At 46.5% G+C, this 263,931-nt stretch overlaps 1 protein-coding gene across 1 annotated transcript; it reads right to left on the bottom strand.

Annotated features, from left to right (window-relative positions):
• Positions 1–42,188: 42,188 nt before the first annotated feature.
• On the bottom strand, positions 42,189–255,931 carry LCA5L (lebercilin LCA5 like). Its single transcript, XM_030203831.1, has 7 exons — positions 255,586–255,931; positions 224,331–224,851; positions 177,118–177,255; positions 168,630–168,720; positions 89,242–89,327; positions 73,093–73,159; positions 42,189–42,845 (listed from the first exon to the last, which is right to left on the bottom strand). Exons 1-7 carry the CDS (start codon positions 255,929–255,931, stop codon positions 42,232–42,234), a joined length of 1,863 nt encoding a protein of 620 aa, XP_030059691.1. The 3' UTR covers positions 42,189–42,231.
• Positions 255,932–263,931: the final 8,000 nt, after the last annotated feature.

The following is a 263,931-nucleotide window of genomic DNA, read 5'->3' as shown; positions in this document are numbered from 1 at the left end:
AGTTTGACAGTGGTTACAATAATGATGACCAAACCCAAGATGATGGTGAAGGAGGGCAGGGGAGAGAACAGACAGAACGGATCCATTGAAGAGCAAAGAAGGCTGTGCGAAGAACAGCATTGATTGTGGCTTAAAAGTAAGGGAAGTTGGAGGATCCCGAGAGTGTGCTTCAAGACCTTAACACTAAAACACTTGTGCTAATTACATTGGTGGAACTCCAAAAACTCCTCCAGAACAAAGTTTGATGTTTAATAGGGATTTGATATACTGCCTTTAAGACAGCTTTCTGAGTGGTTTACAATGGTACATAATTTCCAAAAGAAGACAAAGAATTACAAATCCTGTAAAGAGAGAGGGAGAAGTATAGAGCTGAAGCAGCTTTCTTCCTGCTCCAAATTCTAATAAATGAGTAGGGGTTCCCTGATGCCCCTGGTTTGCCTAGATTACAGGACAGTATCTATGTGATGACTGAAACCTGACAACTTTTATTTTATTGAATTAATATACCAGGGAATAAAAAAATATAAACTACCATTGAATAATAGCCAAATCACAAGTACAGAAGAACTATTGTCATACCACTACTGCTAATACTCATACCCTTCCATCCATACCTCTTTTTCACTAAATATAGAGGGATTATGAAAAGTGCTGAGGTCACAGGTGCAGTCACCATTCACATGAGACTGACTAAAGGAGAGCCATCATCACACAAATCAAGTTCTCACGCTCTCAAATGGACCTATTAAAATAACATCTAAATGGCATAAAATGACTAACAACCTCTGCAGTTCTGCATATGCTGCCTATATACTACATAAAGTAGAATGAAATCATGAAGAAAGCTGTACTTATCTCAATGTTCTTGATTAATTTGGATAAAGGGTCCAGGCTATTCTTGAATCAGCAGAAATGCTGAGCTTAATAACTTTGTAATGACTTGTCAGTCCAGTCCCCCAAAAAATTTTTTACTCATCATTCTCCCAAAGTCCTCCATTTCTTCTACTCAGGTCTGAGTTTCACATGCACTTCTTTAGGAGTAAATATACATATCCTGCAATAGAATACCATTCACAAACACCCAAAAATTCTATGCACACTCAACTCACTCACTACAAACTAACCACATAATCAATACATAAAAACTACTTGAAAACTACGTACGACCACCTAAACTTCCAGAAAAAAACTAACCTGTTTAAAAAAGCTTACCCTACCGCTCCAACATAAATGCCTGATCTCTGCAACACAATATAACCAAAATACATAATGGACATAACACAACTCTCCCGATGTACGATTCCCAAATGTGGCTGTGCCACATGAACTCTATCTTAGCACAATATCACTTTGTATTTGTTTACACCGGAGGCGGCAAATGCCGCTCTGGTACTATGTAAGCCACATTGAGCCTGCAAATAGGTGGGAAAATGTAGGGTACAAATGTAACAAATAAATAACCAGAATAGCTGTTCACTAGTGGGTTCTTCTAAGTCCATGCATCAGTCCGTGGTTCAAAAAACACCAAGTATAAATGCTCCCCACAGCGATAACTACCATCACATCTAGTCAATCAACTCAAACTGTCAAGTAACTTAGCCCTACAAAACACTCCAATGCCCCTTCATTCCAATAATTAATCCCATTCAACCGCCTGGTTCAGACCCCTAGGATATACTGTATCCCACTGAAATATAAATTGCTGTTCCTTGCAGTTCAATAGCTGAGGAAGGTCATTCCCATATTCCAAAGACAACTGTAAAAGTACAACAAACCGCAAATCTTCAATGGTGTGATTATAATTCATCCAATGAGCAGTGAAAGTATGAATATTGCTTAGGTGCTGTTCAATCTGTTGTTTAATACTGTGCAGCGTCTGGCATAATCCACACAGACACTGAATGCAGTATATAACATACACGCTGTTGCATCAGTCAGTCTTTTTAAACAAAACTTCCTAGTCTAATGTGGAAGTTCTTTTCTTTATTTTTAATTTAAATTGTACACTGCTTTGATTTGCTGTCCATATTTTTGAGTTATGGAACGCAGCCTAGATGCACAAGATGAGTAGGGTATCGTCCCATCAGTTTGCTTTGTGGACATAGTAACCAATCCTGATGTGCATAGTGCTCTTCTGTATGCTTTTTAAATAGTGGCCGTTGGATAACCTCATTGAATAAATCTATTGTACATGTTAACAGCCTCAGATTTAAACTGAGAGATGGTGGTACACAGTCACTTCAAGTGTAAAACTTGTCTCACAGAAATATTGTTTCTCAGTGTTCTAGGATGATGACTGGAATAATGTAATAGTGTGGGTTTCTTTTCTATAGATGTTTGTAGATATCTCTCTCTGAGAAGAAATAGAAATCATAATGTCCAAAAAGGTGATACTATTATAATGTTGATTAAATGAAAATTAAATATGGGGATCAACATCCCACTTCCTGAAAGGCTTCGCTTAACACAAGACTACCTTCCAGAAGCAGATGAAAATTTGGCTCTTCAACCAGGCCTTTAACGGAATAAGTAAATAAAACCAGCTGCACGTATTATAGTGGGACATTATCCACTCCTACCCTAGCGAAGATAATGTTCGAGCACCTTTCTGACCTCATTTACAATTCTTTAACTAGTCCCTTATCTTCTTACTGTGTCTTGTCTATCTTATATGTTCCATCTTTGCTTACACCCTATGCTATTAGTTTTATTGTCTATCTATATATATCTATAGATATGTATCTATAGATATATATATGTGTTCCATCTTTGCTTACACCCTATGCTGTCTATTAAAGTGTTTTATTGTGTATTGTGTTGGCATAGTAATGTAGCATACTATGCCATACTTATTCTTGCTGTACAGTGCCATAAGTGAAATTCTTCAAAAGGTGGTAAATTAAATCCAAATTAATTAATAATGTATTGTACAAACTCATCCAGAGGCCCCTGTGATATCATGATGACATCGTCAATATTTTCCATAACAAAATATCCACCTGTATACTAAGCTGCGTGGCAATGCCGCCACGGCCCATTCAAAGTGAATGGGCTGTGTCAGCAGTAGTGCACCACCAGCCACTAGCGTAGCTTAGTAAATGAGGTTATATATTTCATATGCTGGCAATTATACACAAATCTTTCCTCAAAACATAGCCGTATACAAAGAGGCTATAGAGGGAGTCACCCTTGCCTCCTCCTCAACTCCCTTCACTTGTACAAAATATTGATGTTCAGATGTAAAATAATTGTGTTTGACAACCAACTCTGCTATTTTTTAAATTCACTGGGAAGTGGAACCCAGCTAACAATGGTTGTGCTGCTGCTGGCTATTAAGGCATTAGGTCTGAGGACCTCCCTAGCTGCAAGGATCCTGGCAGGAGGGAAAACCAAGAGACAAAATTTTTTCTATTTTTGTTTCAGGCTTTATAACCTTGCAAAATTACCTCCAAGAAAAATGCCTCCTTTCATTACAATAACTGACTCCTTTACTCCTCCCTCCTAATAGGAAAAGGAAGAGAGTGCATTAGTGCTGTAATTCTGCCAGTGCCAGGTGATGTCACTACATCTGCAATTTGTTCTCTAATTGGCTGGGCCTGTGAGGATTTTTCCAGCACCAACAAGAATGGTGTTGAAAAACCCCACAAGCCACACCTTAATTGCTAAACATATTATGGTTGATGCAAGCTTCACATACCAAGCTCCTAGGATATGGAATTCCCTACCAAAGTCACTCAGATATGTTACTGACTACTTGAAATTTCTTAAATTGTTGAATTTCTTGCCACTGATGGTGATTGTTATTATTTTAGTTAATTTATTTCAAATGAGTCATCTTGGATGTTTTTATCTATTATTGTTTTGTATTTTTGTTATAGTTCTCTTATTGTGATTTGCTTTAAAAGTTTGATGTAAGCCACATTCAGCCCGAGCTTATTTGGGATGATGTGGGGTACAAATGCCATAAATAAAAATTGTGGCAACACATGTAAAATTGTCATGCCAATAAAGTTATGTGACTCGGTCTTCTTTCACTGTTTAGCTGTTGCTTTTCCCCTCCCCAGTTACAGCAGCTCCCTGAAGCCTGTCAGTAAAACACAGCTAGCCAGTAGGCTTCAAAATTGCTCTTTCTTCTGCTTGTAGCCCATTGCTCAGATATTTCAGCCAGTAGGAGGCAAGAGCAGTATCTAGGATACAGAAACCCTTCCTTCCTGTCTTCCTTTGTTGCCCTGCAGCATAGAGATTTCTGTTCCAAATTTAATAAAAGTATACAAATAATATTGGGGGTGCCTGCTGGTGGATGGAGGGGGTGTGGCAATATGACAGCATGAACTCTGCTAGTTGAAGGGGACTTTGCTGCCTTTTTCTGTTGTTCCTCAGTGACATGCCTCATACGCAGAGGAAGAGAGTTGTCAGGATGGCACCCCCAATCGTGAGAACCTTCATATAGGTGCAGCAAACAATTCACCGGTGCACAGTGCAGAATCCCTTAAGTTCTTGGCGTTTGGCAGTGAACCCACAATTGCTGGCGCCTCTCATTATTTAAAACCACGGTTCTCTTTTCTATGGTAGCCTGAGGAGATGAAGTTATATCTAACACTCCCCTCTAAAGTAATTGACCTGTATAAGCTTAATTATCCACCTTTTAATATTCCAGAGACTTTCTTTGAAGCACTTAACAGAACTTTCAGTTTGTCTGGGCTGGTTGTAGGCCTAGGATAAAACTTAAAATCCTAATGTTACCACAAATCAGGGGGGGGGGATGACTCTACCAAATCTAAAGTAGTATTTTTGGGCTGCACAACTTTGCAGTGTTTATGGTGGTCTTGAAGCAAGGTACAACATTGAATTAAAATAGAGGAACAGGCTGTAAATCCTTATAAGATTCCTCCATACCTGTTTTAGCTGTAACAGAGCATCCCAGTGGTTTCTTGTAGTACTATTGTGGTTTGGAAGAAGGTGGTCTCCTCGCTATGTCTATCCATGGAGCTCTCTCCCCTATTCATGAATTATGGGCAGTCCCCTGCTTCCTCTGGGATTGAAGAACTGGGCCCATTTTCAATGGCTGGAGCAAAATGAACTTGACTAGAGTGGTAGGCTTTATCAAGGATGGGAAATTCTTACCCAGAGTGCAGATACTGGAGAAATGCACTACTACACCAAACTCTTTTAATCTCATCCAGTTGGAACATTTTCTTTAATCCCATAAGACAGACTTCCTTAGAGAGCTTTTTCCGTTGGAAGCACTCTTCCTGAAAACTAAAATAGAAGTTCTGAGAGAAGAGGACATTTTTCTTGTTTGTGAGCATTATTTTGCTTTGTGCTTTGGGAACTTAAAGATTGGGGATTAAAGGAGGAATTGTAGGCTAGTGAGAGGCAGAATAAAAATATATTAAAAAAAAACTTCTATCAACTAATCTCCATACTCTTTACCCTATTTTTAAAACTTGAACTTTGTACCACAGCATTAACGGATAGCTTCTAGCAGGCACAGCAGGACCTAGTTTAGTCTTCATCCCACCCACCCCTAGCTCAACTTAATTTATAGTCAGTTGTAATTAAGTGCTCTCCTCACTTGTTATCCTAGAATTTTAATTACATTTCATTACTTTCTAAGCAGAAAACACTAAATAAATCACAATACACCATATAAACTAAAGACATTTTTACATTAGGCTAATATCCTTAATACCTTGGCATGTTTTAAATGATTGAAAAACTCAAAAATACTAAGATGGAGATAGCAGTCCAGCAGCGAGAGGAGTGCTGTCCTGTCTTTTGCATTGTATGTCATATGTATGATTATCTCCCAGTTGGTGAGTGGTTATGTGTGTGTGCCCAATGCAAAGAGCTCCTAGCTCTCAGGCTAGAGTAGCAAACTTGGTGGAGCTGAGGGAGATAGTTACATAGAGGAGACCTATAGGGCCAATGTAGAGAAGACCCACCTCCAGTCTGGCAGCCTCTGTGCTGCCTTTGAGGAGGAAGGTCTAGAAGGAGTGCATCACCCTGGTGAAGTAGGCAGTACTGCAGCCAGGACCTGCCCACCAGGGGATGTACTATCCTCTCACACTGAGGATATGTCTCCAAGAACTTCTGAGGTGGGAAGGGTTAGGACAGTTGTAGTTGGTGATTCGATCATTAGGCATATAGATAGCTGGGTGGCTGGTGGACATGAGGATCGCCTGGTGACTTTTGACAGGTTCTTAGTGCTGTGGAGGAGCCGGCTGTCTTGATACATGTGGGTACCAATGACATAGGAAAATGTGGGAGGAAGGTTCTGGAAGCCAAATTTAGGCTCTTAGGTAGAAAGCTGAAGTCCAGATCTTCCAGGGTAGCGTTTTCAGAGAGGCTCCATGTTCCACGCGCAGGACCCAAAAGGCAGGCAGAGCTCCAAAGTCTCAATGTGTGGTTGAGACAATGGTGCAGGGATGAGGGATTTAGATTTGTTAGGAACTGGGTGACATTCTGGGAAAGGAGGAGACTGTTGTGAAAGGATGGGCGCCACCTTAACCGGGATGGAACCAGCCTTCTGGCGCTAACTTTTAAAAAGGAGGTAGAGCAGCTTTTAAACTAGAATTGGGGGGGGGGGGGAGCCAACAGTCACCCAGGAGCTCATGGTTCGGTGTGGAGTATCCTTGAAGGATACTATTGAAACAGGACATTTAGGGAATCCCAGTAGAGAGATTTCAACAATGCTGAAAGCCTGGTGTGCTTAATGAGAGAGCAGAATAAAGGATGCACATTATCCCCTTCAACTTCTAAGCAGCTTGTAGATCAAAGGAAAAAACACAATTTGAAGTGCTTGTATACAAATGCTAGAAGCCTAAAAAATAAGATGGGAGTGTTAGAATGTATAGCACCAAATGATGAGGTAGATATAATGGGTATCTCAGAGACTTGATGGAATGAGGATAATTAATGGGACACTATGTTAGGGTACAAACTGTATCGCATTGATACGATCAAATTGGAGGGGGGTGCACTATATGTTAAAGAGGGAATTATGTCAAATAAAATAAACATTCCACATGACAGAGATAGCAGAGTGGAATCATTATGGCTAGAAATTCCACTTGTGAAAGGAAGTATTGTAGGGTTGTACTACCGTCCACCGGGGCAGAACGAACAGATGGATGAAGAAATGTTTACAGAGATTAGGAAAGCTGGCAAATTTAGGCAACACTATAATGGATGATTTCAATTACCCCGATATTGACTGGATAAATATTACATCAGGGAGTGCCAGGCAGAAAAATTTCTAGATGTAATAAAGGACTGCTTCTTGGAGCAGTTGATTCAGGAACCGATGAGAGGGGGAGCCATTTTGGATCTGATCCCTGGTGGCGTGCGGGGCATAGTGTGAGAGGTGGTGGTGTTGGGTCTCCTGGGAAACGGTGATCATAACATGATCAAGTTTGAGCTACTATCTGGGATGAACCCGCAATGGAAATCTACTGTAGCTGCATTTAATTTTTGAAGGGGGGACTATAATAAAATGAGGAAAATGGTTAAAATGAAACTAAAAGGATCAGCTGCAAAGGTTAGGACACTCAATCAGGCATGGATGTTATTCAAAAATACTATCTTGGAAGCCCAGTCCAGATAAATTCCACATATTTGCAAAGGTGGAAAGAAGAGAAAATGTCAGCCAGCATGGTTAAAAGGTGAAGTAAAAGAGGCCATTACAGCCAAATGATTGTCCTTTTAAAAAATGGAAGGACCCAAATGAAGAAAATAAGAAGCAACATAAGCACTGGCAAGTCAGATGCAAAGCATTAATAAAGAAGGCTAAAAAAGAATATGAAGATAAACTTGCCACAGAGCCTAAAACAGTAACAACTTTTTCAGGTACATCAGAAGCAGAAAGCCTGCGAGGGAATCCATGGGACCGTTAGATCATGAAGGAGCAAAAGGGGTGCTCAGGGAGAACAAGGCTATAGCGGAGAAACTGAATGAATTCTTTGCTTCTGTCTTTACGGAAGAAGATGTAAGAGATCTACCTATACCGGAAATAGTTTTCAAGGGTGATGATGCGGAGGAACTGAAAAAAATCTCTGTGAATCTGGAAGATGTACTGAGCCATATTGACAAATTAAAGAATAGTAAATCACCTGGACTGGATGGCATACATCCAAGGGTACTCAAAGAACTAAAGCATGAAATTGCTAATCTGCTGTTAGTAATATGTAACCTGTCATGAAAATCGTCCATAGTACTTGAAGATTGGAGGGTGACCAATGTGACGCTGATTTTTTAAAAAGGGTTCTAGGGATAATCCGGGAAATTATAGACCGGTAAGCCTGATGTTGGTGCTGGGCAAAATAGTGGAAACTATTATAAAGAATAAAATTACAGAACATGTAGACAAACATGGTTTAATGGGACAGAACATGGGTTCAGCCGAGGGAAGTCTTGTCTCACCAATTTGCTTCATTTCTTTAAAGGCGTGAATAAACATGTGGGTAAAAGTGAGCCGGTTGATGTAGCGTATCTAGATTTTCAGAGAACTTTTGATAAAGTTCCTCCTAAGCTCCTGAGAAAATTAAAGAGTCATGGGATAGGAGGCAAGGTTCTGGTGTGGATTAGGAATTGGTTATTAGACAGAAAACAGAGGGTAGGGTTAAATGGTCATTTCTTTCAATGGAGGAGGGTGAACACTGGAGTGCCGCAGGGATCTGTACTGGGACTGGTGCTATTTAACGTATTTATAAATGATATTGAAATTGGAACGACGAGTGAGGTGATCAAATTTGCAGATGATACAAAACTATTCAAGTTTGTTAAAACATGTGCAAACTGAAATATTGCAGGAAGACCTTAGGAAATTGGAAGACTGGGCATCCAAATGGCAGATTAAATTTAATGTGGACAAATGCAAGGTGATTCCCATTGGAAAAAATAATCCGAATCATAGTTACCAGATGCTAGGGTCCACATTGGGGGCAGCACTCAAGTAAAAGTTCTGGGTGTCGTTGTAGATAACACACCAAAATCTTCTGCTCAGTGTGTGGCGGTGGCCAAAAAAACAAACAGGATGCAAGGAATTATTAAGGGATGGTGAATAAGACCAAAAATACTATAATGCTTTGTATCGCTCCATGGTGTGTCCGCACCTTGAGTATTGCGTTCAGTTGCAGTCACCATATCTCAAAAAAGATATAGCAGAATTAGAAAAGGTTCAAAGAAGAGTGAGGGGATGGAATTCCTTTCATATGAGGAAAGGCTAAAGCGGTTAGGGCTCTTCAGCTTGGAAAAGAGACGGATGAAGGGAGTTATGATTGAGGTGTACAATACCCTGAGTTGTGTTGAACGAATAGAAGGAAATGGATTTTTTTACTCGTCCAAAAGTACAAAGACTAGGGGACACAAGGAAGTTACATGGAAATACTTTGAAAACAAATAGGAAATATTTTTTCACTCAACAAATAGTTAAGCTCTGGTGATAACAGCGGTTAGTGTATCTGGGTTTTAAAAAGTTTTGGACAAATTCCTGGAGGAAAAGTCCATAGTCTGCTATTGAGACAGACATGGGAAACAACCACTTGCTCTGGAATTGTAGTATGGAGTGTTGCCACGATTTGGGTTTCTGCCAGGTACTTGTGACCTGGCTTGGCCACTGTTTGGAAAACAGGATACTGGGATGGACCGTTGGTATGACCCAGTATGACTACTATTATGTTCTTCTGTAACTGCACAAACTTACTCAACTATGAGAGTAAGATTGAGAACTTAGAAAATATATCAAATCAAAAAAACCTCAGACTTCTTGGATTTCCTGAGTAGTTAAAAGAGGGCAAGTTGAGAGGCTTTTTGGAAGCTTGGTTTACATTTGAATTATTAACTGAAGCAAATGGCCAAGTGAGGCTAGAGCGAGCACCTCAGATAGGCTGTACGCAAGAGGGAATGGTGAGGCCTCAGGCAATAATTGTTAAAATTCTTAAATACTGCTGTTCCAGGATTATTGGGTGAGGGCGAGAGTATCTTCTCTTTGACACAGTTATGTTGAAACCTTCAAAGAGCGGAATGTATATAATCATTTTTTATGCAATATCCAGCAAGACTGAGAGTAATTTATGAAGGAAAACCTTATGTCTTTAATACCACAGGGGAAGCTCAGGAGGAGATTACAAAATGATTCTCTGAGGACAAGCAGGCTGGACATCACCACGCATGGGTCGTCGTCCGCGACGGCCCAGGAGCTCCGGAAATTAACAAAAAAACTTCTAGAAGCAGCGCGACGGGCGCGGGGACAACGCACCGCACATGCGCGAGTGACTTCCTGCCCGCGACGCCCGCGCGCTTCCCTCAGTTTCCTTTTTTCCGCTTCGCGAAGAGGGGTTGTTTTTCTGCCGCTCCTCGCATTGTTTGGGCCTAGGAGACGTTTTAGTGTCGCGTTTACGTGCTCCAGTTCTTCTTTTTGCCCTTTTTTTTCTTATTTTTCTTCTTAGTCTAAAAAAAAACCCCATTCTTATTTTCGTAGTTTTTCCACTTGGTAAGTTGCCTTTCTTCCATTGGTGGCGGTCGCCTTTAGGCCGCCTGGTCGAGTACCTTCCCTTTTTGTGCCTTTTCATCGACACCATCGAGCCGTTTGATTTTTTGTCCGCTATTTTTTCTCCCATGTCATCGAAGACTCCCAGCGGCTTCAAACGCTGTTCCCGCTGCAATCGGACCATCGCGTTGACCGATCCTCATGCTTGGTGTCTCCAGTGCCTTGGGCCCGACCATTTACCTGCTTTGTGTAAGCTTTGTAAATTAATGAAAAAGCGGACCCAGGTGTCTCGAGAGGCTCAGTGTGAGAAGCTTTTTCCAGATCAATCCGGACCTTCGACGTCGGCATCGACATCGGTACCGAGGTTGACGGCATCAACATCAGCATCGAGGGAAGCGGCATCGAGAGTCCAGGTAATGGCTGCCAAGAGACCTGTTACCGCTGGGAGTAGCGAGGCATCGAGTGGGTCTCCACTTGTCTCGAGGCCTACTGCTGTGCAGGGCCCCCGGGACCACTCTGAGTCGGACCTGGCCCCGAAGAGGCATGAGGGTTCCACGTCCTCTTCATCGGTACCGAGGAGTGTCGATGACAGGCGTCGGGCAAAGGCTAAGAAGCGTCGCCATCGATCTCCCTCCCGTCACGGTACCGAGAACTCCGGGGAGTCGGCACCCGAGAAGCGTCGGCACCGGGAGGACCGCTCACCCTCCATTCAAGAGGTGCCGACGTGTCGGTCATCTGGCAGCCAGGTACTGGCTCTCGAACATCATCTGATTCTGGCACCGACTCCTGTACCGGCCCCCCAGCTTGTTCCGATGGCAGCCCTCGGTGAGTGTCTCCGGGCCATGCTTCTAGGTCTTTTGGAAGGGATGATCCATCCTTCTGCCTCGGTACCGCAGGTGCTTGCGCCTGCGGTACCTACTGCTGAGACGGCGCCTGGCCCATCTCCTGTGTGGAGGTCTCCGCCCTCAGTACCGCTTGTGGTGCCTGAGCCGGCTGCCACCTGAGTGGACTCTCCCTCGACATCGGTGGAGGAAGCTTCGCCGGAGTCCAGGCAGGGATCCACTTCTCGACGCCCTTCGCGAGGACATTACTCCTCCAGGTTGAGGCAGGATCGGGTTCAGGCTGCTCTTCGAGAGCTATTGTCCGATACCAAACAGGAGCACTCATGGAGTGAGGAGGAAGACCCCAGATATTTTTCGGAGGAAGATTCAAAGGGGCTTCCGTCTGATCCCACTCCGCCTATTGAGGTTAGGCAATCTCCACCTGAGTGTCTCTCCTTTTCATCTTTTGTGCGGGAAATGTCTAGGGACATTCCTTTTCCCATGGAGGCTGTGGATGAGCCCAGGGCCGAGATGTTCGAGGTCCTGGATTATCCTTCTCCACCAAAAGAGGTTGCAACGGCCCCCTGCACAATACACTCAGGGAAGTGATGTTGCGGAATTGGTCTTGCCCTCTATCTAATTCAGTTGTCAACAAGAAGTCCGAGTCCCAGTACAGAGTCCATGGTGAGCCTGTGATGGTGAAGGCCCAACTTCCTCACGATTCCATGGTGGTGGACTCTGCTCTCAGAAGATCCAAGAGTACTAGGGACTATGCTTCGGCGCCCCCGGGCAGAGAGTCTAGGACCTTGGATTCTTTTGGGAGGCGTACATATCAGGCCGGAATGCTTGCCGCCAAGATTCAAACATACCAGCTGTACACCAGCATCCACTTACGGAACTCAATAAAACAACTGTCCGGTTTGGTTGAAGCTCTTCCTCCTGAGCTTGCTGAACCTTTTCACCAGGTGGTCAGGCAGCAGAAGGTGTGTCGCAAATTCCTGGCCAAGGGGAGCTTTTGATTCTTTTGACGCTGCATCCTGGGCGGCTGCTCAAGGTATCGTGATGCGCAGACTCTCCTGGCTGCGTGTCTCGGACTTGGATCAGAAGACCCAGCACCGTATAGCGGATGTTCCTTGCCGGGGGGGACAATCTTTTTGGAGAGAAGGTTGAGGATATGGTTGATTCCTTCAAAAAGCAGCATGATGCTATGGATTCTCTTGCCCGCCAGACGCCTTCTGCTACTACCTCCTCCTCTAGAAGGTTTTTTGGAGGGAGGAGGAGTGCTCCCTATTCCTCTGGCAGGCGTAGGTACACTCCTGCTTCCAGACAGCCTGTTCAGGCTCGGCCTCAGCAACCCCGCACTCATCAGCGGCGTGCGCCTCAGGTCCCTGCAGCTCCCCAGCAAAAGCAGGGAACGGGCTTTTGACTGGCTCCAGAGAAGCATAGCTGACATCAAAGTATCAGTGCCGGACGATGTTCCTGTCTGAGGGAGGCTTATATTTTTTCACTAAAGGTGGCCTCTGATAACCTCCGACAGGTGGGTTCTTCAAATAGTCCAGTCCGGATAGGCTCTCAATCTGGAATCAATACCTCCAAATTGTCCATCAGGAGCTCAATCCTTCAGTTCCCATCACAAGCAGGTACTTGCAGAGGAACTCTCCGCCCTTCTCAGCACCAATGCGGTCGAGCCCGTTCCACCCGGGCAAGAAGGGCTGGGATTCTATTCCAGGTACTTCCTTGTGGAAAAGAAAACGGGGGATGCATTCCATCCTAGACCTAAGGGGCCTGAACAAATTCCTGGTCCGAGAAAAGTTCAGGATGCTTTCCCTAGGCACCCTTCTCCCCATGATTCAGGAAAATGACTGGCTATGCTCTCTGGACTTGAAGAACGCCTACACTCACATCTCGGTGCTTCCAGCTCACAGGCAGTACCTCAGATTTCGCTTGGGAACTCAGCATTTTCAGTACTGCGTACTGCCCTTTGGTCTCGCATCTGCGCCCAGGGTATTCACATAATGCTTGGCAGTTGTCGCAGCATCGCTATGCAGACTGGGAGTGCATGTGTTCCCTTACCTCGACGATTGGCTGGTAGAGAACATTCGGAGGCAGGAGCTCTACAATCCATGCGGTTCAGTATCCAACTGCTGGAACTTCTGGGGTTTGTCATCAATTATCCCAAGTCCCATCTGGTTCCTGTTCAGAGTTTATAGGAGCTCTGTTGAACACACAGACGTCTCGAGCCTATCTACCCGAGGCGAGGGCAGACAACCTTCTGTCCCTAGTGTCCTTGACTCGAGTGTCGCAACAGATCACAGCTCGGCAGATGTTGAGACTTCTCAGCCATATGGCCTCCACAGTTCATGTGACTCCCATGGCACGACTACACATGAGATCAGCTCAGTGGACCCTAGCTTCCCAGTGGTGTCAGGCTATGGGGAATCTAGAGGATGTCATCCATCTTTCCACCGAATTTTGCAGTTCCCTTCACTGGTGGACCATTCGCTCCAATCTGGTCTTGGGACGCCCATTCCAAATTCCTCAGCCACAAAAAGTGCTGACAACGGATGCATCCCTCCTAGGGTGGGGAGCTCATGTCGATGGGCTTCACACTCAAGGAGTTTGGTCCTTCCAGGAAACGCATCTTCAGATCAACCTCTTGGAATTACGAGCGATCTGGAATGCACTGAAGACTTTCAAAGATCGGCTGTCCAATCAAATTATCCTAATTCAGACAGACAATCAGGTTGCCATGTATTACACGAACAAGCAGGGGGGCATCGGATCTCGCCCTCTGTGTCAGGAAGCCGTCAGGATGTGGCTTTGGGCTCGCCAGCACGGCATGCTTCTCCAGGCCACATATCTGGCAGGCGTAAACAACTGTCTGGCTGACAGGTTGAGCAGGATTATGCAACCTCACGAGTGGTCTTTGAACATGGACATTGTCCGCAAGATCTTCCGAGCGTGGGGCACCCCCTCGGTGGATCTTTTTGCCACTAAGACCAATTACAAGGTTCCTCAATTCTGTTCCAGGCTTCAGGCCCACAACAGACTGGCGTCGGATGCCTTTCTCCTTCATTGGGGGAAGGGTTTCATGTACGCGTATCCTCCCATTCCTTTAGTAGGGAAAACTCTGCTGAAACTCAAACAAGACCGCGGAAACATGATTCTGATAGCACCTTTCTGGCCCCGTCAGATATGGTTCCCTCTTCTTCTGGACTTGACGTCAGAAGAACCGTGGAGATTGGACTGTTTTCCTGACCCTCATCACTCAGAACCAGGGGTCACTTTTACATCCCAACCTCCAGTCTCTGGCTGTCACGGCCTGGATGTTGAGAGCTTAGAAGTTCTCTTTAGGTCTCTCAGAGAGTGTCTCCCAAGTCTTGCTTGCTTCCAGGAAAGATTCCACGAAAAGGAGTTACGGTTTTAAATGGAGGAGGTTTGCCGTCTGGTGTGACAGCAAGGCCCTAGATCCTTTCTCTTGTCCTACACGGACCCTGCTTGAATACCTTCTACACTTATCAGAGTCTGGTCTTAAGACGTAAGAGTTCACATGAGTGCAATCAGTGCTTATCATCACCGTGTAGAAGGTCAGCATATCTCTGGACAGCCTTTAGTTGTTTGTTTTATGAGAGGTTTGCTTTTGTCAAAGCCCCCTGTCAAACCTCCACCAGTGTCATGGGATCTCAACATCGTTCTCACCCAGCTGATGAGACCTTCTTTTGAGCCACTGAATTCCTGCCATTTGAAGTACATGACCTGGAAGGTCATTTTCTTGGTGGCTGTTACTTCAGCTCGTAGAGTCAGTGAGTGCCAAGCCCTGGTAGTTCATGCTCCCTACATTAAATTTCATCATAACAGGGTAGTTCTCCGCACTCATCCTAAGTTCCTGCAGAAGGCGTTGTCAGAGTTCCATCTGAACCAATCAATTGTCTTGCCAACTTTTTTTCCCCGACCTCATACATGCCCTGGTGAAGACAAGTTGCATAGCTTGGACAGTAAGAGAGCATTAGCCTTTTACGTGGAGCAGACGAAGTCCTACAGACAGTCCATCCAGTTGTTTGTTTCGTTTGATTTCAACAGGATGAGGGTTGCCATCGGAAAATGCACAATCTCCAATTGGCTAGCAGATTGCATTTCCTTCACTTATGCCCAAGCCGGGCTGACCTTGGAGGGCCATGTCACGGCTCATAATGTTAGAGCCATGGCTGCGTCAATGGCTCACTTAAAGTCAGCTTCCATTGAAGAGATTTGCAAGGCTGCAACGTGGTCATCAGTCCACACATTCACATCTCATTACTGCCTTCAGCAAGATACCCGATGCGACAGTCGGTTTGGGCAGTCGGTGTTACAGAATCTGTTTGGGGTTTAGAATCCAACTCCACCCTCCTAGGCCCATTTCTGTTCTGTTCCAGGCTGCACTCTCACTTAGTTGTGTTTGTTTTCAGGTTAGTCTCAGTTATGTCCTCGCCGTTGTGAGGTCCAATTGACCACTGTTCATTGTTTTGAGTGAGCCTGGGTGCTAGGGATACCCCATGCGTGGTGATGTCCAGCCTGCTTGCCCTCGGAGAAAATGAAGATACCTGTAGTAGGTATTCTCCGAGGACAGCAGGCTGGACATCACCACAACCCTCCCTCCTCCCCTTAGGAGTTGTTCTGTTCTAGTTTGCTTGTTATATAACAGAGGGAAGCGCGCGGGCGTTGCAGGCGGGAAGTCACTCGCGCATGCGCGGTGCGTTGTCCCTGCGCCCGTCGCGCTGCTTCTAGAAGTTTTTTTGTTAATTTCTGGAGCTCCTGGGCCGTCGCGGACGACGACCCATGCGTGATGATGTCCAGCCTGCTGTCCTCAGAGAATACCTGCTACAGGTAAGTATCTTCATTTTCTCAATGCAAGACCCACACTCAATGAATCTGAAATGGCCTCTTGAGGGGAGAGGAGTGACACCTATGTTTTTCACATCAGTTTTGCTGTGTGAGCTGTGTTCAGTAACCTAGATCTAAGCCACAGACGAGACGCAAATGGGAACCTCTGCTATTGTCTTTGATTGGAGATTTAGAAAAATATGAAGGGGGCCGTGGATAATAATGATAAACACTATCACCTTACCCTTTCCCTTACACGAGTGCGTGTCTAGAGCTCCACTGTCTCTCGATTATGGAAATCGCAAGACTGGCCATTGGTCTGGATTTTGTGTGCAGTATGGATGTGCATCTGGTTGCATTGAACCTTAGGGAGGGAAGGTTTTGTTAACATTGTTCTATTGATTCTACTAGTTTTTACCATGTTGTTGATTGAGGTGGTCTATTGGGGAGGGCTGACATGCATCAAAGAACGTGACTTCTAAAAAATAGTTTCTACACAGTGGGTTTTTGAGGGCTACAAGAGAGGGATAGGGAGGTGTGAGGGGAGGGGTTTATTGGGAAAACTGAGGAAACTGGGACTTTCACCTGGAACTGGTGGATACAGATTATGTATCCTTGGCTTGCAGGTTAGGGCTGGGGCCTCTGTGGCTATTTATTTTTTTAGATTTTTTTGTTGTTTAGTTATTATTGTTCTTGGTGTTATATAGATGTCTTTTTATGAAGCTGGGGTAAAAGGGGGCCTGTGCTGGCATCGGTGCTTGTTTTTGTTGCGCTGAAATGGTGTGCGCTGGGGGTGGGAACTACTGCCAGGCTGCTGTGGTAGCCCAGCAGTACTTCTGTTTTAGAGAGTGGTAAGCCCGCATTGGGCTTACTGCTGCTTTGTAAAAGACTCCCATAATGAATAGATGTCTCAGAACGATGTCCTGGAATGTTGTAGGGATTGTATCTCCAGTAAAGTGCACAAAAATTCTCCAGGCGCTTCACAGGCATAAAGCAAATGTGGCATGCCAACAGGAGACCAGGCTTTCAGACTCTGAGCATGAGAAACTTAAGAAACAATGAGTGGGTCAATTTATTATGCGTCCTCAGACCACGGCAAGGCTGGAACAGCTAGTCTGATTATCTGGCCTTGACATGGGCCCAATGGGTCAATTTGTCATTCTCAAGGGTCATTTGCCTACCAGTGAAATAATGATAATTTCTGTCTATTCTCCGACCACGAATTAGAAATCTTTTTTTTAATTTTTTTTTTAGAGATTTCTTGACTGCTTTAACCCCCTTTTCTACTATGCAGATCCCTATGGTCGTGCTGGGAGACTTCAGTTCTGGACTACATTGGATAAATCGGCCACACTCTTGCATGATATAAGATGCTCAGATCGTGGCTTTACAGTCAGAGGTGTGCGGGTAAATTTTTAACAACGGGCTCTCTCTCCGGGCATAGCCGGCCCTGAAATTTGGGGGTGGGGGTGGGAATACATGCCTCTCTCTCCCCTCCCTTGTGCGGGCACACTAGGCATACCTTTGCTGAGCCCCACCAGCCAATAAATGGACTGCCACCATTCTCTTCTGCTTGTTTCTGGCTCTGAGCAGCATGATGGAACCTTCTTGTGCTTGCATGAAAAGTCCCAGCCTGATGCTCAGAGTCAGAAACAAGGAGCAGGGAGCAGCAGCAACATCACTGCCAGCAAAGTAAATGAGAATTCAGGAGGGGGCCCAAGCCCACATTTTGGGAGTCAGTTGTTAAAGTAGCCATGGGGAGGCCTACTTTAACAATCGGCTCCCAAAATTCTTAAAAACTTAACAAACGGCTCTCGCGAGCCCGTGAGAGCCCGCTCCAGCACACCACTGCTTACAGCCCTTTATAACTTGCTTACAACTAACAGCTAGAGAATCTTGCATCAGCTCGAAAGTCCACCATACAATGTTCAGAATTGATTATATTTTTTAATGTATTTTCATATAGTTTGGGGTAATTGACCCTTTGGAAATCTCTGACCATACTCTAATTTGGCTAGATGTAGAAGGCACTGGAGGGAATGCTATGGGGCCACCTAGATGGAAGTTTTCAGTACTATGATAAAGAATTTACATCTTATTTGGATTATTGCATGAATAATCATCAGCATAAAGATGCTTCCATTTTGTTTTGGGAAACTGCAAAAGCAGTTTTGAGAGGGGACATTGCATATAGTAGTCACAAGAACAAACAATTGACAACCTCTATACTAGATTTAGAAGCGAAGGTTTGTAAGTTTAAGCAAATCTATAGTTCAGCACCAACTAAAGCTACTCTAAACACCTTTCATTAGCTTTGAATAATCTCATCCAGGAGAAAACTAAAAATCATTTATTCTACTATAAATTCAAAATGCATAAATTTAATATGCCCAATAAAACATTGGTAAATTTGACTAGATTTTGGGTAAGATCACAATCCATTATGACACTGAAAGACAGAATAGGCAAGTTGCTTCAACAGCTAGTGAGATTGAACAGGTTTTTGAACAATTTTATAAGAAACTATATAGCTCAGAGGTCTCTTGTACTGAGCAGCAACTTGACTGACTTGAGAGTTTACCTAGGCTCCCTCAAGAAATGATAGATCATCTAAATTTACCTATTTCTGGGCTGGGAATCTTGGGGGTGATTCGGCAATTGAAATTCAATAAGTCTCCAGGTTTGGACAGTCTATTAAAATTATATTTGATAGGTCCCCTTGCGGCTTATTCTGCACAGGTCATATCTGATGGTGAATTCCCTGGATTAGCAAATGAGGCACTTATTACAATACTTCCTAAACCAGGCATGTACCCAATGTACTCTGAATCCTACCACCTCTTCTCTTTGCTTAATGTGAATCTAAAAATCCTTGCAAAAATCATAGTGGATAGTTTAGCAAAATGTATACCTCAGTTGATTGGTAAAGAACAGGTTGCTTTTGTCCAAGGCAGCCAAGCAGTGGTAAATAAAAGTTAATCTTTGTAATTGAACGTTGTAACCAAGAAGACATATCTGCCCTAGTGACCAGCTTTGACTCAGAAAAAGCTTTTAAGGGGATTGAGTGGTCCTGCCTATTCATCAAACTACTGGGACACATGGGTATCACTGGTCCCTTTTACAAAGCCCTGCAAGTGTTATATGAAGGGGAATTATATACCACCTTTCTGTGGTTTTCCCAACTACATTCAAAGCAGTTTACATATTATATACAGGTACTTATTTGTACCTGAGACAATGGAGGCTTAAGTGACTTGCCCAGAGTCACAAGGAGCTGCAGTGGGAATTGAACCCAGTTCCTCAGGATCAGAGTCTGCTGCACTAGCCACTAGGCTACTCCTCCACTTGAATCTGCTAGGACTTTTTTGAATGGGTTTCCATCTGCTAGTTTTAACTTGACATGGAACCTGCCCACTTTTCCCCCTCTATATTCTTTTTTTCTTTTTTTAACCTTTGCTGCTTACTTTGAAGCACTTAACCAATACAAACCAGGGTTCTCTCAACTTAACTCTGCTAATTAAGAAGATATAAATAGAGAGCTGAAAAATTCTAAAGCAACTCACTTAAAGTGTTCAATCACAATTTTTTTGTGTGAAAAGGAGATATTCTCAGAGGTTGTACTCACCCAAGCGGACAGCCCACTTTAAGTAGGCTATTCCTAGAGGGTGGATGGGTTTCTCTATCATAAAATGTCTCCAACTGTTATTTCAATAACACCCGTGAGCAAACCTTTTGCTCCCAATTAGAACAAATATTCACCACTCCAAAAACGTGTCTGATAAATTCAATACCAAATTACAAACAAGCTCTCAATTTATATCTCCATGTATATACTGTATTGAACAAGGACAGCTCATACTCCATAATACAACTCCCAACAAATGGATGTGCTATAGAAGCCTGAAGCCTTGCTAGCTAATCACTGCTAGCTGCTCTCTACAAATTTTCATGCCCTCTCTGGTTTATTGACTAACAAGGGCTGAAATATCAGAGCTAGTGCGCTGACTCCCACGATCCAAAACTTAGGAGCCAGCACACTAATATGTTCTAATATAATATACTCTGATATACTTTAACATACAGGTGTTATTTATACCACTAGTCAATACATCTGATGAAAGCCACATTAGACTCACAGTGAGGGAAGGAGAATGTGGTCAAGGCTATGTGGGTCAAAGAGGCTTTCTCAAAAGAACTGAATCCACCAGAAAGCCTGTGTAACTGTTTGTCTCCTTAGACCTCAACTAATTCATCTTGCATTAACCATACTTTATTTATTTATTTATTTATTTATTTATTTATTTGTTTGTTTATTTGTTGCATTTGTATCCCACATTATCCCACCTTTTTGCAGGCTCAATGTGGCTTACATTATACCGTAATGGTGATCACCATTTCTGGAATGAGAAATACAAAGTAGTGTTACATTAAAGTTCATAAATGTTAAAGTAAATTATAAAGTAGATTGGCTAAACAGTTCATTACAGGCATAAGAGATAAGGGGGTTATGCGTTGATGTTCATTGGTGACAAATTGATTGATGCAATCAGGTGTAGAGAATATGGTTTCAACTGGTTCTAATAGAGTTTTGATGTTAGGTCATTTATGATGGCTCAATGTGATATGTCTTCTCGAACAGGTTAGTCTTTAGTAACTTCTGGAAGGCTGTTAAGTCGTGCATTGTTATTAAGGCCTTTGGAAATGCATTCCACAGTTGTGAGCTGACATAGGAGAAGCTAGATGCATATATTGATTTATATTTAAGTCCTTTGCAACTGGGGTAGTGGAGGTTCCAGAATGTGCGTGCTGATCTTTTTGTGTTCCTGGTTGGTAAGTCTGTGAGGTCCGACATATATGTCGGAGCTTCGCCATGAATGATATTATGAACCAAGGTACAGATTTTGAATGCAATTCGTTCTTTCAGTGGGAGCCAGTGTAGTTTTTCTCTTAGGGGTTTGGCACTTCCGTATTTCGCTTTTCTAAATATGAGTCTGGCTGCAGTATTTTGGGCAGTTTGGAGTTTCTTAATGATTTGTTCTTTGCATCTGGCATAGATGGCATTACAGTAATCCAAGTGGCTTAGCACCATTGATTGTACCAGGCTGTGGAATATTTCCCTTGGGAAGAAAGGTTTAACTCTTTTGAGTTTCCACATTGCATGGAACGTTTTCTTTGTTATATTTTTTGCATGGCTTTCTAGTGAGAGATTTCGGTCAATTGTAACTCCCAGTAGTTTCAGGCTATCCAAGACAGGAAGGGTATAATCTGGGGTGTTTATAGTGGTTTGTTTGATCGTGTTATATTGTGATGAGAGGATAAGACATTGTGTTTTTTCTGCATTGAGCTTTAGTTGGAATGCATCCACCCAAGAGTTCATTATTTGGAGGCTATGTTTGATTTCATTAGTGATTTCTGTTAGATCATGTTTGAATGGGATGTAGATCGTGACATCATCTGCATAGATGTATGGACTGAGGCCTTGGTTGGATAGTGTTTATTTTCTCAGAATCTGCCTTTGCTAATCAAGCAGCGGAAGCAGTGGCCCGTCTCATCTCTCTTGGCAAAGTTACATATCCCCTCCAAATATCTAACTTTCCCAACCTTGAATCTGCTCCTGACAGGCTTACACCGTCAGGCAGTATGGACCCTTGTAATTAGAAAGGAACCCAGTATGTAGTAGATATAATAAGATAGTTTATTACAATCTTACCAATGGTAATACAGGTAGGTTAAGCATTCACATAATGGAACCGCATATCATGGCAAGTCCTCTCTCTCTAGCCTTCTGGAGTCTCCCTTCTCTGGTCTTCTTCTCCTCTTGTCTCCTTCTTCTTCTCGTCTCATCTGAACTAATACTCCTCAAACTGCTGCTTATATACAATTTTGGCCCTATTCATTTCAATGGACCCCAGCTGTCTCAACAGGGCTCCTAGCCCTTATGAGTTGATCAGAATGACTTCACATACTATCAAGCTCTAAGTATAAACAAGATATGCTCAGAGCCCATCTTATTTATATGACTTTGCATTTCCCCAAAACTTTCCCTAGCCCCCCCTTTGGATGTTCTCACTCGGGGTGCAGCTGACCCAGCACTATCTCTACGTAACCATAGCAACTCTTGCTCATGACGTCTTGCAGGTGCCAATCTCAGGATTCTTTATAGAGTAGATTGCCCCCACCCTTGCCAGTTCTCAATTACCTCATCTCAGTACTTGCCACAGTGAAATGTAACTGTGTCAAAGGTGATCTCTGATTTTTACAGGCTAGCTTTCTTTTGTATCAGACATGATTTTGATTTTAAGAAGCCTAGCTCTTATTATGAGCCATTGGCCTGTATTTCACTGAGAGCAAGGGCTAGCATAACTCTTCAATAGTGATTTGGCCAGTGGTGTCATCATTAGGTTGAAAAGTGTTGGTGATAACAGCAATCCCTGGGGTACTCCACATTCAGGTTTCCATGGTGATGATTATCAATAGAAATCAAACAAAAAACATGGAAAAGAAAATAAGATGATACCTTTTTTATTGGACATAATACATTTCTTGATTAGCTTTTGAAGGTTGCCCTTCTTCGTCAGATCAGAAATAAGCAAATGTGGTAGCAGATAGTACATATAAGAGAAACATCAAAGCATTACTTTAACAGTCTGACAGAGTAGGAGGGTGGGGGTATGCATGGGGACATCAAAGCATTTCATTGATATTCTAATAGGATGGGTGTGGGTAGGTGAGAGGAGGGTGATAAACAGAGAAATACAACTTTATGGTTTATAATGGGCTAGAAAACCCAGATCCTTATTAAGTCTTGTCTGTTGGGTGTCAAAATATTCAGTCATTCTGACTTCAAAGGTCTTGCGTTCCTGTATTGTTTTAAAGTTACCTTTCAGGATTCTTACTGTGAAATCACTGGTGCAGTGTTCTGGTCTTGTAAAGTGTTGGCCCACAGGGGTGGGGGCTTGACTGGCACCGGCTATTTTCATGACATCACATGAAAATAGCCGGTGCCAGTCAGGCCCCCACCCCTGTGGGCCATTATAAGCCATAAAGTTGTATTTCTCTGTTTATCACCCTCATCTCACCTACCCACAGGGGCGCCCCGTATAAGAGGCTTGGGGAGGCTAAGCCTCCCCAGCCCAACCGTAACCTTCCCCCCCCCGCCTCCCAAACGCGGGGCTGCCTGGCACTGCAGCCAAGCAGCTGTCAGAAGTTTTCTACGATCCTTCCCGCCCTCCTCTCTCCGTTTTCCCCACTGCACCCAGGCGCTGCAATCAGCTGGCCGCAGCCCCTCCGCCTATTTGTCATGCACTCTCCACAAATAGCGTCTGGTCATGTGCAGTGACGTTGAATTCGTTAACCAATTGGCGGCGCGAAGCGGGTTCCATCTGTCAGGGCGTTTAAAGGGACAAACAATGTGGAGCGGGTCCGGCAGCTCAGGATGGAAGACGATCGCGCTGGCGCTAAAGCATTTAAAAAATGATAAAAAAGAAAGCACTACGGGATTCTCCAGGCAGCTTCTCCCTTCCCTTCCCTCACACATGTCCCGCCTTCTGCGATGACGTATTTCCTGTTTCCGCGAGGGCGGGATACGTGTGAGGGAAGGGAAGGGAGAAGCTAGAGGATCCCGTAGTGCTTTCTGCCGTCGCCAATCGCTGCCACTAAAAGTAAAACAGGTGAACACGCGCCGGGGGGGGGGGGGGGGGGGGACGGAGAGAGGAGGGCGGGAAGGATCGTAGGAAACTTTTGAGAGCTGCTTGGCTGCAGTGCCAGGCAGCCCCGCGTTTGGGGGGTGGGCAGCAGCAAGGGGAAAGTTAAACACATGCGGGGGGGGGGGGGGGGGGGGTGAAGGAACAGAGAGCTGTCAGGGAGCTGAGTGAGGGCAGGGAAAATCGCTGGACATTGAGGGGAGGGCAGGGGAGAGAACAAGATCACTGGAATTGGAGAGGAGGGCAGGGGGACAGAAGAGATCGCTGGACAGGAGGGGATGGCAGGAGGAGAGAAGAGATCGCTGGACATGGATGGGAGGAGAGGGCAGGAGGAGAGAAGAGATCGCTGGACATGGATGGGAGGAGAGGGCAGGAGGAGAGAAGAGATCGCTGGACATGGATGGGAGGAGAGGGCAGGGGGAGAGAAGAGATCGCTGGACATTGAGGGGAGGGCAGGGGAGAGAACCAAGATCACTGGAATTGGAGAGGAGGGCAGGGGGACAGAAGAGATCGCTGGACAGGAGGGGATGGCAGGAGGAGAGAAGAGATCGCTGGACATGGATGGGAGGAGAGGGCAGGAGGAGAGAAGAGATCGCTGGACATGGATGGGAGGAGAGGGCAGGAGGAGAGAAGAGATCGCTGGACATTGAGGGGAGGGCAGGGGAGAGAACCAAGATCACTGGAATTGGAGAGGAGGGCAGGGGGAGAGAAGAGATCGCTGGACAGGAGGGGATGGCAGGAGGAGAGAAGAGATCGCTGGACATGGATGGGAGGAGAGGGCAGGAGGAGAGAAGAGATCGCTGGACATGGATGGGAGGAGAGGGCAGGGGGAGAGAAGAGATCGCTGGACATTGAGGGGAGGGCAGGGGAGAGAACCAAGATCACTGGAATTGGAGAGGAGGGCAGGGGGAGAGAAGAGATCGCTGGACAGGAGGGGATGGCAGGAGGAGAGAAGAGATCGCTGGACATGGATGGGAGGAGAGGGCAGGAGGAGAGAAGAGATCGCTGGACATGGATGGGAGGAGAGGGCAGGGGGAGAGAAGAGATCGCTGGACATGGATGGGAGGGGAAGGCAAGGGGAGAGAAGAGATCACTGGACAGGAGACGAAGGAAGGGCAGGGGAGAGAGCAAATTTGCTGGGTATGGATGGATGGAGGAGAGGGCAGGGGAGAATGGAGAGTTCCTGGACATGGATTGACGGGAGGGGAGGGCAGGGGAGAGAGGAGAATTGCTGAACATGTATGGATGAATGGAGGGGGCAGGGGAGAGAGAACATTTGCTGGATATGGGTGGATGGAGGAGAGGGCAGGGGAGAATGGAAAGTTGCTGGACGGATGGATGGATGGAGGGGAGGGAACTCAGGAAGGAGATGCACATGGATGGAGGGGAGTGAGGAGAAATGCTGGATATGGATGGAGGGAAAACTGCTGAATTTAAGGGCTGGCTCGGAACACTTTGAGGGCAGATACTGAAACTGGAGGAAGGATAGGGACAGGGCTACAGATGGTAGACAGGACGCATAGGGACACAGGAGGATGGTGGACATGGTAAGAGAAAAAAATATCAAATGGAAAGAAGACACTGCATAAAACAGAAGACACTGGGGTCAAAGCGAATAGAAAAACTAAATGATCAGACAACAATGGTAGAAAAAGGTATTTTATTCAGAATTTATTAATTGGAATATGTCAGCTTTTGGAAATGTGCATCTGTGATATTTTACATGTAAGTTTCAATTTTTCTAGTATTGCTGTATGCTGAGTCTGACTTATTGAGGTAACTTTCCAGTTCAGTATTTTGCATTCATATCTGTGTGTTTTTCATGTGTGATCTAGCACGTAGTATTTGCAGCCCTTTTTTTTATCACTAGGTAGTGTACTGGTGTTTTAGAGCCCGGTGTAATTACAGTGCTGCCTTTCCACGCATAAGGTTGTAGCTCATCCTGTCTTTGGAATTAGTGCTGTTATGGTTTGGTTAAGGTTATGAGTGTGTTTTTGCACAAGTTTGTGTATAGTATTTTGCAGTGGAGAGTGTAGAGAAGATTAGACGAATTTCATATTTAATATAAAAAGTTTACTCTGATTACCATCAATTGGGGTAGTCAGGAAGCATTTCTGTACTCAAAGCATATCTACACACACAAGCAATATACAGCAAGCTTAAGGCAAATCAAAATGCTATACACAGACAAAGAAAAATTCAAAATGCTTACTTATTTCTTTGTTCCACTCTCCTTATAATCTTCTCCTGATATCACGTGCTTGCAGGCTGTACCATACCATAAATCCTACAGCAGAACATATGCTGCATCTGGTTCCCATTATCCCACAGACTTTCTGGAGCCTGCCTTTGGCTGATGTGGGCCTCATGTCTCAGGAGATTTAGTTTAGTGTTGAAACAGCTTGTTCTGCATGATCTTTGAAGCTTTCCACTTCTATCCTTTTATGCTTTTATTCAACATTTTTATGCTTTTATTCAACATCCTCCCTTTGAGGACTGATATTCCAGGCCTCAACACATCTGTTTCAGCTCCAGTCTGTTTCCTTACCTCCCTTCTAAATCTCCTCCCCCTTGTTATTTATGATATGCTGTGCCTGCAAGCTCTGCCTTCTCATCATCTTTATACATCTTTCAATATTTCTGCTGACATATTAACGTTCTATTCATTCCTGATTTCAGTTACCATTATCATTTTAAAAGCATCCTGGCACATCTTTGCAAACATGCTAATACATGTTGCATTAAACAGATTCAATTGTACTAGGGTACAAAATTTATATCTCTTGAGGTATATAATTTATAGGACAGTGAGCTTCATCAAAGGGAAGTACACTGTCATTCATTCTTACTTTTCATTAGCTGATGTGGCATTAAGAATTACACAAATTAAAAGCATAACATTCATTGAATCAGTTGTTACAACATTCTGCATATAAGTGCACTTTATCGGGGGAATGTGTTTAGTTGTCATACTATTAATCAGACACCGACATGATGTCTGTGGGCACTTGTCCATAAGCAATATAAATAGTCTCATTTGTCCAATGAAGGTTTTCATCATCCCTTACACAGGTATTATTGGGATCACAGTCATGGTGCCCACTCAATTTTATCATTGTAGTCCCATACATCATAGCTGGCAAGAACAAGGATGTGGGCACATATGATACAATTAGTCAAATTCAACATCTTGTCCGCTGTAACAAGTCTATCCTCATATGTGCTCATTGTCCACTCTGCTGAGATTAATAAACAACAGTCCAATACCATCATGTTTATTCTTTGTCCACTTCAATATTATTAGTTCGTCGAATATCTGATAAATGTATCCAAGAAGTATGACCTTCCAGAAGGGCAGCAGTCTGAGTAAGGGCCGTGATAGCAAAAGGCCCTACATACACAGGATCCTTCCATGTTTTATGTGTAAAGTTCTTTCGCAGTACTAGATCACCTACTTTAAAAGCACAAACATCATTAGTAGTCCCTGCCTGTGATGCTACATTTGTTCGGATCATATCACTTGTCAGGTTCAACATCGGTTGTAGCTTTTGCCAGTACTGAGTTGTATTATCAGTACTTGCTGTCTGCATCGGGAAGAAATGACGTCCTGTCTGAATTTGGAATGGGGACAATTTTGTACGCCCATGGGCCCTTATTGTCATTAATGCTAATGGCAATACATCAAGCCAGGTATATAATTTTCCCACCATTTCTTTATTGAGAGATTTTAATAAGACTCTCAATTTTGTTTTTAAAATGCCATTGTAGCGCTCCACCAAACCATTGGAGGTGGGGCGATACACTGATACTTTCCTGTGTGTTAAACCCATAATCGTTTCCATTTCTTTCAAAACACTGTTATTAAAATGCGTCCCGTTATCAGAAATTATTCTAGACGGACATCCATGCCTTGGCATAATATGAGTTATCAGGCATTGCACCACCTCATGTGCTGTCTCCCTTTTACATGGAAATGCTTCTATCCACCTTGAGAAAGCATCCACCCAAACTAACAAATATCTTTTTCCCTGCACTGGAACAATCATATCGGTAAAATCAATATACCATTCTTTTGCTGGGCCTTCTGGTATTGGAAGTGTCCCAGGTGATATTTTAGGACCTCGTTTAGGTATGTTAATATTGCATACCATGCAATTTTGCACAACCTGTTGAATCAAGTTATCAATTTTTAAAGTCCAAAATCTTTGCTCAAATTGTTGCCTCATTGTTTCCTTATTCCAATGCATGGTTGCATGCCACTCAGCCAATACCTTAATCACCTGACTCATTGGCATACAAGGTAATCCTTCTTCTGCATTAAACCATTCACTTCCCAATTTCATACATCCTCTCTTCAACCATTTTTCACTTTCCTGTCCCTCTGGCTGCCACATTTCAATCTTATCTACATTCGTAAGTGGCCCTTCCTGTGTCTGTCTAGTATTATACAAAATCTTTTCACTTTGCTTAACCACCTCCGTTGCAGCTGCATCAGCCATTGCATTACCTAGTGCTTCAAAGGTTGGCCTTTCAGTGTGGGCCGGGGTCCACACAACTGCAGTTTTTCTACCTTCACGTTCCCTTCTTGCCAAAATTTCAAACAGCAATTTCCAATATGTGTAATGTTGTAGATTTTTACCTGCACTGGTTATCATCCCCCTACGCTGCCATTTTAATATATGATACTGTAGTGAACTTGCAACGTAACCACTATCAGTATATATAGTGACATTTTGAGTCATATCAGTGTGTTGTAAGGCCGTAATAACGGCTAAAAGTTCAGCATGCTGTGCAGTCTGGTCAGGAGGGGTTTTATATTGTACTTGCATTATCTTTCTTAGATTCTCATCTACCTGCACGCAGGCAAAGCCTGCAACAGTCCTTTCACAAGCTCCATCTGTAAACCATATTAATCCATCAGATAAAGGTTCAAAAGTAAGATAGTGAAATGTAGGGATTTCTATAGTATCAATCTCACCCTCTAGATTGACAGGAAAAAGCAGATCTATCTTATTTCTCTGTTCTTTAGTTAATGGTATTATTCTTATATCTTGTCCTAAAAGTACTGCTTGATATTTTCCAAATCTAGTGGCTGTCAATGCCGTCTGGCTAGGGCTCAACAGCGTTTTAATCGTGTGGTTAGTATGTATTACAATAGGAACAAAAGGCATTTGTGCCCTCCATTTGCCTTCTGCAGCCACTATAGCTGTCAGTAACTTTGGTATTTCTTTCATTCCCTTTTCCACATGATTAAAAGAGCCTGACAAAAAAGCTACTGGTGCATGTTCCGGTGGAGACGAGCAGCGAGATGGAGGTCGCGTTGTGAGCTCCGCTCCGCCCGAACGAAGCCCCGAATTTTTTCAGCGCCGATTCCGCTCCTAAAAAGACCCAATGAGCGCAGGGGGCTCCCGGGACCCGGATAAACAAAGAAACGGCGCTGCCGGCGCCCTGCCCAGCATAAAAAAGAGCTTTTAAAACGCTCGCGAGCGCTTCCAAGATGGCGGCGGCAGAGGAAGTACGGAGCTTTTGAAGAGAGCTGCGGGCGGCTTGCAGGAGAGACGGGAGTCCCGACGGATGGGGGAAAGCTGGGACCTGCTGTGAGGTCGGAGGCAGTGAGTACCCATTACTGAATTTGGGGCAAGAAGCCAAAAGCCAACCATAGTAATGGTTTAGAAGGGGCACCACAGGAGTCAGAAGAGTGAAGGAACGCCAGCTGGAAGACACGCTCTCTCGGTGGTCGCAATCGTGCAATTGGTGGATGCGACCCCGGGATAGAGGAAAGAAACTTTAACAGAGTGGGCTTGTTGGAAGGTTCCTAGGGGTCTGGAATTGCCCGCTCTTTGAAAGGATACTTTAGTGTGTGTAATCACGACAGCGCGAGGTGGCGGGCTGAAGGCCCAGTATAAGAAACCTACGAAGCTTGAAGCCCAGAATAAAAACGGCGCCCGGATAGAGGCCACTTGTCTTAGAGCGATTGAGCTGCACGTTAAAGTGTCGGGAGAGGTCTGAGGGCAGTGCTGCTGAATGTATGGAGCAATATTTGAAACCCATGTCACCTGGAATCACCCGTAGAGGCACAAAATTTGATAAAGAAAGGTCCTCACCTCCTAAGCCTGGCCATAAAATGGCGGACTTGAAAGGTACAACCGGGGGAGAATTCACTGAAAAACAACTGGCGCAAATAACAGCAGCGGTGAGTGCAGCTCTCAATCCACGATTCGACCTGTTGGCCGGACAGTTAAAGAACTTAGAATCTTCAGGAGCCGAAACGGAGAAGAGAGTAGGAGAGGCGGAGACCCGGATAGCAGCAGTGGAGGACTCCAGCTCCCAAAACATGCAGGAGCTTGCCAGGCTCAGGACTCAACTTAAGTTGCAACAAGACAAAATGGATGATATGGAAAACCGAGCCAGGAGATGCAACTTGAGAATTGTGGGGATCCCTGAAAAGGTTCCAGAAAGACTTCTTGGACAATTATTAGAACAGTGGTTGAAAAAAGAGTTGGCTCTATCGGATAGCCGAGGGGAGTTGTGCATCGAGCGAGCCCATAGGCTAGGGCGCTGGCAACCAAATCTGCAGAGGCCACGAATTGTCATTATTAAGGTGTTTAATTACCTTCATAAAGAAGAAATATTACGAGGATTCCGGACGAGGCGAGACTCTCTTCAGTATGAGGGTTCCCCAATAAAGATTTTTCAAGACTATTCGGCAGGAGTGCAGGAACAAAGACGTCGCTTTCATCCTATATGCTCCACACTGGTCGCCAAGAACACTAGATTCATGTTATTATACCCAGCCATTTTAAAGATTCAACATGGAAACCAGTGGAGATCCTTTCAGACGGCCCAGGAGGCTCAAAGGTTCCTGGACGTGGAAATGAAAGAACCAGATACATGACTTTGCAGCAGAGTCTGAGCAAAGACAGGCACCTGGGGGAGTCTTCCCTTTGGTGAAAGAGGTGACGGGGGTTAAACCCGCATGAAGTGGTATATGGTGGGAGATGTATTGCAAGTTCAATTTACTGTTTCAAGGTTCTTGTTGTTCAACCGTTACGGTTAAAGTGGGCTGAGTTATAAGGGACCCCAGTATATGTTGGGGGATGGGGGATGTGGGTGCCCCGGACAAATAACTTAGTTGATTACTGTGGGGGAGGAGGATTAAGGGATCAGAAGGTTATAGATAACCTAGGGGCTTCAAAGGGCGAGAGAAGTCAAAGGCATGGAAGGGCCTTGGGAGAATGACAGGAGGGATAGAGGGGGGAGGGGGAGAGGGGAGGGACGGAGAGGGTTGGGGGGGGTGGGGTGGGAGGGAGGGATAAGATTTGGGAAGAGAACAGGGTGTGTGTATACATGCAGTGATGTTATGATTGATACATGGTGTGGTGCACGAGTAAGGATAATTTGGAAAGAGGAGTGGGAGGGGTGGTGGCTGGGACACCCCTCCGTAAAGATTGTGGAAAGATTGCAGAGAAATATTGATGACCCAATGAAGATTACATGACCCCAATACAAGTAGTAACTTGGAATGTAGGGGGCATCCACTCGCCCATTAAACGACAAAAGATTTTAAAAATCCTCAATGATCAAAAGACATCAATTGCATTTTTGCAGGAGACACATTTAACAGGCATAGAACATGCTAAATTGAAGCGATGGTGGGTGGGAGAAATTTTTGAATCCCCGGCAGTGGGGGGGAAAGGAGGAGTGATTACACTGATACGGAAAGGTATACACGTGAAAGTAAATCAGGTAGTAGGAGATACTGGGGGAAGATATGTATTAGCATCCGTAGTATTAGACAGGCAACCAGTCTTGCTTTGCAATATTTATGCGCCAAATAAGTTTGACAACTACTTCTATACACAGCTCACTAGTGCCATGCAAGGGATGGGAGGAGCCCCGATTATATTGGGGGGAGACTTCAGTGAAGTCGCAGACCCGGCACTAGACAGATCGGGCGTAAGTGGGAGAGGGAGAGCCAAACCAGGGAAGGGCATAGCAACATTGGAGGAAGCCTTCGCAGTAGTAGATGTGTGGAGAACTCTGAACCCCCTAGAGAGGGATTACACCCATTTATCGAGGGCCCATGCCACTTTATCCCGAATCGACTACATATTGGTAACTGGAGACATCTTCACACAGGTGGACACAGCGAAAATAGGGCCCATAGCGGTCTCTGACCATGCTTGGGTTATGGTGAGGTTGGAGTTGGATGGAGGGATAAGAGAGGATTACATATGGAAATTTCCAACTTGGCTATATAGGGATGGACAATTCCTGCCCCATTTGACTAAATGTTGGAAAGATTTTGGCATCAATAATGAGATTCACAAGAATGACCCGGTATTGTACTGGGAGACAGCCAAAGCAGTGCTTAGAGGGGAGATTATAGCATATGTTAGTTTTAAGCGGAAAATGAGGCGCCAAGAAATTCTTAGATTAGAACGGAGAGTGACTAAATTGCGACGTCAGTACAGCATGGGACACACTCAGAGCCTCCGAGTGCAATTGCTAGAGGCCCAACAGAGCCTTAATGAATTGTTGCATCGAACAGTTAGAAAATCCCAAGCTTATTATAAATATCAACTTTATAAATTCGCAAATAAGGGAGGGAGCTTCCTAGCGAAGGTTATGGGCAGAAGAGTAGGATACCAAAAGATACTCTCACTCAGGGACCATCAAGGGACATTAGTACACAAGGACAGTGAAATCTCAGGAGTCTTTAAAGATTTCTTTGCACGGTTATATAAACCACAGGAGGATCTGGTCAGGCCTGCTGAGACATATTTGGCTAGCGTTGACTTACCTCAAATGGAGGCTGAGGAGTTAAGGGTGTTGAACGCAAATATCACTGTAGATGAAGTTATGTGGGTGATTAAACAAAGCCCTTTGGGGAAGGCGCCGGGCCCTGATGGAATGAGGAATGAGTTTTATAAGTTACTGCAAACCGAAATTAGCCCGGTGCTGACTGAGGTGTTCAACTTAACGGTCCAACGGGGCTCTTTACCATTATACATGAACCAGGCCCATATAACAGTACTGCTTAAACCCGGTAAAACAGCTCTCCACCCAGAGTCGTACCGACCAATTTCACTTTTAAATTCAGAAGCCAAGTTCTTGGCTAAATTGCTGGCAAATAGGCTGGCCAGATACCTCCCCTCCTTGGTAGAAGAGCCACAAGCAGGATTTGTCCAGGGCAGAAAAATAGCAAAGAATATGAGGAGAATACTTATAGCGTTGGAGAAAGCACAATGGGAAAGACAGCCAACCATGTTAATTAGTTTTGATGCCGAAAAGGCTTTTGACCGGGTGGATTGGGGATTCCTATTGGAAACACTTAAAGCATATGGGGTGACTGGGTTTTTTATGCAGGCGATTAGAACTCTGTACACTGATCCTAGGGCGAGAATTCTGGTTAATGGTCTGGCCTCGGACTGGTTCCCCATTGGCCGAGGTACACGTCAGGGCTGCCCTCTCTCACCCTTACTTTTTGTTCTCACACTTGACCCATTGATACGGGAGATAAGTGACAATGTAGACATAAAGGGAGTACAAATAAAAGACAGGGAATTTAAAATAGCAGCCTTTGCAGATGATTTACTGGTGTTAATAACAAACCCCAAGAATTCTTTGGGACATCTAATGGAAAGTATAAAGGAATATGGGGACTTTTCTGGCTTTCAATTAAATTTGACAAAATCGGAGGCCTTGGCGAGCCCAGACATTAAACAGGCAGATTGGGAGAAATTCCCCTTGCGGTGGGCGACGGGGTCCTTCCGATATTTAGGTGTTCAATTGGCCCTAGATCCGGCTCAGATATACACTTCTAATGTCCCACAATTGTTGAGAGATACGAGGGAGCAATTGAATAGATGGAGTTCTTTGCCATTAACTCTTTTGGGCCGGATCCACTTGTATCGTATGGTGGTGTTCCCGAAATGGTTATACGTCCTGCAGGTATTACCAATACGGCTCTGGAAAAAAGACCTTCGGGCTCACCAGAGACAGGTGGCACGATTTTGTTGGGCTGGAAGGAAACCAAAACTTAGATGGGAATATCTCAGTGGGGCACAGGTGAAGGGGGGCTTGGGGATCCCCAATATGCGTACATACAATCAGGCATGCCTCTTAAGACACTTAGGAGATTGGATCATGGGTACGAACCATTACACAGATGTACAACTAGAGAGATTGCATTTCAGCCCCTGGCACTTTAATTATTTAATACACGCAAAAGGTAGAAATCTTCCGCAGCAAGTAAAGCATAGTCTACTTTTACAGCCTTTAAGATATCTGTGGAAAGAGATAACGAAACTTTGGCAACATAGCTCAGAGTGTAGCGTGCTCTTGCCAATCACGGGTAATGCGGAGTTCGCACCTGGGAGAGAAAGTAAATTCTTTCAAGACCTGGGGAAGCAGGGTGTCATACTATTGGAAAACTTTTTACAAGCGGATGGGACCGTTATGGCTTACTCAGAGTTTGAGAGACACTATGGGGGGGGGATGTTAGCGAAATTAGCCTATTTCCAACTCTCACATTATATACATGAGCTCCACACCGCAAGTCTCCTACCAGGTTTTGAGAGGGAAATTAGGGAGCTTCTAGCTGGGGATGCAGTAGGACAGATCTCAGTGTCCGGGTTCCACAAGGTGCTGGAGGGGAAGCAACCACAAAGAGATGTTAAGATGGTCGTGGAAAGATGGAATCGGGAGGTGAAAGATCAAATAACAGAAGGGAAGATATTAGCGGCACTTCAGGGAGGGGTACGGGTGGTGCATAGTGCTGAGTTACAGGAGTGCCATTTCCGCACCATACACAGGGCATATTTTTCAGTTAAACAGGCATGGTATGCAGGAGTGGTGGAAACACATAAGTGTCCCAAATGTGCAGAAGTAAATGCATCACTTAGCCACGGCTTGTGGCAATGTAGAGAGATACGGGGGTTTTGGATGGCTCTCTCCAGGTTCATGGGCTGGGTCCTGGGGTATCGGGTGGATCTATCCTTTGAAAGGGTGATACTAAGCTCCATGGCGGCATGGCACAAAGGAACGTTGGAAGAAAAGATGTTCCTCAGTAAACTTTGTATTTTGGGGAAAAAATGTATTCTAAATTGCTGGACAATGGATAGAGGACCCTCATACTGGTATTGGAGAAATAGGCTACATGAGCTCATGTTATGGGAAATGCAGGACGCCCGTAATACACCCAAGAGACGCCAACGATTTATAAAGATCTGGGGGGCATACCTACACAAAATATCACCACGAGCACGTAGCCATGTGTTGAATACACTGGGTTAGTCTATAAACATGGCAAGAGTATAATTAGAAATATGAGACACAAATACAAAGTCAAAGTGGGGAAGGGGGGGGAAGAGAGGGAAACCAAAAAATGATAGTATCACGGATAATGAATATTCAACTGCCTGAAGTGTCAAGGTATGATCAATGGTTCTGGCATTGGTATGATACAAATTAGCAGAGCATTACTAATTGAAGAAGATATTGACTAGATGGGCATGGGAGGGGTGGAAGAAAGGGGGAAGCGACACCAGTTTGTTGATAGAGGATACCCGCATGTATTAGTTGTTTGTCTAACCATGGTTCAGTTAAGGTACTTTTTCAAATGGAATGTAGTACTTATTTTGCAATGTTAACGGGAAGTGCCGAAATATTAGAGGTAATATTGGGAGGGGAGGGCGGAAAGGTACCACAGAGCCTATAAGAGTACAAGGCTCTGTGGGGAGCTATATGGGATGGATGGGATGGGTGGGAGGGAGGAGGGGAGAAAACGAATTAAAAAGTTTGATGATGGATGTTATTGCTGATTGGTATGACGGAAATCCTTGGGGTAGCACTGAGTGTACCCATGATTGTTGTTGTAATAATATGTATCATCAATAAAAAAATGTTGAAACAAAAAAGCTACTGGTGCATTTACTTCATTATTTTGATTAATCATAGCTGCCCAACTATTTCCCATGTCTTTTACCCATAGATGCACAGGTGATTGGATATCTATTACTGCTAACGGTCCTGGGGATAACAAATCTCTCACAATCTTAGCCAATATTATCTTATCCTGCTCTTCCAATACAATTAATGTATTCTTTGGTGTGGCTGCGGGCAGTTTCAAATGTTTATAAAGTCTCATTACTTTTTGTGTATAATTTGGTATCCATTGTCTGCAGTAATTTAACATTCCCAAAACAGCACGTAACTGAGTAACAGTTTGCGGTACCGGGGTTTCATTTAAAATAGATATAACTTCCGGTATAATGACCTTATGTTCTGCTGAAACATTTTGTCCTAAAAAGGTGACAGTAGACTGAGCTATAACACATTTTTCCTTGTTACATTTATATCCTAACTCTCCTAATAACAAAAATAATTTTCTAGTCCATTCTAGACATTCTGCTTCAGTCTCAGCAGACAATAGAATATTGCCGTTATGGCTGACAAATCAATCGGGGTTGGATACATCACATGCAGTGCTGCAGAAAGAGCAGCCTTAATATTCCCTACATATACATCCCCATCTGCTGTGTGTGACATCAAACGCTGATATCCACACTGCACTGCCAGTTGAGAAATACTGATAGCTGATGCTGCACATAAAGCTTTAAAATCCCCAATAGTCAATTGAGTTCCTGCTTTTGTCAAATTCTGTACATCCTCAAGTGATGTAGGTCCTCCCTTGTCACGGGGGAAGGGGAGATGTTTAACTTCCAACAGGTTTTTAGTAACTCCCCACATTTGATTTTATCCATTCTCACAAGCTCTGCAGCTACATGTTTTCTCTTAAATATTGGCCTTGGTGTCAATTTGAACAGGATTACCTTTGGTTTTTGTTGAGGTCTCGGGAATAACCCGTAGCCGTCCCTCAGCCTCAAATTATGTTGACAAATCATATTGTTCAGAGGTTATTAGAGATTTTAAATCACCTCTTTCACCTATTAGCCCTACACACAGAACTAGCTAGGACTGTGACTAATTCAAGCCAGATGATCTCTTAACACTGCAGGAATCTCACTTAAAAAAAACAAAGTTAAATTGCAAAGACATTCCACATAGAGAACTAGAAACAGAATAACACATATTTTAAAATAAACAGAGATCACCTTATAAGACAAAATCAAACTTATTTAAATCTAATCTAAAACAATCTTTTAAAAGGAACAAAAAAAAAATTTCAGTTCTTCCTGACCTTTCTAACCTTTAGCTTAGCAACAGCCAGACACCGAGAAATCAAAAACAGATGACATTCCTCAACCTTCAGGCTGAACCAAAGGCTGATTTTCCTGTTCTCGCTGTATTTTTTCTACATCTGCATGAAAAAGATCTGCTGCTACAGAAAATAAATTCCAAATTGTAAGATGTTGTTCTAAACTTTTCTTCTGCCTAGTTTTATTTTTATTTTCTTGTAAGTAGCTCAGGAGAGATAATAATTTTGGACGATCAAACGATCCATCCTGAGACCAGCTCAAAACAGAATCTTTTGCATCATATTTGACCCATTTGTCATGTATTTTTTCAATCTGTTTTTTTTCTAATGGGAATAATTCTATGACATGCTGCAAAGGGGAGCATTTTTTTGAACTATCTAAATCTAAATACATAGCATACACAGGAGGCTTTTCTTTCTTATCTGCCCCTTTCCCTTTCATTTTATTCTGACTATTACAATTTCTCCTATAAAGCCACAACCTACAAAAATATACTAATGCACTTAAACAAAGAAAATATACAAAAAAGAAAACTACAAAGCTAAACAAATATACCAGTAATAAGGCCACAGTGTAAGCTTACTCACGCGTCTTCTTATTTCTCTTTTTAGCAAGCCCAGGAGTCGTCACCTGTATGTCCACGTCAGTAGGTTGATCACGTCCACTTACGTGGTGCACAGAAATCAGGCGTAAACAACGCTTGCTCTCTCTCAGAATCCTGTAAAAAACTTCGTTAACAACAAACACTTAATTTGTCCTTCGTCTCGCCTTCTCTTTTCCGTGTGCGGCCTACTCCTGGCTGGCTCGCCACTTTTGTAGAGAAGATTAGACGAATTTCTTATTTAATATAAAAAGTTTACTCTGATTACCATCAATTGGGGTAGTCAGGAAGCATTTCTGTACTCAAAGCATATCTACACACACAAGCAATATACAGCAAGCTTAAGGCAAATCAAAATGCTATACACAGACAAAGAAAAATTCAAAATGCTTACTTATTTCTTTGTTCCACTCTCCTTATAATCTTCTCCTGATATCACGTGCTTGCAGGCTGTACCATACCATAAATCCTACAGCAGAACATATGATGCATCTGGTTCCCATTATCCCACAGACTTTCTGGAGCCTGCCTTTGGCTGATGTGGGCCTCATGTCTCAGGAGATTTAGTTTAGTGTTGAAACAGCTTGTTCTGCATGATCTTTGAAGCTTTCCACTTCTATCCTTTTATGCTTTTATTCAACATTTTTATGCTTTTATTCAACAAGAGATTGTGTATTGGCCTTACTGAGGTGGCACCAAAACATCAAAAAGGGTGTAGAGCCTAAAACATGACACACTACCTCTTGAAGGATCTACATATGGTCGTTAATAAAAGGAGCTCATTGTGAACACTATCCACCCTAAAAGGGTGTTTTGTGGCTCTACATGAGAATTGTGATGATATGATCCCTTGTTTCATATTGTTGACGGTCTGCATTTTCCGTATGGTTGGTATATTGGTGTATTAGGTTCTGCCCAGTGTAATATTTATGTTACAGTAAGGTTCTGAGTGTGTTTTTGCACACATTTGTGCATAGTAACATAACATACATAGTAGGTGACTGCAGAAAAAGACCTGTACGGTTCATCCAGTCTGCCCAACAAGATAAACTCATATGCGCTACTTTATATGTATACCTGACCTTGATGTTTTGCAGTTGAGCGATTGTGGTTAGTATATGCTTTGAACAACCACTTTATTCTTTGACATATGATACATATCTAATGTCTACATTTAATAAAAGTTATTAATTATGACTTTTATTTTTACTTATTTTTTTTCTGTGTGTCAGACAATTATGGATGTAAGCTCCGCCCCTGGCCCCACCCCTAACCCCACCCCCTTTAGCCTCCCCAAACAGTTGGGCCACCGACCGCCTATGCCTACCCACACCCATCCTATTAGAATATCAATGAAATACTTTGATGTCCCCATGCATACCCCCACCCTCCCACTCTGTCAGACTGTCAAAGTAATGCTTTGATGTTTCTCTTATATATACTATCTGCTACCACATTTGCTTATTTCCGATCTGACAAAGAAGGGCAAAATTCGAAAGCTAATCAAGAAATGTATTAAGTTATGTCCAATAAAAAAGGTATCATCTTATTTTCTTTTCCATGTTTTATTTTGTTTGATTTCTATTGATAACCTTTAAGAGTGGACTAACACGGCTACCACACCTCTTTACTTAACATGGTGATGATGTATTCGAATTTGAAGTCACCTGGTATGTTTTTGCGGTTAGGAAGCCATTGATCCATCTCAATACCGTTTCCTCTAATCCCGAAGTATTCTAGGATGTTCAATAATATTTTGTGACTAACCATGTTGAACGTGCTGGACATGTCAAATTGTAGAAGAAGAACACTGTTGCCAGTTGCAATTATTTGTTTAAATTTGGTTAAGAGAGTGATTAATACTGTTTCGGTGCTGTGGTTGGATCGAAATCCTGATTGTGATTCATTTAGTATTGAAAATTTGGTTAAGTAGTCGGTAAGTTGTTTGGTTACCATACTTTCCATTAGTTTTATTACCAGAGAAATGGATACTACCGGGCGGTAATTGGTTATATCATTTGATTTTTTCTTTAGATCTTTGGGTATTGGGGTAAGTAATATATTTCCTTTATCCTTAGGGAAGAGTCCATTTTGTAGCATGAAATTTAAGTAAGAAGTGAGGTCTGTTATGAGGCGTTGAGGGGCGGATTTTATTAGGTAGTTGGGGCATATATCCAGTTTGCAGTGGGACTTGGCAAATCTATTGATCGCTTGGGTAACAGTTTCGTCGGACAGTAGGTCGAAGTTAGTCCAGAATCGGTCAGCTGGATATTCATCGGTGGTTGGGTCCAAACAGTTAATGAATTTTTCATAGTCAGTGGTGGTAAGTTGTAACGTTGATCATAGTCTTATAATTTTCTCATTGAAGTAAATTGCCAGGATATCTGCTGATGGAGTATCTGTGTTGGTTGAGGTAACCGGTGAGGTGTCAAGTAGTTTGTGCCCAAGTTGGAATAGTTTATGTGTATCTTTGTAATCTGGTCCTATTTTGGATTTGTAATATGACCTTTTTGGCTTGTCTTATTGTGTATTTATATTTTCTTTGCATTTGTTTCAATGCGTTGAGTGTGTATTCATCTTTCATTTTTTTCCATGCTCGTTCTAGTCTCCTTACTTGTGTTTTTAATTTTTCCAGTTCTTCATTAAACCATGGAATTGAGATGTGTCTTTGTGAGGTTCTTATTTGCAATGATGCAATTATGTCCAGTGTTTGGAGTCTGTTTGAACTAACCAATCATTCATGTAAAACTGTTGCCAGAATATTACAGGGTCAGTTTGGCCTGTTGTAGTATAGGTTGTGTGTTGTTGTTTGTGGTATGATTCTTTTTTTTGCCATTGTAGGGATAGGTTTAATTTTAGGTGGTCTGACCATGGTATGTCTGTCCATTCTATGTCTGTTAATATTAGGGTTTGATTTGAGGAGAATTTGTGTGTGATGAGGTCGAGTGTGTGTCCTTTAACATGGGTTGCTTGCATATTAGACCAATTGAGGTCCCATAGTTGGAGGAAGTCCTTGCATTCTCGTGCATTATTTGCGTTAGGATCTTCTAAGTTAAGTTAATGTCCCCTATTATAAGAAGATTGGAGTTGTATACACAAGTATTCAATATGAAATCCATGAAGTGTGGTTGGCATTCCTGCCAGTTACCTGGTGGCCTATAAAACAAGACAACATTTAGGTGGTCAAGCAAGTTAGTGCGGTTGATTTTGACTGAGGCGATATCAAGTTGAAAAGGTAAAGAAAATAAGACACTCACTTCTGCATTTGTTCAAAAACAAAAAACTTTATTCTCTTAATAAAACGGCATGTAATACAGAAAATGCACTAGAATTATAACAGAAGTGCAATCTGAGGTCAAACAGATAGAATACTGAATAGACACAAAGTCAGCTAGAGATATGACCTATAGTAACAGTTAATAATGTCTTCAAATGGTCTTATTAAGAAAACTAGTGTTATGCAATGCAAGATGAAAATTAGAAACAGGCCATGTTGATGGAGAATGAAACTAAATACACACAAATCAATAAAAATCAAACCCAATTTATATGACTAAAGATTCCAAACCGCGAAACTATCCCCCCAATTTATTAATTTAATTAGTAAAAGAGGCCCGTTTCGTAGAGGAATGAAATGGGCACTAGCAAGGTCCCACTCCCTACCTCCCTCCCTCCCTCTGTCCCTCTCTCCCTCTCTGTCGTCCAAATTCCAGACCCCTTCCCTCCCTCCCTCTGTCCCTCTCTGTCATCCGAGTTCCATCCCCCCTCCCTCCGTCTTCTCCGAGTTCCAGGCCCCCCTCCCCTTCCAGCTGCAGGACGCCTGCCCCCCCTCCCCTTCAAGTTGCAGGATGCCCCCTCCCTCCCTCCTTCCACTCCCCTCCGAGTTCCACGCCCCCCTCTCCTCAGAGTTCAACGTCCCCGCGCCTCCCTCCCTCGAAGTGCAAGCAGGACCTGTCCAGCAGCCCCTCGCCTTCCTGCGTGCCGGCTCTAATTTAAAAATTGTTACCTCGGGGTCCGGCGTCAGCATTGGAGGCGAGCGGTGCTACAGCCTGCCTTCCCATCTGTCAGCTCTGCCTCTGGTCCCGCCCTCATTTCCTGTTTTCAGAAGGGCGGGACCAGAGGCAGAGCTCAGACAGATGGGAAGGCAGTGTGAAGCACCGCTCGCCTTCAATGCTGACACCAGACAGCAAGGCAACAATTTTTAAATTAGAGTCAGCAAGTAGGAAGGCGAGGGACTGCTGGAGGACAGGTCCTGCTTGCACTTCGAGGGAGGGAGGCGCGGGGGCATTGAACTCGGAGGAGAGGGGGGGCGTGGAACTCGGAGGGGAGTGTAAGGAGGAAGGGGGGGGGGCGTCCTGCAACTTGAAGGGGAGGTTGGGGGGGAGGGAGGGGGCGATTGTTTACTCACCTGCTGCTGGGTTCCCTTCCCTCTCACTTCCCATTGGTCTGCCCTGTGACGACATCCCCAGGGCGGACCAATAGGAGCTGTGTTACAAACCCAGGCAGCCAGATGGATATGCAGAGGTCCAAATTATTATATAGGATTATCTATAATTTTTTCAGATTCCTTTGTTTGAGAACCTGAAAAACTGCTTTTCAAACTGTAGCCTGGTCCGAAGAGTTCTTCCATGAGGCTGCTTTTCCTGTCCATTAGTGAAGCTTGAGCATTTTTGCCCTTTTCCTCCAATATGTCTTCTGTTCCTATTGGCACTTTGTTTTTCTTAGCAAATGATGGCTCATAACAACTGGATAAATTTTCTAGGCCGAGAGCCACTCTGTCACTCTGCATCTTTACTATATTTTTGTTGCTGCGTGCAGTGGATATTGGACCCATTGCTGGGAGTCCTTGGTGAAGATTTTCAATGGCTTCTGAGAATTTATAGTGACGCCGTAGTCTGGATGAAAATTGTCTTCCTCGGGTTTTGTCACCAGATTCTTCCATAACTTTCTCCTTTTCATCCACCCCTGTTTGTTCTACTTGATTCTTTCCTCCTTGAATATCTTCTGCTTGACTGTCATCTTCTTTCATTAATCTCTCTAATTCTTCCCTCACTAGCTCTACTTGCCTTTCTTGTTCTTCCCTTCTTTTTCTCTGTCTTTCAAGTAATTCAAAATGCTCTTCCATCAGTGGTATTTCTTCTATTAATTCTATAACAGAATATACTTTTATCAGAAATAATATCAATAAAAGTACAGAGTTTTAAATTAAAGAGGCATTTCAGGGTTGTAAAACTACCCCCCCCCCCCCTCTTTACAAAGCCACACAGCAATACTGACACAGCCCATTCACTTTTAATGGGCTGTGTTGGCATTACCGCACTGGCAGCCGCTAGTGTGGCTTTGTAAAAGGGGGGGGGGGTAAATTTTATCCACTTTTTAACTAGTTTTAGGGATGCTTTTTATCCTGTGGTGAATTCACATTCTCCAGTATCTACTGTAAGTAATACCAGAGAGCAGAGAATAGTAGTGGGGCCTAAATATAGCAAATACCTTAAAACATTCTCCTATAAATCCATCTGGGCCTGAGGATTTGTTAGATTTCAAGTGCTTAAATGCAACCTTAATTTCTTCTAGCTTAATTGGTGAAATAAAATCTCCTGCATCTTATTAATCTAAAGTTTGAAGACTCCTCCTAACAAATCAATAACTTATCTCTTCATTTTAAATGACCTCTTCACATAAATCCTTATAAAAATTTGCAAATGCCTCTATTTTAGTTACCTCATTATGGACCTCATATACTTTGTAAGCCAGGCAATATAGCAAATTTTAACATAAACATAACCTCATGAGAGTGTTCGCAGCTTAGTACCTGATTTATCAAAATTTAGTTAAGGGATGCTAGGCTTCTCGCTCGTCTGCACCCCATAGATAAACAGGATTTAAATTTCCAGGAGCTTGCTTATCCAGGGCTAAGCAGGAATATTCTGTGACATTTAACTGGACAGTGCTACTGAATATTACTGCTAACCAGCCATCCCATAACCATTGAGGTTAGTAGCGATATTCAGTTTGCTGACAGACTAGGTAACTGCATAAAGTTAGGACAGATAAAAAGGCTTTCCTAATTTTATGTGGTGAGGTTAAACAGGCACTGGCCTGAATATCGGCCGCTACCCGATTAACTTCTGGGAAGCAGCAAGGAAGTCTTGAGACTCCCCCCCCCCCCTCTTTCCAATCCCCATCCCATCCCCTGGAATAGCCTCCCCTTTGGATCCCTCTCCCCTGGAGCAGTCCCCCTTCTGATTCCCCTTCTCCCCAGCAAAGATAGACCCCCCCAACACTATCCCAGTCATGATAGCACCCTGGTCTATATAAGATCTCTGATGGTCCAGAGGGACCAATGGAGGCAACACTGAACCCCACTCACTCCTGCTCCTAGCCGTTGTCTCATCAAAATGGTTGCCACAACCTCTCAAAGCAGCCTTGCAGTACTACTGAATACCGCAAGGTTGTCACTAAAGATTGTGGCAGCCATCTTGACTGGGAAATTTTTTACCTTTATGTATTTATTGGGTTTTATTAACTGACTTTATGAAGAGGTTCACACAAAGCGGTGTACAGAAGGTACTGTTTGACATAAAAATTTAGAATTTTGTTAACAGTATAAACAATATTAAAGTGACCAAATATAAACATAAGTACGATCAATGAGGTAAACCTGAGAGTGACACATTGAATCTAGTAATAGGACTAACATGAAACAGTATCAGAAATATAAAGATTTTAACAGCACCATGAAACAATCATATAACAGAAATATGACAAACGTAATCAAAATACAAATGACACCCTAATAGGTAGCATGGAAGAACATTCATATAACACAGATATGATACTCGAGATGGCAACACAATAAATTAAACATTTCAATAGGCACACATTAGAACAGTGCTTCTCACTTTTTTTGTTTCTTTGTACTTATCATTGTGGCCAAATAAAATTGTGTGACCCCCTGGAGGTGCACAATAATGATGCACCCATAGAGAGCCCACCTAGGTTGTGACCCGAAAGGCAGGAGTAGTATACTTCACCAGCTTTTGTCAAAGCTAATTTGCATATTTTGACAGGTGGTCATGCCCACTTCCAGTCCTGTCAGCCAATCAGAAGTGAGGACATGCCCAAGCCACATCCTCTCTTTGACCATGTCATGCCCACTCCCTGGCCCAATACCAGATGGCATTATAGCCCCACCCATACTCCACTCCATTTGTATAACCCCACCCTAGTCCCACCTTATTTACATAGCCCTGCACCAATCCCCACCCCTTTGCATAACCCTGCCCCTTTTTGGTGGTGTCACAAGAAGTGATATCATAGCCACACCCCTTTTCCAAGATGTGTCGACTACTGGAGACACACGTCACTTCCTGTTTCACATTACTCGCTGCCATCTAGGATGTGTCACGTCACAGGAAATGATGTCAAACGCCTCCTCTGACACTGCCCCCTATTATTAACTGTATAGACAGTCCAGGCATGCCTGGAGGAGCATGCACAGTTTGTTTTACCCCTGTCCTTAAATTATTTCTTTGCTTTTAATTCTGTTCACTCCCTCCTCCCCCATTTTGTTTTTCATCCCTCTGTTTTTTCACAAGAAGTGGCATCAGGCAGAAATCCGTTCACCATCCTTTTTCAGAAAAAATCAGCAGACACAAAGCTGTTTTAAGATAACTTTCACAAGAAACCATAGTGGGGTGTAGCTCATCAGGCTTTCAATACATGCTGACTTGTAAACTCCTTTTTCTGAACAGCACTGCAAAAAGGCTCGATACCAGATTCCTCTCCTCCCAAGCCCTGGTGTCAGACAGATTTTTTTTTTCCTTTCAAGAAAGAAAAAAAAGGGCATTTTTATCCGGTATAGGAACAAAACCCCAACATGATTACCTTGTAGGCTTTAAAGGGCATATAAGCAAAAGAACTAGTATGAACAGTTAGTGTTGAATTTTAAAACAGAGATCAGCAGATTGCCTGCTTTAAACTCATCTCTCAAGACAGAGTGATGTACTGTATTGTGTGAGAGAATCCACACTCCCTCCCATATCCCTCACACCCTCTCTTCCTCTCACAGCCCTCATATTTTCAAGACATCGTAACAGTTTCCTTGTCTGTGTGAGCTTGTGCCTAAAGAGCATCTTTAAGACAGCAAGCCCCTAAAGTGTGTATTTACAAAAAAAAAGCTGTGTTGAATTTTTATAATAAACCTACTATCCCTCCTCTCCCTATCGCAGTGTACTCTGCCACCCCTCCCTAATACATCTCACATCTCCTTCCCTATCACTCACCCCCTCCCTTCTGCAGCTAGACCAAAAGAAAGAAAAAAGCTAGGTTGAATCCTTCTCACCCTTCCCTATCACAGTGTGCACAGGCACCCCTCCCTAATCCTCCTTTCAGTGGGCCCATCCAGAAGAACCATACAGAGAGAAAACCGCGGAGCCATACATTTTACACTTTTTAAAATCAATACGGCACAAGTCATGCAAAACAGAGTTGCCTTTTTGCATCACTGTTCAGAAAAAGGAGTTTACAAGTCAGCATGTATTGAAAGCCTGATGAGCTAGACCCCAGTATGGTTTCTTGTGAAAGCTATCTTAAAACAGCTTTGTGTCTGCTGATTTTTTTCTGAAAAAGGAAGATGAATGGACTTCTGCCTGCCACATGTTGTGAAAAAACAAAGGGATGAAAAACAAATGGAGGAGGAAGTGAATGGAATTAAAAACTGGTTGAAGCGGCCTTGCGAGACTTCAACTCTCGGCGGCCATTTTGAATCCCCAGCCGAGACCAAGTCGAAGGATGAAGGGCAAGGCAGCGCTCCGGGCAGGAAAGAGGGGCGGGCTCTTTCCTGCCCCGAAGAGGTCACCGCTAGACCACCAGGGCAGATAAGGAAGGGGAGGGGAGACCCACGGCGCCCCTCACCCGCCCGCATGTTTGTCCAGAAATCCAGACAAATGTGCATGCGGGCAAAACCCGCAGGACGCAAAAAGAGGACATGTCCGGGGAAATCTGGACGAATGGTAACCCTACCAATGTTTAACTTCCATTTAATTTCAATATATTCCATCTTTACAACACCAGGCTTCCCAAGGCCAGATTACAACAACAGTTAAGATGAACCCATCAGGAAACAGGATATCCTCACCGTAATTTGGCCATCTGTATTGTATACAACAGTGTTGAAAAATTAGAACAAAATACAGAGTTTATAACTGCTTTTTCTACCAGCTACAATCATTTTTTTAAAGCTGTTTAAGGGGGTCTTTTTCTAAGGCGTGCTCACGTTTTTAGTGCGCACTAAATGTTAGAGGCGCCCATAGGAATACATTGGCGTCTCTAATGTTTAGTGCGTGCCTATTTTTAGCGAGTGTTAAAAACATGAGCGCAACTTATTAAAAGACCCCCTTAGTGATTTTCAATTTTTATTTCATGATATAAATATCTAGATATGGGAAGCATTCAATAAATTAAAAAGCAGTCAAATAAGTAGTAAAAAAATATATTTTTCTCCACCTTTTAAAGCACTGTCTATACAACTCGAACAGCTTTAGACTTTTTACACAAATAGGCAGTCCGTTATTTCTACTACTAATCTTTTGCTATTGTTTTGGGTGAACTAAAATGGCGGCAAGCTCCACCTACTGGCTTCAGCCTATATAATGGACTAGGCTCACTCCGTCACCTGTTTTCATCCAACCTCCTTGTTAGAGGGTGGTTTGAATTGACGCACTCCCCTGTAGCAGCTCTCTGATAGGCTCTAAGCAAGGGAGATGGGGGAGTGTGAAGCAGCTGGGAAAGGTCTAGGAAAACTGTCAAGCAACTGTCCCACTCTCATTTGAGCAAGGTAGAGTAGGTAGTAGCAGTTAGGTAAAAAATCAGCAAAGGGCAAGCTGGTGAAAGTCCCTTCAGAAGCTCAGCACAGCACACTACCGACCCCAGACAGCACTCACCCGTGCAGCATAGCGCTGAGCAGCAGTAACAGCGATAGACAGCGGCCGCAGTCTCTGGACCGTCACTCGGCAAGCACCCCACATTGTTCGAATAGCAGACAACTTGGGACAAGGCTGGCAGTAGCACTGAAGCGCTGCACTGCGCCTGCCTGCGTGCAGGACGGAGGACGGGACTCGGAGGGAGGATCATCATTACAAATGACATCAGCTGATTGGGGCGGGCTGGCTAGCAGTGCACACGCATGGATGGTGCTGCACGTTGCGTGCGTGCATAGGAGGACGACGGATGGGAGGAGTCTCGGAGAAACCCGGACAAAGCCAGCAAATTAAGAAATCCGCCAGGACTCCCCACGGTGCCCTAAAAAAGAGGACATGTCCGGGGAAATCCGGACGAATGGTAACCCTATCTTTTATCAGTATTGCCCTGCTTATAGAGTCTGGCTTTCTTGGGCAGAGGGGAGGGGGGTTTTAATTTCAATTTTTGTCTGCAGGTTTTTTGTGGTCCCCTATTTTGTATTAGATGGGGGCTGTCCATGTTCTGTATGTGCAGCTGCACCATATGCCTAGAATAGCCTTCCTGAGCTAATACGTCAAGCTCCATCTCTGGCCGTCTTCAAATCTAGACTAAAAGCCCACCTTTTTGATGCTGCTTTAAACTCCTAAACCCTATTCACTTGTACAGTACCCATGTCTGTTTTAGCATTCCCACCTTAGTAATTCCCTTATCCCTCATTTGTCTTGTTTGACTGTCCTGATTAGATTGTAAGCTCTTTCGAGCAGGGACTGTCTCTTCATGTTCAAGTGTATAGCGCCGCGTACATCTAGTAGCGCTATAGAAATGATAAGAAGTAGTAGTAGTGAAGGAATCTAGAACCCAATGTAATATTTATAGCACTGGAAGGCGATTAAGTACTATAGCGAATGCTACATACCTGTAGAAGGTATTCTCCGAGGACAGCAGGCTGATTGTTCTCACTGATGGGTGACGTCCACGGCAGCCCCTCCAATCGGAATCTTCACTAGCAAAGTCCTTTGCTAGCCCTCGCGCGCCCGCGCGCACCGCGCATGCGCGGCCGTCTTCCCGGCCGAAACCGGCTCGAGCCGGCCAGTCTCATATGTAGCAAAAGAGATACAAGGGAAGACACAACTCCAAAGGGGAGGCGGGCGGGTTTGTGAGAACAATCAGCCTGCTGTCCTCGGAGAATACCTTCTACAGGTATGTAGCATTCGCTTTCTCCGAGGACAAGCAGGCTGCTTGTTCTCACTGATGGGGTATCCCTAGCCCCCAGGCTCACTCAAAACAACAACCATGGTCAATTGGGCCTCGCAACGGCGAGGACATAACTGAGATTGACCTAAAAAATTTACCAACTAACAGAGTGCAGCCTGGAACAGAACAAACAGGGCCCTCGGGGGGTGGAGTTGGATCCTAAAGCCCAAACAGGTTCTGAAGAACTGACTGCCCGAACCGACTGTCGCATCGGGAATCCTGCTGCAGGCAGTAATGAGATGTGAATGTGTGGACAGATGACCACGTCGCAGCTTTGCAAATTTCTTCAATGGAGGCTGACTGCAAGTGGGCTACCGACGCAGCCATGGCTCTAACATTATGAGCCGTGACATGACCCTCAAGAGCCAGCCCCGCCTGGGCGTAAGTGAAGGAAATGCAATCTGCTAGCCAATTGGATATGGTGCGTTTCCCCACAGCCACTCCCCTCCTGTTGGGATCAAAAGAAACAAACAATTGGGCGGACTGTCTGTTGGGCTGTGTCTGCTCCAGATAGAAGGCCAATGCTCTCTTGCAGTCCAATGTGTGCAGCTGACGTTCAGCAGGGCAGGAATGAGGACGGGGAAAGAATGTTGGCAAGACAATTGACTGGTTCAGATGGAACTCCGACACGACCTTTGGCAAGAACTTAGGGTGAGTGCGGAGGACTACTCTGTTATGATGAAATTTTGTGTAAGGGGCCTAGGCTACCAGGGCCTGAAGCTCACTGACTCTACGAGCTGAAGTAACTGCCACCAAGAAAATGACCTTCCAGGTCAAGTACTTCAGATGGCAGGAATTCAGTGGCTCAAAAGGAGGTTTCATCAGCTGGGTGAGAACGACATTGAGATCCCATGACACTGTAGGAGGCTTGACAGGGGGCTTTGACAAAAGCAAACCTCTCATGAAGCGAACAACTAAAGGCTGTCCTGAGATCGGCTTACCTTCCACACGGTAATGGTATGCACTGATTGCACTAAGGTGAACCCTTACAGAGTTGGTCTTGAGACCAGACTCAGACAAGTGCAGAAGGTATTCAAGCAGGGTCTGTGTAGGACAAGAGCGAGGATCTAGGGCCTTGCTGTCACACCATACGGCAAACCTCCTCCATAAAAAGAAGTAACTCCTCTTAGTGGACTCTTTCCTGGAAGCAAGCAAGATGCGGGAGACACCCTCTGACAGACCCAAAGAGGCAAAGTCTACGCTCTCAACATCCAGGCCGTGAGAGCCAGGGACCGGAGGCTGGGATGCAGAAGAGCCCCTTCGTCCTGCGTGATGAGGGTCGGAAAACACTCCAGTCTCCACGGTTCTTCGGAGGATAACTCCAGAAGAAGAGGGAACCAGATCTGACGCGGCCAAAAAGGAGCAATCAGAATCATGGTGCCTCGGTCTTGCTTGAGTTTCAACAAAGTCTTCCCCACCAGAGGAATGGGAGGATAAGCATACAGCAGACCCTCCCCCCAATCCAGGAGGAAGGCATCCGATGCCAGTCTGCCGTGGGCCTGAAGCCTGGAACAGAACTGAGGGACTTTGTGGTTTGCTCGAGATGCGAAGAGATCCACCAAGGGGGTGCCCCACGCTTGGAAGATCTGGCGCACCACTCGGGAGTTGAGCGACCACTCGTGAGGTTGCATAATCCTGCTCAGTCTGTCGGCCAGACTGTTGTTTACGCCTGCCAGATATGTGGCTTGGAGCACCATGCCGTGACGGCGAGCCCAGAGCCACATGCTGACGGCTTCCTGACACAGGGGGCGAGATCCGGTGCCCCCTGCTTGTTGACGTAGTACATGGCAACCTGGTTGTCTGTCTGAATTTGGATAATTTGGTGGGACAGCCGATCTCTGAAAGCCTTCAGAGCGTTCCAGATCGCTCGCAACTCCAGGAGATTGATCTGTAGATCGCGTTCCTGGAGGGACCAGCTTCCTTGGGTGTGAAGCCCATCGACATGAGCTCCCCAGCCCAGGAGAGACGCATCCGTGGTCAGCACTTTTTGTGGCTGAGGAATTTGGAAAGGACGTCCCAGAGTCAAATTGGACCAAATCGTCCACCAATACAGGGATTTGAGAAAACTCGTGGACAGGTGGATCACGTCTTCTAGATCCCCAGCAGCCTGAAACCACTGGGAAGCTAGGGTCCATTGAGCAGATCTCATGTGAAGGCGGGCCATGGGAGTCACATGAACTGTGGAGGCCATGTGGCCCAGCAATCTCAACATCTGCCGAGCTGTGATCTGCTGGGACGCTCGCACCCGCGAGACGACGGACAACAAGTTGTTGGCCCTCGCCTCTGGGAGATAGGCACGAGCCGTCCGAGAATCCAGCAGAGCTCCTATGAATTCGAGTCTCTGCGCCGGGAGAAGATGGGACTTTGGGTAATTTATCACAAACCCCAGTAGCTCCAGGAGGCGAATAGTCACCTGCATGGACTGCAGGGCTCCTGCCTCGGACGTGTTCTTCACCAGCCAATCGTCGAGATATGGAAACACGTGCACCCCCAGCCTGCGAAGTGCTGCTGCTACTACAGCCAAGCACTTTGTGAACACCCTGGGCGCAGAGGCGAGCCCAAAGGGTAGCACACAGTACTGGAAGTGTCGTGTGCCCAGCTGAAATCGCAGATACTGTCTGTGAGCTGGCAGTATCGGGATGTGTGTGTAGGCATCCTTCAAGTCCAGAGAGCATAGCCAATCGTTTTCCTGAATCATGGGGAGTAGGGTGCCCAGGGAAAGCATCCTGAACTTTTCTTTGACCAGATATTTGTTCAGGGCCCTTAGGTCTAGGATGGGACGCATCCCCCCTGTTTTCTTTTCCACAAGGAAGTACCTGGAATAGAATCCCAGCCCTTCTTGCCCGGATGGCACGGGCTCGACCGCATTGGCGCTGAGAAGGGCGGAGAGTTCCTCTGCAAGTACCTGCTTGTGCTGGAAGCTGTAAGACTGAGCTCCCGGTGGACAATTTGGAGGTTTTGAGGCCAAATTGAGGGTGTATCCTTGCCGGACTATTTGGAGAACCCACTGATCGGAGGTTATGAGAGGCCACCTTTGGTGAAAAGCTTTCAACCTCCCTCCGACTGGCAGGTCGCCCGGCACTGACACTTGGATGTCGGCTATGCTGTGCTGGAGCAAGTCAAAAGCCCGTCCCTTGCTTTTGCTGGGGAGCCGAGGGGCCTTGCTGAGTCCCACGCTGCTGACAAGAGCGAGCGCGCTGGGGCTTAGCCTGGGCCACAGGCTGTCGAGAAGGAGGATTGTACCTACGCTTGCCAGAAGAGTAGGGACCAGTCTTCCTTCCCCCGAAAAATCTTCTACCTGTGGAGGTAGATGCTGAAGGCTGCCGGCGGGAGAACTTGTCGAATGCGGTATCCCACTGGTGGAGATGCTCTACCACCTGCTCGACCTTCTCTCCAAAAATATTGTCCGCACGGCAAGGCGAGTCCGCAATCCGCTGCTGGAGTCTATTCTCCAGGTCGGAGGCATGCAGCCATGAGAGTCTGCGCATCACCACACCTTGAGCAGCGGCCCTGGACGCAACATCAAAGGTGTCATACACCCCTCTGGCCAGGAATTTTCTGCACGCCTTCAGCTGCCTGACCACCTCCTGAAAAGGCTTGGCTTGCTCAGGGGGGAGCGCATCAACCAAGCCCGCCAACTGCCGCACATTGTTCCGCATGTGTATGCTCGTGTAGAGCTGGTAAGACTGGATTTTGGCCACGAGCATAGAAGAATGGTAGGCCTTCCTCCCAAAGGAGTCTAAGGTTCTAGAGTCTTTGCCCGGGGGCGCCGAAGCATGCTCCCTAGAACTCTTAGCCTTCTTTAGGGCCAAATCCACAACTCCAGAGTCGTGAGGCAACTGGGTGCGCATCAGCTCTGGGTCCCCATGGATCCGGTACTGGGACTCGATCTTCTTGGGAATGTGGGGATTACTTAGTGGCTTGGTCCAGTTCGCAAGCAATGTCTTTTTTAGGACATGGTGCAAGGGAACAGTGGACGCTTCCTTAGGTGGAGAAGGATAGTCCAGGAGCTCAAACATTTCAGCCCTGGGCTCGTCCTCCACAACCACCGGGAAGGGGATGGCCGTAGACATCTCCCGGACAAAGGAAGCGAAAGACAGACTCTCAGGAGGAGAAAGCTGTCTTTCAGGAGAGGGAGTGGGATCGGAAGGAAGACCCTCAGACTCCTCGTCAGAGAAATATCTGGGGTCTTCTTCCTCTTCCCACGAGGCCTCACCCTCGGTGTCAGACACAAGTTCACGGACCTGTGTCTGCAACCGTGCCCGGCTCGACTCCGTGGAGCCACGTCCACGATGGGGGCGTCGAGAGGTAGACTCCCTCGCCCGCATCGGCGAAGCTCCCTCCGCCGACGTAGTCGGGGAGCCCTCCTGGGAGGTGGCCGCAGTCGGCACCGCACGCGGTACCAACGTCGGGGACCTCACCCCGGGCAATGGGCCAGCCGGCGCCACGCTCGACGGTACCGGAGGCGCAAGCACCGCCGGTACCGGAGGGGTAGGGCGCAACAGCTCTCCCAGAATCTCTGGGAGAACGGCCCGGAGGCTCTCGTTCAGAGCGGCTGCAGAGAAAGGCATGGAGGTCGATGCAGGTGTCAACGTCAGAACCTGTTCCGGGCGTGGAGGCTGTTCCGGGCTGTCCAGAGTGGAGCGCATCGACACCTCCTGAACAGAAGGTGAGCGGTCCTCTCGGTGCCGATGCCTGCTGGGTGCCGACTCCCTCGGCGACCCAGAGCTCTCGGTGCCGACGCGGGAGGAGACCGGTGTCGATGCTTCTTCGACATCTTCCGAAGCATGTCACCGGAGCTCCCCGGCACCGACGAGGAGGACGTAGAATCCAGCCGTCGCTTCCTCGGGGCTGAGGCCGAAGGAGGTCGATCTCGGGGGGGGGGCTGTACCGCAGGAGCCCTCAGGGTAGGGGGAGACCCACCCGAAGGCTCACCGCCACCAGCAGGGGAATGGACAGCCCTCACCTGCACTCCAGACGATGCACCACCGTCCGACGACATCAGCAGACGAGGTCCCGGTACCACCGACGTCGATGCAGACGTCCGATGCCTCAGCGCCGATGCAGAGACTCGATGCCTCAATGCACCCGATACACTAGCAGCCGAGGAAGAAGGTCTGGACGCTGACGACGTCGATGCACTCGATGCCCCCGGTGCCGATGCCGACGAAGAGCTCGAGAACAAAACGTTCCACTGGGCCAATCTCGCTACCTGAGTCCGCCTTTGTAACAGGGAACACAGACTACAGTTCTGAGGACGGTGCTCGGCCCCCAGACACTGAAGACACGACGAGTGCCTATCAGTGAGTGAGATTACCCGGGCGCACTGGGTGCACTTCTTGAAGCCGCTGGAAGGCTTCGATGTCATGGGCGGAAAAATCACACCGGCGAAATCAAAATCCGAAATGACGAAAAGTGAGCACCAAAACTTTAAGGGAGAAAAATCTCGACCGTGGCCGAAAAGAGGCCTACCCCGACGACGAAAGAAAACTTACCGGGGCAAAATCTGAAAAATACGGGAAGGGGCAAACGAAACCCGAGAGGGCTTCCGGAGCACTTCCCAAACAGTTTTGAGGATTTTCCGAAGAAAAACACGTCGAAAAAAGGACGCGCGAGGTCGACTTTCCGGGGCTCGACACGGCGAAAACACAACCGAACCGAGTGCGGACGAAAGAAGACTGGCCGGCTCGAGCCGGTTTCGGGCGGGAAGACGGCCGCGCATGCGCGCGAGGGCTAGCAAAGGACTTTGCTAGTGAAGATTCAGATTGGAGGGGCTGCCGTGGACGTCACCCATCAGTGAGAACAAGCAGCCTGCTTGTCCTCAGAGAATACATTTTCAAAACACAAATCTTATTCACCGAATACTCATCAATTCTTACAAGGCTATCAAAAATATTTTTTTAAAACATTTGCACAAAACACAAAGAGAAAAAAGCCTCATACTTAACTTGTAAGTTTTATGACCACCGCGGTTGTTGCTGTGAAAGAATGTGCAGAGAGCCTATTACACATTTTTTTTTAATTCATTTTATAGCGTACTATAAATAACGCAAAAGAGGTTTTTTATGCTGATGATAAGACACTGAACTCCAATTAGCTATAATGGTATAAAATAGCTGGGGTATACTGAGGCTTTTTCCTCTTTGTGTTTTGTGCAAATATTTTATAAAATATTTTTGATAGCCTTGTAAGAATTGATGAGTATTCAGTGAATGGTAAGATTTGTGTCCTGGATATTCAATATACACAACCCACTACCCGTACTCCTCACTTCTTTTAAACACTTTATTGTGAATTTAACAAACAATATTAACAAACAATATACACTCTCACATCACTATACAGCTACCCGAACTCACTCATGCCAGCCTTTCACTGCGCCATTCAACCCAGTCACTCTACATTTGAAGTGTCTCATATCATATGCAGTATACAAGCCGAATCACTGCTAAAATTCCAGGAGTGTGCATGCGACCTGAACCAGGAGCGTGGAGTGTATGAGGAAGGGAAATGAGTTGAAAGACTGAGTGACGTATACATCCACCGGAAGCCCCTGCCAATGCTGCGCTGCACCTTGAAACATGGATTTGTGAGGTTGTCATGTGGGCTACAGAAAGATAGTAGCTGAAGATATACTGCTAAGGAGATTATTTCTGGTTGAGAGAGACAGGAAAACTGTCTGCATGGGACTGTAGTACATGTGCAAGACATAAAGACATACCAGTATGAACATTGGTTCAGGTCGCATGCACACTCCTGGAATTTTAGCAGTGATTCGGATTGTATACTGCATATGACACACTTCAAATGTAGAGTGACTGGGTTGAATGGTGCAGTGAAAGGCTGGCATGAGTGAGTTCGGGTGGCTGTATAGTGATATGAGAGTGTATATTGTTTGTTAAATTCACAATAAAGTGTTTAAAAGAAGTGAGGAGTACGGGTAGTGGGTTGTGTATACGGGATTGTACTTCCGGTTAATGTATTGAATCCCCAGAGTCTATTATATATACTGGATATTCAATGCCAAGCTGTTTCCGGTGACTGGCACTAAACATCCAGTAGGGCCCCAAAGCAGTGAAAAACAAGTAAGGTCATAAACAACACAGTTTATACCAAATTGTTTAACCACCCTTAGGTTTTGCCTTTGGGCTTAACACGCAAATACCATCTGCATATAAGGTCTAGATAAACAAATTTAAACAATCTATGTTGAAGACATATGCCCTATATATGTAATACTTGGTAGCAATAATGAAACAGTGATAGAATATTCACATAGCAGGCAGCCAACACATTTCTGAAAATAATTTATTTTGTATGAACATAAATGTAATTCAGCTCTAACTGTTCTACTGCTGCTTTCTCTTAGCCATTATTATTCCAGGGACTCATCTATATACCAATTTTACCCCCCCCCCCCCCCCCCCCCCCGCCGACATACTTGAAAAAGAAATATATACTACAGAACTGGAAAATGTTGGCACATTTAGACTGAATCTGGACTTCTACATGAAGGTAGTTCTGCCCTCATTATTCAATATCTCTCTTATAAATAGTAATAAACAATATTAAGTGCATTTTTATAATATACCACTGCATTCCACAAAACAAAAGGAGGAAGTTCTCACAAACCATCTTTCTCGTATGATCTAGGCACATGAAAAAAATTTTTAAATGCTCCCACGTTTCAACCTAATTCATATTTAATATAGGATATAAATGTCATAAGTAAAATACATAAATAGATAGATAGAAACTATGAATGTTGATCACCTGATTCTCATAACATGATGTCTGTTTTAGTGCCCCTTTACCAGGAGAAAAAAGTCTCTGCACAAACACAATGCGTGCTAGGGTGTCTCTATAACCAGCCCCTCCAAATGACACAATGATTACAATTTATAGCAAATTACTACTCTTATCTATGAGAAGTTATTCAATTATTATACTTCCTCTGTGTATATCCGTATGCTGCACAAGCCGGCATGTTTGAAAATATAAGTGGGATCAAATAAGAATGGTACTAAGAAGAAAGAGAACGCGGATTAAGTAGCTCATAGGTTTGTTTACTTTGTTTTGAGGGTATGGGGAATCGATATGACAGCTGTGCAGGGGAGCGGAAAGAGAGATTAACCTCTGTGGCTTCAGCTTATTGACATCATGCTCCTGTTCTCAATCAAGCTTCCTTGGGCAAGCACTAAGCCACTCGGGCAGCGCTGAAGACAGCTGCTTCTGGATCTCCTGGTCCATTTCGCTGCTTCGTCCCACTCACAGGAAGTTGAAAAGGCGGGATTAAGTAGTGAAAGGACCGGGGCAGCCGGCAGCAGCTGCCTTCAGTGGATCTGCCCTCTAGTGTGAACTTCTTTAATGGGTTTGGAGATATGTTTGTTGGAAGAAGCAACTAACTATGTAAATATACACACAAGGACTAACATCGGCTGTGCTTACAGCAGGGCTTGCTTACAACACATACATTTTTTATGTCTCCACGTGCAATTTTTTCCTTAAGTTAGTCAGGCTTATCAAACTCATACTGGGACAGACTGAAGGTCCATCAAGCCCAGTATCCTGTTTCCAACAGTGGCCAATCCAGGTTACAAGTGCCTGGCAAGATCGCAGAACAGTAAGATAGATTTTATGCTGTTTATCCTAGAAATAAACAGTGGATTTTCCTCAAGTCCATCTTAATAATAGCTTATGGACTTTTCTTTTAGGAAGTTATGCAAACCTGTTTTTAAACCCTGCTAAGCTAACTTCTTTTACACATTCTTTGGCAACGAATTCCAGAGATTAATTACATGTTGAGTGAAGAAATATTTTCTCCGATTTATTTTAAAGTTACTACTTAACAGCTTCATTGCGTGCCCCCTAGTTCTATATTTTTGGAAAGAGTAAACAAGTGATTCATGTCCACCCATTCCATTCCACTTACAATTTTATAGACCTATATCATATCTCTCCTTAGCTGTCTCTTCTACAAGCTGAAGAGCCCTAGTCACTTTAGCCTTTCCTCATAGAGAAGTCGTCCCACCCCTTTTATCTTTTTCATCACCCTTCTCTGTACTTATAATTCCACTTTTTGAATTGTGGTGGCCTGATTTGTACACAGTATTTGAGGTGCGATTGCACCATGGTGCAATACAAAGGCGTTATAAGATTCTCATTTTTGCTTTCCATTTCTTTCCTAATAATACCTAACATTCTATTTACTTTCATAGCCACCTCTGCATACTGAGCAGAGGGTTTCAAAGTATCATCAATGATGACACCTAGATAATTTTTCTGGTCGGTGACTCCTAATGTGGAACCTGAAGAAATGATAGCACGGTTACAGTTCAAGGGATGATGTTTAAAGGTGAAGGCCGACCAAACTAACAGACATCACTGTAGCTAGAATGGTATGTGAATAGGAGTTCAGGGAACAGAACATGAGATAATAGAAATGTAGAAGGGAGCTTTTGGCTGTACAATATAAGAGAGAAAGATGATGAGTGAAAGAATGAAGTAATGTTTTATGAAAAGGCTTTCTATGGAAACAGTATATAAGCAGCAGCCTGATTAGTAAATGTTTGAGACAGTCTCAGCCAATACTTTTGTATAAGCAGAACTGTACTCCTATGAGAAAATCTTTAATTCTGTATACTCTGTTGGTAAGTTAATAAACTGCTTTTCTCATACACGTGGCCTGGTCTTTTATCATTCTAATCTTTTATATGTATGATTGTTGGGATGGTGGTAAAAAAAACCCCTAAATCTCTTATTTACAAACCTTGCATCAAGTATCTATAGTCAGTGCCGTAGCGAGGGTGCCTGACACCCGGGGCGGGTCGCCGCTGCACAGCCCCCCCCCCCGGGTGCAGGGCACGGCGCCCCCCCTCCGGAGTGCCCCCCCTGAAACGCACCCTACCTTTCAGCGGGGGGCAGGCGGGAGGGCCGATCCGCCCCCAGTGCACGTCACTGGGAGCTGCATCGGCTCTGCTGCTTCCCTGCTTTCTCTGCCCTGGAACAGGAAGTAACCTGTTCCGGGGCAGAAAGAGCAGGGAACCAGCGAGCCAACACCCCCCCCCCCCCCCAGCGCGTGCACCCGGGGCGGACCGCCCCACCGCCCCCCCCTTCCTACGCCACTGTCTATAGTTTGGGCTCCTCTTTCCCACATGCATCACTTTGCACTTGCTCACATTAAATGTCATCTGCCATTTGGATGCCCAGTCTCCCAAGGTCCTCTTGCAATTTTTCACAATCCTCTTGTGATTTAACAACTTTGAATAACTTTGTGTCATCAGCAAATTTAATTACCTCACTAGTTTTTCCCTTCTCTAGATCATTTATAAATATGTTCAAAAGCAGCATGTTATGATTCTGCCGGTTTGGCTGAGGGGGAGGGGGACGTCTCTTCTGATTGGCTGCCAGGGGTTGTGCTGACGTCAGGGGATAGTACTTTAGCCTGCAGCTGAAGAGTTTCTCTGCTTTTGCGTTACTTACTTGGTGGTAACAGGAAAGCCTGATAGGTTTCTCTCAGAACGTGCTCTAGGTTCTGACAGGGATCTGTGTTGTATTAGAGTATTCTTTTCCTTCCCTCTGGGTTAGCTGCTGCTGCTGTGTGTGTGTGCGTAGCTCTGTAATCAGGGTCAGCTGCTCGTTTGTTTAGTGGGGGCTGGGCATTGCTCAGCCTCTGGGGCTCTGGGCTGAGTGAGAGCATTCTCCTTTGTTTGTTTGTTTTAAGGATTTCTCTTCCCAGTGTCCTGGCCTGCTGGCTCAGTGAGTTTAACCCTTTTTGTACTGTGTGTATTGTATTCCTGCCTCTGCCAGTGTGTTTGTTGGATGGGCCCCACTCCCTCTCGGGAGGGGAAGCGTTCTCTCTGATTGTTTGTTGATTTATGGCACTCTCTCTCTGCTGGCTCTACAAGCTTAACCCTTTGTGTTCCGTGTGCCTCTGTCTACAGTGGGTTTGAGGCAAAGGCTTTCTGCCTTCCTTTTGTGTCTGGTTCCTCTGGCTTCTGCCTGGGGCTCCTACCCTGGTGGGGGGTTGCTGTGTTAGTTCCCCTGTCCTGCGCTAGTCCCCTGCATGGGCGTGGCCCGCTCTGGTCCTTTGTTTCCCCCTCTGCCCTATTGCTGGAGTTCAGCGCGTGTCTGGCATTTTGGGGCCCTCTGGGTTCTTTCACCCCTCCCTGTGTGTGATTGGGTTCCAGTTCAGCCGTGAGGCTCGCACGAGTGGCTCTGTGTGCGTGGGTTCCGGTTCGGCTGCGAGGCCCGCCTGTATGCTTATTTCCCTTCTTCCTGAGGGACTGTGGGGAGGGGTAGCTTAGAGGGTATTGTGTAGCTGGGGTGTGCTGTGGTGGGTCAGTCTCCCCTTGGCCTGGGTCGGCGCCCTGCTGGCCTCGGCCAGGGGCCAGGGCCAGGGCCCAAGGGCTCACGACCAACCCAATGGATTACACAGCAGTCCCAGCACAGACCTCTGCGGAACCCCACCTACCCCATAACTCTCTAATTTCCACAGGAGTCTTTCGTGAGGTACTTTGTCAAATGCCTTTTGAAAATCCAGATAGACAATATCAACCGGCTCACCTTTATCCACGTTTGTTTACCCCTTCAAAGAAATGTAGTAGATTGGTAAGGCTTCCTATGTCTATTAGCTGTGTTTTATACTAATACTATAGTAACTGTAATAAATAAATAAATAAAGCTCCCTTAATAGCCTATGGAACTGTAACAGAGACTTTATATGCTAAGAAAAACTATTCCGTAACCCCCTTTGCTATGTGAGCAGCGTAACTCGAAAATAAGATCCCTGAGGCTACCTACTTAATTCTAAGTCTATCTTTTCCCAAGTTTAAAAACAATTTCCCAGCAAATTCTTACCAATGAAGATCTTTCCTTCTCTGGAGCTGTTCTCACAGCATCTCTTCTGGATTGAATATAACTTAACCCTGCTCTGCCCTACTTATGCATGTGTGTGCTTTCTTTGTGATTCACACTGCAATCAGGGCCTTTTGAACTTTTTTCTTTAATCAGTCACTGTGGTTTGATTGACAGATAGCTGAACAAAGTGCTAATCCTGGTGCCTTAAAGGAAAACTCTTGCAAAAGTTCTCTGAAGTTAAATGGGACCTGATATACCGCTTTTCTGAGGTTTTTGCAACTACATTCAAAGCGGTTTATATATATTTGGGTACTTATTTTGTACCAGGGGCAATGGAGGGTTAAGGGCCAGATGCACTAAACTTAATGAGCAAGTAGTAAACTCTGGCATGCACTAAAGACTTTTTTCCGATGACGGTAGCAGCTAACGAAAACGGAATGCAGATGAGCAAATTGTGTAGAAACCAGTGGCGTAGCTACGTGGGGCCTGAGGGGGCCGGGGCCCCCGCAGATTCACCCCAGGACCCCCCTCCCGGCGAACCCGCCCCGCCGCCGCCTACCTTTACTTTTGCTGGCAGGGGATCCTACTCCCCGCCAGCCGACGTCTTCTCAGTCCTTCCTGCTCTTCAATTTGTTTGCTGACGTCCTGCACGTAATTGTACGTGCAGGACGTCAGACTCAGAGAACAGTTCTGTTCTCTGAGTCTGACGTCCTGCACGTACAACGTGCAGGACGTCAGCAAACAAATTGAAGAGCAGGAAGCGACTGAGAAGAAGACGTCGGCTGGCGGGGAGTGGGATCCCTCGCCAGCAAAATTAAAGGTAGGCTGCGGCGGCGGCGGGTTTGTGGTGGGAGGGGGGGGCGGCAATGTCGGCGGTGGGGGGGGGCGCCGGGGGGAGGGCTAAAATGTGCCCCCTCCCCCCTGGCTCTGGACCCCTCCAAAACGGAAGGCTGGCTACGCCCCTGGTAGAAACCCTATTGTAATGAGATGCACTAACCTTTTCCGATTGCCTTAACGCTGGAAAATCTAACGAGAGGTCTGTACCTCTCGTTAAACTGCTACAAAAGTATAAAAACAAAAAATCGGGGAAAAAAAGTCAAGTGCTCATCAATGCAATAATAAAAACGTCTATTTTAGCCGTCATTCCCCCCCCCCCCGAAGACGCCGCGCTGCTCACCCCCTCCGATGCGCCTCGATCCAGAGGACAGTGCAGTTGAGGATGCCCATCCAAAAAAACGCCCATTTTGGCCGCCTTCCCCCCCCCCCCCCCCCCTGCAATAATAAAAACGTCTTTTTTGGCAGTGCTTCACTCAGCTGAGACACCTGGAAGTCTCTGAGCCAATCACAGCGCGCGTTGTGATTGGCTCAGGGACTTCCAAGTCTCTCAGCTTAGTGAAGCACTGCCAAAAAAGACGTTTTTATTATTGCAGGGGGGGAAGGCGGCCAAAATGGACGTTTTTTGGATGGGCACCCATTTTGGCCGTCATTCCCCACGCAATAATAAAAACGTCTTTTTTGGCAGTGCTTCACTCAGCTGAGAGACATGGAAGTCCATGAGCCAATCACAATGCGTTTAGCAGAGCTAAACGTGCTGTGATTGGCTCAGAGACTTCCAGGTCATTCAGCTGAGTGAAGCACTGCCAAAAAAAGACGTTTTTATTATTGCGGGGGGGGGGGGGGGGGGGATGACGGCCAAAATGGATGTTTTTTTTTAATGGGGGGAGGCCGGGGCTGCGGGAAGTTGTCATTTCAATGCAGGGGGGAGGGGAAGCGGCGGCGATCTCGGGGGGGGGGGGGCGGCCATCTCGGTCGTCCTTGGCATGCGCAGAGCAGCCAGCATAACGCTTGGCTGCTCTGTGCATGCTCGACCGGCCGACTGTTTAACGACGGAATAGAGAATGCAAGTGAGCTACAATGAGCAGCTCATTTGCATTCCTATTCCTTGATGCATGCCCGTTCCTTACCGATTCGCTAAGGGAATCGGTAAGGAAAGGGCTTTAACGAGTCTTTAGTGCATCTTGCCCTAAGTGACTTGCCCAGAGTCACAAGGAGCTGCAGTGGGAATCGAACACAGTTCCCCAGGATCAAAGTCCACTGCACTAACCACTAGGTTTCTCTAGCAAAGAATTTTAACTAGATATTCACGTTTGGGCCTACCTTTCTTTCTGTTTGTATTTACAAAGATTTCTTTAAAATGACTAAACTTACAAGTCTAAACTGAGGCTTCCTGTGCCTATTAGCTGTGTTTTATACTGATACTATAGTAACTGTAAAAAGCACCACCCTTAAATGCTAGCCTATGGAACTGTAACAGAGATTTTATATGCTAAGAAAAATATCCATTAAACTTCTTTGCTAAGTGAGCAGAGTAACTAAAAAATAAGGTCCCTGAGGTTACCTATTTAATTCTAAGTCTATTTTTCCCAAGTTTAAAAACAATTTCCCAGCAAATTCTTACCAATGAAGATCGCTCCTTCTCTGGAACTGTTCTCACAGCACCTCGTCAGGATTGAGACAATACACATTTCCCAAAGCTAACATATTCCAGTTAATAAATTCAAAATAAAACACTTGTCTGAATATTCAGTTTTTCCATCCTGTTGGTCCCAGGTTCTCTTTTCTGCTTGTCTTCTGATAATTCTTTTTCCAGTGTCTTTGTCCATTTCTCCTTTCTCTCTGCTCCTGTCTTGTTCCACTCTCTCACTACACCTCTGCCATACTGATCTTTCCCTTTTAGCAGTTTTCTCACTTTTTCCTTGCCTCTGTCAACTTAACTTTCACCCTATTTTGTATCCTTCTTTTTACTTTTCACCTACCTATCAACTCCTTCTCTCATCCCTAGCTCTCCCATTTTCCATCTCACTACTTCCCCACTCTCCTATTCCCTTCCATCTTTCATCTACTCCCTATTGCCACATTTTTACCCTCTGTACTCGTTATCCTTCTGTCACTCATCTCCTTGCAACAACCTCTTAGTTTCTCCCACATAGTTCCCATTCCCAGCATCTCCCCTCCCTCCACTTTTGTAAACCATCATCTCCCTTGCTCTCTGCCCCCAGCCCTTGTAAGTTTGGCATCTCCCTGTCCATTCCCCTCTACCTCCCAGCACCTTTCTGTCCCATCTCTCTCCTTTCCTCCATTCATTGTCTAGCGTCTCTCTTTCTATCCCCCCCCCCCCCAATGGTCCAGCATCTCTCTTCTCTTTCCTGCTGTTCTTCTCTCCCCATGATCCAGCATCTCTCCATCTCTCTTCCCACCCTCCTACTCCCCACAATTCAGCGTCTACCCTTCTCTCTCAACCCTCCCTAGTCTACATTAAAATGTGTCTTTCTTTACAGGGGGCACTGGGGTAGGTTGGGAAGAAAATGTTAAAATTTTGATGATGTGGTTATTGCCTGCTATTGTTCAGATTATGTCTATTTCTTTTAATGCACTGTATACGGAGCTTGTTTGATACTTACTTTGTTGAATCAGCAATAAAAAATTGTTGAAACATACAGGGGTTGCTGGCAGAGAAAGCAATTATTACACCCTGTCTGTGCCAGCCCTGGAGCTCTGCTGTGTTCCACCCACGCAGAAACAAGAAGCTGCATTAGAAGGGGCAGGATGTAGCACAAGTAAGGTTCAAGGGCCAGCCACAGGCAATATATCAGAATCACAAACACTAGTCATGACCCCTTCTAAAGAAAGGCATGTTTTAAGGTAGACCAGGGAGAAGAAAGGGAAGGGAGTGAGATGTCATACTGGGAGGGGGGAGAAGAGAAAAGATACTGGACCACAGAAGCCCCTATATTTGTGGGGCCCAGGGCAGCTGCCTTGTTTGCTCCCCCTCAAGTCAGCCCTGGCAGAAAGTGCCATGTATGGCCAAAACCAGAGCTGTAGCCCCAACCCCTGCCTCACCAGCTTACATGTGCTGGGCCAAGTAAGAGAGGTTGGGGGTAAAGGAAAAACAGGGGTGAGGAGAGCAGAAGAGGAATGGGGCTCAGGGACTGGGGGAGACAGAACCAAAAATAGATGGGGACTTGTAGAGGAAGAGAAGACAAGATGGATGGGACTCAGAAAATGGGGGTGGGCAGAGCAGAAGATGGACAGGAGTTATATACTGGGAGAGATAGAGGAGAAGATGGATGGGGTTTGGAGAATGGAGGAGCAGAAGAAGAAGAATGGGACAGAAACTGGTTACTGAGTGGGAGAACAGTGGGAGGGGGAGACATAGCAGGCGACTGGGTATGGGAGAGAGTGAGTGGGAATTTATAGGGGACAGTAAGAACCTGGCAATTAGTATGTATTTGGGGGAGGGTGTGGATTTTGAGCAAGGGTGTGACAGGGGGATGAGAGAAAAGGGATGAAACAGTCAGAAGAGGTTAAGGCATAGAATGAATGACTTAGTGAACTGGAAAGAAGATGAAAGGCAGTGAAAATTGGATGAATTTCTTCCTAAAGGTGGTCAAAGCTGTAGTCTGTGCCTGTGCTGCTGCCTGATAGAATTGGGCTGTGTCATCATCATCGTCATCATAAGGAAGAAGGAAAAAGAGACCTATCATTATGTAAAATGCCTTTTTTGGCTTGGTTACTGGAGGTAAGCAGATAGTGGAGAATTTAGGGAGTCAAAGAGTAAAGAACAGAGAAGGGGTCAGTGGAGCACAGAGAGGTGAGGTTGTGTCTTAGAATGATAAGAAAGAAGAAGTATGGGGCAAAGGGGGAAAATAGGGACTGGTGGGGCAGAAAGGGGTGGTGCTACAAAGGAAAGAATGTGTGGTGGCAAAAATTAAAAACAGAAAGGGACAGGGTTGGGCAAGATGGAAAGAGGGGTAAAAGGAGAATATACGAGGAAAGGAAGAAGTGATAGGCAGAGTAATGGAAGTTCAGGGTACAAGAAGGGAAGAGTAAAGGGGTGGGGGCTGAGAGGGCAGTGTGTGGTGGAGTCAGGATAGGAACAGAGAAGGAATGGCAACAGGAGAGGAAGAGAGGGTGGTGGGGAGCAAGAGGATAGCAGAAAAGATGAGAGCTACATTGATAGCAAGATTAGGGGGAGAGAAGTGTAGGATGAAGGGATGGGTGACAAGAGTTTGTGGGGGGAAGCACAAGGGGTGAGACAGAGAGGAGCCAGCTGTTGGGCACAGTGTATAGAAGAAAAGAGGACAGAGAGTATGGGTGGAAGGTGTTTTTGTGGGGCCACTGAGCCTTCTTGCTTCACAGGGTTCTAGGAACTGTTTGTTGGGGTCTTCTTGTGTTTGTGGAGGGGGGGGGGAGGAAGGGGAGAAATGCTATATTGGGACTCCTGAGCTCCTTTTGTTATTTTTCCTGGAGTGGGAGATAATATTTTGGGGTCACCAAGCCTTTTATGTTGTTTGGCACTTTTACTGAATCCCCTACTGTGAATGTCATTGCATGGCACTAGCACAAGCACTTAAATCAGCCATACAGCTGGCGTAAATGTGTGTGTGCCTAAGTGCCAGAGATACACTCGTAACTTATATTCCTCCACGACCCTCCAGACCGGTCAAGACGCGTGGGTTATGTCCTCCTACCAGCAGAGGGAGACTGAGAAACACTGAGCTTTTGAATACTGTATATATAACCTGTGCAGTACATCCACTAGCCAGTATTTTCTCAGTCTCAGCAGAGGTAGATGGACAGCCTGTGCAGTCTTCAATACTCCGGTGAGGTAGCTGGATTATACGGTTAGGGGATTTATTCTCTGATTGCCAAATTTAATGTGTTCTGACTATTCCCTGTACGTGGTTTAAAAAAAAAAAAATTAAGTGCTTCGGGGCCCTGGGTCCGGTGGGGCCCAGTTTTTTCCCCCCTGGGGTGTCACACCTGTGTTCAGGTCCCTCCCCCTGTGCTGCTCTCTTTGGAGACTCTGGCAGCTTTGTGCCTCGGCTGCTTTTCTAATATTGTAGCCTTGAGAGCCCCTCACTCCTCAGCTGCCAAAAATTTGGGTGATGTCTCTTTAAGAGCTATCTGAAGCTTTTCCTTCATAGGAACGGACGGCAGGTTCGTTCACTGTTAGTAGCGAGTGAGAGCAGTGCGAGTGCCTGTGCTGGGGAAGCGGTGAGTGAGAGATTTCTTTTGGCGCCGCTTTGCACAGCGTGTTGGGAGCTTCGGGGTCATGGCAGGCAAACTCCTTCGCTGTCGCGCGTGCTCGCGCCGAGGAGTAGAAGCTCCGGGGGGGTCAGTGCCGGTTGTGCGGCGACCCGAAGCAGGCCTCGCCGATGGCGGCACCCCCGGTATTGAGTGCGGAAGTCCCAGCGAGTGCGGGGGTGTCGGGGGCGGCAGGAGCATCGGCAGGGACGATTTCGGCGAATTTAGTTTTGGCGGGAACGTCCGCCATTTTGGATTCCGCGCGTCCCGCGGAATCAGCTGTTTTTGGCCCTGCTGCTCCCGGATCGGTACAGAAGGGGGTGCCTGAGGGTACAGGAGGCGTTTGTTTTCCTCCGGATTTTGTATGGACCCTCTATCAAGCTTGGAAAGCAGGACCCACACCTTTAGGGGAGGGGCCTAGTGCGGCAGTGCCTAAGAGGCCTCGTTTTGAGTGGGACGAAGAGGAGGGATTCTCTCCTGTAGGTTCCGAAGGTGCTTTTAGTGATGTAGGGGACCCTGAGGGATTTGAGGGTTCTCAGGATCCGGAGTTGGTGGTCCCTGGGGAGGACCCCTCCGTAGTGCGGATTTTTCACAGGGAGGAGCTTGCGGAGCTCATTGAGCAGGTCTCTTCTACCGTTAAGTTTGAGCAGCCGGAGGCGTCTTTGGGGGAGGCTAGACAGGTGGACCCCTTGGTTAAGGGGATTCAGCGGCAGGCTAAGTCTTTTCCCATGAATAAGGACATCCGGGATATGGTGTTTCAAGAGTGGCATTCGCCGGATTCTCCCTGTAAAGTGTCTAAAGCAATGTCTAGATTGTATCCGCTCCCACAGGAAGATAGAGATTCCTTTAAGGCACCCACAGTAGATGCGGTGGTGACAGCAGTTACAAAAGCCACGGCTATTCCGGTGGACGGGGGGGACTGCTCTCCGGGATCCCCAGGATAGGAGGCTTGAGGCCTTCCTCAAGCGGAGTTTCGATTTGTCAGCCCTGGCCCTGCAGGCCTCGGTTTGTGGGGGGCTGGTTGCGCGGGCGTGTTTCCGCTGGGCCGAGAAGCTGCTTGATGATTCGGTGGAGGTTGGGACCTCCGGGGTACAGGAATTAGCCAAATTGGAAATGGGATCGTCCTTTTTGTCGGATGCGCTTTATGATTTGCTCCGTGCCTCGGCCAAGAATATGGCCATGCTGGTGGGGGCACGTAGGGCACTGTGGTTGCGAGGTTGGGTCGCAGATGCGGCTTCCAAAGCCAAGCTTTGTTCGCTTCCTTTTAAGGGGTCCATGCTTTTTGGTGAGGATTTGGATAAGTTGGTGCGCGGACTCAGTGATGCCAAGGCCCCTCGTCTTCCAGATTTTCGTCCTAAGGCGGCTTCCAGGGGTATTTCCTCCCGAGGTCGGTTTAAGGAGGCTCGCCGGTATAGGCCCGGGAGGACTAGTGGCTCCTTTAGAGGTCGGTTCTTTCAGCGCACTCAGTCCTTTCGGGGCAATCGGCGCGGCGGGCGTGATTTTCCCGCAGGAGGACAGGTGTCGGGGCGTAGTTCGCAATGAAGGTGTGCGGGCCCAGGCTCTGGTTCGGGTAGGGGCTCGGCTGAGTCTGTTTTACCAGGACTGGGTCCAAGTCACTGCGGATCAATGGGTTCTCGAGGTGGTGCGAGACGGATACGCTCTGGAGTTCGACGGCTCGCCTCCCGAAAGGTTTCTGGAGTCTCCTTGTCATTCGAGGCTCAAGCGAAAAGCGGTACGGGACACTCTGGCTCGTTTGATCAGTCTGGGGGCGGTGGTCCCTGTTCCCCCCGCTCAGCGTCGCTTGGGCTGCTATTCAATTTATTTTGTGGTCCCAAAGAAGGAGGACGCCTTTCGGCCTATCCTAGATCTGAAGGCGGTCAATGCAGCTCTAAGAGTCCCCTCTTTTCGAATGGAGACATTGAGGTCGGTCATTGTCGCGGTGCAGGAAGGGGAGTTTCTCACGTCTTTGGATTTGACGGAGGCTTATCTGCACATTCCCATTCGGGCCGCTCATCAGCGATTTCTGCGCTTTGCGGTTTTAGGAAAGCATTTTCAGTTTTGTGCTCTGCCTTTCGGATTAGCAACGGCCCCTCGAACATTTTCCAAGATCATGGTTGTAGTGGCGGCGGCCTTGCGGAAGCAGGGTATTCTGGTACACCCGTACCTGGACGATTGGTTGATTCGGGCCAAGTCCCAGTCGGAGAGCGAGGTGTCTACTGCTCGGGTGGTGCAGTTTCTTCAGTCTCTGGGCTGGGTAGTGAACTTCGCCAAGAGTCACCTGGTGCCGTCACAGTCGCTGGAATATCTGGGGGTGCTTTTCGACACCAGGAACGGTCGAGTCTTCCTGCCGGGCCCTCGGATTCGCAAGTTGCAGGATCAGATTCGTCTGTTCCTGTCGGAGGCGGCTCCGACGGCCCGGGAGTATCTGCAAGTTCTGGGGTTGATGGCGGCCACCATAGAAGTAGTTCCGTGGGCCCGGGCGCATATGCGGCAGTTGCAGTCAGCTCTTCTCAGTCGGTGGTCACCCCTGTCGCAGGGGTTGGACGTGTGTCTTCAGCTGCCGATAAGCCCACACCTCAGTCTCCGGTGGTGGCTAAACCCAGGAAATCTGGACAAGGGAATGCCGTTGGAGGCTCCACAGTGGGTGGTCCTCGTCACAGACGCCAGTCTTCAGGGCTGGGGAGCTCATTGTCTCGGTCAGGTAGCTCAAGGTCGTTGGTCTCAGGTAGAAGCTCAGTGGTCCATCAATCGTTTGGAAACTCGGGCCATTCGGCTGGCGCTGCTGGTGTTTCAGAGTCTGCTGGTGCGGAAGGCAGTCCGGGTGTTCTGCGACAACGCCACCGCCGTGGCTTATGTCAACCGTCAGGGGGGCACAAAGAGTCAGGCGGTCGCAGAGGAGGCGGCGCTGTTGTGTCAATGGGCGGAGGTTCATCTTCTAGCGCTCTCCGCGGCACATGTGGCTGGAGTGGACAACGTGGAGGCAGACTACCTAAGCAGGCATTCTCTGGACCCAGGTGAATGGGCGCTTCAGCGGGCAGTGTTCAATCGCATTGTGTCGGTCTGGGGACTTCCCGTGATGGATCTCATGGCAACAGCCCACAATTCTCAGGTTCAGAGGTTTTTCAGTCGGCGGAGGGATCCTCGAACGGAGGGCATAGACGCGCTCCTGATGCCTTGGCCGCAGGAGTTGCTGTATGTGTTTCCGCCATGGCCGTTGGTCGGTCGAGTGATTCAGCGCATTGCTCGGCACCCCGGTCAAGTGATTTTGGTAGCCCCGAATTGGCCGCGTCGGCCGTGGTACGGAGATCTGGTTCGGTTGGCAGTAGCGGATCCTCTGCCGTTGTCAGAGGCAGGGGTGTTGTGTCAGGGACCGATAGTTATGCCGGATCCGGATCGGTTCTCGCTTACGGCCTGGCTCTTGAGAGGCACAGGTTAAGGAAGAAAGGTTTTTCGTCCAGAGTTATCGATACGATGTTGAGTTCGCGTAGGCAGTCCACTTCGTTGGCGTATGTCCGGGTCTGGAGAGTATTTGAGCATTGGTGTGTAGGTAGACAAGTTCTTCCCTTTCAAGCGTCGGTAACAGATGTCTTGGAGTTTTTGCAGGATGGTATGGACAGGGGTCTGGCCCTGTCTTCTTTGAAGGTGCAGGTGGCAGCTTTGTCGTGTTTTCGTGGGAAGATCCAGGGGAAGTCGTTAGCTTCTAGTCCGGATGTGGTGCGGTTTTTGAAGGGTGTTAAGTTACTGCGTCCGCCACGGCGGCGGATGGTACCTCCGTGGGATTTGAATCTCGTGCTGGAGGCTTTGGTGAGACCGCCGTTTGAGCCCTTGGTTTCGGTTTCGGATAAGGATCTGTCCCTATAGACTGTGTTCTTGGTGGCTATTACTTCAGCCCGGCGGGTGTCGGAACTTCAGGCTTTGTCTTGTAGAGAACCCTTTTTGTCCTTTTCCAAGGAGAAGGTTTCGTTGCGCCCGGTGCCGTCCTTTGTGCCCAAGGTGGTGTCAGAGTTTCATGTGAATCAAGTTATTTCCTTGCCAGTTTTGGGTGATTTGGCGGGGGATGCGGAGCAGCGGCGACTGGCCAAGTTAGATGTGCGAAGAGTCTTGCGCTGTTACATTTCCAGAACTCGGCACTATAGACTGTCGGATCGCTTGTTCGTTCTCCATGGTGGTGCAAGAAAGGGCGCGGCAGCTTCCAAAGCTACTATAGCTAGATGGTTGAAGGAGTCAATTGCGTCGGCATATTTGCTGAAGGGTCGCGTGGTTCCTAAGGAATTTTCGGCTTATTCTACCAGGGGAATGGCGACCTCCTGGGCGGAGAGTAGTATGATTCCGCCGTTAGATATTTGTCGAGCGGCGGTTTGGTCGTCTTTGCATTCGTTTGTTAAACATTACAGGATTGATGTATATGCCAAGGACGAGGCAGGCTTTGGGGCTGCAGTGTTGACCTCTGGCCTTCGTGGATCCCGCCCTTAGGATGTTACTGCTTTGGTACTTCCCACGCGTCTTGACCGGTCTGGAGGGTCGTGGAGGAAGGTGAAATTAGGTCTTACCTGCTAATTTTCTTTCCTCTAGACCCTCCAGACCGGTCAAGGCCCGCCCTGTCTGTACTTTAGGCCAGGAGGTTTGTTTTAGTCTGGTCTTTCTGTTGTTCTATCTTGGCAGCTGTTGAGTGTGATTTCTATGGTTTCAGACTTTTGTTGTTATGAGTCTGGTTAGGTGTGACCGTGTTTGAGAGTCCACCTGTGGAAGCACACACAATAAAAAGGGCACAATGAAAGAGATGAAGAAAGTGTCCAGTTGGCAGTGACCACGTACAGGGTAGTTAGTTGTAGTTGGTGTTTTGGTTTTCTCTGCTTTGTCAGGGTTATACTGGCTAGTGGATGTACTGCACAGGTTATATATACAGTATTCAAAAGCTCAGTGTTTCTCAGTCTCCCTCTGCTGGTAGGAGGACATAACCCACGCGTCTTGACCGGTCTGGAGGGTCTAGAGGAAAGAAAATTAGCAGGTAAGACCTAATTTCACCATATTCTGTAAGTTACATGTGTAAGTCTGAGTCCCATTTTACAAGTAGGTGTACATATAGGCAATGTAAGATATGTGCACAGAATTTTGGCATATTTGCATGTATGTACATATGTATGCTATTATTCTAATAACATGCACACAATCCTTATGAAACTTTTCACGTAAACTTTATAGAATTGCCCTGTGATTATCTATTTATTTCGCATCTGGAAAATTCCTCGATAATCCAGTCAACGTACCACTGCCAAAGTATTTGGCTGTTTAGCCTGGGGAAATGGCCAAAGTTATATGTAAAAAAAAAAAAGAGACTGTGGTAGTGTAGATTAGTGGCTGGCTGCAGGATCTCACAAAATGTGGCACACACAGGTTGAGAGTAAAGGTCAAAGCACTGTATGTACACAAGGGAAATAGCCAGCCTTGTTTCCTCAAAGGCTTGGTACTAATAAAATATCTTCATATCCAATCATAGTTTTAGTAGCCTCTCCCTGACATGGCTCCATACTTGCAATAAGTTTTCTCAAGTATAATCACAGCTCCCATAACCTGTCCTAGACATTGTTCCTTAGTTTGAATAGCTAAGGAATAATTGGCCTAACTTGGCAGTCTTCAGTTACCTCTCATACAATCCCTGGAGGTTATAGACCTGAGGCATCTTACAACACAGGGTGCATGTTTCTGAGCTAGAGCCACTTCTCTTCCCTGGCACTCCCCTCAGGTACTGCATCCAAGCCAGAACCCGCCCTGGGAGGATCCTTGCTTGGGGACTCCTGGTTCTGTTCTGCCAGAGGGCTTTTGACTTCATGCTGTCTCCTTGAGCCCCACCCTCTTGGCCAGACAGGCTAACTAAGTTATTCCCTGCCTTAACTAATAGAGTGTTCTTAAGGACACCCTGTCTTGTACCACCTACTCCCTCACAGAAAAGGTTTTGATTGGAGTGAGTTTGGGTTATAACGTCTATATTTAATGGCAAAATTCAGCCTCTGAACATATAAAAACTCCAAGTGGTGATGGGTAAATAACAGATATAATTTTAAACAGGTAAAAGTATAAGTGTTGCTGAAAATTCATAGATTTATTTAAGCCATTGAAAATACATAAACACTTTAAATGGATTTCATATCCATTTAATGTTTACATGGTGGTTCAACCGCTGAAAATCAACCTCAAAGTTTAAATATAAAATTAAATGACAAATGCAAAGATGTACCTCGCTGATAATCTTCTTCCTTTGGTCTCTCTTTGGTTGCTTCATTTATTTCTTCTTTCATTTTCTCCTACATGTCACAAATGGTAGAATATTTTGTTAAAGTCTGTTACTTTTTTCCCCTTATCCCATGATGACCTTATTTATTCTTAAATTCCCAATGCATTCATGCTAACTTCCCTGTTGAACTTGTAGGACATACACAGATCAACCCCCTCCATCTGGGTGCGATAGGGAATGTTATAAACTATGGTAGAAGTATGATTGCAAATGAATAATGAACCATAGCATTGGAGGTAGTGGTGGACACACTACATTAAGTGTCTTTTAATGTTCATGACATTGTGGCTGTGGGTTGTTTTTGGCTGTGGTACACTCCATATAAAAGTGTGAACATATGTAGAAATCATGAAACAAATCACGCTGTAGTCATGGTTAAATACACTACTCTGAGCCACAGGAATTGTAGCTATATGCTTATAAGTCTTTGGCAATGCTTCATAGGATTAAATCTTAATGCACAAGCTCGTAAAATAAAAGCACACTATATCAAACGTTGCAATAAACAGGCAATAATGAACAATGCATATGTAGTGCAAGTGAAGCTGTACTACTGTTAGCGCAATGCAAATGTAGGGAAAACCCATTCAGGACAGAAACCTACTAAATTTATTTACACTAAAATTACAGTAAATATTATTTTAATATAGTAACTTAACCAATTATAGATTATGACAATGTAAATAAAATAATAATACTTGGTCTAACCGATAAGGCATAAACAGAACTTCACTATACTGGGTGTATATGTACTTCAATCAGAATAATGTAAGTAAAACAATTAAAATGGGAAAACTTTACTTCTCTTAGCAAAAACTGACAACATATCAAATAGCCATTATACATTACCCAAGTATAGAACACACTATAAATGTATCACTTAAAATATAGAGCATTGTCAATAAAATGAAACAATTAGTGTGTAATGTATAAGTGTTGATATAAATGCTGAAACAAGTGTTGGTACCAAAAAGCATATACAATGAGATATGTAAACACTAATATGTATGTAATATGAAAGTAAATTAAGCCTTTCTACTATCTAATAATGAGTACATATATGTGATCTAACATAACACAAGAAAAAAACTTTATTTAGAAAAAACTAAGTGTAAATATCATAGGTAAAGACATATACCTGTAATTAAAGGAAGTCTACATAATACCTAAAAGAAACTGGTGTAAAGTGTTTGCATACCTAAGTTAGACCTGTTATGATAATAGGTATATATAATTAATGTAGAAAGGAAACCGGTACCTGATGCCTTCCTGTACTTAGAAGGATATGTATGTGTACCCATATTTATAACAGCAGATATGTTTCAAAAATTTCAAAGTTCACTTGATGATATAGAATTTGGAATGCATGCATATGATTTTAATATTGAATTGGAATTTGGATTTCAAAAGGTGCACCATAGTATTTAAACATAAGCATTTTTATGTTATTGCTTTTGGACCTTAAGGTATAAAAATATGTCATGACTTAGTTTATATGCTAGCAAGATCGCAAAACCAAAATTAATACACAAGGCAAAAGACACTATGGCCATAGACAAAAGCAAAATAATATTTATTTATTTGTTACATTTATACCCCACATTTTCCCACCTATTTGCAGGCTCAATGTGGCTTACAAAGTATCGTAAAGGCGTTTGCCATTACGGTTGATAACAAATACAAGATTGTGTTGTGGTCACATGAGGTTGAAGTGTGTCAGGCATCATGGGGTCGAGGGGGAAGAGGATAGTAAATTGTCCAGTACGATCATTGATTATGTTGTGTTGCTTGGTGTGGGGATTTATGTTGGATTGGTGGGATAAGCTTTTTTGAAGAGGTGGGTTTTCAATGATTTCCTGAAGTTTAGGTGGTCATGTATTGTTTTCACTGCATACAGGAGTTCATTCCATAGTTGTGCGCTTATGTAGGAGAAGCTAGATGCGTGAGTTGTTTTGTATTTTAGCCCTTTACAGTTTGGGTAATGTAGGTTTAGGTATGATCATGCTGATCCGAGTCTGTTTCTAGGTGGTAGATCAATGAGGACCGTCATGTATCCTGGGACTATGCCGTAAATGATTTTGTGGACTAAAGTGCAGATTTTGAAGATGATCCGTTCTTTGATTGGGAGCCAGTGCAGCTTTTCTCAAAGGGGTTTAGTGCTTTCGAATCGTGTTTTACCATATATCAGTCTGGCTGCTGTGTTTTGGGCGGTCTGGAGTTTTTTTGTGAGTTGTTCTTTGCATCCCGCATAGATTCCGTTGCAGTAATCTGCATGGCTTAGGACCATTGATTGTATTAGTTTATGAAAGGTATCCCTTGGGAAGAAAGGTTTTATTCATTTGAGTTTCCACATTGAGTAGAACATTTTCTTTATTACGGTTTTTACTTGGCTCTCAAGAGTGAGGTTGCGGTCGATAGTTACTCCGAGTATTTTTAGGCTATCTGAAATAGGGAATGTGTGTCCTGGGGTGTTTAAGGTTGTGGGTTTGTAGTTGTTATGTTGAGATGAGAGGATAAGGCAGTGTGTTTTTTCTGTGTTCAGTTTCAGTTGGAATGAGTTTGCCCAGGAGTTCATGATGTTCAGGCCATCATTTATTTCATTGGTTATTTCAGTCAAGTCATGTCTGAATGGAATGTAGATTATAACATCATCTGCATAGATGAATGGGTTAAGGCCTTGTTTGGATAAGGATTTTGCCAATGGGATCATCATCATGTTGAAAAGTATTGGTGATAATGGTGATCCTTGGGGTACTCCACAGGCTGCTTTCCACGGTGGTGATATGTTTGAATTTGATTTTACTTGGTATGTTCTAGTGGTTAGAAAGCCCTTGATCCAATTGTGTACATTTCCAACAATCCTGAAGTGGCCGAGGAGTCTTAGTAGTATATTATGGTTTACCATGTCGAATGCGCTCGACATGTAGAATTGAAGAAGAAGTTTGCTTTTACCTATGGCTATTTTCTGTTTGAATTTGGCCAGGAGAGTGACTAGGACAGTTTCAGTACTATGGTGGGAACGGAATCCTGATTGTGAGTCGTGTAGTATTGAGTGCTTGTCCAGGTATTCCGTAAGTTGTTTGGTCACCAAACTCTCCAGCAATTTTACTACTAGAGGGATGGACGCAACTGGGCGGCAGTTGGTGATGTCGTTTGTCTTTTTCTTGGTGTCTTTTGGTATTGGGGTAAGTAGTATGTTACCATACTCCTCAGTGTGAAGTTTAGGTGGAGTGTGAGGTCTTCTGTGAATCGGCTTGGGGCGGATTTAAGTAGATGACTGGGACATGTGTCCAGTTTGCAGTGAGTGTTGGTGAATCTGTGAGTCGCTTGTGTAACTGATTCAATGGTGAGTAGATTGAATGTAGACCAGATACGGTCGGCTGGTTATCCAGCCGGGATTAGGTCTAGATCGTTGAAGAAGTTTTCGATGTCAGTGTTGTGATGAGGAAGAGTGCTACGTAGTTTTGTTATTTTGTCCTTGAAGTAGGTAGCCAGTTTATCTGCGGAAGGGATGTCTGTGTTGGATGTAGTGACCAGGGTGGTGTCTAGTATCTTATTTACGAGTTGAAATAGTTTCTTAAGATCATTATTATCCGGTCCAAGCTTAGTCTTATCTTTGAAAGTCAAATAGTCTTTTAAGACCTTGCGAAGCGCCTCACATGCTTGTACCTCAGACCTTTTGGTTTGTCTAATTGCATATTTGTATTTTCTCTGTATTTGTTTCCATGCATTGAGTGTATTTTCGTTTTTTGTTTTTTTCCATGCTCGTTTAAGTTTTCTGGATTGTGTTTTGAGATTTTCTAGTTCATCATTGAACCATGGTACCGAGTTTTGTCTTTCTGATATTCTTGTCTTTAAGGGTGCTATTTCATTTAGTACGCTTCTAGGGCTTTAGCACACATAGTACACTTCTATTGAACTATGGTTTTTATCTTTTTGCTATAGCTCGACAAACAGGTGAGCACATCTGGTAAAAACTACAATGAAGAGGAAGTTACGTCACCACTGGAAGATGGTGTCAGGTTTTCCAGGCAGGAACTGGGTTTGTGAGCCCTTGGGCCACTGCCGAGGAGCGGCAGTGGCAGGCAAAACCACCCCACACAGGGATAAGGCAGAACTCCGACAGGGCCAGCTAGACTTCACCTGCGCTTGACCACCGTTCCTCAGGAGTTGAGCCCCTAAGTGCAGGTGGCTGGCAGGACTTACCAGACAGGGCCGGAACTGGATACCAGCAGGATACACACAGGGACTAGAACACACAGGGAGGCTAGGCAGAATACTAGACTAGGACTCTCAGACAGACAAGGGACAGAACTGAAAGCTGCAAGCAGCCACTGAAACAGGGAACAAACACTGGTAGACAAGAGACAGAACTGAAAGCTGCCAGGCAGCCACTGAACAAGACACACAGGCAACCAAGAACTAGACAAAGACATACAACAAGAAACAAGACTGGGAAACAAGCAATACAGTACAAGAAGCTACACAAAGACTAAACTAGAGTCAGGCAAGAATACAGACTATGATCTGGAATAGGCAGAAGTGCAACAGCATCCCAACATACCAGGGCCTTAGGCGATGCAAAGGCAAAGCAGAGAGTTCCAAATGGCTAATAAGCCCAGCAGCAGCTGAGATTCAGATGCAGCAATCACCAGGCAGCTACGGGTGCTGTGCAGGCTCAAACAAGCCAAGCAAGTCTGGCAGGCTGGAAGATCCGGGCTGGACTGGGCTGAAGTCTGGAATGGAAAACAGCACATAGACAATCCAATGCAGCCACCAGGCCTGGCCACCAGAGGGCAAGAGGAACACAAACCAAAACACAAGCAGAAAGCATACTGAAGCACAGAGAGGCTTAACACACACAGGTGCAGTATAGTGGAGAAATCAGAGCCATGCTGGATGCAGCCAGCACACAGAGACAGAGACAGAGCTAACTTAGAAAGACCAGACAGAAGCCAGCTTAGAAGCTGACCGCCAGAAATAAGGTAAGCCTGAGGGGGGTCACGACCACAGACATGACAGTACCTCCCCCTCAAGGCGAAGGAGTGGGATCAGAAGGAAGACCACAAGACTCCTCAGAAGAGAAATACCTGGGATCTTCTCCTTCATCCCATTAGGCATCCTCCTCGGTATCGGACAAGAGTTCTCTAACTGCAGTCCAAAACCGGGCCCGTCTCAACGCCGAGGAACCATGTCCTCGAAGGCGTTTCCAAGAAGTCAACTCCCATGCCGGCAGCGATGAAGCTCCCTCCAGCGATGTCGATGGGGAGTCAACCTGGGTGGCAGCCGATGCCGATGCTGCAGGCAGTACCGGTGTTGGGAACCTCACCACAGGCCTCGAGCCAGCTGCCGCTTCCATCGACGGTACCGAGGGTACAAGCATCCCCGGCACCAGAACAGGCTGATGCAGCAACCCCTCCAGCAGACCTGGAAGAATGGCTCGGATGTGCTCGTCCAGAGTCCAGACAGTGGTTGGTCCCGTGGGGCCTGCACAGCACGAGTCTTCGAGGCAGGTGGAGACCCACTCGATGGCTCACTGCTCCCAGCGGGTGGTCTCTGGAAAGCCATTACCTGCGCTCCTGAGGTCGATGCCATCTCCGGTGCCGATATCGACGCCACCGACCGCGGTACCGATGTCGACGCCGAAGAACCGGGCAAAGCTCCGAAAAGATGATCCCGAAGAGCTTGTCTTGACGCCTGTGTCCGCTTTTTCAAGCTAAGACACAACTTACATGCGTCTGGGCAGTAGTCGGGCCCAAGGCACTGAAGACACCACACGTGAGGGTCAGTACCCGAGATCGCCCGGTTGCACCGAGAACACTTCTTGAAGCCGCTGGGCGACCTCGATGACATGGACGGAAAAATAGCGGCGGCGAAATCAAAATTCTCGATTGTGCCAAAAATAAAGGCACAAAAATGAGAAAAAACGCATATGCGCGGCCGAAGAGGGCTGCGATGGAAGCGAAAGAAAACTTAAAAGGACCAAAACTAAGAAATAAAGGTGTTTTTTTTTTTATTTAAGAGGAACAACGTAAAAGAAAAAGAAAACGAGGGAAAAAGAGACGAAAACTCAAAAATTAGCGAAGGCTCATTCAGGGCAAACGGAGAGAGACCGCAAGCAGTCACTCTCTAACCGCGGAGAAAAAAGAACTAAAGCGGGACTCTCTCGCGACAGGCAGGAAGATGGCTGCGCATGCGCGGTGCGCGCGCCTATTCGCTCGAAGGCTCTAACAAACTTTTTGTTGCTAGGAAGATTTCCGCTCCTCGGGCTGCCATGGACATCATGCAATCGTGAGAACAAGCAGCCTGCTTGTCCTCGGAGAAGTGTTTCTTCATTTCCTTTCCATAGAATGAAAATATCATCTATGTATCGACGATATATTTTAATGTGATTTGAAAAAGTATAGGCCATAAGATGTTCTTTTTCAAAGTTGCCAACATACAAGTTGGCCAAATCAGGAGCCATGCTAGCACCCATAGAGGTTTTAAACGCTAGACATTGTGTGCTCCAGTCTCTGGAATCCGTGGTTTTAGTATCTAGCTTGGTTGCCAGCCAGGGCAGAGCACCCCCTTCCTCCAGGTGCATCACCTCCCTGATCTCCCTCCTCCAAGCAGTAAGGGGTGCATTGAGCAGTCATGGAGCCGCAGCCTACAGGTGAACGGCTGTCGTCTCTGCCGGTCCTCTACCCCGGAACAAAAAGTTGATGTCAGAGGGGGCAGGGGAATGGCAGAGCCGACAGCCGTGCACCTGTAGACTGTGGCTCCATGACTGCTCAGTGCACCCCCTTACTGCCTGCACCCGGTGTGGCCCTCCCACTCTTGGTATGCCACTGAATCATGTGATCCTGACTGCACTAGTTGCCTGTCATGTGGAGGATAAAGTGTAAAATTTTAGCTATCTTAAGCTTTTGTTTGCTTTATAAGTTGAAGATGTACCTACTACAAGATGATTTTGGCTGCCTTTCTGGTGCTGTGGAGGACTTGCAGCTCATCTGCATATCCTTTACAGCCTTCTCCGGGGTGACTCCCAGATCCACTCCGCTCCACTCAGGACCTCTGCTCTAGGTGCCCAGCGCGCCCACCAGGTGCTGTGGAGGACTTGCAGCCCTTCTGCATTTCCTCACAGCTGTATCCGGGGTGACTCCCAGGTCCACCCCAATCTTCCCAGGACCCTCGCTCCAAGTGCCAAGGGTTTCCAGGTGCTTTTTGGCTAGGATCAGGCAACCCTCAGGGAGAGGAATGCTGGCTTCGGCCTAACCCCTGGTAAGCCTTTCCTCAGCTGAGAAGTGCCCAGCTCTATCACCAACTGCCTTTCAGGTGCTATGGAGGACTTGCAGCTCATCTGCATATCCTTTACGGCCTTCTCCAGGGTGACTCCCAGGTCCACTCCACTCCACTCAGGGCCTCCACTCTAGGTGCTGTGCGCCTCATGGCGCGCAGGGCATTTTTCTCTTTACATTTATTTTTCTCCCAGTTACTATTTATGGCTCCAGTACACTTTTTCTTCTTGGTACTGTCCCTTCCTAATCTGTTTCATCATCTCACCATCATAGGTGGTCAGTGGCCCAACTGTTTGGGGAGGCTAAAGGGGGCGGGGTTAGGGGTGGGGCCAGGGGTGGAGCTTAAATCCATAATTGTCTGATAACACACAGAAAATAAAAATAAAAGTCACAATTAATACCTTTTATTAAATTTAGATATTAAATTTTAGATATTAAATTTAGATATTAGATACGTATCATATGTCAAAGAATAAAGTGGTTGCTCACACCCTCTCTTTTCCTCCCGCTGTATACGCTACCAGTAATGATATAGCTGAGTGATCAGACAGTATGTTGTCTAATATGTGTGCTGCCTTCACCACCTGAAACAGCGACTGTGACACTAGGAAGTAATCCAATCTTGAATATGTGTTGTATGGGTTGGAAAAAAAATGTAAATTCTATGTCTTGAGGGTGTAGCACTCTCCAGATGTCCACCAGTCCTAATTGGTGAGCCAAGAAGTTGATCCCTTTTTGATGCCACCCTTTATTTTTTATTTTAGCCGGCTTACAATCGATAGTGGGATCTGCCAAGGTATTAAAATCGCCTCCCATTATCACTTGGTATTCCGGGTAGGAGGCTACTCGTGCTGCTATGTCTGAAAAAGATTTATGAGTATACACATTAGGACCATAGATGTTACAAAGACTAAGCTTCTGTCTCCAGAGTTCTCCCATGACTATAACATACCTTCCCTCTTTATCTTGTAATACCTTGTGGATATTTAGGGGAAGTTGTTTGTGTATTAATATAGCTACTCCCCGCTTCCTATTAGAGAATGCGGAATACACCACCTCTCCCACCCACCCTCGTTTCAATTTCTCATGTTCAGAGTTGGAAAAGTGCATCTCCTGTAGAAAAGCCATATCTACTCCCTCCCTTCTTAGCCAAGATAATATTTTAGTTCGCTTTACTGGGGAGTGAATGCCATCCACATTTATAGATATAAGCTTTAAGTTAACCATTCCCAAACTGTTGGCAATGTGTCACATACTGTCCATCTTTATTGTCTAGTGGGCCTCCCAGCTGAGCCCCCCAGACATCTTGTGCCCCCTGTACTACCACCCCTTGTATTTTGTGTTTCCTACCCTGTTCATGCGAATCATCTCCCCCCTCCCCCCACCCGCTCCCCCCATCCCTCTCCCCAACCCCTCCCTCTCCAATCACATTTCCCCCCTCTACCCTCTTGCCCCCTCCTGCCCCCCTGTCCCTATAAGCCGTTACAATCCCCTTCATCATCAACCTTCCTCTTCCCTCTGCCATACAGCATGCAACCATTAACAAGCTCTCCCTTCTTTCCTCGCCCAAGTCCCCCCCCTTCAGCCGATTAAGCCTAACACCCACAACATTTTAAACATGCCCATCAACTTAAACATAACATTTTGTGAAACTCCTGATGGTTCAAACAAAAACTGTGCTCTTTATCCTATTACTGCCCGCTCTGATATGAAGGGCCATCTGCTTCAACACGGAAGTACCCGTGCCCAGCAGTCACTCTCGTTCCCTCATTGCATCTCCACCAGGCCCATACAATACCCGATTCATCTTCGTGCTGCCTCTCCAAGCCCTCAAGTTCAAGTTCTACTTCATCCAAAGACGACCAGCCAAACATATCAGCCTGTTGCAAGCTTTTTAAGTCCTTCTCCAGGTTGCTGCACTCCGCCCTGCGCTATGCTTGTTATACTCCATCGAGGCATGAATCCACCAGTCCTTGCCTGATCAACTAGGCACTTTTTAAACAAGTTAGAAACCAAAAACATGAAGAATAAAGCCACTGCCAGTTTCTCCCTCCTGCCCTCTCTGTTGGCCGTGCAGCACCACAGTCACTGATTATGCTCTCTCGGGTCCTCTCGATTCAATCCCTCCATGAATGCCTTAGTCTCCGACACCTCTGAGAAAACCAAGCTCTTGCCTCCGTGCCACACTCTTAACTTTGCCGGGTAGAGAAGCGAGAATCTGATGCCCTTGTTGTAGAGCTGCGTGCAAGTTGGGGCCATTGCTCGCTGAAGCTGCGCCACCGAGGATGAGTAATCATTAAATAGTAGAAGAGAGTGGCCCTCGTACTCCAGTTTTGCCTGGCCTGAGCGGCTTTGCTTCAACAATGTTTCTTTCTCCCTCCAACTGGTAAAATGCGCAATCGCTGTTTGAGGCTTCCCCTCTCCTTCTCTTCTGGCCCAGATTCTGTGCGCGCGGTCACACTGCCATGCACCCGTGCCTCCCCCGAGGCCTAGGCGCGTTGGCAGCCAATTGCTAAAGAAGTTATATAAATCTGCTTCTTTTACCGCCTCAGGTAATCCAACAACCCTTAAGTTGTTACGACGATTTCGATTCTCCTGCTCCTCAACTTGTTCTTTAAGCGCTGCTGCTTCTTTTTGCAGGGCTACGATCTGAGCTGCCATGCTTTGTGCTGCATCCTCCTGCACCGATACTCGTTGTTCCACCTCTGTCAGCCTGCGTACCTGCGTGTCGAACTTTTCATTAATTTCTTCGACCGCCGAATGTATTTTATTTAAGCGGTCCTCTAACGCTGCTGTTACCGTCGATGATATTTCTCTCGCCCATTCTCCCGCGTTTTTCTCAGGCCCAGCTTCAGGCTCCGGAGTCAGCGCCATCTTGTTCAGTTTCCACGCTGCTGCGGTTTTGTTTTTTAGGCCACTCTGGTGTCTTGTGGGCATACCGTCCTGCCCTTCGATCTGCAGGTGAGTATCTCTCTGCGATTCACTCTCCCTTCTCTTTAACTTATCGTTCTTCGGGGAGTAGAATACTCTGGTATTTAGCCGATTTTTGCTAAGAAATCTGGGGAGCTCTTTCTGCTTGCTGCTGCTCAGGACGTGGTCATCACGTGACCCCCCCCCCCCCCAATCCATCTCCTTTCTATCTGAGTACATCTCGCCTTTGTCGCAGTCATCGTACCTCTCCTACTCTTCTCCGTACTCTCTTGCTCTTTCTCCTGCTCTCTGCTGGGGACATTAATCCCAATCCTGGTACTCCACATCAGCTCTCATCCTATTTGTGCAGGTCACACCGTGATATCTCCAATCTAATATCTGTTCCTCTCCTCCCCCCTCCTTCCCTGCCTTTCTCTTGCGCTCTGTGGAATGCCCGCTCTGTCTGTAACAAACATCCATGACCTCTTTATCTCTCGTACTCTCCATCTGCTTGTCCTAACTGAAACGTGGCTTTACCCTGAAGACTCTGCTTCAGTCGCGGCCCTATGTCATGGAGGTTATCTTTTCTCCCATACTCCTCGCCCGGTTGGCCGTGGAGGTGGTGTCGGGCTACTACTTTCACCCTCTTGTAGATTTCAACCTCTTCTACCTCAGTCTCACTGTTTTTCTTCCTTAGAAGTCCACTCCATCCGTCTATTTGCTCCTCTGCCACTCCGAATAGCAGTCATTTATCGACCCCCTGATAAGTCCCTTTCTTCCTTTCTCACTGACTTTGATGCTTGGCTTTCCTTCTTTCTTGAACCTTCATCTCCTTCCCTCATTCTTGGGGATTTTAACATTCATGCTAATGATCCCTCTGACTCTTATGCTTCGCAGTTCCATGCTTTAACATCCTCTTTCAATCTTCAACTGTGCTCCAGTGCCCCCACTCACCAGAATGGCCACTGTCTTGATCTTATCTTCTTCTCAAACTGCTCACTCTCCAGTTTCTGTGCCTCAACTCTTTCCCTCTCTGACCATCATCTGATAACTTTCACACTTAAACAACCTCCTCCCCAGTCCCGTCCAATCTTAACCAATACATTTAGGAATCTTCAGGCTATTGACCCTTCTACTCTGTCCTCCAATGTTTCAGATCTCCTCTCTACCACTATGCTATCCAAGTCTGTCAATGAGGCTGTCTCTTCCTATAATACTATTCTCTGCTCTGGATACTCTCGCTCCTCCCATTCCCCATTCTGTAAAACGTACCAAACCCCAGCCTTGGCTGACCTCTAGAATCCGCTACCTATGTTCCTGTGCCCGCTCTGCCGAACGCCTTTGGCTGAAATCTCGTGCCCATGCTGACTTCATACATTTCAAATTCTTGCTGACCTCCTTCTAGTCTGCTCTTTTACTTGCCAGGACTATTACATCCAGTTGACAAATTCTCTTGGCTCAAACCCTCGACGTCTCTTTGCCACACTGAACTCTCTCCTCAAAGTGCCTTCACCTCCATCCCCCCTTCACTTTCCCCCCAGACTCTGGCTGAGTTCTTTCATGATAAGGTTCACAAGATTAAACTTGAATTCTCAACCAGGTCACCTCCACCTCTCCTTCCCTTAGTCCATTCTCTCAACCCTCCAACCCCTGCCTCCTTTTCTTCCTTTTCTGAAATTACTGAAGAGGAAACTACACATCTTTTTTCCTCCTCAAACTAACTACCTGTTCCTCTGATCCTATTCCCACCCATCTACTTAACACTATCTCTCCTACTGTCATCCCTTTTATCTGTCATATCTTCAATCTTTCACTGTCCACTGCGACTGTTCTTGATACCTTCAAACATGCTGTAGTCACACCACTCCTTAAAAAACCTTCATTGGACCCTACCTGTCCTTCTAACTATCGCCCCATCTCCCTCCTCCCTTTACTATCCAAGATACTTGAACGTGCTGTTCACCGCCGTTGCCTTGACTTTCTTTCATCTCAAGCTATTCTTGATCCACTTCAATCTGGCTTTCACTCCCTTCATTCAACTGAAACAGTGCTTGCTAAAGTCTCCAATGATCTGTTCCTGGCCAGATCCAAAGGTCTCTATTCTATACTCATCCTTCTCGATCTATCTGCTGCTTTTGACACTGTTGATCACAGCCTACTCCTTGACACGCTGTCCTCACTTGGATTTCAGGGCTCTGTTTTTTCCTAGTTAGTTTTCTTCTTATCTCTCCCAGCGTACCTTTAGTTTATACTCTAGTGGATCCTTTTGTACTTCTGTCCCACTGTCAGTTGGTGTACCTCAGGGATCTGTCCTGGGACCTCTTCTTTTCTCCATCTATACTTCTTCCCTTGGTACTCTGATCTCATCCCATGGTTTTCAGTATCATCTTTATGCTGATGACTCCCAGATCTACCTCTCCACACCAGAAATCTCAGCCGAAATCCAGGCCAAAGTATCAGCCTGCCTATCTGACATTGCTGCCTGGATGTCTCAGCGCCATCTGAAACTAAACATGACCAAGACTGAGCTTCTCATCTTTCCCCCTAAACCAACCTCTCCTCCTCCCCCATTCTCTATTTCTGTGGATAACACTCTCATCCTTTCTGTCTCATCAGCTCATAACCTTGGGGTCATTTTCGACTCCTCCCTCTCCTTCTCTGCACATATTCAGCAGACTGCTAAAACTTGTCGTTTCTTTCTCTATAATATCAGCAAAATTCGCCCTTTCCTTTCTGAGCACACTACCAGAACCCTCATCCACACTCATCACCTCTCGCTTAGACTATTGCAACTTGCTTCTCACAGGTCTCACACTTAGCCATCTCTCTCCTCTTCAATCTGTTCAAAATTCTGCTGCACGACTAATATTCCGCCAGTGTCGTTATGCTCATATTAGCCCTCTCCTCAAGTCACTTCACTGGCTTCGTATCCATTTCTGCAAACAGTTCAAACTCCTCTTATTGACCTATAAGTGTATTCACTCTGTAGCTCCTCAGTACCTCTCCACTCTCCCTACATTCCTCCCCGGGAACTCCGTTCACTGGGTAAATCTCTCTTATCTGTACCCTTCTCCACTGCTAACTCCAGACTCCGTTCCTTTTATCTTGCTGCACCATATGCCTGAAATAGACTTCCTGAGCCGGTACATCAAGTTCCATCTCTGGCCGTCTTCAAATCTAAGCTAAAAGCCCACCTTTTTGATGCAGCTTTTTTTTTTTTTTAATTTATTATTTATTCATTTAAACAATATTTACAAGAAACATCTTGCTTAGGAAAGTGTCATATAACTAGGAACTGTTATAAAAGGAAAATCAAAAACAAGCATATAAATCTATACACTTTCAAATTTATAAGACACTCAAGTCCATAATGGGAGATCCAAGATTTCAGGTAATCTAAGGGGAGAATTATAGTAAAGAAAAAAAGTTGCTAGGTAAATCCTTCTCTGCTAAGAAATTATACATTATTCTTTAAAGCTTCTCCATTTTAACTGAGGCTACTAATGCTGACAGATGTTCAGGTTCAGTAAATACATATTTCTTCCCCCCTAGCCTTACTATGCACTTGCAGGGGTACCTTAAAAAGAAGGCACCCCCCAAGTGCAGAATTTCTGGCTTAAGGAGTAAAAATTGTTTCCTCCGTCGACGTGTCTCCTTGGAGACATCAGGAAATAACAATATTTTGAGACCCAAAAAAGGGTTCTCTTTATTACGGAAAAAAAGGCGGAAGATCCAATTCTTATCAGGTAGTAGGGCGACAGTCGCTACCAAAGTAGCGGCTGTGACCAATTCAGAGTCAGAAGTCTCAAGCAAAAGAGGAACGTCAAAAGGTTTTTCAGTCTCTTGATTCAAGTTCCTTTCTGGGACATAATAAACTTGGGAAAAGGGTGGAAAGTCCTTTTCCTGAACATTCAAATTTTCACGGAAATAACGTTTCAACATATCAAGAGGAAGAACATTTGGAATCCTAGGAAAGTTAACGAATCTCAGGTTATGATTTTTGGTATAATTGTCAAAAACCTCTGTTTTCCGCCTGAGATTAGTTACATCTTTTACCATCGAAGTTTGTAACGTTTCCATCTTCATAACCCTTTGATCAATTTTTTCCATTTTTTCATTTAGAACTTTAAACTCTTCCTCCTTTTTTTTCAGGTCAGTTTCAATAGTCTTTACTCTTGGTAAAAACTCTTCAGTTTGCTTAAGAAAACATTGTCCCAGGTTGGACATTAAATCCCACAAAGTATCTAAAGTCACATTCTTTGGCTTGGCCACTAGCTCTTTAGGAAGTTCAAACCTTACTGAAGACTGTAAATCTGCCGCACTTCGACCCTCAGTTTCTCTCTCCTCAATAAGTGGTGGTGATATGGGCAAACTTCCCTCCATTCCTTCCCCCGATGGTAAAGACGCTTCTCCCCGAAGTTCTTCCGGGTCCCCTACTCCTTCCGAGGGAGACCCCGTCGGGTCAAAGAGGAAGGAACTGGCGCCAAGCGGTTGAGGAGGAGGAGTGCGTGCAGCGAGGCTTAAAGTTGTTTCCAGTCTGGGGGAAGCCAATATCTCCCATTCGCCGGCGTTCCTGATCGGAGGCGTTCCGCCTTCTTGTATAAGTTCCCGTGGCCTCTTGAATCGATCCAGAGGACCAGGTAACGGGGATGAATGCAGGGAAGCTCTGCCCGCGATTTTCCCTCGACGTTTAGGCATCGTAAGGAGCGAGGTCTAAGGCGTCCTAGCAGGGCGCAGCCATCTTGGATCTCTCAATCTTTGATGCAGCTTTTAACTCCTAACCCTTGTTCACTTGTTCAGAACCCTTATTTTATCATCCTCACTTTAATATTCCCTTATCTCTTGTTTGTCCTGTTTGTCTGTCCTAATTAGATTGTAAGCTCTGTCGAGCAGGGACTATCTCTTCATGTTCAAGTGTACAGCGCTGCATACGTCTAGTAGTGCTTTAGAAATGATAAGTAGTAGTAGTAGTAGGATCCATTTTGCAGCTTTTAGTCTTACCACCACTTGATTACTGTAATGATCTGCACATGGCTTCTGAACATTCCTTTAAGAGCTTTGCAGGCAGTAGAGAACTTGGATGTGTGACTTTTAACTTGTCTATATTTAAGCATATCACACAGATTTTATTCAATTTACATTGCTCCTGGTGAAGTCGAGGATAAGATTTATTGTAACATCATTTTTATTGAACTGCTCAATAACCTAAATGTCCAGGAGGTGGGCAGAGGAGGAGAGATGCTGGATTTGGGGAGGGGGGAAGCAGAGGGAAAAGAGAGAGAGACCTGGAGCAAAGGGGAGTGGGAAGAGAGGGGGCAGATGCTAACTGGGGTGGGGGAAGCAAAGAGAGACAAAAGAGGGACTGAACCAGGGGAGCGAGGGGGAGAGATGTCAGACCATAAAGGAGGAAAGATGGGATGCACGAGTAAGTGAAAAGAGAAGCTGGACACGAGGAAGGACAGAAGAGATGCTGCTGTGGAGTGCCCTTTACAGAACACTATCTTAGCACGGATCATAACAGCACCTAACTTTGGGCGCCATTTACTGAATCTGGCCCCCCATGCCTCCTAACCAAAACATTCAGAAAATTTCAGTAATTCACAATTTAACGTGTAGAAACATGCACACTACCACAAAACGCCCTAATGCGTGGTAGCCTGTTTCTGGGTGTTAACCGCACATTGAGGGGTCCTTTTACTAAGCTGCGCTAACATATTTAATGTATGCTAATAATTAGTGTGTGCTAAATGATAAGATGCCCATAGGAAAATAATTTAGCAAATGTTAATCATTAGTGCACCTTAGTAAAAGGACCCCTAAGTGCTTAAACACTTTAGCAAAATGGCCCCTTAATAAATAGAATCATAAACATCAGAAGTAAAAACATATGATTATATTGTACCTCTGTCTGTATGTCTGGCACTTCCTGTTTCAGAACTTGTATAAACATATGATTCTCAGTTTGAACAGCTTTTGTCACGCTCCCCTCTGTTAAAATAAATAAATAAATAAGGTATGTTAGAGAATCTCAGACTTTTTAAATATAATGAAGATACATACCTGAAGCAGGTATTCTCTGAGGACAGCAGGCTCGATATCATCACTGATGGGTCGTCGTCCACGACGGCTCAGGAGACTGGAAGTCTAACAACAAAGTTTTAGAAAGTTCGGGAGCGGCGACAAACGCACTGCACATGTGCAAGTGACTTCCTGTCGGCGACACCCACGTGCTTCCCTCAGTTATACAAAAAGCAAAAAGATGAAGAACAACTCCAAAGGGGAGGAGGGTGGGTTGTGATGATATCCAGCCTGCTGTACTCGGAGAATACCTGCTACAGGTATGTATCTTCATTTTCTCCGAGGACAAGCAGGCTGGATATCATCACTGATGGGGTATCCCTAGCACCCAGGCTCACTCAAAACAATGAACATTGGTCAATTGGGCCTCGCAACCAGTGGCATAGCTAGGGGGTGGGCCCAGGTGGGCCTAGGCCCACCCACTTTGGGCTCAGGCCCACCCAAAATTCTTGCACACTTGTTATCGGCTGGTAGGGATCCCCAACCCTCACCAGCTGCAAGGGTCCTTCAACGGCAAGAACAGCTTCCTTTCATACTTGCTCCAGCCAACGGCTCTGTATACATGCTGCCAATGTGCTGGCCTCCCCTTGCCACACACACTCAGTTTTTACGCATGCGCAAAGGGGCGGAGCAGCGGCAGCGCATGGACAGTATTGCCAGTTCAAGCAAGAAGGAAAGAGAGCTGTTCTTGCCACTGGAGGATCCCCACCAGCACAGATATTTACTGTAAAACTGTGACTTGGCACCTGGTGGGGGGGGGGGGGGGGGGGATGTAGAGACTACAGTGCATGTGCCCACCCAGGTCGCCCAGTGGCCTATCCAAACTTTAAGGTCTGGCTACGCCTCTGCTCGCAATGGCGAGGACATAACTGAGATTGACCTGAAAACAAACACAACTAAGTGAGAGTGTAGCCTGGAACAGAACAGAAATGGGCCTAGGAGGGTAGAGTTGGATTCTAAACCCCAAACAGATTCTGTAACACCGACTGCCCAAACTGACTGTCGCGTCGGGTATCCTGCTGAAGGCAGTAGTGAGATGTGAATGTGTGGACAGATGACCACGTTGCAGCCTTGCAAATCTCTTCAATAGAGGCTGACTTTAACTGAGCCACTGACGCAGCCATAGCTCTCACATTGTGAGCCGTGACATGGCTCTCTAAAGTCAACCCAGCTTTGCTTAAACAGAGTCCCTTGGGGAAAACTCCTGGGCCTGATGGTCTGAGTAATGAATTTTATAAGCTGCTGCAAGATGAGATCAGCCCGGTGTTAGCAGAGACCTTCAATGACATCGTGCGGCGTGGCTACATGCCGGCTCACTTAAATCAAGCCCATATATCGGTGCTGTTGAAGCAGGGTAAAGAGGCAACACAACCAGAATCATATCGCCCTATTTCATTGCTAAATTCAGAAACTAAATTTTTAGCTAAAATATTGGCAAACCGATTAGCTAGATATCTCCCCTCATTGGTGGAGGAATCACAAGTGGGGCTTTGTCAAAGGGAGAAAGATAGCGAAGAATATGAGGAGAATATTAGCAGCGTTAGAAACAGTGCATAGGGAGGACAGGCCCGCAATGTTGATCAGCTTTGATGCCGAAAAGGCTTTCGACAGAGTGGACTGGGGATTTTTATTTGCAACTTTGGGGGCATACGGTATGACAGGGTTTTTCGTACAGGCAATTAGAACTTTATATACCGACCCTAGAGCGCGAGTCGCTGTCAATGGTGGATTCTCGGAGTGGTTTTCCATCGGCAGAGGTACCAGGCAGGGGTGTTCTCTGTCCCCGCTCCTATATGTGTTGTCTTTGGACCCTTTGTTGCGGGAGATAGGCCATAACGCGGACATACATGGGGTACAAATCCGAACTCGGGTATTTAAAACGGCAGCTTTTGCGGATGACCTGCTGGTGTTAATCCAGGATCCGAAGAGCTCCTTAGAGTATCTTATGGAAAGTATAAGGGAGTATGGTGATTTTGCTGGGTTTAAACTGAATCTCGCAAAGTCGGAAGCCATGGCGAGCCCAGGGGTTGATAGAGCGGAGTGGGATCACTTCCCCCTGCGCTGGATGACTAGAGCCTTCAGATATTTAGGCATCCAGATGCCAATGGACCCAGCTCAGTTGTATGAGAGGAATGTTTCGAGGCTGTTGAAAGAGACTAAGGTACAACTGTCTTCCTGGATATCTTTACTGTTGTCTTTCATGGGGAGGTTGCATGTGTACCGTATGATGGTATTCCCGAAATGGCTTTATGTACTACAGGCCATTCCCATCCGCTTGCTGAAGAGAGACTTGCGGAGACTTCAGGGGGTAGTGGCTAGTTTTTGTTGGGTTGGCAAGAAAGCGAAAATGCAATGGCGGTATGTGTGTGGGGCTGCGATAGATGGGGAGCTTGGTATGCCTGACATGCGGGAGTATAATAAGGCGTGTTTGCTGCGGCACCTCAGGGATTGGGTGTTGGGTACGACAACTTACACAGATGTGGCCCTGGAGAAAGCCTATTTTGCCCCCTGGCACATTAATTTCTTGCTGCACGCAAAGCGAAAAGCTCTCCCTGCCTTGATGAAGGATAGTGTCTTGTTAACCCCATTGCGACTCATATGGCGGGATATATTGAGACTCTGGGGGCAGAACCCAGAAAGTAGTGTGCTGCTACCGGTGACTGGTAATGCGGACTTTCAGCCAGGAAGGGAAAGCAAAGTCTTCAGAGACTTAGAGCGTACTGGAGTCATCCTTTTGGAGAATTTTTTAAGGGAGGACGGAAGCATTCTTCCATACTCAGAATTTGCAGGGAGAAGTGCTGGGGGGGCCGATGACGATGTTTGCCTACCGCCAGCTGACACATTATATGCAAGGGCTTCCTAGTGAGAGCCTGTCACTGGCTTTTGGGACGCAGTTGAGAGAATTTCTGTTTGGGGATGCGGCTGGGCAGGTATCGGTGTCAGGGTTCCACAAAGCTCTGAGAGAATACAGGCCCAAGAGGGACGTTAAGGAGGTGTCGCAGCGGTGGAGTCAGGAATCGGGAGGGAGAGTAACAGAAGGGAGAATCTTGGCAGCATTGAAGGGGAATGGGGGGGGGGGTGCATAGCGCCAAATTGCAGGAATGTCATTTTAGAACTATTCATAGAGCATACTTTTCCACCAGACAGGCATGGCATGCGTGTATTTTTTTTTTTGTTGTTGTTTTTTTGTTACATTTGTACCCCGCGCTTTCCCACTCATGGCAGGCTCAATGCGGCTTACATGGGGCAGTGGAGTGTTAAGTAACTTGCCCAGAGTCACAAGGAGCTGCCTGTGCCTGAAGTGGGAATCGAACTCAGTTCCCCAGGACCAAAGTCCACCACCCTAACCACTAGACCACTCCTCCACTCTATTGTAGAGGTGGATGCATGTCCGAAGTGTGCAATGAGGGGAGCCACCCTTTATCACGGCATGTGGCAATGTAGGGACATTCGGGTCGTCTGGACAGCTTTCTCTCGGTTTGTGTCTTGGGTTCAGCGACATCGGGTACGCATCTCCTTTGAGTGAATGATGTTCTGCTCAAACGCAGTATGGGACCAGGGGTCGCGGGAGGAGAAGTTTTTTCTGAGTAAGGCCTGTATTTTGGGGAAAAATGCATTCTCAACCATTGGGTCTCAGACAGGGCGCCATCGTACTGGTACTGGAGAAATAAACTTCACGAGCTTATGCTATGGGAGCTGCGGGATGCTAGGTACACACCGAAAAGAAGGCAACGCTTCATACGGGTATGGGGGGCCTATTTAAACAGAATATCACCACAGACACGGAGTCAAGTTCTGAATGTGCTGGGTTAGGTTATGAGAATGAGTGGAGTGAATGGTATTTGGAGTGAAGTCCCGCAAGGGATCCGTAGGATGAAGTTTCAGCTTTTGGATATGTGAATCAAGGGGGCGGGAGGGAAGGGTTGGAGGGGATAGGAGTTGGGGGGGGGGGGGGAAGGTATTGTTATAAAGGATCAGGACGTTCAGCGGTTTAATGAGCAACTGTTTTGTACTTCGCAATATACAGTAAAGTTGGTTATGATCTGAATGCTTCTAGTACTTGAACTAAATACTGGAAGTAAAGACAAGTTTGGGGATCAGGGGATAACATGTTATAAGTTTTGGGGGTTGTTTAGCAAGGAGTGAGATCCTCACACCAGAAGTTTGTGTAATCCACTAAGTGAGGGTTATTACTGTGGTATGACCTGTTGAACTCAATGCTAGAGTATCTGCATTGTTTAAACGCACCAGTAAAGTGGAATTGCCATAACAAGTTTATAAGACTATGTATAGTGGGAGGAGGAGGGGTGAAAATGCTAAAGTTTGATGTCTGAACATCATGTTGTATATCGGATATGTTGTTCTCTTAAGCGTTGCAATATTGTACTATAGTCAACATGATGAGGTGACTACTATTTTTTGCTGTGTTTTCAATAAAAACCGTTGAAACATAAAGTCAACCCAGCTTGGGCATAAGTGAAGGAAATGCAATCAGCTAAACAATTAGAGATGGTGCGTTTTCTGATGGCAACTCCCATCCGATTGGGATTAAAAGAAACAAACAGCTGGGCGGACTGTCGATAGGGCTTTGCCCGCTCCACGTAAAATGCCAATGCTCTCTTACAGTCCAAGGTGTGCAACTTGTCCTCACCAGGGCGGGTATGTGGATGGGGAAAAAATGTTGGCAAGACAATTGACTGATTCCAGTGGCGTTCCTAGGGGCGCTGACACCCGGGGCAGATCGCAGATGCGCCCCGCCCCCCGTGCAGCGCGACCCCACCCCGGTGAAAGAATACCCCCGCCACCCCGGCGAAAGAACCCCCTCACTCCCGGGTGCACGCCGCTGGGGGGGTGCCGTGTGCCGGTCAGCATCGTTCATTTCCATGCTCCCTCTGCCCCGGAACAGGTTACTTCCTGTTCCGGGGCAGAAGGAGCATGGAAACGAACGACGCTGATCGGTGCGCGGCACTCCCCCAGCAGCATGCACCCGGGGCGGACCGCCCCCACCCCCCCTTGGTACGCCACTGACTGATTCAGATGGAACTCCGACACCACCTTCGGCAAGAACTTAGGATGAATGCAGAGGACTACTCTGTTATGATGAAATTTAATATAAGGAGCATGGACCACCAGGGCTTGGAGCTCACTGACTCTATGAGCTGAAGTAACAGCCACCAAGAAAATGACCTTCCAGGTCAAATACTTCAGATGGCAGTAATTCAGTGGCTCAAAAGGAGCTTTCATCAGCTGGGTGAGAATGATGTTGAGATCCCATGACACTGGTGGAGGATTGACAGGGGGCTTTGATAAAAGCAAACCTCGCATGAAGTGAACAACTAAACGCTGTCTAGAGATAGGCTTACCCTCTACACGTTGATGATAAGCACTGATTGCACTAAGATGAACCCTTACTGAGTTAGTCTTAAGACCAGACTCTGATAAGTGTAGAAGGTATTCAAGCAGGGTCCGTGTAGGACAAGAAAAGGGATCTAGGGCCTTGCTGTCACACCAGATGGCGAACCTCCTCCATTTAAAAGCATAACTCTTTTTCGTGGAATCTTTTCTGGAAGCAAGCAAGACTCGGGAGACACCCTCTGAAAGGCCTAAAGAGGCAACTTCTAAGTCCTCAACGTCCAGGCCGTGAGAGCCAGAGACTGGAGGTTGGGATGTAGAAGCGACCCTTCGTTCTGAGTGATGAGGGTCGGAAAACAGTCCAATCTCCACAGTTCTTCGGAGGACAAGTCCAGAAGAAGAGGAAACTAGATCTGACAGGGCCAGAAAGGCGCTATCAGAATCATGGTTCCGCGGTCTTGCCTGAGTTTCAGCAGAGTCTTCCCTACTAAAGGTATGGGAGGATACGCATACAGAAGACCTGTCCCCCAATGTAGGAGAAAAGCATCTGATGGTAGTCTGCCATGGCCCTGAAGCCTGGAACAGAATTGAGGGACCTTGTGATTGGTCTGAGTGGCAAAAAGATCCACCGAGGGGGTGCCCCACGCTCGGAAGATCTTGCGGACAATGTCCATGTTCAGGGACCACTCGTGAGGTTGCATTATCCTGCTCAACCTGTCAGCCAGACTGTTGTTTACGCTTGTCAGATACGTGGCTTGGAGAAGCATGCCATGCTGATGCGCCCAAAGCCACATCCTGATGGCCTCCTGACACAGAGGGCGAGATCCGGTGCCCCCCTGCTTGTTGGTGTAATACATCACATCCTGATTGTCTGTCTGAATTAGGATAATATGATTGGACAGTCGGTCTCTGAAAGCCTTTAGAGCATTCCAGATCACTAGTAATTCCAGGAGGTTGATCTGAAGACCTATTTCCTGAAAAGACCAGCTCCTTGAGTGCGAAGCCCATCTACATGAGCTCCCCACCCCAGGAGGGATGCATTCGTCGTCAGCACTTTTTGTAGCTGAGGAATTTGGAATGGACGTCCCAAGGTCAGATTGGAGTGAATGGTCCACCACTGTAGGGAACTGCAAAAATCGGTGGAAAGATGGATGACATCCTCTAGATCCCCTGTATCCTGACACCACTGGGAAGCTAGGGTCCATTGAGCTGATCTCATATGTAGACGTGCCATGGGAGTCACATGAACTGTGGAGGCCATGTGGCCCAGAAGCCTCAACATCTGCTGAGCTGTGATCTGTTGAGATGTTCGAGCTGAGGACACTAAGGCCAGAAGATTGTCTGCCCTTGCCTGGGGGAGATAAGCTCGAGACGTCCCTGTGTTCAACAGAGCTCCTATGAATTCCAACTTCTGTACTGGAATCAGGTAGGACTTGGGATAATTTATGACAAACCCCAGCAGCTCGAGCAGTTGAATAGTAATCTGCATGGATCGTAGAACTCCTGCCTCCGAGGTGTTCTTCACCAGCCAATCGTCGAGATAAGGGAACACATGCACTCCCAGTCTGAATAGCGATGCTGCAACAACTGCCAAGCACTTTGTAAAGACCCTGGGTGCAGATGCTAGACCAAAGGGTAGTACACAGTACTGAAAGTGCTGAGTTCCCAGTCGCATTGGAGGTACTTCCTGTGACTGGGGAGCACCGAGATGTGAGTATAAGCGTCCTTTAAGTCCAGAGAGCATAGCCATTCGTTTTCCTGAATCATGGGAAGAAGGGTGCTCAGGGAAAGCATCCTGAACTTTTCTCAGACTAGGAATTTGTTCAAGCCCCTCAGGTCTAGGATGGGACGCATCCCCCCTGTTTTCTTTTGCACAAGGAAGTACCTGGAATAGAATCCCAGCCCTTCTTCCCCTGGTGGTATGGGTTCGACTGCATTGGCCTTTAGAAGGGCGGAGAGTTCCTCTGCAAGTACCTGCTTGTTCTGGGAGCTAAAGGATTGAGCTCCCGTTGGGCAATTTGGAGGTTTGGATACCAGACTGAGAGCGTATCCTAACTGGACTATTTGAAGAACCCACCTGTCGGAGGTTATAAGAGGCAACCTTTGCTGAAAAAATAACAACCTCCCCCCAACAGGTAGATCGTCCTGCACGGATACTTTTACCACGGCTATGCTGCTCTGGAGCCAGTCAAAAGGCTGTCCGTTGGTTTTTGCTGAGGAGCCTTAGGTGCACGCTGCTGAAGAGAGTGAGCCTGCTGGGAGCGAGCTTGAACAGGCTGTCGAGAGGTCGAAGTGTACCTACGCCTATTATAGGAATAGGGAGCACTCCTTCTCCCTCCAAAAAACCTCCTAGTGGAGGAGGTAGTAGCAGAAGGCGTCCGGTGGGAGAGAGAATCCATTGCATCATTATGCTTCTTGAGGGTATCGACCATATCCTCAACCTTCTCTCCAAAAAGATTATCCGCCCGGCAAGGAACATCCGCCATTCTCTGCTGGGTCTTCTGATCCAGTCCGAGGCACGCAGCCATGAAAGTCTGCACATCAAGATACCTTGAGCAGCTACTCGGGATGCGTCATCAAAAGTGTCGTAAGGTCCCCTGGCCAGGAATTTGCAACACGCTTTCTGCTGCCTGACCACCTGATGAAAAGGTTCAGCAAGCTCCGGAGGGAAAGTTTCAACTAATCTGGACAGTTGTCTCACCGAGTTCCGTAAGTGAATGCTCGTGTACAGCTGGTATGTTTGGATCTTGGCGGCGAGCATTCCAGCCTGATACGTACGCCTCCCAAAAGAATCCAAGGTCCTAGACTCTCTGCCTGGGGGCGCCGAGGCATAGTCTCTAGTACCCTTGGCTCTTCTGAGAGCAGAGTCCACTACCATAGAATCGTGAGGAAGTTGGGCCTTCACCATCACAGGGTCACCATGGACTCTGTACTGGGACTCGGACTTCTTGTTGACAACTGAATTAGAGAGAGGGCAAGACCAATTCCGCAACATCGCTTCCCTGAGCGTATTGTGCAGGGGGGCCGTTGCAACCTCTGCAGGTGGAGAAGGATAATCCAGGACCTCAAGCATCTCAGCCCTGGGCTCATCCACAACCTCCATGTGAAATGGAATGTCCTTAGACATTTCCCGCACAAAAGATGAAAAGGTAAGACTCTCAGGTGGAGACTGTCTGACTACAATAGGTGGAGTAGGATCAGAAGGAAGCCCACAGGAGTGTTCCTCCGAAAAATACCTGGGATCTTCTTCTTCTCCCCATGAACGCTCCTCTTTGGTATCGGACAGAAGCTCTCGAAGAGCAGCCCAAACCTGTCTTGACTTCGAGGATCAACGTCCTCGTGGGGGATGTCGAGAAGTCGACCCCTGCCTGGACTCCGGCGAAGCTTCCTCCACTGACGTCGAGGGAGATTCGACCCGGGTGGCAACCGGCTCTGGTACCGCAAGCGGTACCAAGGGCGGGGACCTCCTCACAGGAGATGGGCCAGATGCCATCTCAGCAGTAGGAAAGGGAGGCGCAAGCACCTCCGGTACCGAAGCAGATGGATGGAGCAGTCCTTCCAAAAGTTCTGGAAGAATGGCCCAGAGACGCTCATCGAGAGCTGCCATTGAAAAAGGCTGTGGGGCTGGTGCAGGAGTCGGTGCCAGAATCTGAGGGGGCTCGAGAGCCGGTACCAGGCTGCCGGACGACCGACGCATCGGCACCTCCTGAATGGAGGGTGAGCGGTCGTCCCGGCACCGACGCTTCTCGGGTGCCGACTCCCTCGGCTCCCCGGAGCTCTCGGTACCATGTCTGGAAGGAGATCAATGGCGATGCTTCTTAGCCTTTGCCTGAAGCCTGTCATCGACACTCCTCGGTACCGATGAGGACGTGGAATCCTCATGCCTCCTCGGGCTGGGTCCGACTGAGGTCAGTCCAGGGGGGCCTGCATAGGAGTAGGCCTCGAGACGGGTGGAGATCCGCTTGATGCCTCGCTGCTCCCAGCTCGAAGTGGTCTCTCGGCAGCCATTATCTGGACTCTCGGTGCTGCTTCCCTTGACATCGACGCCAATGCCGCCAACCTCGGTACCGATGCCGATGTCGAAGGACCGGACCGATCTGAAAAAAGTCTCTCGCACTGAACCTCTCGAGCCACCTGGGTCCTTTTCTTCATTAATTTACACAGCTTGCAAGCAGCTGGAAGATGATCGGCCCCGAGGCACTGGAGACACCATGCGTGGGGTCGGTAGACGAGATGGTCTGGTTGCAGCGAGTACAGCGCTTGAAGCCGCTGGGAGTCCTCATTGACATGGGTGGGAAAATAGCGTCCGCGAAATCAAACGGCTCGATGGTGCCACTTAAAAAGGCACAAAAAGAGGGGAAAAAGACGCGGCTGCAATGAAAAAGAAAGGAAACTTTGAAAAGATGATAAAAAGCTAAAAATTAAGGGGAAAAACTACTTTTTTTAAAAAAATTTGAAGTAACTAATCGAAAAAGAAAGAAAAAGACGCAATACACGTGAAAAAAGCGATCTCCTGGGCAAAACAGACGAGGAGAAGTGAAAAACACCACCCCTTCGCAGTCGCGGCGAAAAAGAAACTGAGGGAGGGAAGCGCACGAGTGTCGCCAGCGGGAAGTCACTTTCACATGCGCAGTGCATTTGTTGCCACGCGTGCTGCGTTGCTCCCGAACTTTCTAAAACTTTGTTGTTAGACTTCCGGTCTCTTGGACCGTCGTAGACGACGATATCCAGCCTGCTTGTCCTCGGAGAAAATTAGTTACATCCATTCAAAATTTTTCCAGACAGTTGGTTTCGGTATGTTGAACTAGAATACTGAGCAAATTTAGAAGTTTATTTTTAGGGTTCTGGTCAATTTTTGGCAGTCACCAATTTTGCTGATGTAAAGATAGATATGCATTCTAAGCAAAAGTAGAGACAAAAATGCAGAAAGCCTGCAAGTCTAATTCTATTATTTTGAAACAGCACCTCATCTGGCCAGTAATTTACAGACAATTTTCAAATATCTATGGGTCTGCTTCTGCTAGCCACTTAGACAATGTGCGTTTGTTGATGGAAGCCACTAGCCTAATTGTGTCAAAAGAAACAAAAAGAAGGGTAGATATTCAAAGGGCTTAAGTCTACTCTAAACAGAAGACCAAGGCTCTCTGACAAATCAGTGTGTGCAGTACACTTCCACCTTTCTAGGCATGAGCCTGGGAAAAATATTGGCCATCACAGGTATCGAGCAGTTCAAAGGAGCTTTCATCAGCAGGGTTAATACCATGGTGATATCCCATGCTACTGTGGTCTGTTCAGAGATGGACTTTTCTTCTGCATGCTGGTGATGTGCCAAATACATTAATGTGTATCCTAATGGAGTTGGTTTTCAAACCTGACTCAGACAAATGCAGATGGGATTAAAGCAGCTTTTGTATGAGACAGGAAAAGGGGTCTAGTGCCATTCTATCATGTCAGATGGCAAACCACCTCCATTTAAATCAACCTTCTAGCAGACTCCTTCCTGGAAGCCTGCACCACCTATGACACACTGTCAGACAGTTGAGAAAAGCTATTGCTACCCCCTCAATATCTGAGCTGTGAGTACGAGGAACTTGATATTGGGATACAATAGAATCCCTTTAGGTTGCGTGATGGGGAATTCCCTAATTTTATGAGTTGCTTTATTGTACTGTTCTAGGCAAAGTATAGTGTAGCTTAAACAGCCAGCATAAACCATCCATAAGCAGAAACGTCACCAAAAGACTCTCAATTCTTAAGCAAATCTTCCTTATTGTCAGTGGCGTTCCGAGGGGCGCTGACACCTGGGATGGATCGCCGATGCGCCCTGCCCCCCGGGTGCAGCGCCCCCCCGTGCAGCGCGACCCCCCCCCTGGTGAAGGGACACCCCCCACCCTGGCGAAAGAACCCCCCCGGGTGCACGCCGCTGGGGGGGTGCTGCGCGCTGGTCAGCGTTGTTCGTTTCCATGCTCCCTCTGCCCCGGAACAGGTTACTTCCTGTTCTGGGACAGAGGGAGCATGGAAACGAACGACGCTCACCGGCGCGTGGCACCCCCCAGCGGCGTGCACCCGGGGCAGACTGCCCCCACCGCCCCCCCCCCCCCCTTGGTACACCACTGCTTATTGTAGTTGCTTGTACAAGAATTGTGGCCTTCTGCCCACAGAGTCTACATCACCACCTCAGAGACAAGGAGATAGCCAGAACCTCAGCGCAGCTGAGAGGGAAAGCTGTAACCCTCAAGGAAAATAAGAGAGAGAACTCAGAGAAAATAAATGGGGAATGACAGGGTAAGATGACTTTAGGAGATGGTGAAAAATCTAGATGGAATTACAGTAGATTAAGGAGGGATCAACCTCTAGAACAGCTGCTGTGCTGATCACAAAGGCATGCTAGGAAGACTGGGCTCTCTCACACAGAGAGGGAGAGCTTTCCCTAGCTCAGAGCTAACAACCAATGGGAAAGCTCAGAAGTAGTCAATCACAGGAAACTGCAAACTATAGGAAAAACAGTCTTAATACACAGTGCTATCTATTACACAAACAATGAAATTAAATACAAATAATAGTCATATTAAAATGTAACAAATAAATAAATAAAATATACATCACAATACACCCTGCCTCTATGAATATGGAAAGTTCCAGAAGAAGTGTGAACTACACCTGATTCAGCCAATGTGGTGTGATGAGAATCATGGTTCCCCTGACCCATTTGATTTTCAGAAGAGTTATCGCTATAATACAAAATAAAACATAGACAAGCCCATTAAAGCACATTTGGTTATATAGATTAACCCACAGCCTTCCTCCTATTTCAGTTTCCAAAGCTCCTTGAGAGCTTGGGCAAGTTATTTAACTCTGCACTGCCTCCTGTACAAACTTAGACTGTAAACCTCTAGGGACAGGAAAATACCTGTTGTACATGAATGCAATTCACCTTCAGCTACTACTATGAGAGGTATGAGCTAAATACAAACTCAACATCCAATACCAGGCATATTGTGAAGTAATATAAAAACCTACAAAAGTCATTCGGGAATGGTAGAGCAACTCTACCATAATAGCACTAACATCTAGGAATCTCACAACAAGGGTCTACCTAGGAAAAAGCAGCAACATAAATACTGTAGTGGGCACTAGAACATCAATATACCTATTGAAAAAGATTAACAAGCCAGATTAATACAGACTGATCCTACACAGACATTCAGTTTTTAACAGAATACTTGGCCTCCTTCACACACACACAGAACATACAGACCTTCATCATATACAGAATAAGTAACCATAACCTAAAAATATAAATATAGTAACATAGTAAATGACGGCAGATAAAGACCTGTACGGTCCATCCAGTCTTGCCAACAAGATATTTTATATGTATACCCGAGTTTGATTTGTCCTTGCCTTTCTCAGGGCAATATAGACAAAAATTAATCTGAACCTCCAAGAAGCCAGACATTGAATACATTGCAACACCAGAAAGAAAGAAACAGTGATGTGTGCAAAACAAAGATAGCAGCTGCAAATTTGAAAAACTGATATATTCCAATCACTACATTAGAAATTAACAAATACAAGTAAATAAAAAAAAAAACAGCACATAAGGTGATATATTTTCATTGAACTAATTTAACACATTTTTTGGTTAGCTTTCAAAGACCAAAACTTCTTTCCTCAGGCCAGGGTGGTATAATGCTTTTATAGCATACTGTCCTGACCTGAGGAAGGTGGTTTTGGCCTCTGAAAGCTGGTCAAAAAATATAATAAGTTGGTCCAATAAAAAGTATCACCTAATTTATTTTCCATTTTTTAAAAAATGTTTCTTTTTATTAACTTTTGGAGTTGACTAAGGGCCTCTTTTACTAAATCGCACTAGCGGTTCCCAGCGCAGCAAATGAGAGGAAGCCCATTCAGTTCCAATGGACTTCCTCCTATTTGCCATGTAGGAATCGCTTGCACAGCTTTGTAAACGAAGCCCTAACGTGGCTACTACACTAATGTAATCAGAATTACAAATAAAATTCTTTTTCTACCTTTCTTGTCTAGCCATTTAGTTTCTCTGGTTTCTGCTTCTTCAGTCTTCTCTTAATTCTCTTGCCAGGGTTTTCTGTCCATTTCTCCTTGTTTCTCTCTCCTTTCTTCTACACTTCCTCCACTACATTCATCTCTTGACACTCATCTTTCAGCTTTCTTCTATTTTTCTGCATTTCTATCCATTTAGATTTTATTCATTCTTACTACCAGTCTTTAAGCTCCCTTTTTTCACTGAATCTACCTACATTTTTCCATGTTTCCCTCACTCAAGCCCACCTATTCCCCTTTCTCTTTTTCTCCAGTCTTTCATTAACTCTTTCCTCTTTCCCCCTGTCATATAACATCTCCTCTCCGTTTCTTTTTCTCCCTTTCTCCCTCCTCCACTATGCAGCATCTCCTCTTAGTATCTCTTTCTCTTCCCCACCTAAATGCAGCATCTCCACTCTTTCTATCTTTCTCTCCCTGCCAACCAGCATCACCTCATCTCTCTTTCTTTCTCTCACTTCCCCATATCCATCATTGCCCCATCTTTTTCTTTCTTCCCTGTTATCCAGAATTGCCCCATATCTCTCTCTTCTCCCCCATTCAGCATTAGTGTCTTTTTCTCTTCTCCCCCATCCAGCATTGTGATCTGTCTCTCTCTCTCCCCCCATCCAGCATCTCACCCTCTTCCTTCCTAACCAAAATCACCCCCTCTCCTCCCCCATAAACATCACCCTGTCTGTCTCTCTTCCTACCCCGCACCCAGCATCAATGTCTCCCTTTCATTCCCCATCTCTCTCTCTTCCTATCCACCATCACCCTGTCTCTCATTCCCCATCCAGCATCATCTCTTAAAAACCCTTTAGTGTCCAATGTTCCCATCAATCTGTTCCCATATGGCTTATTACGGGAACTTTGGACATTAAAGGGTTAATTAATCTTCCCCCCCCCCCCATCCAGCATCATCCCATCTCCGCTTCCATCATTATCCTGTCTCTCTCTTCCCCCCCCCCCCCCCCAGCATCACTCTCTTCTTCTCATCCAGTATTTCTCTCTCTCTCTCTCTCTCTGGTATCTCATCCAGCATGGTGCAGTCTCTGTCTGTTCCGCCCCACCCATCAAGTATCACCCCATCACTCTCTCATCAAGCACCACCTCATTTCTGAGTCTGTTATCCCTTTTGTAGGTCTCTTCACCCCAACATTCAGCGTCATTCCCTTTGTCTCTTCCCCTTTCTCTCCCAATCATCTTCTTTAACAGTTTCAAGTTCAGAGGAAGAGCAGCACGTTATTAGCAGTAAAAACAAAGTGAAAGCATACGTGGGACCATTTTACTGTGTGCATGCGTGCGCGTGCGCATGCCACTGCTGCTCTGTCAGTCACACTCCCTCTGACCCAGGAAGCTGCTTCATTCACAATCCACAACAATTTGCATCTGTGCCAAATCCAATCGCCGCCAACATAAGCAAAAGCAACAACAGCATTCTCAGCAGCAGCAGAAGAATCAGGGCTGGGCAGCCACAGCTCTGGGAGGAGAGCCAAAAACACAGATGAGACAACAGACAAGCATTGAGGGAGGGAGGCGTGGGGAAAAACAAAACAGCCCCTGCGCTTGCCACAGCCAATGCCTGCAAGCCTCCCTTGCAGTCAGCCAATAAGATTGCAGTTAGGCGCATGATTTCATTGCAGCGTGCCAACCAACCTCCTTGCTTGGTGCCAACAAGTGTCCAGCAGAGGACAGGGGTGTGTTTGCCTGAATCGCTAGTTGGAAAGTAAGGGAAAGATCAGAGGGGTGTGCTACGTGACCGGCAGAGCAGAGCAGAGCAGCAGTGGTGCAACATGGTCCCGCATGCTTTCACTTTGTTCTTACAGCTGATACCGCTGCTGCACTGCCACTGAACTTGAAAGGTGAAACAAAAAGATCAGTAGAGAGGGGAGGAAGAGAGACCAGTGAAGGGAGTGGGTCCAGCAGCAAAATAGGCACCGTTTTTATCCAAACCTGTTTTGGGGGAGCATTCCCTCCCCCTGCGCCCCCCCTAGCTACGCCACTGGCCTTGTTATAGTACTGAGACAGTCTTGATCACCTTTGTATCTGATTTTAGGAAAGCAATCAGTCTAGGCTTTAAGTTTTTCGTGATGCAATTTGATATGTCAAGTGCCTTTGACCTTGTTGTTCATGAGTTGCTTTTAGGCCTGTTGCACCAATTCGGACTGTGTGGTAAGTTTCACCAATGGTTCCGCAGCTTCCTAAAATCTAGATTTTTCACTCTGCAGACTTTAGATACCAAGGTGCTAACTGGTGGAACCAACTGCCAATGGCAATCAAGGGTCAGCCTGATTACTTGGTAATTCACAAAAGACTGAAAATTTTCCTCTTTGAGAGGTTTTTACCCATTGATGGAGTGTGTTAGATTGTAACTGGTCATCAATGGCTTATTATTTGGGTCTTATTTGTATCTTATTTGTGCTACTCTGCTCTCACTTGATATTAGAAAGGCTTTTGCCTGAGTCATGCCTAGCAGAGCTCTAATGAAGTGCAATAGGTGATGAGCTCAGCTGGGACTTGGGGTAGTTCATGAGGAACCCTAGTAACTCCAGCACCTGGATGGTTGTGCCATACTGATCCTTCTGTTTTTTTCTTCAGATATATTCTTTACCAGTCAAGAGTTCAAGTAGGGAAGCATGTTCTTCCAGTCTTTATTCACCGCTATGACCACAAGGCATTTTATGAATCCCCGATTTGTTGACAAGGGCCAAAAGGTTATATGCAATACTGATTGTGGTGTTTTCCTATGATGAATCTGAGATACCTTCTGTGACTGGGATATATCTCATTGTGGGTGTAAGTATCTTTGTCCAGAGAACATAAGCAGTCTCCTTTTCGGAGAAAAGACATTAGGATGCCCAGGGAAACCATCCTGAACTTTTCTCTTACTAGAAACTTGTCAGGGCCCTTAGATCTAGGATGGAATTGAATCCCCCATCTTTTTTGTGACTAGGAAATACTTGGAGTATAATCTTTTCCCCGGTGGAACAGGTTCAACTGCATTTGTGTCTAAGAGGAAAGAAAGAAGGTCTTTGGTAAGTATTTCCTGATGCTGAGAGCTTGACCATGTGCTCTTGGGGGCAATTTTGTGAAACTCTGAATAGATGTAGATGGTATCCCATATGAATGATCTTCAGAACCCACTGATCAGCAATTTGTGAAAAACTGTAACCGCCCTCATACTGGTAGGTTATCTGGCATGGATACTGGCATGCTGGCTATATTCTTATAGTGGCAGTCAAAACCCTGCCTCTGGTTTTGGTTGTGGCACTTGTAGAATTATGAGCACAGGTCATCACCCCAGCACAGGTCAAAAAGGGCAGAGGCTGACAAGCCAGTGCGACTCTGGAATCTATCAGAGATTGAGAAGCCTGTAATTTATTAAAGAACATGAGCCTGTGTAAACTTAGGAATTTATGATCTATTATGATACCCTTACAGGCAAGCTAGCTGGCGTGGGAAAGGTGCAATTATGGATGGACAGAAGAATGTGATTTAGCAACTTAAGGGAAAAATATATTGTGAGAACAGAGAGCAGAATGATCTCTCAGGAAGATAAGTGCTGAAGTAATGCGAAGCCTTGCTTAACATAAAAGGTATATTTATTTATTTATTTGTTTGTTTGTAGCATTTGTATCCCACATTTTCCCACCAATTTGCAGGCTCAATGTGGCTTACATTATGCCGTAATGGCGACCGTCATGTCCGGGTAGAGAATTACAAATGGTATTACATTAAGGCGCATATATGGTAAAATATAATACAATATAGTATTACATAGAGGTTTCTGAGTGATAGAAGAAATTATAACATTAAGTTAGATAATCATCTATAAAAAGTTCAATTCAGAATTGAGAAATAAAGTGGTAGTGCGTATTGCTTAAAATAAAATGCCTAGACTACTTGTACAGCAGCAAGATATCACTGCTATATAGATAATATATGATTCCTGTTCTTATTCTACCCTAAATCTGTCCTAAATCTATTAAGAGGGTGCTGGGGCAGTAAGATGAATGTTTGCATCAGTACTATCAGGCTAGGGGCTGAAGATTGGCAGTGAATGGAGTCGTTTAGCAGTTGCCAAACAATGCATGAATCCTTTTTCAAAATTGGCTCCAATAGTTATGACAGTCATAAAGGGTAATGATTAATTATAAGTTTACATCCATTCTTTTAAGCCCACATATAACAAGCTGATTTTCAAACATAAAGTATATGCATACTTTGAATGATCAGTTATATAGTTAAATCACGGATCCCCACAATTTTTGACAAGCTGAGCCATGTTGAACATTTCATGTCACCACAAGGGCAGGGGTTGTCCCTTAAGTTTGCTGAGCTGTGGAAGGGGACTATCTTCAGAGAGTTCACTCAGCAAGGATAGTGGCCCAATAGGTGATTTGAAAAGCTGGAGGAAAGGAAGAAGATTCCCAGGGGTGTAGGATAAAGTCAGATTGTCGGTAGGAATATTCCTGAGTGTCTTGAAAGCGAAAGATACATACCTGTATAAACTATTGAATCAGAGCATTACGTTGGAGAGGCAGTGGTAGACCACATGTTTGTGTCCCCTGCTCTCCACATGAGAAACTAGCATTTGTAATTGTAACTTTCTCTTGGTAAGAAATTAAAGAATTGCTTTTCTCATAAAACGTGGCCTTCCTAGTCTTTTATCTCTCTAAATTGCGGGTGGTTGGTGAGTACTAATTTGGGGAGGTGATAAAAAAGACTAGTAATTTAAAAACACACTGGTTGGTTCTTCTTGGCTCTCTGCTGTCTGGGTCGAGAGCAAAATCCCTCTCTTGGCTGGGAAGAGTGGGAGGAAGGATGATATTTACACTTAAAAAAATTATTTATAAGTTTGCAACATTTTTACACAAGCAAAATACACTTGTTGAAAGAAACAGAGCACTAAAAAAAAGAATAAATTCTACACAATTCTCTAAAGAAATCAAGAAATTTTGTTATAAGGAAGGAAAATAAATGCTCTTACATCAGACCACCAAAGTGAGGCAGAATATAAAGAACAATAATAGGAGATGCTTTAGAAGTATAACAGAAACTATAGAAAAGGCCCTAGCATATAATCCTACCAAACTAATATCCTGCTTCAAGAACTTTTATTCGGGACTATGAAAATTCTTTTCATGTCCAAAAAGGACTTCAACTGAGTTGGATCATAAAAACATATTTAACACCCAAATACTTTATCAAACACTTTCAAGGACAGCATAATAAAAATGAAGCACCCATATCTTTAGTCTGCTGCCTAAGAGATAGAAACCCTTTCCTTCTTTCTCGAGTCTTTTTGGTGATATCTGGGTAAATCCAAAATTTCTGATCAAAGAAAAGATCCTTAGACTTTCTGAAGTACAACCTCAAAAAAGCCTGCAAATCTTGTTCAAATGCAAACATCACCAGAAAGGTTGATCCTTCCAGTACTTCACATGTTGATTGTTCAAGAAAAGCAGTTAAATTATTCAAATCAGGAACAGTACCTCCAGGTACCATTTTATTTTGTGCATTATTTTGCCCTTTATTATCATCATCTTCCCCATTTATGAGTTCTCCACCCTGAGCATTTCTTGAAGAAACAGAAGGCAAATAATAAACCTTATTAAAGGGCGAAATATGGTCTAAGGAATAATTCAAAATTTCTCAGAAGTATTTTGGATATTTACACTTTTGAGAGCAATAGAATCTCCTTTACACTTTACTGTGTTACCTCCTGGAAGAGAAGGCTAGGTCAGAAGTGGGTCTGGAGAGGGTCTTAAGAGTGTCACTCTTCTTACACATCATCCCTTGATTTCTATATTTGACAACCAAAATTGAATGAGCACATTTGAATGTATGACCAATTTGTGTGCTCAGCTTAACTAAGTATTGAGCCCTTAACTAGCAATAATTGGGTGCTATAAACAAATTATTACAGTTAATTGGCTCCAATTAGGATTTACGCGTGCATCTTCCTAAGCGCTATACTACAAAGATGCATGTGTAAATTTTTTAGTGCACAACTGAAAAGGGGGAATTGGCATGGGAGGGGCATAGGTGGGTCAGGGGCATTCACTACAGACGTGCACAGTATTACAGAATTCGGGGGATCTGCGCCTAAGTTATGCACAAAGATTTACACCAGGTTTCAGTTGGTATACATCCTGGCACCCAAAGTTGGGTATATGTCCCAGTTCTACACACTATTCTATAAATGGCACCCATTTATAGAAGGAGGAGTGGCCTAGTGGTTAGGGTGGTGGACTCTGGTCCTGAGGAACTGAGTTCAGTTCCCACTTCAGGCACAGCTCCTTGTGACTCTGGGCAAGTCACTTAACCCTCCATTGCCCCATGTAAGCCGCATTGAGCCTGCCATGAGTGGGAAAGCGCAGGGTACAAATGTAACTTAAAAAAAAAAACTTGGAATGCTGTTTATAGAATAGTGCTCAGCACACATTTTTTGTGCCAATTTACTGAATCTAGTCCCATATGTCAGGTCTGAAGCCCAGAGCCAGGCCAGTCTCCAGGTGCCAATACTCATTGTAGAAGCTCTTGATGCCATATCAAAGGTCATCTGCCCCTTGTATTTTCTGCACTAGTTCCCTTTGCTCACTAGTGAATGGAGTTGCTTGGCCTTTTCCTGATGAAGTATCTGTAAACTCCCTCACACTGTGCATAATGTTTGGCAAATACTGTACATGCCCCTGTGGGAACTGAGCATAGCATTCTGGAAAACTTTTCTCCCAAAAGACTCCACTGTCTAGAGCTTCTCTCCCCAGGGGCACTGAGGAATGAGTCTTGTTAATTATGGCCCTTTTGACAGCAGATTGGACCACCATGGAATGAGAAACCTGTTGCTTCTTGAATCCAGGAGACTTCTAAATTCTATACATGGAATCGACTTTCTTGTGAATAGGTATGACAGAAAAGAGGATCTCCCATAGTCTTCTCTGTACATCCTTCAGGATTCTGTGAACAGGCACTGTCAAAATTTCCTTTGGAGGGTGGTCAAAGAACTGGAGGATACCCAATGTTTCTCCCCTGGGTTCCCCCTCTGGCTCTAACTTCAATGGAAATGGTCTCCGACATCTCCCTAATAAAACCAATGAATAAAAGCTCCTCTGGTGGGGATTTTCTTCTCTCATGATGGGGAGATGGGTCCAGTGGCAAGCTAGTTGAACCCTCTTCAGAGAATACATCTGGCTCATTATCAGAGGCTCAGAAGTGCTCAGAATCTGAGCATGAAAAATACCTCAAAGGAGAAATCTGGGTCTTTACCTGTCTTGATCTACTGACATCAGTGTCAGGTCTTGGGCATGTGCATTGAGAAACCAAGGATCTTCAGTGCCTTGGTGAAGCTTCCTCCCCCAACACACTTGAGATCCATAACGATGTGGCAGAATAGACCACAAGGCTCTTTGAGGTCTTGGTGTCCATGCTTTCCTTTGCAGGTAGTGTGTGAGTCTCAAAGACCAAGTGTATTGTCTTTCTGCATCAATGGTGTTAAAGCTGCATCATCATGCCAAGCAAAGAAACGCTCTATCTGCTCATCAAATCTCCTTATGAGCTGCTCCTCAAAGGCTGCCATCGACAAAGGCATAGCAAATGCAGTAGGAGTGGCCATGTCCTGAGTCACCTGGAGAGTATTGTAAGCTAGGTCCTAGGTCCTTGGTGGCTGTTGAGCTGGAGAAGATTTTCCACCTGGGTTCTGGCTGTGACACCATCATGCTTGAGGACTTACTATCTTGCTTATCCTCAGAGACAGTAACAGGTCAATGTTTAGCTGATGACTGTCAGCATTTTTTTTAAACACTGAGCCTTGCTGGCTAAATTAGGCCCTGATATTTAATGCCATGCAGGAGTGTGTCAGGCAGCTGGCCCATATGCAGGTTCTGGCCAATATTCAGCCAGGGTCCATATAAGTTATGCATGTCCCAGCTGAATATCACTTGGAACCCGCATAAATCCTGTGCCCATGTCCCGAGTCCTCTCCCTGACAAGGCAACACCTCCTCCCAGCCCCTCCCAGCAAGGCCCAATACTGACCCCCAGGGAGAGAGGTAGAACAGGAGGACTTTTTATCCTGCCACTAAACTCCAAGGGCTAGAAACACAGAGAGATGGTGGTGGAGGTCAAGGAGAAAGCTCAGAGAACCAGAACAAAATTCTAGCCAATCCAGGCAGGCTGTGGAGCCTTGAGTTTCCCCAATAACCAGGAGAAAGGGCATGGATATTCCTCCCTATGCCTTTTGGTAGGTAAGCTTTGTTTGGAGCTAATTTTCTTTTGCTGGTTGTTTTAAGAAAGCTATAGGCGAAGTCATGTGATGCTGTAAATAGGGAAGGACATGTTCCTAACCTGCTCTGAGGCCCCTCACTATCAGCAGCAATAGGTCCCAAACTGCTGTTTACTCACCTTTCCTGGTGCGGGTGTGTATGGACAAATATCTGTCTCAAATTGGAGTAATGACGTCTGCTAAAACCTCGTAATGGTGAGGTCAAAAAAAGAATTAACCTGAAGCTATATACAACTGTGTGAGAATGCAGCCTGGAACAGAACAAAATGGGCCTAGGGGGGTGGAGTTAGATTTTAGATCCCAAACAAATTCTACAGCACTGTCTGTCCAAGTCAACTATTATGTAGGGTATCCTGCTGAAGGCAGTAGTGAGATGTGAATGTATGGACTGAAGACCAAGTTGCAGCTCTGCAAATTTCTTCAATGGAGGCTGACCTCAAGTAGGCTACCAACACCACCATAACTCTGACATTATGAGCCTTGACATAACCCTGAAGCATCATCCCAGGTGTAAATGAAAGAAATGCAATCTACCAGCCATTTAGAGATTGTGTGTTTCCCGATGGTGACCACCATCCTGTTGGGATCAAAAGAAATAAAAAGCTGGGTGGACTGTCTGTAGGGCCTAGTTCACTTCAAGTAAAAGGCCAATGTTCATTTACAATCCAAGGTGTGCAGTGCGCTTTCACCAGGATGGGAATCTTAGGTAGGAACTTAGGTTGCATGTGGAGAACTACTCTGTTGTGATGAAATTTAGTATAAGGTGGATCCGCTACTAGGGTCTGACCCTGCAAGCTGAAGTAACAGCCACCAAAAACAAGACTTTCCAGGTCAGGTGACAGAAATCGAGTGGCTCAAAAGGAGCTTTCATCAGCTGGGTGAGGATGTTGAGGTCCCATGACACAAGCAGAGGCCTAACAGGGGGCTTTGTCAAAAGAAAACCTCTCATTTATTTATTTATTTGTTACATTTGTATCCCACATTTTCCCACCTATTTGCAGGCTCAGTGTGGCTTACATAGTACCGTTAAGGCGATCGCCAATTCCAGTATGAACAAAATACAGAGTGATTTTGTAGTAGGGTAAAGTTCATGTGTGACAAACATATTGGGGGATCGTAAGGAGGAGGAAGAGTTTAGTTATGTCCAGTATGGTTTTGGCTTTGTTGTGTTGCAGGGTTCAGGCATTTAGGTTGTATCTTTAGGGTATGCCTTTTTGAAAAGGTTAGTTTTTAGTGATTTCCGGAACTTTAAGTGGTCATGAAGCGAACAACTATAGGCTGTCCACACGATGATGGTAAGCACTAATCGCACTAACCTGAACCCTTATAGAGTTGGCTTTAAGACCAGACTCAGAAAGCTGTAGAAGGTATTCAAACAGGGTCTGTGTAGGACAAGAAAGAGGATTTAGGGCTTTTTCCTCACACCAGATGGCAAACATCCTCCATTTGAAGGAGTAATACCTCTTAGTAGAATCTTTCCTGGAAGCCAGCACGACCCTGGCTTCCTCAGAAAGATGCAAGGAAGCAAATGCTAAGCTCTCAACATCCAGGCTGTGGGGGCCAGAGACTAGAGGCTGGGATATAGAAGAGATCCTTCGTTCTACATGATGAGGTTTGAAAAACACTCCAAGGTTCTTTGGAGGATAACTCCAGAAGAACAGGCAACCAGATCTACCTGGGCCAGTATGGAGGGATCAGTATCATAGTTCCACGATCTTGCTTACAAAAGGGATGGGAGGATACACATATAGAAGGAAGAAGGCATCTGACGCTAGTCTGTCATGGGCCTGGAGCCTGGAACAGTACTGAGGGACTTTGATTGTGTGGAGTGGCAAAAGATCCACCGAGGTGGTGCTCCCACACTTGGAAGATCTTGTGGGCAACACCCATGCTGAGGGACCACTCGCCCAGCTGCATGATCCTGCTCAGTCTGTTGGCTAGGCTGTTGGATTTGTCCGCCAGGTAAGTGACCATGATTTGATTTATTTACTTTATATGCTTTATATACTGCCTTACACCAAAATGCACCAAAGAGGTTTACTTAATTACAATTAAAAAAAAAACCATACAGCGAGAAATCACAAGTTTACAATCAGTTAAAAAAATGAAATACATAATTGTAATCGATCATTTTTGCATTATATACTGATAATATTTAAGAGTTCAGAGACAAAATGATGAGTATAGAGCCAAGTCTTCACAATTTTTTAAAACTATAAAGAATTAGTCAAGCTTCATATATTCTCTGGTAACTGATTCCAGAGGAAAGGACCAAACCAAGAAAGCACACAATTCCTGGTAGACCTCAGCTTAACAGATGATAAAGAAGGAAGTTTCAACAAGGTCAGCTGGGAAGAATGAAGACTTCTTGATGGTACATACTGGTTAATTAACACTGATAAATACCTAGGAGTACCTAACCAAAAAGCCTTAAAAACTAGCCACAAAACCTTAAATTGAATTTGTGCCAATACCGGCTACCAATGCAGCTCATTTAAAACAGGAGTAATGTGATCAAACCTTTTCTTTCCTGTTAGCAAACAAGCTGCAGTATTTTGTACCAATTACACATAAGAAGGCCAAAGGATCAGAAGGCAATGAGTTAATAGCTGTGTGAGGCCGTGGCGTAGCCAGACCTAACATTTTGGGTGGGCCCAGAGTTAATATGGGTGGGCACTATGTATATGGGTGTGAGTAGTGTTTCTTGGGACACTCTTAAATAATGCCTTAGAGTGCACTTGATGACAGACTTTTAATAAACAGTCTGCCCAGCAGTTGTCCTGCATCAACATAAACCACATACATACTTGGAACCTATGTTGCAAACTTTAACACCACCAGTTCTGAACACACAAATACCAATAACAGCACCTTTATGTTTTTCATTATCATGTAACCCAAAATCCTTCTGTAATACCAAACGTCTATTCTCTTCTTATTTCCACTATTCATGATGTATTGTAAGCCACATTGAGCCTGCAAAGAGGTGGTAAAATGTGGGATACAAATGCAATAAATAAAATAATATACACAACAGCAATGTGTTTGATTGGAACAAAACAGACAAGTCAGACTGATACAGATCCCATACAAACCATATGCCAGCAGAATCTCTCACCTGGGTCACATGCAGAACACAGATTAACCCTCATCAATTGAGAATAGAGGACCAAATTTTGAAATTGACCTGTAGCTCAGTATCAGCCTTGCCCTTCCCAACCCCCATCCCTCTCTGTAGCCTGGCATCAGCCCTGCCCTTCCCTAACCCCATCCATCCCTGTAGCCCAGCATCAGCCCTACCCTTCCCCCCATCACATCATCCCTGTAGCCATCTCCCCTACCCTTCCCAATCTCTACCCCCCACCCTGATGCACACCAGCATTAAATATAAAACCCACCAACATTTATATTTAATGTTGATGGGTTTCTCGGTAGGGGGTGGTCTCTGTCTGCAGTGCCCAAGTTTTTTAAAAAAAGTTTTATATATGAACATTTTTTTAACGTCCTTGGCACTACAGAGCCCACCCCCACCCAGAAACCCACCAACATTAAATACACAACATTTTTGTAACATCTGGAAAGCCTTGTATACCAATGCCCATAGTATGGGAAACAATTTTCTAGATCTAAAGGCTGCAATGATAGAAGCCGATTTGGATTTAGTGGTGGTCACGGAGATGTGGTTCACAGAGAGTCACGACTGGGATGTAGTAATACTTGGCTACAATCTATTCAGGAAGGACAGGGTAGGAAAAAAGGGTGGTGGAATGGCATTGTATGTTAAGAATAGTATTAAAGTGACAGAACTGCAGGACATATGGAGTAAGGAAAAAGCACTATGGGTTAAACTGGTAAAAGGTAAAGGAAAATGTATTTACACTGATGTAATATACAGGTCACCTTCACAGTCAGAAGAAATGAACAGAGACTTAATTGAAGACATCCACAAAAAAGCTTGGAAAGCGGAAGTACTACTGATAGGTGATTTCAACATGCTGGACGTTGATTGGGGCGTCCCTGCCATGCGGTCATATAGAAGCAAAGAGATCCTGGATTTTCTACAGGAAGAATTGTTTCTGCAATGGGTAACGGAACCAATGTGGGATGGAGCTATCCTAGACCTGGTGCTCACAAACAGGGAAAATGTTTCTGATGTTAAGGTGGGAGATCATCTGGCATCTAGTGACCACCGAATGGTGTGGTTCAATATTAAGACAGAGGAGAAGAGGACTTAGTCAAGATTGAAGGTCCTAGATTTCAAAAAGAACTAACTTTGTTGAGAAGGGGGAATTTCTCAGGAAACAGTTAGTTGGAAGGGAACAGCCGAAGGAAGAAGAACAGTAGTCAGCGAAACTGAAAGGAGCTATTTTAAAGGCAACAAACCTTTATGTTAGAAAACTACATAAAAGTAAGAGGAAAAGAAGGCCGCTATGGTTCTCAAACGTAGTAGCTGAAAAGATAAGGGAAAGAAGGTTAGCCGTCATATGTTACAAGAAGACTCAGAAAAAGGGAGGACAGGCAAAAAAAAAAACACTGGAAAAGCTGTCAGGAATGCGAAGAAGCAAATAGAAGAAAGGATAGCCGATATGGTATAACTGGGGGACAAGGCATTTTTCAGATGTATAAATGACAGGAGAAAGTGCCATAATAGCATTGTGAGACTCAAAGCTGAGGGGGAGGAATATGTAGAAGCTGATAAAGATAAAGCTGAACTGCTTAACAATTATTTCTGTTTTGTGTACACAGACGAAAGTCCAGGGATATGACCGCAGAAAACAAATGCTAATGGGGATGGATGTATGGTAGTCCAAGACTGATTTTTCAGAATTGGGAGGAGCTGGCTAAACTAAAAGTAGATAAAGTAATGGAGCCTGATGCGAAACATCCAAGAGTACTCAGGGAACTCGGAGATGTTCTGGCGGCACTGCTATCTGACCTCTTCAATGCTTCCTTAGAGTCTGGAGTGGTCCCAGAGGACTGGAGAAGGGCGGATGTGGTCCCTCTGCACAAAAGCAAAAGTAAGGAGGAGGTTGGGAATTACAGACCTGTCAGTCTGAACTCAGTGGTGAGTAAACTAATGGAAATGCTTCAGAAGTGGAGGATCGTGAGGTTTCTCGAACCGAATGGACTGCAGGACCCGAGGCAGCATGAATTCACTAGAGGCAGGTCCTGTCAGATAAATCTGATTGATTTCTTTGATGGGTGATCAAACAATCAGACGAGGGAGGGGCGCTAGATGTGGTGTACTTGGATTTTAGCGAAGCCTTTGACACAATCTCGCACAGGCGACTGATAAATAAACTGAGTGCCCTCGGTAAGGGACCTAAAGTGACTGACTGGGTTAAAAACTGACAGAGGGTAGTGGTAAATGGAGCTTGCTCTGAGGAAAGGGCTGCTATCAGTGGTGTACCACAGGGTTCGGTCCTCAGGCTGACTCTTTTAACTTCTTCGTGTGATATTGTGGAAGGACTATCTGGATAGGTTTGTCTCTTTGCGGATGATACCAAACTCTGTAATAGGGTGGACACCCCAGAGGGTGTGGATGATATGAAGAAGGATCTAGCAAAGCTTGAAGAATGGTCCGTTAATGGGGTTCAACATACATTGAGTTCTCCCCCTTATTTTCCTTGAGTGTTACAGCTTTTCCTCTCAGATGGGCTGAGGTTCTGGCCACCTCCTTGTCTCTGAGGTGGCTAGATACAGACTCTATGGGCAGAAGGCCACAATTCTTTCACATGCAACTGAACTGTAAGTTGAATTTTCTTTGTTTATTCTGAGTGCTACAATAAAGAAGATCTGCTTAAGAATTGAGAGTCTACTGGTGAAGCTTCTGCTCACATGCATCACTTTACATTTGCTCATATTAAACGTCTTCTGCCATTTGGATGCCCGGTCTTCTTGCAATTTCTCAAAATCCTCTTACGATTTAACAACTTTGAATAACTTTGTGTCATGAGCAAATTTAATTACCTCACTAGTTATTCCCATCTCTAGATCATTTATAAATATGTTAAAAAGCAGCAGTCGCAGCACAGACCCCTGCGGAACCCCACTATCTACCTTTCTCCATTGAGGATACTGACCATTTAACCCTACTCTCTGGTTTCTATTTTTAACCAGTTTTAATCCACAATATAGGACATTACCTTCTATGCCATGACTTTCTAATTTCCTCAGGAGTCTTCATGAGGTGCTTTGTCAAATGTCTTTTCAAAATCCAAATACACAATGTTAACCAGCTCACCTTTATCCACATGTTTATTCACCCCTTCAAAGAAATGTAGTAGATTAGTGAGGCAAGATTTCCCTTGACTAAATCCATGCTTATGTATGTGCTTTCCAATTTTGTTCTTTTTAATTGTCTCTATCATTTTGCCTGGCACCAATATCAGGCTCACCAGTCTATAATTTCCCAGATCATCTCTGGAACCCTTTTTAAAAAATGGCGTTATATTGACCACCCTCCAATCTTCGAATACCATGCTTGATTTTAAAGATAAATTACATATTACTAACAACTATTAGCTGTGCAGACTTCTCGACCAAGTCAAAATTCCAAAAGGGACTCAGTCATGCTACGTCAGAGCCATTGTACCTTGGATGCCCATGTGGAGAGTACTTGTCTGGTTGGTTCTGCTGGCCTCAATGAGATTTTATGCCACAGTCAAAGACTGTTTACAGAATTTGTGCAAATACTGTTACTGAAGTTATTAATTGCTTTGCAGAGATAAGAATTTTTGCTTGTATGCTGTTGTCATCTTTTGCCATCCTTTAAGCACTTCTGCTTTGCTTGACATTTGTATTGCTATGTTAGCATCAAGCCATTGCCTTTGTCCTACAGGCATCTGCCTAGGGTATTAAAGGGCACATTATCTATCCTTGGTAGTGAGCCTGTGGTTTAAAGATTTCACTTGACCAGGACCGGATGGATTCAGGGCAGAATTCTATAAAATCTTGGACTCTTCGTTGGTACCTATTTTGCAATCCTTGTTTACTCAATTTGTGTCAGATGGTGGCTTGCCTGAGTTGCTACAACTTTCACAAGTAGTTCTGCTCTTGAAACCAGGGAAGGATCCTGCTCAGCCCACCTCCTATCGCCCTATTTCTCTGGTAAATGTGGAGACTAAGTTGTATGCAAAGATCTTGGCCAATTGCCTGACACAATCTTTGGTGGCAGAATTGCAAGTTGGTTTTGAGAGAGGCCGTACAGCTGCCAAACATTTACAGATGATTCTTGCTTCCCTGGAGCACGTAGAACAGATGAAAATGCCTTCTCTTTTAGTCAGCTTTGACGCAGAGAAGGCATTTGATCGTGTAACTTAGAATTTTGTATTTGCCACTTTGGATAAATATGGTTTGGACTGTTTTTTTAGATGCCGTCCAGGGTCTATGCATCGCCTAAGGCGGCAGTATGGGTGAACGGTGTTCTCTCTCAATCTTTTGTTATCCAAAGGGGCACCCGGCAGGGATGTCCTTTGTCTCCTTTGTTCTCTCGCACGACCCCTTAATTTGGGAGATTTTGGTAAATTTGGATATCAAGGCAGTACGGATTGGTTTGCAGGAATTTAAACTTTCTGCTTTTGCAGATGATCTTTTAGTTTATCTTGGAGATCCTTAAATGTCTTTGTCAGCATTAATGTAAAGTTTTGCAGAGTATGGTGATTTCTCTGGCTTTAAGTTAAATTTGGACAAGTCTTTGGCTTTACCGACTATGGAATGTATGGAAGATGTTGAGAAGGTTTATTTCCTTTACAGTGGTCAACTACTTCTTTTCATTGTTTAGGCATATAATTATCTTTCAAAACTTCTTTGCTTCGAGATGTTAATTTATCTGTCTTGTTGGAGTACACTAAAGACTGTTTGGTGAGGTGGATGCCCCTTCCACTATCTGTCCATCGGAGAATCCATCTTTTTAACATGATCTTACTGTATTTCCTAAGTGTGTTTACACATTACAATTGATACCTATTAGGTTGTTGCAATGGGATCTGACCTCTTTACAAAGGATCATGACTAAATTTTGCTGGAATGGTAAGAAATCTAAAACGCCATTTAAACATTTGTTAGGTTCCTGGAGATACGGAGTTCTGGGGCTCCCAGATCTCCGGAAATATAATCAGGCTTGTCTCCCTTGGCATCTTGGAGACTTGATTTTAGAAGAACAAGTTTATCTGAATAGGGTTTATGAAGAAGCCTTTTATCACCCCTGGCACATGAATTCTCTTTTCCACAGTCCATTGAGTATCCTACTCCCATACTTGCACCTGAGTGTGCTAGTGCACCCTTTAATGGTAATGTGGCGGAGTCTGGTCACTCTTTTAGGGAAGAATCCTGAGACTTTAATCAGATCCCCATTCAGGATAACTTGTTTCTTTTTCCCCAGGGACTCAGAACTCTAGTTTTCAGTGTTGGGCGGCAAAAAGTGTATTGTTATTGCAGCATGTTTTAGGGGATGGAGGTGTACTGCTATCCTGGATGACTCTGCAAGATAGAGGAGTAGTTGAATTACGGGGTTATTTGACATACAGGCAATTGCATCATTACAGTAGCTCGCTTGACTCTACAGGGTTGGCTTTCCCTTTAGATGATCGTTTGCAAGAATTTTTTGATAAGTTTTGGGACGATGGCATGTTGTTTTCTTCTCTTCCTAGGGAATTACACCTGCTTCTCCCATTAGGGATCACGAAGGCTTAAGTGCTAAGTGGGCTTGGGTTTTACATCTGCCTCCGGAATCTTTAGACCTGGGTAAAATGATTCGGCGGATACCAGAGAGCTCTGTTAGTGCTGAACTAAGAGAATGTCAGTTTTGCATTTTGCATCATGCATACTTTATGCAAGGGCAGGGGGGAATGACACGCCTCTATGTTGGAAGTGTAAATGTGACACTAACTCTTTTTTCTATTCTTTCTGGAGTTGTCTGCAGGTTACGCTCTTTGGGAAGAAACTCCTGCATTATTTGGAGGGTCTTTTAGGGCACTGTCTTCCACTTTCACTGGCAGGATTGCTTTTGGACAAGTTTGAAGCCTTTCCAGTCCGGAATCATTATCATCATCTTCATCTTAAAAAGGCAGAAGTGTTGGGCAAGTGCATAATTCTGGGCGTATGGATCAACTATATTGTCCTGTCCTTTTGGGCTTGGTGGAATCGACTGCACACATTGATGCTACTGGAACAAGAGCATCTCTTAAGCGGAAAAAGCTGTTTCTGGCAGTCTGAAATGTCTATATTCAATCTTTGTCTCATAGGGCCCGAAGTTTGATTCCTAATTCATTTTGATATATTTCCCATTTCTTTTTCAGCTTTTTTATATTTATTTTTGGAAGGGGGATCGTCTTGCCGCGCACATCCTGGGATGGAGATGGCAGTTTTTAAATTTTCCTTTGTGTAATTTTTTTTTTTTGGGGGGGGGAAGGGGAGTAGGTGGGTTGGGAGAGTTTTTGGATCAGGACATCTGGATTCTGTTTCATTTCTGGAGTTCTATGGATGTTTATTGCGATTGTTTCATCATATGTGATTGGAGGGGAGTGGGGCGAGGGGAGCACTGTTATTTGTACACATTGAACAACCCATACAGATGTTTGCTTTCATGTATATTTTATTGGTTCAATAAAAATTGTTTCAAGAAAGATTTCACTTGACATTGTAACTGTATATCTGCCCCTCTACTTATTCCAGCATCTGTGCCCTCTGACTAATACCAAGTCTGTGGGAGCCAGTAAGGAGATGGCTTCCAGCCATTACTGTGGGACTAGAGGTGTTCCAAGCTGTGGAGTCACCACTAGTAGGTCATATGGTTTGTTTATGTAAACTCTCAGACAGTGTGAGTCTAGCCAAGTTGATACTGTTACTCTTTCCAATGAATCCTCCATTTAATCCAATTAATGGACCACTTCAAGATTGCTTAGATTTAATTTTCAACCCTGGAGGGTGTGGAATCCATGAAGAAGGATCTAGTGAAGCTTGAAGAATGGTCTGAAAATTGGCAACTAACATTTAATGCTAAGAAATGCAGGGTCATGCACTTGGGTTACAAGAATCCATAGGCATGGTACATTATAGGGGTTGAAGTGCTTCTGTGTACAAAAAAAGAACAGAACTTGGGGATGACTGTGTCTGATGACCTTAAGGTGGCCAAACAGGTAGAAAAGGTGACGGTCAAAGCCAGAAGGATGCTTGGGTGCATAAGAAAAGGGATGACCAGCAGGAAAAGAGAGCTGATAATGCCCTGGTGAGGCCCCATTTACGTGCAATTCTGGACACAGCACCTACAGAAAGATATAAACAGGATGGAGTTGGTCCAGAGGGCGGCTACTATATTGGTACGTAGCCTCTGTCATAAAACTTATAGGGATAGGCTCATGAACCTCAACGTATGCACTGGAAGAGAGGTGGAAGAGAGGGGATATGATAGAAAGATGTTTAAATACCTTGAATCAAATAGATTGAAAATTCTGCAGGAAGCAAAACACTCCTTGGAATCACTGTGGATTGAAATTCCATGTGCAAAGGGGAAAAGGATAGTGATAGGAGTGTACTACCGTCCGCCTGGCCAGGACGAACAGACGGATGCGGAAATGTTAAAGGAAATCAGGGACGCAAACAAACTGGGCAACACAATAATAATGGGGGATTTCAATTACCCGCATATAGACTGGGTTAATGTAACATCTGTACACGCAAGGGACATAAGATTTCTTGATGAAATCAAGGACAGCTTCATGGAACAGCTAGTTCAGGAGCCGACAAGAGAAGGAAAAATACTAGACTTAGTCCTTAGTGGTGCTCATGATCTAGTGCAGGGGGTAACGATACGAGGGCCGCTTGATAACAGTGATCATAATATGATCGGTTTTGATATTGGCATTGAAGGAAGTGAAACTAGGAAATCAAGTACGCTAGCGTTTAACTATAGAAAAGGTGATTACGACAAAATGAGAAAAATGGTGAAAAAAAGACTGAAAGGAGCAGCTCGCAGAGTAAAAAACTTGCATCAGGCGTGGATGCTGTTTAAAAACACCATCCTGGAGGTTCAGGACAAATATATTCCACGTATTAGAAAAAAGGGAAAAAAGACTAAACGTCAGCCGGCGTGGCTAAACAGTAAGATAAAGGAAATCATTAGAGCCAAAAAACAATCCTTCAGAAAGTGGAGAAGAGAACCAACTGAAAGTAACAGGATAGATCATAAGGAATGCCAAGCCAAATGCAAAGCGGAGATAAGGAGGGCAAAAAAGGACTTTGAGAAGAAATTAGCGTTGGAAGCAAAAATACATAGTAAAAACTTTTTTAGATACATTAAAAGCAGGAAACCGGCCAAAGAGTCGGTTGGGCCGCTGGACGAAAATGGTGTTAAAGGGGCGATCAAGGAGGACAAAGCCGTAGCGGAGAAATTAAATGAATTCTTTGCTTCGGTCTTCACCGAGGAGGATTTGGGGGGGACACCGGTGCCGGAAAGAATATTTGAAGCGGGGGAGTCGGAGAAACTAAACAAATTCTCTGTAACCTTGGAGGATGTAATGGGTCAATTCAGCAAGCTGAAGAGTAGTAAATCACCGGGACCTGATGGTATTCATCCCAGAGTATTAATAGAACTAAAAAATGAACTTGCGGAGCTACTGTTAGAAATATGCAATCTGTCCCTAAAATCGAGTGTAATACCGGAAGACTGGAGGGTAGCCAATGTTACTCCGATTTTTAAGAAAGGTTCCAGAGGAGATCCGGGAAATTATAGACCGGTGAGTCTGACGTCGGTGCCGGGCAAGATGGTGGAGGCTATTATTAAGAATAAAATTGCAGAGCATATACAAAAACATGGACTGATGAGACAAAGTCAGCACGGATTAGTGAAGGGAAGTCTTGCCTCACCAATCTAATGCATTTTTTTGAGGGGGTAAGCAAACATGTGGACAATGGGGAGCCGGTTGATATTGTATATCTGGATTTTCAGAAGGCGTTTGACAAAGTGCCGCACGAAAGACTCCTGAAGAAATTGCAGAGTCATGGAATCGGAGGTAGGGTATTATTATGGATTAAGAACTGGTTGAAAGATAGGAAGCAGAGAGTAGGATTGCGTGGCCAGTATTCTCAGTGGAGGAGGGTAGTTAGTGGGGTCCCGCAGGGGTCTGTGCTGGGTCCGTTGCTTTTTAATGTATTTATAAATGACCTAGAGATGGGAATAACTAGTGAGGTAATTAAATTCGCCGATGACACAAAATTATTCAGGGTCGTCAAGTCGCAGGAGGAATGTGAACGATTACAGGAGGACCTTGCGAGACTGGGAGAATGGGCGTGCAAGTGGCAGATGAAGTTCAATGTTGACAAGTGCAAAGTGATGCATGTGGGTAAGAGGAACCCGAATTATAGCTACGTCTTGCAAGGTTCCGCGTTAGGAGTTACGGATCAAGAAAGGGATCTGGGTGTCGTCGTCGATGATACGCTGAAACCTTCTGCTCAGTGTGCTGCTGCGGCTAGGAAAGCGAATAGAATGTTGGGTGTTATTAGGAAGGGTATGGAGTCCAGGTGTGCGGATGTTATAATGCCGTTGTATCGCTCCATGGTGCGACCGCACCTGGAGTATTGTGTTCAGTACTGGTCTCCGTATCTCAAAAAAGATATAGTAGAATTGGAAAAGGTACAGCGAAGGGCGACGAAAATGATAGTGGGGATGGGACGACTTTCCTATGAAGAGAGGCTGAGAAGGCTAGGGCTTTTCAGCTTGGAGAAGAGACGGCTGAGGGGAGATATGATAGAAGTGTATAAAATAATGAGTGGAATGGATCGGGTGGATGTGAAGCGACTGTTCACGCTATCCAAAAATACTAGGACTAGAGGGCATGAGTTGAAGCTACAGTGTGGTAAATTTAAAACGAATCGGAGAAAATTTTTCTTCACCCAACGTGTAATTAGACTCTGGAATTCATTGCCGGAGAACGTGGTACGGGCGGTTAGCTTGACGGAGTTTAAAAAGGGGTTAGATAGATTCCTAAAGGACAAGTCCATAGACCGCTATTAAATGGACTGGAAAAATTCCTCATTTTTAGGTATAACTTGTCTGGAATGTTTTTACGTTTGGGGAGCGTGCCAGGTGCCCTTGACCTGGATTGGCCACTGTCGGTGACAGGATGCTGGGCTAGATGGACCTTTGGTCTTTCCCAGTATGGCACTACTTATGTACTTATGTACCTCAGTGGCATTAATGTACAGGAGGTGAGCCTTTTTCAAATGAAGGAAAACTCTGGAATGAGAGGGCATATGATGAAGTTAAGAGAAAATAGGCTTAGGACAAATCTAAGAAAATACTCTTTCATGGAAAGGGTGGTGGATACGTGGACTGGCCTCCTGGTGGAGGTCGTGGAAACAAAGACTGTGTCAGAATTTAAGAAAGTATTGGACAGGAACGTGGGATCCCTTAGGAAAAGGAGGAATTAGTATTTATTGAAGAAGGGCAGACTGGATGGGCCATTTGGCCCTTATCTGCCGTCATGTTTCTAACTGGCACTTTGAACATAAATTAGTCCTGAACAAACAAAAAACGGTAGCATGCTTATTTACTGGTGGCCTGTCTATCTCTATGACCACTCTGAGCCTTTTTGGAACACTTGTTCAACCAGTTGATTCATTCTGATACTTAGGAGTCACTCTGGATTCTCGTTTGATCTTTTGTTTTGAATGGATTGGAGTTTTTTTTTAATTTGCACATAAGCAACCCAGATAGATTATGTTGCAATAATCCAGCCTAGAGGCCAATAGAGAAAGAACAAGGGAATGAAAAGTATCTTGATCAAAATATTGTACAGAATGTAATTGGCGGAGGACAATGAAACTGGCCTTCCCAAATAATTGGCAACTCTGACTATTCCCTACTCTCATGCTCGTCTTCTTCATTCTATTAATGAGTACCCTTTGGTTCTTCCTAGTCCTAAATTTGTCCAACTTGAATTCACTCGATATCATGCTTTCTATTTTACCACCCTTTCTTCTGGCACTCGCTTTCTCTTTCTCTTTGGGCTGAACTACCCTTTAAAAATTTCAAATCTGCAATAAAAACCTGGCTCTACCACAAAGCATTTAATACCTCTTGATTGACTGAAGGATGTATTGCATCATTCTCACGGTCTTTGTCCTTCTTTTCTTTCTCTTTTTCTTATTTTCTCCCTACCCTTCCTCTTCTCTTTTTCTGTCCCTTTACCTCTATTACTCTAAAACTGAAAGTATTGCATGAATGAAATGTTCCTTTCCTGTCTCATATTGTAGCTCCTTTCCTACTTTTATCTTAAATGTTTGTATTTTACTTTGTAAACACCTAGATCTGCCAGTTAGTTTGGGCAATATAGTAAATCTCAATAAACTATAAACTATCTAAGATATAATTACTGGCAGCTATAAGATTTAATGTATGGTAAGTTTGGAATTCATTACTGCACAGTGTATTATTGCAAGTTGAATTCCTTTCTTATTGCTAGTGCTGGGCAGACTTATACGGTCTGTGCCCTGAAAAAGACAGATACTAATCAAGGTAAGGTATACACAAAAAGTAGCACATTTGAGTTATCTTGTTGGGCAGACTGGATGGACCGTGCAGGTCTTTTTCAGCCGTCATCTACTATGTTACTATGTTACTATTGCCATTTATACAATAAATGTTATTTGTCTAGATTCTCTGAGGATCATTCCTTATTATCAGCAGGAACAGAGCTAGGGGTCAGGGGACAGGTGTGATTATTAGCCTAGAAATATTGTTGAAGAGAAGTAGCCTAATGGTTAGTGTAGTGGCCTGAGAACTAGGGGAACTGGTTTGATTTCCACTGCAGCTCCTTGTGACTCTGGGCAAGTCACTCAACCCTCCATTTCCCCAGGTACAAAGTAAGCGCCTATATATAATATGTAAACCACTTTGACTGTAACCACAGAAAGGTGGTACAGTGGTGGAAATAAGTATTTGATCCCTTGCTGATTTTGTAAGTTTGCCCACTGACAAAGACATGAGCAGCCCATAATTGAAAGGTAGGTTATTGGTAACAGTGAGAGATAGCACATCACAAATTAAATCCGGAAAATCACATTGTGGAAAGTATATGAATTTATTTGCATTCTGCAGAGGGAAATAAGTATTTGATCCCCCACCAACCAGTAAGAGATCTGGCCCCTACAGACCAGGTAGATGCTCCAAATCAACTCGTTACCTGCATGACAGACAGCTGTCGGCAATGGTCACCTGTATGAAAGACACCTGTCCACAGACTCAGTGAATCAGTCAGACTCTAACCTCTACAAAATGGCCAAGAGCAAGGAGCTGTCTAAGGATGTCAGGGACAAGATCATACACCTGCACAAGGCTGGAATGGGCTACAAAACCATCAGTAAGACGCTGGGCGAGAAGGAGACAACTGTTGGTGCCATAGTAAGAAAATGGAAGAAGTACAAAATGACTGTCAATCGACAAAGATCTGGGGCTCCACGCAAAATCTCACCTCGTGGGGTATCCTTGATCATGAGGAAGGTTAGAAATCAGCCTACAACTACAAGGGGGGAACTTGTCAATGATCTCAAGGCAGCTGGGACCACTGTCACCACGAAAACCATTGGTAACACATTACGACATAACGGATTGCAATCCTGCAGTGCCCGCAAGGTCCCCCTGCTCCGGAAGGCACATGTGACGGCCCGTCTGAAGTTTGCCAGTGAACACCTGGATGATGCCGAGAGTGATTGGGAGAAGGTGCTGTGGTCAGATGAGACAAAAATTGAGCTCTTTGGCATGAACTCAACTCGCCGTGTTTGGAGGAAGAGAAATGCTGCCTATGACCCAAAGAACACCGTCCCCACTGTCAAGCATGGAGGTGGAAATGTTATGTTTTGGGGGTGTTTCTCTGCTAAGGGCACAGGACTACTTCACCGCATCAATGGGAGAATGGATGGGGCCATGTACCGTACAATTCTGAGTGACAACCTCCTTCCCTCCGCCAGGGCCTTAAAAATGGGTCGTGGCTGGGTCTTCCAGCACGACAATGACCCAAAACATACAGCCAAGGCAACAAGGAGTGGCTCAGGAAGAAGCACATTAGGGTCATGGAGTGGCCTAGCCAGTCACCAGACCTTAATCCCATTGAAACTTATGGAGGGAGCTGAAGCTGCGAGTTGCCAAGCGACAGCCCAGAACTCTTAATGATTTAGAGATGATCTGCAAAGAGGAGTGGACCAAAATTCCTCCTGACATGTGTGCAAACCTCATCATCAACTACAGAAGACGTCTGACCGCTGTGCTTGCCAACAATGGTTTTGCCACCAAGTATTAGGTCTTGTTTGCCAGAGGGATTAAATACTTATTTCCCTCTGCAGAATGCAAATAAATTCATATACTTTCCACAATGTGATTTTCCGGATTTAATTTGTGATGTGCTATCTCTCACTGTTACCAATAACCTACCCTTCAATTATGGGCTGCTCATGTCTTTGTCAGTGGGCAAACTTACAAAATCAGCAAGGGATCAAATACTTATTTCCACCACTGTATATAAAATCCCACTCACTGTCCTTTTCCTTTACATATACCTGTTACCCCCACAGAGGTATCATGGTATGGGGCCTTGACAGCTTGCACCCATTAATGGAACTATGAATTTTTGTTTGTGTCAAATTTCTAGAGGAAAATGTCAGGTCATTTATCTGTCAGCAGAAGCTGAGCAGAAACAGGATCATGCAACAAGACAACGACCCTAAACATTAAAGTAAATCTACTACAGAACGGCTGAAGAAGAAATTTTGTGCCTGATATTCAGCCGGCAGCGATTAGTGTTTTGCAGGCTGCCGGCAGTGCTATAAACAGAAATTCAGTGCCGGGCCATATCCGGACGCCTGCATTGAATTTCCAGGTTTACAGAGCAGTGAAAATATAGCCAGTTGTGATATTTATGCAGTCCTGTTTATGCGGTTATCTTGGCCGGTTAAGTGCTGAATATCAGCACTTAACCGGCCAAGAGCTGACTTTGCCCCTGAAATGCTCCCAGAATAGCCAGTTTTGAGCTGGGCGCTAAGCAGACATTTTCAGCGGCATTATCCAGTTAAATGTTGCTGAATATGACCAGTTAGCCCCATACAAGCAATTAAACAGGCCAGGAGACATTTCTGGCTGGTTAAATCTCTTTGAATTGACCCTTTTGTGTTTTGGATGGCCAAGTCTACATCCTGACTTGAACGCTATTAAAATGTTGTGGAAAGGAGGAAGTGATGTCACCAAAGAAGATGGTGGCTTAAATAATTTGCTCCCGCTCACCGAAGCAATAAAAACGCGAGTTCTCCGCTAGCAGGGCCACTGCTGAAGATTTGGACTCCTAAAGATCGCTCAAGGGTCGGTGACTCGAGGGGTGATGTCTACGCAGGCGGAATTAAGCCAATTTGGCTTCAAAGGTGGGATGGCGGCGAATCGCATGGCAGGAGTGGAACACCCGCCCGCGCACCCCCGTACATTGGCGGACGAAGCGTCCCAAAAATGCCAGTGCCTCTTTGGGGAGGATCAGGAGCAAACAGGAGCGGATCCCCTGGCAGAACTCAAAGAATGGCTGCAAGAAATTCGGGCGGATGTAAAGGTGGTCCGGGCAGAGCTGGAGACATTAGGATCTGACCTGCGGGGCGAAATCAAAGAGCTAGGTGGCCACATAGAGGAGGTAGAATTCCGCGTACAGGAGCACTCGGAGGAACTCGGGTCCCTAGATCGGGCGGTAGTGGATGTCCATCTAGGCCAACAACAACTGGCAGACAAGATAGAGGATTTAGAGAATAGAAGCTGGCGACACAATCTTCGCTTCAGCAGTATACCTGAAACTCCAGAATATGCTAACTGCGAAGCTGTGGTCCAACAAGTGGTGAGTGCCATTTTGAAGGAGGCGGGCACCCCGCTAGAGGCTAGTACAGTCGGCTTGGAACGCTCCCACAGAACTCTAGGCCCAGCCAGAAATAACCTACCCAAGGATATTATTGCTTGTTTTCAAGACTATAAGTTAAAAGAGAGGGTGTTTCAGGCTGCTAGGTGCCTCCAAAGCTTTAAGTGGTACACGTACCCTGTAGAGATTTATCAAGACCTGGCGGCTGCCACTTTAAAACGCCGAGCGGAGTTGAAACCGGTAACACGGAGGCTACAGGAGCTTGGCATCAGATATCGTTGGAAGCATCCCTTTGCCCTGGTATTTTATAAAGAAGGCCGCATGCATCAGGCGAGAACGCTTGCCGAAGCTCGAGCAATACTACCGGAGGCACAACAGGAGGCGCTTATGGAAACTTCTGGGAGATCCCACAGGAATAAGGTCCAGACGCCTCATACGAAATGGCAGCGTGTGGGCAAAGGACAAAAGAGACTGCAGCGCCAGCAATCGGCTGGCCAGCTTACCTGACTGTGGGTAAGGGGGGTAACTGTTAAGTTAACATAAGCCAAGTAGTGGCCTGCTGTAAGCGCAGAGGCAACAGATCTACAGTATTATTAGGTAACAGTTTGTATTGATTTGGATGGTTGTTAAAGGGAGACCTGTTTATAAGTTGTACAATGATAATAGTATGGTGAGTGGAGGGGTGAGTTACTTCCTCTATTAGATACTTCTTCCATTATGAGGGAGGATCAATGTAAGGTTGGGGTGAGGTGGGAGGGAGGGAGGGTGGGAATAAATGAAGGGGGGTTAAGGAAAAAGGGTATGAATAGTAACAAAGAAGGTGAGGGTGAAGAGGGTTATAAACAGGCTGAGGGGGGAGTTGGGCGACCAAGGGGGGGTGATGAGATGCAGGACATAACATTAGTGCTCCTGAATGTCAGAGGCCTTAATGTGCCTATGAAGCGTCAGCTCCTGTTTAGGGAGCTGACTCGCTTGAAAGTAGATATTGCCCTGATTCAGGAGACTCATTTAAAAAAGCAATATAAGGGGTTGTGCAAACATCGCCAGTGCCCCCATATTTTTTATGCATCAAATACTTCAGGCTCCAAAAGCAAGGGGGTCATGATAGCATTTAGCGACTCCCGCCCATGGCAGTTTCAAAAGGTTATCAGGGATAAAGGGGGCTGTTTTCTTTTGATAATTATGCTCTTGGGAACACAAAATTACACTATAGTTAATGTATATGGGCCTAATGCGGACCAGGGGGATTATTTTCATCAACTAGATCAAACACTACTGTTGCACGGGGAAGGACATGTGCTAGTGGGTGGTGATTTTAATATCACCCCAAATCCACAACTGGACAACTCCTCCCCATCAATACAATATGCTCGTTGGGGGCGAGAGGCACTTCAAGCTTTTTTAGCTAAGTGGCATCTGAGTGACATATGGAGGCAGGCCCACCCAACTCAAAGAGATTACACTTGTTTTTCTCAGGTTCACAATTCTCTATCTTGCATTGATTTTTGGCTTGAAGACACTAATGTCCTGGGCAATGTTAGGGACCAGCGTATAGAGTCGCGAACGTGGTCGGATCATAGACCAGTCATTCTTGTTCTGAGGTCCCTGGAGGAACGCAAGTTTACTCCACAGTGGCATTTAGATGATGCATTGCTGGCTGAGACGACCCATGTGCTTCAATTTGAGAGGCTTATTAAAGAATATATCCAACTTAATGATAATGGAGAAGTTTCCCCAGGGGTGGTTTGGGAAGGCTTCAAGGCAGTCATGAGGGGCCATTTCATTGCTCTAAAAGCCCATATTCGAGAAAGAATGGAGGCGGAGGAAGCTGGGCGCAGGCGATTAGTACAGGTGGAGAAATTAATAAGCCAGCGGGGTCCTAGAGGCCCAACACAAACCTTACTGGATCAAGCCCATAAAATTAGACAGGAACTCCGGGAACTTCAATTGGCAGATATCTCTGAGCAGTTGCAGAGGGTACTCCAGACCCATTTTGAGTTTGGCAACAAGGCGAGTAGGCTTTTGGCGCATAAATTAAAACAACAGGCAAAAAGAACACATGTCACCCAATTAAGAGATGATAGAGGGGACAGTATAACAGACCGGAGGCCATACTGGCGCTCTTCAAGCGCTATTATGAAAAGCTCTACACCCCTGATATTCACCCGGAGGAGGTTGAGATTAAAGCCTTTCTAGATAGAGTTACAATGCCTGCTTTCACAGAGGGTGCACAAGACAGGCTCTCTAGGCCAATTGGGCTGGAAGAGGTCATACAGGCAATCAAAGAGCTGGCACCTAGTAGCCCCGGGACCCGATGGGTTTACAAATAAGTTTTATAAAACCTTTAGCACCCTCGTGGCCCCCATGCTGCGGAGGGTATTTAATGATCTGGGAGAGAGGGAGTCGCTTCCAGGGACTTGGCATTTAGCGAATATTATAGTCTTGCCCAAACCGGGCAAAGATCATCAGCTGTGTACCTCATACATGCCGATCTCTTTATTGGGGGTGGACTACAAAATCTTTACTGCAATCTTAGCGGCTCGCCTACAGCAGTACCTTCCGCAACTAGTTCATGAGGATCAGGCGGGGTTTGTGAGAGAGCGCCAAACGTTCAATAACATTCGTAGGACGCTCCAACTTATTCAATATGCATATATAAAAGAGCTCCCTCTTTGTATAATCTCACTGGATGCGGAAAAGGCGCTTGATAGGGTGCATTGGCCGTTCTTATTCGCAACCCTGATGAAGGTGGGTATCTCAGGGGATTTTTTGCATTGGCTTTCTTTACTGTATAGGGCACCCACAGCTTCGGTCCGGGTTAATGGGAGTCAGTCGGCCACATTTTCATCGAAACGAGGAACGAGGCAGGGCTGTGCCTTGTCACCTCTCCTCTTTGCCTTAGCAGTAGACCCATTGGCAGCTTACATTAGGTCACACCCGGATATTGGAGGCTTGAGGATGGGAACCATTGAGACTAGGATCTTATTATTTGCAGACGATATTCTCCTCACATTGACAAATCCTAAAGTATCACTCCCAATCATAGGGGCGGCCCTTCGGGACTATGGCTGGGTAGCTGGGTTTAAGGTTAACATGGACAAATCAGAAGCATTAAATATTACGATTCCAGCAATCCAGGTAGAGGAGTTGCGAGCTAGTTTCCCCTACAGATGGGCTCCTAAATGTATTAAATACCTAGGGATAAACCTCACAAAGCGTCTGGAGGACTTATATGCGGCCAATTTCCCAGCAAAAGTATGGGAGCTTCTATTGGAGTTGGATAGCTGGGAGGGCTTAACGATCTCATGGATGGGACGGATCAGCGCGATTAAAATGATCCTATTGTCCAAATTGCTATATCTGTTTATGGCGCTTCCCATTTCACTAGTTTTTTAAAGGCTTGCAACGTAGGGTCTTCTCCTTCATTTGGAAAAGGAAGCCACCACGGGTACGTAGGCCAGTAATGCATCAGCCACGGGCACAGGGGGGCATGGGAGTACCTTCGTTTTTGCTTTATTACAAAGCGGTCCACCTTCGCATATTAGCGGAGTGGCAATCGGGAAAAGTGAAGGCGTGGAAAGCGATGGAGCAGTGTTGGTGTGACTCACACCCCTTGAAAGCTATACCCTGGTTGCCAGACCGAGGGTTGAAAGAGATAATAAAGGAGGTTCCCCCAATAGCTCGGTGGCCACTTACAACCTGGAGTGCAGTGTGCACCATTTTTTTCCGGGGGCGCGCACACTTTCTACATATGACGATTCGTTGTGCGCCAGGGTTTGGTCCAGGAGCCACAGATTTATGTTTTAGGAATTGGGAGCAGAAGGGTTTATGGGAGCTGGGACAGGTGTGGGAGGATGGGGAACTTCTCACCTTCGGGGAAGTGCAGGAGGAATATGGGATTCCAACCTCCAATGCTTTCCAATATTGCCAACTAAGGGATTTTCTCTTGCACCGAGAAAAAGACGAGTTGTGCCTAGAGGAAACACAATTAGAGCGGGCAATGGCTAGTGGAGGTGGTAGAGGCAGGATATCTAGGCTATACAAGGCACTCCTGCTACAATCACGGCCCATTCTACACTATACACACAAGTGAGAAAGCATATTGGGGGGCGCATATGAATACTGCATGTGGGAAAGGGTGTTCGCATCCTTGCTCAAGGTGTCAGTTTCTAATGCTCTGATAGAAAATGGCTATAAGATATTATACTGCTGGTACTACACTCCACAGAGACTAGCCAAAATGTTTAAAGGGGGGGGGGGGTCTCCCCTCTGCTGGCGTCAATGTGGAATGGAAGGGGATATGGCGCACATCTGGTGGGCTTGTCCACAGGCTCAACAATACTGGACGAGAGTTGTGAAATTGATTACTAGCATAACAAAAAGTGTTTTTACCATGAAAATTGAACATTGCCTTTTATATGTGCGGCCTCAAGGAAGCAAAAAAATATGGGTTTCAACTGGCCACACAGATATTGGTAGCTAGCAAATTGGTGCTGGCAGCGGCATGGAAACAACAGACTTTGCTGGGGCTACAGGCGATCCTGAGGAAACTGGACTACATTCAGTTGATGTCTAAGCTGACTGCAATGCGATTGGGCTGTCTGATCCCCTACCATCAGGTTTGGGATTACTACTACTACTACTACTATTTAGCATTTCTATAGCGCTACAAGGCGTATGCAGCGCTGCACAAACATAGAAGAAAGACAGTCCCTGCTTAAAGAGCTTACAATCTAATAGACAAAAAATAAAGTAAGCAAATCAAATCAATTAATGTGTACAGGAAGGAGGAGAGGAGGGTAGGTGGAGGCAAGTGGTTACAAGTGGTTACGAGTCAAAAGCAATGTTAAAGAGCTTTCAGTCTAGATTTAAAGGTGGCCAAGGATGGGGCAAGACGTAGGGGCTCAGGAAGTTTATTCCAGGCGTAGGGTGCAGCGAGACAGAAGGCGCGAAGTCTGGAGTTGGCAGTAGTGGAGAAGGGAACAGATAAGAAGGATTTATCCATGGAGTGGAGTGCACGGGAAGGGATGTAGGGAAGGACGAGTGTGGAGAGATACTGGGGAGCAGCAGAGTGAGTATATTTATAGGTTAGTAGAAGAAGTTTGAACAGGATGCGAAAATGGATAGGGAGCCAGTGAAGCGACTTGAGGAGAGGGGTAACATAGAGGGGCAAAATGGAAAGATCGTCCAAGTACGAATTAGGGCGTTCTTACGATAACGTCCAAAAATAGACCTGTATAATGGAAAAATAGTGTGGGCGTTTTTCGATAATCGATTATCCCTGTAAGAAAACAATCAAATGACGAGCGCAGAAGCGTGACTAAATTGGGCGCCCTAAGATGGTCGATTATTGCAGGTGCAAATGACCAAATCACGTGGTGTGTAAAATAATGTACAAAGGTGTATCGCAAGTACAGTACATGTTGTTCAGGCCATCCGGGTACGGAAATATATGAGGAACGCATATATGTGTCAACTACAGACATATCATGCTGCTCCACCCATACTTTCATCATATGTGCCCATCTGAATGTCCGGATCTGCATGCACTGTACACCTACTGAACATGCAGTAAATGCATATTGTGTATATGTGAAAAGGGTCGGGTGGGGTGCGTCATACTCATCTATATAAGGCACGTTTCACACTCCTGCAGGCATGTGCACTTCAAAGACGTCTATGCTTACGAGGGCGTCCACGTGCTGATAGGGGCCATATATGGAATGGTCATCCATATATGGAGCTGTGCATGAAACGACGTCCCTCACGCAAGGTCGTCTATATAAGGCACTTCTTTTCCAACACGTGGAAAAATGGCACAAAGGCGAGAGCCCAATTTTGGCGAGGAGGAGAGTTTGCTCCTCGTCAGGCTGTGCGTAAGGCACCGGCACACCCTCTTCATACAGCATCATCACCTGCCCCCCAGGCTGCAGGCCATGCGAGCCTGGTCCCGCATCCGGGAACGATTAGAAAGGTAAGGTTATGGCCCAACCCCCCTCCCCTCCTGTACCTACACATATAACAGCTCCGTCATCAATGTTACCACCAGTAACTGGAGTGTCCATGCAAGGATCATGAGTAATATAGGAACATGCACAATCACTAATAATTTGTATGTTATTTAAACGACCACCATTCCCACATCCCTACAAGAATGTATTTCGTTAGGTTAGTATCGTGACTATGCTATTAGTGTTATGTGAAAATTTCGTTAGTTATGTGAAGGCCACATTTTCCAACCCCTCTTTGCAGCCAGTGGGTTACAACGCCTCCGAATAGTGGAAGCATGAGACCAATGAAACCTATACCATACTTTATAACATGGTCATGATAACACATATAAAGTAGTTTAACAAGCATACATTATAATGTATACAAACGGTACTGTCTGGCCTCATGCCCACCTTTCTGGCATCATCTGCATAGGAACCAACTCGGTGGCTGCTGTGGGTGCTTCACCACCCCACCCCCAATATCAAATATGTATGGAGGGAGGGGTCATCTCCACTGGGGGTTCCACCCCCCAAAATGGTAAAAAGGTGGCTCCTATGATTCACTACCAATGGAGGTGCCCCCCCCCCCCAACACTGTAGACCCTCTCTCTCTGGTATGTGAATAGCAAATGAATGTGTGCAGAGGACAAAAAGGACCAACACCCCTGACCCCTGCTCTACAAACTTATATCTTACAGACGCTTTGGAGTCCACCGGGACCTCGAGTCCCTAAGGAGGCGGTTCCGCCGGGTAAGGCGGGAGAGGCCCGACCTCATCCGGGCGGTGCGAAGGCACCTCAGGGCTCGCCGTAAGTATTCAAAAACAGGACACCTGTACACATTACTACATACATTTCATGAATAAAGCAAATGTGTTGTACAATATCACTTCCCATGTGCCTAATAGCCACCTAGTAATACCATATCTGTCCCAGATCAAGGATGCAGGTTGCAGGGGTTCTCCCATGAGCGTGCTTGCAACGTCCGACCATCCCCCCGAGATGAATGAGATGATATGCCACACTTTACTATTCCCCTTATTGTGGTGGCTGATTACTGTGTCCTGGTACAGGTGCCTGAGGCCCTACTTTTACTGCATGTTATGGCCTAAATCACATAAAAGAATTGTGCTCAACACCCTTCCCACTGCCCCCCCCCCAATAACTCCTACAACAACTGCCCATCAACCCCTCGTTGCATCTCACAATGCAAACATGCTGGTCAGCAATGAATTTGGTATGCCCACATGTCCTGCGTGGTGTGTGTCAGAGGAGGGTCCAGGGTTCTGTTTCATGTCATCTGATGCAGCTCATTCCCCGTGGGCATAGGCTACGCCTTACCACACCCTGCCCCATCCCCTGCCTTACGCCACCCAGCTACTGCACTATGCAAGCCATGGTGTATGCACTGATCTCAATCACACTCCTTTTACATACACAGGGCTCCACCAGCAGGAAGTTGAGCGGCAGGATGAGGAGGGCCACCACCTCCAGGAGGAGGAGGAGCAGGAGGAGGAGGAGCAGGAGGAGGAGCAGGAGGAGCAGGAGGAGGGGCACATGGAGGAGGAGGAGGAGCAGCAGCCAGGCCAGGAGGCGGGCCACCAGGGAGAAGAGGAGGAGGAGGACTCGGAGGAGGGAGTCCTCATCATAGACATTCCTGAGGACCCCTCCCCACCTGCAGCTCCTTATGAGGGCTCTCCCTCCCCACCTGCAGCGCCATCGCCTGGCCCACCTCCATCCCCTGGGCCAGCTTCTGTGTCCCCTGGCCCACCTCCATCCCCTGGGCCATCTTCCGTGTCCCCTGGCCCACCTCCAGCCTTTGGCCCGGCTACGGTAGTGCGCCTCCTGCAGCAGCTGGTAGATGGCCAGCACCAACTTATAGTTGGCCAGCAGCAACTTCTAGTTGGCCAGCAACAGCTGCTGCAGGAGGTGACAGCCCTACGTCAGGGCAATGAGCAGCTCCAGGGCCCACTAAGGGTACTGCTGGGGCTGCTCATTGCCCTGCTACAGAGGGCCTTACTAAGAGGGCGTGGCCGCCCTTAATTTAAATAGGGGGGGCCTGTTGGGGTTGTGTGTGTGGGGGGAGGGAAATGTTGGGGTTGTGTGTGTGGGGGGAGGGAGGGAATTGTTGGGGTTGTGTGTGTGGGGGGAGGGAAATGTTGGGGGTTCTGTGGGGGGTGGGGGAGGGAATTGTTGGGGTGTGTGGGGAGTTGTGGGGGGGAGGAGGGCATTGTTGGGGTTATTTTGTAGGGGTGGGGGTGGGGGGGGGGAAATAAATGTTTGTTATAATATAACTATCAGGGTGTGTGTGTGTGTGTGTTTGTCTCCCTTGTGCATTACATATCACCAAATGGTGCTGTTGAGTTGAGAGGAAGGAGGCAGCAATATGCATAGCATTAAATGTGCTGTGTGAATGAGAAGGTGATGTATGTCTGAGAATGTTGGCCAGACAGAACGCCACCTGTTCATTCCAACCTGCATGGCTATATATGTGCAGGGGGGTTGGGCCGGGGAGGCTGGCTGGATATTTGTGTTCATGAATAAAAATGGCCAGCCAGCATCTCTCTCTCCCTTCCTCCCTCCCCTCCACCATACTGACCCACAATACAGAGTGCCATCAATAAGAGATGAATATTGTACCACGTGTGATCTGCCAGGTACACACTTCCACATAACTCCAGGTACCACATACACAGTGTTTGCTGTCTGATGGACACATATCCTTACCCACAAGCCACATTGGTGGGGTGGGCCCAAGAAGGACCTACAAACAGCTGGCTCATATTTTCACATTGAATACATCAGCTATGGTATATAATGCTGAGGAGCAAAAGGGAAACAATGGGAAACCCAATAGATGGATGGTTACTTCATCACAGTTGCAATGTAATACTTGTGTTAGGGAAGGGCACAAATAAAAATGGTGCTCATTATTTGCAGGTGTGATCACACTTTCTCCAGTAGTTGATCAAGGTGTGTTACATTCAAGTATTCTGGGTTTGTGTCAAACTTTGTCCCTGAAGTGACTTGCCTTAGGTGGGATTTGAACCAGCAACCTTATGATTATAAGGCTGGTGCTCTAACCACTAGGCCACAGCAGCCACCAGGTTTTAGCCACCACCAGTTACTTTGGGTTGGTACCTGTACACACACCCCTCTCCCTCACCACCACGTCATAGGCCTCAGTGGCATTACCTGTAGCCACCTCGATCATTTTGTCCAGGCTACCGATTAAAAACAATGTAATGTGCATGTTCCCTACCCTACTACCTATGGAGCAATTTAGGAAGGTGTTCCATAATGTGCTATACACATCCATTGCATTAATCATTCTCCCCTCCCCCGCCTATGGACCTTGAGAATGGGTGGCCACTTCATAAATGGGGACTGGGGTACACCACATAAACAAGGAAGATGGAACCTACCGGGAACCAATACAGCACCTCCAACAGCTGGCCCACACCACTGAGGACCTGCCAACCCCACAGTACAGTGCACAGGAACCTGGTGAAAACAGAGCTACCTAACATCTGACTCCAGACTACATACATACAGTGAATGCACACTCCTTGACTATGAGCACAAAGAGAAGAGGTGGCAGACAAATGAGAGCTTACCATGAACGTCTGTTTCAAGACTGTGTAGTGCGCCTTTTATCTTCTGGAACATTAGCTGCACATCTCCCTGATTGAAATGACCGTTACCGAGGGGTGCATGATTTGGGGTGAGTGTAGCAAATTCGTGGCCCCCACACACTGCCTGCTACAACCAGGCAGAGAGAATGGGAGAAAGGAAGGGAGCATCAGGCGATGTGGAAGAGAGGAAACGGAAGGCGTGGTGGCTGAGGGCCAATAATAATTCCCCCCCCCCCCTAAATACACAGGTGTACCCAAGCATGCTAAGTGAGGGTAAAACCCTGTAAATGATTATTACGAACAACCGGCAAGGTCTCAGTGCAGGAAATGGCAGGTAAAATGGCAATGAAGAAAGGGAAGGCAGGTGGAGACGCCCATACTTTACTACTCATAATCGAAACCATGTGTTCCTAATCGCTATCTGAGCTGGGCACGCTTAGGAATTATGTGTATAATGGAAAAAGAAACGCCCATATCAGAATCGCCTATTCCCCCGTCTCAATGGGCGTTCTTGGCGCCCATATAAACGCCCACTCCGTATTTTCGAAAATCCCATTGGTACAATGCCACCACGCATGCCGCCGACCCGGAAGGGTAATTTTCTCGAGGCAGAGGTGGAGCTCCTGGTGCAAGAAATTGTACAGCGGCACCGGAGTCTGTTTGCTCCCACAGGGCAGAGGCTGGCAGCAACAGTAAAGCAGCGGGAATGGGAGGCAGTACGGGACAGCCTGAATGCTGTCTTCCATGCTGGGAGAGACGTGGAGGACTGCAAGAGGAAGTGGCGGAAGCTGAGGAGGGATGTTCGGAGGAAGGCGGGGGCCAATCCCCCAGGCAATGACACTGCCAACCTTACACCCATGGAGCTGATGGTGTACTCCCTCCTACCCCGGGAGGGCATCCACGGGATTGGCTCCATGGACACCTCGGGCCAGGCTGAGGACTCAGGTAGGTGTTTCATTATGCAGTTGGGGTATCTGTTGTGCTGCAGTACACTTGTGTTATAGAAGTTGGGGTCAGGGGGAGGGAGGTGAGGAGTGGGGGGCAGGAGGAGGGAGGGAGATAGGTGGGGGGGGGAGTATCTCTGGCTGTCTTTATGTATATTAACAGGCCACCTTTATGATGCTGTTTTGACCTGGTAACCCCTACTCACTAGCTCTCTACCCTTACTCCCTATCCCTACCATTGTCATTGGGTTTCCTCTTACTTGTCCTGTGTGCCCATATTTATAGAATTAATTGTAAGCTCTATTTGAGTAGTGGTAGTGGTCATGTGTGTTATAGGAGCAAGCAGACAGGGTGGGTGCTGTGTGTGTGTGTGAGCACCCCCAATATTGAGGAAAGATCATGTAGCTGTGCAGGGAGGAGTGTTGGTCACTGGGCTTAGCACCCCCAATACTACTTTCCAGTTGGCTCCTATGGGTGTGTGTAGGTTACTACTGTGGCAGAACTCTGGGGGCCGTCCTTCCCTACTACTCCCTCCTATTTTCCCATTACCAAACTGTGCCTAGTTCCTCCTGTGACCTCTGTGCTCTACTGAGTGTGGGCCACATGCATTCAACTGAAGGAGCCTGTAATGGGGGTCATAAAGCAGTTCTATGCAGTTTAGCAAGTCAGTAGTAACACAACACATGCTGCAATGTTGTTCAATTTAACAATTATACAACTAACAGCTTGTGCACAACGTTGTGAGTGGTGTCCTTCTCTTGGCTGCTCATCCACCACCTCTACCCAGCTGCCTGCGGGCCTCTCTCTTTCGTACCCGTGTCAATTCCATTCCTCCTCACCATCTCTTTGCTGGGTCATCAGGTTGGGGGACATACCAATGTATATGAATGCTGAAAGACAAAAGTGGGTTATTTGCACCAACACTATTCCTCACTCTTGTGCTATACAGGTGAAGACTCAGAGGAGGCTGGCCCTAGTGGCCTGCAAGGCCAACGCCCTACACCATCCGTCCAGCCTCAACCTCCACAGCCTGCAGCACCAGCAGTCCAGCCTCCACCACCTGCACCAGCTGTGCATCCTCCGCGTCCACCACCACCTGCACCAGCTGTCCAGCCTCTACCACCTGCACCAGCTGTGCATCCTCCGCGTCCACCACCACCTGCACCAGCTGTCCAGCCTCTACCACCACCAGCTGTCCAGCCTCTGCCACCACCACCACCACCTGCACCAGCTGTCCAGCCTCTGCCACCACCACCACCACCTGCACCAGCAGAGGGCCGCACCTCCAGCACCGGAGGACTTTGTTGAGGAGGAGGAGGGCCCAGCTCCCCGCCAGAGGCCATCCGGCCAAAGGAGGCAACTCCTGCGGCTGGCCACGGAGCTACTCCGCCACAACGTGCGCTTGGAGGAGTACCGCCAGCAGAAACTGGAGCTGCAGCGCCAAGCACTGGAGGCACAGCAGCGAGCACACCAGGAACTCCTCCAGGCGCACCGTGAAGGCCACCAGGAGGTGCTCCAGCAACTGAGACGGCTGGAGCAGAGCATCCAACACCTGCGCCCTCAGGGCACCGCGCCTACTCCAGCCCCCGTGCTGCTGGAGCAGCCCCTGCCATCAACATCCTCCTCCACTGACCACCAGCAACCACCAGCTAAGAGGTGGGCATTGCGCTCCTCAGCCTCCGCACCCACTCCTGCAGCACCCGCGAATTCTGCTCCCATTCTGGGTCCTGTGGCCAGACCACTAGAAGCAAGAAGGTGGCCCGATTTCCACGGTGCAGCCGAAGCCGCAGGCTGCCGTGGGGATAGGGAGGAGGACACTGGGAGCAGCAGCTCAGAAGAGACTTCCCATGCAGCACCAGCTGCAAAGGAAGGGCGTGGGAGGGGTAGGAGGGGACGGGGGAAGGGAAGGGGAAAATGATGGGACATGCTGTAGGGTGAGGGTTGGTGGGAGGGGGGTGGGTGTGGGAGGGGGGTGGTGGTGGTGGTGGTGGTGGGGTTGACCAAACACATATGCACTGTATGTAAAAAATAAATGTTCACTTACATTCACCTAAAACTTGTTTCAGTGAGTCTTTGTCTTGCTCTTACGCCAAGCTGGTAGGCATTGAGCTCTGCTCTGTGGGCTGGGGGTGGAGGGGGCTCCTCTTCCAGCTCATCTGGGGCCTCTTCTGGTGGTGGCTGTGGCTCCTCTGGGAGAGGCTGTCCTCTGCGCTGGGCCAAATTGTGTAACATACAGCACGCCACAAAGATCTTGGCCACCTTTTCTGGACTGTAGAGCAGCTCTCCTCCAGACCGGTCCAGACAGCGGAAGCGGTTTTTCAATAAACCAAAGGTGCGCTCAGTGATCCCCCGGGTGCTGCGATGTTTCCTGTTGTAGGTTTCTTCTGCCCCTGGTTGTGGGTGGATCAGGGGGGTCATGAGCCATGTCCTCTGCGGGTAGCCTCGGTCACCTTTGCAGAAAAGCAGAATGAGATAGATGAGTGTGTATCGCTTGGAGCAGGTACAGGGGGGGCGGGGGGATTTGGATAGTGGGTTGTGGTAGAGGAAGCCAGGGCGGAGGGTTGCCCAGTGGAGGAGGTCTAGTATGGGTGGTACATGCATGTTGCACTTACCTAGTAGCCATCCACCAATGAACTCCCCTCGCTCGAACCTGCGGAAGATGCCCGAGTGCTGTAGGATGTAGGCATCGTGGCTGGAGCCGGGGTACCTGGCACACACGTCTAATATCTCCCCCTGGGCATCACATACAACTTGCATGTTCATAGAATGAAATGCCTTCCTATTTCTGTAGGTGGCTTCGTGTGCCCGGGGGGGTCTGAGGGCTACGTGTGTGCAGTCTATCACACCGATGACCGAGGGGAATCTAGCAACAGCATAGAAGGCGGCCATGTTGTTGTGCAGGGCCTGGGGGGTGGTGGGGAAAGTGATGTAGTGTGAGGTGTGAGTTATGAAGGCATCCAGGAACTGGGTGAGACAGTGTGAAATAGAAGCCTGGGTGAGGCCTGTGTTAGCAGCTAATACGGATTGAAAACTGCCAGTGGCCAGGACAGAGAGAGCGGAAGTGATTTTGAGGTGGGCAGGGATGGGGTTATTCCTACGTGTCTGGGGCTGAAGGAGGGGTGTCAGCTGCTCACACAGCTGACGAATGGTGGCCCTATCAAACCTGAACCTTGTTAGACACTGCTGGTCAGTGAGTTGTAGGAAGGTGGTGCGGGGCCTAAACACTCGGGGCCGTGAATACCTCCTGCGGTGGGTGGCCTCTTCGTGTAGCATGCATGCCACAAGTGCATTAAGTGCATCCATATCCCCACCACCAGTGCAAGTATTAGGACTAGTAGTCAAACAAACAGCAACACACACAGATCTGTCACTTCCAGCCACCACGCCCTCTGGCCACTCACTCGCCAAACAGTACAGGAACACAGAGACAAACGGAGGTCAGGGAATAGAGTATACACGTGGGAAGAGTGAATGGGGAGGGATAGGGGGAGGGGAAGGGGGCGATGGAGCAAAGGAGTAGGAGTAAGGAACGGTGAAAGGGTATGACACAAAAGAGGCAGGGCACACAGACGACGGTCACAGGTACTCAACACGCTCGGCTTTCTCTCTGCAACCACCACTTCCGCTCTTCCACCAACAATATCGCCACTCTCCAACTACACACAATCGCTAATGGGTCTCAAGACGCTTTCCCCCTTGCTCTGGTCGCTTTTATTTCGGGTCCATCATATTACGCCCATCTTCCCGCTCAACCAGAGCCATTTCGCTATTCGTTATACGTTGTACCCGTCCACGTCGTATCACCGCCCCTAACACGCCCCCGACACGCCTCTTATTTGGGCGTTTTTACGTCCACGTACGAGCGACACGGACGCACTGAAACATTGCTTTCGATTATATGGATTTACTCGTTTTTGTGAGATTAACGTCCATCTCCCGATTTAGGTCGGCTCTTGGGCGTTTTTTTCGTTCGATTATAAGCAGGATAGTAACATAGTAGATGACGGCAGAAAAAGACCTGAACGGTCCATCTAGTCTGCCCAAGATAAACTCATATGTGCTACTTTTTGTGTATACCTTACCTTGATTTGTATCTGCCATTTTCAGGGCACAGACCGTAGAAGTCTTGCCCACCACTAGCCCTGCCTCCCAAACACCAGCCCCGCCTCCCAATCTCGGCTAAGCTTCTGAGGATCCATTCCTTCTGAACAGGATTCCTTTATGTTTATCCCACGCATGTTTGAATTCCATTACCGTTTTCATCTCCACCACCTCCAGCAGGAGGGCATTCCAAGTATCTACCACTCTCTCCGTGAAAAAATACTTCCTGACATTTTTCTTGAGTCTGCCCCCCTTCAATCTCATTTCACGTCCTCTAGTTCTACCGCCTTCCCATTTACGGAAAAGGTTCATTTGCGGATTAATACCATTCAAATATTTGAACGTCTGTATCATATCACCCCTGTTTCGCCTTTCCTCCAGGGTATACATGTTCAGGTCAGCAAGTCTCTCCTCATACGTCTTGTAACGCAAATCCCATACCATTCTCATAGCTTTTCTTTGCACCGCTTCAGTTCTTTTTACATCCTTAGCAAGATACGGCCTCCAAAACTGAACACAATACTCCAGGTGGGGCCTCACCAACGACTTATACAGGAGCATTAAAACCTCTTTTCTTCTGCTGGTCACACCTCTCTCTATACAGCCTAGCAACCTTCTGGCTACGGCCACCGCCTTGTCACACTGTTTCGTTGCCTTCAGATCCTCAGATACTATCACCCCAAGATCCCTCTCCCCGTCCGTACCTATCAGACTCTCCCTGCCTAACACATACGTCTCCCATGGGTGCATCACTTTGCATTTCTTCACACTGAATTTTAATTGCCAAACCTTAGACCATTCTTCTAGCGTCTGTGTTTCATGTTTTCCACTCCCTCCCTGGTGTCCACTCTGTTACAAATCTTAGTATCGTCCGCAAAAAGGCAAACTTTACCTTCTAACCCTTCGGCAATGTCACTCACAAATATGTTGAACAGAATCAGCACTATTGACATAGGGCTAGTATATAAGATTTCTATTATATGTAAAGGGCCCCATATGTAAAGGGCCCCCAAAACCATATTTGTCCAATATAAGAAACAAGTAGTAATAGTCCCAATGAACACAATCAAATGCCTTTTGGGCGGAAGACAAGACGGGCAGCAGAGTTTTGAACCGATTGGAGAGGGGAGGCCAGCAAGAAGCAGATTGCAGTAGTCTAAACGAGAGGTGACAAGGGTGTGGATGAGGGTTTTGGTAGAGTGCTCGGAAAGAAAGGGGTGGATTTTACGGATGTTGTAAAGAAATAAACGACAGGTCTTGGTGATCTGCTGCATATGAGCAGAGAAGGAGAGAAAAGAGTCAAAGATGACCCCAAGGTTTCAAGCTGAGGAGACAGGGAGAATAAGAGAGCCATCAACAGAAATAGAAAACGAGGGGAGTGGGGAGGTGGGTTTGGGGGGAAAAATGAGAAGCTCGATTTTGGTCATGTTTAATTTCAGGTGGCGTTGAGACATCCAGACAGCAATGTCAGACAAGCACGCTGAAACTTTGGTTTGGATGCAAGGTGAGATATCAGGGGTAGAAAGGTTGATTTGGGAGTCATCAGCATAGAGATGGTAGGAAAAGCCATGGGATGAGATTAATGAACCAAGGGAAGTGTAGATAGAAAAGAGGAGGGGACCAAGAACAGAACCCTGAGGTACGCCGACAGGCAGAGGGATAGAACTAGAAGAGGATCCACCAGAGTGAACACTGAAGGTGCGGAGGGAAAGGTAGGAAGAGAACCAGGAAAGGACAGAGCCCTGGAATCCAAGTGAGGACAGGGTATTGAGGAGTATGCTGTGATCGACAGTGTCAAAAGCAGCAGAAAGATCAATAAGAATGAGGATGGAATAGAGACCTCTGGATTTAACCAGTAATAGGTCATTGGAGACTTTAGTAAGCACAGTTTCGGTTGAGTGGAGAGGGCGAAAACCAGATTGTAGTGGGTCAAGAATAGCATGTGAGGAGAGAAAATCAAGGCAGCGGTGGTGAACAGCACGCTCAAGTAATTTGGAGAGAAAAGGGAGGAGGGAGATGGGTCGGTAATTAGAGGGACAAGTAGGGTCGAGTGAAGGCTTCTTAAGGAGAGGTGTGACCACAGCATGTTTAAAGGCAGTAGGGACAGTTGCAGTGGAAAGTGAGAGGTTGAGAATGTGACAGATAAAAGAATAAGAGCAGGTGAGATGGCATTAAGAAGGTGGGTGGGAATGGGATCAGAGGAACAGGTGGTACATTTTGAGGAAGAAAGGAGAAGTGTAGTTTCCTCTATAGTAACTTCAGGAAAAGAGGAAAAGGAATGAGGGGAAGGAGAGAGAGGGGAACGGACTAGTGGAGGGAGAGGTAGAGAGGTAGAGAATTCAAGGTTTATCTTTTGAACCTTGTCGTGAAAAAATTCAGCAAGGGTCTGAGGAGATAATGAAGGGGGAGTTGGGGGAGGGGGTACCTTGAGGAGAGAGTTCAATGTGGTGAAGAGAAGTCGAGGGTTAGAGCCAAGAGAGTTGGTTAGTTGGATATAGTAATCCTGTTTGGCGCGTAAAAGAGCAGATTGGAAGGAGGTCAGCAAGGGCCCGAGATTTCCGCCAGAGGCGTTCGGCGGAGTGGGTACAGGAATGTAGGTAGCGTATATTAGAAGTCAGCCAAGGTTGGGGTTTTGTATGCCTTATAGGCTGATTGTTCTCACTGATGGGTGATGTCCATGGCAGCCCCAGGATCGGAAGATCTTCCTAGCAACAGAAGTTTGCTAGCTCTCGCGAGATCCGTATGCATCGCGCATGAGCGACCATCTTCCTGCCTGCTACAGCGTGCTCCTCAGTCCAGTATAAAGCAAAAACAAGGGAAGACACAACAAAGGGGAGGAGGGTGGGATTGTGAGAACAATCAGCCTGCTGTCCTCGGAGAATACCTGCTACAGGTTAGTAACCTCGCTTTCTCCGAGGACAAGCAGGCTGCTTGTTCTCACTGATGGGGTATCCCTAGCCCCCAGGCTCACTCAAAACAATGAACATTGGTCAATTGGGCCTCGCAACGGCGAGGACATAACTGAGATTGACCTATAACCATAACCAACTAACTGAGAGTGCAGCCTGGAACAGAATAAAAATGGGCCTAGGGGGGTGCAGTTGGAATCTAAACCCCAAACAGATTCTGCAGCACCGACTGCCCGAACCGACTGTCGCGTCGGGTATCCTGCTGAAGGCAGTAATGAGAGGTGAATGTGTGGACAGATGACCACGTCGCAGCCTTGCAAATCTCTTCAATAGTGGCTGACTTCAAGTGGGCCACTGATGCTGCCATGGCTCGAACACTATGAGCCGTGACATGGCCCTCAAGAGTCAGCCAAGCTTGGGCGTAAGTGAAGGAAATGCAATCTGCTAGCCAATTGGATATGGTGCGTTTCCCAACAGCCACTCCCCTTCTGTTGGGATCAAAAGAAACAAACAACTGGGCGGACTGTCTGTGGGGCTGTGTTTGCTCCAGATAGAAGGCCAATGCTCGCTTGCAGTCGAATGTGAGCAACTGACGTTCAGCAGGGCGGGTATGAGGCCTGAGAAAGAATGTTGGCAAGACAATTGACTGGTTAAGATGGAACTCCGACACCACCTTTTGCAAGAACTTAGGGTGAGTGCAGAGGACTATTCTCCGAGGACAAGCAGGCTGCTTGTTCTCACTGATGGGTGACGTCCACGGCAGCCCCCTCCAATCGGAAACTTCACTAGCAAAGGCCTTTGCTAGCACTCGCGCGCCCATGCGCACCGCGCATGTGCGACCGTCTTCCCGCCCGAACCGGCTCGTGTTCGTCAGTTTTCTTTTGTCCGCGCTCGGGACGGTCGTGTTTTGTCGCTGTTTCGTGCCTCTCTAGTTGACCTCGCGCGTTTTCGCAATTTTCGCTTTTAAAAAAAAAAAAAAGAGAGACCGATCCTGTCTTTACCCCTTTCCCGTGTTTCCAGCTTTTTCACCGCGTAAGTTTCCTTTCGCTTTCGGGACCGGCCTATTTGGCCTCGGTACGGGTTTTTTCTCCCTTCTTTTTGGTGCCTTTCGTCATCATCACGAATTTTGATTTCGCCGGCGTGATTTTTCCGCCCATGTCATCGAAGTCTTCCAGCGGTTTCAAGAAGTGCACCCAGTGCGCCCGGGTAATCTCGCTCACTGATAGGCACGCGTCGTGTCTTCAGTGTCTGGGGGCTGGGCACCGCCCGCAGGCCTGCAGTCTTTGTGCTCTTTTGAAAAAGAGGACTCAGGTAGCAAGATTGGCCCAGTGGAACGCGTTGTTCTCGGGCTGTTCGACGACAACAGCACAGGACTCGTCGAGTGCATCGACGTCGACAGCATCGAAGTCTTCGACCTCTGCATCGGCATCGACTGCATCAAGGCTTCTATCTCCTGCATCGTCGGTACCGAGACATCGAAAGGCTGCGTTGACGTCGGTGGTACCAGGACCTCTGCTATTGCTGATGTCATCAGACGGTGGTGCTTCGTCTGGAGTGCAGGTGAGGGCTGTCCATTCCTCTGCTGGTGGCGGTGAGCCTTCGGGTGGGTCTCCTCCTGCCCTGAGGGCTCCTGCGGTACAGCCCTCCTGAGATCGACCTTCTTCAGCCTCGGCCCCGAGGAAGCGACGGTTGGATTCTACGTCCTCCTCGTCGGTACCGGGAAGCTCCGGTGACATGCTTCGCTTGAAGAAGTCAAAGAAGCATTGACACCGGTCTCCTTCCCGTGTCGGTACCGAGAGCTCTGGGTCGCCGAGGGAGTCGGCACCCACTAGGCATCGGCACCGGGAGGACCGCTCACCCTCTATTCAGGAGGTGTCAATGCGCTCCCCCTTGCACAGCCCGGAACGGCCTCCACACCTGGAATAGACTCTGACCTCGACGCCTGCATCGGCTTCTCAGTCTTTCTCCACAGCCGCTCTGCACGAGAGTCTCTGGGCCGTTCTTCCAGAGATTCTGGGAGAGCTGTTGCGTCCTTCTCCTCCGGTACCGGGGGTGTTTGTGCCACCGGTACCATCGGGTGAGGTGACGGCTGGCCCTTTGCCCGAGGTGAGGTCTCTGGTACCGGTACCGCTTGCAGTACCAGCTACGGCCGCCTCCCAGGCAGACTCCCCGACGACGTCGGCGGAGGGAGCTTCGCCGGTGCTGGCGAGGGAGTCTACCTCTCGACGCTCCTACCGTGGCCGTGTTCCCATGGAGTCGAGTCGGGCACGGCTTCAGACGCAGGTCCGTGAACTTGTGTCTGATACCAATGGTGAGGCCTCGTGGGAGGAGGAGGAGGAGGACATCAGATATTTCTTTGACGAGGAGTCTGATGGCCTTCCCTCTGATCCTACTCCCTCCCCTGAAAGGCAGCTTTCTTCTCCCGAGAGTCTGTCTTTCGCAGCCCTTGTCCGGGAGATGTCTACGGCCATCCCCTTCCCGGTGATCGTGGAGGATGAGCCCAGGGCTGAGATGTTTGAGCTCTTGGACTATCCTTCTCCACCTAAGGAAGCGTCCACAGTACCCATGCATCATGTCCTAAAAAAGACATTGCTGGCGAACTGGACCAAGCCACTAACTAATCCCCACATTCCCAAGAAGATCGAATCCCAGTATCGGATCCATGGGGACCCAGAGCTGATGCGCACTCAGTTGCCTCACGACTCTGGTGTGGTGAATCTGGCCCTAAAGAAGGCTAAGAGTTCTAGAGAGCATGCTTCGGTGCCCCCGGGCAAAGACTCTAGAACCTTAGACTCCTTTGGGAGGAAGGCCTACCATTCCTCTATGCTCGTGGCCAAAATTCAGTCTTACCAGCTCTACACGAGCATCCATATGCGGAACAATGTGCGACAGTTGGCGGGCTTGGTGGACAAGCTCCCTTCTGAGCAAGCCAAGCCGTTTCAGGAGGTGGTCAGGCAGCTGAAGGCGTGCAGAAAATTCCTGGCCAGAGGGGTATATGATAGCTTTGATGTTGCGTCCAGGGCCGCTGCTCAAGGTGTGGTGATGCGCAGACTCTCATGGCTGTGTGCCTCCGACCTGGATCCAGCAGCGGATTGCGGAATCCCCTTGCCGAATGGACAACATTTTTGGAGAAAAGGTCGAACAGGTGGTAGAACAGCTCCACCAGCGGGATAACGCTTTCGACAAATTCTCCCGCCGGCAGCCTTCAGCATCTACCTCATCAGGTAGACGTTTTTATGGGGGACGGAGGGCTGCTCCCTACTCTTCTGGTAAGCGTAGGTACAATCCTCCCTCTCGCCAGCCTGCGGCCCAGGCTAAGCCCCAGCGCGCTCGCTCTCGTCAGCAGCGTGCGCCTCAGCAAGGCCCCGCGGCTCCCCAGCAAAAGCAGGGGACGAGCTTTTGACTGGCTCCAGCAGAGCACAGCCGACATCAACGTGTCCGTGCCGGGCGATCTGCCGGTCGGGGGGAGGTAGAAAGTTTTTCTCCAAAGGTGGCCTCTTATAACCTCCGACAGGTGGGTTCTTCAAATAGTCCGGCAAGGGTAACCCTCAATTTGGCCTCGAAGCCTCCAAATTGCCCACCGGGAGCTCAGTCCTACAGCTTCCAGCACAAGCAGGTACTTGCAGAGGACCTCTCCGCCCTTCTCAGCGCCAATGTGGTCGAGCCTGTGCCATCCGGGCAAGAAGGGCTGGGATTCTATTCCAGGTACTTCCTTGTGGAAAAGAAAACAGGGGGGATGCGTTCCATCCTAGACCTAAGGGCCCTGAACAAATATCTGGTCAAGGAAAAGTTCAGGATGCTTTCTTTGGGCACCCTTCTTCCCATGATTCAGGAAAACGATTGGCTATGCTCTTTGGACTTGAAGGACGCCTACACGCACATCCCGATATTGCCAGCTCACAGGCAGTATCTGCGATTTCGTCTGGGCACACGTCATTTCCAGTACTGTGTGCTACCCTTTGGGCTCGCCTCTGCGCCCAGAGCGTTCACGAAGTGCCTGGCTGTAGTAGCAGCAGCGCTTCGCAGGCTGGGAGTGCACGTGTTCCCTTATCCCGACGATTGGCTGGTGAAGAACAATTCTGAGGCAGGAGCTCTACAGTCCATGCAGATGACTATTCGACTCCTGGAGCTACTGGGGTTTGTGATAAATTACCCAAAGTCCCATCTTCTCCCAGTACAGAGACTCGAATTCATAGGAGCTCTGCTGGATTCTCGGATGGGTCGTGCCTATCTTCCGGAGACAAGGGCCAACAATCTGCTGTGCGTCGTCTCCCGGGTACGAGCGTCCCAGCAGATCACAGCTCGGCAGATGTTGAGATTGCTTGGCCACATGGCCTCCACAGTTCATGTGACTCCCATGGCTCGTCTTCACATGCGATCTGCTCAATGGACCCTAGCTTCCCAGTGGTTTCAGGCTGCTGGGGATCTAAAGGACGTGATCCACCTGTCCATGAGTTTTCTCAAATCCCTGTACTGGTGGACGATTTGGTCCAATTTGACTCTGGGACGCACTTTCCAAATTCCTCAGCCACAAAAGGTGCTGACTACGGATGCGTCTCTCCTGGGGTGGGGAGCCCATGTCGATGGGCTTCACACCCAGGTAACCTGGTCCCCCCAGGAACGCGATCTGCAGATCAATCTCCTGGAGTTACGAGCGGTCTGGAATGCTCTGAAGGCTTTCAGAGATCGGCTGTCCCACCAAATTATCCAAATTCAGACAGACAACCAGGTTGCCATGTATTACATCAACAAGCAGGGGGCACCGGATCTCGCCCCCTGTATCAGGAAGCCGTCAGCATGTGGCTATGGGCTCACCGTTACGGCATGTTGCTCCAAGCCACATATCTGGCAGGCGTAAACAACAGTCTGGCTGACAGGTTGAGCAGGATTATGCAACCTCACGAGTGGTCGCTCAACTCCAGAGTAGTGCGCCGGATCTTCCAGGTGTGGGGCACCCCCTTGGTAGATCTCTTTGCATCTCGAGCCAACCACAAGGTCCCTCAGTTCTGTTCCAGACTTCAGGCCCATGGCCGACTGGCATCGATGCCTTCCTCCTGGACTGGGGGGAAGGCCTGCTGTATGCTTATCCTCCCATACCTCTGGTGGGGAAGACTTTGTTGAAACTCAAGCAAGACCGAGGCACCATGATTCTGATTGCTCCTTTTTGGCCGCGTCAGATCTGGTTCCCTCTTCTTCTGGAGTTGTCCTCCGAAGAACCGTGGAGATTGGAGTGTTTTCCGACCCTCATCACCCAGAACGAAGGGGCGCTTCTGCATCCCAACCTCCAGTCTCTGGCTCTCACGGCCTGGATGTTGAGAGCGTAGACTTTGCCTCTTTGGGTCTGTCGGAGGGTGTCTCCCGTGTCTTGCTTGCTTCCAGAAAAGATTCCACTAAGAGGAGTTACTTCTTTCTATGGAGGAGGTTTGCCGTCTGGTGTGACAGCAAGACCTTAGATCCTCGCTCCTGTCCTACACAGACCCTGCTTGAATACCTTATGCACCTGTCTGAGTCTGGTCTCAAGACCAACTCTGTAAGGGTTCACCTTAGCGCAATCAGTGCATACCATTACCGTGTGGAAGGTAAGCCGATCTCAGGACAGCCTTTAGTTGTTCGCTTCATGAGAGGTTTGCTTTTGTCAAAGCCCCCCGTCAAACCTCCTACAATGTCCTGGGATCTCAATGTCGTTCTCACCCAGCTGATGAAACCTCCTTTTGAGCCACTGAACTCCTGCCATCTGAAGTACTTGACCTGGAAGGTCATTTTCTTGGTGGCAGTTACTTCAGCTCGTAGAGTCAGTGAGCTTCAAGCCCTGGTAGCCCAGGCCCCTTACACCAGATTTCATCATAATAGAGTAGTCCTCCGCACTCACCCTAAGTTCTTGCCGAAGGTAGTGTCGGAGTTCCATCTGAACCAGTCAATTGTCTTGCCAACATTCTTTCCCTGTCCTCATTCCCTGCCCTGCTGAACGTCAGCTGCACACATTGGACTGCAAGAGAGCATTGGCCTTCTATCTGGAGCGGACACAGCCCAACAGACAGTCCGCCCAATTGTTTGTTTCTTTTGATCCCAACAGGAGGGGAGTGGCTGTGGGGAAACGCACCATTTCAAATTGGCTAGCAGATTGCATTTCCTTCACTTACGCCCAGGCTGGGCTGGCTCTTGAGGGTCATGTCACGGCTCATAGTGATAGAGCCATGGCAGCATCAGTGGCCCACTTGAAGTCAGCCACTATTGAAGAGATTTGCAAGGCTGCGACGTGGTCATCTGTCCACACATTCACATCTCATTACTGCCTGCAGCAGGATACCCGACGCGACAGTTGGTTCGGGCAGTCAGTGCTTCAGAATCTGTTCGGGGTTTAGAATCCAAATCCATCCCCCTAGGCCCATGTTTATTCTGTTCCAGGCTACACTCTCAGTTAGTTGGATAAGTTGTTAGGTCAATCTCAGTTATGTCCTCGCCGTTGCGAGGCCCAATTGACCATGTTTCTGGTTTTGAGTGAGCCTGGGGGCTAGGGATACCCCATCAGTGAGAACAAGCAGCCTGCTTGTCCTCGGAGAAAGCGAATGCTACATACCTGTAGAAGGTATTCTTCGAGGACAGCAGGCTGATTGTTCTCACATACCCGCCCGCCTCCCCTTTGGAGTTGTGTCTTCCCTTGTCTTTGTCTTGCTACATACAGGACTGATGAACACGAGCCGGTTCGGGCGGGAAGACGGTCGCGCATGCGCGGTGCGCATAGACGCGCGAGTGCTAGCAAAGGCCTTTGCTAGTGAAGTTTCCGATTGGAGGGGGCTGCCGTGGACGTCACCCATCAGTGAGAACAATCAGCCTGCTGTCCTCGGAGAATACCTTCTACAGGTATGTAGCATTTGTTCTCTGTTATGATGAAATTTGGTATAAGGAGCATGAGCTACTAAGGCTTGAAGCTCACTGACTCTACGAGCTGAAGTGACTGCCACCAAGAAAATGACCTTCCAGGTCAAGTACTTCAGATGGCAAGAATTGAGTGGCTCAAAAGGAGGTTTCATCAGCTGGATGAGAACGACATTGAGATCCCATGACACAGTGGGAGGTTTGACAGGGGGCTTTGACAAAAGCAAACTTCTCATGAATCGAACAACTAAAGGCTGTCCCGAGATAGGCTTACCCTCTACACGGTAATGAAAAGCACTAATTGCGCTAAGATGAACTCTTACAGAGTTGGTCTTAAGACCAGCCTCAGAAAAGTGCAGAAGGTATTCAAGCAGAGTCTGTGCAGGACAAGAACGAGGATCTAGGGCCTGGCTGTCACACCAGACGGCAAACCTCTTCCACTTGGAAGCATAACACCTCTTTCACTTGGAAGCATAACACCTCTTTGTGGACTCTTTCCTGGAAGCAAGCAAGACACCCTCAGAAAGATCCAAGGAGGCAAAGTCTACGCTCTCAACATCCAGGCTGTGAGAGCCAGGGACTGGAGGTTGGGATGCAGAAGCACCCCCTCATTCTGAGTTATGAGGGTTGGAAAACACTCCAATCTCCACGGTTCTTCGGAGGACAACTCCAGAAGAAGAGGGAACCAGATCTGTCGCGGCCAGAATGGAGCGATCAGAATTATGGTTCCACGGTCCTGCTTGAGTTTCAGCAAAGTCTTCCCTACCAAGGATATGGGAGGATATGCGTACAGGAGGCCCTTCCCCCAATGTAGGAGAAAGGCATCCGACGCTAGTCTGCCGTGGGCCTGAAGTCTGGAACAGAACTGAGGGACCTTGTGATTGGTCTGAGTGGCAAAAAGATCTAACAAGGGGGTGCCCCACGCTTGAAAGATCTTGCGAACTACTCTCGAATTGAGAGACCACTCGTGAGGTTGCATTATCTTGCTCAACCTGTCGGCCAGACTGTTGTTTACGCCTGCCAGGTATGTGGCTTGGAGAAACATGCCATGACGGTGAGCCCAAAGCCACATCCCGATGGCTGCCTGACACAGGGGGCGAGATCCGGTGCCCCCCTGCTTGTCTGTCTGAATTTGGATAATTTGGTTGGACAGCCGATCTCTGAAAGCCTTCAGTGCGTTCCAGACCGCTCGTAACTCCAGGAGGTTGATCTGAAAACCTGTCTCCTGGAGGGACCAGCATCCCTGGGTGTGAAGCCTATCGACATGAGCTCCCCACCCCAGGAGAGACGCATCCGTAATCAGCACTTTTTGCGGCTGAGGAATTTGAAAGGGACGTCCCAAGGCCAAATTGGAGCAAATCGTCCACCAGTGTAGGGATTGGAGAAAAACTGTGGACAGCTGGATCACGTCTTCTAGTTCCCTCGCAGCTTGATACCACTGGGAAGCTAGAGTCCATTGAGCAGATCTCATGTGAAGACGGGCCATGGGAGTCACATGTACTGTGGAGGCCATGTGGCCGAGCAATCTCAACATCTGCCGAGCTGTGATCCGCTGAGACGCTCGTACCCAAGAGACCAGGGACAAAAGATTGTTCGTCCTGGCCTCGGCAAGGTAGGCATGAGCCGTCTGGGAGTCCAGCAGAGCTTCTATGAATTCTAGTCTTTGAACTGGAAGAAGGTGGGACTTTGGATAATTTATCACAATCCCCAGTAGCTCCAGGAGTTGAATAGTCACCTGCATGGACTGTAGAGCTCCTGCCTCCGAGGTGTTCTTTACCAGTCAAGCGTTGAGATAAGGGAATACATGCACTCCCAGTCTGCGTAGAGACGCTGCCACTACAGCCAGGCATTTCGTGAACACCCTGAGTGCTGAGGCGAGACCAAAGGGTAGCACAAAGTACTGAAAATGCCGTGTTCCCAGACGGAATCGAAGATACTGTCTGTGAGCTGGCAGTATCAGGATGTGAGTATAAGCATCCTTTAAGTCCAGAGAGCATAGCCAATTGTTTTTCTGAATCATGGGAAGAAGGGTGCCCAGGGAAAGCATCCTGAACTTTTCTCGAACCAGGTATTTGTTCAGGGCCCTTAGGTCTAGGATGGGATGCATCCCCCCTGTTTTCTTTTCCACAAGGAAGTACCTGGAATAGAATCAGAGCCCTTCTTGCCTTGGTGGCACGGGCTCGACTGCATTGGCGCTGAGAAGGGCGGAGAGTTCCTCTGCAAGTACCTGCTTGTGCTGGAAGCTGAAAGACTGAGCTCCCGGAGGACAATTTGGAGGTTTTGAGATCAAATTGAGGGCATATCCTAGCTGGACTATTTGGAGAACCCACTGGTCGGAGGTTATGAGAGGCCACCTTTGGTGAAAAAACTTTAACCTCTCTCCGACCGGCAAGTCGTCTGGCACAGATACTTTTATCTCGGCTATGCTCGCCTGGAGCCAGTCAAAAGCCCATCCCTTGGTTTTTGCTGGGGAGCTGCAGGGGCCTGTTGAGGCGCACGCTGTTGACGCGAACGAGCGCGCTGGGGCTTAGCCTGAGCAGGCTGGCGGGAAGGTGAATTGTACCTACGCCTATTAGAAGCATAGGGAACATTCCTCCTCCCCCCCATAAAAACATCTACCTGTAGAGGTAGATGCTGAAGGCATCCAGTGGGAGAGCTTGTCAAATGTGGTGTCCCGCTGGTGGAGCTGTTCTACCACCTGTTCGATGCGCTCGCCAAAAATGTTATCCCCCCGGCAAGGAGCATCCGCAATCTGCTGCTGGACTCTATTCTCCAGGTCAGAGGCACGCAGCCATGAGAGTCTGCGCATCACTATACCCTGAGCAGCGGCACTGGACGCTACATCAAAAGTGTCGTAGGCACCACTGGACAGGAATTTCCTACACGCCTTCAGCTGCCTGACCACCTCCTGAAAGGCTTGGCCTGCTCCGATGGGAGTTTATCGACCAAGTCCGCCAGTTGCTGCACATTGTTCCGCATGTGTATGCTCATGTAGAGCTGGTAGGATTGAATCTTGGACACGAGCATAGCAGAATGGTAGGCCTTCCTCCCAAAAGAGTCAAGAGTCTTAGATTCACGGCCCTGGGACGCCGAGATGTGTCATCTCTACTACTACTACTACTACTACTACTATTTAGCATTTCTACTACTCTTGGCTTTCTTGAGAGCCGAGTCCACAACCCCAGAGTCATGAGGCAGCTGGGTCCTCATCAACTCCGGGTCCCCATGGACTTGATACTGGGACTCAATCTTTTTGGGAATGTGGGGGTTACTTAATGGTTTCGCCCAGTTCGCCATCAATGTCTGCTTCAGGACATTATGAAGGGGAACAGTGGACGACTCCTTAGGTGGTGAAGGATAGTCCAGGACCTCGAATATCTCAGCCCTGGGCTCATCCTCAGTAACCACTGGGAAGGGAATGGCCGTAGACATTTCCCGGACAAAGGAAGAGAAAGACAGACTCTCAGGGGGAGAAAGCTTTCTCTCTGGCGAAGGGGTGGGATCGGAAGGAAGACCACAAGACTCCTCGTCAGAGAAATAGCTGGTGTCCTCCTCCGCCTCCCACGAGGCCTCACCATCGGTATCGGACACAAGTTCATGAACTTCAGCCTGAAGCCGAGCCCGTCTCGACGCCGAGGAACCCGGTCCCCTACGGCGGTGTCGAGAAGAAGACTCCCGCACCGGCGGCGACGAAGCTTCCTCGAGCGACGTCAGCGGGGAGTCCTCCTGGGTGGCAGCAGACGCTGATACCACAAGCGGTACCGGTGGTGCAGTCCACACCATGGACGGTGAGCCAACTGCCGTGTGACTCGATGGTACCGCCAGCGCAGGCACCGGCAGTACTGGAGCAGAACGCAGCAGCCTTTCCAGGATACCTGGAAGGATGGCCTCGAGGCGCTCATCCAGAGTGGCTGTCGGGGAAGACAGTGGGGCCGATACCGGCGACGAGCTGCGAACCTGTCTGGGGCATGGAGGTGGTACCGGGCTGTCCGGAGCACAGCGCATCGACACCTCTTGTATGGAGGGTGAGCGGTCCTCCCGGTGTTGACGCTTCACGGGTACCGAATCCCTCGGTGTCCCGGAGCTCTTGGTACCGTGGCAGGAAGGTGACCGATGACGGTGCTTCTTCGCCTTCGCGTGAAGCACGGCATCAGTACCTCCCGGTACCGAAGAGGACGACGTCGAATCCAGACATCTCCTTGGGGCTGGGTCTGAAGATGGTCAGTCCTGGGGGGGGGGCCTGCACAGCAGGGGCTCTCGAGGCAGGTGGAGACCCACTCGACGGCTCACTGCTACCAGCGTGGGATCTCTGGACAGCCATCACCTGCACTCCAGACGTCGATGCTCCCTCAGACGCTGACATCGATACCAGTGATGACCTCGGTACCGCTGGCTCCGACGACGTCGAAAGACCGGACGAGCCTCCGAACAGAACGTCCCACTGAGCCAATCTCGCCGCCTGGGTCCTCTTTTTAAGCTGGAGGCACAACGTACAGGCGTCCGGGCGATGACCAGCCCCGAGACACTGAAGACACGATACGTGTCTATCAGTTAGCGAGATCGTCCGGTGGCATCGTGTGCAGTTTTTGAAGCCACTGGCAGGCTTCGAGGACATGGGTGGAAAAATCGCGCCGGCAAGGTCAAACGCGATGATGCCGAAAAAGGCACCAAAAAAAAGGGGGAAAGACCCGGACGGGCAGCGGAACAGGCCGCGCACGGAAAAGAAAGGAAACGTACCCAGAAAAAACTTCGAGAAGTACCGGAAAACAACAAACTCTTCTTTTTTTTTTTTTATTAAACACATGAGAGGAGTAACGAAGAACAAGCCGAAAAGGCTCTAAACCGCAGCGAAGAACGCGACGGGGGGCCTCTTTGGGGCCGCGAACGAGCGATACACGTCCGTTCTGACCGCGGAAAAAGAGAGACTGAGGAGCTCGCTGTAGCGGGCGGTAAGACGGTCGCGCATGCGCGATGCATGCGGATCTCGCAAGAGCTAGCAAACTTCTGTTGCTAGGAAGATCTTCTGATCCTGGGGATGCCGTGGAGGTCACCCATCAGTGAGAACAAGCAGCCTGCTTGTCCTCGGAGAATGTCAGGAAATAGTTTTTTTATAGAGAGGATAGTGGATGCCTGGAACGTCCATCCAGGAGAGACGGTGGAGTCAAAAACCATGAGGGAATTCAAAAATGCATGGGATAGACACAGGGGATGCCTAAATAGAAAGAGGTGGGAAACACAACATGGCTATTGAGGTGTTATGTTGGGCAAGAGTAGTGGGAGCTAAGGTTAATGCTGGAAAGACTTGTATGGCTGTGTTCTACAATTTGCAAAACACAGATGAAGATTTGGCAGCTCCAGTATTGGGGAACTAAGGCTAATGCCGGACAGATTTCAATCTGTGTCCTACAAATGGCAAAAGACAGATGAAGATTCAGCAACTACAGTATTGGGGAACTAAAGCCAATGCTGGACAGTCTTCTATGGTCTGCATCCACAAATGACAAAAGACAGTATTGTCTATCACTTTATTATCATATGCTACGAGTGAGGGTGCTATACAACTCAAGGGGGGAGGGAAAGAAATCTTAAATAGCAAATTAAATACTGTTAGCAATACTTTGGTTATTACATATAGGTGCTCATTTTGAAAGCACATCATGCCTATATGTGGTTGGCATGATGGCAAATTGCCAGTGTTAAGCATGAATGATTATAACCTGCACAGAGTGGCAGGCAGACTGGATAGACTTGCCGTCATTTACTGTGTTATCAACATTGGTAGCTTAAGCCCCTCTTAGTTATTGTGCAGGAAGCACTGCAGCCCATAGGTAGTCTGATGACTCAGCTGTTTGGGAAGGCTTAAATGGGTTGGAGCTAGGGTGATGGTATGGGATGTAAATTTCAAAAACTGACATATCCAATCACTACATTCAAATTAAACTAATGAAACAAAAAATGGAAAGTATGGTGATACCTTTTTATTGGACTAACTTTTAACACATGTCTTGACTAGCTTCTGAAGGCCAAAAGCACTAAAACCTCCTTCCTTATGTCAGGACAGTATACTACAACAGCAAAATTCTGTTCTGACCTGAAGGAGGAGGTTTTGGCTTCTGAAAGCTAGAAAAGTAGTCAACAAATGTATTTAGTCCAATAAAAAGGTATCCCCTTATTTTCTATTTTTTCTTTTTATTTATTAACATTTAAAGTGGATGAACAGTGCTACTACATTATTTCTTCCTACATTAAACAGAAAATGTTGTTTCTACCTTTGTTGTCTGTCTTGCCATCTAATTTTTCTGTGTTGGTCCCAGTCTTGGATTACTACTGCTAGATAAGGTGAACTGCTATGCTGAGAGGAGGCTGAAAGGGAGATTGGGGAGGCATTGGGCAGCAGATAGAAATTGGAAGAAAGGATCTAGACAGAGAGTTCTTGTCACTCTTTCTAAGGGCCTATTGTCGATTAGTCACCCCTCACCCTTTGTCCTGCATCTCTTTCTCTCTTGTTCAGCCCCAGATTCACACCTGTGACCTGGCAGCTCCCCTTCCCTGGTGTACCTCACTGTATTTGTGGTCGGCAGCAGCAACACACCTCTCCTGCCTGCGCTGGTCTCTGCAAGCTTCCCTCGGTCGCATCCTGTTTCCTCTGGCAGGAAGCCTGCAGAGACCAGCAGCAGATGTGCTTTGCTGTTGCCGCTTTTGAATGTGGTGAGGTAGATAGGGAGGGAGTTGCTGTGCCGCAGACAGATCCAGGGAATGAGGAGAGAAAGCAAGGGGAGCCAGGTGGCCACCCCAGAAGTGTGTTGTGGAGCCAGACAGGGTGGGCCTAAGTCAAGAATGGTGGGCCTGTGCCAGTGCTTTTTTTGTAGGAAAAAAGGTACTGGTACTCATTATGGGTGGGGTCACCATCTATGGCTCCACCCTATGGTAGCCACACCCATAGTAGCCACACCTCTTATACCAGCCATGGCGCATATAAACAGGTATCATTGAAAATACTATACCAGTATAGGAGAAAAAAATAATGTGATTCTTTTCATTATAAATAATTTCTGTAAGCTATTACAGCTCCAGTATACCCAGTGCAAAACAAGACAGCAGATGTAAATTCTCAAATTGGACATATTCAAAACACTAACATGAAAATAAAATGATTCTTTCTACCTTTATTGTCTGGTGACTTTGTTTTTCTGATCATGTTGGTCCCAGTCTCTGATTCTGCTGCTCTCTATCTGTTCCCTTAACTCCGTTTCCAGGGCTTTCTTTCCATTTATTTCTTTATTTTCCTCCTTCATTTTTTGCTCTACATCCATAGGTAAAAGCTGGGTCCTCCGTGGACTTGATTGGAAGAGGTATAGAGTGGATCCAGCTTTTACCTATTTTCTCCATCCATATGCAGTTTTTCTCCTCTTTTCCCTTTCCCTTATCTCTATCAGTATGCATTGCCTTCCTCTTTCTTCCCTCCCCTCCATCCATATGCATATCCTTCCTCTCTCTTCCCTCTCATCCATCCATGTCCAGCATTTCTCCTCTTTCCTCCCCTCCATCCATGTTCATCTCACTTCCTTTCTCTGCCCTCCCCTCCATCCATGTTCAGCATTTCAACTCTCTCCCCTCCCCTCCATCCGTGTCCAGAATTTCTCCTCCCTCCCCTAAATTCATGTGCATCTCCTCATCTGTCTTCCCTCCCCTCCATCCATGTCCAGTATTTCTCCTCTCCCCCTCCCCTCCATCCATGTTTACCTCTCTCTTCCCTCCCCTCCCCTCCATCCATGTCCAGCATTTCAACTCTCTCCCCTCCCCTCCATCCATGTGCATCTCCTTCCTCTGTCTTCCCTCCCCTCCATCTGTGTCCAGAATTTCTCCTCTCTCCCCTAAATCCATGTGCATCTCCTCCTCTGTCTTCCCTCCCCTCCATTCATGTCCAGCATTTCTCCTCTCCCCCTCCACTCCATCCACGTGCATCTACTTACTACTACTACTAACTAACATTTCTAAAGCGCTACTAGGGTTACGCAGTGCTGTACAATTTAAACATAGAAGGACAGTCCCTGCTCAAAGAGCTTACAATCTAAAAGACAAGACAACAATCTAAAGACAAGTGTACAATCTAGAGGACGAGTGAACAGTTAATCTGATAGGGTGGATAGATTGGGGCATTCTATATTTCTCAAGCGGTTAGGCGCCGAAGGCAGCATTGAAGACGTGAGTTTTAAGCAGAGATTTGAAGATGGGTAGGGAGGGGGCATGGCGTATGGGTAAAGGAAGATTGTTCCAGGCATAGGGTGAGGCAAGGCAGAATGAGCGGAGCCTGGAGTTGGCAGTGGTGGAGAAGGGTACTGAGAGAAGGGCTTTGTCCTGTGAGCGGAGGTTACGGGCGGGAACATAGGGGGAGATGAGGGTGGAGAGGTAGTGAGGAGCCGCAGACTGAGTGCATTTGTAGGTAAGGAGGAGGAGCTTGAATTGTATGCGATAACTGATTGGAAGCCAATGAAGTGTTTTGAGGAGAGGGGTGATATGAGTATATCGGTTTTGGCGGAATATAAGACGTGCAGCAGCGTTCTGAACTGATTGAAGGGGGGATAGATGGCTGAGTGGGAGGCCGGTGAGGAGTAAGTTGCAGTAATCAAGGCGAGAGGTAATGAGAGCGTGGACGAGAGTTCTGGTGGTGTGCTCAGAGAGGAAAGGGCGAATTTTGCTGATGTTGAAGAGGAAGAAGCGACAGGTCTTGGCAGTCTGTTGGATATGCGCAGAGAAGGAGAGGGAGGAGTCGAAGATGACTCCGAGGTTGCGGGCAGATGGGACGGGGAGGATGAGGGTGTTATCAACTGAGATAGAGAGTGGAGGAAGAGGAGAAGTGGGTTTAGGAGGAAAGACGAGGAGCTCGGTCTTGGACATGTTCAGCTTCAGGTGGCGGTTGGACATCCATGACGTAATGTCGGATAAACAGGCCGATACCTTGGCCTGGGTCTCCGCGGTGATGTTAGGTGTGGAGAGGTATAGCTGGGTGTCATCAGCATAAAGATGATACTGAAAACCATGAGACGAGATCAGCGAGCCCAGGGAAGAGGTGTAGATTGAGAAAAGAAGGGGTCCAAGGACAGATCCCTGGGGAACTCCAACAGATAGTGGGATGGGAGTGGAGGAAGATCCATGGGAGTGTACCTTGAAGGTGCGGTGGAAGAGATAAGAGGAGAACCAGGAGAGGACAGGGCCTTGGAACCCAAAAGAGGACAGCGTGGCAAGAAGTAAATCATGATTGACAGTGTCAAACGCGGTGGAAAGATCGAGGAGGATGAGGATGGAGTAGTGACCTCTGGATTTGGCCAGGAGCAGGTCATTGCAAACTTTAGAGAGTGCCGTTTCTGTCGAGTGCAGAGGGCGAAAACCAGATTGAAGTGGATCGAGGATGGCATGAGAGGAGAGAAAATCAAGGTAGCGGCTGTGAATGGTGCGCTCAAGTATTTTGGAGAGGAAGGGTAAAAGAGAGATGGGGCGGTAGTTAGAGGGGCAGGTAGGGTCGTGAAGGTTTTTTGAGGAGAGGTGTGACAACGGCGTGCTTGAAGGTGTCAGGGACAGTTGCAGTGGAGAGAGAGAGGTTGAGGATGCGACAGATGGAGGGGGTGACAGTATGGGAGATGGTGTTGAGTAGGTTGGTGGGGATGGGATCAAAGGAACAGGTGGTGCATTTCGAGGAGGAAAGAAGGCGGGAAGTTTCATCCTCGGTGATCTCAGGAAAAGAGGAGAAAGAGGCCTGGGTAGGTTGGTTGAGGGAGAGGGTTAAAGGGTGAAGAGGAGGTGGTGGCTTGGTCGTGAACTCAAGGTTGATCTTTTGCACTTTGTCATAGAAATAGTCGGCCAGTGATTGAGGAGAGAGAGAAGGGGGAGTAGGAGCGGGGGACACTTTTAGGAGGGAGTTAAGGGTGGTGAAGAGACGACGAGGGTTGGAGATGAGAGAATTGGTCAATTGGGTGTAATAGTCCTGTTTTGCACGGAATAGGGAGGAGTGGAGGGAGGATAGCATGAATTTGTAGTGGAGGAAGTCTGAAAGGGTACGAGATTTCCTCCAGAGGCGCTCAGCGGATCGGGTGCAGGAGCGAAGGTAACGGATGCAAGGAGTCAGCCAGGGCTGGGGATTGGTGCGCTTTGTGGGACGGGAGATGGATGGTGCGAGGTGTCCAAAGCAGAGGAGAGAGCAGTATTGTAAGCGGAGACCGCTTTGTCGACAGTTTCGGAGGACGTGATGGAGGGGAGGAGATTAGAGATAGTAGATGATAAGGTGGAGGGGTCAATAGCCTGGAGGTTCCTGGAGGTGGTGGTTAAAGTTGGACGGGGCGGAGGGGGGGGGGGGTGAAGAAGTGTGAATGTGATCAGGTGATGATCGGAGAGAGGAAGAGCTGAGACGTGGAAATTGGAGGGTGAGCCGGAGGAGGAGAGGACGAGGTCAAGACAATGGCCGTCATGGTGAGTTGGGGTGGTGGAGCACAGCTGGAGGTTGTAGGAGGATGTTAGGGTGAGGAACTTAGAAGCATGGGGGTCGGATAGGTCATCAGCGTGTACGTTAAAGTCTCCGAGAATGAGGGACGGAGATGAAGGGTCAAGAAAGACAGAGAGCCAAGCATCAAAGTTGGTGAGGAAGGAAGGGAAGGATTTATCAGGGGGGCGGTAAATGACTGCCACTCTGAGTGGTAGCGGGTAGAATAACCGGATGGAATGGGCTTCAAAGGATGAGAAGCAGTGAGACTGCGGTAGGTGGAGGGGTTGGAAACTACAGGAGGGTGAGAGTAGTAGCCCAATGCCTCCGCCGCGGCCAACTGGGCGGGGCGTGTGGGAGAAGAGATAGCCTCCATGGCAGAGGGCTGCAACTGAGGCAGAGTCTTCCGGGGAGATCCAGGTTTCGGTTAGGGCAAGCAGTTGAAGGGAGCGAGAGATAAAGAGATCGTGGGTGAGAGACAGTTTGTTGCAGACTGAGTGGGCATTCCACAAGGCGCATGGGGAGGGAGGAGGGGGGAAGGAGGGGAATAGAGACGAGATGGAGACATCCCGGGATCGTTCGCAAGGATAGGACGGGGACAGGTGAGGGGGACCTGGATTAGGGTTAATGTCTCCCGCGGATAGCAGGAGGAGGAGCAAGAGAGTGCGGAGGAGGGTGGGGGAGGTCGGGCGACGAAGGCGACGAAGACGGGGTGTACTTAGGAGGAATGGGGATGGGTTAATGGCAAGAAGGAAGTGCTGAAGGTTGAGAGCCAGGAAGGAGGAGGGGGACAAGAGGGATGGTGAGGTGAGGGATGGAGGTGAATAGGGTATTGCGGTGGTGGGCAGGGTGGGAGGGCAGCGGGTTCTAATGGTAGACAGTGGGAGTGGGGGGGAAAGAAGATTAGGAAGGGACAGGGCAAGGAAGAGAACATGGACAGGGGCCATAGGTGGTGACTGAGGTGTAACAGGTGACTATGTAGTGACTGAGGTGTTAAGCAGTTAACAGGTGTTAATAGGTGACTATGTAATGACTGAGGTGTTAAGCAGATAGATAGGGCTTGACGCTAGGTTTTGGGTTGGCGATTAGGTAAGTCAATGGCTGATAAGCTAGCAGGCAGGTAGGTAAGTCAATGGCTGAGAGGCTCGCAAGCAGGCAGGCAGGTTACTCGATGTGTTAACAGGCAGATGGATTGGAGCAAGCCGGAACAAGCTGAAACAAGCTGGAACAAGCCGGAACAGGCAGGAACAGATGGACAAGTTGGAACAAGCAGGAACAGATGAACTGTGTCAGGATGAGCAGACGGACAAGCTGGGATCAGGAAGACTGGAACGAGCTGGGATCAGGAAGACTGGAACGAGCTGGAACACGCTGGAGCAGAAGAACTGGAGTAAGCAAGGAGAGGCTGGGTCAGGCAGGCTGGAACACACTGGAGCGATGGACAGCAGGGGGAAGGCTGGATTGGCGGACTGGAACTAGCTGGACACGCTGGATCCGGTGGACTGGGGCAAGCAGGAAGAAGCTGAATCAGGCGGACTGGAACACACTGGAGCCGATAGACTGGAACAGGATCAGGTGGGCTGGAACAAGCTGGGCTCAGGAGAACTGGAACAGGCTGGATCAGGCGGGCTGGAACACGCTGGAGCCGATGGACTGGAACAAGCGGGGGAAGCTGGGTCAGGCGAACTGGAACAAACTGGGATCAGGAGGACTGGAACAAGCTTGAACACGCTGGAGCCGATGGACTGGAATAAGCGGGCTGGAACAAGCTGGAGCTGATGGACTGGAACAAGCGGGGGAAGCTGGGTCAGGCGAACTGGAACAAACTGGGATCAGGAGGACTGGAACAAGCTTGAACACGCTGGAGCGGGTTGACTGGAGCAAGCAGGGAGAAGCTGGATCAGGCGGACCGGGACACACTGGAGCCGATGGACTGGAACAGGCAGGGGGAAGGCTGAATCGGCGGACTGGAACAAGCTGGATCAGGAGGACTGGAATGAGCTGGAACATGCTGGAGCCAGTGGACTGGAGCAAACACGGAGAAGCTGGATCAGGCGGACTGGAACACAGTGGAGCCGATAGACTGGAACAAGCAGGGGGAAAACTGGATCAGGCGGACTGGAACCCACTGGTGCCGATAGACTGGAACAAGCAGGGGGAAAACTGGATCAAGCGGACTGGAACAAGCTGGGACACGCTGGAGCCGATGGACTGGAGCAAGCAGGGAGACGCTGGATCAGCGGACTGGAGCAAGCAGGGAGAAGCTGGATCAGCGGACTGCTTGCCTGGGATCAGGCTGGGATCAGGAGGACTGGAACACACAGGAGCCGATAGACTGGAACAAGCAGGTGGGAAGCTGGATAAGGCGGACTGGAACAAGCAGGGATCAGGAGAGCTGGAACGAGCTGGAACAGGCTGGAGCAGGCAAGCAGGGAGAGGCTGGAACGGGCAAGCAGGGAGAAGCTGGAGCGAGGGAGAAGCTGGAGCGAGTGGACCGTGCAGGCTGGAATAGTTGGGCAGCTACACACACTGCCTTCAGAGCAGCAAAAGCACCGTGAAAGCACCGCAAAAGTCTGCCCCGCTGGGATCCGCAATGCCCCACTATGACTGCCCTGATCCCGAGGACTCAGCCATACGATGGGGGGCAGGCCGTGGCAGGACGAGCAGCGTGGGCGCCACGATCCGTGGTCAGCGAGGCTGTGCCCGGGCCGTTCCAGCCGGGGAATGCGGCGGCAGTGCTGGACACGCTGGAGGTCTGCCCGCCTGGCCCTTCTTGTATCGGGGTCGCTAGGAGGGCTCGGGCCGCGGCAGAGAGGCAGTCGGGATGGGCCGCGACCACGAGGCAGGCCACCACGAGGTAGGCAGAGAGAGGCAGTCGGGACGCGCCGCGTCAGCCCCGCAGTCAATCCCGGTTCACCGGCCAAGTTCAGTGAGGCCGCTGCGATCCCGAGGTCCCCTCTCAGCCCAGTCGGGGGCAGCACGGCTCGGTCCAGGCAGGTCCACAGCCCAGATCTCGGGAGCTCAGTCGTGGGGCTCCTTACCCGTCGGCCATCTTAGAAATCTTACTTCCTCTGTCTTCCCTCCCCTCCATCCATGTCCAGCACTTCTCCTCTCTCCCTTCCTCTCCATTCGTGTGCATCTCCTTCCTCTATCTTTCCTTCCCTCCAACATTTCTCCTCTCTTCCCTGCCTTCCACTCCATCCATGTCCAACATTTCTCCTCTCTCCCCTCTCCTCCATCCATGTGCATCTCCTTCCTCTCCTCCATCCATGCCCAGCATTTCTCATGCCATCCCCTCTATCCATGTCCAGCAACTCTCCTCTCTCCTCTGCCCTATCCTCCCATCTATGTCCAGTGATTCTCCTCTGCCCTCCCCTCCATGTCCAGCAATTCTCCTTTGCTCCCTATCCTCCCCTCCCATCCATGTCCAATGACTCGCCCCAACCTCCACCTGCCCCCCCCTTTCAGCCCCCGAGTTCCAGCTCCAACTCCAGCCCCACCTGCTCGCCCTCAGCTCTCCAACAGCCCTCCTTTCTGTTCCTGCCACCCTGTGTTTAAATCTTTTATTTTACCTCAAGTCGCAGCAGTGGCGGTGGCAGCAGTGAAAACAGCAGGCTCGCCTCCAGACTTCTCTTCCCTCTCAGTGTCCCGCCTTTCTCTGATGTAATTTCCTGTTTCTGCGAGAGTGGGACAGGCACACCTATAGCTACACTACTGTCCCATTTATTATTGCCCCTGTCTCTCACTCCCCTATCCCATTTAATATTGACCTATCTTTCTCCCACCCCAGCATTGCCCTCCTTTCTCTCTCAATCCCATTCTATATTGCCCATCTCTGTTATCCTATATTGCTCCTCTCTCTTTCTCCCCTATCTTGCCTGCCACTATGCTGCACCCTTTATTTCCCTCTTGTTACCACCTCCATCAGTCTGTGGTCTGTTGTTATTAGTGTGCAGCCATTAAAAAATTGACCACGTGTGAACTTACTACCACCCATTTTGTAGGTGGAAAGGGCTCATATGGTATCTCTGTGTTAACCAGTCAGCATGCTAATGCAGCTGCACTAACTGGTTAACTCAGGAAAGCTCCGCCCCCCCCAGACATGCCCCTCAAAACATATTTTTAGTGTGCAGTTAGCATGTGCACATTTGGCTGTTACTGCAGGATGCCTGAGTGCATCCCATGGTATGCCATTTCAAGCTATGTTAGGCATGCATTAACGCCTAATGCAGCTTACTAAAAGGGCTCCTAAACCAGGCCCAAAGTTCAGACCTTTCCTGCTGAGACCTCCACTTAAATTGGTGGAAAGAATCATGCATAAAGTGAGGAGGAGCTACACTTTAACAGAGAAGGGAGAAAAAACACTGATCTGTAATACTTCCTGAATAGTGTATACTGTACCTAACAGAACTATGGATATGCTCTTATTAAAGAAACCAATAACACTGGTTTGAGCAGACTTGTCTTGCATTGCTAATTCTCACCTGATTTCAACAAAACTTCTCTCTTTCTGAAGAATTATCTCAATATCTTTCCTGCAACGGAATGAAGCTGACAGGTCTAACACCAAACAACTCAATAGCATTACAGTTAGTAAATTTGGAGATTTTAGTCTATAAATGTTATCAAAGTTTAAATAAAAATATAATAACACTTAAAAGAAAAAGGCTACAGATAAAAAAAAAAGCCCTTATTGATACACAGTACCTTTGTGCTGAGGTAAGGGTTTGTCCTTCTGTAGGTGTTTCTGCATTCGGTTTGCATAAATATTTTTTATACCTAGTTCTCTTTCTTTTTCCTATAAAAAAAGCCAGATTCCCTGGTTATGAAAGATTTCACAATAGCATATTAAATGATCAATTTTCCAAAGATATCAATAAAGTCACGTTTACAGTGCATTTTTTCTACTAAAATGCTAGGCCACCCTTCAGGAGTGGGGTGATCACTGAGGGACCCACCCCATAATAGCCAGGCCCCCTGCAACCAGTCACAGAATCTATGGCAAGGCAGAGTTGGTGTGTAGAGCCTGACATTAAAATTTGGGGATCATGGGTCAACTTTTATAGACAATGGAAAAGGTGCCGGTACTCAGTACCCCCAAGTACCCCCTCAAAAAATGCCCTGCACGTTTATTTATCAAATATTCCAGAAATAGGAGTTTATTTGTATTTAAACAAAAGCAACTAAAAGAATAATGTTAGAGAGGGGTCAATTTTCAAAGGAAGTTATATGTTCACCAGTGGCCAGTAAAGGGTCATGGATTTCATATGCAGTACAGTCTCAATTATCTGACATAAATGTGACTAACCCATTGTCAGATAAGTGAAAAGTCAGATAATACGGAAAACTGCATAGACAGCATAGTGGTCCTGGTTTTCAAAAAGTGTTCTAAAACAAAGATTTTTAATAGAAATAAAGGAGATGATATCACTGGGGGTTCTGTTGGATAGTCAGATCACAGAAGGTCAGATGAATGAGACTGTACTAGGGTTACCATATGGCTCCAGAAAAAGGAGGATAGATTGAGCCAGTCCGGATTTTACTTCCATTGCTTTCAATGGAAGTAAAACCCAGACTGGCTCAATTTGTCCTCTTTTTTTCTGGAGCCATGTGGAGGGGCATTTTCGAAAGAAACGATCAAGTTGAGATTTGGACGTCTTTGCAAAACGTCGAAATCCAGGGGCAGGGAAACCCGTATTTTCAAAAAAAGATAGACGTCCACCTTTTGTTTTGAAAATACTGCCAGAGATGTCCAAATCCTTAAATTTGGACATCCCTAGATTTGGACATCCTTGGACCTGGACATTTCTGACTTTTGGCGATTTTCAAAACCAAAGACGTCCATATCAAAAGTCCAAATGCAAGCAATTTGGATGTGGGAGGAGCCAGCATTTCTAGTGCACTGGTCCCCCTGACATGCCAGGACACCAACCAGGCACCCTAGGGGGCACTGCAGTGGACTTCATAAATTGCTTCCAGGAACACAGCTCCCTTACCTTGTGTGCTGAGCCCCCCAAAACCCACTACCCCCAACTGTACGCCACTACCATAGCCCTTACGGGTGAAGGGGGGCACCTATATAGGGGTACAGTGGGTTTGTGGTGGGTTTTGGAGAGCTCGCTTTCCTCCACAAATGTAACAGGTAGGGGGGGTATGGGCCAGGGTTTGCTTGTCTGAAGTACACTGCAGTACCCACTAAAACTGCTCCAGGGATCTTCATGCGCTGTCATGGACCTGAGTATGACATCTAAGACTGGCATAGAGGCTGGAACAAAATATTTTTAAAGATGTTTTTTGAGGGTGGGAGGGGGTTAGTCACCACTGGGGGAGTAACGGGAGGTCATCCCCGATTCCCTCTGGTGGTCATCTGGTCATTTCGGGCACCTTTTTGGGCCTTATTCGTAATAAAAGCAGGTCCGGGTGAAAACATCCAAGTGTTCGTCAGGGACGTCCTTGGTTTTTTCGATTATGAGTCAAAGATGTCCAAGTGTTAGGCATGCCCAAGTCCTGCCTTCGCTATGCCTCTGATATGCCCCCTTGAAATATGGACGTCCTTGCGATGGACTGCATTTGGAGACGTCCAAAATCGGGTTTCAATTATACCAATTTGGACATCTCTGTGAGAAGGACGTCCATCTTCCGTTTTATGTCGAAAGATGGACGTCCTTCTATTTCGAAAATGAGCCCGATGATAACCCTAGACTGTACTGCCTTATGTGGTATAACCAAAGTGGTTTTACATATATTTTATATACAGATACTTTCCCTGTCCTTAGTTGGCTCACATTTCAAGTCTTGTTCCTGTGGCAATGGAGGGTTACATGATTTACCCAGGGTCACCAGAAGCTGTAGAGAGAGTCATACCCCATTCCCTGGTTATCAGTCTACTGCACTAACCATTAGGCTATTTGTTTATTTATTTATAGTTTGCACACACCTTTTCAGTGGTACCTCAAGGTGAGTTACATTCAGGTACACTGGTATTTCTGTCCCTAGAGGGCTCACAATTTAAGTTCATACCTGAGGTAATGGATGGTTAAGTAACTTGGCTAAGATCACAAGGAGCAGCAGTGGGATTGGAACTGGCTACCTCTGGATGTCAAGATCGGTGCTCTAACTACTAGGCCACTGCTCTACTAGTATAACTTTCCATGCTGTGCTTTTTCAGTCACTGTATGGATAGTGCTCATCAGGGCTGTTGAGAGACTAAGCCAGGCCCGGGGCAAGGCCCTCTCCCCTGCCCGACGACGCCCTCCCACGCCGCCCTCACTGCCCCCCCACGCCACCACCGCTGCAGTCCCCGGTCTCACCTGCTTGCCCTCGGCTCCGTCCGCCCCCAGGCCCCCTGCATTAAAATCAACAGCGCCTCAGCTCCGTTTGGAAAGGCAGATCACCTCCCTTCGGGCCTTTCCTCACTGCGTCCCGCCCTCGTCTGATGTAACTTCTGGTTTCCATGAGGGCGGGACACAAGGAGGGCCTGAAGGGAGGCGATCTGCCTTTCCAAACGGAGCTGAGGCACTGTCAATTTTAATGCAGGGGGCCCTATGGCGGACGGAGCCGAGGGCAGGCAGGTGAGACCGGGGACTGCAGCACCGGTGGCCTGAGGCCAGGCCCGGGGAATTTTGTCCCGCCTGCCCCCCCCTCTCGGTGGCCCTGGTGTTCATTGAAAATATGTCTAACTAACCTATCTGTATAAGGTTCACTTCATATTAATTTGGTTCTTCTAGTTACAATAAATGATAGAGGGGAAAAAAAACTGGGCTGGCCTGGCCTGGCCTGGCCATGCAAAGAATTGAATTTGTTTCCTAGGTCAGGTCTATCTTATCTACTGGGGCTAGGGAGGTTGTGGAGGCACAGTCATTATGTAATGGTAACATCTAGTGGCCAGCTGATTGCTGAGGTTCTGGAAATAACTCATGCTTGGGAGAAGTAAGTGAGAAGATATGAAACAGGAAAAAAAATTCCTGAATTAATAGTTGTGAATGAAGGCTCATGGTACCACATTCCAGCCCTGGCTCCAACTAAGCTGGGACTACAGAGTACTACTACTACTACTATTTAGCATTTCTATAGTGCTACAAAGCGTACGCAGCGCTGCACAAACATAGAAGAAAGACAGTCCCTGATCAAAGAGCTTACAATCTAGTAGACAAAAAATAAAGCAAACAAATCAATTAATGTGTAGAGGAAAGAGGAGAGGAGGGTAGGTGGAGGCGAGTGGATACAAGTGGTTACGAGTCAAAAGCAATGTTAAAGAGGTGGGCTTTCAATCTAGATTTAAAGATGGTCAAGGAGGAAATGCTGGTTTAAAAAAAAAGAGTGATTCTATTGTAGTAAAGCTTTTAGAATACTAGAAATATATACTTGTGAGTAATAATGCTTCTAAGCTGTAACTATGACCCAATAAACAGAGCAGAAAATCATGAATACATCCTGCTAAAAATGTTAGCAGTTTTATGGAACGTATGGTAATGGTTCTTACCTGTATTCTTGTAAGTCAAATTAGGTGTGGTTTTATAAAATATTATTACAGTATGTGTAAAACCCCAAATAGCAACTGTACATGCATAAAAGTCAGCACTACTGTTGCATAGCATATATTTTCACATGGCATATTTTTAAGTTTTCTGGGGGTGGAGAAGCAGTTATGCATGTATCTTATAAAATACACTCATAAGCACCTAACATTTACAGATGTCTCAGAGCAGGTTTAACTTTGTCTGGGAGCTTTTGATGAGGCTATATTATAAAGTCACATATGGCACATATAAAATAGGCCCAATGTATGTACCTATATGCCTTCCTCCCAGCATAGGCATACTCTGTTACAAAATTACTTTTATGAGGGATAATTTAATAACAGGGCACCTATGTGAACCAACCTTCAACAGGGCACCTATGTGAACCAACCTTCAGAATGTCTATTTTAAAAAGGCTAACTCTTACATGGCAATTCCAATCTTTATTAGGTGCTCACATAAACTCCACTAGTAAATATAATAAATAACACCTGATATCACTATTTTCATATCAGTCCTCCATTTCATCTCAGCCCTGATAAGAGGAAAAGTCAGCAAGACGGGTCAGGCTAAACATAAGGGGGGGGGGGGTTCCTTAGTAGTAGTAGTAGTAGTAGTAGTGATTCATGTCGGAAGAGTCATCCCCCGAGCTGACAACTTTGAAAGGATTTCACTTTAAGGTGAGTACTATAATGTTTTAAACAATTATAACTGCCTCAAAAAAAGTTTGTTATAGAAAGAAATTTAAGGGCCAGTGATGAAGTGGGTAAATAAATCTCAGTGATGAGAGACTATCCAAGTGTCACTGCTGAGGTCCTTTGAAATGAAGGATTGATATGAAAATAGTGATATCAGGTGTTACTTGTTATATTTACTAGTTCCTATGTGCCTTTAGAGAATAGTTTCCTACAATGACCCTTAGAAACATGCAAATTCTCACATAAATTTACATCTGCTCTACAGAACATATAAATGTTGGTTTCCATGTGTATTTTTAAAGCCAGTATCCAGTTTACTGATACTGTTGAAAGTAACTGAGAAGTGTAAGCTATAGCAGTTGGAGGAATATTTGCATGAAAATATACTCCAAGATGAGTTTCAATGTGGCTTCATGAAGGGTCACAGAACCAGGATTTTGCTTGTCACACTGCTGGAAAAGTTAAGGGTAATTCTATAAAATAGGTGCTAACATTTATGCACCCATTGCTGTTTCCCGAGCAGACCGAGTACCCTGGGTGAGGCCCATTTACAAAAGCTCCTCATCTCAAGTTGAATGCATCCATTTTAACACCTTCTGAGGAGGTGGAATTTGGAATGACAGTCCCCAGTGGCGTACCTAGGTTGACTGCCACCCGGGGTGGGCCGCCACTACGTGCCCCCCCTCCCCGGCGCATCACCCACCTTCCCCTCCTCCTAAGTGCATCATCCTCACTGCCTGGGGATGCACAGAGCAGTCTCGGAGCTGTCGGCTCCTCAGGTCCCCTGATCCAGAACAGGAAGTAACATCAGAAGGGGTAGGGGACAAGTGGAGCCGACAGTCATGCAACTGCTCCATGCTCCCCCAGGTGGTGAGGATGATGGGTTGAGAGGGGGAGGGGGATGATGCGCTGGGGGAATAGCGGTGACCTGCCCCGGGTGGCAGCCAACCTAGGTAGACCCACAGTTTCAACAACTTTTGGAGCAAATAGCCGATCTTTCTCAACTCACCTCTGATATATCTTGGCGAACTGTCCAACGTTGAAGATACAGCGGAGACACAGGTGGGAGAGTTGAAACGCATGGCACAACTTCTTGCAACTCAGCAACAAAAACTCAATGATCTGGAAAGCAGATCGCAGAGAGACAACATACGATTTGTTGTGTTCCCTGAGTCTGTCCCTGACCGGACTCTCTCTGCCAGACACTGGAAACCCGGTTGCAGGCGATATTTCCTAAGGTGGGCACAACTTTACCAATTAGATTGGAGTAGGCCCATCGTGTTGAGTCTGTTTGTGCAGGAGACACCAGGCCATGCATCATAGCGGCTAAGATCTACTCATACAGTCAAAAAGCGGATTTGCTCAGAATGCACAAGGGTTGTTGTGAGGCTATACACTACAACAGCACTCCTATTACACTGTTTCAAGACTACTGTGTGGATCTTATAAAGAAGCATCGAGCCTTTGGCCCTATATGCCAAAGTCGCTATGCTCACATTAGCCCTCTTCTTAAGTCACTTCACTGGCTCCCTATCCGTTTCCGTATTCAATTCAAACTTCTCCTATTGACCTATAAGTGCATTCACTCTGCTGCTCCCCAGTACCTTTCCACTCTTGTCTCTCCCTACGCCCCCACTTGAGTACTCCGTTCTGTAGATAAATCTCTCTTATCTGTCCCCTTCTCCGCTAATTCAAGACTCTGTTCCTTTTATCTTGCTGCACCTCAAGCCTGGAATAGACTTCCCGAGCCTTTACGTCTAGCCCTGTCTTTGGCCGTTTTCAAGTCCAAACTCAAAGCCCACCTCTTTATCACTGCTTTTGACTCCTAACTCACTTGCCCTGTCCTTTTATCCTCACCTCTTTATTCCCTTACCCTTAATTGTTCTGTCTGTTTACCTGTCTTATCTAGATTGTAAGCTCTTTGAGCAGGACTGTTTTTTTGTGTATGATGTACAGCGCTGCGTATGCCTTGTAGCACTATAGAAATGATAAGTGGTAGTAGTAATATGCTTAAAACTCTTTGCATGTAAATATTGCTTTACACTGTAGTACCCAGCCACACTTAGAGTCTTTATAGATGACTGGTGGTGACAAATTCTTCTCCAGAAGACGTAGCCGCATGGCTTAATGAACCTGATCCAACGTGATCATATTTTTTTCTTTTTTTTCTCTTCAGCTGTGTTTAATTTCTACAGATTCAAGATATTACATTGCCTAATTTGACTATCCTGCTTATTTTCGAAGGAGAAGGGCGGCCGTCTTCCAACACAAATCGGGAGATGGCCGGCCTTCTCCTAAGGCTGGCCAAATCTGTATAATTGAAAGCCGATTTTGGCCGGCTTCAACTGCTTTCCGTCGCAGGGCCGGCCAAAGTTCAAGGGGGTGTGTCAGCAATGTATCGAAGGCGGGACGAGGGCGTGGTTAAGAGATGGCCGGCTTCTGCCGATAATGGAAAAAAGAAGGCCAACCCTGACGAGCATTTGGCCGACTTTACTTGGTCCCTTTTTGTTAACGACCAAGCCTCGAAAAGATGCCCGAACTGACCAGATGACCACTGGAGGGAATCGGGGATCACCTCCCCTTACTCCCCCAGTGGTCACCAACCCCCTCCCCCCCCCAAAAAAGTAAATAACATTTTTTTGCCAGCCTCTATGCCAGCCTCAAATATCATACCCAGCTCCATGACAGCAGTATGCAGGTCCCTGGAGCAGTTTTAGTGGGTACTGCAGTGCACTTCAGGCAGGCGGACCCAGCCCCCCCCCCCCCACCTGTTAAACTTGTGGTGGTAAATGTGAGCCTTCCAAAACCCACCAGAAACCCACTGTACCCACATCTAGGTGCCCCCTTTCATCCCTAAGGGCTATGGTAGTGGTGTACAGTTGTGGGGAGTGGGTTTTGGGGGGCTCAGCACACAAGGTAAGGGAGCTATGCACCTGGGAGCTTTTTCTGAAGTCCACTGCAGTGCCCCCTAGGGTGCCCTGTTGGTGTCCTGGCATGTCAGGGTGACCAGTGCACTATGAATGCTGGCTCCTCCCATGACCAAATGGCTTGGATTTGGTTATTTCTGAGATAGGCGTCCTTGGTTTCCATTATCACCGAAAATCGGGGACGACCATCTCTAAGGTCGACCTAAATGTTGAGATTTGGGCATCCCTGACCGTATTATTGAAACGAAAGATGGCCGCCCATCTTGTTTCGATAATATGGGTTTCCCCACCCCTTCACGGGGTCGTCCTGCAAAGACGCCCTCAGGAAAACTTGGGCGCCCCGTTCGATTATGTCCCTCCACGTGACCCCTGACAAAGGCTTTTCCAAAACTTGGCCATGTTGGGTCCTGTTTTCATTAAAGTTGGCATTTGGATAAACTCTTTCTGTGTTTATCCTTGGATAGCTGCTGCTGTTTGATTGTCTGTTCTACTTCTGTAGTAGACTGTCTCCTGTTTCTTTTTGGAATCAAAAGTACCATACAGGAGTCAGCTAAGAGGGGTATGAAAACTTAGAAGGAACCGGTGGATATGACTTATCTACTTAAGAAGACATTAATCCTGTCAGAAAGTCCTTCTTACTGAAAGCCCTTTAGCCTTGTCAACTGAAACACAATGAAGGAGTAAGGGGAGAGACTTTCACCCAAGCTCCAGTAAAGGCTTTAGGAAAGGAGCTAAAATCATCTGTTCTGCAGAGAAAATAAGAGCTCAAACAGCTTTTTTCCTAAAAGCAGAAACTTGTCTCAATGGCATCACCAGAGAACCAACTTAATTTTAAAGGAATGCCTCTCCCCACCACAAAAACAAAAAACAAAAGCAGAAAACCCAAAACATTTCAAAATGTGAGACATGAAAAGATCAGGCTTCTTTACCAATGGACAAAGTACAAGAAAGTAAACATTTTTTGAGGACTCACGGAAAATGCTATAACTAGCTCATACAAATGGAAAAACACAACTATAAAAACAGAACTGGTAACTGATCTGGGAAATACCTTAATTTTTTGTTGAAGCAAACTAATTTCTAATTGCAATTTCTTCTTGGCCTCCTGAGCTTCTAATGTCTTTCTAGTTTCTGCTGTTAGCTGACGACTATAGCAGGAATTGTTCAGTTTCAGCTGTTTCTCCAACCCCTGTGGATACAGAATGCAGTGTAATTGACCAATAGACTTATGGAGGTCATTTTAGAAGCTTTGTGCAACATACCTGCATTTATTTACACATGGTGATTTTAGAAAGAAGCAATTTACATATAAAACTACTGTAGAATATATAGATTTGAAGCAGGTGTGTTCTGCGCATGATCAGGGCAGTCCAAAAATGTATGTGTATGTCCCAAAATACTCATGGAGGTCAATACGCAGTGCTAGCATTGTCCAGGCAAACCTAGATATTCAAGGGTACGTACTCAGGTAGTACTTCTGAATATTTGGGCAGACCACTGCAGCACTATCCAGTTAGTGCCAGGGCAGATCAGAGGCAGAATTGGGGAGGAGCTGGGAGTTACCTATGCACTGCTGATATTCAGATGCATTACCCATATAACTGTCCAGTTAACTTAGAAGAGCAAAAAGGCTGTCCTAAGTTAGGGGTATGTTTACTAAAGGACGTTAGGATTTGGAGTTAACATGGATTTTAGCATGTTAACTGCAAATCTAACACTTTTCTTTTTGAGGGTATGTTTATACAAGTCGTGTGCTAATGTAGTCATTAGCGTGCAGTAACTGCTATGATTTAATGCTGGATCACTTAGCAACTCCTATGTAGGATGTACTAAATAATCCAGGGTTAACTCAGCTGTTACCCAGTTAGCACATGTTACCTAGAATGCGCTAGCAGGATGTTTCTATGCCCATGCCATGCCTTCTCCCAGAAAAATTCCCTAAAATGTTCTAACAGGTTTATTACTGCAGAATGCCTTAATACCATCATGTGGTACCCCTGTTAACGCACATTAAGAACTTAACATCCTTTAGCATAATACCCCTGAGCTAGATACATATCAAGGTGTACACCACCTTGAGTGAATTCCTTCAAAAGGCGGTAAATAAATCCTAATAAAAGGTATCCTCTGCATATTAGTGATACCCAGGTAACTCCTGGAAGGCTACCGAGAACCCAGATATTTAGTACTAATGGCTGGATAGGGGCTGGCATTAAACATTCAGGCAAAATTCAGCCAGCAGTTGCCAGCATTAAAAAAAACCACTAAATGCTGCTGGCTTAATATCAACTAGATATTTTTAAAAACTTTCTCCATCAACATTTATACCTACATGTATTTACAATACATGTCAGCTACCTACACATTTGGACCTGGAATGGAGGCAACTGTACTTAATTCAATGGTATCTAACACCAACTCAAAAATTCAAAAAAGAAGTTACTTTACTCTGTTCATTAATTGGCCATTTTTATACTTTGTGGAATCCAGCACATTCTTGTGTATCTTGCAAAATTATTGCTTAAAAGCTCTAAGAGATGCTATTTTTTTTAATGAATATATTTCTTTGTGAAATTTCTGCTTCCTCAGTATATTTGTCACTGTCCTCATATGTATTTCACAAAAATCTCCACATTCAACAGAGCTTTTTGTGAAATACTTCGGAGATTGTGAATGTTCTCATTTGAGTCTCAATTTCTACCTAGATGTCCTATGCAAAATGAGGCTTCACATAATAAAATTTGATAAATTCACATTTTTTACTGGTTTCTATTTAGTTTTCAAGAATATCTTGGCTTAAGCTTTTGGCTTTTTGAATGATCTACACGTATTACTGTTTTTGCTTGTGTTTTGTAATTATTATATTTAGGGATGCAGAGAGAAGACAGATGGTGGACATGAAGAGAGAGGAAGTGCCAAATGGACAAGTAGACTCTGGCAAAACAGTTAAGGAAGAAAGAGGAAAGCAGAAATCAGAGACTGGGACCAACACAATAAGAACAATAAAATGACCAGACAATGAAGGTAGAAAATGAATTTATTTTCTATTTATCGTTTAGAATATGTCAGTTTTTGGAATGTGCGTCTGCCAGAACTGGTTTTAGACATGGCTGGGGGCCTGGGGCCCACAAGAAAAACCTTACTCATTGGTCTTCAATGAGCAGAATAGCAGTGGTAAATCTCCAGTATTGAGATGGGCCACCTTTGCTGGCAAGGATATCAAGTCCCGCCAGCCAAATTAAATGGAGTGCCGCTGCTCCCCGCTGCTTGTTTCTGGCTCTGAGCAGCATGCCAGGACTTCTCGCACAAGTATGCATGAGAATTCCTGGCTCAGAGCCAGAAATAAGCAGCAGGGAGTGGCGGTGATCCATTTATTTGGCAGGTGGGGCTCGGCTTCCCTGCCAGCAAAGGTATGTCTAGCATGCCCACATGGGGAGGGAGGAGGAGAGAGAGAAATGCATTGCCCCCTTGTCCACCCAGGGCCCCCCCAAATTTCAGGGCTGGCTATGCCCAGAGAGAGAGCCTGTTGTTAAACATTTTCCAGCACACCACTGCCTAAACTCCTTCCCTCCAAAGTGTGTGGGATTCACATGGATAAATATCTTAACATATCTAGAGAGACAATGGCTAATAAAACTACCAAAAAGATAAAGACCGTGTGAAGGCCGCTGAGGAGAAAATGATGGCTGGAATGGGAACTGCAGTCTCTCAGTTTACTGCTTTGGCTCTCTCTGACCTTACCTTGGTGATATCAAAAATCTTGGAGCCGAAGTTGGAGCAAATCTCTTCTCAAATGGCCCACCTTGAAACTCTATTGTCTGAAATTACCAGTCGCACCTCGGATTTAGAAACTAGTCTAAGGGCAAAGGTGGAGGCCTTACAGATGCAGGCTAAAAAGCACTATGATTGCTTGGAAGAATTAGAAAATCAGTCTTGCTGTGACAATTTGAGGTTCCTCGGTTTTCCAGAATCTATTCCTGATTCTCGCATTTTGCCTATCCTGGAGGAGTGGATTGCGGTACACTTTCAAATGTGCAAAAGCATAGGCCCTGTAAGACTCGATAGGGTACACTGCATGGCCCATTGAATTGTGATCGCAAAATTCCACAGTCATTAACACCGCTTAGAGAGCTGCATCAATATAGAGACAAAGAGACTCGTTGATATATGAAACAGCTCCGATTCACATTTTTCTGGATTATTTGGTAGATCTAAAAAAAACATGACAAATTTGGCCCTGTAAAATATTAGATTTATGCTTATCTAGCCAGCTCTTTTGAAAATTTACCATGAGGGCAAATGGAACCAACTGGATACAGTGGATCAGGCACAGGAGTTTCTAATTAATATGCCAACAATAGAGGACTCTCGGTTGGGTTGACAAGTATTTTAATATGCATACTATTTTGTGAAGTGTATACGTTTCATACAGTGTTAATTGCATAGGCTTGCTTTTTGATTAGATCTCTGTCAGAATGTAGGCTATTGGGTGGTGGAGAGATTCTTAGAATGTATTCTCTAGTTCAGGCAAATCTCTCTTTTTCATTCTTGTGATCAGGGAGTGGGGAGAGGGTGATGATGGAGAGTGGGGCCCTCACTGTACTGTACATACATGACTCCTGCATGTTGCTTAGATGGGTTGGCTGGTGTGCTATAGTTCTATCTATGTTGGGGAAAAAGATTGGGGAGTGGGGAGAAATGGGTAGGTGGAGTTTCGGGGAAGAGATTTGGGGAAAGGGTTCTATTGCTCGCACCATGGAACTTATAATCTCTCTTTTGCCAAATCAAGCTTTCTTAGGCAGCTGGAAAATTCTCCTTTTTTCCTTTTACTACAGGAGGCTTGGGGTGATGGCTGGGCATTCCAGGAGCCTCATAGATAGATGGATGGAGAGTTGGGGTCATTTGTCTGGGAGGGTGCCATGTCAGCAACCTTTTGTCACATAGCATCACTGAATGTGGGGGGTATTATGTCCCCTATAAAGCGCACAAAACTTTTAGCTACATTATGGTGCTGGAGGGTGGACAATGCATGTCTCCAGGAGACATGTCTGACAGACAAGGAACATCAAAAGTTTAGATATCAATGGGTAGATGTCTATTTTGTTTCATCGGGTGTCAGTAAGGAGGGGGTGGCCTTTATAATCAAAAGCTGAGTTATAAGGTGGATGTGGATTCCAGATTGAGAGATATATGCCCTGGGGAGGTGGACTTGCTATTTTATATGTCTCTTTTTTATATTAAGATTAGCTCTCCTATTATGGAGGTAGTGTCATGTGAAATTAGAGATGATTCTTTTATGGGTTCACTTGTGTGATGTTTTATTGTATACCTGGAAAATAGAATGAGTGTAAAGACGCTTTATGAGTTGGTAGCAAAACAATTAGCCCAAAATGATCATGCTTTATTGATTGGTGATAAAGAGAGAGTGGCACACATCCTTGCAATATATCCAGCTGCAAACTATGCCAAAACATTTCACAGGATCCCACAGTCATTCACAAAGGAAAAATATTCAACATTCCAATGTAGTATACATTCAATGTAAAAAAGTTTTACAAAGGGTGAAATATTGGAAAACAAGTCAGATGCTATGTAAATTAAAGAGATTTAATTAACATAGACATCATATGAAAAATGCCAGTGCCAACCAAGATGTCACCTCTGTGGGGCAGCACTTTACAAAACCAGAACACTGTATCAATGATTTTATGGTGAGAATACTAAAAGGAAACTTTTTACTAGTAAGTACATAAGTATTGCCATACTGGGACAGACCAAAGATCCATCAAGCCCAGCGTCCTGTTTCCAACAGTGGCCAATCCAGGGTACAAGTACCTAGCAAGATCCCAAAACAGTACAATACATTTTATACTGCTTATCCTAGAAATAAGCAGTGGATTTTCCCCTACTCCATTTTAATAATAGCTTATGGATTTTTCTTTTAGGAAGCCATCCAAGCCTTTTTTAAACCCTGATAAGCTAACTGCTTTTACTACATTCTCTGGCAACGAATTTCAGAGTTTAATTACACATTGAGTGAGGAAATATTTTCTCTGATTTGTTTTAAATTTAGTACTTTGTAGTTCATTTTGTGCCCCCTAGTCCTAGTATTTTTGGAAAGAATAAACAAGCGATTCACATCTACCCGTTCCACTCCACTCATTATTTTATAGACCTCTATTATATCTTTTAACCAGTTTTTAATCCACAATAGAACACCACTTCTCCAATTTCCTCTGGAGTCTTTCATGAGGTACTTTGTCAAATGCCCTGATCTCTGCTTCTGTAGGATAGTCCACCCTTTCTTAGAGGACTTTTAACTGCAGCTGTTCCCTATAGTGAGCATAAATTTCCTGTCTCATTTGTGCTGGTATTTTCAATTGAGCTGGCAGGTTAAGGGTTGAGCATCCCAAGCTTATATGAGTGATGTGCACCAGATTTCCTGTTCCTATATGCAGCCTCACTGGCAATGTGGGTTTTGATGCATAATGGGGGTTCTGAAGTATTATGAGATCAGCAGTACTGATCTCAATCATTGTGATGGAGCGTGGTATAAAAATGTGCTGGAGTCTGTATAGAACTTCACATCCCATACCAGCAAGGGTGTAGCTACCATTGAGTGAGCTTGGCAAAATGCCCAGGGCCACCCAATGGTAGGGATCACCTGAAGTTGCACCCCCCCCCCCCCCCCCGCACCTGGGTCCAGCATTGTTCCCCCTGCCAGGCCTCCTCACGCTGCAGTGGGGATCATGACAGAAACAGCCTAAAATCTGCTGCACTGTCTGGCAGGGAATTTCCTTTGAAGCCAACACCAACAGAAGGTGATCTCTCCACAGGAGAAACGAAAGCCAACACAAACAGTGGATCCAAAAAAAGATCTCTCACAGATTAATTGAAAATAAAGACCTTGTTTAGGAAACACCATCTGTGAGAGGTCTTTTTTTGGATCCACTGTTTGTGTTGGCTAGGGAATTTCCTTTGCCACATTCCACCTCTCTGATGCAATTTCTGGTGGGCGGAATGCAGCAGAGGAAAGGCCTCGCCAGCCAGTACAACAGTTTTCAGGCTTTCTCTGCCACAATGCCTGCTGCTCAGTATGGAAGCCTGGAGGGAGGGGGGAGGCTGGAGCTGGAGATGCTGGACCTGAGTGCAGAGGAGAGGGGATGGATAGGTGCTGAACTGGTTGGGAGAGAGGCAGAGTGGGAGAGGTGCTAGACTTGAGGGGGGTAGAGGGAAGAGAGAGGGGGGAGAGAGACAGAGACCTGCAGCAAAGGGAGAGGGAAGAGAGGGGGCAGATGCTAGACTATTGGGAGAGCAGAGAGAACAGAGAGACTGGACCAGAGGCGAGAGGAGGGATGGACAAACAGAGGGAGGGAGGAGTCAGGGGTGGGGTGCAGGAGGAACAGAGAAGCTAGACATGGGGACTAACAGTGACAAGGGCACAAAGGGGCAAAACTGGACACAAAGGGAGGGAAAGAGACACAAACCAGAGATGCTGAACATGGGGGGAGGGTAGGGACAGGGATGCAGAGGGCAGATGCTGGACAGGACAGATGGTACACACAGAAAAGATGAGTGCCAGATATAGAGAGAGAAGAAACATCAAAGGGACAGGACACATTGAAGAGGGTTAAGAAAAGAACAGAGAAAAGCAGAAGACACTGCTGAGAGACAACAGGACCAAAGCAATGCTCAGACAATAAAGGTATTTTTTCTGAATTTATTAATTGTAATATATCAGCTTTAGGAAATGTGCATCTTTCTGCACATCCCCCCCCACCCCCACTACTTTGGGAGTGATGGTGTTCTAGGGGGCCCACCTTGATTTTTCTGCTTGGGGCTCATTCAGCCCCAGTTAAGTTACTGCATACCAGGGTGGTTTATGGGTGGCCAGAGATGTTGGGTATCTAGCCTATGCAGTGCTATGGGTCCCTTATAGTTAAGCTTTGGAGCTTTGCCAGGACCAGTAGCCTAATGGTTAGGGCAGCAGCTTGGGAGCCTGGGGAACTGGGTCTGATTCCTACTTTAGCAACTGTTGACCCACTCACCTAACCCCGTACTGCTTTAGCTTTGGCAAAGCTAAAATTCAGTCTACCAGGGACAGAGAGGATGCTTTTATAAATAAAATAATATCTTTAAATTTTGTAACTTGTACCATAGAACAATCCCATTCAGAGTGTATATTTAGGTAAAATCAGACAGTTGGATTTGTCTTTTGGCTGTAACCAGTGGGAGACAATTGTATGCTGAGCATCATTATTCTGTTCTCAAGCTGGATTTGGTGTTAGTGGCCCAGTTGTGCTGTATTATTATATTACTCATAACATTTACCAAGTTTCACAGAGTCTGTTGTCTTGTATCAATGCATGTTCTGTTCAATGTTATTGTGGAAAGCCAATAAAGGGCTCACTACCTCTTACTCGGTGTCTGCTCTATCATTTTCTGGGAATATGCAATAGGAGGGCCATAGCCAATTGTGATCAGGTTTTGTGGTTCATAGATGACATGGGTACACACCAGTCCTCAGAATAGCATGTGTTGCCCCAAAATACCTAATTGATACCAGTGGTGTAGCCAGTATGGGGCCATGGGAGCCTGGGCCCCCATAGATTTGCCCCTGGACCCCCCTGCCGATGACCCTCTGGACCCCCCTCTCGCTGCCAACCCGCCGTCGCCTACCTTTGCTGGCGGGGGACCCCAACCCCCGCCAGCTGAGCCGAGGCCCTCTTCTTCCCAATCCCACGCAAGCTTTCATTCTAGTCTGTCAGACTCACAGAAACAGAACAACGTGCAGGACGTACAACGTGCAGGACGTCAGACTAGAATGAAGCCTTGTGCGGGATTGGGAAGAAGAGGACCTTTGCTCAGTTGGCGGGGGTTGGGGTCCCCCGCCAGCAAAGGTAGGCAACTGCGGTTTGGCGGCGGGAGGGGGAGTCCAGAGGGTTGTCGGCAGGGGGGGGGGGTCAAAGTTGGTGGCGGGGGGGGGGGGGTCGGTGGCACCAGGGGGGTCTAAAATGTGCCCCCTCACCTCGAGCTCTGGACCCCCCTCCTGCCGAAGTCTGGCTACGCCCCTGATTGATACCCTTGCTGGTGACGCATGTATTAGGACAGGGCATTGTGACAGCAGGAAATTAGTGAATTAGCCTCAGAACCTTGATATCAGATAGGATAACCATGAGCATTGAAATGAAAACACAGACCACCCATGTAAAAGGCAAACTTTTTTTTTTAAGTAAATATTATTTGAAAAATAAAATGAAACATTATTAAAAATAGCACTGTTAAAGCAGGCTATTTACAAAGGTAAAATATAAAATAATTAAAAGGTAAAGCTACAGAGGAAAGGGGGAGGTAGAAATGAATGTGAAACAAAAAATGTCAACATATTTATAATAAAAAGGGTGAGGGGTGAGGGATGAGGGAAGGATCACTGTGGGCAGAGGGGAGGGAGGCACCCCTCCTCAAGAGCTGTCTCAGGATGTGGAGTAGACTCAGGGTCCTGGGATCTCAGCATGCTCCAGAGCAGATAATATATGCCCTTGAGCATGCTTAATCTTGGCCAGACCAGCTTCCAGGGCCCTTAGTCGCTGGTCAGTGATCTCGAGCATTAACCATATCCTCTCCAGCACAGCTTCAGTTCCAATGGCAGGTGCAGCTGTACTTGCAGCTGCCCATGAACTGCTAAAGACTCAGCTCTGTGTTGGGGGAAAGATGCCGGAGGCCATTGTCCTCTCCCTTACAGATTACAAGTGACTCCTGAGGCTGGTCCTGTTGCTCCTGGGGTAGCATATGGGGTCCGTGGTAGGCAAGTGGTGGGGGTAGTATGTTGTGCTATGGGGGCTGCTGCTGTTTGCAGCTCCTCTTTTTCTTCCTCGTCACCTCCAGCCTCCTCCACCTCTTCTTCTTCCTCCTCCTCCCTAGGGGCCGCTGGGACTGGCCCTGGAGCAGCAGGTCCAGGGGGTGCTGCAGCTAGTGGCTAAGCTACAAAGGTGGGAAACATAGACATTGGTTACAGTCATGCTCTCCATCAGCTACACATTTCACCATTAAATATTCTAAGGTGGGCATTGTAGTTTGGGAGTTGACCATGGTATATGGGGGTTAGGGACCAACCTTTGCCTATTGGTTATACAGTCACTCATACTTTGTGGCACCACAGATGGTTACCTGCACCCAAATGGCCGCCATAGAGATGAGCGAGAAGTGGAGAAGGCATTTGATATTGTAGTGTTACTCACCTGTCTGTGCTTGCAGCTGGCATCTCCCCCTCCCCCCCCCCCCGGAGATAATCTGCCCTATGCTGCCACAGGGAAGGGAGAGGGGGAGGGGAGTTGAGTGGCAGGTACATGACATATGTTTCACAATGGTACCTTGCTATTCACAGTGGGGATTGACATTACTGTGTGACATGACTCCTCCTGCTTCCACCTTTTCATTCCACAGTGTAGATTGCCATTCTTATGTCTGTATACATGCCTCATAACATTGAAGGCAAGGCTGTTGTGGTGGCTTCAGTGATCTTATTTCCAGGTCAGAACATATATTATACTCTGACATAAACATGCAATTAGGGTTACCATATGGCTCCAGAAAAAGGAGGACAGATTGAGCCAGTCTGGGTTTTACTTCCATTTGCTTTCGATGGAAGCAAAACCTGGGCTGGATCAATGTGTCCTCCTTTTTCTGGAGCCATATGGTAATCCTAAACATGCTGCCCTCCTAAAGCACCTGCCTGGGAGGTAGTGCTATGGAGTGGAGAAGGTAACCTAGTGGTTAGAACAGTAGACCTGACTTTCAGGGATAGCTGGTTCAAATTTCACCACTACTACCTATCACCTTGAACTATTCACTTCACCCTCCGCTACCACAGGTAAAACAGTGCTTTCTTGTACTGGGGATCACAGCTGACTGATGCAATCAGGAGCTTTATTCTGCACTGTGCCCTTTATACTTACCTCCCCAGGGAAGTAGGCTTCTGCAGTGATGAGCCTCTTGCAGGCCCTTCTGTATTGAAGGTTTGACATTCTTCTGTAGCCTGGAGGACAAAATATCTTTTTTTTTGTCTATAAATAGCCTGGCCAGTAGCAAGGTGTTATCTGCAGAAACATTTGGCTGCTGATGGCTGGACACCATTTTTCACAATGTCCCCACACACATGACATCATCACACATTACGCGCTGATGTTGGCATCAATATATAAGCGAAGAACTATCAGTGAACTTTCTGTGTGGAAAATAGGTGTGTCGCTGCATTTCCACACCAAATTATATGACAACAATAATAAAAGGCACATTTTGTTCCATGTCCTTTATTGGATAGCAGTGTATAATTCCATGCAAATTTTTCAGCATGGGCCCAGCTTTTTAAGCGCCTTGTATAGAATTTAGTCCTATGTGTCTATACATCCTCTTCAGTCTTCGTCTAGAGGTCTTTTGGCACTTCCTAATGCAGCTGTTATGAGAAAGGAAGAACAGAGCAAGAGGACATTTAGGATAAGGGCTGTGTTGGGAATGGAATAAATTGCCTGATGAATTTAGAGGGTGGGGAGTCAGGCTTGCTGTTTAGGAAAGCAGTGAAAGCACTGTTATTTCCTTGATGTTTTGTTGGCTGGGGTTTTTAATGTTCTGAGATTGCACACCATCTTGATTGGCATTTTGTGATGCCAAGGAGAAGGTATATAATTTTTTTAAATAAATAATTAAGGAAACTGGTAGCCAATGTTCTACTTTCAAAAGTGGAGTCACATGATCAGATTTATAAATTACTGTTTTACACATGAAAGCTTTTTGAAAATTACCCTTTATTTTGTATGCCCACCCTGGTAATGTATCTGGAACTGTCCTTCTTTTGCCTGGATAAATATGTCCACCTAGGTGGGTTAAATGTAGCCAGTCAACAAGGGAAATTTTTGAAACGTTCAGTTTTAACCAGTTAACTCCCTATTTTAATTTGCTTAACCCTTGGAAAAAAGTGATCCCATGATCATTTATATATGGTGCTTATAATAAAAATGTGGGTTTCATATTCACAGTGTTGATTCATGAAATTATTTTTTTATTTTATTACATTTGTACCCCACACTTTCCCACTCATGGCAGGCTCAATGCAGCAGGTGATGGAGGGTTAAGTGACTTACCCAGAGTCACAAGGAGCTGCCTGTGCCGGGAATCAAACTCAGTTCCTCAGGACCAAAGTCCACCACCCTAACCACTAGGCCACTCCTCCACAGTATAGATTGCCACTGATTAGAAAACTTTTTCTTGTCAGATTGGTCATAGCAGGAAATTGGGAATCAAATAGGTTCCTGATTTATTGGACTAGTTGGTTAGAGAAGATCTGGGAAATGTTGATATTAGGAAACAAATTACTATGACGCTCATCTTCGAAACACATGGACATCTCAAAAGGCCGAAGGGACATTCATATGCTTGAAACATCCAAATTTAGATTTTGCAAAGGTAGAATAGGGATGTCCAACACTGTAGTACGTCCGAATAGCAAGGAAGCGTACTCTGGCAGTATTTTGGCGGGACTAAGGAGGGCCTGAAATCTGGACATCCAACAGTGATTACCGAACAGGATGCATCCTGTCTGAAAACACATGTTGAGACAGATGTCTGTTTGAGAAGCCCTTCTGGTCCTGCCCTCATTTCCTGTTTCCGGAAGGGCGGGACCAGAGGCAGAGCTGAGACAGAAGGGAAGGCAGGCTGAAGCGCCGTGCCTGCTCGCCTTTTACTGCTGCCGGCGGACCTCGAGGTAAGAACTTTTACATTCAGGCTGGCACGCAGGAAGGCGAGGGGCAGGCGGAGGACTGGGAGAAGAGGGCGGGCAACGCAGGTCGGGCTGTCACTCGGAGGGGAGAGAGAGAGAGGGAGGGAGGGAGGCACGCACGGGGGTCTGGAACTCGGAGAAGAGAGGGGGGCATGGAACTCGGAGGGGAGGGGAGGAGAGGGAGGGAGAGAGGGGGGCCTGGAACTTGGAGGGAAGGGGGGCCTAGAACTCGGAGGGGAGGAGAGGGAGGGAGGGAGGGGGGCATGGAACTCGAAGAGAGGGGGGCATAGAACTTGGAGAGGGGAGGAGAGGGGAGGAGAGGAAGGGAGGGGGGCATGGAACTCGGAGGGGAGGAGAGAGAGGGAGGGCGGTGCGGGTGTCTGGAACTCGGAGGAGAGGGGGGCATAGAGGGGAGGGGAGCAGAGGGGAGGGAGGGGGGCATGTAACTCAGGGAGGGGGGAGGGAGGGGGCCAAGCTGGAACTCAGATAACCTTGCTAGCGCCCATTTCATTTGTGTCAGAAACGGGCATGTTTTACTAGTCTTATAATAATTTCCACATCCAATAGGATCTTGTAGTAATAATATATATTAATTAAATTTTCTTAACAATGATCAACTGATTTTGCATTTTCCCTCAAGCAAAGGTATTAAATATAAAAGATTTTTCAATTCATTGTTTGCTTACCACACTGCGCTATTTTGTAATTCCCTAACTTTAGACATTAGATTAAAAACTAGTTATATGCAGTTTTGAAAAGACCTAAAAACTTACCTGTTTAAGAATATTTTAGAAAAGTAATTTGAATTATGACATTTTTATATGTGATTCCTAATTATGACTAGTCTCTTGTTGTAATCTTCACTGAACTATTTTCTCTAGTAACTGCAGAGTATAAGTACCTGTATTATATTGTATTTCCTTATGTTCCTTAGCTGGTTCTTACCTTTTAGCCTGAAACTCAGAGCTGTAAAATAAAGTTTGTTATTTGGGCCATTTAGGGATCAAGAGTCTAGGGTATCCATCTGGAATGGAAATAGGACACAGTATCTATATAATAATTTGTACCTCTGCTTCTCTGGATGGCTGGCTGTCTGGGTTTGTTACAGGATGTTGACGTCAGCTCGCCTCCAGCGTTCCCTTCCCTCTCAGTGTCCTGCCCTCGCGTAAAGACGAAATGACATCAGAGGAGGGTGGGACACTAAGTGGGAAGGCAAGGGAAGGCTGGAGGCGACGCCAGCCCAACCTGCCGCCGCTGCAACCTCAGGTAAGATGAATGGCGGTGAGGGGAGAATCGCAGGACATGGATGGGAGGGGAGGGCAGAGGAGAATCGCTGGACATTGAGGGGAGGCCAAAATTGCGGGACACAGAGGGGAGGGCAGGGCAGAGGAGAATCGCTGGACATAGATGGATGGGAGGGCAAGGCAGAAGTGAATCGCTGGATATCAATGGGATGGGAGGCGAGGGGAGAATCACAGGACACGGATGGGAGGGCAGGGCACAGGAGAATCGTGGACATGGAGGGGAGGCCAAAATCGCGGGACACGGAGGGCAGGGCAGGGCAGAGGAGAATTGCTAGACATGGATGGGATGGGAGGGCAGGGCAGAGGCGAATCAATGGACATGGATGGGATGGGAGGCGAGGGGAGAATCATGGGACACAGATGAGAGGGCAGGGCAGAGGAGAATCGCTGGACATGGAGGGGAGGCCAAAATTACGGGACACAGAGGGAAGGGCAGGGCAGAGGAGATTCGCTGGACATAGATGGGATGGGAGGGCAAGGCAGAAGTGAATCGCTGGATATCAATGGGATGGGAGGCGAGGGGAGAATCGCTGGACATGGAGGGGAGGCCAAAATCGCGGGACACGGAGGGCAGGGCAGGGCAGAGGAGAATTGCTAGACATGGATGGGATGGGAGGGCAGGGCAGAGGCGAATCAATGGACATGGATGGGATGGGAGGCGAGGGGACACAGATGAGAGGGCAGGGCAGAGGAGAATCGCTGGACATGGAGGGGAGGCCAAAATTGCGGGACACAGAGGGGAGGGCAGAGGAGAATCACTGGACATGGATGGGATGGGAGGAGAGGAGAGGAGAGAATCACGGGACATGGATGGGAGGGTAGAGGAGAATCACTGTACATGGAGGGGAGGTGAGGGGAGAATTGCGGGACACGGATGGGAGGGCAGGGCAGAAGAGAATCGCTGGACATGGAGGGGATGGGAGGCAAGGGGAGAATCGCGGGACACGGATGGGAGGGCAGGGCAGAGGAGACTTGCTGGACATGGAGGGGAGGCCAGAATCACAGGACAAGGATGGGAGGGCAGGGCAGAGCAGAATCGCTGGACACAGAGGGGAGGGCAGAATCGCTGGACATGGAGGGGAGGCCAGAATCGCGGGATACGGAGGGGAGGCCAGAATCGCGGGATACGGAGGGGAGGGCAGAGGAGAATCGCGGGACATGGACGGGACGGCAGGGCACAGGAGAATCACTGGAAATGAAGGGGAGGCCAGAATCGCTGCACACGGAGGGGAGGGCAGGGGAGAAAGGAGAAATCGCTTAGACGAGAGCCTTCCTAGGGCCCGTTTCATTTTTGACGAAATGGGCTAAATATTCTTGTATTCTATAGAAGACACTGGAGATAGAGTTACTGGGATCCTGGTGACGACACAGAGGAAAGTGGAAGTAATGAATTAAGATTGCTGGGAACAATTCCTGTTTCCAAATTTTCCATTATAATGGATTCCTGCCCCAGCCAATTCTCTTTGATGCATGGTTCTTTTTTCAGCTAATTGGCTCAGGCTTCTGAGATCCTATATTCCTCCTGGGTTATGTCAAGGCACATATCTTTCTGTCGCCACTTCAGATCTTACTAGTAGACACTCATATTCAAATCAATGGCAACGCAGCTTTCAACATCTTCACTGGCCTTTGTTTCAACGTATCCAAGTGACATGACAAGACATCCACAATTCTTTGCTCAAAATCCTTAGTGACATCACAATACGGTCAAAGATACAACAATGTCTCATTTTTTTCTATAACAAGAGTTCTTGATACATGATTCTATGAGAATAGATTTGGGAATATTATCTGAAAATACTTCTTACAAAAGGTGATAAGTGTACAGAATGATCTCTCAGGGGAGGAGATGAAGGCATCGGCTATACACTGAGGACTCCTAATTGTAAAACGTGAAGGGAAACAGAAGATACTTACCTGTAGCAGGTATTCTCCGAGGACAGCAGGCCTTATATTCTCACAAGTGGGGTGATGCCGACCTGTGTCGCCCTGTCTGGGACTTATGAAAAGCATAAGCAGAGCTTTGTAGAGCGAGAGACACGCTCCACCGCGCATGTGCAAGTGCATTCCCGCCCACCGTGAGAACGTGACTGCCTCAGTTTTATACTATAGCAAAAAAGTAAAAATAAAAAAGGAGACAACTCCAAGGGGAGGTGGGTGGGAGGGATTGCGAGAATATAAAACCTGCTGTCCTCAGAGAATACCTACTACAGGTAAGTATCTTCATTTTGTCCGAAGACAAGCAGACTTTTAGATTCTCACAAGTGGGGAGTCACTAGCATCCGGGCTCACCAAAAACAACAAACATTGGTCAACTGGGCCTCACAACAGCGAGGACATAACACAGATTACTACTACTACTACTTAACATTTCTAGAGCGCTACTAGGGTTACGCAGCGCTGTACAATTTAACAAAGAGAGACAGTCCCTGCTCAAAGAGCTTACAATCTAATAGACAAGTGAACGGTCGGTCCGATAGGGGCAGTCAAATTGGGGCATTCTGGATTCACTGAACGGTAAGGGTTAGGTGCCGAACGCAGCATTGAAGAGGTGGGCTTTAAGCTAAGACTTGAAGACGGGCAGGGAGGGGGCTTGGCGTAAGGGTTCAGGAAGGTTGTTCCAAGCATAGGGTGAGGCGAGGCAGAATGAGCGGAGCCTGGAGTTGGCGGTGGTGGAGAAGGGTACTGAGAGGAGGGATTTATCCTGTGAACGGAGGTTACGGGCGGGAACGTAAGGGGAGATGAGGGTAGAGAGGTAGTGAGGGGCAGCAGACTGAGTGCATTTGTAGGTAAGAAGGAGAAGCTTGAATTGAATGCGGTATCTGATCGGAAGCCAGTGAAGTGACCTGAGGAGAGGGGTGATATGAGTATATCGGTTCTGGCGGAATATGAGACGTGCAGCAGAGTTCTGAACAGACTGAAGGGGGGATAGATGGCTAAGTGGGAGGCCGGTGAGGAGTAAGGTTGCAGTAGTCCAGGCGAGAGGTAATGAGAGCGTGGACGAGAGTTCGGGTGGTGTGTTCAGAGAGGAAAGGGCGAATTTTGCTGATGTTAAAGAGGAAGTAGCGACAGGTCTTGGCTATCTGCTGGATATGCGCAGAGAAGGAGAGAGAGAAGTCAAAGATGACTCCGAGGTTGCGGGCAGATGAGACGGGGAGGATGAGGGTGTTATCAACTGAGATAGAAAGTGGAGGAAGAGGAGAAGTGGGTTTTGGTGGAAAGACGATAAGCTCGGTCTTGGACATGTTCAGTTTCAGGTGGCGGTTGGACATCCAGGCAGCAATGTCGGATAAGCAGGGCCGATACCTTTGCCTGGGTCTCCGCGGTGATGTCTGGTGTGGAGAGATACAGTTGGGTGTCATCAGCATAGAGATGATACTGGAAACCATGAGATGAGATCAGGGAGCCCAGGGAAGAGGTGTAGATTGAGAAGAGAAGGGGTCCAAGGACCGATCCCTGGGGAACACCAACAGATAAGGGGATGGGGGTGGAGGAAGATCCATGAGAGTGAACTTGAAGGTGCGGTGGGAGAGATAGGAGGAGAACCAGGAGAGGACAGAGCCCTGGAACCCAAATGAGGACAGTGTGGCAAGAAGTAAGTCATGATTGACAGTGTCAAAAGCGGCGGATAGATCCAGGAGGATGAGGATGGAGTAGTGGCCTCTGGATTTGGCAAGGAACAGGTCATTACAGACTTTAGAAAGTGCTGTTTCTGTCGAGTGAAGAGGGCGAAAACCGGATTGAAGCGGATCAAGGATGGCATGAGAGGAGAGAAAATCAAGGCAGCGGCTGTGGACTGCGCGCTCAAGTGTCTTGGAGAGGAAGGGTAGGAGGGAGATGGGGCGGTAGTTGGAGGGACAGGTAGGGTCTAGTGATGGTTTTTTGAGGAGTGGCGTGACTACAGCATGCTTGAAGGTGTTGGGGACAGTTGCAGTGGAGAGAGAGAGGTTGAGGATATGACAGATGGAGGGGGTGATAGTAGGAGAGATGGTGTTAAGTAAGTTGGTGGGGATGGGATCAGAGGAACAAGTGGTGCATTTTGAGGAGGAAAGAAGGCGGGCGGTTTCCTCCTCGGAGATATCAGGAAAGGAGGAGAAGGAGGTCTGGGTTGGTTGGTTGAGGGAGAAGGTTGAAGGGTGAAGAGGAGGAGGTGGCTTGGTAGTGAACTCAAGGTTGATCTTTTGCACCTTGTCGTGGAAGTAGTCAGCCAGTGATTGAGGAGAGAGTGACGGGGGGGTGGGAGCGGAGGACACTTTGAGGAGGGAGTTAAGGGTGGCGAAGATTAAGCTGAAACTATATACAATCTTAATGAGAGTGCAGCCTGGAATAGAATAAAATGGGCCTAGGAGGGTGGAGTTGGCTTCTAGACCCAAAACAGATTCTGCATCACTGTCTGCCCGAACTGACTGTCGCGTTGGGTATCCTGCTCAAGGCAGTAGTGAGATGTGAATATGTGGACTGAAGACCCTGTCGCAACCTTGCATATTTCTTCAATGGAGGCTGACCTCAAGTGGGCTACTGACGCAGTCATAGCTCTGACATTGTAAGCCGTAACATGACCCTCTAGGGCCAGCCCAGCCTAGGCATAAGTGAAGGAAATGCAATCTGCCAGCCAATTAGAAATGGTGTGTTCCCAATGGCAACCCCCATCTTGTTGGGATCAAAAGAAATAAAAAGATGGGTAGACTGTCTGTGGAGCCTGGTCCACAATATGTAGTAGGTCAATGCTCTCTTGCAATTCAAGGTGTGCAAGGTGCTTTCGCCAGGATGGGCATGAGGTTGGGGAAAGAATGTTGGCAAGACAATCAACTGGTTCAGATGGAACTCCGACACCACCTTCGGCATGGAACTCCAACACCACCTTCGGCAGGAACTTAGGATGCGTTCGGAGGATTACTCTGTTGTGATGAAACTTAGTATAAGGTGCATCCACCACCAAGGCCTGAAGCTCACTGACCCTATGAATTGAAGTAACAGCCACCAAGAAAATGACCTTCCAGGTCAAGTACTTCAGATGGCAGGAATTCAGTGGCTCAAAAGGAACTTTCATCAGCTGGGTGAAAACGATGTTGCAATTTGATGACATGGGTGAAAGTTTGACAGGGGGCTTTGACAAAAGCAAATCTCAATTGAAGCAAACAACAAGATGCTGTCCAGAGATGGGTTTACCCTCTACATGTTGATGATAAGCACTAATTACACTAAGGTGAACCCTTATAGAGTAGACTAGACTCTGATAGGTGTAGAAGATATTCAAGCAGGGTTTGTGTAGGGCAAGAAAGGAGATCTAGGGCCTTGCTCTCACACCAGATGGCAAACCTCCTCCATTAAAAAGAATAGCACCTCTTAGTGAAGTCTTTCCTGGAAGCCAGCAAGATCCGGAAGACACCCTCCGAAAGACCCAAGGAAGCAAATTCTAGGCTCTCAACATCCAAGCTGTGAAAGACAGAGAATGGAGGTTGGGACGTAGAAGGGAACCCTCGTTCTGCATGATGAGGGTTGGAAAACACTCCAATCTCCATGGTTCTTCTGAGGATAACTCCAGAAGTAGAGGGAAGCATATCTGCCGTGGCCAGTACAGCACGATCAGAATCATGGTTCTGAAGTCTTGCCTGAGTTCCAACAAAGTTTTCCCCACTAGAGGTATGGAAGGATACACATACTGAAGACCTGTCCCCCAGTTGAGGAGGAAGGCATCTAATGCTAGTCTGTGATGGGCCTGAAGCCTGGAACAAAACTAAGGGACCTTGTGGTTGATCTGAGTGGCAAAAACATTCACCAAGGGGGTGCCCCATGCTTGGAAGATCTTTCGGACTATGGCCATATTGAGAGATCACTCATGTGGCCTCATTATCTTGCTCAGTCGGCCAGGGTATTTTTTTGCCCGCCAGATAAGTGGCTCGAAGGAACATGCCATGGTGGCGAGCCCAATGCCACATCTGGATGGCCTCCTGACACAGAGGGAGTGATCCGCTGCCCCCCTGCTTGCTGGTGTAATACATTGCAACCTGATTGTCTGTTTGGATGAGAACGATTTGATAAGATAACCAATCTCTGAAAGCCTTTAGAGCGTTCCAAATCTCCTGGAGCTCCAGGAAATTGATCTGAAGATTTGTTTCCTGAGTGGACCAAAGACCTTGGGTTTGAAGCCCATCTACAAGATCCCCCCATCCCAGGAGAGATGCATCCATCACCAGTACTTTTAGTGGCTGAAGAATTTGGAATGGAAGCCCCAGTGTCAAATTGGATCAAATGGTCCACCACTGAAGGGAGCTTACAAGCTCCAGGGACACTTGGATGACATCTTTCAGACTCCCCTGTGGCTTGATACCACTAAGAAGCCAGGGTCTATTGGGCTGATCTCATGTGAAGATGTGTCATGGGTGTAACATACACTGTGAAAACCATGTGGCCCAACAATCTCAACATCTGTGACCTGAGAGGCTTATACCTTGGAAGTGAGCACAATATGAGTATCCGCACTCACATCCAGAAAGTAGGCTTGAACCTTCCATGTGTATTAAGCAAGGCTCCTCTGAACTCCAATCGCTGGACAGGGCGAAGATGGGACTTGGGGTAGTTTAAAACAAACCCTAGTATCTCAAACACCCGATAGTCATTCGCATGGACTCCTGAGAACCTGTCAAAGTGGTGCTCTTTACCAGCCAATCGTCAAGATATGGGAACACATGGACTCCCAGTCTGTGTAGCGATGATGCAACTACTGCTGGACATGAGGTGAAGGCCTAGGAGCTGATGCGAGGGCAAAAGGTAACACGTGGTACTGAAAGTGATGTGTTCCCAGCAGAAAGCAAAGATACTTCCAGTGGGCTGGAAATATCGGGATGTGAGTATATGCATTCTTTAAGTCCAGAGAGTATAGCCAATTGTTTTCCTGAATCATTGGGAGAAGGTTACCCAGGGAAACCAACCTGAACTTTTCTCAAACTAGGAATTTGTTTAGGACCCTTAGGTCTAGGATGGGACGCATCCCCCCTGTCTTCCTGTGCACAAGGAAGTACCTGGAATAGATTCCTCCCCCTTCCTCCACTGGTGGAACAGGTTCGACTCTTTCAGGGAGAGAAAACTAACAACTTATAGCAGCAGCTTCAGAGAGCATTTTCCATCTCACAGATAGGCTGCAGAGAATACCTTCTCCTGCTTTGGACTTATCCTGGCCTCAGAATGATATCCTATAGTATATCTCCTATCAAACTGAGCTCTCTTTTTCATCAAGCACTGCCATTTCCTCCCCTCCCCCTCCCCACAGACAGTTTGAACTTCGTGGGTGTGGCTTGGATCTCTTTCAGGGAGAGAAAACTAACATAGCAGCAGCTTCAGAGAGCATTTTCCATCTCACAGATAGGCTGCAGAGAATACCTTCTCCTGCTTTAGACTTAGTCCCACCTACCCTACCCCTCTACCCACCCACCCCTAGAGTGACATGTCTTATATAACCTCCCTATCAACCCACTCATTACTTTTACCTCACCCATTTCTATTCTTCTATCACCTTCTCCCACTACTCCAACCAGAGTTACACCTAATCACACTGACCACCCTTCAACATCTTCAGTCTTTCCGAGAATGTTCTCTTGTGCTTGACTGCTTAAATATTTTAAATTTAAATGTTTTACTTTTTGTCTATTAGATTGTAAGCTCTTTGAGCAGGGACTGTCTTTCTTCTGTGTTTGTACAGCGCTGCGTACACTTTGTAGCGCCCTAGAAATGTTAAATAGTAGTAGTAGTAGTTCGACCGCATGGGCCTTCAGAAGGGCCGAGAGTTCTTCTGCAAGTACCTGCCTGTGCTGTGAGCTGAAGGAATGAGCTTTCGGTCGGCAATTTGGAGGTTTTAGAAACCAATTGAATACGTATCCGACTATTTGAAGAATCCACCTCAGGCAAAGCAAGGGACGAGCTTTTGACTGGCTGCAGCAGAGCATAGTCACAGTATGCTCTGCTGCAGCCAGTCAAAAGCTCGTCCCTTGCTTTGCCTGAGGAGCAGTAGGGGCCTTTGGCGCATGCTGTTGACGTGAATGAGCACACTGGGGTTGAGCCTGAACAGGCTGGTGAGCCAAGGGGTTGTACCTATGCCTCTGATAGTGATAGGCACTCCTCCTTGGTTTGCCAAAAGTCCTGCTAGCTGAGGAGGTAGATGTAGAAGGCGCTCAGCGGGAGAGAGAAAAGATGGTATCAGTATGTTTCTGATTTGGTTGGCGGCCTCCTCAACCTTCTCTCCAAAAAGGTTATCCCCCCGGCATGGTGCATCCGCCAACCTCCATGAACAGAATGTTCCAAGTCAGAAACATGCTGCCATGAGAGTCTAAGCATTGCTATACTCTAAGCATAGAACCTGGATACCACATCAAAAATATCATAAGTGCCCCTGGCCAAGAACTTTCAACACGCCTTCTGCTGCTTGACCAGCTTGAGAAGTGACTTGGCCTGCTCCAGAGGGAGCGTCTCAGCCAGGTCCGACAATTTGCGCACCATGTTTTGCAAGTGAATGCTCGTGAAAAGCTGGCATGACTGTATTTGAGAGAAGAGCATTGAAGTCTGGTACATCTTTCTCCCAAAAGAATCCAGAGTTCTAGTTTCTCTACCCAGGGGTGCCAAGGCATAGTACCTGGTACTCCTGGCTCTTTTGAAAGCAGATTCCACCAACAAGGAATTGTGAGGCAACTGAGGCTTATAAAAACCAGGTGCACTGTGTATCCGATACTGGGTGTCGATCTTCTTGGGTATGACCGGGACCGACAGGGAGGCCTCCCAGTTCCTAATGAGGACTTCCTGGAGTACTTTGTGGAGAAGGACAGTCACAGCCTCCCTAGGCGGGGACGTGCAGTCCAGGACATCGAGAATCTTGGCCCTGGGCTCGTCCTCCACTTCCAAAGGAAAGGGGATAGCATCATCCATTTCCTTAACAAAAGATTTCTCCTTTCAGGTAGAGGGGAGGGTTCAGAGGGAATTCCATAGGACTCATACAAGGAAAGAACCTTGGATCCTCCTTTGAATCCCATGAGTGCTCCTCTTCGGTGTCAGACAATACCTCTTGATGTGTGTGTAGAGACCGAACCTGCCTCGATGTGCAGGAACCATGCCCTCAAGAACGGCGTTGAGAAGTCGGTTCTTGCTTTGACTCCGGCAAAGTTTCCTCCATTGATGTTGAGGGAGTGCCGACTTGCGTGGCAGTTGACACCAGAGCTGCATGCAGCATTGGTGTCAGAGGCTGCACCACCGGCTGAGGGCCAAGCAGAGCTGCAATGCCAGGCACCTCTGATGCCGATGCACACTATTGCATTAGGCCATCCAGCAGCTCAGGGAGCAAGGCCTGAATGAGTTCATCAAGGGCTGACACCTGGAAAAGCTAGGGTGCCGGTTCAGGTGCAGGTTACAGAACTGCTGGGGTCGATACGGGAGCTGAGTCTTGGCTGTTGGGAGACCAATGCATCAGCACCTCCTGTATGGAGGGGGAGCAGTCCTCCCAGTGTCGACACTACCGGCACCATGCATTGAGGGTGACCAATGACAATGCTTCTTGGCCTGAAGCATGTCACCGAGGCTCCTCAGTGCCGTCGAATCCACACGTCGCCTTGGGGTCGGGTCCGACAATGGCTGGTGGAGACCCACTCGATGTTTCACTGCTCTCAGTGTCTAACGGTCTAGCAGCAGCCATGCTTACCAACGCTTCCAATGCTGGTGCGATGCTCAACTTCAATGTCAACACCTCCGACCTTGATGCTGATGCAAAGGAATCGGACTTGGCTCCAAACATCCTCTCTTGTTGAGCCTCTATGGAAACCTGGGTCCTCTTCTTCATGTGAAGACAGAGAACACAGTTAGTGGGGCTATGGTCGGTCCCAAGATACTGAAGACACCAAGAATGGGTGTCCTTCCCGATTGTCCGATTGCACCGGATATAGCACTTAAAGCCACTGGGAACCTTCGTGGACATGGAAGGAAAAACTTCCTCGGCTAAATTAAACAAAATGATGGTGCCTAAAAAAAGGACAAGGCACGGCAAAAAACAAAGGGAAAATTCCCAGATGAAATCAAAGGCCTAAAAAATGGTTGAACGATGACAAAAAAACAAAGGAAACTTAAAACCAAGCAAAACAAATTACAAATATACTGTGTAAACCCCCCGGGGGTGCTCATTGTGCTGAGACCCTCTAGTGGCTCTTGTCCAGGCTCACATGCTCTCTGCCCAGCTTCCTAGCACTCTGCTTCAGAGCAGTTTGTAAAAAATGTGTGCCTGCCCTCCACCAGACCTCACAGGCCCCAAGTTCCTGAGTAGAACTCCAATAGTCTTCCTCCAGCAACTTGCAAGCACCAACCTCAATATCTTGGGCTCCCTTCTCACTCAGGGTGACTGCTCGGCCATGCCTTCCTTCTACTGGAAATCCTTTCCAGTTATGTCCACTGGGCCCTGGTCACTCCTCTGGTTCACGGACAGTGACCCACGGCACTTTCTCTGGGACTATAACTCGGATTCTCCAGCCTTCACCAATATGCAAATTAGGCAGTCATCAAATGCAAATTCAATTTATTAGTACTTGGCTTCAGTCTTGTGGGAACAACTTCTTTACAAGTATTACTCTCTTACACGTTGCCTCTTTACTGAGCCCACTCCCTCAGGTAGACCTGGGTCTCAGTTTAAACAGCCTCCTCCCCTGGACAGGACTTTCTTCATTCACCACAACTTTACCGTCCTGTCCTCCACCCCACGGCTGTTAGTCCATTTCAAATAATGCCCAAGTCCATCAATAACATAGCCTAGTAAACCTTCCTTTCCCCCTGCTGTTCTCAGGCTTCAGGCAGTCTGGGTTCCTCCATCTCCTCCTCCAGGCAAGCTCCTCCCGCAGGCTTCAGGCTCTCTAGGTTCCCATCTTTTCCCTCCAGCTCCTCGGTAGGTACTGTTTAAATAGGGCTGCTAATAGGCCACCCCCCACCCTTCCTGGCCCCCTCCTCCTAGTTCTGGAAGAGTCCAGAGCCTTCTGGGTGCCCTTCTCCTAACAGGGAACCTCTGCTACAGATACTCCCTGGTCCCCATGCTCAGTCCTTGGCTGGAGCTCCCTCTAGTGGCCCCGTCAGGTCATTACCCTGATGTCCAATTGGAGCTCCTCTAGGGACCCCATCATGGCATTTTCCCTGTTTCTGGTAGGAGAGCGCCCTCTGGCGGCCTCTTCAGGGTAGGGCAACCACTGTGTTTATCACAACAGGAAAGACAAAAAAAGGGTTCCACAACTGAGAATACAATTTTAAGATGAAAAAAATTGCCGAAAGGCACGAAAAAGCTCTTTAGGACCAAGCATTGTGAGGAGACGGTAAAAAAAACAAGCCCTCTTCTCACCGCAGTAGAAAAACAAGAACTGAGGTGGCGGCAGGCGGGAAGGCACTTGCACATATACAGTGGAGCATGACTGGCTCTCCAGAAAGCTCTACTTATACTAGTTATAAGTTCTGGACTAGGCGACGCAGGTTGGGGTCACCCACTTATGAGAAAAAATAAGACTGCTTGTCCTCAGAGAACTCATGTATGTTCTTTTTATTTCTCAGGTTAGAACATTTATGAAAAATCTGACACTATAAGTATAGTTTTATGATATGTAAATATCTGATGTTTGTTTTTAATTCAATTTTGAATATTAATTTATACCACATTTTTAACAAAGTGATTATTATATTAAGTTCTGATTGCCTTATCAATCTATAGTTCTCATTTGGTAAATAAATTGGTTGCTTTTTAAGTGTATTGGATTATTTTAATGGGATTGTATTTTACATTTAGTTGACCAAACTACTAATAATTTACTACAGACAACAGAAATATCATACAGTACCATTACATCCGATAAGAGGTAATGTCATATAGTCCATATTTCTTATTATTTAGAATTGCAAATGATTGACATTGAAAATATGTTTTTAAGGTACAATACATACAGGATTATATATGAATATTTGATAGTATGTCTGTTATTAGATTGATTTTATATAATTTAGTATTGTGATGTCAACAATTTTAGTTTTCCTCCTTTTTGTACAAGATTTCCTCTCTTTTATATAATTTTATGTTTTTTATATATATATATATATATATATATATATATACACACACACATATTGTTTGTAGACTCCTGAGGCAGGCCTTTTGGCCAAAACACAGGCCCATTTTGAGTCTGTGAATGTGAATAAAGGACTTTAACTTTGAGTATCGTCTGTGTGATGTTTGTCTCCTTCGCTATGGTTGTGTGCTGTTACTGATTGCGAGGGATTTCCTCTGTTTTGGTCAGTCTTTACCTAAGGCAAATCGTATCAAACAAATCTGACTGATTTCTTTGACTGGGTGACAAATGAACTAGATTGAGGGCATGCTTTGGATGTGGTCTACTTAAATATCAGCAAAACCTTTGATACTGTTCCCCAAAGGAGGCTCATGAATAAACTGAGCAGCATGAGGTTGGGAACCAAGGTGGTAAACTGGATCAGAATTTGGTTGTCTGATAGGTGACGGAGGGTGGAGTGCCTCATGGGTCTATCCTGGAGTATTTTGTGAATGATACTGCTGAACTATTAGGAGAAAAAATATGCCTTGTTGCAGATGACATGAAGCTTAGTCACAAAGTAGACACCCCAGAGGGATTAGAATGCATGAGAAGTGATCTACAAAAATAAATGCGAAGAAAGTGATGAATTTGGGGTACAGAAATCCAAAGGAGTTGTATGTGATAGGAAGTAAGATGCTGATGTGCACAGATCACAAAGAGAGACTTTGGGGTGACGTGTCTGAGGATCTCAAGGTGGCATTACAATATGACATGGCAGTGGCCAAGGCCAGTAGGATGCTGAGCTACATAGAGAGGGGTATAACTGGCAGAAAAAAGGAGGTGATAATATTACTGTATAAGTCGTTAGTGAGACTGCATTTGGAGTACTGTGTTCAGTTTTGGAGGTCATATATTGCCAAGGGCATAAAAAACCTCAAAGCTGTTCAGAGGAAAGTGACCAAAATGGTATGGAATCTGCACCAGAAGATATATGAGAAGAGACTAAATTAGTAACATAGTAAAAGTCAACAGATAAAGACCTGCACAGTCCATCCAGTCTGCCATCAAGGTGGCCAGAGTTAACTGGCACTCTGCACAGGTTCCACGTCTTCATGATTAAATACTGGTATACTTTATCTCTGTCTCTTTCTGCCAATTTTGGGGCACAGACATAGAAGTCTGCCCGGCACTGGTCCTACTTCCCAACTACTGGAGTTGCTGTCACAGCCCACTCCAATCTGAGTTCTGATCTGTTTTTGCCATTTACAGGACCCAGACTGTAGAAGTCTGCCCAGCATTGATCTCACTCCAGTTATGAAGTAATTTAAGTTTTGCTTTTATTGGATTCCATCCTTTTTCTGTATAATGTTCCTCTGTGTTTATCCCATGCATTCTTGAATTGTCACCATTTTAGTCTTCACAACCTCCTATGGGAGGGCATTCCAGGCATCCACTACCCTTTCTCTGAAAAAGTATTTCCTGACATTGCTCCTAACTCTCCTATCCTGCAACCTCATCCTAAGACCTATAGTTCTACTGCTTCCCATCTCTGAAAAAGATGTTAGCATATTAATCCTTCATAAAAGACTTCCATCAAATTTGTATTACAATTAATCAATATTGAACTACCTAAGCTGATTATTTAATTTTCTGTTATGTTTTAAAACCATACGTTATCCTCATCCTGAATATCTGATATGCATTAATTATTTCTTTATTTCTAATTTTCTTGTTATCTTATATATCTTAATTGTAATATCACTTGTTCTTCTCATTCCGTTAATGGCAACTGTCATTGCGGCATAATGTAAGCCACATTGAGTCTGGAAAGAGGTGGGAAAATGTGGGATACAAATGCAGCAAAATAAATAAATAAATAAATACATGCCTTTTAAGTATTTAACTGTCTATATTATATCCCCCCATCCCTCCTTTCCTCTAGGGTATACATATTGAGGTCTTCAAGTCTCTTCTAATATGTCTTTTGACACAAGCCCCATAATCATTTTTGTTGCCTTCCTCTGAAATGCTTCAAGTTTTTTGATGTCCTTAGCAAGATAAGGCCTCCAAAACTGAACACAATATTCCAAATGGGGCCTCACCATTGACTTGTACACCTCTGTTTTCTACTGGTTATGTCTCTCTCTATGCAGCCTAGCATCCTTCTAGCTACAGCCACCGCCCTGCCACATTGTTTTGCTGCCTTAAGATCCTCCAACACCCTTCCCAATCTGTGCTTATCAGCTTCTTACTACCTAGTAAATACAACTCTTGAATTCTTGAATTATTTACCATGTATATCAGAGGAAGGAAGTACAGAACCCTAACAGCAACCCCTGCCAACATCCTTGATGCTCTCACAGAGTGATGCAGTGGCTGAGGAATCAGAGCCAAACGACAATTCAAATAGGGCTGGAGATTTATACTAGTCCTTTTCTTTCCAAAAGGTGTTTCCTTCTGCTATTACCTCACTGATCAAGAGAGTCTTCCCAAGTTGTGGAAATTGTGGGTCTCTGCCATCTACCTACAGCAGAACCTTAGAGGTCTCTGCACATGGTTCAGTCAATAGTCAATAGATGTAATTATGCATAGCAAACAATAACAAGGTATACAGTATAAGCAATCATTTAGTAAACTATACTGTTTAGTCACTAGATTTCACAGTATAATCTACAACAGAGAAAATTAAATATATGTCTGAATCAGTAAAAGACCAGCAGCCTTATGGTATTATTTCTAATCCCTCTGCATGTATGTATGTATATGTATCTTATGTTTTGTTCTGTTTTTCTGTGTGTGTGTGTATCTTTGTTTTTTATTATTTCTACTGTGTCAATCTACCATCCTTGGTGGATCATAATAAAACATACATAAAATATAAAACACAAAAACATAAAAACATATAAAACTTGACTCTATATTATTAACACTCAGATTACTGTTTTAGGCTTCAAAACATGCTCTATATTTTCATTCTCCTCTATAAGCACACTGAAACAGGAAGGTTTTTAAGCTCTTTTTAAACTTCTCCATATTTTTGACTGCTCTTAGGTATCCCATAAATTTGGGACAGCTATATAGAAAAGAGATGCTCTATATTCTTCAGATAAATAACCAAAAGGAAGAAACATCCAAGAAATTCATAGCTACAGATCAAACAATCCTTAAAGGCTGATGCAGATGCAACATTGACGAAATCACTACTGATACACGATTGGTGAGCACTTTAAAAACCAGTAATATCTTATTTTGTATCTGAAATTCAATTGGTAGCTAGTGAAGTTGCATGAGTACTGGTGATATATAGTCATGTCTAGCTAACCTATATAACACCCAAGATGTTGCATTCTGTGTTATTTGCAAACAACGTAAAGCTTTTTTAGGCTGTCCAGTTAACAAGCTGTTGCAATAATCAAAATGAAGCATTACTAATCTAAAGTTTCCCAGAGAAAGATAATCTTTCAATCACCTGAGTAATTTAAGTTTTGAAATGACAGTACCAACTATCCTTCATTGTCATGGCAGAATAAAAAAAAGTCACATCAAGAGGTCTTACTTTCTCAGCCATATTAAAGTACCATCTACAATAAAAAAAAATTAGGAACATTATTGATCAGATGACTAGTCAAAATCATAAATTGTGTTTCACCATGTTTAATCTAAGGTGATTTGCTTTCATCCAACTCTTAACAGTATGAAATATAAGCAAAGCAGATCAATACTTTCATCAACTGTTGTTTCAATCATGAAAAAAAACTGAATGTCATCAGTGCATATTCTGGGTTGGCTCTCCCCATGTCTGTGACCAGGACAACAGAGTAATAGGAAGGGCTGTTTGAGAGATGCAGTTCCCTAACCTCTATGTTACAGTCCAACTGCTGGAAGTGCTTTTCCCAAAACAATTCACTGGGTCATCTTCTTGTGGGTGGTTGGGTGGAAGACAGCTTTATTTCTCTGGAACCTCTGGTCTAATCTACGCCATTTTTAAGCTTGATAAATCTTTTCATTGGTTTTTCCACCATACCACATTTGGTCCTGTTTTATTAAATTTCAGGCATGTTATTTTTCCTTTAGAAAGAGAGACAGACATTTTTTCTGACCCTTTATGTATAATTTCCTTCCTACATTCTTTTGGACTCGAAAAAATAGAAAATTACTTATTTTTATCCACCCTGGTTTTGTAAGTAAAAGTGCACCGTCATCTTACATGTCTCTATCACCTTGGGCAGCTACAAAACTATTGAAAAGACGAGTCTGTCCACAGTGGTCCATGCCATTATAACATCACAACTAGACTACTGTAATGCTCTGTACACTGGCCAAACCAAAAAGAGTTTGTATCAGCTCCAACTAATTCAGAATGCTGCAGCATGACTGATAGAAAGATGCAAGTGGCATGACCACATCACGCTCTTCCTGCAAAAGCTACACTGGCTATCGGTACCTTACAGGGCTAAATTTAAAACTCTCTGTTTGATTTTCAAGGCTCTCAGACAAAATGGGCAAGAGTACTTAAAGAATAAATTAATCCTTTACACACCTTTAAGACCTCTAAGGTCCTCTCAAGGATCATCACTATCTGTGTCCTAATCAAAATAAATTGTACAATGTGATACCCGCCATCAACTCTTCTCAGGAGTAGCCCCCACACTCTGGAATTTACTCCCTGGGGGACTACATATAACTCAAGACTACCTCTACTACAGGAAGCAGGTGAAAGCCTGGCTCTTTTCCCAAGCCTTTAAAATGTAGGGTGACTGACTATACACCCATTCTGCACCTGGACTACCTTGCTATACATACTGTAGCTTAGATCAGTTCCGTAACTCTTCCTTAACTATACAAAGAACTTGCCTTGATTTTAGTTAACCATCAAATTATCCCAACTGAGTCTGTGCCAGGTTCTCAGGTTCAGAGCCCACGGGGACGGGCTCTGGAGCAAACGTGAGCCCTTGGGCTGCTGACAAAGAGCGACTGCAGCAGGCAAAACCCACCAACCAACACTGGGCTAGCACACCGGCACAGGCAAGGACTGTAGGTGCCACCCAGTGAGCCGGAACACATGGACTGGAACCCCCTGGTCTGGAGGACACCGGACTGGTCCGCACTGGACTGGAACACATTGGACCTGAACACACTGGACTGGAGTACACCGGACTGGTCTGCAATGGACTGCGACACACCAGACTGGAACACACTGGACCGGAACCCACTGGATTGGAGTACACCGGACTGGTCCGCACTGGACTGGAACACCCTGGACTGGTTCATACTGGACTGGAATACACCGGACTGGAGCACACAGGACCGGAACACTCTGGACTGGAGTACGCCGGACTGGTCCACACAGTTTCACCTGCACTTAGCCACTGACCCCCCAGGAGTTGAGCTCCTGGGTTCAAGTGGCCGGCAGGACTTACCGGATACAGGATAACACAGGGACCAGGATACTAGAACAAGCTTGAAACAGGAGTGCTCCTAGGTACTTCACTAACAGAAGTGCTCCTACGCACTAAAATAACAGGGGTGCTCCTAAGCACTACACTAATAGAAGTGCTCCTAACAGTAACCCCACAGAAGTGCTCCTAACAGTAAACCAACAGAAGTGCTCCTAAGCACTATACTAACAGAAGTGCTACTAAGCACTACACAACCAGCAGTGCTACTAAGCACTACACAAACAGAAGTGCTACTAAGCACTAAATGGGAAAGCAGGGAAGCTAAACACAAAAACTAATAAAGGTGCCCCTAAGCACCAAGCTACAGCAGCGCTCCACAGCACTAAACTAACACAGGTGCTACTAAGCACTAAGCTATAGCAGTGCTCCACAGCACTAAACTAACCCAGGTGCTACTAAGCACCAAGCTACATCAGTGCTCCACAGCACTAAACTAACACAGGTGCCCCTAAGCACCAAGCTACCAAGAGTGCTCCTAAGCACTCCACTAACAGAAGTGCTTCTAACAGCACCAAAAGGGAAAGCAGGGGAACCACACAAGAAAAGCAGGAAAGCTAAACATAAGTCAAAAGTGCACACTGCACCCACACTAACCTGGACCTTTAGCAAATGCAAGCAGGGAAGCTAGACACAAAGTCAGAAGTGCACACTGCACCACCCCTACCTAAAGCAAACGCAAACGTTGCAAAGGCCCTGAAGGGAAGAACACCACTTCCTTATCAAGGCCCTGCCTGATGATGTCACAACTACCAGACACAGGCAGCCAGCACACTGAAACCCAGAGAGGCTTAACCCACACAGCTGCCGTATAGTGAAGCAATTAGAGTCATGCTGCTGGAAGCAGCCAGCACAGAGAGACAGAGCTAGCCCAGAAAGGACAGACAGAGGAAACAGAAGCCAGCACAGAAGCTGACCCCCAGAAATAAGGTAAGTCTGGGGGGGGGGGGGGTGTCACGGCCACAATCATGACAGTCTGTACCACGCATCTTGTTCCCGTCATATATCTGCTGTTGGTCTCACAGTTATATAGTAAGCCATATTGTAGAAACTATTTAGCTTCATATCTATTTTAGTTGAATTCTCTAATGCATGCTTATTAGGTGCAACCCACCTCTCCTCTCCCCCTTTCTCTATTTCTGTGGATGGCACTCTCATGTCTCATTAGCTCGTAACCTTGGGGTCATCTTCAACTCCTCTCTCTCCTTCTCTGCTCACATTCAGCAGATTGCCAAAACCTGTCGTTTCTTTCTCTATAACATCAGCACAATCCATCCCTTCCTCTCTGAGCACTCTAGCAGAACCCTTATCCACACTCTTATCACCTCTCGCCTAGATAATTGCAACCTGCTTCTCACCAGCCTCCCACTTAGCCATCTCTCTCCTCTTCAATCAGTCCAAAACTCTGCTGCGTGACTCATTTTCCGCCAGAGTCGCTATGCTCACATTAGCCCTCTCCTCAAGTCACTTCACTGGCTCCCTATCCGTTTTTGCATTCAATTCAAACTTCTCTTACTGACCTGTAAGTGTATTCACTCTACTGCTCCCCAGTACCTCTCCACTCTTGTCTCTCCCTACGCCCCCCCTCGGGTACTCCATTCTGTGGATAAATCTCTCGTCTGTCCCCTTCTCCTCTACTGCTAATTCCAGACTCTGTTTCTTTTATCTCGCTGCACCTCACGCCTGGAATAGACTTCCCGAGCCTGTACGTCTAGCCCCATCTTTGGCCTCTTTAACGCTGTTTTTGACTCCTAACCACTACTCACTTGCCCTGTACCCTTTTATCCATACCTCTTTAATTCCCTTACCTCTTAGTTGTTCTGTTTGCCTGTCCTATTTAAATTGTAAGCTCTTTGAGCAAGGACTGTCTTTTCATGTATGGTATACAGCGCTGCGTATGCCTTGTAGCGCTATAGAAGTGATAAGTAGTAGTAGTAATATCATTAGTATTATGCTAACATTGTATTATATCTCTGGTATTTGAATTCCACTACTGTTAAATGTGTATAGTTTTAATACTGTTTCATGGTACTTCTATTATTAGGTTTCAATTTACTGTTTTCAAGTTTACCTTATTTATTGCATTTATGTTTATTCTTGGTTATTTTACTATTGTTATGCTGTTTACAAAATTGAAAGTTTTATGTTAAACAGTACCTGCTGTACACCATCTTGGGTGAATCTCTTCATAAAGGCAGTTAATAAATAAATAAACAAACAAACATGTATTTCAGAGGAGTCTTTGGGATCAGTCTGCTAGTATTTGCTAGTGGTGTAAGTGTACTGTGTGAGAAAAAAAATCAGTTATTGTATAACCCTGAGAGAAAAGAAGAGGAAGCTATGAAACATAAACTATCCTTTATTTTTCCCAGCCCTGAGGTTGAAATCTTACCAGATACAACTTTCTATAAAGCAAGGGGGATGGGTGGAGCATAAAGTAATCAGCTTCAGATATCAGGCAAGGAATTGTGTCAGCCTGTTCTAGAGAGGGATTACCTAGGAGCAGTTTTATTCCCAGATATTCAATGTCAGGCCATGTCTGGGGTTTAGCATTTAATATCCAGTTTTTACGGAGCTGGTTAAGTTGATACTCAGCACTTAAGCAGCTATGAGTTACCACATGGAGATAGGACTGACTTTTATGCAGTCCTATTTATGTGGTTAACCTGGCCAGTTAAGTGGTTAATACCAGCATTTAACCGGCCAAGTGCGGACTCCGCACCTGGAATGCCCCCCAAATAGCCAGTTTTCACTTAGGCGCTGTTTAATTTCTGATATAGACTGCCAGGAAAGTGTCTCAAACTAGCTTCATGGACTTCCTCTCAAAAATATGCATATCCAACTCCAATACAATGGTTATAGGAGATATTAATCTACACCTAGAAGACCAAAGTACAAATAGTACCAAAGATTGCTACGAATTCTTTCAACTATGGGACTTCCAAAGACCATCAGTATCCTCAACCCACATCAAAGGCCATGCCCTAGACCTACTCGCATACAAATTCTCTCTAGACACAGACTTCAAAATATAGGACCTCAGATGGACTGAAACTCCCTGGTCCGATCACTTTAAACTAAACTTAACTCTCTACTGGAAAAAAACATGGGACTCAGCTACCTCAGACAATAACACCATACAAATCGCAAGGTAAGGTTGATTCAACTAAAATTTTGGACAGCTTTATATGAAAATCAATGGTCCCCAAGAACTGACTCAGAAGAATTCCGATCAGATTGGGACAGAAGAAGCACAATCAAACTAGATGAAATAGTACCCATGAAAACTAAAACCAGACAAAATCATCAGTCCCTTGGTACAATGCAGACCTGAAAGCATTAAAATCACATTGCAGAAGACAAGAATGAACCTGGCTGAAAAACAAGAATGAAACCAACAGAATCGCAAGGAGGGAAGCACAAAACAGATACAAAATCAAAATAAGACAGGATAAAATGAAGTTCTATAAAAAAACAGGTAGGCACAGATTATAGAGACATGAAAAAATTATACAATCTGGTAAACAACCTACTAAATACCAAACCACTAACAAAAACAAATGATGACGCCCCCCCTCCCCCAGTAAACGAACTGGCCAGATACTTTGAGGAAAAGATCCTCAACCTAAGAAAGAGCTTAACACAAGTTGACACAAATCTAGATATTTTTATTGATGAAATCACCTTGAAGAAACCCCAGCGAAGAGAACCTGGACAACCTTCCCCCCACTCACAAATGAGATAGTAGCACAAGCAGTAAAAAAAATTCTCCAATGCCCACTGCATGCTAGACAAATGTCCCAATTACGTTCTGAAAGCACCTGCTGACCGATTCATCAATCACCTTACCTCCCACCTCAACTTCATGTTCAGGGAAGGTCGATTCCTAATAAAAAAGAGCAACATACTGCTCACTCCTATCCCAAAGGATAGCAAGAAAGACATTAAAGACACCTCTAACTACAGGCCAGTACCATCCATACCTCTAAAGACCAAAGTAATGGAAGGCATAATGGTCAACCAGCTAGTTGACTACATAGACAAATTCTCCATACTTCATGACTCCCAATCAAGTTTCAGGACTCACAACAAAACAGAAATGGTGCTGATTATACTACTAGCGAAACTCAAAAAAGAAATCTCAATTGAGAAAAACATCCTCCTTTTACATTTCGACATGTCCAATGAATTCAACATGGTTGGCCACCACATCCTACAAAGAATACTCAATAAAATCGGCATCGGAGGAAAGGTGCTCAAATGGTTCAATGGATTTCTAACCACCAGGTCCTACCAAGTAAAGATGAATTCCACAATCTCTTCCCCATGGAAAGCAGACTGTGGGGTCCCCCAGGGCTCACCACTCTCTCCAATACTATTTAATCTAATGATGGCGCCCCTTGCTCGATCACTGTCCAGACAAGGCTACAACCCCTTAATATATGCAGATGATATAACAATTTTCATCCTTTTCAAGAAGACTCTATCAGAAATTACCACAAAGATCTCAGACCGCATAAACACTATGGAAACCTGGGCCTCAGCGTTCAAACCAGAATTCAACAGGGAAAAAACACATTGCCTAATACTAACATCACCACACAACACAGAACTCTTTACAAACATCAACGCCATGGGAACACCTATCCCAATAGCAGACAAATTAAAAATTCTAGGAGTCACCATCGACTGCAACCTATCCTTCGATGACCAGGTTACAAACACCACTAAGAAAATGTTCCACACTATGTGGAAACTCAAGCGTATAAAATACTATCTGCCCAGAGACATATTCTGCATACTTGTCCAAACCATGTCCCTTGTTCATGTAGACTACTGCAATGGAATCTACATAAGAAACAAACATTAAAGAGACTACAAACAGCACAAAACACAGCAGTTAGACTTATATTCGGAAAAAGACGATTTGAAAGAGCGAGCCCACTACTCCAAAACTTACAGTGGCTACCTATCAAAGCACACATATTCTTCAAAGATATGCACCCTGGTCCATAGAATAATCTTTGGCCTTGCTCCAGAATATATGGCTGGCTTGATAGATCTACCACCACACAATGCAAACAAGAACACAAGATCCTATCTAACTCTTCATTATCCCAAATGTCTAGGCCTAAGATTCAAATCTACACATATAACCAGCTTCATATACATCTGCACCAAAAACTGGAACTCTCTACTGAAAGACCTAAAAGGAATGAAGAACTACCTAACATTCTGAAAACAACTGAAAGCTCATCTCTTCTGGAAATTCCTGTCCAACAAAATCATATAGCTAAGGAGATCCCACCCACCACACCACATCACATGATCACAGACATAACTGAACCAGGCTAGAGATGATCCTCACAACTTGATACTTGTCTACCTAAGTTAATTGTAAGCCACACTGAACTTACCACTAGGTTGGAAAATATGGGGTACAAATGCAGAAAATAAAATAAATAAAAAATGCTAATTTTCAACGGTGATAACTGGTCAAGTGTCACTGAAAATTAGTAGATAGACCTGAACAAGTGATTAAACCATTTCTGGCCAGTTAAATCTTTGATATCAATCCCTAAATAAATAAGCCACACACCACAGATATTTCTTTGATGGGCAGAGCCATTGTATCATTTAGGAGTATGAAGTGTTTTGGGCTGACTAAGCCAATATCTTTGTACTGCTTAAGTACATTAAGGAGAAAGGGCAAGAGGAGGCTTCTGAAAGGAGAAATAAAAGGGTTTCCACTGATCCTGAAAGTGAAGAGGAGGATTCTTAGGACCAGCCCAGGAGCAAAGACAAAGAGGTCCCTGATTCTATGAGAAAAAGTGCCTGCTGCCATGTTTCTAGAATCTACAAGGAATCTGACAGGACTAGATCCAGAAGGGCCCAGGTTCCAAGAGAAGGAGAACCTTGCAAAGTGACACCCAAGGAACGTAAAAGTGGAGAATGTGTGCTCATCAAGGACCCCCAGAACCTGATACTGCAGTTGGAACAGAGATCTGCCACTGTCTTTGAACTTGAAGAAGAAGTGGAGTGATATGTGCCATAAAATTAAGTCCTCAATGTTTCAATTATTATGAAATACAGAAGTCATCTTGTGGCAGATCCTCTGATGTTTGACTACTATTCTGACTACAACATCAACCTCTGTGAGAGAGAAGTTAGATTTTCTCAAAAAGCTATTCTTAAGAAAAGCCATTTAGCAGAGTCTATGGCAGCACAGACCTGCAATCTTCTAAAATGGTTGGGAACAAGTGGAAATGTTATGTTACTCAATACAATAATACATTAACAGTCAACTGTAACTCAAAAGAAAACCATCAAACAATCTTGAAATGTGGATTTCTAGGGTCTCACATGGAAAATGGCCTTCTGCTGATCTGAATACTCCTTAGGCGCTTCCATCTCTGACATTGCAAGCCATTTATCAACTACACAACCACTTCTATTGAAGGTTGAAACAGCAATAAACTTAATGCTGTAACACCTATGAAAGAAAGAGTACCTTGAAGCAAACTTCTGTTTTGCACAAGTGTTCAGTAAGGCTTACAAGGATCACTACATAAGAAATTCTAAGGAGGTAATTCTACAACTGTGCATCCATAAATAGGTGCCCAGAAGGTGCCTGGTAGGAGCCTATTCTATATAGGAACATAGGTTCCTACTTTCTATTATAGAATACTAACCTACCACAGTATTTCTCAACCTTCTTCTAGAGGCACACCTAGCAAGTCAGGTTTTCATGATTATCACAATGAATATGCATGTTATATTTTGGAGATACTTTTGCATAGATTTGCATACAGTGGATCTCATACATATTAATTCTGGTAATCCTGAAAACCTGATTGGCTAGGTGTGCCTCCAGAAGAGGGTGAAAAAGCACTGGCCTAACAAGTTAGATATGCGCCTAGAATTTATGTCAGCTATAGAGCTGTTGTAAGTGTTTGCGACTAAATGTCAGAGACATGTGTGTAACTTACGTATTCTATAAGTTAAATGCTTAAGTGGGCGTCTCACCCAGGTTTAGCCCATGCACATGGCCCCTTGCAAATACATGCTATATAAGTTATACATGTATTTATAAAATAGCACTTAGGTAGAATTTTGGCCTTTTTGTGCTTATGTGCACATATATACATGCAAATGTCATTATTCTATTTATTTATTTGCATTTGTATCCCACATTTTCCCACCTATTTGCGGGCTCAGTGTGGCTTACAATACATTGTAAATAATGGAAATACAGTTTGTTACATTACGATTATGGTTACATTGTGAATAGTTAAGGAAGACAGAGTTATATCGGTCACCTTTGGGGCGTAGAAACTATAGGATATGACGTTGGGGAATTACTACGGTGATCGAATAATAACAAGAGAGTGATGGGTAGACAGTTTTTATTTGTGGGTAGATTGTTGAGTGGGAGAGAGTTCGGGGAAGTGGAGTGCGTGAGATAATGTCTTGAGTCAACATAGCATTGTGAAGTTTGCTGAGTAAGCTTGGGAAGCACTTATGTAAGGTGGTTGTATGACTACTTTTAGGGGTTCACTTTGCTTTTTACCCCTATTAGTTTTTTTACCCCTGACGCAGCCTGAGGGCGAAACGTGGCCACGTCGGGTAACTTGTAATAGACCACTTCTTCTGTTACCCACCTGTTCTATTTTTTTGTCTTTTTTGATCTGCTTTTTTTCTTTTGATTTGCTATTTCTGTGGCAGATCTTTGCCTTTTTTTTTGTTTCTGTAAACTGCACTGAACACTAAAATGGGGATATTAGCATTATATAAGACCAAATTTGAATTGAACATGCGCCTACGAAAGGCCCTAGTTCTATAAAGGAAAGTAGACACCTACTTTTCTTTATAGAATACAAGCCGTTAAGCCCATTAAAATGGGCAAGATTTTTTGCTAATCTTCAAGATGAGTTACCATCGATTCTTATATGTTAATGCAAGCCGTTAAGCCCATTAAAATGGGCAACATTTTTTATTTGTGAAATGTAATTCCCTTATTGTTGTATTATTTTGTGTGTGTGTGTGTGTGTGTGTGTGTGAGAGAGAGAGAGAGAGACAGTGAGGCATATTTTCAAAGCACTTAGCCTTCCAAAGTTCCATAGGTTTCTATGGAACTTTGGAAGGCTAAGTGCTTTGAAAATATGCCTCAGTGTGTGTGAGAGAGAGAGAGAGAGACAGTGTGTGTGTGAGAGAGAGAGAGACAGTGAGTGTGTGTGAGAGAAAGAGAGAATGTGCGTGTGTGCGCGCCTATGTGAAAGAGAGTGTGAGAGTGAGATCAGAGAGAGAGAGAGTGTGTGTGTGTGTGTGTGTGTGCGTCTGTCTGTAAGAGAGGGAGAGAGTCAAGGAAGAAGATAAATTTCTCCCTGCTTTTGTTTGTCTTGTAAAAGTAGAGGAGGTAATATTGTGTGTGTGTGTGTGTGAGAGAGAGAGAGAGTGAGTGTGTGAGAGAGAAACAGAGAGCGAGAGAAAGTGTGTGTGTGTGTGTGTGCGCCTGTCTGAAAGAGAGAGTGAGTTCAGAGAGAGAAAGAAAGAGAGAGAGAGAGAGAGAGAGAGAGAGAGAGAGAGAGTGAGTATGTGTGTGTGCATGTGTGTGTGTGAGAGAGAGAGAGACAGTGAAAGTGGGTCAAAGTTGTTGGAGGGGGGATTCCAAGATGGCGTTGTGAATGGACGCACCTGTGTTAGCTCCTGGAAGTTGCTCTGTTTGTAGGTCCTCTACGGCACCTCTGTCGCTTCATTAAGCATGGGGAAACGGAGGGGAAAAGTGAAGGAACATCCCTCAGCTCCTGTGACTTCTTCAGCAACGAGGCAGACAACTTTGCAATTTTTCAGACAGCAACCAGGACCTCAGGGCTTTTCGACCCCCTCTGCAACTCTTGGCACTTCGGTGTCGATTGAGAATGGAAACGGGGCTTCCCTGAGCCCCGTGGAACGAGTTGCTCCACCCCAGCCTGGAGGGGAGTTGCTGGCAGCTCTGACAGGGAAGGAAGCTGAAGGGGCTCAGCCCGACCTGTTTGAGGGAGTGTCTGTAGTAACGGAGGCTGAATCTCAACGCCCAGAACTATTGCTACAATCAGCTTCAAAGGTATTGCCTCAGGATATAGTTTCTAAACTTGCTTGTGTTGAAGATCAACCTCTCCCTTCTCCATCCATTAGTGGTGTGAATAGACCAGCAACTGTGACATTAGAGTCACTATGGGATATGGTTTACAGCATTCACACTTCTATGCAAACTACTTTAAAAGTGAATACTTCTGACAAGACTCTTTCTGAGGCTGCCCTGCTTCAGGCGCAAAAGACTGCACAGTAAACCTTAGATTTGGAGACTGTGAATATTAAAATTCAAGAAATGGGATCTGTAGAAACGGCTTTGGTTAAGGATAATAATTTCCTACATAAAAGATTGGAGCACCTAGAAAACCAGACTAGAAGATTAAACCTCAGGTTTCTTAATTTTCCCATGGTTAAAAAATATATGATTGATATTCTTGGAATGGATAAGGACTCACTGCCTCACCTTACTCGGGCTTATTACATCAGGAATGGTGGAGTGGTGGAAGAAAATCCCCCGATAGCAAGGGAAGGAATGGATCTTACTTCTTTCCTTGAAAGTTCATTGGAGATAATTACTCAGAGGTTGACTCTGCTTGTTACTTTTGTGCTGGAGCCTGACAGGAATGCCGTATTAAGGCTTTCCTTGAGACACTTAGAAAATCTGTTTTTGGGCTCAAAAATTCGTATTTTTCCTGATCTCTCAAGGCCTACACAGATGAGACGGAGGGCCTTTCTGGAACTCCGCCCTAGGGTGGTGGCACTGGGAGCAACTTTTACATTGCGTTTTCCTTGTTATTGTAATGTAATGCTTGAGGGTAATCAGTTTCAATTTGTAGACCCAAAACAGTTAAAACAATTTCTAGATGCTAGAGTGGAATTGAATGTTGTGTGCCCTCCCTAAATGCAGGCTGGGGTCTGAGCTAGAGGTTGCAACCACTAGTCCTTAATTATTGCTATATGTTTTACTTTAAATTCTAAATTCTTGGATTCCAAAATTTCCTAAACTTGTGGACAGAAAGGCTGTTAATGATATTTCTCTTTATTTTTTATTTTTGCCTTTTGTATAAATGCCGATTGCATATTCACGTATTGTGATGATATATGGAAATATATGAATAAAGAAATAATAAAAAAAAAAGAGAGACAGTGAAAGTGTGTGTGTGTGCACGTCTGTCTGAAACAGAGAGAGAGTCAAGGACGGAGGAGATAAATTTCTCTGTTTGTCTTGTAAAAGTACAGGAGTTAATATTGTGTGTATGTGTGAGAGAGAGAGTGAGTGTGTGAGAGACAGAGAAAGTGTGTGTGCGTCTGTGTGAAAGAGAGAGTGTGAGAGTGAGTTGAGAGAGAGAGAGAGAGAGAGAGAGAGAGTGAGACTGTATATGACCATCTCCTCCTGGCTCTCTTCTCTCCAGGTCCCTTCCCTTCCATGGGCACCATTTCTTCCCTTCCCAATCACAGTCTCCTCCTGTTTCTCCTCTTTTCCCTTTACTTGCTCTCCCCTGCCCTCCATGATCACCATTTCTCCCTTCCACTCCATAACCAGTCACCCTTGTTTTTTTCATCCCCTATTTCCAGCATCTGTCCCTCTCAAACATCTCTCTCTCTGCCCTCCTTCTACCTGCAATTTTTCCTGCTCTCCTGAATCCCTCCCCCTCCCCTTGGTCCCCTTTCTCTGTCTCTGTTCACTCCTGAGCCCTCACTCCCACCCCCACAGTCCACGTTCTCTCTCTTATACCTGCTCCTCTCTGCCCTCCAACTTCATCTTATTCTTTAGTTCTGCAGGCATGCTTCTTTCAATCGCTTGAAACTGCTGTAGCGTCCTGCCCAGAAACAGGAAGTTCTATCAGAAGAGGCAGGACGCTAGAAAGGCTTCGAGCAACTGAAAGGAAAACCATGCCTTCATAGCTGCATCACTAAAGGCAAATTTCAGAGGGCCGACATGCTGCCCACGCTAGTATGCCGGGCTTAGTCCTCGTCTGCACCAAAGATGCCCAGAGGCCACTGGTGGAGCCCGGAGGAGGTGCGCCTCCTCCTAGGCCAGATCGCCGGCTCGGGGGGGCGTCCGGTTCCTCATGGTCTCCACCAGCCGGCCCAAAGAAGCGCTGTGGCGGGATATCTGTGGTGAGCTGGCAGCCCGGGGCTACCAGCGCAACGTGTGGCCTAGTTCCGGGCCAAGTGGAAGAAGATGAGGCAGGCGGGACGGCCCGTGTTTGGCTGATTTCCATGTCGGCACGTACAGAGAGAGAGCTGTTCTGCGCATGCGCGGCACGTCGGTCACTCTTCATTTATATAGTAGGACTAGTGCAAATAGCTTAAAACATAAGGCATGAACTCTTATACCATATCCATAGCTGGTGTAAATGCCCGCAATTAGTTGTGTGCTACAGCATGTGTAAAGCAAAGTTACTCACCTGTATCAGGTAGTCTCCGAGGACAGCAGGACATATGTTCTCACATGTGGGTGACATCATCCACTGAGCCCAGTACAGATGCTGCCCAGCATTCTTTCATCTTCTGGAAGACTTTGACAGGTCTAACCACACATGTGTGTACCTTCCCACCTGCCTGACTTGCACAGGACCCTCAACTGGATAAAAAATTATAATTCAACTCCTAGAGGAGGGGGTATGTGAGAACATATATCCTGCTGTCCTGAGAGAACACCTGATACAGGTGAGTAATTTTGCTTTCTCCAAAAAAGCAGGACATGCTGTTCTCACATGTGGGAATCCCTAGCTACCAGGCTCACCAAAACAACAAGCATTGGTCAATAGGGACTTGCAATGGCAAGGCTAATGTGAACCAATAGCACTAATAACATAAACTTTCCTGTTGTGAAGGTGCAGCCTGTAACAGAAAAGAATCGGCCTAGGAGGGTGAAGTTGGATTCTAGACTCCAAACAAATTCTGCAGAACTGTCTGACCAAACCGGCTGTCGTACTGGGTATTCTGCTTGAGGCAGTAGTGAGATGTGAATATGTTGACTGAAGACCATGGTGCAGCTCTGCAAATCTCCTCAATAGAGGCTGACATCAAATAGGCAACCAATGCTGTCATGGCTCTGATATTATAAGCCATGGCATGGCCCTCCAGAGTCAGCCCAGCCTGGGCATAATTAAAGGAGATGCAGTCTGCTAGCCAATTGGATCAAGTGTTTTTATCGATGGCTGCCCCCATCCTGTTTGGGCCAAATGAAACAAGAAGCTGGGTGGACTGTCTATGGGCTTTAGTTCACTCTGGATAGAAGGCTAAAATTTGCTTGCAGTCCAAAGTGTGCAGTGCGCTTTTGCCAGGATGGGCATGAGGTTTCAGGAAAAACATTGAACAACTGTCTGATCAAGATGGAACTTTGACACTACCTTAGGAAAGGCTGTATGCAGAGAACTACTCTGTTATAGTGAAACTTTGTGTAAGATGGATCAACTACTAGGGCCTGCAGCTCACTGACTCTGTGAGCTGAAGTGACCTCCACCAAAAATATGACCCTCCAGGTCAGGTATTTCAGATGACATGAATCAAGTGACTCAAAGGAAGCTTTTATCAGTTGGGTGAGGATAACATTGCGGTCCAATGACCTAGTGGGAGGTTTGATGAGGGGTTTTATCAGAAGCAAACCTCACATAAAACAAACAACTACAGAGATGGACTTACCCTCTACATGGTGATGGTAAGCGCTAATTGCACTGAGGTGAACCCTTAAAGAGTTGGTCTTTAAACCAGACCCAGAGAGGTGTAAATGAACACTGATTTTGAGTAGGGCAAGAGGGAGGATCTAGGGCTTTGCCCTCATTCTAGAGGGCAAACCTCTTCCATTTGAAAACATAACAACTTTTAGTGGAATCTTTCCTGGAAACCAGCAATACCTTACAAACACCTTCAGGCAGTTAAAGGGATGCAAATTCTACGCTCTCAACATCCAAGCTGTGAGGGCTAAGGACTGGAGGTTGGGATGCAGAAGAGACCCCTCATTCTGGGTGATGAGTATCAGAAAACAGTCCAATCTCCAAGGTTCTTAAAAGGAAAACTCCAGAAGAAGAGGGAACCAAAACTGCCTTGGTCAATAAGGCGCAATGAGGATCATGGTTCCTTGGTCCTACTTGAGTTTCAGTAGAATCTTTCCAGCTAGACGGATTGGAGGATATGCATACAGAAGGTCTTCCCCCCAGTCAAGGAGAAAGGCATCCGATGCTAGCATACCATGTGATGTAAGTCTGGAGTAGTACTGACAGATCTTGTTGTTGAGATGAGTGGCAGATCCACTGGGGCCAGGGCTAGTGTAAGAATAGTCTGCAAAGAAGTAGGAACCAAATAAGAGGTGGGGTCCTGGCTGTGGGGAGACTGGTGCATCAGCATCGCTTCCATGGAGGGGGTGGTTCTCATGGCATTGATGCTTCTTGAGTACCAGTGATGCCAGTGCCCCAGCGTTCCTCACACCATACTTAGAGGGAGAGTGACATCCATGCTTTTTCATCTTTGCTTGATGCAGAATATCGGGATCCCTGAGTAGCGTTAAGGATGATGTGGAATCATCGCGGGTCCTAGGTGTCAGGTCCAATGATGCTCGACCCAAGCGGGAATTACTGATGTCCAATGTTGAGGCAAGTGGAGACCTTCCAGATGCCACTGTCTCTTCAGCCTTCGATGTAGTTCCTGATGTTACTGAGGTTGATGCTTCCGATGCTGATGGACCGGACTTCTGCGTACCTCTCAACTCTTCTGTGTTCTTTTCTGCATTTTAGAACAGGATTTATAGTGAGAGGACTGATGATCGGGACTGAGGCATGGTAGGCACCAGTTGTGAGTTTGTCACAGACATGGTCCTACCACACCTCAAATACTTTTTAAACCCACTAGAAGGGTTTTGGGACATCTCTGGAAAAGTGGCTGAAGTGAAATCACATGGTTCAATTGTCAAAAATGTATGTGTGTGTGTGTTTTTAAGGCTGTGAAGGGAGCTCAGGAGGGGCATAATCGAACGGGATGCCCAAGTTTTCCTGAGGGCGTCCTCACAGGACATCCCCGCGAAGGGGTGGGGAAACCCATATTATTGAAACAAGATGGGCGTTCATCTTTTGTTTCGATAATACAGTTGGGGACGCCCAAATCTCAACATTTAGGTCGACTTTAGAGATGGTTGTCCCTGGTTTTCGGCGATAATGGAAAGCGAGGACACCCATCTCAAAAACGACCAAAACCAACTCATTTGGTCATGGGAGGAGCCAGCATTCGTAGTGCACTGGTCCCCCTGACATGCCAGGACAGCAACCGGGCACCCTAGGGGGCACTGCAGTGGACTAACTGATGCACTAACTGAATGGAAAAAGCCCTTCCCTTACCGATCCCTTAGCGATTCGGAAAGGAACGGGCATGCATGAAGGAAATCACATGCAAATGAGCTGCTCACTGTTAGCTCATTTGCACACGATTTCCTTCCTAAGGAGGGAAAGCCAGAGCAGAGCAGCCAAGCATTATGCGTGGCTGCTCTGCGCGTACCAAAGATGGCTTCATACATGCAGACAAGCTGTGTGTATAATAGCCGTCTACAACCTTAAATAAATTGTCATCTACAACCTTAGAAAAATACAAGTCCAGGTGCTCGTCAGGGATGTCTTTTTTTTTTTTTAGACTATGGGTGAAGGATGTCCTTTGCTATGCCTCCATCCCTACAACAGTAGTTGAGGACATCCAAAATGTGGATGTTTCTGTGAGAAGGACATCTATGCCTGGATGCTTCCTGTGAGAAGGATGCTATGCCTCTGACACCCCCTTTATTCATCTGGATTGTGGATCACAAGTAGCAGCAGTGGGATTTGAACTGGCCACCTCTGGATTGCAAGACCAGTGCTCTAACCACTAGGCCACTCCTCCACTCCCTTGAAATTTGGCTGTCCCTGTGGGGGGGCAGTTCAGGACGTCCAAAATGTTTGAAAGAAGGACGTCCACACCTTCGCTATGCCTCCGCTGACACACACATACCTCCGTTCCCAGGGACCTGCATACTGCTGCGATGGACCTGAGTATGACATTTCAGGCTGGCAAAAAAAGTTTTTAAAGTTGTTTTTTTCAGGGTGGGAGGGGGTTAGTCACCACTGCGGGAGTCAGGGGAGGTCATCCCTGATTCCCTCCGGTGGTCATCTGGTCAGTTCACGCACCTTTTTGAGGCTTGGTCCTAAGAAAAAGTGGACCAAGTAAAGTCAGCCAAGTGCTCGTCACGGACGCCCTTCTTTTTTCCATTATCATTCGAGGACGCCCATCTGTTAGGCACACCCCAGTCCCGCCTTCGCTACACCTCTGACACGACCCCGGGAACTTTGGTCGTCCCCACGACGGGAAGCAGTTGGGGATGCCCAAAATTGGCTTTCGATTATGCCGATTTGGGCGACCCTGAGAGAAGGACACCCATCTCCCAATTTGTGTCAAAAGATGGGCGCCCTTCTCTTTCGGAAATAAGCCTGCAGGTCTAACTGCGAACTGCAGAAAAACAAAGGAAACTTTCAAATTGTTGAAAAAGTCTAAAACAAGTAAGGGGATAGGAGAAAATAAAAATAAAATAGGTCCTGTGCTACTCACAGCGACTAAGGGCAGGAAGACCAGGAAAAGAGTTCAGTCAAACCACGCATCAGAGACAAGGCAAAATATGTCTACACAGCTCAGCAGAAGAAACAAAACTAAGGGTCCCACGTGAGTCAGGCAGGCATGAAGGTATGCAAACATGTGAAGTGGAGCCTGCCAAAAGGCTTCTTGAAGATAAAAGAACGCTGGGCAATATCCGTACCAGGATCTGTGGATGACATCACCCACGTGTGAGAACAGCATGCCCTGCTTGTCCTTGAAGAAAAGATAGTATACTATAATTTACACACATATTTATTTATTTATTTTTATTTTACCATCTTTTTAAAGGAATTCATTCAAGGCAGTGTACAGTAAGAATAACTCAAACATAAGCAACAGAATTACAGCAGTAAAAATATTCAAATAACAATACACAGTATGGCATAGCACACTACTTACAATGTCAACAATACATAATAAAACATTTTATTAGACAGCGTAGGGTATAAGCAAAGATGGAACAAATAGATTGGCAAGAGAGTAAGAGAAGTTAGAAAATAAGGGGACTAATTTAAAGAAAGTTGCACATGAGGTCACAGAGGTATTTGTGTGCTCTACTCACACCCCTCCCAAACTATATCCATTCACACCTCCACTAGCGAAGTATGCAAATCCAAATTACTGGTTGGTATTCTAAAAGAGGCCATTTATGCAAATAAATTACTAAAATACCACCATTTCCGCTCCCTTTTGCCATCTACAACTAGGTAGCTCCTTACAGACTTTTCCATAAATATGGTGTCCCAAAACCAAGAGTTACATACAGTATATATAAGTAAAGGAGGTTGATATTTATTAAATACACATCCATGCATATGTGGCATCATCTTGAAGGAAAATAAATGGAACACTTACAATATAAATTATTCCACTGGATGCTGATAAATATTTCTTGCAACAAGAGATAAATTTAGATTAGATTCTCCCAAATACGAGCCCTTGGCATTTAAAATGCTTATTATTAAACTCTTAAAATGCAGTAACGGATATATTACCTTTATTTGATTCTCACTGACTTCCAATTGCACTGCACACGCTGATAGTTTTTCAGTAAGTTCCTCCCTTTCTGCAAGTTTTTTATCTTCTGAAATTTTTTGTAATTTTTGCATAATGTGTTTAGTTGTGCAGAGTTCAACTTCAGCTTCCTTAAGCTTCTTGGAAGTGATGCGCTCCTCTTCCTGGGATTTCCTGAATAGCCTCCTCAACATCTTCACCTCACTATGGTGATTTGCTATAAGTTGGTGCCAGCCATTCTCTGTATTTTCAAATTCTCCTAGTGCCCTGATGTGCCGCTGTTGAATTCGTTTTAGAATCTTGTTCTCCAAGCTTGCTGTTTCCACCTTACACTGCATCTCATAGAGTTCATTTTTCATTTCTTTAATTTTGTGAAGTCTAGCTGATAATATACGATGGGGTACATCATTTTTCATATTAATCTGAGCAAGATTCAGAGAGTGAAGGTTTAAAAGAGTAGTGCGCCAAGCATTGGACTTCTTCCATGCTAGCGTCCTATTTCCTGTATAAACAGATAAGCAATATGTTTATTCTTATACAACTACAATCTCAAAATTATATTGTGTCTTTTATAAAATTAGACCATATTTGAATGACAAAACAGATCCAGTTTTTGCAAATGCCCTAGACATTTTATAGCAAAATATGTAAAAAAAAAAAAAAAATAGCACTACAGAAGGAGAAAAAATAGCCATGTCTTCATATTCTGAGGTTCACTATTACAGGGATGATGGTTCATTAATAGTTGATTGCCCTAGACCTCAGGAAAATAACTGTCAACAAGGGGGAGTACCTCAAGGAGTTGTTAGCAGGATGGGAAAAACTAGGTGAAATAGAACAGCAGCAAGCAAAACTAAAAGAAGACCATAGACCGCTACTAAATGGACTTGGGAAAAATCCACAATTTCAGGAATAACATGTATAAAATGTTTGTACATTTGGGTAGCTTGTCAGGTGCCCTTGACCTGGATTGGCCGCTGTCGGGGGACAGGATGCTGGGCTCGATGGACCTTTGGTCTTTTCCCAGTATGGCATTACTTATGTAAGATACTGCAAAGGCAACTATCACTAAGGACTAGATTTACTTAAAGGTGCTACCATACATTAATGTACTTTAGGGCAATTCTACAACAGGACACCTTCATTTGGGCACCTCAGTAACATGGTCCTGGGACAGAGAAATATCCAGAGTACCTGAATGTAACTCACCTTGAGCTACTACTGAAAAAGGTGTGAGCAAAATCTAAATAAATAAATAAATAGTGTGATAGGTTATTTTGTATGGACACTTGGACACTCAAATATCCATATAGAATACTAGTGTACAGTTAGGTTCCCCCATTTACACTAACCTGGCATAAATGGGGGCATCTAAATATAGCAAGCATGTGGGCAACAAAAATCTGTAAGTTGCCCACCTAAATGTCTGCCCCCTTACAAATGCACACTATGTCATCAGAGTGCCTATTTGTAGAATACTGCTTAAGCGCCTACATTACATTTTCATGGGTGAATGTATACTTAGGTGTCCAACCCTTCAAGCTGCCACTTGTAACTATCACTGTCCATGGGGGAGAAGCCAGGGATGCCCCCTGAGGAGACTGAAGCCACAAGGATATGCTGCTTCTCACCTTAGTAAAATAGGCAAGGAAGCAGTGGGACAGGAAAGATGGCTGAAGACTCACATGGGCCCCCAGGGTACCACACTGAGAGTCACCACCATTGACCTGAGAACTTGCACATATACTCAAGTCCAAGGGCTCAAAGACTGCAACAACAGGCAGATCTGACGCTGAATCTTGTCCCTCCTGTGATCTGGTAAAAACTCTTTCTCCTGGGAGGTGTCAAAACGAACTCTCAAGTACTCCAGAGTCTGCATAGGAATCAAAGTGACTCTTGGCAAGATTGAATATGCAGCCCAGGGACTGCAACAGAAGAATTACTCTTGAGGTGGCTTGCTGACTGTCCTGAGAGGAGGATATGGATGACCTCTGATGGCTTCCTTCCTCTGAAATGCAGTCACTACCACCATGACTTTGCAGAAGGTCCTGGGTGACATTGATAGACCAAATGGCATCTCCTGAAATTGGAAGTGCTGTCCTAGGATGGCAAACCAGAGGAAATGTTGATGAGGAGGCCAGATGGGAATATGAAAATATGCCTTTGAGATCCAATGAAGTGAGGAACTCCCCTGTCTGAACTGCCGACATTACTGAATGGAGAGTTCTGTCCAGAAATGCCTCATTCAGAGAAATCTGTTGACCTATTTGAGGTTGAGAACCAGCCAGAAGGAGCCCCCTTTCTTTGGTACCATTAAATAGAATAACGGTCTTGATCGCGCTTGTGACTGGTGTAAAGGTCAGTCAAGGATGAACCTTTGGATACCCAAATGTACACTGGGCACTGGAATCACCACTCCTAAATCCAGCAAGGACTGAAGGGTGGAAAATACTGCCTGTCTTTTGCTTAATGCTTTGCATAGGGACTCAAAAAAATCTACAATTTGGGAGAAAAACTCTAACTTGCAACCTTCTCTGATAATATCCAGGACCCATTGGTGTGACGTAACTTTTGTCCACTCCCTGTAAAAGTGGGACAATGGGCTGTCTATTTCTGCCAAAGGACATCGGACCAAGACCCCATCATTGCGAAGGGCAAGCCATGGGGAGGATCTAGAGCCCTGGATAGAGGAGCACTTGTCAGAGCGAAAGGACTGCTTCTGTTGGCACATAGGCTTTTGAAAAGACACTGATTACCCAGGCCTATACCACTTGGAGTCCTTGAGGCGAGGTTGAGCCTGATTTGACCTGTAGGAGCCCTTAGGTTTGTCCTCAGTCCTTAACCAGCTTTTCCAAGTCCTCTGCAAAGAGGAGTTTCCTCTGAAAGGGAAGCTTGGTAAGGCATTGCTTTGAGGCTACATTGGCAGCCTTGTGGTAGAACCACAATAAGCGTTGAGCCATGACTGCCAAGCCCATTTGCTTGGCTGAGGCCCAGATAAGATCACATAATGAATTTGCCAGATAAGCCAAACACATATGTTAGGAAAATTCAGAGAAACCTGTGAATCAGAAAGGACATCCACTGCTTGTTGAACCCAGCTCAGACAAGCATGAGCTGCATAGGAACTGCTGATTGATGCCTATAGCAAAAGAACAGAGACCTCAAAGGAGAGCTTTAAGGAGGATTTCAACTTGCGGTCCTGAACATCCTTTACAGTGGTACTGCCCTACACAGGGAAGGTGGTCTTTTTAGTAACCATGGCCACAAGAGAATCTACTTTAAGCAACTTCAATTTTTCCAGCTCCTCTTGAGAGATAGGATACAGGTGGTACATAGCCCTGTCTAGCCTAAAGCTGGGATCCAGAGTGGACTATTGCGCCAAAATCAATTCCTGCATAAACTCATGCACTGGGAAGGATTTAGGTGACTTCTTAGTGATAGTCATCTTAGGATTAGCAGAGACAGGAGTTTGAGATACTGGAGACAAAATATTAAGAACTTCCAGTGCCTTAGTGATGAAGGAAGACAATTCTTCCTTATGGAATACCCTGATCGTAGTAAGATCATATGCCTCATCATTAACCAATTCCTCTTCCTCAAGAAGATCAGGCAAAACAGAAGTATAAGTTTTAATATTTGATACACCGTCTTTTCTTTGAGGAGGTCAAAGAGGTTTACAGTTTACAATGATAAAATAACAAGAGAAAAAGGAATTCCAGTAAATGACAGGAAAGGGAACACACTCAACAAGATTCTCAGTCACAGAACTTAAACATTATAAAATTAAATTACTGTTAGTGCTTATGCTGCATTTCAATGGCAGTGAAGCTGTGGAGAGCCCACATTCTGAGATAGCAGAGAAGGAGGAGAAGCAACTTCCATCTCAGAAACAACCTCCATGCGACGCTTAGAAGAAGAAGTGTCCCTCTGAAATGTCTGAGAGGCAGACTGTGGACCCTGAGGGTGAGATCGCCTCAGTAAGTAAGTCTGGTAAAGGAGAAGGACAAATTCAGGAGACATGGAGGGGCATAATTGAACGAAAACGCCTATCTCCATGGGCGTTTATCTCCGAGAACGGGTCCGTGAAGGGGTGGACCGAACCGTATTTTGGGAAAAAATAGACGCCCATGTTTTATTCAACAATGTGTGAGCTGGGCGTTTTTGTTTTTCAGCGATAATGGAAAATGAAAGCGCCCAGCTCAAAAACGAATAAATCCAAGACATTTATTCGTGGGAGGGGCCAGGATTCGTAGTGCACTGGTCCCCCTCACATGCCAGGACATCAACCGGGCACCCTAGGGGGCACTTTTACAAAACCAAAAAAACAGGTAAAAGAGCTCCCAGGTGCATAGCACCCTTCCCTTGTGTGTTGAGCCCCCCAAATCCCCCTCAAAACCCACTGCCCACAAGTCTACACCATTACTATAGCCCTAAGGGGTGAAGGGGGGCACCTACATGTGGGTACAGTGGGTTTGGGGGGGTTGGACGACTAATAAGCATTAAGCAGCACAATTGTAACAGGTAGGGGGGATGGGCCTCGGTCCACCTGCCTGAAGTCCACTGCACCCCCTAACAACTCCTCCAGTGACCTGCATACTGCTGCCAGGGAGCTGGGTATGACATTTGAGGGTGAAAATAAAAAGTTGTGAAACATCATTTTTTTGTGGTGGGAGGGGGTTAGTGACCACTGGGGGAGTCAGGGGAGGTCATCCCCGATTCCCTCCAGTGGTCATCTGGTCATTTAGGGCACTTTTTGGGGCCTTATTCGTGAAAAAACAGGGTCCAGGAAAAGTGTCCTAAATTCTAGCTAAAAACGCATACTTTTTTCCCATTATCGGTGAAATGCGCCCATCTTTGTTTGGCAGATAACCACGCCCCAGTTCCGCCTTCGCCGCACCTCTGACACGCCCCCATCAACTTTGTCCGCATCCGCGACGGAGTGCAGTTGAAAACGTCCAAAAATCGGCTTTCGATTATACCGCTTTATTCGTTTTTGTGAGATAAACGTCCATCTCCCGATTTAGGTCGGAACTTGGGCGTTTTTCTCGTTCGATTATAAGCAGGATGGGCTCCTGAAAGTAGAGGAATTCCTCCCAGACATAGCAGAAAAACTATCAGAAGACTGTCTTGGAGAAAGCAGAAGCCAAATGAGCTTAGAATGCAGAGTATTCATCTGCGGGAGCTGAATCCTGGCTTTTCAAAATGGCCATAAGTGCCTGAAAAACAGCCACATCTGTGCCTGACTGCTGTGAGGATTACAGCAACATGTCCGACATGCAGGAAGTTGATGGCCCCACTATCTCCAACTTATCCTTGACCACATCTGATAGAGAGAGGCATGTCAAACACTGCCCTGATGCTGCTCTGCGCTTTCCACAGTTGGAGCAGCACTTAACAGCCTCTGCCGCCATGAAAACAAGAAAGCTGAACCACAACATACTAGAACAGGGAAATTTTAAAGGTGTACTCACCACCCCAAAGTCTCAGGAAAAGTAAAGTTTCTCTAAAGAAGCTAATGTTGCCAATAGTGCTTGATTAACCCCCTCCTAGACCAGAGCCTCCAGGGCAGAAGACTGCCAACAAGTCCTCTTCGAGCCCCCCCTTTTTTAAAATCCCCTGTAAGGAAGGAGAAAGGCAAGCAGTGTGTGTGTGTGTGAGGGGGGGGGGGACCTGGCACCACCAGGTTTACCCCCCCAAAGTAGGCACCAGATCAACTAAAGAGGAGGCGTGTTATTAACATCCAGAGTGCATAATATAATATAATTTAGTATTTAGATGTCTTGATCCTACACTGTGTAGAGGTCAGTGTGATTACTGGTTCACTTCTATGGACTTCCAGCAGAGTTTTATAAGATACTGGGACACCATAGGATTTCGACCTTGGATGCAGTATGCGAGGAAATAGGGTATCGGGGGGGTGGGGTCTACAATCATCAAATATGGTATCGATATTGGCCTTATAAAAAAGGTGTATAATTTAATATTTCTACTAAATGTACATATGAAAATTTATGTCAAGATATTTAAGAATAGGTTTCAGGATATTATGCCAAATTTGATTGCATGTCATCAAGTACGGTTTGTCAAAGGGAGGAGTGCAGCAACTAACCTGCGTAGTCTGGTGGCTACAGTAATGGAAGCTGAACGAAATGAGGAAGACACAATGTTTGTCAACTTAAATATTGAAGGCATATGTGATAGGATGATCTATGGCAGGTTTTGGAGACCTTTGGGTTTGATGAGGAAATAGTGTGTTGGATACAGTTGCTTTACACAGAGCCTCAGGTGCAGGTGTTGGTGAATGGCAAGGGGTCTCCCTCTTTTTTCATTGGCAAGGGGTATAAGGTAAAGTTGTCCTCTGTCTCCGATCCTGTTGGCTTAGCTCAAAAAGCTCTTGTCTTGAAAATGAATCAGGATCTGAACGTATTAGGGCTGCAGTTCGGGAAGTATAAGCTAAAAACGGCCTTATTTGCAGATATTTTGTTGATGGTATTGAGACAACCACAGGAGAGTTTGACTGCATTTGAGCAGACCTCTGGACTGTGTATTAACTGGGAGAAGTCACTGGCATTACAATTACAGGAAGGGTTAGCTGATAGATGAAGAGAGGGGTTTCCTTTGCAGTGGGCCTGGACTCTCTGAAATACTTGGGGGTTACCATTCCGCATACAGTGGGGAAGCTGTATGAGTCCAATGTGAAACATTTATTAAAGGAGATGAAGAAATAGCTGGAGAACTTGTGGCATCTTCCTCTCTCTTTGGGAAGGAGAGTGCACCTGATTAAAATGATACTGCTTCCCAAGTGGCTTTATGTGTTGCAATGTTTGCCTATTGTACTGGGAGGGGAAGGGGGGGGGGGGGGGGGGGGGGACACTTGTAGCAGTGGAATAAGATGTTGGGAAAATGCTTATGACAGGTGAAGAGATCTAGGATACGTTTATCTCTTCTGCAGGTAGCACAGCAGGAGGGAGCATGGAACTACCCAAAATAAAGGTTCATAACATAGCCTGCTTACTGTGGCAGGCTAGAGACTTTTGAGCGTATGAGGATAAACTATGGACTGTGAGACAGCAAACAGTTGAAGTATTGTCAGATACGCCATTATCCTGCTTATAATCGAACGAGAAAAACGCCCAAGTTCCGACCTAAATCGGGAGATGGACGTTAATCTCACAAAAACGAGTAAATCCATATAATCGAAAGCAATGTTTCAGTGCGTCCGTGTCGCTCGTACGTGGACGTAAAAACGCCCAAATAAGAGGCGTGTCGGGGGCGTGTTAGGGGCGGTGATACGACGTGGACGGGTACAACGTATAACGAATAGCGAAATGGCTCTGGTTGAGCGGGAAGATGGGCGTAATATGATGGACCCGAAATAAAAGCGACCAGAGCAAGGGGGAAAGCGTCTTTAGACCCATTAGCGATTGTGTGTAGTTGGAGAGTGGCGATATTGTTGGTGGAAGAGCTGAAGTGGTGGTTGCAGAGAGAAAGCCGAGCGTGTTGAGTACCTGTGACGGTCGTCTGTGTGCCCTGCCTCTTTTTGTGTCTTACCCTTTCACCGTTCCTTACTCCTACTCCTTTGCTCCATCGCCCCCTTCCCCTCCCCCTATCCCTCCCCATTCACTCTTCCCACGTGTATACTCTATTCCCTGACCTCCGTTTGTCTCTGTGTTCCTGTACTGTTTGGCGAGTGAGTGGCCAGAGGGCGTGGTGGCTGGAAGTGAAAGATCTGTGTGTGTTGCTGTTTGTTTGACTACTAGTCCTAATACTTGCACTGGTGGTGGGGATATGGATGCACTTAATGCACTTGTGGCATGCATGCTACACGAAGAGGCCACCCACCGCAGGAGGTATTCACGGCCCCGAGTGTTTAGGCCCCGCACCACCTTCCTACAACTCACTGACCAGCAGTGTCTAACAAGGTTCAGGTTTGATAGGGCCACTATTCGTCAGCTGTGTGAGCAGCTGACACCCCTCCTTCAGCCCCAGACACGTAGGAATAACCCCATCCCTGCCCACCTCAAAATCACTTCCGCTCTCTCTGTCCTGGCCACTGGCAGTTTTCAATCCGTATTAGCTGCTAACACAGGCCTCACCCAGGCTTCTATTTCACACTGTCTCACCCAGTTCCTGGATGCCTTCATAACTCACACCTCACACTACATCACTTTCCCCACCACCCCCCAGGCCCTGCACAACAACATGGCCGCCTTCTATGCTGTTGCTAGATTCCCCTCGGTCATCGGTGTGATAGACTGCACACACGTAGCCCTCAGACCCCCCCGGGCACACGAAGCCACCTACAGAAATAGGAAGGCATTTCATTCTATGAACATGCAAGTTGTATGTGATGCCCAGGGGGAGATATTAGACGTGTGTGCCAGGTACCCCGGCTCCAGCCACGATGCCTACATCCTACAGCACTCGGGCATCTTCCGCAGGTTCCAGCGAGGGGAGTTCATTGGTGGATGGCTACTAGGTAAGTGCAACATGCATGTACCACCCATACTAGACCTCCTCCACTGGGCAACCCTCCGCCCTGGCTTCCTCCACCACAACCCACTATCCAAATCCCCCCGCCCGCCCTGTACCTGCTCCAAGCGATACACACTCATCTATCTCATTCTGCTTTTCTGCAAAGGTGACCGAGGCTACCCGCAGAGGACATGGCTTATGACCCCCCTGATCCACCCACAACCAGGGCCAGAAGAAACCTACAACAGGAAACATCGCAGCACCCGGGGGATCATTGAGCGCACCTTTGGTTTATTGAAAAACCGCTTCCGCTGTCTGGACCGGTCTGGAGGAGAGCTGCTCTACAGTCCAGAAAAGGTGGCCAAGATCTTTGTGGCGTGCTGTATGTTACACAATTTGGCCGAGCGCAGAGGACAGCCTCTCCCAGAGGAGCCACAGCCACCACCAGAAGAGGCCCCAGATGAGCTGGAAGAGGAGCCCCCTCCACCCCCAGCCCACAGAGCAGAGCTCAATGCCTACCAGCTTGGCGTAAGAGCAAGACAAAGACTCATTGAAACAAGTTTTAGGTGAATGTAAGTGAACATTTATTTTTTACATACAGTGCATATGTGTTTGTTCAAGCCCACCACCACCACCCCCACCACCCCCCTCCCACCAACCCTCACCCTACAGCATGTCCCATCATTTTCCCCTTCCCTTCCCCCGTCCCCTCCTACCCCTCCCACGCCCTTCCTTTGCAGCTGGTGCTGCATGGGAAGTCTCTTCTGAGCTGCTGCTCCCAGTGTCCTCTTCCCTATCCCCACGGCAGCCTGCGGCTTCGGCTGCACCGTGGAAATCGGGCCACCTTCTTGGTTCTAGTGGTCTGGCCACAGGACCCAGAATGGGAGCAGCAGATTTGGCGGGTGCTGCAGGAGTGGGTGCAGAGGCTGAGGATCGCAATGCCCACATCTTAGCTGGTGGTTGCTGGTGGTCAGTGGAGGAGGAGGATGTTGATGGCAGGGGCTGCTCCAGCAGCACGGGGGCTGGAGTAGGCACGGTGCCCTGAGGGCGCAGGTGTTGGATGCTCTGCTCCAGCCGTCTCAGTTGCTGGAGCACCTCCTGGTGGCCTTCACGTTGCGCCTGGAGGAGTTCCTGGTGTGCTCGCTGCTGTGCCTCCAGTGCTTGGCGCTGCAGCTCCAGTTTCTGCTGGCCGTACTCCTCCAAGCGCACGTTGTGGCGGAGTAGTTCCGTGGCCAGCCGCAGGAGTTGCCTCCTTTGGCCGCATGGCCTCTGGCGGGGAGCTGGGCCCTCCTCCTCCTCACCAAAGTCCTCTGGTGCTGGAGGTGCAGCCTCTGCTGGTGCAGGTGGTGGTGGTGGTGGTGGCAGAGGCTGTGCAGCTGGTGGTGGTGGTGGCAGAGGCTGGACAGCTGCTGCAGGTGGTGGTGGTGGTGGCAGAGGCTGGACAGCTGGTGCAGGTGGTGGTGGTGGTGGTGGCAGAGGCTGGACAGCTGGTGGTGGTAGAGGCTGGACAGCTGGTGCAGGTGGTGGTGGACGCGGAGGATGCACAGCTGGTGCAGGTGGTGGAGGCTGGACTGCTGGTGCTGCAGGCTGTGGAGGTTGAGGCTGGACGGATGGTGTAGGGCGTTGGCCTTGCAGGCCACTAGGGCCAGCCTCCTCTGAGTCTTCACCTGTATAGCACAAGAGTGAGGAATAGTGTTGGTGCAAATAACCCACTTTTGTCTTTCAGCATTCATATACATTGGTATGTCCCCCAACCTGATGACCCAGCAAAGAGATGGTGAGGAGGAATGGAATTGACACGGGTACGAAAGAGAGAGGCCCGCAGGCAGCTGGGTAGAGGTGGTGGATGAGCAGCCAAGAGAAGGACACCACTCACAACGTTGTGCTCAAGCTGTTAGTTGTATAATTGTTAAAATGAACAACATTGCAGCATGTGTTGTGTTACTACTGACTTGCTAAACTGCATAGAACTGCTTTATGACCCCCATTACAGGCTCCTTCAGTTGAATGCATGTGGCCCACACTCAGTAGAGCACAGAGGTCACAGGAGGAACTAGGCACAGTTTGGTAATGGGAAAATAGGAGGGAGTAGTAGGGAAGGACGGCCCCCAGAGTTCTGCCACAGTAGTAACCTACACACACCCATAGGAGCCAACTGGAAAGTAGTATTGGGGGTGCTAAGCCCAGTGACCAACACTCCTCCCTGCACAGCTACATGATCTTTCCTCAATATTGGGGGTGCTCACACACACACACAGCACCCACCCTGTCTGCTTGCTCCTATAACACACATGACCACTACCACTACTCAAATAGAGCTTACAATTAATTCTATAAATATGGGCACACAGGACAAGTAAGAGGAAACCCAATGACAACGGTAGGGATAGGGAGTAAGGGTAGAGAGCTAGTGAGTAGGGGTTACCAGGTCACAACAGCATTATAAAGGTGGCCTGTTAATATACATAAAGACAGCCAGAGATACTCCCCCCCCCCACCTACCTCCCTCCTCCTGCCCCCCACTCCTCACCTCCCTCCCCCTGACCCCAACTTCTATAACACAAGTGTACTGCAGCACAACAGATACCCCAACTGCATAATGAAACACCTACCTGAGTCCTCAGCCTGGCCCGAGGTGTCCAGGGAGCCAATCCCGTGGATGCCCTCCTGGGGTAGGAGGGAGTACACCATCAGCTCCATGGGTGTAAGGTTGGCAGTGTCATTGCCTGGGGGATTGGCCCCCGCCTTCCTCCGAACATCCCTCCTCAGCTTCCGCCACTTCCTCTTGCAGTCCTCCACGTCTCTCCCAGCATGGAAGACAGCATTCAGGCTGTCCCGTACTGCCTCCCATTCGAGCTGCTTTACTGTTGCTGCCAGCCTCTGCCCTGTGGGAGCAAACAGACTCCGGTGCCGCTGTACAATTTCATGCACCAGGAGCTCCACCTCTGCATCGAGAAAATTACCCTTCCGGGTCGGCGGCATGCGTGGTGGCATTGTACCAATGGGGTTTTCGAAAATACGGAGTGGGCGTTTATATAGGCGCCAAGAACGCCCATTGAGACGGGGGAATAGGCGATTCTGATATGGGCGTTTGTTTTTCAATTATACACATAATTCCTAAGCGTGCCCAGCTCAGATAGCGATTAGGAACACATGGTTTCGATTATGAGTAGATAAGTATGGGCGTCTCCACCTGCCTTCCCTTTCTTCATTGCCATTTTACCTGCCATTCCCTGCACTTAGACCTTGCCGGTTGTTCGTAATAATCATTTACAGGGTTTTACCCTCACTTATATGAAGGTATGTGTTTAGCAATGTATGCTTGGGTACACCTGTGTATTTAGGGGGGGGGGGATTATTGTTGGCCCTCAGCCACCACGCCTTCCGTTTCCTCTCTTCCACATCCCCTGATGCTCCCTTCCTTTCTCCCATTCTCTCTGCCTGGTTGTAGCAGGCAGTGTGTGGGGGCCACGAATTTGCTACACTCACCCCAAATCAAGCACCCCTCGGTAAGGGTCATTTCAATCAGGGAGATGTGCAGCTAATGTTCCCGAAGATAAAAGGCGCACTACACAGTCTTGAAACAGACGTTCATGGTAAGCTCTCGTTTGTCTGCCACCTCTTCTCTTTGTGCTCATAGTCAAGGAGTGTGCATTCACTGTATGTATGTAGTCTGGAGTCAGATGTTAGGTAGCTCTCCTTTCACCAGGTTCCTGTGCACTGTACTGTGGGGTTGGCAGGTCCTCAGTGGTGTGGGCCAGCTGTTGGAGGTGCTGTATTGGTTCCCGGTAGGTTCCATCTTCCTTGTTTATGTGGTGTACCCCAGTCCCCATTTATGAAGTGGCCACCCATTCTCAAGGTCCATAGGCGGGGGAGGGGAGAATGATTAATGCAATGGATGTGTATAGCACATTATGGAACACCTTCCTAAATTGCTCCATAGGTAGTAGGGTAGGGAACATGCACATTACATTGTTTTTAATCGGTAGCCTGGACAAAATGATCGAGGTGGCTACAGGTAGTGCCACTGAGGCCTATGACGTGGTGGTGAGGGAGAGGGGTGTGTGTACAGGTACCAACCCAAAGTAACTGGTGGTGGCTAAAACCTGGTGGCTGCTGTGGCCTAGTGGTTAGAGCACCAGCCTTATAATCATAAGGTTGCTGGTTCAAATCCCACCTAAGGCAAGTCACTTCAGAGACAAAGTTTGACACAAACCCAGAATACTTGAATGTAACACACCTTGATCGACTACTGGAGAAAGTGTCATCACAGCTGCAAATAATGAGCACCATTTTTATTTGTGCCCTTCCCTAACACAAGTATTACATTGCAACTGTGATGAAGTAACCATCCATCTATTGGGTTTCCCATTGTTTCCCTTTTGCTCCTCAGCATTATATACCATAGCTGATGTATTCAATGTGAAAATATGAGCCAGCTGTTTGTAGGTCCTTCTTGCCCCCCCCCCCCACACCAATGTGGCTTGTGGGTAAGGATATGTGTCCATCAGACAGCAAACACTTTGTATGTGGTACCTGGAGTTATGTGGAAGTGTGTACCTGGCAGATCACACGTGGTACACTATTAATCTCTTATTGATGGCACTCTGTATTGTGGGTCAGTATGGTGGAGGGGAGGGAGGAAGGGAGAGAGAGATGCTGGCTGGCCATTTTTATTCATGAACACAAATATCCATCCAGCCTCCCCGGCCCAACCCCCCTGCACATATGGCCATGCAGGTTGGAATGAACAGGTGGCGTTCTGTATGGCCAACATTCTCAGACATACATCACCTTCTCATTCACACAGCACATTTAATGCTATGCATATTGCTGCCTCCTTCCTCTCAACTCAACAGCACCATTTGGTGATATGTAATGCACAAGGGAGACAAACACACACACACACCCTGATAGTTATATTGTAACAAAACATTTATTTCCCCCCACCCCCACCCCTACAAAATAAACCCCAACAATGCCCTCCTCCCCCCCACAACTCCCCACACAACCCCAACAATTCCCTCCCCCACCCCCCACAGAACCCCCAACATTTCCCTCCCCCCACACACACAACCCCAACAATTCCCTCCCCCACCCCCCACAGAACCCTCAACATTTCCCTCCCCCCACACACACAACCCCAACATTTCCCTCCCCCCACACACACAACCCCAACAATTCCCTCCCCCACCCACTCCCCACACCCCCAACAGGCCCCCCCTATTTAAATTAAGGGCGGCCACGCCCTCTTAGTAAGGCCCTCTGTAGCAGGGCAATGAGCAGCCCCAGCAGTACCCTTAGTGGGCCCTGGAGCTGCTCATTGCCCTGCCGTAGGGCTGTCACCTCCTGCAGCAGCTGTTGCTGGCCAACTATAAGCTGGTGCTGGCCATCTACCAGCTGCTGCAGGAGGCGCACTACAGTAGCCGGGCCAAAGGCTGGAGGTGGGCCAGGGGACACGGAAGATGGCCCAGGGGATGGAGGTGGGCCAGGGGACACAGAAGCTGGCCCAGGGGATGGAGGTGGGCCAGGCGATGGCGCTGCATGTGGGGAGGGAGAGGCCTGATACGGAGCTGCAGGTGGGGAGGGGTCCTCATGAATGTCCAGATCCTCATCTATGATGAGGACTCCCTCCTCCGAGTCCTCCTCCTCCTCTTCTTCCTGGTGGCCCGCCTCCTGGCCTGGCTGCTGCTCCTCCTCCTCCTCCATGTGCCCCTTCTCCTGCTCCTCCTGCTCCTCCTCCTCCTCCTGCTCCTCCTCCTCCTCCTCCTCCTGCTCCTCCTCCTCCTCCTGGAGGTGGTGGCCCTCCTCATCCTGCCGCTCAGCTTCCTGCTGGTGGAGCCCTGTGTATGTAAAAGGAGTGTGATTGAGATCAGTGCATACACCATGGCTTGCATAGTGCAGTAGCTGGGTGGCGTGAGGCAGGGGATGGGGCAGGGTGTGGTAAGGCATAGCCTATGCCCATGGGGAATGAGCTGCATCAGATGACATGAAACAGAACCCTGGACCCTCCTCTGACACACACCACACAGGACATGTGGCCATACCAAATTCATTGCTGACCAGCATGTTTGCATTGTGAGATGCAACGAGGGGTTGATGGGCAGTTGTTGTAGGAGTTATTGGGGGGGGGGGGCAGTGGGAAGGGTGTTGAGCACAATTCTTTTATGTGATTTAGGCCATAACATGCAGTAAAAGTAGGGCCTCAGGCAGCTGTACCAGGACACAGTAATCAGCCACCACAATAAGGGGAATAGTAAAGTGTGGCATATCATCTCATTCATCTCGGGGGGATGGTCGGACGTTGCAAGCACGCTCATGGGAGAACCCCTGCAACCTGCATCCTTGATCTGGGACAGATATGGTATTACTAGGTGGCTATTAGGCACATGGGAAGTGATATTGTACAACACATTTGCTTTATTCATGAAATGTATGTAGTAATGTGTACAGGAGCCCTGAGGTGCCTTCGCACCGCCCGGATGAGGTCGGGCCTCTCCCGCCTCACCCGGCGGAACCGCCTCCTTAGGGACTCGAGGTCCCGGTGGACTCCAAAGCGTCTGTAAGATATAAGTTTGTAGAGCAGGGGTCAGGGGTGTTGGTCCTTTTTGTCCTCTGCACACATTCATTTGCTATTCACATACCAGAGAGAGAGGGTCTACAGTGTTGGGGGGGGGGCACCTCCATTGGTAGTGAATCATAGGAGCCACCTTTTTACCATTTTGGGGGGGTGGAACCCCCAGTGGAGATGACCCCTCCCTCCATACATATTTGATATTGGGGGTGGGGTGGTCAAGCACCCACAGCAGCCACCGAGTTGGTTCCTATGCAGATGATGCCAGAGAGGTGGGCATGAGGCCAGACAGTACCGTTTGTATACATTATAATGTATGCTTGTTAAACTACTTTATATGTGTTATCATGACCATGTTATAAAGTATGGTATAGGTTTCATTGGTCTCATGCTTCCACTATTCGGAGGCGTTGTAACCCACTGGCTGCAAAGAGGGGTTGGAAAATGTGGCCTTCACATAACTAACGAAATTTTCACATAACACTAATAGCATAGTCACGATACTAACCTAACGAAATACATTCTTGTAGGGATGTGGGAATGGTGGTCGTTTAAATAACATACAAATTATTAGTGATTGTGCATGTTCCTATATTACTCATGATCCTTGCATGGACACTCCAGTTACTGGTGGTAACATTGATGACGGAGCTGTTATATGTGTAGGTACAGGAGGGGAGGGGGGTTGGGCCATAACCTTACCTTTGTAACCTTTCCCGGATGCGGGACCAGGCTCGCATGGCCTGCAGCCTGGGGGGCAGGTGGTGGTGCTGTATGAAGAGGGTGTGGCGGTGCCTTAGGCACAGCCTGACGAGCAGCAAACTCTCCTGCTTTCCAAAATTCGGCTCTCGCCGTTGTGCCATTTTTCCACGTGTTGGAAAAGAAGTGCCTTATATAGACGACCTTGCGTGAGGGACGTCGTTTCATGCACAGCTCCATATATGGATGACCATTCCATATATGGCCCCTATCAGCACGTGGACGCCCTCGTAAGCATAGACATCTTTGACGTGCACATGCCTGCAGGAGTGTGAAACGTGCCTTATATAGATGAGTATGACGCACCCCACCCGACCCTTTTCACATATACACAATATGCATTTACTGCATGTTCAGTAGGTGTACAGTGCATGCAGATCCGGACATTCAGATGGGCACATATGATGAAAGTATGGGTGGAGCAGCATGATATGTCTGTAGTTGACACATATATGCGTTCCTCATATATTTCCGTACCCGGATGGCATGAACAACATGTACTGTACTTGCGATACACCTTTGTACATTATTTTACACACCACGTGATTTGGTCGTTTGCACCTGCAATAATCGACCATCTTAGGGCGCCCAATTTAGTCACGCTTATGCGCTCGTCATTTGATTGTTTTCTTACAGGGATAATCGATTATCGAAAAACGCCCACACTATTTTTCCATTATACAGGTCTATTTTTGGGCGTTTTCGTAAGAACGTCCTAATTCGTACTTGGACGATCTTTCCATTATGCCCCTCCATGTGTCTGATATAATAGCAAATGTGCTGAGGCCCTTTGTCTTTGATCAAATGTGGCGCCCGGAAGGGATGATCTACTTTTTTGATTCAGTGGTAACATTAATTAATTAAAGGGATAAGTTTATTAATTAAAGGGATAGCTTTTTTCAGTAGATTTTGTTATTGGATTTTGATTAATTTACCCTCCATACTGACTGAGTAAATATCCCCCCTCCCCAAAAAAAAAACAAAAACCCAAAACACTAGGAATTGTATATATTACAAAAAAAGGTTTTATTTATACAAATACACATAAGAACCACATATAAAATAAAGAAACAGAACCTTACATTTAGATAAAATTATCCAACATCGCCATGATTTGTCACTAGGACTGCTTCAAGGGTACATACACGTACATATAATTCACATTATTTATGCCCACAAGTCTATACACTTGTAAAGTGAAGTTAGATCTATTCCTATAATGAGGTCAGATGGAACTACTCCCAAAACTGAGCTGCAGAAGTCCAAAACCTCATAGGCAGACCATCGTAAACAGGGGCTTAGCCCAACTGTGGCAAGCTGGAAGTTAATAGACTAAAGAGAGATCTAATGTGTATTCCAATGGATTGATTTTGTACGTTTTCACTTGGCTGTGTTGTTTTTTTTAAATGATCCAAAATAATAGACTGGAATAGGATGAGGTGGCTCATTTGAAGGGTGACCACCCAGCTCAAGGATTCAGAGAAGACCCGGGAAGATAAACTCTCGGACCTCGTCTAGAGCGAGGTACACTCTGATGCTGTCCTTGCGGAGAATGCCGCAAAAACTCCCAAACCTAGGAAAAGGTGAATGGAGCCATAGCCATGCCGACAGGCAAAGCCTGGAACTGAACATGAAGGCTCAGAACGGCCAAACAGAGAAACTGGAGATGAGAGGGCCAAAGAGAAAAGAAAAGAAACGCTTCCTAGGGGAGAAGTGCAGGGAAAATTGAAGTGCAGGCTAAATTGAAGTAGCTATGAATATAGCTAGCTGTCCAATATAAAGAAAAAGGTGCAAAAATGCAGAAAAGCCTTAGAAACACTGCAACAAATAGCTAGCTAGAGGTGCCACAGATACAGTGGAAGCTGGAACTGGAATGCAATAGTTTGATCTGTGTGAGGGCAAAACTAGAAGAGCAGAGCTGCTGTGGGAAACAACCACAGCTAACCTTTGGCACTGTAGCATAGTGTAAACTGTCCCAGCTATGGAAAGAACTGCTTGTCAAGGCAAGCAATATGAGGGAAGTAAAATATGCCCCATAGAAAAGAAGCCGAGGGCCACAGCTTCTAATATGAGGCACAAACCAGCCTTAAACCTGTGACCTTCAGGCTGAAAGCCAACCATCTTCCAGAAAAATAAAACTATTTTGCTGAAGCTACTGACCCTGCAGCAAATGCCCCCATGACAGCACTGAGGTTCCATGGTTACCACGGAGACCAGAGCACTAGCCCCAGAGAATAACAATATGTAACATTTCCCACAGGAAGGTGGAGCCAAAGGCACTAAGCCTAGAAACTCCCATTTGTAAAGGACAAGGTTGCCAGGTCTGCGGTTTTCCCGCCCAATTGGGCGGCTTTCCGCGGCCCGTTGTGGGCAATTTTTGCTGGCTGCGGGCTGCGGGAAATTGGGCGGCTTTTAAAAAGCTGCGTTGTGGTGATTGGACAGTTTTCTGGGGCTTCTATTGGTCCAATTTGGTCCAATAGAAGCCCCGCAGAGGCTGGGTTAAGGATGTCAGGGGCGGGGTTAGTGATATCGGGGGTGGGGTTAGTGACATTGGCGTCTACATCAGGGGCGGGGTTAGTGACATCTGTGGCTACGTCAGGGGCGGGGTTAATGGTGTCAGGGGCGGGGTTAGTTACATCGGCGCTATGTCGGGGGCGGGGTTGATGACGTCAGGGGTGGGGTTTAACTTTGTGTGGGTTTTGGGCTCGTTTGTGTGGGGAAAATTTTTTCAACCCGGCAATCCTGGTAAAGGAGCAAACGGTGCAGAAAAAAAACAAGAAAGCCTACTGCACCTGGTATTCCCAGCACGGTTGCCAGGTGGGCAGTTTTCCCGCCCAGCGGTTTTCCGCGACCTGCTGCGGGAAATTTTTGTCCGCTGCGGGTCACGGTTTTTTGGGCTATTTTTTGGGTTTTCCCGCTGTTTTTTGTGCGGTTTTTCGGGCTGTGGGGGCGGGGCTAATGACATTTTGGGTGGGGTTTGATGACGTTTTGGGCGGGGTTGATGTTTTGGGTGGGGCTGATGACAGAGGAGGCGGGGCTGATGACAGTGGAGGCGGGGTTGATGACGGCGGAGGTGGGGCTGATGACGGCGGAGGCGGGGTTGATGATGGCGGAGGCGGGGTTGATGATGGCGGAGGCGGGGTTGATGACGGCAGGGGTGGGGGTGTGAACTTTTTGGGCAGGTTTGGGGACCGGGTAACTGGCAACACTGAGCTTCCAAGATCAGAGATGAGGCACACTCGGGTGGTGTGCTCATAGCAATGTCTGTCAGTGTTGCCAGGTGGGCGGTTTTACCGCCCAATTGGGCGGTTTTCCGCGACCCGCCGCGGGAAATTTTTGCCCGCGGCGGGTTGCGGTTTTTTGGGCTGCTTTTTGGGCTTCAGGGCGGTTTTTTGGGCGGCTTTTTCGGCCGCGGGGGGGGCGGGGTTAGTGACGTTTTTGGGCGGGGTTAGTGACGTTTTGGGCGGGGCCGATGACGGGGGAGGCGGGGCCGATGACGGGGGAGGCGGGGCCGGTGACGGGGAGGCGGGGTTGATGACGGCGGGGGCGGGGGTGATGATGCGGGGGTGGGGGTGTCAGGGGCGGGGTTTGAGTTTGGGCGGGTTTTGGGCGGTTTTTATGCTGGATTGGGTGGGAAAAAAATTTTCCACCTGGCAACACTGATGTCTGTACTGCCAGTATAAAAACAGTTCCACAAAGGTAGGAGGGAAACTTCCAAGCTGTTCAAGCAACTGCCCTCTGAGAAAAACTGAGGGGACAGAAAAGCCTGTAAATAAAAACACTAAATAGGCCCTTTCAGAGGGCCAATATACAAGGAGCCCTGCTCCAATGCTGTTCACTGTTTCCCACACCAGGAACAGCCTTTAGCCAACGCAGGAACTATAAGAAAATCTTAACTCACCACAGACAGTCAAGCCTATTTGAGTCTACTGCCATCAATGCACCCACTTAGGCAAACATGGCTTTCCAGCTCAGGTGATTCTTGCTGCCTTTGTGTAGAAAAAGACTGCCCTGAAAAGACTTCGTCTAAATACAGGAAGACAGGGGAGAAATGGACCCCACTGCTGAACTGGAGAGAAAATATCCCCTCTTCGGGGCAAGGCCCATCAGAAGAGACAGACAGAGAACAAGCTAGAAAACTCCAAAGGCTGAACTAAAAAGGAACTGTTAGCTCCCCTACCAGACTTCTGCAACATATAGGCATACAGAGCAGCAGAATGAGCTGGGGTGGGGGGGAGGTCAGAAATCCCCTGCCCCAGAGAAGCCCCCAGTGGCTGATGTGCATCCTGAAAAAAACAAGGCACATTGCAGGACCATCAGATTCCTTCTGGAAAACTTAGCCCTCTAGAACCCATCTGCCCGAGATGGGCATAAAAACTCCCCCAATCATGAAAAGGGCTACAGAGGCCAAGCTCTCTTAAGAAGAAAGGTGCAAATTAAGGGTCCCAAAGCTGAGGAGATCCTGCTCGGATGATATAGAAACAGCTTAAAGCAGTTCTGTTCTTCCCTTGGATCCCCTTGCATAGTGGGGGCAGTTTGAGAAGAATTTGTGCCACTGCCCCAGCTACATGCAGTTTCTGACTCAACGGTGATTTTGGTAAAGGAAACCAAAGGCTGGAGAAAATAAAGGGGAATCTCCTGTACCAGCAGTCTCTAATGGAACACAAGTTCCTTTAGGAGAAGCCGTCTCTCCCCCTGCCCACATCAAGGCTGCAGGGCGGGAAAAGATAAAAGCTGATATCAGGAGAAAAGAGAGGGCTGCGCCAGCAAAAAGGTGTGCATTCCCGCCATTTTAGCGTGGGAAAAGGCTGCTCAGAGAAGGGGAACTTCAGCACTTCCCTCCCCAGCGTTCAAATACGCCACCACAGTACCAAGGGGGGGGCGGTGGGGGCAGTCCGCCCCGGGTGCACGCCGATGGGGGGTGCCGCGGCGTGCGCCTGCTCCGAGTTCACTAAACTTCGTCGCTCGTTCGCTGCAGCTCCCTCTGCCCCGGAACAGGTTACTTCCTGTTCCGGGGCAGCGGGAGCTGCAGCGAAGCGAAGTTTAGCGAACTCGGAGCAGGCGCACACAGCGGCACCCCCCCCCCCAGCGGCATGCACCCGGGGGGGTGTCATTTCGCCGGAGGGGGGGCGCATCGGCGCTCTGCCCCGGGTGCCATCCAGGCCAGGAATGCCACTGCGCCACCACACAGAATCCCGCTGCAGAGCATCTGCTACAGTAGCGGGAACAGCTTTCAAATGCCAGCATCACCCACATTAAAGCACGGTACCCTCTCACCGAAAAGAGAAAGGCAGTGACTCACTGAACAGCAGGTGTCTCCGGAGGAGAAGCAGAGTCCAACAGAACCAGCAGCCTGCTGCCTAACCGGCACACAGACTAAAAGCACAGCACTGGGGGCCAGATGCACTAAATGCGCTGTGATTGGCTCAGAGACTTCCAGGTCTCTCAGCTGAGTTAAGCACTGCCAAAAAAGACATTTGAGCTGCCAAGAAGTTGCAGGAGATGTTTCTTTTTTTTCCTTTGCAGCTCATCCTGGCAGGCAGGCAGTCTGAGCAACTGCCTGGGGGGAGCTAACCATACTTCTGGGACTTTTGAAAGGCTTTGAAATGGATCGGGTGAGTGTGTCCTTGTTTGAAAGGCTTTGAAATGGATCGGATGAGGTTTTTTCGTTGTTGTTTTTTGAGTGCAGGACGTCCATTAAGGACGTCCTTGGCCTGCGCAGAGCAGCCAGCATAACGCTTGGTTGCTCTGCGCATGCTCGACCGGCCGACTGTTTACCGATAGAATAGAGAATGCAAGTGAGCTACAACGAGCAGCTCATTTGCATTCCCTTTCCTTAATGCATGCCCGTTCCTTACCGATTCGCTAAGGGAATCGATAAGGGAAGGGCTCTAACAATTTTTTAGTGCATCTTCCCCTAAGACAGGGAAACCCTGTACTGCCCAGTCCTGTCAGAAATTTCCTGGGGGGGAGGGGGGGGGGTGTTAAACACCAAATGAAGGCAAAGGAGCTCTCTTGGTTTTGTTTTTTTACTGGTGAGGAAGGCTAGAGCTCTAAAAACCGGGAGGCAAGGGGGGAAAGGGTGAAGCAGGGACACAGAAGACTAAGTATGTTCCCAATGTCGGCACCTCCAGCCAGACACCCCTAAACTCAACTGGTCCACAGGACCCAGGAGTATCCCCAACAGACAAATCCAGGAGCTGCTGAAGCGCCGTCCACCACCTGATGGAGATAGAGATGTACTGAGGTGAAGGAGGAGCTGGCCGTCTGGTATCACTGCCTTTAGCTTTGTAATCTCTATCTCCACCTGCTGGTAGATGGACACAACTCACCAGTTCTTGGATTCATCTGCTGCATAGGCTAAGGAAGAGCTTTTTCTCTCTCTCCTTCAGGGATGAAACTGGGGAAGAAGCCAGTAAAATAAAAAAAAATAAAAAAAGAGCTCCTGGGCCAATCAGAGCCTAGTCAACAAGTTTTAAAAGAAAGCTCATAATAGGCATTTTCTTTATCTGTGTGCTAACTAAAAGAAAGAGACGTCAGAGTCCTCTGTAACAGCTTTAAGCATAAACATGTACCACCTGCTGGCCAAACTAGAGAAATACAGTTCAGAATTAATTCAGGCAGTTTATAGGTTTAAAACACACTGTTCTGTCACATCAATCTATTGGAAGCCAGCATTCTTAGTAGTCTGGCCACAAAGACATCCCAGCAGGGCTGTGGGGCACCCTAGGGGTCACTGCAAGGGATTTCATATAAAAGGTCCAAGGTGCACATCTCATCATTACCCTCTTATATTGTACAGTGAGCCCTCAAAACCCCACCAAAAACCTACTGTACCCAACTGTACACCACTACAGTAGCCTTTATACCTGCAATGGAGGGCTCATACTTTCCACTGCAAGTGTAGCAGTTAGAATGGGATATGGGCCTGGGTCCCCTTCTCTATAGTGCACTGTAATGACCACTAGGCTACTCCAGGAACCTGCTTGCTGCTCTAATAGGACTGGCCATAACATCTGATGCTGTCATACAGCCTGGTATGTACTATTTCTTTCACATCTTTGGGGTGGGTGGGAGGAGGGTCAGTGACCACTGGAGGAATAAGGGGGGTCATTTAATCCCTTAAGTGGTCATCTGGTCATTTAGGGCAGCTTTTTCGGACTTAGATCTAGACCAAAACATCTAAATTATATTCTTGTATGTTTTTGTTTTGTTCCATTATGGCAGAAAAACATTCATGTTTTGGGAACGCCCAAATCCCACCCCAACACGTCCTGGACACACCCCCTTATGATCTGGATGTACTGCAGATGAACTGCATAGAAAAACATCTTTAAAATGTTTTTTCTGAAAATAGTGATTTGGACATTTTGGAAAATAAAATGTCCAAATGTCACTTTTTGGAGGTTTTTCTATTTCAAAAATGAGCCCCATTGTGTATATGTTTTTTCAGAAAGCACTTGACAAAATACCTCATGAAAGACTCCTGGAAAAATTAACCAGCCAATATTCAGCCGGCAGCTGTGAATGTTTTGGGGTTTTTTTTAACGCTTACCGTTGCTAGCTAATTAAGAACTGGGCATTCAATGAACATAAGAATAGCCATACTGGGTCAGACCAATGGTCCATCTAACCCAGTATCCTGCTTCCAACAGTGGCCAATCCAGGTCATAAATATCTGGCAAAACCCCAAATAGTAGCAACATTCCTTACTACCAATCCCTGGGCAGGCAGTGGCTTCTCCCATGTCTATCTCAATAGCAAACTGTGAACTTTTCCTCCAGGAACTTGTCAAAACCATTTTTAAACCCAGGTATGCTAACCGCTGTTACCACTTCCTCTGGCAATGAGTTCCAGAGCTTAACTATTCTTTGAGTAAAAAAATATTTCATCCTATTTGTTTTAAAAGTATTTCCGTGTAATTTAGTTTAGTGTCCCCTGGTCTTTGTACTTTTTGAAAGTGTGAAAAATTGATTCACTTTTACCCATTCTACACCACTCAGGATTTTATAGATCTCAATCATATCCCCCCTCAGTCATCTCTTTTTCCAACCTGAAGAGCCCTAACTTCTTTAGCCTTTTCTCATATGAGAGGCGTTCCATCCCCTTTATCATTTTGGCTTTTCTTCAAACCTTTTCTAATTCTGTTATATCTTTTTTTAACGCAATACTCAAGGCCATGTGTGGGCACTGGCACTGAATATCTGGGTCTGACCGAACAGAAGGCAGCTGCTAGTACTTATGCAGGTTCTAGCTCATATTCAGCTGGGCACCTGCACCTGGCTGAATATTTACTGAGACGCTCATAAGGGTATCTGATCAGTTCTCCCCCCCCCCCCCCCCCGATTACAAACCCCTCCCTCCCTCCTCAAGAAAATTGGTTGCCCAATCAAGGACAGAGTACCGGGAGGCTACTGCTGGAGGTCATGGCAGTCATTTTGAATCTGGAGCCGCAGTGAGCAAGAGCAATTAGAGATTTGCTTCTGCCCTTTCTACCCTAGTCTATCAGGGATTGTAAAGGTAGGACCCAGGGGGGGCCTACAGGAAGTGAGGACTTGGGGGAGTCATTGGGGGAGGACCAATGTTCTTGGGGAGGGAAGGAGGGGGTCATAATTGGGGTGAGCCAATGCTTTTCAAAAGGGTGTAGGAGGGAGGGGAGACCACAGGACTCTTCAGTCCGCCATCTGGAAGTAATCTGGGCACTGGCCAATAGTCACTGATAGGGCCCAGATAGCTAAAAAGTCATGGGATAGTAGGCAATGTCCAGTTGTGGACTGTGACCTGAAAAAAAAGAGAGCAGGGTTAAATGGCCAATTTTTTCAATGGTGGAAGGTGAATAGTGTTGTACTCCTGAGAATTTGTACTGGGATCAGTCTTTTTTTACACATTTATAAATGATCTGAAAATGGGAATAATAAGTGAAGTAATCAAATCTGTAGATGTCATCAGATTATTCAAAGCTGTTAATATCACTGTGGATTGTGAAAAACTACAGAAGGATCTTGCAAGACTGGGAGACTGGGTATCCAAATGACAGGTGAAATTCAATGTGGACAAGTGCATAGGTAAGAATAACCCAAATTATCGCTACACAATGTTAGGTTCAACATTATGAGTCATGAATCAGACAAAGGATCTAATTGTCAATGTGAACAAAATATTGAAATCTCTTCAATGTGTGATGGCAGCCATAAAGCAAGCAGAATATTCATGTTTTCTTCCATAATTTTTTATATATCGTTTTATTACCCTGGCTCCTTTATTTCCTGTGCACTTGGTATGGCACTCCCTGAAGAACCCAGTCCCTCACCTTCTTGGGTGAAAGGCCATGGGATCTTTGACCCTTGGCCTTTCAAGAGGGAGATGTGTATTCCTTTCTCTGCATGGTCTGCAAGCTTGGCCTGCAAGCATTCAGATCAGCTGTCATGAGCATAAGTTTCGCTTCTCCCTACTGCCTGTACATTGAGTGCACAAGCTTTATTTTCCAGTAAATAGCAAATATTGTTATGCACTTCTGGTAAATCACGACAAGGAGAAACACATGAGGAACTGAAGCTATGCGGCCCATATATAGCAGACAAAATAAAATTGATATAACCTTGATGGTGAGTGAGACTGAGGACCAGGGGCGTAGCCAGACAACAGATTTTGGGTGGGCCTAGGCAAGAATTGGGTGGGCACCAAGTGTCCCCCCCTCAAAAAAAAAACATTTTCTCAGCTGCTGGGAACACGCTTCTTTCCACCTTGGCAGCAGGCATGCACTGAAAACAGCAGGTGCCGGTGTTGTGGAGAGTAGCATTTTCGTTACCATCAGGGGGAAATCTTCAGCTGGCAGACCTTGGGATTCCCACCAGTTACCACTAAACATGTGCTACTGTTGGGTGGGCCTGAGCCATAAATGGGTGGGCCCTGGCCCACCCAAGCCCACCTGTGGCTACGCCACTGCTGAGGACCCTCCAAAGAAGGAGATGTTCCTCCACAAATAAGTGTTTAGGGAAAAGTGAAGCCAGGTGTTTCATTGAACTTGTTTGTTTGCTGTTACTGTCTCTCTATTTCAAATGTTCAGCGCTGCGTGCGTCTGGTAGCGCTATATAAATGCTATTAGTAGTAGTAGTAGTATGGTGGGATCACGCGTTACTGATATGGGATTAACCAATGAGCACAAGTTGTGCATGTGAACAGAAGCAGGAGAGGATGGTAGAATAAGGGAAATGGCCATTTTTGTAGAATGAGAAAGAGTAACAGAATATAACCATATATTGTGAAGAATAAGGGGCTGTCCTATCCTGGGTAGGCCACTAGATGGCGCTGTTCCCATAGAAATGGGGGAAAATGTCCAGGATGAGTCACTAGAGGGAGCCAGTAGGGGAATGTCTAAATGGAGGTTACTAGGACCAAGGAGAGGCCTGGGCTGAAAACAGGTGTAGGTGGTTAGGGGCTGGGTCCTGCCTGGAATGAGGGGGAAGAGCCTAAAGGGGTGGAGAAGCTAATTAACAACCCTATACCTGCCTGTGTGGTCAAAGAGAAGAGAGGAGCTGGAGACCTGGCAGCTGGAGGAAGAAGATGCCCTGGAAGGTACTGGCTGAACTCTGTGGACTTATTGTGGACTGTGTGTAGATAGAGCTATTTATTAAGAACAAGGTGTTTATGCTGGAAGAAGGGGGCTCAGGGGGCTGGAATAAAGAGCTGCCTGATGAATATGCTGTTGTTGAGAACGGTCTAATCTACATCTAATTTGCATATTAATACAAGATAAAGAAACCAGGTTATAGTTCCTGAGGAGTGCAGAGGACAGCACAGGAAGGCCTGAGGAGTGACCCAGGAACAAAGGGTGCATCCCAGAAGGACCGGCAGCAGTTGGAGGGCAGAAGGAACAAGGTCACCCTGAGTGAACAAGGGACCTAGGATCCTGAAGGTTGGTGTGTTCAGGGTGCTGGGAGGAGACCGGCTGAAGTCCTGCTCAGGAGCCACAGGCCAGTGAGGCCTGATGGAGAGCGGGAGGAGAAGCCTTGTCATAACAATATGTATATTGAAAGAAAACAGGAAAATCCTTATATGAACAATAAGTTAGAATAGAAGAAAATCACATGATTTAGAAGAAATGAAACTTATAACAGTATTTAAGTGCAGAATGAAAAAGCTTTGCTGAGCAGATTTTGCTATTCAGGCTGAGCGTCTGGTTTTCTGGGTGACAAACTGCTCCAGAGGGAACAATCACTTTTGTAATGATTTAGAGAAATACCAACAAAGATTTTACTTGGTTGCGCCTGAACTAAGTCTGATTGTCTGTCTTATTCCAGCCAAGGAGTTTATCTCCGAGGGCTGAAATGTCTTCCCCTCCCAAGGGGCAAGGGACCGGGAAGACTACACAAAATAATAAAGAGGATTGAACAACTCTTCTATAAAGAAAGGCTAAAGAGGTTATTTTTATTTATTTATTTGTTACATTTGTATCCCACATTTTCCCACCTATTTGCAGGCTCAATGTGGCTTACATAATACCGTTACGGCGTTTGCCAGTTCCGGTATGAACAAATACAAGGTGATATTGTGGTAGAATAGGTTTATGTATGGTAAGTGTTCATGTATGGTAAGTATAGTGGGGGAACTTAGGGAAGGAAGAGGAAGAGATAGAAATGTCCATTTCGGTCTTTGGTTTCATTGTGTCGCAGGTGTCCAGGTTTTTATGTTGGGTCGGTGGGGTATGCCTTTCTGAACAGGTTGGTTTTTAGTAGTTAACGGAAATTTAGGTGATCAGACATAGTTCTTACTGCTTTTGGCAGTGTGTTCCATAGTTGTGCGCTTATATAAGAAAAGCTGGATTCGTAAGTTGATTTATATTTGAGTCCTTTGGTGCTTGGGTAATGGAGATTTAAGTATGATCGTGTTGATCTTGTAGTGTTTCTGTTTGGCAGGTCTGTGAGGTCTGTCATGTATCCTGGGGCTTCGTCGTAAATTATTTTATGGACTATTGTACGGATTTTGAAAGCAATGCGTTCTTTAATTGGGAGCCAGTGCAGTTTTTCACGGAGGGGTTTGGCACTTTCAAAACACATTTTCCAAATATAAGCCTGGCTGCTGTGTTTTGGTTTTGGGCGGTCTGAAGTTTCTTTATGATTTGTTCTTTGCAGCCCGCATAAATTCCATTGCAATAGTCTGCATGGCTTAGTACTATTGATTGTATCAGGTTGCGAAATATATCCCTCGGGAAGAATGGCTTCACACGTTTGAGTGTCCACATTGAGCAAAACATTTTCTTTATTGAAGATTTCACTTGGTTCTCTAGTGAGAGGTTCCAGTCGATTGTTACTCCGAGAATTTTCAGGCTATCTGAGATTGGGAGGGTGCAACCTGGGGTGTTAATGTTTGTGGGTTTGTATGAGTTGTATTGGGACGAGATGATGAGGCAGTGTGTTTTTTCCATGTTGACTTTTAGTTGGAATGCGTTTGCCCATTAGTTCATGATGTTTAGGCTGAGCTTGATTTCATTGGTGATTTCTGCCAGATCATGTTTGTAGGGGCTATATATTGTAACATCATCAGTGTAGATGAATGGGTTAAGACCTTGGATGGATAAGGCCTTGGCTAGTGGAGTCATCATGATGTTGAAAAGGATCGGTGATAATGGTGATCCTTGCTGTACTCCGCAGTCTGGTTTCCAAGGTGATGATATGTTTGTTCTAGATTTCACTTGATATGTTCTGGTGGTTAGGAATCCCTTGACCCATTTGAAAGTGTTTGCACAGATTCCGAAGTAATCTAGGAGTCTTAGTAGCATATTATGGTTGACCATGTTGAACGCACTGGACATGTCAAATTGGAGAAGAAGAATGCTTTTACCTATTGCTATTTCCTGCTTGAAGTTTGCTAGGAGAGTAAGTAGCACTGTTTCGGTACTGTGTAAGGGGCGAAATACTGATTGTGAGTCGTGTAGAATTGTAAATTTGTATTCATTAAGTTGTTTGGTTACCAGTCCTTCTATTAGTTTGACTACCAGTGGGATAGATGCTACTGGGCAGTAGTTGGTGATGTCATTTGTTTGTTTCTTGGTATCTTTAGATAATGGGGTGAGTAGGATACTGCCCTTTTCGTTAGGGAGTTTGGGAAGCTCGCCAGGTGCCCTTGGCCTGGATTGGCCGCTGTCGTGGACAGGATGCTGGGCTCGATGGACCCTTGGTCTTTTCCCAGTGTGGCATTACTTATGTATCTTGTTGAAGCATGAAGTTTAAGTGGGATGTCAGGTCTGTTATGAAGCGGTGGGGGGGCAGATTTTATTAGATAGCTGGGGCAGGTGTCCAGTTGACAGTGGCTGTTGGAGTACCTATTGATCGCCTGGGTAACTGTATCGGCGGTGAGAAAAGCTAATTTTGACCAGATTTGGTCCGCTGGGTATTCACCAGGGGTTGGGTCTAATCCGTTGATGAAGTTTTCAATATCCGTGTTGTCCTGAGGTAAAGCTTTGCGTAGGTTTATAATTTTTTTGTTGAAGTATTTAGCAAGGTTGTATGCAGATGGGAGGTCAGTATTGTTTGTGGTGACCGGTGTTGTGTCTAGTAGTTTATTCATGAGATGGTATAATTTCTTCGTATTTTTGTAGTCCGGTCCTATTTTAGTTTTGAAGAATGGTCTTTTGGTCTGTCTTATTGAGTATTTGTATTTCCTTTGTATTTGTTTCCATGCGTTGAGTGTATGTTCATCTTTTATTTTTTTTCCATGTCTGTTCCATTTTCCTGGATTGAGTTTTAATTTTTTTCAATTCTTCATTGTACCACGGTATCATGTTGTGTCTGTGTGAGGTTCTTGTTCATAGGGGTGCTATTTCATCTAGTATGTGTCTGCATCTTTTGTCCCATTCTGAGAGGTAATATATGGAGTTAGGCCTCTTCAAACGGAAGAATGCTGGCTGGGGGGAAATATGATAAAGGTCTACAAAATCCTGAGTGGAACAGGCTAAATGTACATCGATTGTTTTCTCTTTCAAAAAATACAAAGACTAGGGAACAAGTCATGAATTTACAAAGTAGTACAATTAAACCAATAGTAGGAAATATTTTTTCACTCGACACATAGTTAAGTTTTGGAACCCACTGGAAGATGTAGTAAAATCAGTTTGCATAGCTGAGTTTAAAAAAAGGTTTGGACAAATTCCTGGAGAAAGTGTCAATAAACTTATTAAGGTAGACCTGGGGCTTTCTTGGGGTAAGTATAATGGAATTTTGGGATTCTGCCAGGTACATGTGACCTTTATTGAGCACATTTGAAAACAGGATATTGGGCTAAATAGACCTTTGGTGTAACCTTGTATGGCAATTTTTATATTCTAATGAATGCACAGGAGGCAGGCCTCTTTGAACAGAAAGGAAATTTTGGAACATGGCGTTATAGGATTTGGCAAGAGCACAGCCACATGTAGGTCTGGAGGGGCACAGACTGCTCCACTTTCACCTCAAGCCCCTCTTATTTCCTCAGCCCAATAATGGTTAGTACAGGCAACCATGAATAATGGGAATGCCAAAGCCCCACCAGCAAAAGAGATCCAGGAGCCTCTCTACCTTTCACAATATTCGGCTAGCACAAAGAACACATTAAAATCTCATCGGTAGCATGTCTCATTCATTCAGATCATGAACAGGATGTGCGATCCACAAGGTTTTAACTTGCACACAGTGCTGGCGAAACATGGGAGAAAGAAGAGCGGCAGGGCTGGATTTCCAACATTATCAGCAGGAACAGATGGTAGGTGTGAATGGAAGATGCTGGAAGCTGGCTAGAGAGAGGAGGAAACACCGTGGCAGATTTTCTGGAGGGAAAGGAGAGGACAGAGGATGAGGAAAAGGGATAGGTGTGGATGGGGGAGGGAGAGGAGGAGAGATCGGACTCTGAATTTATACTTTTAAAACTACTCATTCTAAGGCATTATTTGTTGCTAAAAGTACAACTATCAGGGTTCAGACTTATATGTCTAGTGCCACACTTGTTAAACTTGCCCCCTTCTAAAAAAAAAACGTCAGTTCTGGTTACACCACTGGGATCAGACAGGAGAAGGAACTATCTCTTTACATAAAGGGTGGTTAGATGCATGAAACAGCCTCTTAGCAGAGGTGATGGAAAACAAAAACAGTCTCTGAAGAAAGCATAGGACAAGCACAGAGATCTCTAATTAGATGAAGGGATTGTAAAGCTGAGAAGTTGATGTACATGGGCAGACTGGATAGGCTATGTGGTCTTTATCTGATGTTACTTTCTGTTTAATACAAGTTTCAAAGGGAATACCTTAGAAATCATTTTAGAAGTACAGTTTTGTATGTATATCCAATTCTGTGTACTTTTGGAAATCAGTTTTATTTTAAACATGAGGCAGTCAGGAATTAACACCTTTAAGACAAACGCTACATATAAAAATGACTGAACATTTTGATTTCTCATACCTTTAGCTTTAAAGGAATACACATTTTTCTTCTCTTGGATTTTCTTCTTTGTAACTCCTGTTTCTCCTATGAAAGTGGAAGCTGTAGATAATTCTGAAATATCCTCATTGCTATACTCATCGGAAGGGGCAGGAGATGAACATTTGCTTCCAGACTGACCACTGTGATTTTTATCATTTTGCGTGTCAATGCTATGGTCATCAGTGCTTCTGATGCTGCTGCCATTCCAAGAAGAATCTTCAGTTTCTCTCTTTCCTACATTATTTGATAAAGTTTTGTCTTCTTGCACTTCCATACAGATTAAACTTCTGCCCAAGGTTATGTTCGACGTATTAGTCAGAGACATAATTATTAGAATCCCGCAACCTATAATAAGTCAGACTATCATTATCCAGTCCTCCTATTTCATAAAACAATATATATTTTTCTCCATATCCTACCTTACCCTCCCCAAATTTATTATTTACAAGTGTACATGCAATATATAATACAGTACTAAGACATATGTCATAGGGATGTTTCATAGGGAAAGGAGATCAAGGTGGGGGTGTTCGCTGGGAGTGATGGGGGAGGCTGCCCTTGTTGTGGGAACTTGGAAAGAGGGAATTGCAAACTTATGATGTTGGGCAATTTGGAGGAGAGGGGATGGTGAAATGTTTTCATACCTGTTAATTTCCTTTCCTTTGAGTCCTGCTAGGCAAGTCCAGACTAATGGGTTGAGTCCCCTTACAAGCTGATGCAGGTAGAGATACCCCACAGCTCCATGGTGGTGGATGCCGCGCTCAAAAGGCCAGGAGTTCTAGGGACTATACCTCGGCTCCCCCAGGTAGAGAAGCTAGAGCCCTGGACTCTTTTGGGAGGAAGATTTATCAGGCTGCTATGCTCATCGCCTGTATTCAGTCTTACCAGCTCTTCACGAGCGTCTACTTGCAGAACTCGATGAGGCAGCTGTCCAACTTGGTTGACACAATTCCTCTGGAGCAGGCCAAGCCTTTTTGCCAGCTGGTCAAGCAGCACAAGGCGTGTCACAAGTTCTTGACCACAGGCCAGGGGCATAGCCAGACACCCAATTTTGGGTGGGCCTGGGCCTAAGATGGGTGGGCAGAAGAACCTTGCCCCATCCCACAGGTGATTTGGTCTCGCCTTCTCTCGCCTGCATGCCATATGGTCTCTCAAACATCCCCCCTCTCCCGTATACCTTTTAAATAGCAGATTTTCACCAGCAGCGAGCAGCAACTAATACACACTGCTCATATTGGCCCCACACCCTTCCCTCTGATGCAACTTCCTGTTTCCGCCTAGGCAGAAATACCAGAGGGAAGGCTGTGGGGCTGGTGCAAGCAGTATGTATGTCACTGCTCACTGCAGGCGAAGATCTGCTACTTACAAGGTATGCAGGAGGGACATTTGATGGGCGTTTTTGACTGGTGTGGCTTGGGGGTCCCTGCCAGCCACATCATATGTATGCTGCTACTGGGTGGGCCTGAACCCAAAGTGGGTGGGCCTGGGCCCACCCAAGCCCACCCTTGGCTACGCCACTGCCACGGGCACTTACGAAACTTTTCACATGGCATCCAGAACCTCTGCAAAAGGTATAGCAATGCGCAGACTCTCATGGCTGCATGTTTCTGACCTGGAACATTCGGTCCAGCAGAGAAATGGCAGACCCCCCTTGACAGGGGGATAATCTTTTCAGACAGAAGGTCGAACAGGTCGCTGACCAGATAAAAAAGCACACTGAGGCTATGTCTTCTCTCTCCCGCCAGACGTCTTCTGCAGCCACCTTCTCATCCAGGAGGTACTTTGGTAGGTCATGGAGTGCTCCCTATACCTATGCTAGGCGTAGGTACGCTCCTGTGGCTCACTAGCCTGCACAGGCTCAGCCCCAGCATGCTCATTCTTGTCAACAGCATGCTTCTTCGTGAGCGCTGTCAAAGGAGCTGTCAGTTGCGAATAGTGAGGAATAAATTGACGGTAGTAATTCGCAAACCATAGGAACCGTTGCAGCGCCTTCAGGCCCTGGGGTTGAGGCCACTCCCGGATAGCACGAAGTTTATCTGGATCCATTTGCAGACCCCCTGGTAACAGAATATGTCCTAGGAAAGGCAGAGACTGCTGATGAAAAGAGCATTTGCTGAGCTTGGCAAACAAGCGGAATTGTCGTAAACGCTGAAGAACAGTTCGAACGTGGGTCACATGCTCCATGGGATCTTTGGAGAAGATCAGGATGTAATCCAAGTAAACAATTACCGTAGCATACAGCAGGTCCTCGAGAGTGAAGTTTATGAACCTTTGGAACACTGCGGGAGCGTTGCACAAGCCGAAAGGCATCACCCGATATTCGAAATGCCCCTCATGTGTATTAAATGCAGTTTTCCATTCGTCCCCCTGCCGGATACGGACCAAGTTGTAGGCCCCACGGAGATCCAACTTGGTGAAGATTTGGGCCCCCTGCAACCGATCAAACAACTCTGGGATAAGGGGCAGAGGGTATCGGTCCTTCACGGTGATGGCATTTAGGCCCCGGTAGTCAATACAGGGCCTCAAGGAGCCATCTTTCTTGGTCACGAAAAAGAATCCTGCCCCGGCAGGGGACGTAGAGGGACGGATGAACCCTTTCTGGAGATTCTCCCGGATATAGGCTTGCATTACCTTAGATTCCTCCCGGGACAGTGTATAGAGACGGCCCCGCGGTGGCATCTTGTCAGCCATCAAATTAATAGCACAATCAAAGGACCGATGTGGCGGTAGCACATCCGCTTCCACGGGACTAAATACATCTGCGAACTCCCGGTACTCCTCCGGCAGAGTAGCTTGACAGGCTGACACAGTTCTAGGGGTAGCTACTACCGCGGGACAGCTGGATTCCCGGCCCTTCAAACAGGCCTCAATGCAGGCGCCACCCCAGGCCTGAATCTTCCCTAAAGTCCAATCTATTACTGGGGTGTGGCGCCGTAACCAGGGCAGGCCCAGAACCACAGGATGAATGGTGCGGGGTAAGATCAGAAATTGAGCCTCCTCACGGTGATCCTCCCCCACCTGAAGCCCCAAAAATGGAGTCACCTCTGTGATAGGCTGGGGTAACGCAGTACCCTGGATGGATGTCACTTGCAGCGCAGGTCGGTAGGGCAGTGTGGGCCATTCCATCTGCTGCAAGAGTTCCTGGCAAATGAAATTTCCCCCGGCCCCTGAATCCAAGAGGGCACGGGTGTGAACCATCGTCTCCTGCCACCGCAAAGTTACCGGAAGTGTTATCAGATGATCAGGTAGAGTGCCCCAAGACCCCTCCCCTCAGGGCGCCTTGGGAGTGGCGTTTCCCGGCCGTGCGGGGCAAGTGCGAATGAAATGACCCGCCTCGCCGCAATACAGGCAAAGACCGCCCCGCAAACGTTGAGTCCTCTCCGACGGAGTCAGTCGCTGGCGGCCGATAACCATAGGTTCTTCGGAGGTCTCCCTAAGTTCTCGGGAGCCACGGCGGGGGGACGGTCCCTGACCAGACCGAGACACACCCCTGGGTCCCTTCCGCCGGTCCGCTCGAGCTCTAGCCCTCTCCTGGAAACGGGTATCAACCCGGACACAGAGCGAGATCAGGGCATCCAATTGCCCCGGGACCTCCCGGCCAGCCAGCTCATCCTTGATTCGATCCTGAAGTCCCTCCAGGAAGATTGCAGATAAGGACTCCTGATTCCAGCGCAACTCGGTTGCCAAAGTCCGAAATCGAATAGCATAGTCTGCCACGGTCCCTTCGCCCTGTTGAATCCGCAGCAGTTCGGACGCGGCGGAAGACGGCCTTCCTGGGAGGTCAAACACCATGCGGAAGCGGCGTTGGAACTCTGCATAGATGTCCAAGAGCGGATCCTGTTGTTCACATAACGGGGACGCCCAGGCCAGGGCCCGTCCCGTAAGCAAGGAAATAACATAGGCCACTTTTATCTGGTCTGATGCAAAAGCCTCTGGTTGCATCTTGAAGTATAAGTTGCACTAGTTGAGGAAACCCCGGCAGCTTCCGGGAACACCATCAAATCGTGCAGGCTCAGGGAACTGAGGTCCCGGGAAGGACCCTCCCGGACGGGGAGCCGCTATGGCGCCCTGGACCGCAGCGGCCTGGTTCTGTACCTGGACCGAAGATAGCTGAGAGCATACGTTCTGTAGGGCCCCCGACAGGGCGTTCAACTGCTCCTGCTGCTGCTGGAGAACTTTAGCCAGGTCCCGCAGGTCAGGTTGCATAGGCGAGCTCATGGCTTCAGGTTCCTGTCTTGTCCACAAGGAGGGTGAGCCCTTAGGTCCTGTAAGGCCCTGAAGGACCTCAAAGGACAGCCGTGCAACCCCAAGTCTTCACCCGCGGCGACCGCCGTTCACCAAGGGTTGAGCCCCCAGCTGCAGGCGGTCAACGGGACTTCAGGAACCGCGGGGTTGACGGACTGACCTGGACTGGAACCGGGAGAGAAACGGGCAGGTGGAATAGAGATGTCCACAAATGGGCAGCAGATCAGGGCAGGCAGCTAACAGCGTAGTCGGAGTCAGGCAAGAGGTCAAGGCAGGCGGCTAGTAGAGATAACCAGGAAACAGTCCAAAGTCCAAAATCAGCAACACCAGGAAAACGACGAAACACAGGAACCACGGAGATTGGCCTCGGGAACAGAACCTGAAGCAAAGTTCTAGCTCAGTTCCCTTCCTTAAATACAGTACCACATCAGCCACCCCGCCCCCGTAGGTACAGCCGACCAATCCGGACCTGGGTATCGGCAGAGCCCCTCTGATTGGCTCTGTCCGATTCCCCAGGCGGGACCACCAACTTGGCCTCCCAATCCGGCACCTCAGAGGCGGAGCTCCGGGCCCTCCCGCCCGGGAGAGAAGAAGACGCCGGCCATCGCGCCTCGGCGCCGCCTCTTTCGGCGGCGCAAACATAGCCCTCACAGCCAGCGACCGAGAGACCGGCGGCCGCAGTCGCCGGCCTCCGGCCTCGGTCCTGGACGGAACGGCCATCACTGCGGCGACCCCCGGCTCCCCGCCGTGGCCTCTGGACCGCTACCCCTCGCCGCGGAGGACGCTGGCTTCCGCCCCCCCCCCCCCCGCAGCGGAGGAGCCGGAAGGAGCGATGGACGCGACAGTTACACCCATGGATTGACTTCACATGAGATCTGCTCAATGGACCCTAGCTTCTCAGTGGTATCAAGCCATGGGGATTCTAGAAGAAGTCATCCTACTGTCCACGGTGCTTATACGCTCCCTTCAGTGGTGGACAATTCAATCCAATCTGACCTTGGGACTACCATTCCAAATTCCTCAGCATCTCTTCTGGGGTGCTTGAAGACTTTTCTTTTTCAGTAGGCTTTTAATGGAATTTCAAAGTGATTTTTATCCTGGAACATTTTACTGGATGATATATTATGAATTAGCATCCAAACAGTTTGTCTTTTTATTTTATGTATTGTGGGTTTAGTGATTTGATGTTTTATGTGTTTTATTGTGCATGTACAATTGTTCCCCACCAAGAATGGTAGATTACCTGGGCTATAAATTTTCAAATAAATAAATGATTAATATTGTTTTATATGGGCAAATAATGCCTGCAGAATTTTGTAGAAAGTGAAGATACTTACCTGTAGCAGGGATTATCCATGGGCAGCAGGCCATTCATTCTCACGAATGACATCATCCACATTGCCCGGTGTGGAGCATTAAAAAATTAAAATTTCTTTAACAGCGTCCCCAGTGTGCATGCTTGAGTGCCTTTCCGCCTGCCATTAGAGCGCAGTACCAGAAGTATAATAATATAGCATGGAAGGGGATGGGCCCTGACATCTTCATTGCACTGACCAACCCTGAGCCAGAGAGGCGAGACCACTATCCCTGCCTCCACACCTGGATCCATGAAAGGGCTGAGTATGCTGATACAAACGAGACTGCTGAAAGCCAGTGCCTCTACTCATGAAACTACTTTGAATCACACCTCGACCTTTCACAAAACCATGGCCGAACAATTTCAGCTGATCCTCCAGAAGACGAGGCACCTTAGGATCCCCTAAACTCTTCATCAACATCCAACTCATCATCAAACAACAAAGGACCCCAAAAGGGGAATTTACTCAATTTGGCCTTCAAAACCGTGTTCGCCGACCAACCCCGAAGCCAGAGAGATCTATGAGCTGCCACCCCTAAGGCCATAGACTTAGCCGATGCTCTAAGCAAATCATACAAGACATCAGACAAGAAGGCTGATTCCATTTCAATCTTAGCCACTTTCCGATCCACCAGGGAAAAATCGTCAGAGGCCTTGTCCAACATCCTCTCAGACCACCGGAAACATGACTGGGCCATTAAGCCACCGCAAATGGCCGCCTGCACTGACAAGACCGAAACATTGAAACAATGCTTCAGAAGTGTCTCCATACGGCAATCCTGAGGGTCCCTGAGAGCCGTGTCTCCATCTACCAGCCCCATAGTCTTCTTGGTAACCACCGAGACTACAGCATCAACGATTGGGGGCTTGTTACTCCTTATCCTGATCCAGCACTGGATAAAGCCTAATCATGGGCCTAACCAACCGGAAAGGCCATCCAGAACGTCCCATTGGGCTTTTCTCTGATGTCCTTATGCATGGAAAAGGACTTACCTGACCTGTGAATCCCCTTCACCAAGGGGTCCACCTTACGGGTCACCAGAGCCTCCTGCTCCTCCTCAAAATTAAGAGTCGAGGACAACAAAGAAATAAGCTCCTACAAGTCCTCTTTATAAAAGACCCATATGACCAAGAGGTTGTCACCAAGAGACAACGCATCTAAAGAAGGAATCCATTTCTCCTCACCGAGAAACTCCCCGTCTCCAAAATCCTGCTGTTTGAAGTATCCCCAAGGGACTCCTGCTCTTCCCAAAATATCCTGGGCTGCTTGGAGCCTGACATGAACCCCTAGAAAGCCCAGGTTCCACCTCATACAGGGAATTGGACTGCTTTAATAAAAACGCCTTATATATACCCAGGACAAACTTCGGAGGAAATCCCCCCCTTGGGGAGTCCTCTCTGCAACTGAACATGCTCCTTCTGCACTACAGGGGCCTGCCTCACGAGCCACACAGACTGCTCCTCTACCACAGACTGCGCTTTCAATATGTCAGAGTTTTCTGCCAAATCCATTCTCACTCTGCTACCTGTACCCGACTCCACAACTGTAGCCGCTACCATGGCACCCGCCACACTGCACCATCAAATCAGCTGACTCTGCCGCTGGGCAGATTTTAAACATTCCAGTGGTGGAAAGATCCCACTGCTGGCAAACGGAGTACCTACTCAACTTTTGCGCCATAGCGGTTACCAGCTACATGCCCGAGACTTTGCGGGGTGACAGCCACAAACCTTAGCAGAAGACTGGATCTATGATTTGTGCATCTTTTTTTAAACACTGCACACTTCTGTTTGTTTTCCATGTGCATAACAGTGGCTGTTCCCCGTGGCTCTACTGAGGCAGTGGGCAAAAGAAATTGAATAATTCTGAGAAATCATATGAAGGGTTAATTTTGTTTAAAGGTGCTCAGATATTATTTTAAATTCTCAGTTCTGCTAGCAAGTGAAGGAATGTCATCTGGTTTAGGTTATTTACGTTTGCCGAGCTAAGGTTAGGAAAGGTCAGTGAGAAATGAAACTCTGTCCCTTGTGAATTGCCAATGCTAGCTGGCACAGCTGTAAACTATTATGAATGAATAAAGGAATGAGCCAGACATATGATTAATTGTAGTTTAAAATGCTTAGATAGAAAATACTATTTAGAGAGAGAGAGGCAATAGATTAGTATTTACAAGTTTTTGATATTTAGAATATGTGTTATAAGGATGCTTACTTTAGAATATGTTGTATTCTGTGTAAATTAATAAGGTTTGTGTCTGTGTAGAATATCTGTTAAAGTCTGTATTACTCTTTGTCTGCTGTTTAAGACTGCAGTTGAGGAGATCAACATGTGGTTTGACTTAGCCATAGTTCTGGCTGGTTCAATGTATAAGCTGATAGGTGAAAAAGGTCAGAACTAGTCAGCTCTCTTCTCCTTGATTAATTGTAGGTAAAATGTAGAAATGGTCTTGGAAGTAATAACCTGATATGAATGCCATTAAGTAAGATTGGCTTTTGACCCCTTTAATGAATGCCAGAGTTTAGTTAGCAGTTAGTACTAGGAATATGAGAAATCAATCATAATAACATGTAAGAGACTGGAGACCAAATGTCTGGCTTGAGGGGCCCCAGGTCAGAGGTCAGTTTAGGATGTCTGGAACCTATGTAACTGATATTTCAAAAGTAATGATTGGTTGAGGCAAGGTAGCCAATCTAATTCCTTAACCAATTGGGAGTAAAGGGGG

This window comes from Microcaecilia unicolor, chromosome 5, assembly GCF_901765095.1.
Source record: "Microcaecilia unicolor chromosome 5, aMicUni1.1, whole genome shotgun sequence".
Lineage (NCBI taxonomy): Eukaryota > Metazoa > Chordata > Amphibia > Gymnophiona > Siphonopidae > Microcaecilia > Microcaecilia unicolor.
Note: the sequence above shows the minus strand (reverse complement) of the source record. Positions and strands in the feature narration are given on the sequence as shown.

Excerpts from the sequence above, each read along its gene's own strand:
- LCA5L (XM_030203831.1), bottom strand. The coding sequence starts at position 255,931 with ATGTCTCTGACTAATACGTCGAACATAACCTTGGGCAGAAGTTTAATC. Across the intron at positions 224,852-255,585 it reads GTATTCCTTTAAAGCTAAAG|GAAATAGGACGCTAGCATGG; the intron begins GTATGAGAAATC and ends CTGTTTATACAG. Across the intron at positions 89,328-168,629 it reads ACCCTTACCTCAGCACAAAG|AGGGGAGCGTGACAAAAGCT; the intron begins GTACTGTGTATC and ends TTATTTTAACAG.